This window comes from Rhinoraja longicauda, chromosome 25 (assembly GCF_053455715.1).
Source record: "Rhinoraja longicauda isolate Sanriku21f chromosome 25, sRhiLon1.1, whole genome shotgun sequence".
Classification (NCBI taxonomy): domain Eukaryota; kingdom Metazoa; phylum Chordata; class Chondrichthyes; order Rajiformes; family Arhynchobatidae; genus Rhinoraja; species Rhinoraja longicauda.
The window spans coordinates 16,414,493-16,658,221 of record NC_135977.1 but is presented as its reverse complement, the minus strand read 5'-3'; the positions used below and the strand labels follow the sequence as shown (position 1 = coordinate 16,658,221).

General features: G+C 44.0%; 4 protein-coding genes across 4 annotated transcripts; 1 reads left to right on the top strand and 3 right to left on the bottom strand.

Annotated features, from left to right (window-relative positions):
- Positions 1-8,878: 8,878 nt before the first annotated feature.
- LOC144605865 (uncharacterized) lies at positions 8,879-135,380 on the bottom strand. The gene is made up of 4 exons (XM_078421485.1): positions 135,207-135,380; positions 94,503-94,787; positions 11,988-12,205; positions 8,879-9,265 (listed from the first exon to the last, which is right to left on the bottom strand). The coding sequence occupies exons 1-4, from the start codon at positions 135,228-135,230 to the stop codon at positions 9,157-9,159; spliced, it is 636 nt and encodes a 211-aa protein (XP_078277611.1). The 5' UTR covers positions 135,231-135,380; the 3' UTR covers positions 8,879-9,156.
- A 5,905-nt stretch (positions 135,381-141,285) lies between these two features.
- On the bottom strand, positions 141,286-161,507 carry tfip11 (tuftelin interacting protein 11). Its single transcript, XM_078421472.1, has 13 exons — positions 161,043-161,507; positions 160,665-160,869; positions 158,916-159,075; positions 157,165-157,321; positions 155,901-156,028; positions 154,733-154,891; positions 149,368-149,871; positions 148,759-148,865; positions 147,190-147,358; positions 146,332-146,575; positions 144,610-144,752; positions 144,145-144,310; positions 141,286-143,028 (listed from the first exon to the last, which is right to left on the bottom strand). The coding sequence occupies exons 2-13, from the start codon at positions 160,862-160,864 to the stop codon at positions 142,673-142,675; spliced, it is 2,493 nt and encodes an 830-aa protein (XP_078277598.1). The 5' UTR covers positions 160,865-160,869; positions 161,043-161,507; the 3' UTR covers positions 141,286-142,672.
- srrd (SRR1 domain containing) lies at positions 161,286-167,967 on the top strand. The gene is made up of 7 exons (XM_078421473.1): positions 161,286-161,486; positions 162,666-162,706; positions 162,783-163,009; positions 164,842-164,940; positions 165,108-165,259; positions 165,504-165,549; positions 166,461-167,967. The coding sequence occupies exons 1-7, from the start codon at positions 161,344-161,346 to the stop codon at positions 166,644-166,646; spliced, it is 894 nt and encodes a 297-aa protein (XP_078277599.1). The 5' UTR covers positions 161,286-161,343; the 3' UTR covers positions 166,647-167,967.
- An 857-nt stretch (positions 167,968-168,824) lies between these two features.
- LOC144606078 (clustered mitochondria protein homolog) lies at positions 168,825-231,166 on the bottom strand. The gene is given in 27 exon segments (XM_078421880.1): positions 168,825-171,213; positions 172,985-173,058; positions 173,608-173,742; positions 174,286-174,379; positions 175,800-175,921; positions 178,092-178,217; positions 179,271-179,351; positions 181,614-181,753; positions 182,425-182,578; positions 183,816-183,900; positions 184,491-184,729; positions 186,560-186,622; positions 187,542-187,694; positions 190,339-190,439; positions 192,491-192,595; positions 196,276-196,364; positions 201,540-202,234; positions 202,754-202,846; positions 203,875-204,022; positions 208,585-208,710; positions 209,915-210,069; positions 210,783-210,928; positions 211,778-211,921; positions 215,663-215,834; positions 216,330-216,496; positions 223,907-223,955; positions 231,107-231,166. Coding segments are annotated over 27 exon segments (3,951 nt in total). The 3' UTR covers positions 168,825-170,978.
- Positions 231,167-243,729: the final 12,563 nt, after the last annotated feature.

Genomic DNA, 243,729 nt, shown 5'->3' with positions numbered 1-243,729 from the left:
CATGTGTAGCGAGTGGATGAGAAAGTGGGATAACATAGAACTAGTGATCGATGGGCGGCGTGGACTCGGTGAACCGAGCAGCCTGTTTCCATGCCGTTGTTCTAAAAACGAAGAAAAAACATTTAAAAAACTTTTACTGATTCAATCCTTTCCTCAGTCAGTGTTCGAAAACAACTCGCCGCCTTCTATAATACCCTTGGCAATAAGGCCTGGCACGATAGGCTGCCTGTGCCATTCAAACGGCATGGCCCCAAAACAATAACAACCTAAAAACAAAGTCATTGGGATATTTATTTTGAAAACAACCTTGCATGAGTAATGGTTCTGTGGTTCTGTAGATTGTCGTATTCACCACACTGCTGCAAAACAAAAAACACTCGTTTTCCAGATGTTCATTAATGAAAAATAGTTTTAAAACCTCGACGTTACATTCTCCAAGATTAACATGAACTCTCATTTGGAAATAACAAATTCACAAGTGATAGATTGTAGGTTGCGAAAATACAAAAGAGGATTGTCAAAGGGGATATTTTAAAAAAAATCTGTGCCCACTAATGAAAAGCAACATGAAAAATCAACCATTTTTCTAAGAATAATTGCTGAGATTACATGAAACCCGGGAATAATCGAACCCAGGGAAGCCAGTTTTCCATTATAGTTTATAATTATAATGCTTAACCCACAAACAGACTTGTACAGGCTCTTCCTTGCTCCCATTGGAATGAAGTTTTAGTTTACAGGATTCTGAATCCGTAACCAACCTATACAGTTGCCTCTAGAGAGGCAATAAAAATATCCAGACTAATATCAGAACAACAGAAGCTACAATTTCAACTAATTCAACAGTTGGGCTACAGAAATACTGCTCTGGTTTAGTTACAAATTAATCGGGTGTTGGAAACAGCTTGCCTCGGACACGAGTGTGATGTACCTTTTCCACTAATTGAGTAAAGCATACGCAAAATTGCCACACCATGCGATCACCTTTTCTCATGGAAATCTTTATTATATTTTCCTGCCGACCCTGATTAACCCTTCATGTACACACCGGGAGAGTCTGTTATTTACTGGAATTTTGGAGACAAGATATTAATTGAGTGTTCAAATTATAGATCACTGGTCTGAGAAAGGATTGGAGATGCTACGAGAATATCAGCAGATGGAATCAATCCAACAAAAAAAAATCTATTACACGTGTCCTATTAGAGAACACCCTGGCCAGCTTAGAATAATATTCCTGTATGTTCTTTGTATATCCCTGTGGTATATTTTAACGTTACTGTGTAAATCACTTCCTGTAATTTTGCCCCTCCACTCACTCGCCCATTGTGATGTTCTGTGCCCCTCACCATTTGCCAGTTGCTCTCCCCGGCCTCTGCACCTTTCCCACTGATTATTCATTTCTCACAAGAGGGAGGGGGGGGGAGGAAGAAATTAACAGGCACCCCAGAGGGGGTTTCCTCAGTGTAGGTTACCCCGGCTGAGAGCCCTGCCTCTAACACACAGCGACCGAGGATTCATTTGGAGTGAAGTGTGAGACATCAGGGGGTGCTCGCTTCACCATTCGGCTGTCTCTTGCACATTCAACATTACGCTCAAGTACAGAACATGCTGTCTGCGGCCGAGTGCACACAGCGGCCCGTGAGAGACGAGAATAAATCAGCGTGGCCGCGATGAAAGAGGGTGGTCAATAGTGATTAATTTTTCATCTTTAAACGCGGAGCCACGGCTGAAGACTTTGCAGAGAGCCCAGCGACGGCAGCAGAGGCTGTGCATGACACGGCGGCACACATATGGCGAACAATCCTGCCTCACCCAGCCTCATCACCATCTCCCTCCAACTTGCTGCAAACATATGGTGGAGATGGAGTAAACGGAATATCACCTGCAGCCGAGTGTTTGGGAGCAGCCAAAGCTGTGCTGTGGGAGAGAGAGTCAGGGTGAATTTGTTTAGCATCTTGAATAAGGCATTCGGCGGTCAGGTTAATGGCACGTAAACCTCTCCTGTAATCTTTGCGCAAATTGAATTAGATAGAATCCATAACACAGAACTAGGTCGTGTGGCCCGACATTAAACATCCATCTAACGTGTAAACCAGGCTCCAATGTATGCTTTACTTGCTGCATCGTGCGATCAGTGTGTCCTCGTGAACACGCTCACACACACAGAATCATTTCATACACATTTCAAAATGCTGGAGTAACTCAGCGGGACAGGCAGCATCTCGGGAGAGAAGGAATAGGTGTCGAAAAACTGAAACTAATTTTGAAGTGGGGTGGGGGGTGGGGGGGAGGGATTCATGCAGAGAAAAGCCTCCAGACTGACGCCTACATTTAACGAAGGTATTTATTCACAAAATGCTGGAGTAACTCAGCAGGTCAGGCAGCATCTCAGGAGAGAAGGAATCTACATTTAACGTAGATCAGGATGCAAGGAAAAACTGATCGTGGAAACTCTGGCAGGAAAGGGCTGGGGATTACTTATGCCCTAACACTAATTGGGGAGATGTGCCGCTGTTGGCTTCAAAGGACTGCAGAATGACCCAAATCAGAGATACGGTAAATGCCCAAAAACAGTCACCATTAGGGTTGCCAAGTTCCTCACTCCCAAATACGGGACAAGGTGACATCACCCGTTGTCCCTTATTTGTGAGCGAGAAAGTTGGCAACCCTACTAATACGGGACAAGGGCGGTCCCGTACGGGACAAACTATTTTAGCCCAAAGTATGGGATGTCCCGGCTAATACCGGACAGTTGGCAACCCTAGTCACCATTGACAAAGATTCCCCCATCTGTGTATGTGTGTGTCGGGCAGTCATACCCTGGGGATTAGGGCAGGGCTGCAGGTTCTTAGCGCTAATTACAAAGCCTCTCTTTGTACCACACTTTGATCAAATAGGTTAATCCAGGATTAGAGTTAATCACATTGTGGTACTAAATAACCCTTTCACTCACAACTGTGCTTCACAGTAAATGTGGATTAGAAACTGAACATATATATTCTCACATTCAATTACAGATTTCCAAATTACCATTACATCTATGGAAATGGTTATAGGATTCTTTAACGATCCAGTTGGATTACCAGAGGCAATTGTAAACCTCAAACGGCCAGGCTCAAGTGTCAAGAGTCATGAATGAGGCAAGTGTGTAATTGTCATATGTACCCACAACCGAACAACATTTTCACTTGCAGCAGTATAACAGGTCTGTAAACATAAAACTCATAGATTACATCTTTTTTTTTAAATTCAATAAAGTAAAAAACCCATATTAATGCAGAGCCCGAAGTCCTTTGTGCAACGAGACAGCTCACAGTTCACAGTTTAGTTCGTGTTTGCAGTGTTCAGAGCCTGCTAGTAGCTGGCTGGAGTTGCTGCCCCATTTTGATGTATCTCCGTGGAACAGTCCCGGTCCCTCCCATCACCATCTCCTCCTTTCCGATGCTGACTTCAGCAGACCCATTAAACAAAAGGAGCAAGGCAAATAGAAGAAACATTTTTAAATGATTTTAATTGAGGCAGGAATGCCGCTCGGTGAATTACAGCTCAGTAAATCTAATTGAGGGGTCCAGATGCCAATGTGAATCATGAGGCAAGCTCTTCTTGCAATTGGATTACTTCTGTCCATTCACCAGCAATGTCCTGTTATAAAATGGAGCAATACCACTTTGGACAATTCATTGTCAGGATGAGATTTGATGGCATTCAAGGACATCACCGATGGCAAAATAATAAAGGACGTTAAAGCTGAACCAGAAGGAATATTAAAGTTCTAATCACATGAGACATTTGAACCCGCCAGTGTGCATGACATCTCCTACTTTGTACAGACTGTTACCTGACTAATCAATATGTTTCTTGTGGTCACTGTTCCAGATACCAAGGTTGATACTGTATTGTGCTGTAGGATGTGGAACTGAATACCAATGTACTCATCTGCAAGCTCTTGGTTATTTTAACAGAATTATAAAATTGTAAAAATATCCCTGCATAATTGCATCACAAGCTTTCGATGTGACTCTTTTTTTCTTTCCAGTGGTCATAGTCAGCAACATGTTCTGTGTGTTCCTTATATGACCTTTATCTATCATTGCTCCATAACCATGCCCACACTAGTCGTTCCTGTTGTGTAGGAAGCAACTACACACGCTGGTTTAAACCCAAGATAGACACAAAAAACTGTAACTCAGCGGGTCAGACAGCATCTTTGGAGAAAAGGAAGAGGTGACGTTTCGGGTTGAGACCCCACTTCAGTCACCTATTCCTTTTTCTCCGGAGATGCTGCCTGACCCGTTGATTTTACTCCAGCTTTTTGTGCCTGCGATTGTTCCTATTGCTTCATTCTCACCTCTCTCTGCTCACACAGCACCGTAAGATTGGGAAATGTTGATAATGCTTTGGGATTGGTAGATAGGATGCCACTCTCAGTATCCGCTTTTTAAAACCCGCTTTCCCATTTTTGGAATCTGTTTTAAGAACTGCTAATACACTAGAAATTTCAGAGAAGGAACAAAATTCTTCTTTGTGACGTTTCCCACTCGCACAGACTTCCGTATCAAGCATTTTAATATTCTGAATACAAACAACAAAGCAATTCAATTAATATTTACACCAGGGTGGCAGTTTAATAAATGTTGAGTTATAAATACAGAATGCAGAGAGGCAGGCTCTGGTGGTCAGGGTGTAAGGAAGCATTACAAGATAATGTGTCAAGGATTGTTGAGTGCATTCATAGAAAATATAGAAAATAGGTGCAGGGCAATAGACAATAGACAATAGGTGCAGGAGTAGGCCATTCGGCCCTTCGAGCCAGCACAACCATTCAATGTGATCATGGCTGATCATTCTCAATCAGTACCCCGTTCCTGCCTTCTCCCCATACCCCCGGACTCCACTATCCTTAAGAGCTCTATCTAGCTCTCTCTTGAATGCATTCAGAGAATTGGAGGAGGCCATTTGGCCCTTTGAGCCAGCACCATTCCATTGAATATCATCAGTAAGTTAAGACTTTGCAACGTCAGATCTGTCACTGGCATTACTCAAAACCAGCTTCACTTGGGGAAATGGATAGAGGGCAGGGTACAATTACACAAGAGGGAACTGATAATTGCCCTGCTGGTGAAACATGTGGTGCGGTTCTTTACACCAGTACATCAGCACAAGCAGCATCTAAATTTAACATTTCATTGAAAGGCACAGGTTTTACTCGGACACAGCCCATCTCTGAACGTTTAACAGCCCAGTATTTCCTCATCACTGGACTACAGTGGGGGCCATTGATCTTGTGTTCAACGCTCAGGATTGATCCTTCAGGCCATGGAAATGGATGTTTCTGCACACACGTGCCACCTGGCACGAAGGCTGGGCTTGGGAGGTCGGGTGAGAGAGGAGTGGGGGTCACCTCAGTTTCAGAATGCTTTTCAGGTGAGCGGCTGGGAAGAGGGTACGAGTGGAGGTCTCCAGTGAGGGCCATGCTTGGACTGAGGAGGTGGGAAGAATAAGCAGGTGAGGAAATAGATGAGTGGGCAAAGATTGATAGATAGGGTTTAGGTCCAGGTCCATGGGCTACCAGGACATGCGGTGGATCAAAGATGTGTGTGGGATTATCCAGTGGGCAGTGCTCTGAATGCAGAGTATTCTGCAGAGCACCCAAAGGTGGATGCCCACAGGACATCCCGGACTCATTCATAGGCACTGCAGCAGAAGGGTTGCCTGGGGAAAGCCCCAGGATCACATGGACATTGTTTCACATGCACCTCATGCCAAGAAGTGCCCTGTTCAATTTCTGGAGTGATGCGTAAGCACATTTCAGTTGTGGAGCGCTGTATTAAACACTACGCAACATCCGTTCTGGGCCGCTGCCTATTCATTTGGAACATCTGACTGTTCCACACTTATTCTGTTACCCACACTGAGAACAGGGCGCATTCCGGCTTCGGCAGCAAGTTCCGAATTCACAATGACGTTAGGCAGGCTGCATACTTGAAGCAAATGAATTGAAATACCCTAATGAAAAAAAAATTGCTCAATGATAAAATAAAACAAACCTCATTTGCAACTACTGACAGGATCAGTGTTCTGTAAATTGCAGATAAAAACAAAGCATTCATCTCTTCACATAGAGACTAATAAATTGCACATTCAGCAATTCCATCTTTACAAAATCACCACAATTCTTGGAGATATTTGTTTTATTACATAATAACTATAAAGCTTTGAAAATGTGCTTCATGACATTTGGCAGCAGCTCACTACATTTAATGTGCTCAGCATTAAACTAATTTTGGAGCACATGTTACATTTGCAGCAGGAATGTTATACCGATGCTTTAAGCCCATTGTGCTCACATTCAATGGAAATATCTCGGGTCACTAACATTCAGTATAGTGGAAACTGAAAGAGCCAAAAGCGATCCCTTTCCATTTCTGCCAGCATCCACATTTATGGCTCCAGCTCGGTAAACCTTCCACGTTGCTGGATTGAGGCATGCTCTGAAACCTCAGGGCTTTGTTCTCACCCAAAGATGTCCTTCAGAGTCCGAGCCAGCCATCGCTGGCTACACCCCTCTGCTGTTGGCACACTGCCCACCTCAGCCTCTGGCTCTCCCAGCCTCGTCCGTGAGCTGCTTCCTCATCTCCTCCTCTCAACGTCACACTCTCCACTTACTGCACAGCTCATGATATCACAGTCCCTCACTCTGTATGCCCCTTGCCCTCTGCTTTCCTCATTACACCATATTCCCACTGCACACACATCAAGGTTCAATCTCACACACCATCCCAGCCCACTTGAGTAATGCGTTCTCTTCTTACATAGGTTCTGCTCTTCCAACTTCAACCCAATGCTTGGTGACCATCTTTTGGAAAACAGTCCTCCTCTTTAGAACTCTCCCAAGATGAGTCTTCTTGCCTTGCTATTAGTTGGGACCTCCAGAAACCTCAGTGACAATTGCATGTTACCTGACTGCATAGGAGGAGCCCACTTTGAGCAAAACACAAAGTGCTGGAGGAACTCAGCGAGTTAGGCAGCATCTGTGAACGGAATGGACGGGTGATATTTCCCGTCAGGACTATTCTCGAGATGCTCAAGATTCTGGCATCTGCAGTTTCATGTGTCTCTGCACACTCCCACTGATATTCCGTATAACCTCCATATTTTTCTATTTTTCCATCATCTCTCCACGGTTTACATCATACATCTCCACATGAGGGGCAATTAACATGGCCCATTTACCCACCAGCCCACATGTCTTTGGGATGTGATAGCAAGCTGGAGCACAAGGATACAAGGAGAACATGTAAACTCCACACAACACCAGGGTTCCGGATCAAGCCCGAGGCTGAGCTATGAGGCAGCAGCTCTCCTTGATCCAGCAGGGAGAACGTGCAAACTCCGCACAGGCAGCACCCGAGGTCAGGATCAAACCCGAGTCTCTGGGCTGAGAGAGACAGCTCTACCAGCTCTGCCACAGTGTCAAATTCATGTTTGGCTTTTGCAGAGTGACGTAGATGGTCGAGGACAGATGTGTTGGCGTGGGAGTTGGAAGGAGAGTTAACGTAACATGCAGCCGGAAATGGTCGGCGCTCCACAACAGTCAGTGATCTACACTTCCAACTAGATTTCTTCCCTTTCTGTTCAAGCCTGCCACCCCATTCCCCACCCCCTGAGCCAATCTGCCCATCATCCCCACCCTCCTCCCTGTCTGCCTCCACCTATCACCACCCTGCCTTGGTCCCAAATCCCCCACCATGACCTGCTTCCATTTGCCCATCATACCTTTCCCATCCGGCTCCATCTATTACCTACCACTTGTCCCATCCTCTATCCCTGGCGATCAATCCTGCCCCCTCTCAGTCTGGATGCAGGATCTCAACACGAACGGTCAGATTCTACCTTCAGGGCCGTTTTTACAGCATTATGGGCCCCCGGGCAAAACATTGTACTGGGGCCCCTACCGTTACTCTCCCCCACCCCCCTTTCCCTACCAGCCCCCCCCTGTCGTGCCGACGAAAAGCACTTACCGAAAATCACTTAGCGATGGACTTAGGGTGCTACATTGTTGCGAAAAGCACTTACAGATCGCTGTGAGAAGCACTTAGTGACCGAAAATGTTGCGAAAAAAGCACTTATTGAACCTACATTTTTAAAGTAGTATTTATTTATTGCAAGTCACTTAACATACACAGATCAGCATGGGGCCCCTATGCTCGTGGGCCCCCGGGCAAGTGCCCATCAGGCCCATGCGTTAAGACGGCCCTGTCTACCTTCTGCCTCTATGGATGCTGCCTGACCAGCTGAGTTCTTCCACTGTTCAGTTTATGTTCTCGATTCCGGCACCGGTAGTCAGTCTTGTTGGCATTAACAATGTTTGCTGAAATTTTAGTGGTTGTGAAGGCACAAAGGTCCTTTAATATTTTCCACAATGCCTCACATAGCACTCACTCCTCTCCACAGAAAATTCTCTTTAATCAACAACATGGGTAAAACAAAAATCTCACAGCTTTTATGCACAATATATTATGTTTGAAACCAGTTGCAGATCTTAAAACAACGGGCCCCATAATTCAATAAGAGAGCCAGCATTAGAAATGTAAAAGCCACGTTTCTCTGTGGGGAGGTTCGTGCTGTGAATGGTGGCATTGTTTTAAACAGCAACCTAAGTGCATTTTGGAACAATATTAAAAGCAACTGGAAGGTTGAGTATAAAATTGCAAGACTTAATTAGAAAATTCCCCACTAGCTTCCCTATTTATGTAACAATACTAGGAAATTAAATGATAATGCATTCAAACGAATCTGCAAAATCCATTTACAATTCTGGGAATTACATTTCAACTTGACTCCAAAATAAATCTTTAATTAAGGTAGAGTAGAACTGTACAATTCAAGTCCCAAGAATGGGCTCAATTAATTTACCAGCGAGAGTGTCCAGGCTAGTCGGATCAGTGATAGATGGTTTGTGGTTTTAAGCATCTACCATCATTATCATACCATTTATTTAATTCATTAGAACGAGGAAGAAATGAGCAATCTGCATCGAAAGTGCAAGCCAGCACAGCTCACCGAACTGGATCTTAGTTTCACATCAGAAGGCACAAGTTTCAACCTATTCCACGGTTCAGCGACGCAGTTGTGACAGGGAGCAGTGAGGGATCACTGCATTAATGGAGGCTCAACTCTGGACAAGGTTTTAGCCCATGGGATGATTTTAAAATTCCAGCACAACAATTTCCTGGAGTCCAAAATTGGAGAGTGTATCAATCTGCGTGAAAAAAATAAATGAATTTCACTGGAGTTTCATTGATAACCAAAGGTGACATTACCTAAGATTTACAAATGCTGTAGTGTAAATTAGACTCTGACCCTTCAGTGATCCGCTGAAACATGCAGCAGCAACGAAACAACGATGCTGTGATAAATGTCAGGCGTGAATCATCCTAATCTTCCGCTTGTGATGTTTAATTAGATATTAAGCTCTGAGCTCCTCCTGATGTCTGGCCACCAGGGCTTTTAAGTAAAGATGGATCTACACTGCCACATTCAATGAATTTTTCATGTCAAGAATGAAATATCACTTTTATTCCTTTAAAGGAGTCACAGATAAAATGAATAGCTGGAACTTTACAAGGGATTATCAGATCGGACTGATTGACATATTATAGTCATGCTACAAGTCCAGGCCATAGAGAATGAACAAAATACTTCATTGTTTTTAAGATGGGAAAAAATGCATGTTATCACAGAGGCAGGGCCCTCCATTCACGCCAGGTAATAGAAACTTGGACAGAACCACAAGGCACACAAAGCAGACTGGGACAGATTTTGAGATTCTGCCCCCTTTTGTCTCTTTCCTCGGAGTTCCTGTTCAGCGGAGAGGAAATGGTGTTTGTTGAACACTGTGGTGTTACTCGACGTGTTGTATCTCTGCCCCAGTGAGGGGCAGTCACTTTTCCACGGTCGTTCCCACGTCTATCCACAACACCAATTTTTGTTTATACAGCATCTTTAGCAAACGAAAACATTACAAGAGCATTCTGACATAGAGAAACAAGAGGTATTATGACAGATATCAAAAGCTCTGTCAAAAGGGCACAGTTTAAGGAGGATCTAAATGGAGAAAGGAGTGAACGGGAAGTTATGGAAGACCAGGAGTCTGACAGCTGAATGCCAATAGTGGAACACATCGAACAGGGTGCATGGAGGAGCTTAGAAAGTAGATATGGTGTGATTTTACAGACTGGAGGCATAATGAGCTTACACATATTGGGAAAATTTCCTCACCATACAAGAATGTGAAAAAAAGGATTAAAATGTCAAAATCTGTGGTGTTGATTTACGTAGGTGAACAGACTATTGATGCCACCTCAGGTGGAGATGACTGAAAGATATCTTCAATTTTCAGTCCATCCTCCCTCCGCCCACCTCCAAATTCTGCAATACGAAGATTTAGAGATCAGTAGTCCAGCTCACGCCTCGGGACAGGTCAGCTCCGTGTTTATGGAACCCGTTTATGACTTGCAACCACTGATGATTTGTATCACCCTCTCAAACAAGGGACCTGACCTGAAAAGCCACCTCTCCATGTCCTCCAGAGTTGCTGCCTGACCCACTGAGTTGCTCCAGCACTTTGTGTTCTGCGCATCATCACTTGAAAGAAGCATTAATCAGACAATCATTCCACAAACGTCCCATCTCACAGTAACATCCTAACCCTTGCCTCTTCTCCCTTCCTGAAAGGCTCCTTCCATCACTTGCACTCTGTTGAAGGAGATACCTCCAAAGCAAACAACTCTAGCGAGACTGAATTAGTGTGTATTGCAACCTTCTGGAGAGGCAGCACAGAACAGGCACTCGACTGGGTTCAGAGACTGTGCCAGGGGAACCACACGAAGCCTTTCACTGTACCTCGGTACACGTGACAATAAACTAAACTGAACTGGACTGAGACACCCACCATCAACGCCAGAGGCTCATGCAGAGCAGATATCATCGCATGTCTGGCGCAGAGAGTTTTTCATTGCAGTTTTTACACTCATTGTGCTGAAACCCATTTTTAGTGGGATAGTTTTCAAACCAGAAAGGAACATGAAAAGCAGATTGGATGGCAAACGGCTGATGACAAGATACTCTTCCAGGCTCACTGAGCAACACTAGGTGGGCATTTCAATGACCGAATACCTTTCAGCAAAATGAGTGCAAGAATTTCAATGAGAAACTCAATTTGCCAGCCATGCTGGTGATATATGCAAAGGTAAACCGATGAGTTTAATGGTGCTTATCATGGTAAATGTATCAAACATGTAATGACCTGTGGTGAGGAGGAGATGCCATGTGAATTGTAAAAACCACACAATGCCGGATGATGCATTTCATCCCATTTAAAGCAGCAACTTGCCCTCAACTGGCTTTCAAGAGTTTAACACATTTGCGCGCTATATACCCACTTAAATTGTTGCACAATATTAGGGTTAGTATTTACAATGTGACTATCTATTTAATATTGAGATGTATAATCTATTTGATGCAATCACAGACATTCTTTTAATTTCAATTTCCATTTTTCACTTTTCCTATGTATCTCTGCTCTTTCTCTCTTAATCTTTCTGTTCCATTCTGTTCCTCTCTATGTAACCGGATGATTCCAATTCACCTAAGTTGCTCTTCCCTTCAATTTCTCCTCCCTTCTCTGTCCTTACATGACGGCTAGTGTCAAAGGTTATGGGGGAGAGTCCAGCTAAGATGCTCCAGCAGGATCTCGGTCATTACATCAGTGTGCAACAGTACAAGAGCATTGCAACAAAAAAGCGTAGCTCGCTTCCGAAGTGGACAGATCTCTGTCGTCGAGAGTAAATGGACTTTTGCAACACCACTGACCTAACATCAGCCAACCTCCTCATCACCTCCAGTCCTTGACTTGATTCCAGTCAGCACAGTGGCGCAGAACTACTGCCTCACAGCACCAGAGACCCGAGTTCAAACCTGACCTCGCTTGCTGTCTGTGTGGAGTTTGCACGTTCTCCCTGTGACTGCGTGGGTTTCCTCCAGGTGCTCCGGGTTCCTCCCACATCCAAAGACGTGCGAGTTTGCAGGTTATTTGGCCTTCTGTAAATTGACCGTGTAGAACTAGTGTGAACAGGTGATCGACGGTCAGCATGGACTCAGTGGGCCAAAGGGCCTGTTTCCACGTTGTGGCTCTAAAAAACTAAGTAAAGAACATTTTGAGGCAGTATGGAGAAAGGCTTTTAATTTTAAGCAATTGGTAAAAGGTGAAATGTAAAAACAAAAACAAAGAGTGTTCACATTATGGAAATGAAATCTGGCTTTCAAACATAATACATTGTGAAACACAAAAGTTAAAACCATCAACACTGACAGCTTCCATCGCCTGGTTCTCTAAGCAGCTCACAACGTCGATTCTCAGCTTGGCCTTTCCTCTTTCATGAGATGCATCATTATTTAAACTGTGGAGCATTAGGCTTGCATTGGCACTTTGTAAAGACAATAGTGTTTAATTCCCCTCTGTTACCACCTAATGAAAAGTGACAGGATGTGTTCTGGCCTTTGTCCTTTCTCATTTCAGAATGAGAGTTGAGCAGAGTATAGGGAATGATTAGCACAGATGATGTTCTGTGCCAAACATGATTATATTCCAAAGCTACAAGTGTGTGGGGTGTTTGGAGAATTCTAATGATTTAAGAGGCAGTCGTGGCACGAGGGTGAGTTCTGCTTCAACACTGCTACTGCACAGGGCCCTGGGACATATGTCCTGAGCATCAATAGCTTGTGCAACAGGAGCATGAAGGTTGTCTGCTGGTGTACACGTACAGCATTACTCCCAACGGCACAGGCAGAGATTAGTTTAACGGCATCACGTCAGCACAGACATCATGGGCCGAAGGGACAGTTCCTGTGCAGTACTGTTCTTTGTAAGTTAAGAATGGGCAAGGAGCATCCATAACCAACATGCACAATCCTTCCCTCGGCCTGCTATCCAGAAACAATTGTGCTATTTCCACTTCTGATTCTATTATAGAATATAAAATAATGAACGGCAAATGTTTATTTCCCTTTGTGGAGATTTGGGATTCCGGAAGCACATACGTTGATCAATTGTTCCTTCGCCGCTGGGTGCCTTACCACCATGTTGTGCCATGGGTGCCGTAGCACCATACTGTTCCATGGGTGCCGTACCACCATGCTGTGCCATGGGTGGCGTAGCACCATGCAGTGCCAGGGTGCCGTAGCACCATGCACTACCATACCGGGCCGCTGCTCCTGCTGTCATTATTATGCTCAACTCCAGCTCTCCACTGCTCTCCCCACCCACAGGGTCTCTGTTCATTGGGTCGGGTGAATGGATCTAAATGCATAACTCCTAAGCACACTCATACACAGAAGGGAGGGGAGGGAGTGTGCGGTGGTGGGGAGGGGGGAGGGTCCCTTCCTCTGACCTCAGCTTACTACCTTTTTATCCTTATCTGACACCCTGTTGTCTACTTTTCATCTCCAATCTATTCATGTCCACCCATCTGCTAATCTATCTCCCCCCACCTGTATCCACCTATCACTTGCCAGGGTTTGTCCTGCTCCCACCACTCTTTTCCCATTTTCTCCCCCCTACATCAGTCTGAAGAAGGGTCCCGACTGGAAACGCAGCCTATCCATGTCCTCCAGAAATGCTGCCTGACCCGCTGGGTTACTCCTGCATTTTGTGTCTTTTGCTCTTGACCTGAAACATCGACCACACCTCTGCCTCCACAGATGCTGCCTGACCCACTGACCCCTCCAGCAGTTTGTTTTTTGCTCCGGTTTCCAGCATCTGCGGCCTCTTGTGTCTCTTTGACAATTCTCGTTCCCCTGTCCCTTGAGCCATCCGTTACAGGGAACAACTTCCTCCTCTGCAGTCTGACTAGAGCCTCCGCGTACGCCTCCTTCAAATCTTTCATCCTTCTTTGCTCCAAGGACTACAAACCCGTCTTTTGCAAAATAAACTTATCCCAAGGCCGGAAAGAAATTTATCAGCTCCACACTTCTTTAAGCACAACCCATTCAGAGCAGGTGTGCATCACGTTAGAATGGCTTTATCCCAGCATGTCCAGTTAATGCTTTATTGGACGTCATGTTCCTTCAGACTTCTTTTTAAAGCTTATTTATTTGATGGGTTATCCGAGGGAGAAGGCAATGGCAATGCGGTGATGCTTTCATGTTACACAAATAAGCCGGTGGGGCCAGCTCTGTAGTGCGACACTCAGCCCTCACAACTCCACGCCCAATGGGACAAAGGGACCTCAACTGGGATGACTTTCATGTCGCACAAAGAGAAGAGAAAGGAAAACTCTTCACAGCAGCCAACTTGTACTGAGAGCGGAAAGTGAGTAACCAGCCCTGCTGCAGCTGTACTGAAGTAATCGAAAATGTGAAATGCAAACCATCCATAACCACAAAAATACTTTGGCTTTCCAACTGCAACATTTTTCTGCCTTTTTGCACGAGATGACATCAAGGAACAAACAAGGCTCACAAAATGTTGCAACTGTTTACAACTGTCCAGTGTCGTAAGGAACACAAAATAGTTTAAATTCCATGAAATGAAGGCCATGCAATTTTTGCATTTAACACTTTACTGTTTGGTTGAGATTAGCTTGGAGATACAACTTTGAAACAGGCCCTTTGGCCCACCGAGTCCAGGACGGCCACCGATCACATTACTGTCAGGAGGTAGTTGCTTCAGGTCCCATTATAGGATTTGAAATTATTTAAGCTGAGATCCCGGGATGTAAAGGGAGTTCTGCTCTGACAGTGGAGATACAGATACTGGAACCTGGAGCAAGAAACAAACTACTGGAAAAGGTCGAGCGGCATCTGTGAGGGACGGAACTGTCGACGTTTCGGGTTGAGCTCCTGCATCAAGACTGATCTTGGGGTGGGAAGACAGCCAGTATAAAGATGAGAAGGAACAGGGGTGCAAGGCCGGTAGGTGATAGGTGGAACAAGGTAAAACAAGGAACTCTGAATGAATAAATACACATCGATTGATCTGTTCTCAACCAATGAATCAAAGTGTTTTGTCTCAATGCAGGTATTAAGCATTTTAATGACATTAATGATATATTGGACAGATTTATGAGACCGTGGATTGTGAATGTGATTTTATAATGCAAAAAATATGTAGAAAACTCACTCATTTTACAGCGGAGAATGGAGGTTGTGAGACAGTGTAAAATTAATAAAGCTCATGAAAGCAGACTGCAGCTTTAAGTGCACAACTCATTCTGGCAAGCTGAAAGTTTTTGCTTTATTTCCGATTCATATGAACTCAGTCTGTTTATCAAACATTTTTGATCATGCAACTTGACAGACTAAGCGTGTTTTTTCTATGAAAGCACAACTGGTATTACTTTTTTTTTTCCATGGCTGAACGAGGCAGTGTGACTACTGGAGCTGCGGGTTTTTTTTCAAGCTTCTCCTTTTTTTAAAACGGAACCATTAATCATATTTTTTCTGAAGGTTTATGAAGGGTGAATTTAATAAGATTTCTCGACTTTGCTGCCAATAGCTACATGCAATCTGCAAGGTCAGTGGGAGCTTAAAATTTAAAACCTCATTCTTTTTAATTCTGAGATCAGAAAGCAAGCGCTCCCTGCGTTTGAGTGACTCTCTTTACAGACCTAATGGATAAGCAACGTACATTAATAAATCTCCCACTTACATGAAACAGGTTGATTTCCTTGTAAACCTTTTAACCATATTACCCAGATTTCTTTGGTCGTTTTAAACAATTAGCAGCGACACTGGCATCTGCCAGATAGTAAATCGAAGTGTCCCTTCAATCTATTATTTTTAATAATGCTCGTACAAATATCTCAACTCATTATGCAAATATAGAGGATCAACACACACTTCCGTGTAGAAGATGAAGCAATGTTCTCAACTCTGGAACCCATAATGGAAAGTGCAAACTTCTGTCATACACACATTTTTTTTAAAGTGATTGTGTTGTAAAATATAGAAACATGAGGCTTCGCTGTGAATATAGAAACATATCTTATAGAAACATATAAAATTCTTAAGGGGTTGGAGAGGCTAGATGCGGGAAGATTGTTCCCGATGTTGGGGGAGTCCAGAACCAGGGGTCACAGCTTAAGGATAAGGGGGAAGTCTTTTAGGACCGAGATGAGAAAACATTTCTTCACACAGAGAGTGGTGAGTCTGTGGAATTCTCTGCCACAGAAGGTAGTTGAGGCCAGTTCATTGGCTATATTTAAGAGGGAGTTAGATGTGGCCCTTTTTGCTAAAGGGATCAGGGGGTATGGAGTGAAGGCAGGTACAGGCTACTGAGCTGGATGATCAGCCATGATCATATTGAATGGCGGTGCAGGCTCGAAGGGCCGAATGGCCTACTCCTGCACCTATTTTCTATGTTTCTATGTTTCTATGTTTCTATGAATGTCGTTATAGTACCTGCCTCAACTACCTCCTCTGGCAGCTGTTCCACATATCCACCTCCCTTTGAGTGCATTATAATAATATTCATTTATTGTCATTGCAACGAGTACAACGAAATTATTTTTGTTATTGAATATTTATTATTGAATATTTATTTGTGTAGTATTGCATTAATGGGGCTGTTAAGCCACAGCAAGTAAGAATGTTATTAAACATTCTTGACTCTCCCAGTGTAGACATGAGCAAAGGGAGCAGAGCAAGCTCTTTAGGTTTACAACCTATAATAAGTATCTTTCCGCTTTGTCAGAGACTGCATTAGAACAGACCATGACACTGACCCAAAGACTTAATTATAGCTCCATCATAATCATAATCAAAGCTTTCAAGATGCTCTCTGAAGATGGTGTGAAAGTCACACGTTCTCGGGTTGTTCTTCAGAACTTTCCTAGACCAGAGACTTCATAAGAAGTGGGACGTGGACTGGGCTCTGAAAATGGCGCCAACACATGGCGCCTCTTGCATGCCAGCTCAGTAGACTATTTCTGTATACTTGCGAATCAAGGACATCCTTGGGTATGGCAATACCGGACTGGACTGTGTGTAAGAAAAATAATTTCACTGTGCATTTGCACATGTGACAATAAAAGCACCATTGAACCATTGAACCATCACTATGTCCTGAACAACACCCACTTTTCGCTTTGTTCTTTCCCTGTTTGGAAATCCCTCACCTCCACATGGAACGTTTGACCATCCTGCAAAGCAAGAAAGTCAGGCAACGCAGGGTTGGCCATTCTGTGGCACTAGTTGGGAGATTCCCTCCTGGAATCAGAGTTGGCCTGTCAGCAATGTAGGGGCACTCCAGGCCACAGTAACATGCTGAGGTTGACTTTGCCATCTAACCGGTCATGAAATCTGCAGCAGTCACCTGCCTGGTCATTAAAATGCCGAAATAATCCGATGAAAGTTCCCAACCCAAAATGGCACCTGTTCATTCCCTCCCCGAATGCTGCCCAACACACTGAGTTCCTGCCGTACTTCTGTGTTTTGATCAAAATTGCACAGCCAATCCCAGGATAATCGTGAGGTCTAGGATGGAAAATAAGTGGATTTAGGGATGATCAGTCTTTGGGAAGCGACGGTATGTCCAGGAGAGAGAGGAGAGTTGGAGCTGAGGGAGCTCGCTTCCTCTTCCTTCTAGCTCCTCAAAGAGAGCAGTAATATCTCAGGGAACCCCCACCCCCTACTTCCCCCCTTCCCCCCCTCCCTCCCCTCCTCTCCCCAGTCTGGCTCAGCCAGCTGGCAGTCAATCAGCTTCACATGAGAGCCAACATCACAACGGTAGAAAGGTCTTGGAGACATTGGCACTTGATTTCAGACTTAAATTACGGCACGGAGGAGATTCACCAAAAATAAGGCTTCATTATGATTGATGAACCAGTTGCTTCATCACAGGCAGGCATCCTTGATCGTACTAATTTGAACTCCTGAACTACTACCTCATTGGTGACCCTCGGACTATCTTTAATCAGATCTTACTGTCTTTATCTTGCACTAAACGTTATTCCCTTATCGTGCACTGGTACACTGTGAATGGCTCGATTGTAATCATGTATTATCTTTCCGCTGACTGGCAAGCACGCAACAAAAAGCTTTTCACTCTACCTCAGTACACGTGGACAACAAAGTAAACTGAATTTAATAACAGTAAAGTAGAATTAAAACAGAATGATTACCCTCTGAGTTTTAGGCCAACCGGTTCATCAATCATAATGAAGCCTTAATTTTGGTGAATCTCCTCCATTCACCATTTACCACAGAGCTCTGCTGTACAGATGTGTCTGCACCTGCAAACCAAGGTATCACTATGTAATGAGTCTTATCCAGAAAAGCAAAATAACTGCCACAACAATCTGCCTGGATATCTATCACTCCACCATACCATGCTACCCCATCACAACATCTACACATCGCCAAAGCAGAAACAGCCAAGGACCGTCAGGGGGCCTGTTTACCTCACACTTCCCTTTGTTCGATAAAGCCTTGTTGAGTCTTTCCCACCAGCTCTTATCAGGTTTTTGTTTCACAAATATAAACAGGGACTATAGTTGGTATTGTTCGCAGAATGTTACTTTTCTTCCCGATCTTGTAAAAACACTCTGAACACAATGATTACGAAGTGCTTGTCAGAGAAAAATTACAAGTTTAGTTCATCCAGTGCCAAGTAATCATACTGCCGCACCTGCCTCTTCAGGGAGCTAACAGCAGCAGGGCAGCGAGGCAGCTGATTGCAGACTATCAAATAATATATAGGGAGAATTGTTGGTTGGACAAAATGCATGAGAGGCCTATTATCTCCCTTTTACAGGTGGAAGGAAACAGTACTTGATGACAAGTTCAATCAGTACAGCTTGTTACCAACAAAGCAATTGTATGCATCGTTGTAAGTAGAGTGCACGCACATCTTACACGAAGGATATCCACATGTGTGGAAGAGTGGTGATATTTTTAAAATATAAAAGGAAAACAATTGTCATTCTGATTGCCCATTGCTGACAAATACTGCTTTGTTCAAGAAAATCAATTGCTCAGCGGGAAGGCATGTATTTCACCTCGTCTCCAGAGTAGTGAGAGAGTCGTAGCGCTAAACATACAGGCGAGAAAACTGCATTATTTGGTGCCCTGCACTCTTCAAAAACAAGCTAGTCTGGTGGAAGGAAAACTCTCAAAGGCATTACTTTCTCTGACTTAAACTAGAGAAAGAAATTGTCCATTAAGGCGAATGGGAAAAGATTTAATAGGAATCTGAGGGGTAACCTTTTCACACAAAGGGTGGTGAGTGTATGGAACAATCTGCCAGAGGAGGTAGTTGAGGCTGGGACTATCCCAACATTTAAGAAACATTTTGACAGGTACATGGATAGGACAGGTTTGGAGAGATATGGAGGTAGGTGGGACTAATGAAGCTGGGACATGTTAGCCGGTGTGGGTGAGTTGGGCCAAAGGGTCTGTTTCCACACTGTATCACTCTGTGACCATGATACTAATAAGTTTGCATTGGCAATCCTACAATGCCGAGCACCCAAACATGGCCAGCACACTGTAGTTGTGCTATGAAGATACTTGACCCCGGGTATTGCGTTAGGTGGCACACTGAAGGGTGTCACAAAAAGCTGGGGTAACTCAGCGGATCAGACAGCATCTCTGGAGAAAAGACCCAAAGCGTTACCTATTCCTTTACTCCAAAGATGCTGTCTGACCCGTTGAGTTACTCCAGTACTTTGGGTCTTCTTGTGTCTTGGGTTGTCATTGGGGTATGTCCTTGAGGAAGGCAACAAAAAACATCGAAGGCACCAGCCTGAGGAAGGGTCCTGACCCAAATCGCCACCTCATCCATGTTCTCCAGAGATGCTGGCTGACCTGACCCGCTGTGTTACTCCAGTACTTTATGTCTTCTTTTGTGCACCAGCGTCTATAGTTCCTTTTTGTTTCTACAAATAAATGGAAGAATACTTTAGGTTTGTAAATCCCATGAGAGGTTTCTGGGATCGCTCCTGGGTGTTGCCAATCTCACCTCTGGCTACACGAGGTGGGAAGGAGAGAGACTGATCAGTCAATACAATAAAGAAGCAAAATCCAGCATTGCTGAAAGTGAATGCCATAACTGCTGAATTGAATAATGATGTGTATGATTTACAATGGACAGTGACTGTTTCAGCTGTGAGCTTTACATCTCGGATGGTGGCACCAAGGGTAATGACTGTGATGGCTGTAATGATGGCATGGTGCACTAAAGATCATGTTACAACTAGGAGCCTCATGCAAAAAACAATACTTGTACTGTGGTTATAAAGCAATAACATGCCCCAAGGTCAGGAAAACAACCCAAAGGCAGAGAAAATCCAGACCCACAAAACAGGAGCAAAAGTCAGAAGAGATGGTAACATAGTAAAGGGAGTGAACATGAGGGTGAATGTATTGAAGTTAAAGTGTTTGGACCATAGGAAGCACATGGTTACAAGTGACGAGTATTGAGTGGGAAGGGAAATAATCAGTGAGGTCCTGGATGAGTGTCTGCAGTGAATGACGTGGGATGCTGCCAAGCACCGCACTGGAAGATTCAGATGTCATGATGAAGAAGCTGTGAATAAAGATCTCAGCATTTGCGGAAAGAGGGTAGGGTGTGACCACGTAATGTTTTGGGGGCTGAGGTATGCAGTGATAAATTGGCTATGGAATTATAGATTCAAATTTTATCTTGTGCGATGAAATTCCTTGTTCTTATGATGCTCACAGAGTTGAAAGTACACATGGTAATGATAAATAAAGTAGTATTTCTCATCACCTTGTATATTGGCACCTGGTTTATTAATGGCACGTGTACCAATAAGTTTAAAGCTCTGTTTGTGTGCTATCCAGTCAGACCATAGGCAGGAAATGGTTTTGGGTAGACTGATGGGACTGAAGGCTGATAAATCCCCAGGGCCTGATGGTCTGCATCCCAGGGTACTTAAGGAGGTGGCTCTAGAAATAGTGGAAGCATTGGAGATCATTTTTCAATGTTCTATAGATTCAGGATCAGTTCCTGTGGATTGGAGGATAGCAAATGTTATCCCACTTTTTAAGAAAGGAGGGAGAGAGAAAACAGGTAATTATAGACCAGTTAGTCTGACATCAGTGGTGGGGAAGATGCTGGAGTCAATTATAAAAGACGAAATTGCTGAGCATTTGGATAGCAGTAACGGGATCATTCCGAGTCAGCATGGATTTACGAAGGGGAAATCATGCTTGACAAATCTACTGGAATTTTTTGAGGATGTAACTAGGAAAATTGACAGGGGAGAGTCAGTGGATGTGGTGTACCTCGACTTTCAGAAAGCCTTCGACAAGGTCCCACATAGGAGATTAGTGGGCAAAATTAGGGCACATGGTATTGGGGGTAGGGTACTGACATGGATAGAAAATTGGTTGACAGACAGAAAGCAAAGAGTGGGGATAAATGGGGCCCTTTCGGAATGGCAGGCAGTGACCAGTGGGGTACCGCAAGGTTCGGTGCTGGGACCCCAGCTATTTACAATATACATTAATGACTTAGACGAAGGGATTAAAAGTACCATTAGCAAATTTGCAGATGATACTAAGCTGGGGGGTAGTGTGAATTGTGAGGAAGATGCAATAAGGCTGCAGGGTGACTTGGACAGGTTGTGTGAGTGGGCGGATACATGGCAGATGCAGTTTAATGTAGATAAGTGTGAGCTTATTCACTTTGGAAGTAAGAATAGAAAGGCAGATTATTATCTGAATGGTGTCAAGTTAGGAGGAGGGGGAGTTCAACGAGATCTGGGTGTCCTAGTGCATCAGTCAATGAAAGGAAGCATGCAGGTACAGCAGGCAGTGAAGAAAGCCAATGGAATGTTGGCCTTCGTAACAAGAGGAGTTGAGTATAGGAGCAAAGAGGTCCTTCTACAGTTGTACCGGGCCCTGGTGAGACCGCACCTGGAGTACTGTGTGCAGTTTTGGTCTCCAAATTTGAGGAAGGATATTCTTGCTATGGAGGGCGTGCAGCGTAGGTTCACTAGGTTAATTCCCGGAATGGCGGGACTGTCGTATGTTGAAAGGCTGGAACGATTGGGCTTGTATACACTGGAATTTAGAAGGATGAGGGGGGATCTTATTGAAACATATAAGATAATTAGGGGATTGGACACATTAGAGGCAGGAAACATGTTCCCAATGTTGGGGGAGTCCAGAACAAGGGGCCACAGTTTAAGAATAAGGGGTAGGCCATTTAGAACGGAGATGAGGAAGAACTTTTTCAGTCAGAGAGTGGTGAAGGTGTGGAATTCTCTGCCTCAGAAGGCAGTGGAGGCCAGTTCGTTGGATGCTTTCAAGAGAGAGCTGGATAGAGCTCTTAAGGATAGCGGAGTGAGGGGGTATGGGGAGAAGGCAGGAACGGGGTACTGATTGAGAGTGATCAGCCATGATCGCATTGAATGGCGGTGCTGGCTCGAAGGGCTGAATGGCCTACTCCTGCACCTATTGTCTATTGTCTATTGTCTATTGAATACAACCAAGCCATACATAAGTACAAAAGATAATGAAAAATAGCAGAGTGCAGAATATAGTGTTACAGTGTTACACCAACAGAGAAAAAGTCTAGTACTCGCATTGAGGTAGGATGGAAGATCGGGCTATATAATCAGTAGGGATACAACTCATCACAATAGGCAGAAACATTGCAATGAAGTACCACGTCATTTTACAATTTTACAACAGGAAATGAAAACCCCCAAAACTACAGATTTTGGACATTTGAAATTAAAATAGGAAACACGGGTATAATGCTGCAAGGTGTAGCACGGAGGCCCAGCACGGAGGCCCAGCACGGAGGCCCAGCACGGAGGCCCGCCGCACGGTGGGCCAGCACGGAGGCCCAGCACGGAGGCCCAGCACGGAGGCCCAGCACGGAGGCCCAGCACTGAGGCCCAGCACGGAGGCCCAGCACGGTGGCCCAGCACGGAGGCCCAGCACGGAGGCCCAGCACGGTGGCCCAGCGATAGAGTTGCTGCCTTACAGCGCCAGAGACGTGGGTTTGATCCTGACTATGGGTGCTGTTTGTGCGGAGTTTGTACGTTCTCCCCATGATTGCGTAGGTTTCCCCCGGGTGCTCCGGTTTCCCCCCACATTCCAAAGACATGCAAGTTTGTAGGTTAATTAGATTTGGTTAAAATTGTAAATTGTTCCTAGTGTGTAGTGTACTGGGATTGCTGGTCGGCACAAATTTGGTGGGCCAAAGGGCCTGTTTTTGCGCTGTATCTCTAAACTAAAAATAAATTCAGCAGGTCAGTCAACCTACGAGGAAAAGAAACAGTTCACATCTCAGGTCCAGGACGTTAGTGAGGAGCACTATGCTTCTTATATTTTCCTTACCAATTCCCTTACTTCTCCTTAATGTGATGCCTACAAATACAATGCAATCTAAAGGGCACTTTGCCCCCTCCAATACTTTGCCCAGTAAAGCAGGTCAGGCAACATCTCTCAGGTCACGGATAGGTGACGGTTTGGGTCAGGACCCTTATTCAGACATTGTCCAGGATGGTTTACAGTCACCACGATGCATGCACCTTCGCCAGCAGTCATTGCTGGACAGCTGACAAGATCAAGACTTCTGCTGACCCTAAATACAGTCTGCTACCTGCCAGAGCTGACTGCTGTTAGTTCATTCAGTGGAGACTCTGGCTACTGATCCAAGCTGCACATGCAATACAATTGCTGAACCAGCAAGGAAATTGAAATAGTTTCTTATCAAAGCCAATTTGCCACCTTCCCCCTGGGAGGACAGTGTCAGCAACCTGAAAATATATTGTGAGGGTGTTTACGATGTTGGACAACACTGAACTCCACATTGTTCCACTCTGAGGATATCTGAAGCCACTGTGACCTTCTCTCAGAGGCACTAACACCTGTAGTGCCGACAAAAGCGGGTGAATGGCAAGCCTCACTTTACCCCAAAGAATTACCCTCAAACTTCCCCTTGCAATATTCGGCCTCTGTCCCTTTAGATCCAATTTTCTTTTAACGGAAAACTTCTCTCTTATTTCCATTAGAGATACAACAATTGAATTCACAAATTTAGAGATTTACAGATTTGTGACAGAACCAGCAAGCCAGTATCACTGCGCAAGCTGCTATCAGTTCCCCTGTGGCTGCACATTAATCAAAAGGCAGTGAAAAAGGCAGCAAAGTAAAAACTGTGGCTGCGCGATTAATCCCCATGGGCTAAGGTGACTGCATTAAAAGCTGTTTAAAGTTTGTTAACAATAACAACCTGAGAACCCCTGAGGAACACGGCTTGAAAATTGCATCTCGGTTTCAAATGCAAGTTATTTCACTCGGATTCAGGCGTTAATTATTCATTCATTCCACCTTTAGTTTTCACCCCAGCAGTAAGGTCTGTAACCTTGTAAACACAACGCTCGACCTTAACCTTCACGATAGTGCAATAGAACCGCCGTTATTATGTTCTCTAAACAGGACACATTCCAGTTCAAAGAAGTACTATACCATATGAATTGATAGAACTGAAGCTGGCCATTTGGCCCATTCGGTTCATATTGGATGTATGACAGTTTAGCGGATCGTACCATCCAGATCATGGTCTGTGGGCTCTCGTTTCCTCTTCCAAGTTGTTTTAAATGCAACAAAGGCATCCTTCACCTCCAGCATTGTAGGTAATGGGTTCCAGACTCTCTCTTCCATCTGACTGAAACGTTTCCCTTCAATCCCCAGTTAATCTTTCTCACAATAACCAAGGGATATTGATTTTCAAGATTTTAACACCTCTGCTGAGGCACATAGATCCTTCTCATATCCACTCTGTCTCAGTTTCTCATGACCTTGTGCAGTCTCAGAGCGAGGACTCTTGCTCACCTTGTGAATCAAAAGCTGTGAGTTCAAGTCCAGCGACTTAGGTGCAAGATTTTGGATTCACTTGCAAAAATTGAATTGATACTTGAGTAAATTAGGCCTCTTCATGTGAATTCAAAATCTTTCAACGGATTCCATGTCAGCATTGTCAGAGAAAACAAACCAGAGTCCAGATATGTATCAACAAATACAGATGAGGTGAAGATTGGAGGTGTTGCGAATAACCAGGATGGTTGTCATCTACAGCAGATGATAGATCAGATGGGTTGATCATCAGAAGGATGGCTGAATAAAATAAAGACTATTCCAATACTCTCCAGGCAGCACATCTTGCCCAACATTATCAATAAGGTTTTATGCCATATCTTCGCTGTAGGTTTAAGATGAGAGGGATAAGATTTTATAGGAACCTAAGGGGCAATATTTTTCACACAGCTATATGGAACGAGCTGCCAAAGGAGGTAGTTGAGGCAGGTACTAAAACAACATTAAAGAGACATTTGGACAGGTGCATTGATAGAAAAGGTTTGGAGGGATATGGACCAAACGCAGGCAGGTGGGACTAATGTGGATGGGGCATGTTGGTCGGCGTGGGAAAGTTGGGCCGAAGGACCTGTTTCCACACTGTATGGCTCTGGTTATGTTTGTTATATCTAATGTAAATTTATCCACATATTCTCCATTCTCTCATACATTTATCCCTCTAAACATCTCCGTCTCTCCGACCTTACAGATATTTTACTCTGCCTTTGCATGCGTTCATCCATCCTCTCCCCCAACACCGATTATCTGCTTCGAGCCAGGTAGGGATTACATTCTGGAATCAACAGGCTAAGTAAGCCAACCCGCCTCCACTGGTCTCCCATCTCTCTCCCCGTTTAACACTTCCCTTAAAATTTTCCCCCAACATTTTAATAATATCTTCTGTTTCATTTTTATTTACAGTGATTCACAACAAATGGGGGCATTCCCCTGCATAAAAGGCACTGTGTGAATCCAAATTGTGGTTGGAATGGTAGGGTATTAAGGAGGTCACGGTGTCATGGTAGCAGCTCTACCAGGGAACGCAGTGAGATGATGTATTGTACAGGAGATGTGCTGGAAACTTCACCATGAAGATAATTGAGAGGTACAGTCACACAGATTGATTCTGCACCTTCCTGCAAGGATTATCGTGTGCCTTACAACGGAACTGCATCTGGGGATTTATTGTGTGTTAAAGTGTGGGAGTGGAAAGGCCACTACTCGTTTAGCAAGGTGGGGTGGGGGGGGGGGGGGGGGGGGGTGAAATCGAGTGAAATGAAATAAGTTACTCATAAAAAGTAGAGTTCCTAATGTTATTGTTAATTTTATATTCTTCTCCACTCTCAAGGGCCATTTCCCAGCTGCCAATGTGGGTTAAATCAGAACAATGCTCCACGCATCTGTTCATCTTTGTGTTAAATTTTGTATGACTTTAAGATAAACATTGATTCCTGCCAGTTGAATTGCTGGACGAAGTCCATTGTTTCTATAGCAATGCTGACCAGCAGCCCAATCAGTCCCTGCCTGGACTGGATAGATTTTATTTGTTTGTGTCAACACCTCTGCTGAGAAATTAATTCAGTTAAAACTTACTTGATGGCTTGGACTGTGCACTTGAAAGGTTAACCCAAGGAGGTTAATTGACCGTGGAACAGACAAATTCAATTACTCTGATTGGGAAACCATTAAAACAAGCTGCTCTCGGTCCCAGCACAACATTAATAGGGCACGGGAGCCATCTGCAAATACATGACAGTCAGTTAAAAGATTCCTATTGATAAATAATAACACTGATGGCTTACATTTATAGTTTTGTCTGAAGATCTGCTTTCTTTGGGATTGAAAATTGACATCATCCAGATAAGAGACTGCACTAGGAAATTCTGCTCGGGATTGTTCCATCCCTAACACCTGCCTAAAGTGCAAGCTCTACATAGAATCCACTCAAGGATAACATTTTGGGTTAATTCTATCTTGTGGTGGTCTTTACCCTACAATTTTTTTTCTTCTGCTTATTGCTCTCATAGTAGTTTTTGCTTGAATGCTTTACTTTGACAGAGTACAGAGAGGGTGCTGAGTGCATCTTCCAGTACACTCTCTGCAGGTGACCCGACAGTTATTTAAGAACTTTAAGCTTTTCAAGCTGGAAAGGATACAGAGAAGATTTACGAGGATGCTGCCAGGACTAGAGGATTTGAGCTACCGACAGAGATTGAGTAGGCTGGGACTCTATTCCTTGGAGAGCAGGAGGATGAGGGGTGGTCTGAAAGAGGTGTATAAGATCGTGAGAGGAATAGAACGGGTAGATGTACAGAGTCTCTTGCCCAGAGTCGGTGAATCGAGGACCAGAGGACATAGGTTTAAGGTGAAGGAGAAAAGATTTAATAGGAATCTGAGAGATAACTTTTTCATACAAAGGGTGGTGGATGAATGGAACAAGCTGCCAGAGGAGGTAGTTGAGGCAGGGACTATCCCAGCATTTAAGAAACATTTAGACAGGTACATGGATAGGACAGGTTTGGAGGGATATAGACCAAATGTGGCACGTGGGACGAAGTGTAGCTGGACATGTTGGTCGGTGTGGGTAAGTTGGGCCTAAGGGCCTGTTTCCACAGTGTTTCACTCTGTGACCTAGAACAAGGGGCCACAGTTTAAGAATAAGGGGTAGGCCATTTAGAACGGAGATGAGGAACAACTTTTTCAGTCAGAGAGTGGTGAAGGTGTGGAATTCTCTGCCTCAGAAGGCAGTGGAAGCCAGTTCGTTGGATGCTTTCAAGAGAGAGCTGGATAGAGCTCTTAAGGATAGCGGAGTGAGGGGGTATGGGGAGAAGGCAGGAACGGGGTACTGATTGAGAGTGATCAGCCATGATCGCATTGAATGGCGGTGCTGGCTCGAAGGGCTGAATGGCCTACTCCTGCACCTATTGTCTATTGTCTATTGTCTATTGTCTATTGACTAACTGCCAAGGCAGCAGCAAGCCCAGTGTTACACATCACTCACTAAGTTTCCATGTGAAATATGAAAGAGTCTTTGGACAGAGTGCAGAAGAGGTTTACCAGAATGCTGCCTGGAATAGTGGGTATTAGCTATAAGGAGAGGTTGGACAAATTGGAGTTTAGGAGGCTGAGGGGTGACTTGATAGAAATACATACAAAATATGGGAGGCGCAGATAGGGTAGATGGTCAGAATCTTTCTTCCCAGTCTTGAAATGTCAAAAGACCAGAGGGCATAGCTTTAAAATGAGCGGCACAAAGTTTAAAGGAGAATCATGGGGCAAGTTCTTGACACAGAGTGTGGTGGGTGCCTGGAACGCGCTGCCAGAGGTGATGGTGGAGGAAGATACAATAATGGCATTTAAAAGGGTTTTTAATAGCACTTGGATATGGAGGGATATGGATCGCATGCGGGCAGAGCTGATGAATTTAATCTGGCATCATGTTCGGCATGGATGTTGCGGGCCAAAGGGCCTGTTCCAATGCTGTACTGTTCTATGTTCTAAGGATCGGAAAGGAAGAACAGGGACTTAGTGGCGCCTAGGGCAAGTCCACAATTTCCCCTCCACCTCCACCCCACCCTGTCCATCAGCTCGTGTGCCAGTGTTATAGACACTGTTGGATCAACTCTTCATAAATGGCACAAACACAGTGCAGCTTCATATCCTCCATTGCCCATATCGCACACTGCTTTCATAAAACCATCTCATCAGCTGCAAGAGCTATTTTGCCGATGAATGGAGTGGTTGCTGGGGAACACCACCTTCATCCAATGCTTTATTAAAGGTCACCCTGTTCACTTCGTTCTCCATGGTCATTACTGATGGAATCGGGTCCACCGAAGTCAATGAGAATTGAAGTTGTACAACTGGGGTCTGATCCAGCCAGAAACCCACTGAACAGATCACACATGTTAATCCCACATCTGGTTATTTTACATGCACATGCACGTACGCAATATGAGATAAAATATTGAATGTTACAGAGCAGAACCAGGTTGATTCATCAAACCTACTTTGGCACTTTCCTCCATGACTTTCCTGGTCTAATCACACTCTCTCGCTCACTATTTGAGATTCCTTGTGTTCAAGCAACCATCTAATGTCCTTTGCAAAGAATTTATGGAATATATTTCAACGTGGTCTGCTGTAAAGTCCCACAGTCTGAGCACCCTCCAGGGTAATGAATTCTTTGCTAAAATTTATGACCCCCTCATTACTGCATTGCTGACCAATGAAAACTATTTATCACTACTTGCCTCATCAAAATACCTATCAAATCTTACACCAGTCTGTGCTTCTGGTGAGGGAGGGGGGGGGGGGAAAGAGGAGTGAACGTGGGGGAAGAGGACTCCAAGATGACGCACTCAATCACAACGCACTGTACTAGTACACACGTTGAACGCAGCACAACGGGCCAGTGTTCATCTACGTCCCACGGCTCTGCTCTCAACCTCTGTCCTACCCACCAGAGAAAGCCTAGTGTTCCACTTCCACCCCACCAGCCTCTCACTCAACAGATCCACAGAGGTGACGAATGGTTGATCAGAGAGACACGTTTTGCTGTGCCATAAATGAGGAAAGAGTGATGGAGAAGCAAAGGTTAATGGAATGAATTATTGGCAGCTGAAGGCAAAAGCACCAATCCAGACACAATTACATTCAGCAATAATCCAAAGGCCAGAGACCCTGGTGCGTTATAGGGTGGGAGGAGGTGCCAGTGATAGGGGTGAACCATCCCCATCATCAATCCGATTTCAGATTCAAGGCACTGCTCAATAGGAAGCCAATCAATACCAGCAAGTGGAGGGTCGATAGACAAACTGGTTGTCATGGAGTCATACAGATTTGAAACAGGCCCATTTGGCCCAACGTGTCCATGCCGACTATGATGCAACATTCAAGCTAGTTCCATTTGCCTGCTCCCAGCTCATGTCCCTCTAAACCTTTCTTATCCATGTACCTATTCAAATGCCTTTTAAATGTTGTTATTGTACATGCCTCATTACTTCCTCTGGCAGCTCGTTCCATATACCCACAACTCTGTGAAAATGGTGCCCCTCAGGTCCCTCTCACCTTAAGCCTATGCCCTTGAGTCCTTGATTCCCCTACCTGGGCAAAAAACTCTGAGCATTCACCCTATCAAATGCCCTTGTAGTGGCCTGGACGTGGCCAGAAATAGGCTGGACGCCAGGCAGGTTTGAAAGTTCTTTAATGCAGGTTGTGAGCATCCACTCACAACGAGTTCCACCGAAGGGATGAACACTCCCCAAAAAGCCCTGGGTAGAAACCCCGTTGCCTGTGGGCAGTCCGTCAAGTGCCGAGGGGACTGACCCTAGAAGTGGCCTAATATCCAGGGACCGCCACCCCCTCATGATGTTATACATGCATGAGCATTTGGACCCTATTTGGATAACCTTGTACAGGGAGAGAAGGACAAGGAAAGCCAGCCATATTGCTGTGATCAAGTTTTGAGGTAAGTTTCAAGGGCTTTGAGCTAAGCCAAATGCTGAATTGGTCAATGTTTTGAAGTGAAAAGAGACGTTCTTAATGATGGTGCGGATTCACAATCTGAGCCTAATTTCTGGAACAAATATAACAAGGTTTAACAATGCAGATCCAGAGAAGAAGTGCCAGGTGCAGTATGGGATGGAATCACAATCGAAAGAACCTTCCGGTCTGGATGGCTCAGAGGCGACTGTACCTTGAAGACAGTCAGTATAATAATGAGTAACAGCTTTAGTGGGAAATAGGCGATCGTAGATATACAAAAACATGATTTAACAAATCGGTAATTAGATATGTCTGTACAAATGGAGGGCCACAGGTCAGGGAACTGCCAATCTAAACAAATTATGAGAGAGTTTTAATAAGGGGCAGAGACCGAACAAAGATGGGGATGTGTAGGGGAAGGGAATGGATGGTAATTCAAGGAAGTGTGATAGATACAAGGAAGTATAGCGATGGTGCTGTGATTGAGCAAATTTGAATAGTGAGATAGCAAGCCCAAGGAACCAATTGTGAATACAGGATGGAGAGTTCATGTGTAGGAAAAACATAGGTAGGAGGGAGGTGGACAATAAAATCAGTGGGCATGGCAGGGCAGAGAGCAGAATGATTGAGCCTGCAGTTCTGATCACAATAATCCAACATTTCCTTCACATCTACCTGATTATACTCTCCATACCTATGAACTTTAAGGCTTGCGTTTTAGCTGATTTTCTCCTTACATCTAAGTTCCTAATTCTACATTAGAATTCTACATTAGTCATCTACAATGACTTTTCTTTTCAATTATTATCCTTATTGTACGAATATTTACATATAGCTTCAAATGATATTTTACTACCCTTTAAATCCAGGGCACTCCAGTCTGAAATTCATACCGTATTTGCCCTCCCCTACAATACACTTGACCTCTGTATTTTTACCTCCTATTAAACGTTTAATCTGAGTTTTCCTTCCTCTTGCCTGCAGAGTGTAATGACTGAATACCATTACAGATCATTGCATTAAATTACTTTTCTCTGCAAAGTTTTAACTCTTTGTTAGGCTGTGGTTCCAAAAGCATCAAATGAACTTCCATTCCTTAGTTACGTTTACTAAGATCACAAGATTTACTTGGATATTTTGCCTCCATATAGGGTGCCCATAGACCAGGGATTCTCAGGAGGCAGTGGGGAAGATGCATTTCTTCCAGGGGGCTTTGAGTATATTATTGAATCTGTTTCTCCTGTAGCCCTGGTAATGTCTTTCTATGACAGGGCTTGCAATCGGGTGTCTGCTTCAGGAGTCAAAGTGTCATACAGCATGGAAACAGGCCCTTCTGCCCAACATGCCCATGCCGACCAGGATGTCCCATCTACGCCAGTCCCACCTGCCCATGTTTGGCCCACATCCCACTTTCAAAATGGAAGGAGTCTGGTGTCAGACATTCGAATGGCATCATATGCCTAACAAAGCTGATAGGGTGCAACTATTAAACCAGACTGGAAGTAAGTCATCCTCGATCCTGAGCGGTTGCCTGAGGAGAAGGTTGCAGCAGTCTGTCCATTACAGAGACCCTTGTAGTCAATCTGATGCTGTCAACTGACAATAGACAATAGACGATAGACAATAGACAATAGGTGCAGGAGTAGGCCATTCAGCCCTTCGAGCCAGCACCGCCATTCAATGCGATCATGGCTGATCACTCTCAATCAGTACCCCGTTCCTGCCTTCTCCCCATACCCCCTCACTCCGCTATCCTTAAGAGCTCTATCCAGCTCTGACTGGAGTTAACCTACTGAGCACTGCTTGTAGACTGAAACTCAAAACCTCCTGGTTTGTGTGATTCAGGCACTCGTTGATTAAACCTACAGAATTGCCAATGGAATATTAGAACCAAATCATAACAACAGTCTAGAAGAGACATCTCACAATGTGACCTTGTGGAAACATAAAGGACTCGTCAGGAATGATGTTGCCTCATGCAGCATTGGAGTCAGACATGTTCTACCCCATTCTCTAAAGGGTTAATTCTAAATCCCTTGCGTTTACATTACTGCTGAGGTTTGCTATTAAAATGTGAACTGTTCATTCATTTATTCTGCAATGCTGTCTAATGAGAGCTAATTAACTTATACAAACATATGAATATTACTCACACGTACACCAACACTCTCAAAGGACACTTGAATTCCATCATATTTATAGCAAGCCTTTTTTTGTAATTATTTATGTGAAATTCCTTATTAATATGCAGAGGCATTGTAAAGAAGCTGACTTGGAGAGTACTCTGAAGTAACAATCTGGTAGCAAGTACAAATTCCTTCTTTATTTGATGAACGCACCAATTAAGAACATCTTCAGACTAACGGCAGTGAAGAGCAGGTCTGCAGAGCACAAGCTGTGACTGTTTGTATTACGACTGGGAGCAATGAAGCCAACGACCCCATGAGACTACCTGCCAGCAAAGTCTCTTCCTTCCAGCTCAGTGCCACCCTGATCGATCTGCTGCCTGCCTACTCCCCTCCCAGAGAGGGCAGGAGCCGAGCCCAAGACCAACACCATTTATCATCAATCAGACACGGTGCAGTTACAGGGGTGGCCTCTCCCTTCCTGGGTGGATGCAACAAGGGGCATCACTTGGTGACTTGTTAGCTCGGGAAATATAAATCTTTTTGGGCAGTTCGACAGCACGGTGATGGATCAAACCAATTAGCACCATTTTCATCACGGGCCTCTCATGGAGTGCAGAGAGACTTTGATTCGGCCACCAGTTGAAAGTTAGTTTGCTTGGTTGTGTAGAGCGGGTGTTTACAAAGGAGCACAGCTGGAGATTTGCACTGCCTCCAGTTCCTGGCCTCAGGGGCTCAATGTGGTAGTTTAATGCAACAAAATGCGAGAGCTGCCGTCAATGCAGATGACAGAGTTTATAATTCATGGGGATTTATAGGCCGCATGCCTGCCAATCTAGGGACACTTTTAGTGACAATTGATTGCAGTATGATTAGCTCCAGGGAACCGATTCAATGCCAAGATTATTTTTGCAACAGCCTGGAAGAAATCAATAGCTTTATATTAATTGACAGCTAGGCAAACTCCTCACATGTGAAATATTGCCAGATTTGAAAAACCCCAATAATATTTAGGTTTACTCTATCCTTTAACTATCTTCCCCAGCAGGAGATGAAAACAAGTTGCCCGGCTGGGCTGTTAATCATTCAATCTGCTGTGGGTTGGTGGCTCGGCGATATGAAGCCTTCCTATCTTGGGGTTATAGCCCTGAAAGAGCACAGCGCTAAGTTTTGTTCCAATTAAGTGTATTCCAGCGAGTGGCTCTGCATTTGTATCTCTAACCTTTGCGATGCTCCAGCATCCAGGCCCCAGTAGGGTTTCAGACATCACAGATCATTACTCTGTGCAGCAGCTTCTGATATGATTTAAATTGCCCAAGCAGCTCTAATGGTAGCATGTCTTGCTGGCAGAGCTCTGCTGCAGGGAGCTCACCACTGCTAGGATAGGTGTAGGAAGGAACTGCAGATGCTGGTTTAAACCGAAGATAGACACAAACAGCTGGAAGAACTCAGCGGGGCAGGCGGCATGTCTGGAGAGCAGGAATGGGTGACGTTTCGGGCCGAGACCAAGGATCACACATTCCTTCTCTCCAGAGATGCCGACTGGCCCGTTGAGTTACTCCAGCTTTTTGTGTCTATCATTGCTAGGATAGGCTCTGAGGCAGAGTATGGACCTGGCGGACGGAGCTGAGAGCACTACCACCACAACTGGGACAACACCTTTGTCATAAGGTCATAAGTGATAGGAGCAGATTTATGCCATTCGGCCCATCAAGTCTATTCCGCCATTCAATCGTGGCTGATCTCCCTCACTTCTTAGCTCCATTCTCCTGCCTTCTCCCCGTAACCCCTGACACCCGTACTAATCAAGAATCTATCTATCTCTGCCTTAAAAATATCCATTGACAGCCTCCACACCCTATTCCACAGATACACCACCCTCTGACTAAAGAAATCCCTCCTCATCTCCTTCCAAAAGGAACGTCTTTTAATTCTGAGGCTATGACCTCTAGTCCTAGACCCTCTCGACTTGTCGTGGAAGATATTTACCTATCGCAGTCAGACTCTGCTCCCACAGTGATGCTGCCTCTGGGCCTACAACACAGAGTCGCAGACTATTAACTGAGAAATACACATTAAACCATTCCGTGCCAGGTGGGAAATTTAAAATTAGTTAATCAAATAATCCAGATTATCAGTAACAGTGCCCATGAAACCACTGGATTGTCATAACAATTCACCTGCTTCTCCAATGGCCCACCCTGCCATTCTTGTCTACATATCACTGTTTATGTGTGGCTCTGCACTAACCTGAGACCCAGTTATCCTCTGGAGTGGCCATTGGGGTTAAGCGGAACTGTGACGAGCAATAACTGCTGACTTTGACAATGACATTCACATGAAAGGCGATGAAGAGAGAACAAGTGCACAGGTCAGCCTTTGTGTAGTCATATTTTTCCCTGCGCCATTCTGTCTCGAGTTTAAAGTGTGACCTTCATTCCCATGTGCGAGCCCCTCTCTACTTTTGCAAGTTGAGGTCTCCCAGAGACGGCGAGCTCCACAGCATTGAGGCAGTTCAGTGAGGAACAGCGATGTACTTGCAACTAGTGCATCAGGGTGAACAACAGCAAGATGCCAGCATTTCCACGACACAAATGCTCTTATCCTGCTCAATAATATTACTTATTTTTAAGTTTTTCATGATGGGGATTTAGTTGGCAATGACAGCATTTGATGCACCTCACCATCTAGAACTGCTCGTCTGTGAGGTAAATGTACACCCACTGTGCAGTTACAGATTTTGCGTCTAAAGGTGCACCGCAGAAAGTATTTTATCGGGATGCATCACAACATGGTTTGGGAATAGCTCCATCCAAGACCACAAGAAACTGTAGTTGTGGACGTAGCCCAGAACATTATGCAAACCAACCTCCCTTCCATTGACACCATCCACACTTCACGCTGCCTAGACAAGACTGCCAGCATAACAAGGACCAGTGTCACCCCGGTGACACTCCCCTTCTCCCCTCTCCTATCAGGCAAGAGATACAGAAGTTTGCAAATGCAAACCTTCAGATTCAGGGACAGTTTCTTCCCAGCTGTTAACTGGCCACTAAACTGTCCTCTCATCAGCTAGAGTGCAGTCCTGACCTCCCGTCTACTTCATTGGAGAGCTTTGAACTCTTTAATCATGCTTCATCGGACGTCATTGTTATATTTTGCACTAAATGTTGTGCCCATTATCTGTGCACTCTGGGCAGCTTGATTGTATTCATGTTTAGTCTTTTTTTTGACTGGATAGCACTTAAACACAAATCTGTTCACTGTACCGCGATACATGTGACAATAATAATAAACTAAACCGTAAGCAGTTCCAGGATGAAACCTTTGTCAATGAAGGTTCAGTGGGAGAGTTCCTAATCAGGATGGGAAGAGGAACCCAAGGTGGAGGTGTTCGTTCGCACAGCTGAGAAAGTTGTTGGCTGCAACCTTCCCTCCATTGACGAACTGTACACTGCAAGGGCCAGGAAGCGAGCGGGCAAGATCATCTCTGACCCCTCTCACCCTGGCCAAACTCTTCGAAGCACTTCCCTCTGGAAGGCGACTCCGGACTGTCAAAGCAGCCACAGCCAGACATCAAAATAGCTTTTTTCCCACGAGTGATAGTTCTACTCAATAACCAAAGTCTGTAGTCTCTTTTTTGCTCTGGTTTATTTTCACCCACATGTTTAGACCGTAATGTTGTATCCTTATTATCATATCATATCATATATATACAGCCGGAAACAGGCCTTTTCGGCCCTCCAAGTCCGTGCCGCCCAGTGATCCCCGCACATTAACACCATCCTACACCCACTAGGGACAATTTTTACATTTTACCCAGCCAATTAACCTACATACCTGTATGTCTTTGGAGTGTTTTTATTGTTTGATGTGGTTATGCTTTATTCTTAATTGTTAACTGTATGTTTGTGTTGTCATTTGAGAGCGGAGCACCAAGGCACATTCCTTGTATATGCATACTTGGCCAATAAACTCATTCATTCATTCATTCATTTCTATTGATCAGCAGTCCACATCGTTTTGGAGGTAAACGTCATAGATTTGCAAACAAAAAGCTGTCAGAGTGTATGATGAGTTTGTACAGATGGTGCCCACACTGTGTCCATGCTGTATTGATGGTGGTGGAAGTCACGTTCAAACAGGTGGATGGGGTGGAAATACCCTGCTATCACCTGGACGCTGTGGGGCTTTTGGAACTATACTCATCACAATTGGTTGTAAGTATTCCATCAGATTCCAGAATTGTGCTTTAACAGAAGTTGCAGTAATTACGGAGTAACTCAGCGGGACAGGCAGCATCAGATTGAAAAAGGGTCTCGACCCAAAACGTCACCCATTAGATAGACACAAAATGCTGGAGTAACTCAGCGGGACAGGCAGCATCTCTGGATAGAAGGAATGGGTGACGTTTCGAGTCTGAAGAAGGGTCGAGACCCGAAACGTCACCCATTCCCTCTCTCCTGAGATGTTGCCTGTCCCGCTGAGTTACTCCAGATTTTTGTGCCTATCTTCAGTGTATAACCAGTATCTGCAGTTCCTTCTTGCACGTTGCAATAATTATGTTGCTCTCAGATGAAAAAACGAGTGGTTTGATAAGTGTCGGACAAAGTACAAACTACAGCCGTGATGCACACAGGGTTGTGGGGGAAAACACTGCATCCATCAAGCTCATCACTCTCTCCTTGGTGGTGCTGAGGCTCATGGGGAAAGAACATGAAAGCAGAACAAAATGCTGGAAATATTCAGATTAAGTGGCCTCAGTGAATGTTTCATGAGGATGCAGCCTGACCCCTTGTGTACATCCAAATACATGTTTTTATTTCCAATTCCCAGAATTAGCAATATATTTGTCTGCTTAACAAGGAGTAATTCAAGATTACTGGAAGTGATTATCTGGTCAGTATTGCATTGTTAAATATGGGTCCTTGATGTGTTCAAATTGGTGGTTTTGTATCCATTAGTGAGTACACTGTTTAAAGTATTTCGTTGGCTTTAACTCACCCTGAGCCTTATAAAGGCATTACAAGCAGGCGTCTTTCTTTTAGGTGCATTGTTCCCATCATAATCATCACTGCCAAGCTGGAATCGATAGCTGATTAATTTGTGGAGTTGCACATACACATGCCTATTGGGACTCTGCCCAGGCAAACCACATACAGATCCAGTGATGGGGAATGCAAGTGCATGATGAAGCCACGTGTAGCAGGCTGGACTGCGTCGGAGTGGATATCCAGAACAAAAGAAATCGCGTGTGAGATCACTGATTCATTCACAAAGCTCCGAATCCAGTTAAGGCAGTGACAAAATAAAGTAGATCTCCTCATTTAGGTGGTGATTACAAAAGGACACTAAATGAAGGGCGGCACAGTGGTGCAGTGATAGATCTGCTGCCTCACAGCGCCAGAGAAGACCTTCGAGCCAGACCTTGGTGCTGTCTGTGTGGAGTTTGCACATTCTCCTTGTGACTGTATAGGGTTTTCTCCCACATCCCAAAGACATGTAGGTTTGTAGGTTAACTGATGTCTGTAAATTGCCCCTAGTATGTTGGATATAGAACTGGTGTATTGGTGATTGGCCGGTCCGCGTGGACTCGCTGGGGCCGAACGGCCTGTTTCCACACTGTACCTTTACAAGTTCGAAAGGGATCAGGGAAAGAGAGAATGGAACTTTACTCTGGTACACAATGACAGACTCTGAGCACTAATTGTGGGATGAGAGATGGGCATAGGGGGGGTGATGGGAGTGAGTGTGAGATGGAAACAGGGGGGGGTGATGGTAGTGGGTGAGAGATGGGTACAGAGCGTGTGATGGGAGTGGGTGAGAGACGGGTGCAGGGCATGTGATGGTAGTGGGTGAGAGACGGGTACAAGGCTTGTGATGGAAGTGGGTGAGACGGGTACAGGGCATGTGATGGGAGTGGGTGAGAGATGGGTACAGGAGGAATTATGGCATGGGGTGATGATGGGGACAGGGTGTGCAATAGGAGTGGGGTGAGCTTTTGTAAGCAATGCGATTTATTTTATTGGCAAGTCATTTATAGCTAAAAGAAAACTATTTTAGAATGTAATTACCTGGAGAAAAAAAACACACTAATTTCTGATCATTTAAAATTCAGCACATGCAGACCTCCATAAATAGAATAATATTTCCTAAAGACAGGGTTGAATGAGAAATGGTGCAGACGGGATTAATGAACTACACAGCATTTTGGTACCACTCCCCTGACAGATGTATTGCTTTTAAAATGTCACACCAACGGGGAGAGGGAAACAAATTCTTTTAAAATCTTTATACAATACTCCCTCACGTCGAGCTTGCCCCACTGAGACAGGAATAGATTTCACAGTAATCTATACTTTGCATTTCTGTGCAGCAGATTACCCGATGAAAATCAATGTTGTTGCAAAGATGTACACGGCCCAGTGTACAGACCACATATACAGCTCCGATACACACCGTACAATACACAGCCCACATGCAAGTCTCCACAAGTGACGTGCTGCCAGGAACCCAGCTAGTAAAGGTGGTAAACAAAGCCTGCAGGTTTACTGCTCGCTGGCAAAGAGCAGAGTTCATGGAGCTTCCAATTCCGCCTTCTGTTCGTCTTTGCGAGACCCAGCAGGCCTTGACTGACTTAGTGCAGCCCGCCCTCCCCGCTATTTTGCAAGTAACACTCCGAGGAGAATAACCACAACTGAACAAAAATCTATCTAACTCCATCTGGAGTAGGACGTAACGAGGCAGCAGTTGGACTTTAACTTAAAGCAGCCATCCCACCACACGGAGAGGACTTCTGGACCACAGACTCCAAGTGGAGGAATAATCACAGCCGCAAGACTGACAGCCCTGAAGATCAACGCTCTGCAACAAGACTGGCAAGCTGGAAACAGTTTTGTTTAGTTTAGTTTAGTTTAGAGATACAGCGCAGAAACAGGCCCTTCGGCCCACCGGGTCCACGCCAACCAGCGATCCCCGCACATTAACACCATCCTACACCCATGAGGGACAATTTTTACATTTACCAAGCGAATTAACCTACAAACCTGTACGTTTTTGGAGTGTGGGAGGAAACCGAAGATCTCGGAGAAAACCCACGGGGGGAAATGTACAAACTCCGTACACACAACACCCGTAGTCGGGATCGAACCGGGGTCTCCGGCGCTGCATTCGCTGTAAGGCAGCAACTCTATCGCTGCGCCACCATGACCGCCTGGTTGAGGCATTGACAATTCAGGATGTGAAGATGCACACCTCTCTAACTGACAGAACCAGCTTCAACTATGGAGATTTCAGGCTGACCACATCCCAAGAATAAGGTAGTTCATGTGTTATAGACCAGAATGTCGCTTGCTGAATCAGAAAGCAGAATCTAAAAATTGCTGCTGGTGACTACAGCCAAAAGTGTTGAAACAAGGAACTGCAGATACTAGTTTATACCACAGTGCTGGCATAACTCAGCGGGTCAAACAGCATCTCCAGAGAAAATCGATTTATTCACAAAATGCTGGAGTAACTCAGCAGGTCGGGCAGCATCTCGGGAGAGAAGGAATGGGTGACGTTTCCAGAGAAAATGGTTGGGTGATGTTTTGAAGAAGTGGTCCTAACCCAAAATGTCAGCCATCCTTTTTCTCCAAAGATGGGTTCGATCCCGACTAAGGGTGCTGTCTGTACAGAGTTTGTACATTCTCCCCATGACCGCTTGGGTTTTCTCCAAGATCTTTGGTTTCCTCCCACACTCCAAAGACGTACAGGCATGTATGTAAATTGGCTCAGTAAATGTTTAAAAAAATGTCCCTAGTGTGTGTCAGATAGTGTTAATGTGCGGGGATCGCTGGTCGGCGCGGATCCAGTGGGCCGAAGGGCCTGTATCCTCGCTATATCTCTAAAACTAAAAACTAAAACTACAATGCTGTCTGTCCTGCTGAGTTACTCCAACATTTTGTGGTCTCTCTTCTCTTGTGCTTGGATGCTTTGTTAAGAAAGCCAATTAGCAAGATAAAAATTAAAACCTGTCATTTAGCCTCTGGTGCCTTCGGACAGTTTAGCAAGCTCTTTGCTCAGCTACTTTCTTCTTGTGGTCAGTAAAACACAATGAAAGAAAACTCTAGTTGAGAAACCACAGCTCGATGATGACGAAAATAAATAAAATTGCCAGACTTACACTGCAGTACACACTGGGGGTGGTTCTGCATTGTTGGAGTTGTCACCTTTGCAGCGAGAGCTCAGCCAGGGGCCTGTGAATATTTGAATGTTTCAGAGTGTGTGTGAACTGTGAGCAGGATTGCGAGTAACGCTGGGAATGCAGGAACAATACTGACACGGTAGATTATGGACATGGAGGGGCAGTTTAGCAAGAGAATTCCAGAACTGCCAACCAGAACGCCAAAGGTCAGGGTTCAAACAATTCATCAGCTACGACACAGAATAAGCTGGAACTATCAAGGTCTACTTTATCGAAACACCGAAGTCACTTTGTATTTTGAGTTAATTCACAACTTCCTCATGAATCTGGTTTCAACTTGGTATCAGTAGTGGCATTTTAATGAAGGTACACTTTATATTTTACCTTTTAAGATCCATTGTTCTCAGCCATCGTACACAAGCAGCCCCCTTTAACTGATACCACAACCACCCTGAATGTTCATTCCTTCCTTCCATCACCAACACAGGATAGGTACAGTACACACCTTCCATTAAATATCCTGCGTTTCCTCACTGCAGCTATTCTGAAAGCACTGCCCAAATTACAGGCATCGTAACAGGTTCAGTCACACGGGACCCTGCCTCTTCATGTTCTCCTGAAACCACACAGACCACGCCGACATGAAGACATGTTGCCCTTCTTTGGTTGTACCTGGATCTGAGTCCTGGAGCTCCCTACCACCGTCACTACAGATGGGCAAGCGGAGGCGGGCAATGAAAACCGGTGGTGGCATGATTGCAAGAAATGAATAAATAAGGAAAGCCAATGTCCACTTTCTCAGATGGGAAAAGTTTCGAGGGATATGGGCTAAACGTGGGCAGGTGGGACTAGTGTAGATGGTCGGCATAGCCAAGTCGGGCTGAAGGGTCTGTTTCCATGCTGTGTAATTCCATGACTCAAGGACGTATTTGCAAAGCCAGTATTCAGTTCTCTAGACCTTCTGTGACAGCATGCATTCATGGGAATGTTTTGTGGCTCATCTCCATCTATGTATGGACAATGATCCATGTATGGACAACGCATGCATCAAGTCTCCTGGAATCAACCGGGCAGCCTTTGCATTTCACTCCTGCCAATCAAGCAGCAAAGCAGCCAATTCTTTGCATTTTCCTTCCACCACATGCCAGAGCAAAGAGTCCCAGAGTGGAAAATAATCTTGCGGACATGGAGAACCATGACCATTTTTAGACCACCTTATCCTCCTGATGGGTTAAGTGGCCACTGTAACGGTCTGCTAGTTTACATGTCAGTGGTAGAAACTGGGGGGGTTGATGAGAATGTGGGAAGAATAATAAAAAGGAACTAATGTTGGACTGGTGTAAATGGGTCAGCGCAGACTTGATGGGCTGAAGGGCCTGTGTTTCTGCTGTGTTTCTCTATGGCACAATAACGAGATTTCTTGAAGCCAAACACCGATCATAACTCCATGTTCTGCCCTCACCACCAATGTGGAAATGACATTAAATAGTTTGAGAATGACTGCACGTAACCTTGCTGGATGTTATAAGTCTGTTTCTATAATTAATAGATGTAGAAAAAATGAAAATGATGTTTAAATGATCGTTGCGATTATTTATTTATTGACTACAAAAAAAAACTGGAAACTGGAGAGCAGCCAAGAACTGTACCTGTGAACTGACTTTCAGAAACACAAGGAGCTAAGAATGTCACCTCTCTCCATTCAATTACGTTTGCCTCTGTTAATGGATGGGGCATTCCACAGAAGGCTCACGCCAAGAAGCTGTGACGGCTCGACAATAAGTGCACACTGCAAGCGCTTTGATAAGGTGATCTCATGCTGTGATTTAAGATTCATGTATGCTATATACATACTGTACTCAATGGAGTACGAGTAATCTACCAATATATTTATTAACAAAAGTAGCTTTTACAAAGAAAATCTATTGTAATTCGAAATAATTCATCTGGACATGCTCTTCATTCAAAGCAAATGTGTCAGCCTACGATAAAGGGAGGTATATACCAAGTATTTTTTATAGTAAGACACAAGAAGCTGGAGTAATTCAGCAGGTCAGACAGCATCTTCTGAAGAAGGGTCTTGGCCCGAAATGTCTCACCTATTCCTTTTCCCCAGAGAAGCTGTCAGAACCACTGAATTACTCTAGCTTTTTGTATCTATCTTCGGTTTAAACCAGCATCTGCAGTTCCTTCCTATATATTTTTTATAGTAACTTATTTATCAAATTTCACTGTAACTTAACTGGTACATGTGACAATAAACTGACCTTGAAGCCTTGACCTTGAAACCTTAATCATATATTTATAACAATTGTTTCAACGCAGAAGATAACAAACCAAATCACACTGTCCCTATTAAATTCAACTGCTGTCCTCACCAAACCGAGTCAATCTGTACTTGCAGACTGACCTCAGTGTGGTCAGGCCTGGCTGCCTCACACTATCTTTGATATTTATATCGGCTGGCAGAAAGCCAACTTAACCCTTAACCCATTCTATTTTCCACATCCAACAATTATTCAGTTCCTCAGCCAACCAAACTGGAAGATCTTTTCCAGGTAATGGTTCACGCAGAAACAAATAGAGCCATCGTGGAATAATGTATGAATGTTTACTGTAACACATCTCTATTGCCTGAGGTTGAATGAATAAGCACTGCTCCAACCATCAGTGCTTCTGGATCAAACATTCATTCTTGAAATGTCACCCCTGTGTCGATCTAATCCATGGTGATTTAAACATGGCTTAATAGGCACATGTTAGAGTCAATTACATTGAAATTCTTTTGTGGTGAAGTAGTCAAAACCCTGAAGCACGTTGACATCTGGACATGTGGCGTAGCCTGGTACCTCAGCCACCCCTACAGGGCAGTTGGGAAGGGTGCAGGGGAGATTCACCAGCTGGTCACCAGGCCTTGCAGGCCTGAGTTACGGGGAGAGGTTGGGTAGGCTGGGACTTTTATCTTTGGAATCTACTGTAAAAGGCTGAGGGGTACAAGATCATGAGTGGCATGGATAAAGTGAATGCTCACAGTCTTTTTCCCAGGGGAAAAGGATTCTGAAACAAGCTTAAGGTAAGAGATATAAGAGTCACCTCACGGGCAACTTTTTCCGCTCAGAGCCCTATCTGGAATGAGCTGCCAGAGGCAACTATGGAAGCGGATATAATCATGACTTTAAAAGACATTTGGTAAATCGAATTTCACTGTACCTTAATTGGTACACGTGACAATAAAAATACCTTTGAACCTTTGACAGATATCTGGATCGGAAAGGTTTAGAGGGATATGGGTCATATGCAGGCAAATGGGACTAGCCGAGTATACTAACTTGGTTGGCATGGACAAGGTGGGTCAAAGGGCCTGTTTCCGTGCTGTACAGCTCTGTGACAGTGCAAGTATGTGAAAGTATGTGTGCGGTTGCTCAGAGTCCTAACTCATGGTCAGGCTTTTGCAGAATATTCATGTGGAAGTTTTAAACAGATTGTGTTGTCATGTCAATATTTTGACAGAGCAAGGCATGTAAACAAATACTGTCACCACAATGCGATGTGTACAGTTAGAGACTGCCTCGTGATCACTCCAGCTGCAGTAACCCTGGAGAAACACCACTCTACACATCATGGTGCAAGCTATTGAATCAGCTGTGGATAATTGAGAATGGAAAGAAATGACTGGGATAGGTGGTGACATCCCCTCTGAGCAGACTGAACTTCACAGAGCGATCTCCTGTGTGTGTCAACAAAGTTTCTAATATCCTGAGTCCAATAAGGTAAGCCAAGTATCATACAGGGAACCATGAACTACAAAGTTCAGCGGGTATGCCAGCTCACTGCTCACCATGGCTTGGATGGAATGGACGTGCAGAGGATGTTTCCACTAGGGAGAGAGTCCAGGACCAAAGGACATAGCCTCAGAATGTAAAGGAGATGAGGAGGAATTTCTTACATGAATCTGTGGAATTCATTGCCACAGAAGGCTGTGGAGGCCAAATCAATGGATATGTTTACAGCAGAGATAGATAGATTCTTGATTAATCTGGATGGCAGGGGTTATGGGGAGAAGGCAGGAGAATGGGGTTGAGGGGGAGAGTTCGATCACCCACGATTGAATGGTGTTGTAGATTTGATGGGCCAAATGTCCTAATTCTGCTCCTATCACTTATGAACTTATGAACTGTCATGTAGGACCCAGAGAAGCAGGAGAAGCAGAGGAGTTTGGAGTCAAAAGCTGTGGAATGTAGCTAACAAGCGGGACACTGAGTCTTTAACTCAGCCACATTGTCCATTCTCTCAATCCTTCACGTTCCAAAGGCTAAGTTCGCACTGCTGTCCTGAAATGATTGTAAAATAGAGGACTGTAACATAGGAGATGCGAATGTAGGAGATGCCGTGTTAAAATGGAAGAGACATTATGAATTGGTTTGGTCCGGATACAGCAGGATATAATTGCCGCAGAGTTGATGCCAAGTGATTTACACTCCAGGGACCATGTGGTGGCCATCCTTTGTGAGATAATAGTTCCATGGCTGGATCTTTTCAAAGTGCATTCAGGCAAGAGAAATTATGGAATTCCTTCCTGAAACCTCTCCTCTGACCCAGCTCCAGTAAGGCCATCTTTGAAGTGTCTTTCAACAACAAATAACTTTGCAAACAAACTCAAGACCATATCATTCCCCCTCCTTCCTTCAAACCCACCAGGGCCACCCTTCAAAATGTTTCGTGCAACTGTGCGCAAACTGAATACCATGAGTTGATAATTGTAGAACTGTCCAATTAATCAATTAACTGTTGGTCAGTAGGTAATTACACTTTGTTCAGCAGGCTGGGCTGATGTTGAGCCTCAAAACAATATTTTTACATCTTTGAACTGTACTGAATGGAAGAAACAAATTGATAGATGAAGCTTAAGTGAAGGCATATGTTTGTTGCACACATGGTGGGCTGTGAAACATTATTTCACCATCAGGGCAATACCAACATTTACTGCAGCATTTCGTTTTGGAGAGCAGTCTCTGGGCTGGGAACGGCAACAGGTAGTGAACTTGATCCCACGCTGAGCAGCTGTCTGGCTTTCAAACTGGCTCGGAAAATCCTCGCCTCACGATGGGCGTGACGATGCCGGCTATCCCATTGAGAGATGGTTCTTGGATTGCATTCTCCCGCACGTGATGACTTGCTGTCATTTAGGTCAGCAAGTGATGTTTGTGGAAATACGGTATGGGTATAAACGCCGAGCGTACGGCAGCAATGCTGATGGGCCCCAGCCCCGTGCTTGAGCAGGCAGCCTCAACAAGTTGCACGAATGTCAATATTAGCACTCCAGTGCCCCCAATCTGAGCCCTCTGCCTCTCCTTGCCTGGGGTCGTCTCATTGCCAGAACATACCAGCGGCAGCTGCTTGCTCTGCAGCTGGTTCAATGAGAAACGCAAGTTTCCCACCATATGCAGAGAGGTGGACACCCCAGGAGGATCGCTGCCGCCTGGGCCAGCTAATCAACCCTCAACTCCCTGCAAAAGCAGAGCCCCCCCAAACAAACAACTGTTTTGTTCCTTGAGCGAGCATTAAAATACCTCACTTTACTTGCTCCTTTCATAAAAACATTATTCCATTTTCTGCAGCTTCTCCCCACTGTTCCTGCAACAAGTCTGGCAAGGATCCTACCTTAAACAAAGCCAAGGAAATCATAAGGTTGGAAGAGAAACCAAAAGAGTAGGAAATAACTTTTTTTTAAAAGAGAAATTGAATGCACATTGTGCTTTCTAAGTCATCACATTTTCTCCTTGCTGGGAAAATATAAGACTTGCCACGATCAGTAAGTCCTTTACCATTAAAGGGACTTCTTGCCAAAGTGTGCTGACCATGTGAAATGTCCAAACAGCTTGCAATTAAACCATTTGCAGCCAGGGTTGATTCCAGAGTGCGTACAGTCCACATGCAGTCATTCCTTATCGATCAATTGCAAAACACACCCGGATAAAGCTCCATGCACAAGGTTCTGGCTTGCCTATTTAGATAACCAAAGGCGATGTTCCTTCATGTTGAACACAAAAAGCTGGAGTAACTCAGTGGGTCAGACAGCATCTCTGGAGAAAAGGAATAGGCGATGTTTCGGGTCGAGACCCTTCTTCAGACTGGGAATCGGGGGAAAGGGAAATGAGTGATGTTTCCTTTGGTGAGACCTCGTGATGTGTCAGTAGTAGGATTGGGCAGGGATTGGAGCCAGGCCAACTCAAAAGGTACATTTCCACAATTTAGAAATAATAGACCTGATGGGGATATCTGATTACATAATGAGAAAAAATTTAAATCATTTGGCATCAACGAGATCTAAAACAGAAACATGTTATTCTTCAATGGAAGCACTACTGACATGGGAAACAAGAAAATTGTTCCCTTTCAGACTGAGACAAGTATACTGGAGATAAAAGCACAGAAGTTAAATACACTTCTGGATGAACAGATAAAAAGAAAGACAGCATCTACCTGACCCGCTGATAAAATAGAGAAATGGGTGAAATTAAAAAGAGATGAAAAGTAGAAGTGCAGGAAAATGTCAAACTTTTGTTATAAAATCTTTTCAAAACTGCCCAAAGCTCTAGAGATACAGGAAATTGTAGATGCTAAAATGTGGAGCAAAATACGAACAGCTGGAAAAACTCAACGGGTCAGGCAGCATTAGTGGAGGCAGAGGGATGGTCAACATTTTAGATCAAGACCCTGCTTCAGGATAAGTTCTAGACTTTGCCATTGTCCATCACAACAGCCTGTCAACTGTGACTGTTACCGAAACTTCTACATAGAAAGCATACTGTCGGGTTGCATCACAGCTTAGTTTGGGTACAGCTCTGCCCAAGACTGCAAGAAGTAATAGGGAGTTGTAGATGTAGCCCAGTCCATCACATAGTGCAGACTTCCCACCATTGTCTCCATCTACAATTCACACTGCATTGAAAAAGCAACCAACATAATCAAAGAAGTCTATTCTTGGTCATTCCTTCTTCTCCCTTTTTCCATCTGGCAGAAAGTACAGGAGCTTGAAAGCACACACCACCAGACTCAAGAACAACTTCTTCCCCTCTGTGATCAGATTTCTGAATGGTTCCTCCATAAGTTAGGGTATTGTCCGATTCAGTTGTAGCCCATTAAGGACATTATGGAATATTACTTCGAGCCCCTTAAGGACATTATAGTTCTCACATTGCAGCACACCAGTTCCATGGACAAAGTTCTAGAGATACAAGAAATTGTAGGTGCTAAAATGTGGAGCAAAGTACAAACAGCTAGAAGGTCACAACAGGTCAGGAAATGGTGTGCTGCAATGAGAGAACTATATTCTGCACTCTGTATCTTCCCCTTTGTTCTACCTCTTGTACTTGAATTTGATTTGATTGTAACCATGTATATGGTATATCTAATCTGTTTGGATAGCATGCAAAACAAAGCTTTTCACTGTACTTCAGTACGTGTGACACTAATAGTAAACCTAAACCTAAACCTACCACTACTAAGAGCTACTTCTCTATTACACAACATCTACTTTCAAAGTTGTGTTCTGCTCAATACAAACACAAAATCTTCAGAGTAGTAGACATTGGGCAGATATCACGGTTGCTGATCTCCCGACCATCAGAAGCAGCTACAGGAGGCGCCGACTCAAAAAGGCAGCCAATGACTCGCTTCCACTTGGGTTATGTAAGCTGGTTAATGATGCCAATGTAGGGTCACAGACTCCTCCATAGATGGGCTAGAATGTGACTGAGTGGGTGACCAGGAAGACTACTTGTGAGGTAGTTCACTCCATGCACTGCTCACATGGGGCTGCCGTATGGTCTTGATGTAAGGCCACAAGCTTTTCAATGCCATTCGAAATATAAAGCCCATTTTTTCCCAATTTACCCGCTTCAACCCTTTCCCTAACACCAGTCTGAAGCTGAAGTAATCTTGGTGCCATATCCAACGCTGACATGAGCTTTGCACCACGTCCATGTTCCATCACTGAAACCACCTATTTCTCCCTATTATGGCACCCAACACTGGTCTGCCTCAGTTGACCTGAACCTTCATTCTTTGGTTGTTAACTCTAGATTTGACCGTTCCAATCTACTAGTCACTTCTATTCTATTCTCCTGAAGCCCAGGTCTTAAAAAACTTGGCATCCATATCCAAACTCCAACCAGATCCCATTCATCCTTTACCCACTGCTTGATGAACAATACAAGACTCTACACATCAAGTTTGTCCTTGTGTTTGAATTCCCCAATGCCCTAACTATGCTCCATCTCCATCTTCTCCTCCACAACCCTCCAGCTCACTCACACTCCCTTTGCCTCCAGCCTCGTCCACATGCCCAACTTTGCCCCAACGATGCAGTTGTGCCTGGGCATCCAAGTTCTGCAATTTCCTCTGCAAACCTTTCCCCCACTTTATTTCTGGAAGCTTTTTTAAAAACTTCTTTGATCCAATGTCCTGGTGTTTAGAATTTTAGATTTAGAGATACAGCGCGGAAACAGGCACTTCGGCCCAGCGGGTCCGCGCCGCCCAGCGATCCCCGCACATTAACACCATCCTACACACACTAGGGACAAAAATTTTTTTTGTTACATTTGCCCAGCCAATTAACCTACATACCTGTATGTCTTTGGAGTGTGGGAGGAAACCGAAGGTCTCGGTGAAAACCCACGCAGGTCACGGGGAGAACGTACAAACTCAGTACATACGGCGCCCGTAGTCAGGATCGAACCTGAGTCTCCGGCGCTGCATTCGCTGTAAGGCAGCAACTCTACCGCTGGCCCTTTTCATTTAGCCACTTGGTGTCAAATTATGTAATGTAAGAAAATAACTGCAGATGCTGGTACAAATCGAAGGCATTTATTCACAAAATGTTGGAGTAACTCAGCAGGTCAGGCAGCATCTCAGGAGAGAAGGAATGATCACACTCTATGGGACACCTTTGTTAGATGAAAGGCATTATCATACACAGAAGCACGTGCTACTACCATTGAAAGAGATTGATAAATGCAGTGACAATCTTAACACCAAGGATGTAAGGGCAATGGTTTCAGGATGGAGTGAGGGTAACAGTTCGATATCCCCAATATCTGTACAAGATATCTCTACCAACTATGTACCAGGACCAACTGAAATAAGGGACTCACTGACAGGCGCAGGCTGAATATCATGTTGGCACAACAAACTGAATCAATGAAACCAATGCTTGCATCAGATTTCCTCACATGCTAGTACATTGTAAACAGGAGACCAATAAAAAATATCCCTACTTCCTTCACATTGTAACACTGCTAGTGTTAGTGTACAGTTTATTGACGTGGCTGTGAGGCTCATCATAGACCTGATGGACCAGGGCTCTGGGCTCCAGTCATAGTCATAGAGTTGTACAGTATGGAAACAGGCCCTTCGACCCAACTCATCCATGCTGACCAAGATGTCCCATCTTTTACACAGAGTGCTCGGTACCTGGAACAGCTTGATGGGGGTGGTGGAGGCAGACATGATAGTGGCATTTCAGAGACTTTTGGATAAGCACATGGATATGCAAGGAATGGAGGGATATGGATCATGTGCAGGCTGAGCGGATTATGACAACATTTAAAAGATAATTAATTAGGTACATGGATAGGAAGACTTTAGAGGGATATATAGGACAAACATGGGCAGGTTAGATTAGCATAGTTCAGTCTGAAGAAGTGTCTCGATCTGATACGTCACCCATTCCTTCTCTCCAGAGATGCTCCCTGTCCCGTTGAGTTACTTCAGCATTTAGTGTCTATCTTCGATTTAAACCAGCATCTGCAGTTCCTTCCTGCACATAGTTGAGGCATCTAGGTCGGTATGGGCAAGTTTGGCTGAAGGGCCCATATGGCTCTATGACTCCATTAGTTTAACTTGACATCATGTTCGGCACAGATATTGTGGGCCGAAGAGCCTGTTTCTGTGTTGTTCTGTTCCATGTTCTGTGTTAACTTCAAAAAATCCTACAACAATTCATTCTTTAATCCTAAAATGTCCATGTCAATTCATTCTGATGATTCCAAAATGCCAGAAGCATTTACAAGAACGTTGAAGAATGACCACTTGATGAAAAAAATAGACAAAAATAAATGCAGTCATTGAGTCAAAGGTTCTGGTTCGAAGCTAATCTCTGCTGCGCAATATTGGCAGTGATCAATACTCGTTAATATTGCAGCTTCCAGGTTCCTGACACTGCCCCAACACCTGCCACAGCGAGACCGCTAGAGTCCCTCACATCCAGCTGCCCCCTGCAACCTTCATTATTTCAGCCCGCTAATTTAATTTCCCATCAGAACTGTGATTTAAAGGCTGATCATTCGTCCGTGAATCGTCTTATTAAATCATTTTTCCCTTTTTTTAAAAGAGTATAATTAACTGTTCAAAATGCCACCTTGATCGACCTGTTCTGTGAGACCTTTTGAACCCCTTGGTTGCTCTCGCAACTGAGGTTTTCCGTTCCTGACCGTGATAATTAGAGCCTCTTAAACCAGGAGGGTTTAATAATGGGTAGCAACATTGAGCAAGTTATCTGATTGCTGCTCTGCTGTTGTTGTGCTCTAGATTCTGCTAGCTGTATTAGAAAGTACATCCCTGACCCAAAGTTAAACACTGTGACCTCCCACCCTTTAACCTACAAAAAACCTCATCTCAACATCCTGCGGTCAATACTTATCAAGTCAAAATTTCTTCATTGTAGATATCTAATGCAAATCACATTACATTGCGCATTACAGACAAAGAAAGAGAGCAATGGTTACATTGAAAAATCAACATCAATTGTTTCAAATCAAATTGGCTTTGATTGCATACCCCTACAGTATCAATAGATTTCCATTCTGGCCTATTTTGTTTGGATTCAACTCAATTAAATGGGATTTTACTCACAAAACACACACGGAAATTTCAGAAAGCAATGACAAAACCCCACATTCATTGTTGTAAAATAGTAAGCAGTCCAGATCTTAGAGCAGCCGAGCAGAGCAAAGAAACACAAAATCGCAGGCCTCTTCACGTTGGAAGATCAACTGTGGTTCAATCTACAGACTCCTCTTCGTTAGGTCACCGATTAAAGTGCGAGGTACTCCATGGAAATTAAAATGAAGTTGAAGATAGACACAAAATGCTGGAGTAACTCAGTGGGTCAGGCAGCCTCTCTAGAGAAAACGAATAGGTGCCGTTTCGGGTCGAGACCCTTCATCAGACCACATGAAAGCGACGAAAGGCGTGTGACGTGTCTTGGACATAGGTCGGGAGGGATTTGACCAGCGAGGATAGGATGGAGTTATGATACGTGGAAAATATTTCAGTGGGGCAGGAGCAGGAGAAACAATGGGTCTGCCGGGGCAGTTCTGTTTATGGAGATTAATTTGTTTGGTAATGTTTAACCCCTTGCCAACACCAAGAAGTAAGCTGAAACACTATGCCACCGATACATGGGTGACTGGGAAAAAAAAGATTTTTTTTCATCTTTCTTAAACTACGTCCACTCTATATTTTAGGTTTAAAACCGATCTCATATGAAGCTTTAACACGACTGAAGACTGGTGACATCTAATGGAGGCATAGGATAGATTCAGTGGCCACAGTTGCTTAACTGTACTATATGCGGTTATTCTGCTTCACTGAACACTTTCCCCGGCAGTGGCACACACAGTACGAGATTTTGAAGCAAATGAATATGGGCAAATGGCAACTGAAGGGGAGACGATGAGGAGGTTGTGCCCTGGCTCGGTTCTTGCCAACGTCCCTCATTTGTTAAACTAGCAAAATCTTTGCAGCACAACTCACTAGTGGGCCATTCTTAGTCACGTGTGTGACCAAAAATGTGAAAAATTGTGAAATACATCTCTTCTAATTCTGAAAGCATTACAAGTATATTGTTTTGTACTGTATATATGACTTATGTATGTTGAAGTTTATCAAGTGAAATTTTTATGTGTTACGGTTTTATATGTTTTCATATGTTATGGTCAGAGGTCAAATATGACTGCTCACGTGTGTGATCTCGTGAGGTCACACACATGACCAGTCAGATTTGATCACTGACTCTAAACAAACATTGTCAGCGTAACATATAAAAATTTCACTTGATAAACTTCGACATATATATGTCATATCTACAGTACAAAACAATATACCTGTAATGCTTTCAGAATTAGAAGAGATGTATTCCACAATTTTTCACATTTTTTGGTCACACACGTGACTAAGAATGGGCCTATTGTGCTTTCCAAGAAACATGAAACATCAACAACAAAGGCGTAATTTACTGCAAAAATGTGGAAAATCTGTGGAATGGGGGTCTATGCAGCGAGGCACATGAGAGAGAGAGAGCAGGGAGGGGAAAATACCGGATGCTGGAAAGATCAGTAAAATAGTATATAAAAACTGCATTGTTGTAAACCTTGGAAACAGAGTTAGCATGGTTTAATTATACCACATGGTCTCAGATTATGAGCATGGAAAGATACAAAGGAAACCACTTTAACAACAGATTTTCATGGGTTAATGTCAGCGTTGAAAAAAATCTGGGAAAGGAATTTTGGACGATGGCATTCAGTGTTCACGTGCTTCTTGTCTGACATGTTATTTCATCCCATTAGAAGTAAGGGATTGCAGGCATACTTAATCACCAAAGCAGAGCTGTCAATACCAGCCAACTGGTGGAAACGTGCTCTATATGATCAAAGGAGATGACTCCAATCACAGATCATTCAAGTATCAGAGACGAGCGATTACTGATTATGGTATTAGATCTCAAATGATTAACATCACTTGTTATTTTAGTAAAGAATTTAACTTATTTTTGGGGGATAATTAGGTTAGTCAAAGAAACATCATTGAGTAAAGATGCCTCCTGTAGTCAGTATTCAGCAGCAACTATTGCCAAGCTTTGCAGTTGGGTTTATTTTTATGAATGAATTGTGTTAAACAAGTAACACCTTTTAACCAAAATGATTAAATTCGACTGATTCATTATGTGCAACATTCTTTCAGAGAATCTTTTAAGGTTGTGGAATCAGCAAGCAGAGGGTAGGCTTGGAAATATTAGCATGATGTGTTTCTCTCTGTACATCCAGGACTTCAGGGTTAAAATTCATTTCTTCCGTGTTTCCCCGTTAATTACAGGAAGACCTACAAGGTGCGATGGCAGAACTCCATCAGTCAACGGGAAACAGCTGTTCTACACCATCAATGAAATTATGCAGATCACACCTCCCAATCTGCTATTGGAATCAAATGGTTTGCAGATTGAATTGGAATGGTACAGTTAAATCAAATGGAGAAAGTTTATTCGGGCCAGATTTACTGCTCAGAGTTGTGTGAACTGGTTGCCTTCTCCAAAGCTCGGTTACTTCGGGAGTGAATGTCTGCGAGCTCAGCGGTCCAGCGTTGTCAAAGACTGAGGTTACTGCCTGTGCCTGATCCCCAGCACAAGACAGACTGCCGCCGTACCACAAGGAGGACCCACAATGACTGCTCGGTGCTTTCACGAGTGATGTTGTTTCTGCTCTGAGTTCACGCCCTCCTACCATTGTCAGTTCCTGCTTCCGAAGTCGAGGGCCGGTAACTGAACACTTCTCAAGCCAATGTTTAGCCAGCTGCCGTAATAATGGTTCATGATGTCCCCGGTGTCAAAGTTCCCTTCCTCCAGGAAAAACAACACAACATTTTTAAGACCAGGAGTTTGGAATGTGTGAGAGGTCACAGACACAAGCTGACATCCGAGCTCTCGGTAACACATGCCACAACATGGAGCCGGCCAGCTCTCCGTGGGAACTTGCTATCCCAGCAATTTGCTGCTCTGGACATCACTTTGCGTTTTTAACTAAAATCAAGTTGTTAATTCCTATTTAACGGAGAATCAGTATCATGCTGGTCCGGAGCATTGAAAGAAATTTAAATATAACAACATCAGTGAAGCAGTTTTAAAATACAACGTAAACATTAAACCATGTCAATATGCATACACACAGAAAATGCCTTGTAACAAAAAAGAGATCACGCCCGTTCAATGAAATGCACTGCGTTGTGGGTTAAATCAGTTTCTGTGCCAATAATCAACAGATATTGGAAGCCAGCATCCACTTGGGCTGCTGCAGCTGACAATGCGTTTTATGGCATAAAACATCCTCCTGTGTTTACAAACGGAAAAAGTTGCACTGCCAAAAACAGCAAAAGGTCAAATACATCAGATACAAGGGTTCCAGGGTATGTATGATCTTTCCAGAAGTTCATGGGGTTTGAGGATGCATTGCCTTGCCTGACCAGTGAGTGCTTAAAATAGCGCAATGTGTAGGAATAAATCACCGCCACACTTCAGCAGCCCTGCACTGACTTCCAATTGTTCAAAATGATGGGCTTCGATAGTAGAAAACGGAATGGTTTGTAGAAAATTGATGGTGATGGATGCAGCAAAAACAAAGAAAAACAATGGAAAATCAGAGCAGGACGTTAGGATTCTCCCTGGGTCCACCACTCAATCTGACCAAAGCTGCTCTCCTCTCTTAATAACATGTTCTAACTCATCCCGCAACTCTTGATACCAACCTATCTCCTTCTTAAATACATTGAACAACCTGGCCTTCAACAGCCCTCTGTGCTGGAGGGTTTGAGAGATTCCACACTTTAGAGTAAAGAAATCACTCCTCATGTCAACGTTAAAAAATTTGGCCCATATACTAAGATTATGTCATAGCACATAGATAGATAGAATACATAGAGTACATAGATAGATAGAAAATAGGTGCAGGAGGCCATTTGGCCCTTCGAGTCAGCACCACCAATCATTGTGATCATGGCTGATCATCCACAATCTGTAACTCATGCCTGCCTTCTCCCATTATCCCTTGATTCCTCTAGCTCCTAAGAGCTCTATCTAACTGCCTTTTAAATTCATCCAGTGAATTGGCCTCTACTGCCTTCTGTGGCAGAGAATACCACAAATTCACAACACTCTGGGTGAAAAGGTTTTTTCTCATCTCAGTTTTAAATGGCCTCCCCCTTATTCTTAGACTGTGAGAGTCTCCCATATGCTCCTCACACCCCACCTCAAGCCAAGGTAAGCTAAGGTCTGAAGAAGGATCTCAAACTGAAACCGCCTATCCATGTTCTCCAGAGATGCTGCCTGACCCGCTGAATTTTGTGTCCTTCTGTGTATTAACCAGCTTCTGCGGTTCTTTGTTCCTACTATGGCAGCGCCCGTCCCTTGGATGCCACTGGGATCCCTACCACTGGCTGACAGGGCAGGAGAGGCCTATACCCACCATCACTGGTACAGTTGGGTCCAATTAACTGATATCAGATTGGCCCACCTAAGTCTCGTCAGCTTTCTCCATTTAAAACCCTCTCGACCCGAAATGTCACCCATTCCTTCTCTCCAGAGATGCTGCCTGTCCTGCTGAGTTACTCCAGCATTTTGTGTCCATCTTCGATTAAAACCCAGGGATTCCAGCCAGAGGGAAGAATATGAGAGAAGCAGGAGAAAGCGAGGAAGAAGAAAGTGAGGAAGAAGAAAGTGAGGAAGAGGGAAAGGAGGAAGAGGGAAAGGAGGAAGAGAGGAAGAAGAGAAGGGAGAGAAAGTGGGGCACATCCCTGCTAGCTGTGTTCTGTCGCAGGTTCAGGGAAAACTGAGCCACTGGAACAAACTCAAGATCACCAGTCACGACTGGGCTCCCAGGAAGAATTTTTATGCAGCCAGCAGCGCCTCTACTGAGGCTAAGACTGACTGGTTGGGGCAAGTCTGACACGCCAGTGCCTCTTCCTGCCCATGGATAACAAGGGACTGCACGCACATACACAGGCAACAACTGAGACGCCAGGATAATCACAAGACTATCAGCACCGCCTCTTCAAGTCCCAGAGCTGAGCTGCAAGGAAAAGCCAGGACCGCCAGTGTCTCCTCTCGAGGCAAGTGTGAACGGCAGGGAAAAGCCTTGAGATCACCACACCTCCTCCTTCGAGAACAGGACTGAGCTGCCAGGACAAGCCTGTGATTGCCAGCGCCACCGTACATGCACCCTGATGACGAGGGACAGGGGCCCCATATGGTCCTGGTCTTTCTTGCCTCAGTAAATAAGACATATCATGTGAGTTCACCCTACTGTGAGTGTCAGTGCGGTCACTGCCGAACCCAGCGTCATCCCTGACGCCAAACTACTTTTAAACATTCTCCATCTAACTTGTCGAACTGTGGCAGAATCTTGTAATTCCAATGCGATCCCCTCTCATACTTCTGAAGTCAAGTGAATGTGATGCAATCTCTCCTCAGCCGAGAATCCTGCCATCCCAGAATCATTTTGGTCAACCTCCATCGCATTCCCCGTGAGGCAAGAAGATTCTTTCTCAGATAAGGTTGTCAAAACTGCACGTGATACCCCAGGTTTGGCCTCACCATGGTCCTGAATAATTCCGGCAAGGCTTCCTTGCTCCTGTACTTAAAACCATTTACAACAAAATCCAACAAAGGATCCCAATGCAAAACATCACCTATCCATTTTCTTCCAGAGATGCTGCCCGACCCGCTGAATTACTCCAGCATTTTGTGTCATTCTTTGGTATAAACCAACATCTACGGTTCATTTTTATTATATTATGCCATTTACCTTATTAACTGCTTTCTGTAGCTTCACATCTGCTTTCAGCGACTGTTGTATAATGACACCCAGATTTCTTTTTACATCAACATTTCGCAATCTATAAATAATTAAATATTACCCTCTCTTTCTGTTTTTTTCCCACCAACATTGATAACCACATTTACCTTGTTAAACTGTAGCAGCCATATTTTTGCCCATCTTCTCAACATGTCCATGTCATCTTGAAGTTTCTCTACATCCTCCTCACAATGCACCTCACCATCCAGTTTTATGTTGGCAGCAAACTAACAAATGTTATATTCGGTCCCCATCTCCAATCATTGTATATATTGTGAACTGGCACGGGCCCAGCATGGATCTCTGAAGCCCCTACTAGTCACTGACAGCCACGTTGAAAAGACCCACTCATTCCTACCTTTTGTTTTCCATCAATACAACCAAATTTGAATCCAATGACAAAACTCCAATGCCAGATTTTGAATTCACTGTCTCCTTGTTTCTTTACAAAAGTACAGGAAAATACTCTAATTTTTCTTATGTTGGGAGCAGCAAATGAAATATTTGGTAACCATAAAGCTCCAGCGAACATTTTCTGTTTAATTCTCTCCAAAATGTTGATCTTTGACCCTTACTGGCATGTGATTCCACAAACAATACTTCACTGGTTTTTCACACAACGGATTACAAAGCAGATGTGAACTTGATGTAGTAACATCTGGCTGTTCAGTCATAGGAAGAAGCGCACAGCCTGGTCCTTAAACCCATTAAATATTCACATATACCTGCCAACAGGGATCACACAGAGGCCATTAGGAAGGGGAACATTGGCAGATGTGTTAAGCATCTCCTGGCTCAGTTCTAGTAATCTTCTTCAGACTAGTATTGTGGTCTGAAAGGTCCCGACCCAAAAAGTCATCTGCCCATTCCCTCCAGAGCTGCTGCCTGACTGTTCCTCCATCACCTTGTGTTTTGCTCAAGTTTCCAGCATCTACAGTCTCTTGGGTCTCCATTTTGCCACTCCGCCTCAAAATCTCCTCAAAGTATGTGTACTTTGAAGATGTTCCCCTACTCTCTCCGACATGAATTCTGCGAGACCCTCTCCCACTGTGATTGTTGTTGCTCTCCTACTGTTAGACTATGTTCTGGGTCTGAAGGAGGGTCCCGACCCGAAACCTTCCCTCCACAGATGCTGCCTGACTCGCCGAGTTCCCCCGGCTCTTTGTGTTTTGCTGTAGAATTCCTTCCATTGAGATTAGCAAAGTAGGACAAATTGGGACTCTTAGGTTATTAACAATACACTTGAAGTTTCAAAGTTTCGGTTTCTGCTCCTTACATCTCACTGTGATCTATCAGAGGAACACATTCTGTTTACAAAAAACATCACCCATTCCTTCTCTCCAGAGATGCTGTCCGTCCCGCTGAGTTACACCAGCATTTTGCGTTTATCTTCGATTTAAACCAGCACTTGCAGTTCTTTCCTACACATTCTGTTTCCTTCCTATGGTTCTTAAGTTGAGACAATTCTCTTTAGCAATGTTTGTATAACATTTGCACTGGTTTCAGCAACTCTGGACCCTGCTCATTTACTTTGCCAGCAGTTGCGATTGCCCGGCTCAGTTGTTTCCCCACACTTCAGTACCTATAGGCAATGAGTCCCATCACTCTCACTTAGCAAAGCTGAGGATGAGCTCGAAGATCGCACTACACAAAGAACCACTGGGGACTAATGTGTGGCTAAAGCTGACACTTCACTTCATGCCAAGTAGAACACCAGCTACCGACTGAGAAGTCATTAACCTTTCACGTCAAAGAGAAAACCGGTTATTTGTAACATGTAGGTGTACTTTTATCCGGAGAACTTTGTTTGCACCTCCCAACAAATCAGCTACAGTTAAACAGCCAAAATTCCACTGATGCTGTACAAACGGCAACAAAAACAGAAAACATTGGCAGGCGGAATCCATGGGGAGAAACAGAGATGTTGCCTGGATGCTGAGTATTTCGGGGGGTTTCTGTTTTTATTTCAGATTATCTTCTGATTTTTGACTGGTGTACAGTGGCACCTGAACTTACATTTGAGGTCTTCAGGAGACACTGTGGAAGAGACCTTTTATTCAGATTTGGTCTTGTATGGTAAGGTTGCAGCCCATTCAAAAGCAAAATACTGCCAATTCTGGAAACACAAACTAAAACAGGAAGTGGTGGAAAGGTTCAGTAGGTGAGGAGCAGCATTGTTCCTGCATTGTCACCTTTTGAACAACTGGCAAAACTATCATGATGTCATTGGTGAGGGTGAGAGACAGATGATAAAATTAATAGAAAAACTCCACAAACATTTGTCATGAGGTTCTGGTTTGGAAGTTTCCATTTGGAAAGAGAAAAAGACATCTAAAGATAGCATCAAGTGGAGGAGTGACAAAAGACCACGAATAATAAGCAACAGCCTTGCTTGTCTCTGCACATCTGCTCCATTCACTGCTTCTTGACAGTGTAGATTGATGAATAAAGCACAGCACAGCAAACTGAAAAGATTGCTTATTGCAGACAAGCACATGGAACTATGCAAGTATTGATGAGGCATCCAATTTAATTAAAGTTAACCATGTTTCATTACCAAACAAGTTTATAGTTTTAGATGAGCAGTAATATAAACCAACAATCATCAGACCAATGAAGCAAAAGATAAACAAAGTTGTAGATATGCAACATAATGGAGAAATTAAACCCCATCTCTGTTGTTACTAACTCCTCTCGCTCCTGGTTAGCTGATTTCAGTGTGGGAGTTAACCACTCGAGTATGTGAGATACAAATAGCAGATCAAGACCAAATGCAGAGAGCGTGAGAGAGAGAGAGAACAAGTGAGCACATTACAATGAAAAAATGCATGAGCGTGCATGTGAGAGTGAGAGTACGAGTGATGACAGTGTGTACGAGACATGCATGAGTGAGAGAGCATGCGACAATTAACGGTGCATGTAAGCTGAGGCACGTGGAAGAGGAAGACTGTGTGAGAGTGAGAAAGTATGTTGATTAACAGTGTGAGAGAGTGCAAGTGAATGTTAATTCAAGAAAATGAAAGAGATGTTGGTGTTTGCTGAAGTGTGACAGTGAGTGAATGTGCCTGCTATGTGCCTCGCACAAGAGGGGATTCAGACACTTGGAAAAAGGGAAAAAATGAGCAGCCCTGTGCACGGCCATGACATGTTCAAAAACAGCCGCTTAAAAGATGAAGTTTTAAGACAGGTGCAAAGCAGTCCATTATTCTTAAAATAAATAGGTTTGCAATGCCGGCTGTTTGATTTACTTACAGATAAGAGCTGTGGATTCCTGTAACACAGCAGAAATCCATAGAGCACTTGGTGGGTAGCAGCAGACTATACGGTTCAGTAATTTGCTGTGACCAGTGAAACATGTAAGAGATGGTCAAGGGGAGGAGAAGGTGGGGGTGTTGGGGCTCTCGTGGCAATTATATTATTGCAGTCCTCCTGTAAACAACAACAGCCTCACATTGAGAATAGATAGCAATTATGTTCCAGCTGCATTGGATGTTTTGGGAAATGAAAAGGTTGAATTCTGTCACCTTTGAAAATATTGAAGGAATAAAAGCATGTAAAAATCTTCGAGGAACTGGAGACTGACTGATGAAGACTCAAAAGGAGCAGCAGGAAAGACAAACATTCACTTTGAACAAATCAATCCACTTGTCATTGTGTCGGGATGTTACTGGGTCTTGTTGAAAATGAACATGCATTCACTATTTACTTTGGTTTAATAATAATTCTCTCACTACAAGTTCTGCAATCCAAACGTAGCATCCTTCTGCTGAGCCCCAGCATCGTCTCAGCATTTTACACTTAGGCCACGGAAAGTTCTTCAAAATCATTGCTCATAACGTGGCACAGCCTGATTTATCGATCCTTCCAATTGCTCTGAGAAGGTACTGGATTTGTTTTGATCCGCTGCAGCTCTTTCAGTGAACTAACAGTGAACCAACAATGGGATAAAGAGCAAGAGGCAATTTCATTCGAGCAGAGTTTATTTAAACAGTGGTGGAAACGTTATAATGACCCTTCCCAATAAAACCCAGGGCTCCAAAATAAAAGATAATGTGTGGAGGGTAATTACATGCAAATCATATCTAATACATCACGGTCACCAGGTACGACTGGCAGTAGAATTACAGCATTACCTCCTCCCCAAATAAAAAATGCTGGAATGGTCAACAGGCCAATCATATGGACAGCCACAATGCTCACATACAGGTGGTGACTTCAGAGGCATGTTTCTCTCCATGAATGTACCGGGCCTTTTCAGTGTTTGGATTTCCAGCATCTGTAGCAGTTTATTTCTGTGGTGACATGATGTAGCTTTGTTTTACTGGGGCTTTTCTGGTTATTTTCAGATTTCCAGCATCTGCAGTTTTATTATTTTCATTTACTGCCAAAACTTTGTTATTACTTGGATTAGATTTTCGCTTTTGGAACATATTGAGATTAGAGTCTTCTTGGAGTTTGTACACACTGTACATTGGATGGTACGGTCTGGCTATGTATTGGGCCATCCACTCTATCAAGTGATGAATTGTAACTGGTTCCTTACAATCCTGAACTCAGCGATGCACCCCTTCCTATAACGCCAAGAAATGCATCACCATAATGTGCCCTTCAGCTTTGTTGCTTTGGAAACTTGTTGCAGATGGTTTTGCTCCTCATCTTCCACTGAATGAACAATAACTTAAATAAGTTCTGAATTGATTGACTCTATTTTAAGTCATGTTATTTGCACAACTTCCTGAATTCAGTTTCAATTAAATCAGCAAAGAAGTGTTTGTAAATGTCATGTTATCAGAAAGAATACTCTGCCTCACTGACAAACACCCCCCAAACACAGAAAGCTGCTCCTGTTCCCTGGTCGGCTCCATTCATCACTCCACTTCCACAACATTGCAGAGATGAACATAATATAACCGAGACAACATAATGGTGTTCTGAAGTAGTCTAAGAATTTGTTCTGTTCCTTAAATTAGTGCACAGCAGACTTCACACGTCAGACAGTGCTTGTGGAAAGAGACTGGGAAAGAGCCAGGTTCCTCAGCATTGTGTTTTGTTTAAAAACGAGTGGGTGTAAGTTGGCAGAGAATGTTCTCCAACCTGAAACATTCATTCTGTTTCTCTTTACACAAATGCTGCCCGACCTGTAGAGTGTTTCCAACGTTTTTTGTTTTTATTTCAGATTTACTGCAACGGCTGCTTTTAAATTTTTCACAAAACAGACTTCAGTGGTTCACGGAGAAATTCTCACCAGAAATAAAACCAGAAAATGCTGGAAAAGCTCAGCAGGTCTGGCGGCATCTATACAAAGTTAATGCTTCAAACCAAAGACTCTTCATCAGAACGGAATGAGAGAGCTGGTGAAGATGGGAGAGGGCAGCACCCTGTGATAGGGTGAAACGATGTGACTATTGAATGGACAGTTGAACCTCTATCTAGAGAAAACAGAGTTGAAGGAAAAGTTGTTTAATATAAGGACAAGTTCAGCAAGGTTTGTGGGTTTGTTGGTAGCATTAACAAGAAATGATCAATAAATAGTGGCTTCTTCAACAATGCTCTAATCTCAGGAAACAATGAAAAAAGATCTGGAAATTTATAGAAATTAATGAGTGGCTACCCCTGTCAAAATACTCTGTTCTTTCTCAAAGGTTCTCTCTTTCTCGAACATGTCATTGCCATTAGTCACAAAAAATAATCACCTTTCTTTCTCTGTCTGGAGGAACAGAAACATTGTCCTAATTTTACAATATATTAATTCCAGCACCATTTTTGGTACCTGATGAAAACTCTCACTTGCATCACGTTGAAACTATTCATCAGGCAGGACCCGACAAACGTTCACAGTTTACATCTGAACCTGTTACAATTTCAGAATACCAGATCCCAATGCCTAACACCACCGGATACCACCACTGTGTGTGCAGAGCCTAAAATGTACGTCCATTTCACCGAGTGCAGGAAAGATCAGGCTGTCGAGGGCTTGCCATTGCACATAAATACATGAGCATTTCTCAAACTTGACTTTGAAGGATGAGTGTGACCTACAATGGCCTTTGTTAAAATCAAGGTGTTGCAGTTCATGTTAAAACCATCCATCACCCAAGAACTGCATTGGTTGTACAGCATTATATTCTATGCACCGACACTTGGCTGTCCTAATAATTCTCACAGTCATCATAATCTTAGCACATCTCAGCTGGCCAGGCACAACTTGTGAGAAACTCCAGAGAGCGTACACATTAAATCCTCAGAGAAATAAAACACTGTCAGTAAATGATCATCATTGTCCCATTGTGTGAAATCCTGGAGGGGCAACAACACATTAACCTAAAATCTCCCCAAGATAGCTCGGCCAAGAGAACAATTCACCTTGACATTGATGCCTCAGCAACGATTGTGAATGTGCTCTTGGCAAATAAGAAATGTTCAATACACCAGCAACGATGTGAAAGTAAGCACTGTAGAAAATCATTCCTTCTGCTGGGACTGCTGTCTGAAGAGCATGTGAATAAGTTGGTCCCACAACAAGAGAAACAAAAGCTTAAACGCACGTACCACCAGATTCAGGGACAGCTTCTTCCCAACGATTATCAGAGGACTGTGTGGTCCTCCCTCGTGTAGCCCCGATCTCCCAACCTACCTCATTGCAGACGTAATGGAACTGTAACACTACAATGCTGTAACACTATATTCTACACTCTGGTATTTTTCTCTTTGCGCTACTTGTTCTACTTCTGTATGGCTTGATTGTACCGATGTACAGTGTGATTCGATTTGAATGGATAGCATGCAGAAAGCTTTTCACTGGATCTCAATACACATGACAATAATAAACTAATACCACCCTACTCACTAAAATAACAAAATATCATGCTCCTAAGTAAGATCGCCAGGGGACCATTACATATAGGTTGTATGTTCAAAAAGTGGACATTTGAACATATTCGATTTGCTATTCAGTTAAATATAATTCAGGCTCCTTGTCCAAACGCCCAAACACTTTGGCAATGTGTTGCCAAAGGAACCAGCTCCCAGTGTTGCTCGGGACTGCTTACTGACTGCGCTGTTGTATTTACAGTCACTCACCACACTGATTTCCATGCTCCACGTCGACCCAGATGATGCTCAGCACCAACTGCCCAAACTCTGAGACGTCCTCGGTTATATGTCATCACATACAATTCTTGATTAGTATGGGTGTCAAAGGTTATGGGGAGAAGGCAGGAGAATGGGGTTAGGAGGGAGAGATAGATCAGCGGAGAATGGCAGAGTAGACTTAATGGGTCAAATGGCTGAATTCTATTCATATCACTTCTGATCTTATGATTACCATTTTGTCAAAGTGGCCCACATACACTCTCAGGGCAGAATCTAGTGCCGGTATCGAAAAATGCTGAGGCATTATAAGGCACTGGTTAGACCGCATTTGGAGTATTGTGAGCGGTTTTGGGCCCCATATCTGAGGAGGGATGTGCTGGCATTGGAAAGGGTCCAAAGGAAGATTACGAGAATGATGATACCTGGATGGTGTGCATGTGGAGAGGATTTTCCATTAGAGAGTCTAGGACCAGAGGACAGCCTCAAAATAAAAGAATGTACCTTTAAAAAGGAGACAAGGAGGAATTTTAGTCAAAGGGTGGTGAATCGGTGAAATCCATTGCCACAGACCATCAGTGGGTATTTTTAAAGAGGAGATTGACAAATTCTTGATTAGTAAGGGTGTCAAGGGTTATGGGGAGAAGGAAGGAGAATGGGGTTGAAAGGAAATAATTGAATGGCGGGCTAGACTCGATGGGCTGAATGGCTAAATTCTGCTCCTATGCCTTATGAACATAAACATGCAGACATATCTGGATAATCAGTGCAAACCCCTGCGGTAAATTGCACAATAAGATAAGGCACAGCCCTCGATGCTGTCCCTGGTCAACGAAACATGACCGTCTCTATGCCTCAAATCCACTTTCACACCAGACTCCCATATCTTTTAATTCCCAAATTGTTTAAAAATCCATTGATCTTTGCCATAAATATTCTCACCGGCTGAGCACTTGCAGCTTGCGAGGCACAGGATGCCAATGATTCACAACCCTCGGTGCAAAGACATCTCCCCTTGTCTCAGTCCTAAATGGCTATCCTTTTATCCTGAGACAATACCCCACAGTTGTCACACTCCTGCCCCGGCATTACCACAGCCTGTCAGGAGGAGGACCAGAGGACATATCAGGTTCCATTGTACAATAGGATGATGTGGCAGAGGTCTGCCTGACATCAGTAATCACCCTCTCCAGAGAGAACCTTTCAATGCTGCTACATTCCTTCAAACCATGAGGGAATATGCCAGGCGATCTGTGTGGAAAGAACACTCAATGATGTAATGACTGGTTAACCAATTAATGCCTCGGGTTTTTCACGAACATTTTCAGACAACCAGCTCCAGGGATATTCCGGATCACATTGAACGGTATAAAAGCAGATGGCCGTGTTTCGGTGTCTGTGAGGATGGAAGTTCAAACCTGTTACAACATGGGCTTCCTCGAGTGTAACCTGGTAGCTCACACATCAGCGATGTAGGTTCCAAAGAAATACATTGATTAAATTAAATACACCCATAAAGGTCAGCAGTGTTTGGAGACAATTACTGCACAGAGCTGAGCTAAATGTTACTCAGTACTTATGAACTACAAAAAATCTACATTCGACACCAGAATATTGCCTTTGCAATTGGCATCTGTTCTCATTTCTATACAATTATTCCTATGGTTTTGCAACTATTTTTTACGTTATTTTTTCATAATTTCCCCCCTCCCCCAATACAAAAGTCAATGAACGGTGTTGAAGGCTTGGGCACTCAACACAAAGAACAATGTTTTATGAACAGTCCAGTCGGAGATCTGCTCATCGCTTGGATGGAACGGCTCCTGGGCTCAAGGACTGAACAAGTTATTCCTGATGTGCTGTGGGTGGACTTCAGTGCACCCCATCCTCTGCACTGATCCCACGGTTTTACCCGTCCACGGCCTTCCCACGTCACCTCCCGCTAGTTCATGTCACTGCAAAGGAAAGCTGGCATCTTCAGAGAAACTGTGCACATCCTGTGCAGGGTCCATGTGCATTCCATTAAATAAGAGTGCATGCTGATTAAGTTACTGGACTTGCAATGAGAAGCTTGCACCACTGACCCAGACATAAGTGTTCACTTATTTCAGCACCGAGGGAATTCAAATGCAAGCTATTAAATAAATCTGATTTTGATTCAATATTAACATGATTGTTGTGAAAATCCATTTCTTAAGGAAAACTAAACTCTCAACTACATAGACTTGGGGGCATTGGTTATGTCTCGTTGCACTATCATTTGTTTGTTTGTTTCATGTGTATGTTTCTACACTGATGGGCCGAATCATTATGACCACCTGCCTAATATGGTTTTGGTCCTCCATATGCCGCCAAAACAGCGCCGACCTGCCGAGGCGTGGACACTACAAGACCCCTGAAGGTGTCCTGTGGTATCTGGCACCAAAATATTAGCACGGATCCTTCAAGTCCTGTAGGTTGCGAGGTGGAGCCGCCGTGGGTCGGACTTGTCGATCCAGCACATCCCACAGATGCTCAATCGGATTGAGATCGGGAGAATTTGGAGGCCAGGGCAACACCGTGAACACTTCATCACGTTCCTCAAACCATTCCCGAACAATGTGTGCAGTGTGGCAGGGCGCATGATCCTGCTGAAAGAGGCCACTGCGAGGTGTGGCCTCAGGGAATACCATTGCCATGTATCTGGTCTGCAACGATGTTTAGGTAGGTGACACGTGCCAAATTGACGTCCACGTGAATGGCCGGACCCAGGGTTTCCCAGCAGAACATTGCCCAGAGCATCACACTCCCTCCACCAGCTTGTCGTCTTCCCACAGTCCATCCTGGTGTCATCACTTCCCCAGGTAAACGGCGCACATGTGCATGGCCATCCACGTGATCTAAAAGAAAACGGGACTCATCGGACCAGGCAACCTTCTTCCACTGCTCCAAGGTCCAGTTCCGATGCTCGCTTGCCCAATGTAGGTGCTTTCAATGGTGGACAGGGGTCATCATGGGCCCTCTGACCAGTCTGCGGCTACGCAGCCCCATAAGCAGCAGAGTGTGAAAAGAAGGTTTGATACAGCGACTGCTGAGGAAGACAGACTTTTGTGGCAGGGTTAATTAGCTGCAGTAATTCAAGGAAAAATAATTGATTACTTGTGCAGCTTAATATTGACTGCTGAAATCACAGCGCTACAGGAGCAGAGGTTAAATGATTAGTTAATTAATCAATCACAAGTGAACTAGAGCTGTGATATCTTCAGTTTTTATGATCATTCAATCATACAGATAATTGGTGTAATTTCCCTTGTGAACTTCCTCCCTTTCAATTGGTAGAAAATGACTGCGCACCCCTTGATTATAGATGCCAGTCAGCCAGTCAATTCTGGCACCACACTACTATCCAACCTCCAACCCTGACCCACATAGCCACTCATCCCACTTCACCCACAGACAACTCTCCTGCTCCCCAATGTACCTGCATCATGCACTGCCCAGATCCTTCAACATGGTGCATCCATACGCACGCAGGCCTTTGCTTTAACCATCGACCCAAGGAAGCAACAAGCACAACAGTTGGTGAAGGGGAAAAGATTTCATAGGAATCTGAGGGGAAACCTTTTCACATAAAGAGTGGTGGATGTATGGAACAAGCTGCCAGAGGAGGTAGTTGAGGTGGGACGATCTCAACGTTGAAGAAACTGTTAGACAGATACATGAATAGGATAGGTTTGGAAGGATATGGACCAAATGCAGACAGGTGGGACTAGTGTAGCTGGGACATGTTGACCTGTTTGCACACTATTTCTCTAGGACTCTATGTTCCCAATGTTGGGGGAGTCCAGAACAAGGGGCCACAGTTTAAGAATAAGGGGTAGGCCATTTAGAATGGAGATGAGGAAAAACTTTTTCAGTCAGAGAGTTGTGAATCTGTGGAATTCTCTGCCTCAGAAGGCAGTGGAGCCCAATTCTCTGAATGTGTTCAAGAGAGAGCTAGATAGAGCTCTTAAGGATAGCGGAGTCAGGGGCTATGGGGAGAAGGCAGGAACGGGGTACTGATTGAGAATGATCAGCCATGATCACATTGAATGGCGCTGCTGGCTCGAAGGGCCGAATGGCCTACTCCTGCACCTATTGTCTATTGTCTATTGACTCTCTATGACTCTCGATGACTCTATGAGTTGCTTGCCTCGGTATTGGTTCTTGTTCACAGGAAAACAATGGTAAAGCACCCTTGGAGAGTCCTCAAGGCAGAGCAGTCCTCAAAGTCAACCAAAAACATGGACTGACTTCAATTGTCTTCAATTTGCTGTTGTGGGACTTTGCTAATTGGATGTCAATTAAACTTTCAAATTATATGAACAAACCACATTTCAAAAACTCTTATGGATTGGGACCAGAGAAAAATAAGCCTACAAAGACAACTAAAATCTTGTTAGGTTTTTGTGGGGCAAGTGATAAGGATCCGTTATAAGCGGTAGATTAAAAGGTGCTGGTGTGCACCATTAATAACCATACATGTCACGGGACCAAAAATCCAGAATAATAATGGTTAACTTTTTGGAAGCACTGGTACACTGTACTGGCGTGCACAGTCACCAGAAAAAGCACTGGTTATATGTGAATTTAACAACCAAATACTTGAGATAGGGACAGCATTTCACCTCCACACAATGTTGGTCCAGGATTGTTGTTCAAGGCCCTCTGTCACAATGCTCCACCTGGGTCCATGGAAACTGCTTCTCTTTGGTGGCCCACCTGTTCTGAAGTAAGGGAGTAGTAAACTCTGACGTGCCAGTCGGAGGGAACCTGGTTCACTGGTGGTTTGTGTGAGAAACCACTGCTAGATATTGAAAGAAAGTTCCAAGACTTCTATCGACGCAAAGTACGTTCTGGCAGTCAAAAAGGGAACACTCCAAAGTTTGTTGCTGAAAGAGGAAGAGTTTGGGTCTGAGTGCTGAAGTTTGACTTCAATACATTGAACGATATTGTGGGCAACTCGGACTCCGAATCAGCACAGAACAGAAAGTGACCTCTGGTCCCAGGGCGTCTCACAGTGACCAATTCTCAGATCGCACTGGCAGATTACAGTTTCTTTGAGCATCCTCTCTTCTGATCGTAGATAAGGTGCAGTGGAGAAAACAGACAACACAACAAATAAAATTCTGGTTCACAACCAAAAGCTCAACTCATTAACATGAAGTGGTTCCTACTCACTTCAAGTAAAGAAGTACTTGTACATGTTGGAGAAAACATGTGAAATCAGGCATTATGTCCAAGAACGTTGATTTAATTATCTCTCTCCACTGTGTGGAGGGATTGAACAGGGACGAGGATGCTTTAATGGGAAGAGGGGGTTGAATGAACAAAGGTCAAGGAGTGGGAATGAATGGGACCTGGCTTTGAATCCCAGGAAAAGAGGAAGAGAAGAATCTTTCATTGTCTCTCAAAAGCTTCCACTTGAAATGGCTGTAGAAACATGCTGGCGTTTTGCTGTGAAGTGACTCACTCTCTTTATCCTTTGCTTTAATTCTTCCCAGAGGTAGTTTGGCTCCATCTATCAGCCCACACACACCGCTCTTATTTCCATTGGCTCGCTGTTTGGCAAGGTAGCTGACCACAACACAGCACCTCGTTGCCACTGAGGCAAGGTGGGGAGTTTGGAGCAGGGCAGTGATCAGGATGACGGCCTGTGTGCAGTGGGGGTGGGTGCAGTTGCCGCTGGATCTTCTGATCCATTCTGGTGGGCTCGTCATTCTCCCTTTCCCCAGCACTGATGAACTCCATCTGACTCATGTGTTTCTCATTGATTCAGGGCCACATTAAGGAGGACAGAATGCAGCACAGAGACCTATTTATAGATACATTGCTTCTTCATGCATGTTTGCAGCCTTCACGCTACTGAAGAACTAAACCATTTCTGTGTGTTTTAGAATATAGTTTATTTTAAATTTATTACAGGTATCCACAGTGCCAACAGAGGACGGACAACGCTGGATTTTTTAATTTAAAAAGATTGCTATCCTGTCAATTTAAACATACCCCGTTTATTGAGGAGGGAAATGTCCATCAGTCAGAGTGTCCACTATCAAGTCCTGACTTGGGACAAAGAAAGATCGGTCTCAAAACAACTGCAGATGATAAGAATCTGAAATAAAAACAGAAAACACTGGAAACACTGAGCAGATGAGGATGAGACAAAGGGAATTTCCATGATTAAGTGAGGCCAGATTCAATGCATTAATCGTGTAGTCAGAGGGTGAAGACGGCTCGTTGTCAGTGTTGCATGTTCTGGAGATCCATGATTTGAATGATCAGCGAGTTGTTACTTGATACTCAGAAAGCCATTCTTGCTTCTCATGATGTGGAACTATGGATGCCTTTGATATGCAGGGAATGAAGGGACACAAACCATGTACAGGCAGAGGAGATTAGTTTAACTTGGCATCATGTTCAGGTTGAAGGGCCTGTTCCTCAGCTGCACTGCTCTATTTTTAATGTTCTTCATCTCAAGGTTTGGATAAGCGGAATCCAAATCCTAATCGATATCTGAAGAAGGGTCTCGACCCGAAACGTCACCCATTCCTCCTCTCCTGAGATGCTGCCTGACCTGCTGAGTTACTCCAGCATTTTGTGAATAAATCTCCTCCCTGATTGCAATTTTACTTGTAAGGAACACAAAGACACACAGGAGCTGAAAAGGGCACTGCATCCCTGGGAGAAATGTAAACCGTGGTGTTCGTGCAAAGTAACATTCACTGCCAGGTAGACACAAAATGCTGGAGTAACTCAGCGGGTCAGGCAGCACCTCAGGAGAGAAGGAATGGGTGACGTTTCGGGTCGAGACCCTTCTTCAGACTGCCCACAACATTCCTACCCAACATTCACTGCCATTTGATAAAGGCACAGGCAGGCGCTCCTTCACATGAAAACCTTCCACGAGGCATTTACTATAAAACACTCTTTTTAAGAGTTAAAATTGTTTAACTGTCAAATGTACCAGCAATGGGAACAATTAAATTCTTACCTGCTGCAGCTTTACAGGCCCATTGACCCAATAACACAAATAAATATATAATAATCAATCATTAAGAAATTAATCATCAGTCTCCAAAGACATACAGGTATGTAGGTTAATTGACTGGGTAAATGTAAAAATTGTCCCTAGTGTGTGTAGGATAGTGTTAATGTGCGGGGATCGCTGGGCGGCGCGGACTCGGTGAGCCCGAAGGGCCTGTTTCCGCGCTGTATCTCTAAATAAATTAAAATAAAATAAATACAAGGAACCATGGCAGAGGTAATGGGACAGGGTCCTTGAATAAGGGAAAGGCAACACCACGCATCACGGTGCTCAGCATAGCTTCTCTGCTGAAGTCTGCTGGGATCTGTGAGCGACTGGAGCCACCATAATCGTTGCAGGGTAATGCCTGCCAGGAAGAATAAAACACCATCTATGCTGCTGGTGAAAGCCAACATCGTGGGTTGTGTGAATTCTAAAACCACAGATGAACTACAGCTAGCAAGCTTCAGAACTCTAAAGCTGGCGTTGGATTTGAGAGGCGGTGATTTCATTCAGAAAGAACAGCAGAGTGCCAGCTGACTGGGACAAGACTCATGGTGCTCCACTTTGTAAACTATGCACAGCAAGCTGAGACAGCCACACACACTCCAGTCCTCCTCTACCGCCACGAAGATGGCAGCGTATAAACTCACTATGAAGTACTCCGACCTGTCATTATAACTACAATGTATCTACACTTTTTTCTGCAATATTCTCCAATAAAATCCCAAAATCTCTATGATACCCTCATAAAAACACATCTCACAACAATCAGTCCATAGTAAAATGTTGTAAGTGACCAAATTAGAACACAATCTATACAAGCAGATCTACCACCACTCACACTTAAACCTTCCTTGTATTATTAGCCTAATCATCTGTTTTACACATCCCATCCCAGGAGTCCATAGTTCCCCAAGAACAATCAAGAGCAACGAGGGAGGGGGAATAATGTGAACCCAACAATGCATTGCAAAACACAAAATGCTGGAGGAACTCAACATCAGGCAACATCAAACTGCAGATGCTGGCTTACACCGAAGATAAACACAAAATGCTGGAGTAACTCAGCGGAACAGGCAGCAACTCTGGAGAGGAGGAATGGTTGATGTTTCGGGTCGAGATCCTTCTTCAGTGTAGGGATGGGACGGATGACGTTTTGGGTCAGGACCCTTCTTTCAGTCTTCTCCAGTCAGAGTTCCAACCCAAAATATTGTCTGTCCAATCCCCCCACAGATGCTGTCAGACCCGCTGAGTTCCTCCAGCACTTTGTGCTTTGCTCAAGATACCAGCAGCTGCAGTTCCTTGCGTCTGCTGTGGTCCTCAGGTTTCCCTACAGCACACTACCAAAGGACAGAGATCGTGGCTGTGAACTAAACTCAAGGAGCTCATTAATGAAACAGGCAAACAGGAGGTGAGATATTGGAGAACAAGGTCAGAACTGAGGCCCAATTAGTTTAAGTTGATGATTCTGACTGGAACTTATAACAGTCATTCAAATAAAGGTAAATTCAAGAAATATTTGTTTGCATTTCACAGTGACTCTTGGGGTATTTAGTTTAGTTTAGAGATAAAGCACATAAACAGGACCTTCGGCCCACCTAGTCTGCGCCGACCAGTGATCTCCATACACAAGCACTATCCTACACACTAGGGATAAATTACAATTTACAGAAGACAATTAACCTACAAACTTGTAAGTCTTTGGAATGTGGAAAGAAACCGGAGCAAACAAACCGGGGAAAACCCACGCAGTCACGTGGAGAATGTACAAACTCAGTAGAGACAGCACCAGTACTCAGGATTGAACACGGGTCCATGGCACTGTGAGGCAGCAACTCTACCGCTGTGCCACCCCCGAGTGTTGTTCACAAGGACCAGAAGACATGCGTCCAATGAGGACACATCCTTGTTCTCTCTTTCACTTCCAACAGATCCACAACTGTCTTACCTGCCTCCATCTGCTTCACAACAGTGTCCCAACATTTCAAACGCTCTCCTACACCTGCTCATAAAGCACAGACTTGCAATGTTGGGCACCAACAGTAAAGTCAAGGCTTTGCTGTCTTTTTCAAACACAACAATATTTCCATCAGTCTCCATGTCACTGCCACCATGACCCACGGGTTGCTCAGACACACGCAGTGTCCCCGCATGTATGTATGGGTTGATTCTGTACAAGACAAGTGCATGTGTCAGTCTTTTCCCACACGTGTTGGTGCAAGAGGTATTTCACCAGACGCTGCCTTGCTCACCTCCAGCTGCTGGCTGATGCGGGAACACACCGATGCTCACCAACACTCCCTGAATTTGAAGCCGCTCTATGGAGTGTCGGCAGTTCACCCCCACCCCCACGGCTCAGATGGCACAGTTACAACCCAATGTGTGACGGACTGACCCTGGGGACCAAACATTCCAATTACAGAACACTTTGCTCCCCTCCGTTCAATACATACTCATTACAGCAGCCCCACTCCTTCAGAGGAGTATTCTTTCCCCATTATTTTTATTAAATGACCCGTACTTGCACACTGTGTGGCTTTTAATTTAATCAGAGGTTGCCCCCGGTACAAGCAATCACACAACTACACGGACAAGTCAGTTAGTGTGTAAAGTCACACCACTGGAAGCGAATAAAAAACATCCTCATGCCTGGTCTGTTAGCAATCATAAATCACTCTGAGGTGCTTCAGTCTACGTACCGCTAGCCCCCCCGGACACCCCCTGAACGTCTTTCACACTCACACACTTCCGCACACCCACACGGCTCTCCCACAACTCTTGCACACCCACACAACCTCTGCACAACTCCTGCACGACTACTGCATGCGCCCCACACAACTCACACAAACACACGACTCTCGCAAACCTCTCACAACACTCGCATGGAGCATCAAACCGAGCAGCTCGGGAACAGGCCCTTCGGTCCACAATGCCTGTGCCAAACATGAAGCCAAGACCATCTGTAATCTGCCTGCCCATAAAGCACACCTTCCATTCCTGACATATCCATGTGCCTATCCCAAAGATCCAAACACCAGTTTGTATCTGCCTCCACCACCATCACCAGCAGTGTGTGTCCCAGGCACTCACTGTGTAAAAAAACTTGCCCTGTATTTTTCCTTTGCACTTAGTCCCTCTCAACTTCAAGCTCTCCCCTCTAGTATTTGACTCTTCCATCCTGGGGAAAAGGTTCTGACTCCATCTATGCCTCTCATAATTTTATACATTTCAATCAGGTCTCCCCACAACTTCCACCGTTCCAGATAAAACAGTCCACGTCTATCCAATCTCTCCTTGTAGCTAATACCGCCTAATCCAGGCATCCTTCTGGTAAACCGCCTCAGCACCCTCTCCAAAGCCTCTACTTCCTTCCTGTAATGGGGTGACCAGAAACACACACAATACTCCAAAGTTAACCTAACCAAAGTCCTATTAAGTAGTATAAGAAAATAACTGCAGATGCTGGTACAAATCGATTTATTCACAAAATGCTGGAGCAACTCAGCAGGTCAGGCAGCATCTCGGGAGAGAAGGAATGGGTGACGTTTCGGGTCGAGACCCTTCTTCAGACTGATGTCGGGGGTGGGACAAAGGAAGGACATAGGCGGAGACAGGAAGATAGAGGGAGATCTGGGAAGGAGGAGGGGAAGGGAGGGACAGAGGAGCTATCTGAAGTTGGAGAAGTCGACGTTCATACCACCGGGCTGCAAACTGCCCACCCCCGACATCAGTCTGAAGAAGGGTCTCGACCCAAAACGTCACCCATTCCTTCTCTCCCGAGATGCTGCCTGACCTGCTGAGTTGCTCCAGCATTTTGTGAATAAATCAAAGTCCTATTAAGCTGCATCATGACCTCCTGACTCTTATATTCAATGCTCCACGACCTATGCCTCCAGTAACACTCCACCGACTTGTGTTGCCACTTTCTGGGAATGATGGCCTTAGTCTTCAAGATCCCTCTGTACATACTCGGTTTAAGGGGTAGGATGGTTTGCTTCCAGTTGCAAACGCCAGCCTCTGGAGGTTCTGCAGAGATTTCAGAAAGTTGCCCGCTTTGTTGTTGAGTGAAGTGAGAAGTGTCAGTGGATTGACTTGTGCCGGCGATGTGGGAACCTCGATGTTTATAGGTGCTGGTCGCACCACAACAAGAAGTGAGCTGTTATCTGTCAGGACGTCCGCTGCTGGATGTGGTGGAGGCTGGGGGTGAGTGGGAGGCTGGAGCTGGGCTCCTGTGAAACCTTCGCCTTTCACTCACTATTCCGTCAGGAAGTCTCCAGTCTGATCTTTACTGGCAGAGGAAGTTTGGGAATTTCAGAACTTGGCCGGGGCCCCAGCAGAGACACACTCTGCTTCCTGAGATGGAAATTGAGCTAAATTATTCAGGGGAAGGGAAGAAAAACACGGGTGCCAATGGCAGCCGTCCCTCTTGGCTTGTTTTTCTTTACTGTACAAACAGGAACACTGAGATTGTTCTGAGAGTGTTTTTCCAGCTGGTTTAAAGGATTTTTTGGGGGATAGAGAGATCACACGGTGATAACACAGCCGCAGAAAGCAGACAAGCGGCCTGAGTAACGTTGCCTGATCATTGCGAACCTGAGCCTGCGCTCATCTCCTCAAACCAACGGAAGAGAAGGTAGACACAAAATGCTGGAGTAACTCAGCATCTCTGGAGAGAAGGGATGGGTGACGTTTCGGGTCGAGACCCTTCTTCAGACTGATGTCAGGGGAGTGGGCGGGACAGAGATACAATGTAGTCGGAAACACTAAGACTGGTGGGAGAACTGGGGATGGGGAGTGGATGGAGAGAGGGAAATCAAGGGCTATTAGAAGTTAGAGAAGACAATGTTCATACCACTGGGGTGTAAGCTACCCAAGCGAAATATGAGATGCTGTTCCTCCAATTTGAGCTGGGCCTCACTCTGTTAATGGAGGAGGCCCAGGACAGAAAGGTCAGATTGGGAATGGGAGGGGGAGTTAAAGTGCTGTTGGCGGAGGTGGCCGCGGGAGGCCCTGCAGCAGCCCGGGCGAGCAAGCGGATTGAGCACAGCGTGCGGCAGCTGTACGGGGCGGCGGTGGAAGGAGCCGACGGCATCGCGCTGGGCCAGGCCGACCCCTACTTCATCCATCCAGTGCCGCCACCACACCGGCCCTTAAGATGAGGAAATAAGAGACTGCAGATCTCCTTGGGCCAAGATCGGATTTTTCAGAGACTTGGAAGTTGCGAGATGGCTCCGGAACGTGGCGACTCTCTGCGTGCTGCTCCACAAGAGGATCTATTGTACACGGAATCACAGTGTAATTTGGCTGGATGGCACGCAGAGCAAACTTTTCACTGTACGTCTGTGCACGTAATAATAAATAAACTAAATTAAACCATCCACCATCCTCAGCTCCTTTTCACATTGCACCTCCATTTTAAACTTCACATTTTCTTCAAATTTCTCCGTCGCCTCTTCCCTCCCAGTTTTCATAACCTCTTCTTAACCGTCCGGCTTTGAATTTGCTGTGCTCCTCTGATTCTCACTGTTCATACATCTCCGAGACAGAGACGACATTTCAGACTGATGACAACTTCAAGGTCCACAGCTCTGTAATGCCCTCCCTAAATCACTGCACTCCCCCACCTCTCCTTTCTCCTCTCAGACCTTCATTCAAATCACTTCAACTAAACTTTTTATCGGCTGCCCTTATACCTGCTCAAGTGGTTTGCGCCCAACCTTGTACCTGTGAAGCCGTTCAGGACATCTTACTATGTCTCAGGCACCAGGTAATTAAAAATTGTTACTGAATCCCCTCTTTTCAGTTCTATCAGTAAACCTTCAACAGCTTTGAGAGGCAGTTCTTGGCAGGCTTCCTGCGGAAGTGTCTCAGACACACAGAGCTGCAACTAGGCTCGTGCCCCCACCATCACAGTTTCCCAGGGGAAGGCTGTGAGCCCCCAGCGTGAGCGGTGGGCCGGCTCAGCAGCTGAACCACACTGGGCAACGAGGGAAACATTTCCAGGGCTGATCCAAATGTAAAGTGGAAAGCAAGCAGCCCGACACACGACAGGAATATTTCTGGACTGAAGCAACTTCAGCAAGCCAACAATACAGCTGTCCTCTCCCACGGCAGAGACTACCAGAGTGTCACATCTTGTCCAAACACTGTACTCCGTCCCTCAGTCCCGACAGGATTGTACAGCACTACACCACAGTTCCATCAGTATACCTGGGGTAGTATTTACAGGACAGTACAGAGCTACATCGCAGTCCCATCACTTTACCTGGTACGAGAACAGTATAGGGCTGCACACAGTCCCATTGTACCTGTTCCCTCAGTACTGAAGGGACTGGACAGAGCTATCTATACCTCAGTCCCACTGTACCTGTTCCCTCAGTACTGACAGGACTGTCCAGCGCTACACCACAGTCCCGTCGCTGTACCCTGTGCAGTATCTACAGGACTGCACAGAGCCACACGACAGTTCCATCACTGTATCTGGAGCAGTATCTACGGGACTGTACAGGGCTACAAAACAGTCCCGTCATTACTTGTACCTGTTCCCTCAATACTGACGGGACTGTCCAGCGCTACACCACAGTCCCGTCGCTGTACCCTGTGCAGTATCTACAGGACTGCACAGAGCCACACGACAGTTCCATCACTGTATCTGGAGCAGTATCTATGGGACTGTACAGGGCTACAAAACAGTCCCGTCATTACTTGTACCTGTTCCCTCAATACTGACGGGACTGCACAGCGCCACACCACAGTCCCGCAGTATCTGTTCCCCCAAATATCTACAGGTAACAGTCAGCAGGTGCGAGGGGTGAACCCCAGATCACCCAGTGGGAGGGGTGAACCCCACATCACCCAATGGAGGGGTGTGTATACCCACACGTCCGTCATTACTTCTGTTACTGGGGATAAAATGCCGGGAGGGTCTCTGACATGATGACAAGGAAGCAAGCCCTGGATATACAGAGGTTTGGCAACTGAAAGACTCAGAGCAACGTCAAGCATGAAAGTTGTCCAGACAAGCACATTCTCCCTCTTTACAGACCCCACACAATCCTTCCAATGTTAAAACCTCCTCCACAAGAAAAAACAAAATCAACAGACCCTCCCAGGGGCAGCCGAGGAAAATTGGACAACTTTCATTGATTCCCACATCAACGCGATTAAACATCTGCTGTCTTCCAAACAACTCCCCTGCTCAGCCTGCGGCGTTTCACTCTCCCCGCTGGAGTACTTGATGGCATGGGTCTCCACCCAACCACGGAGCTGCCCATCCAGGTGCTTCCCCAGTTACTGGCTTTGAATGAATGCAAGGACTCAGCAATGAGAGTGGAAGATGGGACTTGCACAGTTCCCTGCCCTGGGAGGCTCTGCCCCCACACACACTCTCACCTCCCTCAAACCCCCCCCCTCTGGTTCCACAAGCCAACGCCAGCAGATAGCAACAACGCTGGAATCACCTCCACCTCTACAGGCTGATCTTGAACCTTGATCCTTCTCTCGCACATGTTTAGTGTGCTTGCTCTTGGGCAGATTTCAGCTGTATGTGCGGAGACCCGCGTGTGGAACTGTAAGCGTCACGGAGCCAGCTCCAAAAACAGAGCAGTCCGTCCTGTCACCTGTTGCTAAACCTGCCCCAAGCAACAAGATATGGTGCCCATCATCTAAAGCTGAATTTTCTCCCAGACCGTGGTGAATCTCTAGAACTCTGCCCCAGCAAGTGGTGGAGCCTGGATCATCAGGTAGAATAAAGGTTGCGATAGATAAATATTTGAAAGGTCAAGGAATTGAGGATGACAGGGTCAGAAGAGGAGTTGAGAACAGCTTAGATCAGATCTGATGGCATTGAATGGCAGGCTCATGGGTCCTGGTGGTCTAGTCATGCTCCTGTCATCTGGTGTGCTGAGGTCAGAGTCAATCCTCCCAAGGGAACAGCTGCCCATGGGATACTGGCCCTGGAATCTGCTTCCAAACCTGTGGTATTGGCAACTCTACCTTGGGATGTGTCTTCGTCAATCCAAAACCCAGCGCCTGTCAACAACTGTACCATGATGTGAGCAGCCATATTTTGCAAGGCTAAGACGTCAACGTATGATGTACACCGCACTTCACAAATTTAGAGCATTCAAAAAGTTCCAAAGCTACTGAACTAGCACCGATGTGCAGCCATGGCGACGTACATAGAGAGGGCAAGTTTGTTTAGTTTTTTTGTTTCATTTAGTTTAGTTTAGAGATACAGCGCGGAAACAGCCTCTCCGGCCCACCAAGTCCACGTCAACCAGCGATCCCCGCACACTAACATTATCCTACACGCACTAGGGACAATTTACAATTTTACCAAAGCCAATTAACCTACAAACCTGTACGTCTTTGGAGTGTGGGAGGAAACCGGTGATCCCAGAGAAAAACCCACGCAGGGCTTCGGGAGAACGTACAAATTCCGTACAGACAGCACCCGTGGTCAGGATCGAACCCGGGTCTCTGGCACTGTAAGGCAGCAACTCTACCACTGGGCCACCGTGCCGCCCTGGTGTTGATGTTGGTGTTGGTGCAGTGAGTGCTCCAAACTCAAGTTCCCTAAATGATCAACTCAGTCCAGACACTGAGGGTCAGGAGATATTGCACTTGTTCAGAGACTCCCGTTACAGTGGATCAACACCTGGGACGTCTTCCCCTTCCCTTCCCTCCTCCCGACAGGGTCCTCCTTGATTGAATCCCCACCCAACAGCAAAACCATGAGCGTTAAATTTTGCACTTTCACATTCAATTCCACAGCCTGGGAGCTGCTGCCTGATTCCCAATGGCCGTAAATGCTTCTTGCTGTCTTGATGGGTGGCAAGGTGCCTCTTCTGCCTTGAAGCCCAAAGGGCAAGAACGTGCTCTTGCTGCCTGCCGTTACATTTCCAGTTGGAGTCCGTGGGCTGCAGAGGCTGGAATCAGAGGTGACTGAGCAGGGCAAGGTCAAAGTGAACGATGGAGTGATAACAAAAGCAAATAACAAGAACCTGGCACGAATTACTCTTCAATCTGCTGAAAGGGACACGATCAGGAATTCCTGATTTAACAGATAACGGGGATAGAAAGAACAGTAAATGCATTTGGAAAATTATTATTGACTGGGGTTGAGTCAGCGCACAATAATTGCTGTACTCAAACTATAAACAAAAGCATCTGGAAATCTGGACATGGAATTAATGGTCAGAACCACAAATATTCAGCACTTCCTTTTAATGTTTCTCTCTCCTTCCCTGTCGGCTCCTCTCCACCCAGCTCACTCCTCACATCCTAATTCCCTTACCTCAGCTCCTCCTCATCTCTCTTCATTCGCACTCCTCTCCCTTCCCATTCTGCTTCTATCTGCCCCTTTAAAATTTCTTACAGAAAAAGTCTCACTGTATCCACCACCCACTGGTTTCTTTATTCCTTTTTCAGTCGATTCAAATGTCCTCGGTTTCGCGATTTCTTGCACTGCGTTAATTGCTACTCTCCTGTGATGAAAGTGTTTGGATTGAACACCCACGTTCTGTTTGATTGACCAACTTAAAGTCAGCAGTGACTTTAACAATGATGTTTTGAGGAGGGTTCAGACTAGCATTGCGGTGATTAGTTTATTGATTTTTTGTTTATTATACATTATCGATGAATATTGTGAGTATCGTGTTGGGCTGCTGCAAGTAAGAACTTCATTGTTCCGTTGTCGGTACATAGGATAATTAAACACTCGTTGACTCTTGAATAATACCAGAGAACTGCAGTCAGGATTTTCAGATGGAGAATCGGTGGACTCTGGCCCCCTCTGCTGTTGCACGTGGATTAAACATAATGCCATCTGCGATTAAATTCAACTCCCAAACTCAGCTGTAGTTTAGAGGTGAAAATAGGCAACACTTTTTTCATTAAGATACTCTGTGATTGTTTGCCAGATCATGCAGCTGGACTATCTGGTGATTTAATAATAAAGTTTAAACAAAAGCATTTGCCTACATTTTATGAAATGAAAGAAATATCCCCCCAGGTGCTCATCAGAAACAATCGCTTCTGATCAACAGGCACTGTCTACGACAGCATCAATTCTGGGCACTGCTTTCCACTAGCAGGTCCTTCTAGCACTGAATCAAGAGCCAGTCTGACTCAGCATCAGAATCCCACCGAGCCTCTCCGCAAGGACTTAAACAGGTAAATATAACAGAGCGTGTGTAGGAAGGAACTGCAGATGCTTGTTTGCACTGAAGATAGACACAAAATGCTGGAGTAATTCAGTGGGGCAGGCAGCGTCTCTGGAGAGAAGGAATGGGTGATGTTTCAGGTCAAGACCCTTCTTCTGACTGAAGGGTCTGAAGTCTAAAGAAGGGTCTTGACCCGAAACATCACCCATTTCTTCTCTCCAGAGATGCTGCCTGTCCCGCTGAGTCATTCCCCATTTTGTGTCTATCTTGAATATAACAGAGCATTGGGTGAAAAGCAATTGGTGAAATTGTTGTTGTGGCTTTGTGGCAGCACCCTGCATCAGAGTATTCCTGACCCTAGTATATCGATGGCATCACAGAGAAGGCTCGATTGCCTCTACTTTCTTTAAAGATTAAAGAGAATCACTGTCTCCGAATACTCTAACAAAATCTCTGCAGTTGAACAACAGACTTGCATCATGGCCTGGTACGGCAATTCCAACGCCTGCCATGCTAAACATCCCTGGTCAGTCCTTGCTGTTCCATTTCATTAGCGCAGATACTTTTAGTAATTCTCTTGTAAATCTCATCAATTTCTTATATGTCTGCAACACACCTTGTGTTCAACTTAACATGATGGGAAATTAAGATCAGTGCTTAAGATTTCTTTTGGACGTTTTTGCAGGAAGACTAGGTCCCCAGTGGAAGAACTTAGAAAGAAATCATTAAGGTTCCTACCCACAGAGGATGAAGCATGAGATTATAATACATTCATGGAAAATAAATGAGTGTTTCCTTTCCTGCTGTAGCAATTACCACCACACCTGCCTCCGACTGAGGTTAAATATTTAACCACTTGTCCGACTCAATATGTCTTTTCATTAATGGCAATTTTCACATTCTCATTTGTAAAGCAAAGATTATCTCCCACATCCTTTATCCCGGGGTGGAAAAATCCAGGGCGTAGCGTTCAGATGAGAGGGGCAAAGTTGAAAGGATGCGTACAGGACATTTAAGAGGCTTTTAAATAGGCACATAGATATGAAGGGAATGGAAAGATATGTATCACATGCAGGCAGAGGTGATTAGTTTAACTTGACATCATGTTTGGCACAGACATTGTGGGCTGAAGGGCCTGTTCGTGTGCTGCACTGTTCTATGCAGGTACAAGGAGAGGCCAAATTTGCTTAGTTTTTTTGCTGAGGTTCATCATGTCTATGAGAATTGTTTTTGGAGGGTTGTTGGGGTCAAGCAGAGAAGTGGAGCCGAGGCCAGCAGAGAGATCAGCCATGGTCTTGGTGAGCAATGGAGCAGGTTCAAGGAGCTGATCGCCCGACTCCTTGTTCCACCTTAAATAGTTCCTGACCTTATTTGCTGCACTAAAACTGTTCATGAGTATACTTCAATGGACTGTTAATATTTAGAGAAGGTCATAATGGGGCATGAATGTAATTTAGACATGGTCATCATCCAGAGATACTCAGACTGTTGTGTGTTCTGTAACCTGCCACTGCTCTTCAGAAAGCCAGTGGCTGGAATCTTACAATTGACTGCCTCTGACCCACTCATGCCCATGATGATGTAGGTTTTGGACAGGGTCCCTCCTGCCCTGTGTTATTATAGCCCTGTATTCACGTTCTAGTCAGTTACATATTACTCTAAAAAAGCTGGGCTGCACGGTGGCGTAGCGGTAGAGCTGCTGCCTTACAGCACCAGAGACCAGGGTTCGATCTTGACTACGGCTGCTGTCTGTACAGAGTTCTCCCCGTGACCATGTGGGTTTTCCCCAGGTGCTCCAGTTTCTTCCCACACTCCAAAGACGCACAGTTTTGTAGGTTAATTTGGCTTCTGTAAATTGTAAATTGTCCCTCGTGTGCAGGATAGTGTTAGTGTACGGGGATCGCTGGTTGGCGCGGACTCGGTGGGCCAAAGGGCCCGATTCCGTGCTGCATCTCTGAACTAAACAGTCTTCAGACGGACAATCACAGATGTGGCTTTCCATCCTCAGCAGCTGATAATGCAGCCACAGAGTGGAGTCCTGGCCTGCAGGCAGGGAGCTCACGTTGACAAATGTTCCCGCTGGATTATCTCAGTGTAAAGCCAGGTCATCTTCCCATGTTGTGATCACAGGCCTAATTCCAAATTCAAACACATCTTTTCACGTTATACAATTGCTGACCTCTTGTGGCTTCCCAGATTTTATCAAAATCCAATCCATCTACCTCCACTTCTGGGTTACATTTTCCCATCTGCACAGTCACTGGGTTTGGCGCCTGAGAAAACCAGGCAGCTTTCCACACTGGCTTCCTCGGCCCAGTTACCTTGGGTTCCTGATCGGAACTTAGACAGCACAAGAGTGAGGTCTGGAATGCCACAGCAGTGTATGACAGGAGAATGCAGAAGAACTTAAGCCTGAGAGAGCACCAGCAGAGTGCATGGGCGTGCTGTTGAAGTGACAGCCGGCAGCCAGGCCTTGTTCCCCTCCGCACGGTACGACCATCTGGGTAACGGAAATTCATCCTTCCACAATTCACCGATCGCTCCCTGGAAATTTACAGAATTTATGTGGAAAAGAAATAAATTAATATATTTTCTCGATATGGCACACACCATCTCTGGCCAACAATCAGCCTATCAGGGAACCTCCTTTCCCGAGTTTATCCGTTGCTGACCCCCATCTGTCCTGTTTTTCCCTCTCGCTTCCAGTCCCCCTCACCCACTATGATCAGTCTGAAGAAGGGTTCCGACCTGAAATGCCACCGATGCATTTTCTCCAGAGATGTTGCCTGACCCGCTGAGTTACTCCAGCATTTTGTGTCTATCTTTGATGTTTTCTTGCGTTTGTTGGCAGGTGATGCGGCTTCATGTTATGCAAAATGGCGACCACAGAGCTGTAACTATGAATGCAGCTTATCCGGAGGATATAAGTAAGCGATGTTTTGGTCAGGACCGCTCTTCAGACCAGCTGATCCTTCACCATGTCGGTTGTGGCTGTTAGGACTTACTGAGAGAGGAGACCAACGCTTCTAAAACATCTGGAGATAAGGACTTGGTTTTCTGTAATCTGGAGGGCCATGAAGTGAGCTTTGTCTGGGTTTTCCTGCCCAGCCTGGACAAGGGGAGCATGAGCCCCTTCTGTGGGACTTGAACTCACAACTGTCCAACTGAGAGCAATGGTTTTACCAAGCGAGTCACCGCTGACAGAGAGTCAAACATTGCCACAGAGCTCATACATCCAAGTTCTTTCAACTTCTGCATCGGAGATTGGTGACTGGTATCCTGATCCCACTTTATTAGGCCAGGTGAAACCAATTTGCAGTTTCCTGCATTTCTTCGTCAGAGATGACCGCGAGTATAAAATGCCTTATAAATTGCAAGCTGTTAAAAGTTGTTGCTGGCCTCGGATTCTCTCCCTTTCCTGCAGTTTATTTAGGCCAGTTTATAGGTTTTTTGTAATGAAAAACATAAATGTCCTCGTTGTGGATTCTTCAGAGTAAGAGAACAATAATGAGTACCGGCAGCCTCGCACGCACAAACTCCCCACAGATACACACAGCAAACCGACTCCCAGCAAAGCTGCAACCAGCAAGCCCTCACAAAGAGAACCAAGGATGATTACATTCCCCACAAGATTTAATTCTGGTGGGTGGCTTGGAATGGGTGGGTTCTCTCTTAGACACGCAAGGCTGGATGATCCGAGCATTTTTGTGGAGAACATGCCCTGCCTCTAGAAATAAAGCAGAAAATGCAGGGAATACTCAGCAGGTCTGGCAATCTCAATCCTGGTCTGTCACCTCAGTGGTGTGGTAGTTACCTGCCCCAGATGATGGGATGAAAATAACTCCCTACTCCACGAATTATCAAAGACACAGATGAGACCTGTGGCTTTAAATGGGTGCAGCCGGGTGGTGGGTGTATGGAACAAGTTGCCAGAGGAGAGAGTTGAGGCTGGGACTATCTCATTGTTTAAGAGACAGTTAGACAGGTACATGGATAGGACAGGTTTGGAGGAATATGGACTAAGCGCAGACAAGTGGGACTAGTATCGCTGGAACATTGATGGCCGGTGTGGGCAAGTTGGGCCGAAGGGCCTGTTTCCACACTATATCACTCGATTACTCTATGTTATGGCATTGGAAGCGCCCATTTGAAGTCACTAATATCCAGGATGTAATTTGCTAAGATTCAAATTCTCCGGCAGAGTTCATGGTGGGATGGAGAGTGGACGGGTTCCTGCACCGTACCTGTGGAAGCTAATCTCATTCCCGGAGATTGTGGTTGCCAGGGTTTGCATGAACATAAGGTGGTTGCCATGGATGGATTGCCGAGGAGATAGTGTGAGAGTGGGAAGAAAACTGTTGCTAACAATGATTTGCTGACAATCGATGTGGTAAGAGTGCAAGCGTGATGCGCAGCGTCCCACAGGCCCGGCATTAGGAATATCGTGTGGGTCAGCACATGGATCCTCAGGGAACTCACCGAGAAAAAGGAGCAGGAAATGTGAGGGGCAGGAGTGCACAGGCCAGGAACGAGGGGGGAAGGGCGAGGGGAAAAGAGCGAGGGGGGAAAGGAGCGAGAGGGGATAGGAGCAAGGGGGAAAGGAAAGGAGCGAGGGGGGAAAGGAGCGAGGGGGGAAAGGAGCGAGGGGGGAAAGGAAAGGAGCGAGGGGGGAAAGGAAAGGAGCGAGGGGGAAAGGAAAGGAGCGAGGGGGGAAAGGAAAGGAGTGAGGGGGAAAGGAAAGGAGCGAGGGGGGAAAGGAAAGGAGCGAGGGGGAAAGGAAAGGAGTGAGGGGGAAGATTGAGGGGGGAGGATTGATGGGGAAGGAATGAGGACGAGCAGGGAGTGCAAAAGGGAGTGCAAGGAATGAGGGCGAGGAGGGTGGGGGAGGATTGAGGGGGCAAGGAGCAAGGAAGGAGTGGGGGCGAGAGGAGTGGGGGCGAGAGGAGGGGGGGCGAGAGGAGGGGGGCGAGAGGAGGGGGGGCGAGAGGAGTGGGGGCGAGAGGAGGGAGGACGAGGAGATATGAACAGGGAGCACCCAAGATGTGCAGTCAGAGTGCGGATGATGTAAGTTTACTGTGAAATAGATGGAAGTTATTAGTGGTAAAGTAAATATCCACAGTTGAGTTGATCCAGCTGCACAGCTATAAACCAGCACTGAGAACACAGCTCTACACAAACTACTGTCCTATTAGGAGAGGACATGATTTTAATTCCAATTATTTGCCGGTGAAGAATATTCAAGTTTGCACACTGAACAAGGGTTGCAGGGAGTGACGATGCGGGGCTTTCAGTGCTCTCGTGTTAGTTACTGGCCCGTCTTCCACTCCACAGTGAGGGTTCATATTACTGCAGGCCGACTGGATCTCAGCCTCTCCTGGCTGTGAGTTTGGGTTAGACGGAGTCAGTCACCTACAAGGCAGCAAGACTGCAGCCAGCAGGGATGCATCTGCTTCCAGTTTTGTTCAAATCCAGCTGTACAACATCTGCATTCTGCAGAGTTGCCTCAAACAGCACAGGGCTGTGTCAAGGTGCAGAAACAACGCTGGAGCCACAGGAATAAGGAGGAAAATGGAGGCGCTCTGGGACTGTGCTGCTGAGGTACGTGTGTTACTGGTGGGGTAGCACTCTCATTCCCCAGGAAGCAATTCCATCCCCTCTGGATTCCTGGCCAGCCGGTAGCAGGGTGTGACCCATCCTGGCTGCCTGGCACACAGGATGCTACAGCAGAGCACATGCAAGCAGTGGTAGGATCGGGCAAGTCTGCCTGGACTTACAAAAGGAAACCATGCCGAAAGATCCACTGGACTTTCCTTTGAGGATGTGGCTGACACCATGGATTCATTGGCTCGGATGGGGAAGAACTGGAACACTGCATTATTGTTAATCAGATTCATTCATGAATCTGGTGTTTATTTTCATTCTGCACTAGGCTTCGTCAGAAGTACTAAAACCCACTCACGCTCTGGCCAGCACAGGCTGGAAATAATCTACTTTCAGTGGTCTGACCTCCTACAGTGCACAGGTTGGGAGTAAAAAGATCAATCTGCTAACACTTTTAAAAATTCTCACATGTTGGAGATGCTAAACCTCATTTCGGTGACCCTGCCCAGTGTGAACACTGGTGCAACAGTCGACTGGGAATGCTCCGATCAAAGCAAATTTAAAATAAGTGGCAAATGCTTTGGCATTATACAAGACTGTATCACCGTTTCAATTCCAATGCTTGGTGAAAGCTCCTCTTCCAACGCAGTAGTGTCACTTCTCATCACGAGCTGTCACAAGTTGCCACCCTGGGGCCAACACCTTCCCCACTGCACAACCTGCCCTCCCTCAGGCTGGATGGCTCCCCATAGCTATCATTTCAAACCCTCCCGCGTCTGGCCACGGCTGAGTGTTTAACCTGTTCTTGGTCCTAGGTTGGTGTTGAATCAGCATCTGTAGCTTTTCCACCCAATTGCCGTCTCATGCCAAAAGTCTATATTAATGTTGAATTTAGTTTTTTAGCTGAGAGAACAACATGCTGCTTATCGACATTTAATTTTGGCCTTAATCACTTCCATGTGTTTTTATGCAAGAGACAGACACGGCAAGAAAATGTGTGTGGGAGGAATCAATGGTTCCACTGAGACAGAAGTGGAGACGTCATGAAATGCATTATTTTTCTTTCGCATGCAATGTAAAGTTAGAATAAAATTTAAAAATCTTCTCTTCCAATTTTTAACTCCAGTTTCAAGGAGGTTCTTCTGCCTAACAATTTCTCAGGTGAAGGTACATGTGAATGGGAAAAGTGTCCTGTAAATACGAGGGTTTGTGAAGAGTCAGAGTGAGTAAACACATTGGAACCTCTACAACCCAGCACCGTACAGCTGACGTTCATCTGAGCTGGAGGGCAGTGGAGGAAGATTGTTGAAAGCTTTGGAACGTTTGAATTTGATGCAAAAGGGCATGAGAACGGGACATAAAAAGGCCCTAAAGATTGCCCACTTTTTCCTTCAGACGTTGTAATGGGCTCTAACAATGCAGCTCTCTGTGCTGTCCGACAATGCTTAGTTCAAGTTTCAATTGTAAATAAACCATTATAATATCAGTCCATGCAGTCTGGCCTGGCTAACAACATTCATCATTCAGATAGCCAGACACAATGGGAAGTTGATGTCGATGACAGTGTGCAGATACACCAGGGCCATCCACAAATCTCCATTTATAGTCTAAGTTTTATATTTTCAAGCCAAAGCACATCACGATCAGGAGAAAATCAGACGAAAAATAAAGAAGACCTGGCCACCAAACTTTGCATCTGGTACCTCCAAACCAGAATGTACATTGCAGCGTTGCAGAGGCCTTAAAGTGAAAAAATATAAGAAATTGCATACCCCTTGGTACAAGATCAGACCTTGCAGAGATTTGGAAGTTGCAAGATGGCGCCAGAATGTGGCATCTCTCTGCTTGCTGCTCCACAAGAGAATCGACTGTATGATTTCACCGGAGAGTGCAGAACAAGCTTTTCACTGTAGGCACCCGGCTGTGAAGGAACAGTGATGTATTTCCAGGTCAGGGGAAGTGCCGGTAGCCAATGGAGTACATTATTTTTCTTTTCAAGGCAATGGCAAGCAGAATAAAATTCCCAGTTCCCTACTCCAGTGGCAGTTGACGAGGTTCAGATGACTTGGACCTCCTTGGATGAAGATACCAATGTATCCCACGATTCTCCCTCTGTCAGATACTGCTTGTTGCAGGCATCGTCAATTGATGTAAAGTTTAGCAGAATGAAGAGTGAATGGAAGCAAAAAATATACCTGCTCCACAAACTGACAGCTCAAGGGAAAGGCATGAAAGGAAGTTCTGATAAAAGACCATTGTCCTGCACAACTTATCCTCTTTCTCCCTTCATTGACATTCAACGTTATTTGTCTCCACTTCAAATTCCAGCTGCTACAGGTTCCTGCTCCTCAATGAAAGATATTTCATTCCTCACAATTGCGTGTTTTTATCTGTGAGCTAAAGTACAGTTAATTAGGTAGCGTGTCTGAAAGCAGAATTGTGCACCTCAAATACAAAGCTGTTTCAGGTAGACCCTGTGTGCTCCTAATAAGGCCCCTCCCGATCCTGGTGAGCCCGGTTGCCTGCAGAGTGGTCTGCCTCTTCTCACTCTAATTGCTTTGGAAGTTTTAAAAACTACACATGCACTATTAGCAAAGAGGTTGATTTACGGTGCCAATGCATGCCCCAGCTCCAAAGGTCAATTTGTACTGTCATTCAGTTCACGAGTGAGGAGAAAAGATGCTCAGAAGGACTTAATGACCACAAAATGTAGGTGCAAAGGTAGAGTTGGCCAGCAGAGGGAATCAGCAGCCTCAGAAACACAGCGTTGCAGGGAGTTATAGTGTAGGCTGCAGATATTTAAAGATGTGTGTAGGAAGGAACTGCAGATGCTCGTTTAAACCGAAGATAGACGCACAATGCTCGAGCAACTCAGCAGGACAGGCAGCAAATTTCATGAGAAGGATTGGGTGACGTTTTGAGTCGAGACCTTCTTCAGAAGAAGAAGGGTCTCAACCCGAAACGTTACCTATTCCTTCTCTCCAGAGATGCTGCCTGTCCCCTGAGTTACTCCAGCATTTTGTGTCTATCTTCCGATATTTAAGGATGAACAATTTTCTAAAGTCCTTGTGTTCAACTGTTACAAACCTCTGGAGGAATGAAAAGGGAGAAAATTATTTATAAAGCATCCTGGTTGGAAACTTCAATCCACTCTGAGGACGTGATGAATCCCAGCACTGGTGCAAGCAGGAAATGAAACCTGACACAGGCTTGGAGGTGAGGGACAGCACCATGTCTCAAATGTACAGAACAATCGCTGCACCCCTAAAGTAATCTCCTCCAGGCAGTGCTTCTCAGACGCTTTACAATCTAAGATGGTATCAGACAAATGCAAGTAATTTCTTGTTTAAGACACCGAAAGGATTTGAATCTGTATCTCCATGTCAAATGGCAGCATCGATGAGCAGTCCAGCACAACTCTGCCTCCAAGGTTAGACCTGTCAACTTCCAAACGGCCTTGCAGTGAGTGATAAATATCTCCTGTCAAGGTCAGTGCCATTCAATCATCTCTGCTCTCCCAGTCAGATGGCAGATTAGTGACCATCAAAGAGGACAGCCTTCTCCCCCTCTGCACAATATTCATGCCTTCATACTCAGCTGCCAATGAACTGCAAATTAACTGAGCAATTTTTAAAGTAGTGTGGGATGCTGTAGACAAGCAACTGCATCGATATTTTATTCAGTTCATCCACGATCAACGCTGCCACATTCACATCAGTCAGTGAGGTTTTCCCATGTAGTAATTTCTTCGCACTGGACACCGAGATGGCATCTGCCAGTGTCGCTTCTCCTAGTTCAAGCACGCGTCAGCAAGTCTGGAAATTTCACTTTCATCGTGTAAGCATGGAATGAAATGCTGCAGAAAATTACCCGGATAAATCATCCCATCGAGGAGATGCTGCTCCTCTCAGAAAATGGCTCTGAATTGGTGCTGGACGCATACTGGTAGAAACCTGACAAGTGGTAGACTGTCATGGCAAAAACTCGTACAGTATTTAGGATCATGACAGATTTCAATTGATGCATTACAATGGAGTATAGACCTGTGGAGTCATACAGTCATACAGCAGGGAAACAAGCCCTTTGGCCCAACACGCCCACGGCGACTAATATGTCCCATCTACAATAGTCCCACCTGCCTGTGTTTAGCCCATATCCCTCTAAACCTATTCTATCCATATACCTGTCTAAATGTTTCTTAAACATTGCAATAGTACCTGCCTCTAACCTACCTGGCTGTACGGGTCTGAAATAATGATCAAAGGTGAAAAGCGGTTAGATGTCATAAGGTCATAAGGAATAGGGAGTAGAATTAGGCCACTCGGCCCATCAAGTCTACACCATTCAATCATGGCTGATCTATCACCCCCTCCTAACCCCATTCTCCTGCCTTCTCCCCATAACCTTTGACACCTGGACTAATCAAGAATCTATCACTGCCTTAAAAATATCCACTGACTTGGCCTCCATAGCCTTCGGTGGCAAAGAATTCCACAGTTTCACCACCCTCTCTCTGACTAAATAAATTTCTCCTCATCTCCTTCCTATTGGAACATCCTTTATTTCTGAGTCGAGAACCTCTAGTTCTAGACTTTCCCACTAATGGAAACATCTTCCCCACTGTTCAGAAGATTGGTGGCAGTAAGGGCACATGAAACGTAACACTGAGCAGCGAGCTGGGGACGCTGTTGAGACCGACCTTCACCCGTGCACTCAGCGTCCAACGTCCGAGACTGATGACAAGGACAACGTGACCCAAGGGCATCAGGCACAAAAGGCAAATACAAGCACATAGCACACCCAGGGGCAGGACAAAAAGGTTGATCAGATATTGAAGATCAAAAAGGGACATGGTAGTAATGACTGCGACAGAATTTGCCCAGGTTGATACGTTAATCAGAGTGAACCCCGACACGACAGACTTTGAGATTCTCAAATATACTGGAATGGAGTAACATCTGAAAATACAACAGCACAGGGGAAGGACGCAGATGAAACAGTCCACAAAAGGGCCAAGACTGTAACTTTAAACACATGGCTGGAGATTTAGCCTGGCTAAACGATCACAGAAAAAGTAATTGGCTCGTGAAGCAATGTGTTGTTCTGAGCACTTGACAGCACTGTTCTCAGCTTAAACACATTCTTGCAAGGAAATCTGGAAATGAGGACATAAATAAAAGGGTAAATGTGTTGATTTCAGGTTGATGGCAGAGTGCCCAGGAATTGGCAATCAGTATGGTAACTACAATGGGTACTAATAGGTTGCATATGACAACTTACTGTAATCCTAGGACAGTCTGAACAGTCATAGCTGTACTGTTAATGATCAGAAAAGTGAAATATTCCATACTTGGAACATGAAAGCTCGAAAGACAATTAACTGGTTGCCACCCTTACCTATCATAGCCTTCCACAGAAACCTAGATATCCACCCTCTCAGCTCGCAGCTTTGCGGTTATCCCCAACTATCTGCCATTACTCCCAGTGCTGGTGATGTTTCAGAATAGTAAGTGTTTCCTGATACTTGCCCTTCGTTTGCTTGTGCCCTGAGAGCAGCATGTTAATTAGAACCAATTTTGAGACTTAACCACAGCTTTCAAAGTTAAAATCCCTTTCAAGCCATTACCTTTGAACAATGCAGAGTCCACGCTTTTCTCCGCCTCCCTCCGAAGTCAAGTCCTTTGACACAAGTTTCTGAATGTCGGCTCCCCCACACCGTGTTTTACTCTTTCCTGGTGCCTTGTGAACATCCCAGCTTCCCAACATCATCTGTCCAAAGTATCATCACCCTCAGCTTTGTGATTTGCTATGGAATTATACTTGCCTGAATTTTCGAGACAGGAGGAGGATGATACACGCGAGTGTGAGCAGCAACAACTCAACATGTGTCCTTGTGACATCCTGTATCTTGTTCTGAAGCTGAGGCCCACGCCGGCATGAGACACTAGGGGTAACTAGACACGAGCATGGGCTCCGGTGTATGGGTGGAACAACAAGGAGATGCCTCACGTCTCCAGCATCCTGGGTTCAATTCCGATCTGCACGGAACTTGCACTTTCTCCCTCTCATCAGGTGGGCTTCCACCAAAGACATGCTGGTTGGCACATAAATTGGCCAGTGTAAATCACCCCAAGTGTGTCGGTGTGTGGTAAAATCTGCAGCAAGTTGGTGGAAATGTGATGAGAATTGAGATGTTGTAGGCGTCTGATGGGCAGCGCATACGTAGATGTGTGAAGGGCCTATTTCTGCACAGTGTGAACATGACTCATTGACCCAGCACTCATTTTGTATATGTGAATAACCAGAGCTTCCCCTGACTGAACTGTCTGCTGTCCTCTGCTGTTCCACACACCGACCCGTCAGACCACTTCACAGCCAAATCTTGGTGTGCACGCAAACAATACAACACTTAAAACTGTGGACATGCATAAATATCACACATTAACTGTGCTGGGACGGAATATGCAGGTGAACATTTTATATTTGTATACCCAGAAACTGTCAGAGATGATAAATAAATATTGTTGAAAGATAAAGAAAGGACACTGAATGAACAGATGTGAGACTGTTTGCATTTGGCAGTAAATATGTCATTAACATCCAATTCTTATCCAGTGTGAGAGTCAGTACTGTTGGGCAGCGGTCAGGAACCCACGTGCACTCTCCATCCCCATTGTTATCTTGTTCTAGCTCCCCACAGCCGTGAGAGATATCTGAGAGGCTGCAGTCTTACAGGAACCGTGCCCAGGCACACGTCCCAATGATAAGCACCAGCCTTTCATTATCACGGAACTCTTCAACCAACTGGGAAAATTCACCCCATGGACGCTTAACTCGTGGATGTTCCCAATACGTTTTCCTCATGAAAGATCACAGTGACTGTCAGGTGAGGGCTTCACCATGTTGGTCATGAGCAGCTCAAGCACAGCTGCAGTTCACTGTTCTCCTGACCCGACACCTGTGCCGTCCAGTCGTGTACAGGCCACGTTTCCTGACTGCATTCAGCGCTAACAATATCCCAAGCACACCATGCACTGTGGTGCTCCTGGTCTCTGCCGCTGCAGAACTGGAGATTTGTGTCATGCCACAAACTCCAGCAACCATGTTCAGTCATTCGTCAGAGTCTTGACTGAATGTGGTTACTGGAGTGAAATTCAGATCGCAGGTTTGGTGTCAGAGAGCCAGCAGAAACTGTAGAGCTGGAGGAGACAGTCCTACCTTTGACCATTTGGGGTTCAGGAGTCGTGCTTTGACAGCATCATCCAGTGCTCTCTCGTACTCGTTCACTTTCACCAGTACGGCCGACCGGTTGCTGTACAGAATGCAGTTCTGGGGGTCGGCGGCTATGGCCTCAGTGTAGAGCTGCAGGCCAGTGGCGAAGTCTCCGCTCTGACACGCCGCATTGCTCTCCCGCACCTTCTCGATGAAGACAGCCTTGCTAAGAGTGTGCACACTGCTGCTGCCAGAGATCCTCCGCATTAAGCTCTCTTCAAACACCGAGCTCTGTAACAGAACAAAAATCGTCAATGCTTTCCTTCAAAATCAATAATGTTTCTATTCCCATGGGTCAGTTCTTACTGGGTTTGGTCCCATGGACATCCCCAGGTCTATTCATCGTGACATCACAAGAAGGCTCTGTGGTCTATGAGTGGACCTTCTGACAGAGGACAGGACAAGTACGCACCTACGGTCATCTTTGCTGCATTAAAATGTCCCATATTAATGCAAGTTGATGTTGTCAGAGATGATAAATAAATATTATGAACTCAGCCTAGTCCCAATTAAGTGCAGACAAGATCCACCAGTCAGCGTAGACCAGGGAGTGAAATTGTAACTTGCCCTGGATGGATTGCTGGGCACGGCAGCTGCCCATGGCTTCTCCAACAGTGGAGCACCAGCAGAATATCCAGGCTTCTTTCACTCAGTATCATCAATGAGAGTGGGCACACAAATCACAAAGGCCCTCTCTGCCTGCTCAAAAGGACATGCCTAATGCTGGAAAACAATGTTCAGTAAAATTAGTGCCCATATTTTAAATAATAATCCATGGTTCAACGAAGCAGTATCCTGAAAATGAGAACAGGTGAAGGGTGCACAGATCTGTGACATCGACTGTGCACTTCCCTCCACAGACGCTGCCTGACACGCTGAGTTGCTTCAGCAGCTCTCCTTCCTTAATTCCTAAAAATTAAATTCTTTCATCTATGACGTGTTCACTTCCAAATGCAATAACATCAAACAAAGTGGCTCTGATCCTTCATTCCTCTATACTGTAGACAATGAACAGGGTGGGTTTTGATTGGAACAAATTACAGAACTAAACGTCTGACTTTTACTGCATTGGGTCGGATCAAGAATCCACAAGGTAACTAATTCGACAATAATCGTCAATGCTTTCCTTCAAAACAACAATGTTTCTTTTCCCATGGGTTAGTGCTTACTGGGTTTGGTCCCATGGACATCCCCAGTTCTACTCATTTTTACAGCACACGGAAGCTCTATGGTCCATGAGTGATGGGTAGATGCAGAGTCTCTTGTAGGTGAATCGAGGACCAGAAGGCATAGGTTTAAGGTGAAGGGGAGAAGATATAATGGAAATCTGAGGGTTAACTTGTTCACACAAAGGGTGATGGGTATATAGAACAATATGCCAGAGGAGGTGGTTGAGGCTGGAAGTATCCCAACGTTGAAGAAACGGTACTTGGATAGGACAGGTTTGAAGGGATATGAACCAAACGCGAGCAGGTGGAACTAGTGTAGCTGGGACATGTTGGCAAGTTAGGCCGAAGGACCTGTTTCCATGCTGATGACTCCATGGCCTGAGGCTGTAGTTGATGCAGGGAAGTTCCACTGAATCCATTTCTTATTTAAATACTCTCAGTGATTCCCCAGATAATGTTCTTTCTGCTAATAGGTGAAACTACAATAGAATTTAAAGCTCTGGACTAAACAAAAAATGTAAACATCAAAAATCAAAGATTTTCCACAGACTTGAGACAATGACAAATTATGAGCTTCAAGCGTGATTCTCTCCTTTCACAACTCTTCCTTCAGTGGTAGACGTGTGAAGGTGGTGGCATGCACAAGAATGCAGCATTTAATCTCTGCACACTCAGGCAGTACTCTCACTCCCTTGTGTTCTTGACCGAAATAAATAGACAATAGACAATACACAATAGGTGCAGGAGTAGGCCATTCGGCCCTTTGAGCCAGCACCACCATTCAATATGATCATGGCTGATCATTCTCAATCAGTACCCTGTTCCTGCCCTCTCCCCATACCCCCTGACTCCGCTATCCTTCAGAGCTCTATCTAGCTCTCTCTTGAATGCATTCAGAGAATTGGCCTCCACTGCCTTCTGAGACAGTGAATTCCATAGATTTACAACTCTCTGACTGAAAAAGTTTTTCCACATCTCCGTTCTAAATGGCCTACCCCTTATTCTTAAACTGTGGCCCCTGGTTCTGGACTCCCCCAACATTGGGAACATATTTCCTGCCTCTAACGTGTCCAACCCCTTAATAATCTTATATGTTTCGATAAGATCCCCTCTCATCCTTCTAAATTCCAGTGTATACAAGCCTAACCACTCCAGTCTTTCAACTGGAAGTCTTCCAGCCTCAGGGCTGTGGAGTAACCAGGTTCTGAAGTGCTCCAGCAGGTCTAGGTTGGGTTTTCAAGGTTGACTTGTGCGGCTAATCCTCCCCCTTTACCTAAAATTGACAAAGCATTCCTTCCTTGGTGACTCCTGATCTATTTCACGTTTTTGGAGAAGTTGAGAACTTGCCTTAATGACGAGGCATGGTGAGATGTGTAAACACGAGCTGAGTGTGCAGGAAGGAACTGGTTTCTTCAGATCACCAGATGCTGGTTTACACCGAAGCTAGGCACTAAATGCTGGAGTAACTCAGCGGGACAAGCAGCATCTCTGGAGAGAAGGAATGGGTGATGTTTCTGGCCGCGGTTCTCGACCCAAAATGTCACCCATTCCTTCTCTCCAGAGATGCTGCTTGTCCCGCTGAGTTACTCCAGCATTTTGTGTCAAAACACGAGCTGACTCCTCCTCTCGCCAATTCCTACCCCTTCTGATCTCCCTGCTCCCTGCTACCCACTGGTTCTGCTCATCACCTCCCAACAAGTGAAGACAACACCAGGTCTGGAAATAAACTGAAACTTGAACCAATATCCTGAAAAAACAGTGTTGGCCCAAAAGCTGTTGATTTGAAACTGGTCAATCAAGGTAAGATCTTTCTGGCAATTCCATTTCGCACAGCCCACTATAAACAGACAACATGTTGATTTAATTCACACACTGCTGCACAGATCTTCAGAAGAAAGAACTGGCACTGGATCGCAATCCTCAGGCTATGTTTGGAGATCCAATCTGATTTTTTGGTTTTACAACTTTCAATTACCACAAAATCAGACATCATTAAAACAGTCAGTGACAGCCTATCAAGGATACACCGCACTTTAGGGTTCAGACACAGATAAATTATTCTCCGCATTAACTTATAACGATGTACAGCATTACCAATTACATTGTCAAAATGCCATGGCAACCAATAGCTACACCATAGCAACTAAACTACGCCTCCAACACCACCAGCTGGCCCCACTTGGAACAACTAGAGACTGCATGTCGAGGTGCGGAGAATCAATGACCTTTCAGCCTTTCAAATGAGGCGGATTCATCTGTTTTGATGTGCACGGTTCTCACCCTCCCGCGTGAGAAGATCAAGAGGAGGATTTACAGCAATTACACAAATTACATTTTTAACACTGAGTTCATCCAGTCAGGGGTTGAACTAGAGATGCACGGAACTGTAACACAACAAGCTTTGAAAGCATGTTTCTTTTTAAAGTGCACTTAAATAACACATTGTGTTGGAACACTTCAAAGCACTTCATCCAATTACTGTTCTTTTGAAACACAACCATTGCTATGCAAAGAAAACCCACCACCATTTAATGCCAGAAACAACGGAAGCACATGTTCTACAAATGACCTATTTAACAGCAGGTAATACTGCTTTTGTTTGTGCAAAATTGATGTTGTTGCATTTGGAAATGTATTACACATCCGGCAATGGTTTTAAACTTTTGTCACACAGCTTTGTTTTGCAACTCACTTACCCAAATACATTGTAACAATTTAAAATTAACTTTTTAAAATAAAATTAATTTTTAATTTTTCTCCCTAGCAGCTCTTTGCCCTCACCTGTTATCTTGTCAGTTAACACAGTGGGAATGCCACTCATTCCCAAACCTGTCAACCACCCAAGGAGGCGGGTACATTACCACAAGACGGAATGACAGGGTGACCAAAGCCAGCGTTTCACGGATGATGAAAGAGATCAGAAGCACGATGAAGTGGAAAGAAAGCGCATGAGAAATATGTCAGGTTGAAAATACTGTGAAAGCCTGATTGAGTGTGCAGGTAGTTCGCTATAAGTTACCTCACGGTGTAGAAAATCAGGTTGTAGAGACAATGCTGTCAATGGGGGAAAGAGGGTTAGGAGGTTAGAGAGTTTCAGACACAATAACAAAGCTATTTTCCCCGCAGGATTTTCAGAAATAAAACTTTTTTTAACTGCAATAGGTTTATTTTTGTTACTGCAAACTAAAAATACTAAAGTCTGCATGTTATATTATTTAATACAGTATCATTCCACAAGTGTCAATTATTTGTTAATTTCAATGGCTAAAAAGTAGCAAATGTGTTGTTAAGAAACAATGTGGACTATGGAAATGACAGAGACCCTGCATTTGGAAAAAATAAGGTTTGCCTTAATCGACAAACCTGAGTTATTTTTAAAAATATGGTCTCCATTTATTGAATTTTTAGAAAAGTAAATGGGCTTGGCACAGGACTAAAATAAAAAAAATAAAAATTTAAATAAAAAGTTGAAACTTGAGTTGGGGGTTGGATGTACAGCTGTGGTTTTTGTCTCCCGGATCTACTCCCGTTAATTTTTATTGTTAGATCTTTTTTTCTTTTTTTTTAACCCTCTTACTCTCTCTCTCCCCAAGTTTATAGTTTTATATTTTTATTTTTACTTTCTCTCTTCAAAAATTTAAAAATTGAAGCTATGTAAGAACTTTGTAACAAATGTGTTTTTTCTTATTTCGATTTGTACATATGCTTTTCAAAAATAAATAAAAAATAAAAAAAAGAAACAATGATGTCTGAGTACTGTAGGAAGGTTACATGGATGCAGTGTTTTCTTCCCCCATTACTGTTCGAATCCAAGACAGTTTATTTTCCCTGCTTGTCAATTCTCAAAGTCAGTTTCACTGCCGGAGGTCTTTGAAATCCTTGCATGTAATCCTCGCTACTCTTCATGTACTCTGCACTCCTGACAGAGGTCCAATTGAAAAACTCAACAATTATGTTCAAGAACATGGGAATTACTTTCTTTCTAAATATCGTGGGAATAACAGCAGAATATGTTTAAAGACTCAGCAAAGAATATATTCCTTTATTCATCCCACACCAGGGAAATCTACAAAGAAGACAGGATTTGTGGAGAGGGTCATAAATAACATTCTAGGCAAGTACCAGCCAGGAATCTTCAGCAGCTTTTTTCTTTTCCAGAAACTCATCAGGACAAGTTCAACACATAAACCTCATATCCAACACTGAACATTCTTATACTGGAAATCCACTTCACACAATCAATTACTTTCCAAATTTATACATGCACTTTACATGCTTAATGATCATAACAGATGCAATACATAACATCACGGATAAAAATGTTTTTTTTTAATTTAAAAAACCTTCAACGCTTCGCTCCCCAGTGTTCATCACACTCCCTGCCTGACATTCAGTGGCACTAGTTCAGAGTGATGGCTCCTGAACTGAAACTTCACCTATCCTCTTTCTCCAGAGATGCTGCCTTACCTGCTGAGTTGCTCCAGCACTTTGTGCCTAACTTTCTATCTATTTGCAGACATCTTCCTTGCAGTCACTTCAATATATAGCAAGGATGTGTGCTGATATTGACACACCCTCATAACACCAGGAGCACACAGCATCTCAAACAAACATTTTACTCAGTATCCCCTCTGACATTGGCAATCATCATCAGAACTTGTTCAGGGCAAACTATAAACAGACAACCCATCCCCACCGTAAACAGAAAAGGTTTGTGCTGAGATTGTGAAACTGTACTGACTGTTATGAGGCTGGTTTACAACAGTCTAATCTCATTAATTAAACACTGTCAAATATTTATATAAAATATCAGGCATAGCATATACGCTGGCATACACATGCTGGATCAAAGAGTCTGGTTTTGGCCTGTAAACTATATGTAATATATAAAACTGCTGCAATTCCCAGGAAATTGCTGTTGAAATCCGCTGTGATTCCAATATAAGTTTGCAGTTAAAGTAAATTTACTGAGATATGCTGGAGATAGAGAGTGGATGTGAGCCCAATCCCAGAGCATCCTCAGACACTGAACGTGACATCAAAAACGTCTGATCGATCGAATATAAAGTATCTCCAGATCCAGAAGCTAGAATTTTAAGTAAATTATATCAACAGTCACATTATTTCAGCTATCTGCTAACATTTGAATTACTTTCCTTTCACTCCAGTTGTTTGGCAGAAGGCCAGAGTCTGTTCACTATCTCCGGGGGAGCAAGGGGGGAATCTGCATCTGACGGGGCAGGAGAGAGGAGGAGGAAGGGCAGGTGAGCAGAGGGCGAGACACAAGCAGACAGACGGGGGAGTGGTGCAGACAGGCAAAAGCTGAGAGAGGACCAGACAGACAGGTAGAGACACAGGCAGGTAGGGAAAGAGAGATACAGGGTCCTCTCTGACCAATGCCACCTATATTATCTGGAGCTTTAAAGGCACCAGAGGTGATTACATCAAGACATGGAAGATTCTGAATGAGACAGGCCGAGTACATGCCACTTCCAGCAGTGAGAGAGTCTGGAACAGGTGCACAGTTTAAGAAAAGGAGGGTCAACTATTTATCACGGACACAAGCGGGGAAATCTTTACTTAGTTATTGGCCTTTGTACATTTCTCCAGCAGAAACCTGCATAAGCCTGGACCTTGCGTACATTCAAAACAGATCCAATTGCTTGTGGACTGGGAGAGAATTAACAGAGATGGGGATGGAGCGGGAGAGCAGACTCGAGTTACAGGATCAGCGGATATGAAGATCCTTGGGGCCACCTCATGTCTCTCTCGCCTGTGGGGAGATCAGGCTCTGCCCCAGAGAGCTGCGCAGGCTGTCTTTCAGAGCTTTTAAGGCTGGGAACATTCAGACTGGGGAGGGGGAGGAGGGAGAATAGAGGGTTACGGGGAGCAGGCAGTGACATAGAGCCGAAGCCAGGACGAGGTTGGCCGAAGTGGAGGAGGCTGGCTCTGTCTGGCTCCGTCCTTCTGTTCTTGTGCTAGTGCAGGAGCAGCGGTGACATATTTATCACAAAGTAAATGATCCATTAAATTCCTGTCATACACTGACTCAACTAAAATGTCTAGTAAGCAACTGCTCTTCCAAACTAAGTGGAGTAGGCTGTGTTTGTTCAGCAGGGGTTTTGAGAAAGAGCAGTGCCTGCTCTCCAACGCCAGCACTGACACACACAGCCACCAGCGCTGGATTCTAGGAATTCCATTTGCTCTAATGACTTCCAGCTGCACACAACGCTGCACTTACTCTGTGCATTCAGCCCCAGGACCAGCGAACGCCAAGGCTCAGCACAGCCCTGCTTCTTTCTAAGGGTCTCTCCTCCTCGTCTGAACCAGCAGTAATGACTCTCACTGGGATCCAACTCCACAAGCACTGCGTCCTGTCTGTTTTCCTCCGCCAAGTGATCAATCTGCGGGCCAAGCCTTGCAGGAAGGCAACTGAGGACACCTGAACGAAGCCCATTGAATCTTCACCCGACATCCGTACATGCACAGGATCAATACAGCATCTGACAGGGCAAAGATTGACAGTGAGAACTCTTTGAGAACAGCAAAAGGAGGAAAGGGCAGTCGTTCTTGAAGCTGCTGGACATGACCATTAAGGCATCCCACCAACTAGTCATCACTAAACTCCAGTGATTTAAGCCAGGGTAGGATTCTGCCCACTGTACACTCGATGTTGACAGAAAGAGTTGCAGATGCTGGAATTGTGCATGGAACTCACGGTAATGGAGTAACTCAGCGGGCCAGGCAACATTTCTGGAGGACATGAATAGGTGACGTTTCTGGTCGGGGCCCTTCTTCAGACTGAGCCGCTGAGTTACTCCAACACTTTGTGTTCTAAGTACATTCGATGGATATCTCGACCTGTCAAAGCATGGCGATAGAATTATGAAAAGAACTGCACGCAGAAAGCGTGGGTTGAATTTCCACTTTATCGGCAAGTGAGAAAAGTAGTAGTCAGAGAAACATAAATCAGACAGGTGCATAATAGAAGCTACTGGCTACACACAGTTGTAAGATTCACCCCTATCTGCCCCGTCTAAGTACGAGAAGACTGTTGCAATGGTTCCACACATTGCACATTGTGCATTTATATTCAATGCTAGGCCATGATGTGAAATAACACTTTTGTCACTTGATTAGAGGCCTGGTTTGAGGATTACATTCTCTCTGTGTATAAGAAAATAACTGCAGATGCTGGTACAAATCGAAGGTTTTATTCACAAAGTGCTGGAGTAACTCAGCAGGTCGGGCAGCATCTCGGGAGAGAAGGAATGGGTGACGTTTCGGGTCGAGACCCTTCTTCAGACTGATGTCAGGGGGGCGGGATAAAGGAAGGATATAGGTGGAGACAGGAAGATAGAGGGAGATCTGGGAAGGAGGAGGGGAAGAGAGGGACAGAGGAACTATCTAAAGTTGGAGAAGTCGATGTTCATACCAAGGGGCTGCAAACTGCCCTGGCGAAATATGAGAAATTGTTACTCCAATTTCCGGTGGACCTCACTATGGCACTGGAGGAGGCCCATGACAGAAAGGTCAGACTGGGAATGGGAGGGGGAGTTGAAGTGCTCGGCCACCGGGAGATCAATTTGGTTCTCTCTGTGTACATGTTCACCAAAAATATTAGTTAGCTTATGCTACCAGGAGTAATGGGATAAATGTGATTACATGATTCGTAATTAATGGGCAGAAACATTGAAGTCTAAAATAACGGAGTTTTTAAGTAGAGTTGTTGGGTATAAAGTCAACAAGCTAACATCACCCGTTCCTTCTCTCCAGATGTGCCACTGAGTTACTCCACCATTTTGTGTCAGCATGGATTTACGAAGGGGAAATCATGCTTGACAAATCTACTGGAATTTTTTGAGGATGTAACTAGGAAAAGTGACAGGGGAGAGTCAGTGGATGTGGTGTACCTCGACTTTCAGAAAGCCTTCGACAAGGTCCCACATAGGAGATTAGTGGGCAAAATTAGAGCACATGGTATTGGGGGTAGGGTACTGACATGGATAGAAAATTGGTTGACAGACAGAAAGCAAAGAGTGGGGATAAATGGGTCCCTTTCGGAATGGCAGGCAGTGACCAGTGGGGTACCGCAAGGTTCGGTGCTGGGACCCCAGCTATTTACGATATACATTAATGACTTAGATGAAGGGATTAAAAGTACCATTAGCAAATTTGCAGATGATACTAAGCTGAGGGGTAGTGTGAATTGTGAGGAAGATGCAATAAGGCTGCAGGGTGACTTGGACAGGTTGTGTGAGTGGGCGGATACATGGCAGATGCAGTTTAATGTAGATAAGTGTGAGGTTATTCACTTTGGAAGTAAGAATAGAAAGGCAGATTATTATCTGAATGGTGTCAAGTTAGGAAGAGGGGATGTTCAATGAGATCTGGGTGTCCTAGTGCATCAGTCACTGAAAGGAAGCATGCAGGTACAGCAGGCAGTGAAGAAAGCCAATGGAATGTTGGCCTTCGTAACAAGAGGAGTTGAGTATAGGAGCAAAGAGGTCCTTCTACAGTTGTACCGGGCCCTGGTGAGACCGCACCTGTAGTACTGTGTGCAGTTTTGGTCTCCAAATTTGAGGAAGGATATTCTTGCTATTGAGGGCGTGCAGCGTAGGTTCAATAGGTTGATTCCCGGAATGGCGGGACTGTCGTATGTTGAAAGGCTGGAGCAATTAGGCTTGTATACACTGGAATTTAGAAGGATGAGGGGGGATCTTATTGAAACATATAAGATAATTAGGGGATTGGACACATTAGAGGCAGGAAACATGTTCCCAATGTTGGGGGAGTCCAGAACAAGGGGCCACAGTTTAAGAACAAGGGGTAGGCCATTTAGAACGGAGATGAGGAAGAACTTTTTCAGTCAGAGAGTGGTGAAGGTGTGGAATTCTCTGCCTCAGAAGGCAGTGGAGGCCAGTTCGTTGGATGCTTTCAAGAGAGAGCTGGATAGAGCTCTTAAGGATAGCGGAGTGAGGGCGTATGGGGAGAAGGCAGGAACGGGGGAGAGTGATCAGCCATGATCGCATTGAATGGCGATGCTGGCTTGAAGGGCTGAATGGCCTACTCCTGCACCTATTGTCTATTGTCTATTGTGCCTATCTTAACATCCAAACATCCAAACCTGCGGTTGGCACATCCCGATTTAGGTGATAGCATACAAACGCTAAAGCAAATTGTATTTAAAACAAAATATGCATGAAGTACTCAGCAGGTTTGGTAGCATCTGCGCAGAAGAGTTAATATTTTTGGTCAGTGACATTGGAATCCAATTACAAGTCACCCACCTCAAACATTCACTAGGTTTCTCCCCTGTGCCTGACCTGATAAGTATGCTCAGTACTTTATTCTGATTTCAGGTTTCCAGTATCTGCAGTATTTCGCATCTGAGAGAAATGTGGCAGGTTTGACGTGCCACGGGTTTTTCAGGCATAAGGGGTTAATTATGAAGAAGAGCTCAAACAGTTACAGCTTTTGTCCTTTGAGTGGATCAAGGTGTGCCAAATTGAGAGCTTCAAGATGAAGGTTATAAAAGGCTTAAAATAAATTATTTCCATCTGTTACTTTGACAAAGGAGTCCAAATGTAAGATGAGTGTACAAAGAATTGAACATTATTTTTGTCAATAAAATCCTTAAGCAGAGGGTGGCTAGAATGATGGATTCTCTGCCATAAACCATTAATAAAGTGGAACCTAGAAATAGCTTTAAAAGGCAGTGAGAGAGCGATGAGAAGGAACAGATTTTTTAATAGGCACGATGTGTGAACAGGCAGACCTGAACTCGGGTCTCAGTGGCCATGCTATCTGGTTCAACACAACTTCAAAAAAATTTACACAAAGTGGAAGGTATTTATTCATAAAATCCTGGAGTAACTCAGCAGGTCAGGCAGCATCTCAGGAGAGAAGGAATGGGTGACGTTTCGGGTCAAGAACCTAAAGTGGAGTAACTCAGCGGGTCAGGCAGCATCTCTGGAGAACATGGATAGGTGACGTTTTGGGACGGGACTCTTCTTCAGAATTTCTTCAAAACATTCTGATGGGGACTGACGAGGAAGATGAGAGTGAGACTACTTCTAGTTTAGTTTACCGAGGGTCCAATGAAAAGCTTTTGTGTGCATGCTATCCAGTCAAAGAAAAGATTATACATGAATATAATCAAGCCCCTCGACCGTGCACAGATAAAGGATAAAGTGTACAGCACAGTGCAAGATCAAGTATGATCAAAGAAAGTTCAAAGATCTCCAATGGCGTTGATGGGAGGTCAGGACCATACTCCAGCTGATGAGGGGACCATTCAGTTATTTGGTCTAAAAACCTAAGAACTTTTATCTGGGAAGAAAAGGTGTGGGACATCAGACGATGGAGAGGAGAAATTTATTTTTGCAGAGGATTGTGGATTTTTGGAGTTTGCCTCCAGGGAGGGGCTGTGAAGCTTCATTACCACGTTCATTAAAGGTTACGCTAAGCTGGCTCTTGTCATCAGGGAACTGAGGGATAATGTGGTCTGGTGAGAGAGAGGACTAGCAATAATCACAGTGATTGGCAGAACAGGCCCAAGAGGACTTTTCGCGTACTCCTCCTTGAATGTCTTGTGTTCTTGGGGACCCACAACATAAACAGATGTGAGCTTCCAGTAATTAGACAGCATCTGAGAACAAAGAACATCAGAGTCATGGCAATAGAAACTAACCCGCTATTCTTCCCTACCAGCAGAGAAGACCAAGGAGTGACGATCAGGGATCGAGCAACTCCAGGCTTCGGCAATTACTGGCCAGACAACAGATTCCAAAAAGCTCTATAAATGGGACGATAAACCACAATAAACACCTCCACATCCCCCTTCACCCCCCCCACCCCCCCCCCCCCCCCCCCCCACCCCAAGGGGGAAGCATACACAGGTACAGGAGATAGTGCAAAGAAAAAAATACTAGTGCACAGAATATAGTTACAATATTATAGCATTGCAGTTACAGAGAAAATGCAGATTAAAAAAGTGCAAGGGCTGCAATGTGATTGGGAGGTTGGGAGATCAGGACTACAATCTTAGCTTATGATAGGATCATTCAATAGTCTGATAACAACAGGGAAGATGAACCGTTCTTGGAGGCGCTAATGTTATCACACCACACTGGCCACGCTCTCATCTCACTGCTATCATCAGGAGGAAGGTTCGGTGAGGAAGGTGACCTGCAGGTTGAGGAGCAGCCCCTTCCCAACAACCAACAGGCTCTTGAACCACCCTGAATAACAACCCTAACTCAGCATCCGACTTTGCCCTGAGGCTACACTGCGTACTTTGGCTTGCACCATATGGTCTGGTTTAACTAGTAAAACTGATGATGGATTGTATATTTATTAGTTGCATTGAACGTGCCTGGAAAGCTGCAGCAAGTAAGAATTTCACTGAGCCAATCCCAGTGCATATGACAATTAAACACTTTTAACATATTTGACTCTTGACGACCCACTCTTTTCATCTGCTTCGAAATGAAACACCAAATATTGTTCACGATAGAGCACAGGAGGCGGCCTTAAGAAAATCAGCCTGCCCTGGCAAAGTGCTGAGCTGAGAAAGCCTGCATGGGCCAACCTGACCTGATCATGGTAATTTCTCCAGCTCAGAGACCCAACCTAACATAAACACACATGGTCTGCTCCCACTGGATTCAGGTAAAGCAGTGGAGCATTAGGTTCCTTAGCCGCTCAAACCAGTTCTGCCTTTCACTGTTAGACTTCATCCTCGCTTAAAGTGAGAGGGGAGACATTGAAAAGGGACATCAGGGGCAACTTTTTCACTCAGAGTTGTCCGTATCTGGAATGAACTGCCAAAGGAAGCTACGGAAGTGGATACAATTACGATTTTTAAAAGATATTTGGACAGATATATGGATAGGATAAATCCCATTAGTGTCTAAACTGCCATCATTCTCAGTGCATAGTCTAAGGGTCTGTGACTGTATATCTGAAGCCTATTGATCCAATCCCTTGACTTAATTTGTAATACCCTACACATAAAAACGACTTGCTCTCCTTCCAGCAAGTAAATGGGAAATACCACCAGGCACAGCCACTGATTCTGCAGACCCTACAAACTCAAGGCTGTCTGCCGCTCCATATAATGCTGAATGTTTTGTTTCTGCTTTAAGACCATATCATTGGAACAATTAATTCTTTGATGTGCACAGTAACTGCTGTGGTCTGTCAGAGCACCCAAGATTCATTTCCAAGCATTTTTGTTAGTTATGGACAGATGCCAACAATCCAACTGGGACGAATTTTACCCACAGCACTGACTGTAATTAAGAGATGCATTTTTCAAAAGAAAAACGCTGTTAACTAACATTTGCAGCAAGGTTCATTTTAAAAACACTAATCTAGGCTGCTTGATTACAAATTTTCGCTTTCATATTAAGTTAACTTTTCTGTCAAATACGGAGTGTGGCCATCCCCAAACAGTAGCACTTTGGATGTATTTATTTCATGTAATCTCACTGGAGCAAAATATCGCTGAAATAAAATGAACTTTGGTGACATGCATTCTGAGAACAACTCCACTGTGCTTGTGTGGGCTGCAAGTTCCAGGGAGACCAAGCTGAGCTGGCTTCCGAGAGAGATGACATTGCATGCATTCTCAGGTACTTTTTTCACGGTTTCAAACAATTTCTTGAACCAGCCTGGATGCTCCAGAATAAATACATTTTAAACAAATAGACTAAAATTTCACACTAAAATTGATGCAATCTGCAGAATTTGGGTTGATGATTGACACTAAAATCAATGCAATCTGTGGAAAACAGTGATGTAGCTTTGCTTGATGGTATTGATGGAAACGTTCACATGTTTGACAATGGGTGTGCAATAGAGTCATGTTTCAGTAGGCGTGTTAGAGGCTGCATCAATAAAGGAGGTGGGGGGGGGGGGGGGGGGGAATGCTGCCTGTGCAATGGACTGGGCCACATCCACAACCCTGTAATTTCTTAGTCTTGCTGTCAAATGTCCCTCAACTTCTGAGGAAATAGAGAAGTTGGTGTGCTTTCTTAGCCGCATAATCAATGTGCTTACACCAGGACAAATTGGTGTCTTCTTAACCAGAAGCATTTTAATTCACTGCTTTTCACTTCTTCCTAAATTAACCTATTCAGTGGCACCCCTTTCCACTTGAGACATGTGCAAAGTTCCAGCAGCATCAAGAATGATATCGTCACCTGGACAAAATATATAAACGTTGTGATCCTGAACAAATGTGCAATTGTGTAGTGCGCAAGTCATTTTCCTTCATTTAATTCTATTCTTTGCGTGTGATTTCAAGTTACCTGAAGTCTGAGTACTGCGATCTGTTACCTTTCAGAGTAAACGTGAACAAGATAATCTGCCGGCCACCCAACAGGAAGTTATGAACTACATGGCACGGGAGACATTAGAAACTGCAGATGCTGCAATCTTGAGCAAAACACAAAGCGCTGAAGGAACTCTGCAGGTCAAGCAGCATCTGTGGAGGGAAATGCTCAGGTAACGATTTGGGTTGGGACCCTTCATCACACGGATCAGTCTGAAAAAGGGATCCGACCCAAAACGTCTTCTGTCCATTCCCTCCACAGATGCTGCCTGAGCCGCTGAGTTTCTCCAGCACTTTGTGCTTTGAATGGTAAGGGAAATATTTTTAATTCTGCATCTCATGATCTCCTTCATGATATTCTGATGCTGAAAGTTGATCGTGGGAGATAGAGGCCAATTAAAACAGTTTTTTTGCTATTTTATCAGAATGAAGTTTGTTTGATGATCGTCTGAAGTATAACAATAGAATATGCCAGAGGTAAATAACCTGAAATCTTCATTTCTATTACCCAGGCTAAATGATTATTCCAAGGAATTCCTAGAACTCTCTGCCCTGCGAATGATGGAGGCCAGATCAGGAGATATGTACACAAGGTGGAGGTGGATGAATATTTGAATCATTGAGGAATTAGAGATTCTGGAGAACAGACATAGAGAGGTTGACACCAGCATCAATTATCGATGATCACATCCAACGGCAGGCTTGAGGAGCCAAATTGAGGGCCTGGTGAAATACCCCTGCTTCTGTATTCTTTAAATTATTCTAATTGTCCCACGATCCCAGCTGGAGCAGCCATACACGTGTCAGCTGTGGCTCCTTCTCCCTCCTGTATCAGGATTCCCAGGTTCAAATCCCATTTCAGTTATTAGTCAATAGACAATAGGTGCAGGAGGAGGCCATTCGGCCCTTCGAGCCAGCACCGCCATTCAATGTGATCATGGCTGATCATTCTCAATCAGTACCCCGTTCCTGCCTTCTCCCCATACCCCCTCACTCCGCTATCCTTAAGAGCTCTATCTAGCTCTCTCTTGAATGCATTCAGAGAATTGGCCTCCACTGCCTTCTGAGGCAGAGAATTCCACAGATTCACAACTCTCTGACTGAAAAGTTTTTCCTCATCTCAGTTCTAAATGACCTACCCCTTATTCTTAAACTGTGGCCCCTTGTTCTGGACTCCCCCAACATTGGGAACATGTTTCCTGCCTCTAACGTGTCCAACCCCTTAATAATCTTATACGTTTCGATAAGATCTCCTCTATTGAAGCACCAAATGTCGACAATACTGAGAGAACATTGTTAGGTTGGAAGTAACGTCTCTCGTAATAAGACATTAAACCCAGGTCTCCGGCTCCTTCCCAGGTGAATGTGGAAAGGCCACTGCCACTGTTTCAAAGAGCAGTGGAGGTATCTCGTGGCTGGCCCGACAGGCATTCCCCAATCGGCAGTGATAGTGACGAAGAATCTGTGAGAGTTTGTGTGTGGTGAAAATGAACTGCTACCGATTAAACATGGTTTGGGCAGAACCGTGAAAGCTAGTTCAGTTCAGTTTTGATTATTGTTGGTAGATAGTAGTTCACATTCTCTACCAGTGTGCCATTGAGAAAACCTTTAACTCATGATTTGTAAACAGATGTAGGGATTTTATAGGAGTTTTATTTCTTCAGAGCCTTTCTGCCCAATTTCTTCGGCAATAAGATCTCACAATTGCACCTTCCCTTTACAGTCTTCTCAAGTTAGGCTTCTCTAATCTCTCCACATACTACATGCAAGCACTTAACCTGGCCAGCAGAACTTCCATTTACATTGAGTTTTCAGGACTCAAGGTGACTTGAGATAGAAAATACATTCATTACATTTGCAGTTGCTTTGCCACCCCAGTATATATACAATATATCGGAAGCAACAAAGGTTCACTGATTCCTGATCGAGTCTTCAGTGCTCTGGTTTATTTTCACCCACACGTTTAGACCGTAATGTTGTATTCTTATTGTTTGGATGCGGTTATGCTTTATTCTTAATTGTTAACTGTGTGTTTATGTTGTCATTTGTGAGTGGAGCACCAAGGCATATTCTTTGTATATGCACATACTTGGCCAATAAACTTATTCATTCATTCATTCAGTGGCTCCCACATGTATCCCTGTATCCTTTGTTCAAAAACTAATTTCTTGCTCAATGTTTCATGCTTACTTTTGGTTTGATTAGAATTGTTATAGCTTCCATAATGTTACTTTTATCAAAGTCTAAACAAACTATATCTTAGCAAGTTTCATAGGTATTTAAAGTGCATTTGTTTCAAAATAAACCATTTAGAACTTGTTAGATAAGATCTGCTTCCATCTAAACCAACACTGGCCGATTCATATTAAACAGCTATTCATATGGTGCCTGAAACAGCCCTGTGCTTTCATTACTTCCCCTTTACAGTTGTTAGGTCAATGGGTCTTTTAATGTCAGAGTCACACTTTCACCCTTTGTAAACGAGAATGCCACATCAGTACGGCACAGCTTTACCAGTGGTTAATTGTTCACCCGTGATGATAACCTATGCTCCACATATGTCCCCTCTGGGTGTGGGGAATATACACTTCAAATACCCACACGTCTGGGCCACACGGACTTCAAAGTCTTTCAGCGCGTGATATACAACAGAGATTTAACAAAGAGAGAAAAAAAAAAAAAAAACGTTTTCAACCATAATTTTCAATATTATTTTGTGCAGTTGTTGATGAAATAGAGAGATTCTGCAGTGATAATCAGGCTCAAGTACATTAGGGGCATCTTTTATTCCTGCAACCAATATTTACAGTGATCGAAGACTCCGAGAAACAATGCAGATGTCAGCTTTAAGTGCAGGAAGATGAATCAATTATATTCGTGCAAAAATGTCGGAAAAGCTTAGTTACAATGATGTGTAGAGAGGCCAGACAGAGGGTTGGAATGAAAATCAGGAGGTAAGAGTGAGACAAGCAACAAAGAGAGAGGACAAATCGAGGATGAGAGAGAGAGGGAAGAATAATGAGAAATTATTAAAGGTAAGAGATGAGGTGGAAGATAAAGATAAAGAGAAATAAAAGGTTGGTGAAAAAAGGGGGTCCAGGTTGCGTAACCTGTAAGAACACTGAATCTGGGAGGTGAGGTGTAAATGCTAACACATCAATGTCTTGCAAGTAAACTAGTGGGATATATTTACAGAAATGTGACTGATAAATCTCCTGCGTTCTTTCAATGCTGGTATCTGCATTATTTCTGGGAGAATTAGTTATCTGTGGCTGGAAATAATGGATGCAGAAATAAAATGGATCCCTCAAGCATCCAAGGCTGAGAATCACAGCAGAACCTCTCGAATTCATCAAGGGCTGCAGAAAACAACATTGGACGTCATTATTTGTCATCTATCTGAATACTACATATAAACTGACCATTATCAACTCTCTTGTTCTCAATTTCTTTGTTTAGATTTTATGAACCTTAGAATTAAGCGTTTAAGTTTAATATTAGACATCCAGACTATGAATGGGTAGTCTCTGCAGGTCAGTATTTTTAATTGCCTGGAACGTCTTCTGATTTAGGCAATATTACCAAATGCAACATCGGCTTCCAATGGATCTCCCCGTTTTCTGCATACATATTACATGCATCAGGACTGGCTCAACCAATACCTTAGAGCAAAAACTAGAGGACCAAGTGGCAGCAGGAGGAACCGTAGCTATAATAAGGGAGCAAACCAGCTGAATACTTTATATTTGAGCATTTCTCCATTTTCCTCTTACGAAATTTCAATAATTCTGAATAGAGTATAAGTTACTTGTACTTTGCTCAATCATCTATATATCAGCCCAAATGCCTTTTAAAGTTGTAACAGCAATTGTATCCACTTCCATAGCTTCCCCTGTCTGCTCATTCCAAATACAGTCTCCCCACTGAGTGTAAAAGCAGACCCAGAGGTCCATCTTAAATCTCTCCCCTCTCAGGTTAAGCCTATGCCCTCTTGGGTTAGAATCTTCTGACCCTGAGAAAAAGACTGGGCATTCACTTTATCCATGTGTCATCTGTGGCTAATATTTCTGGTAAGATGACATGGAATAAGAGAATTCAGCTCCTCCACAGTGTGCCTTGTTATATAGTACAGGACATATGATGCTCCACATAATCCATTTGAGAGACAGTCAGTGCACACTAATTGATCACCACACTTCTCAGTATGCAACATGTATTCACTGGCATTTCCCTGGCTGCCCGCTCCCACATGCAGGCTGACAGATGAACTGTAGATTCAGTGGAAGGGAGGAGAATCAAGTGGGGTGTCGGTGAGGGGGGAGGGTGGGCATGGTATGAAAGAGGGGAAAGTGGGATTAGCACAGAAAGATGAAAGGATAATGCTCGATTGTCCAGATGGACATGGTGGACCGAATGGCCCGTTTCTGCTGTTTACCTCTATGCCCCTGGCACTAATAAGTCCACAAATCAAGTACTGCATCTGCTTCTGAAATGCAATGGAATACTCAGAGGAAGGGAATACCACTTCTAAGGGTCTCGACCCGAAACGACAACCATCCCTTCTCTCCAGAGATGCTGCCTGCCCCGCTGAGTTACTCCAGCATTTTGTGCCTGCCACTTCTATATTACCGGTTCCAAGTTCTGACTTTTGAGGAAAAAGGAAATCCTGGAATGAGCAGATTGAATGAAACTGGGGAATATTTTTTGGCAGCAGAGAAGAGATGTCCAGGAATGGAGTTGTTCCATGGAAGTCCGACAGGCGAGGTATACACACAGTGGATCAAAGTCTGCAGCAGCAGGCCCACAGGCAGCTTCCAAGTGCGTTGGTAGGTAAACAAATGTGAAGTGCTGCAAGCCTGTCCTGTTTGGGCCTCATTACCAGAATAGCTGCTGAACTGATTGCCCCTTCTCCCAGGTTTAGTGATCTTGCACTTGCCCGGGTTAGAACATGTAAAATTATGTGGGACTCGGCAATAAAGAGGCATCTATTCTGAAAATAAGCACAACGCTACACCCGTCTGCTCGTATTTGAAGCCACATCAGTAAAAGAGAGTGGTACTGAGACCAGCAGTAATAATCTCTCCTCTTTCCCAGGTATAATTTAACAAGAGTTGGCTCTGGAAAGTGTGACTGATGCTGGGGAGGAAGTGTTTGGCAGAACTTAACTATCTGCCACTCTTGGCTTTTCTCAGACACATTTGCACACTTTCATCCCCTTTCTGTTGGCCCACACAAAGTCTCTACTATTGTATTCAGCCCGCCTAGAATAAAGGAGAAGCCAAGCATTGCGCATTGAATGAAAGCGCTGAATCAATGTTTAATTAATGAGGCAGTGCCTTGCAGGCAGCAAAACCGATATGAAAGGTCTCTTCTGTCTGACTTCTGCAATGCAACAAGTGCACTTTGGAGAGCATTGTCCTTGCTGCTCAGAACTCAAAACCAGTTTAGTTCATGTTTGGTCAGGAGAAAAACCACCAGCAAAAGGAAATAATTCTCATGCCTCACTCAGCAACATCTGGTCTGATTTAACCAGAGACGGCTGCACATTCAGAGATATCTTGAAAGGCACTTGAACTACATTCTCTTCATTACTGCCATTAATGGAAGTCAGCAGAGCAACGATCATCATGCCAGCATTAGTACTCATTGAGAAACAGTGACCGCTCTCTCAGAGCAAGTTGCTGCTCTCGCTGCCAACAGCGACCGCGCTGAGTAACAGAGACCGTTGTCTCTGAGCAACAGCGACCGCTCTCTCTGCCAACAGCGACCGCGCTGAGTAACAGAGACCGTTGTCTCTGAACAACAGCGGCCGCTCTCTGAGCTACAGCGCCTGCTCCCTCTGCCAACAGCGACCGCTCTCTCTGAGCAACACTGACCGTTCTCTCTGAGCAACAGTGGCCTCTCTAAGCAACAGTGGCCTATCTGAGCAACAGTGGCCTCTCTGAGCAACAGCGACCGCTCTCTCTGCCAACAGCGACCGCGCTCTCTGAGTAACAGCGACCGCGCTGAGTAACAGAGACCGTTGTCTCTGAGCAACAGCGCCTGCTCTCTCAGAGCAACAGTGACCACTCTCTGGGCAACACTGATAACTGTCTGGCAACAGAGACTGAGGTGTTGCATTTTGGAAGGTCTAACATGAGCAGGGCCTCCGCAGTGAATAGTAGACCTCTGGGGAGTGTTGTCGAGCAGCGGGAACTGGGAGTTCAGGTACATAGTTCCTTGAAAGTGGCATCACAGGTAGATAGGGTGATTAAAAAGGCTTTCGGCACATTGCCCCTCATCAGTCAGATTACTGAGTACTGAAGTTGGGAGGTCATGTTGCAGTTATACAAGACGTTAGTTAGGCCACCTTTAGAGAGAACAGTTTTGTTCAGCATGTTATAGGAAAGATGTTGTCAAGCTGGAAAGGGTGCAGGAAAGATTTACAAGGATGTTGCCAGGCCTCAAAGATCGGAACTATAGGGAGGTTGAGCAGGCTAGTACTTTATTCCTTAGATTGCAGGAGAATAAAGAATGATCTTATGGAAGTGTACAAAATTATGAGAAGAATAGATTGAATAAACGCACAGTCTTTTGTCCAGTTATGGAGTCGAGAACCAGAGGTCACAGATTGAAGCTAAGGAGAGAGAGATTTAATAGGAACTGAGGGGGTAACTTTTTTCTACAGCAAAGGTGCACATAACGAGCTGCCAGAGGAGGTAGTTGAGGCAGGTATCGCAGTTTTAAGAATCCTTTAGATAGGTACATGGATAGGATAGGTTTAGCGGGATATGGGCCAAATGCAAGCAGGTGAGACTAGTGTAGATGGGACATGTTGGTCAGTGTGGGCAAGTTGGGCTGAAGGGCCTGTTTCCATAGTGTATGACTCTATAGCAATGACCACTCTCTGAGCATCCCGCTCCCTGCCATGGTGGGCAGTAATCACCAGGTTTGCCGGCGCCTGGTCCTTGGCAAGCATGCTCTGGTGCGTAGACATTGGGCTCAGTCCCAAACCGCCCCACTAATGAATAGCTGAACAGCACTCGAATGTTTCAGATGACACATGAAGAATGGTGCCAGTGTGAGGTGCGGGCGGTTTGTGGACGCCCATGGGATTGTTTCCAACTGATGGAAGAGTCGAGAAAACAGAGCAGAAGAATTTAAACATATTTCTCTAAATCTTTATCTTTAAAAAATAGATATGGATATACTCTTATGAATAACTAATACATGTCTGTCCGCCAATGACGGGGCAATAGCTTGATGGGGCAATAGCTTGGCGGGGCAATAGCTTGGCGGGGCAATAGCTTGACGGGGCAATAGCTTGACGGGGCAATAGCTTGACGGGGCAATAGCTTGGCGGGGCAATAGCTTGACGGGACAATAGCTTGATGGGGCAATAGCTTGACAGGGCAATAGCTTGCGCTATTGGATGTGACCAAACACTTCCTGGTGACACAGAGACATAAGAAACTGCAGATGCTGGAATCTGGAGCAAAACACAAAGCGGTGGAGGAACTCAGCGAGTCAGGCAGCACCAGTGGAGGGAATTGACGTTTCAGGTCAAGAGCCTCTTCAGACAGGTGTGGTGTCTAAAGTGTTAACCCGAGTGGAAAAAGCTGCATTATAAAGAGAAGATATTGATTTGATGGCACAATGAGGGCAAAGAGAAACATGGACTAACTGTGTTGTATTTCCCGTATCTTTTTAACAAGAGTATATACAAGAGCTTAGAGGCTAGAGGCAAGTATAATTACAATTTAAGAAATATATTTGTATGATTTGTGGAGAGGAAAGGTTTAGAGGAATACGGGCCAAATGCAGGCAAATGGGACAAACTCAGGAAAGCTACTTGATTGGCATGGTCAAGTTGGGCCGAACGGCCTGCTCTGTGCTTTATGACTCCCTGTTTGTGAAATTTACAAACATTCTGCAAGTCTGATCCTGCAGAAAAGCCGAGGCTAACAGTCACATTATTTGGTTCATGTCATTCATACCATAGGACATTTAAATGTTGATTATAAACATCAGTCAGACAGGTGCACCATTTGTACCAGATGTATGAAATGATTCCATTCCAGGTCTGGCCCAGGACAGCACTCACTTCCCTAACGCACACACCTCAAAACAATGGGCGAAAGAAAAAAATGTTCAACTCGTATCTTACACTTTCTCTCTCAGAAAAACAAATACAATCAATTAGCCTGAAGTGCAGCAATTAATGTCAGTAAATATAGCTTGCCATTGGCAGAACAAGATCACACTAGCCTCTGAAGATTATAGCAAGTAGACAATGTTTCCAGAGATGAGTTGAGAGGGGAAACATTGACCCTTTGCCCTTAACCTTAGTATCAACCGATATGGAGGAGCCTCAAATGAACATCTCAGTTAAACTGCAGTGGTGTTGAATAAACCAAGAAAGCAGGATGTACTGACAGGGGCAGGTTACGATTGCGTTTTGTCCCAGTAGGGGCTGCTCGGAGTGAAGTGGTGTCACTGGACCAGCAGGTTGCTGCACGGGTGTGATGTTGCATGTGTCTACGTGTTGCACAGGTGGGAGGTCACGCATGTCCAGGTGCTGCATGAGTGGAAGATGTGGTGCGTCCAGACGCTGGACAGGTGGGAGGTTGCGTGTGTCCAGGTGCTGCACCGGTGGGAGATCACGCACGTCTGGGTGCTGCATGGGTGGGAGGTTGCGTGTGTCCGGGAGCTGCAGGGGTGGGAGGCTGCGCATGTCCGGGTGCTGCATGGGTGGGAGGTTGCGTGTGCCCGGGTGCTGCAGGGGTGGGAGGTTGCGCATGTCCGAGTGCTGCATGGGTGGGAGGTTGCGCGTGCCCGGGTGCTGCAGGGGTGGGAGGTTGCGCATGTCCGAGTGCTGCATGGGTGAGAGGTTGCGCGTTTCCAGGTGTTGCACGGGTGGGAGGTTGCGTATGTCCAGGTGCTGCACGGCGCCTTCCATACTCCACCACCACCGCTGGCTGATCAACAGCTGCAGCCAAAAGGAAATCTTAACTAATATCACTCATGTAAATAAATGTATAAAACATTCTGAAACCACCCCCATGCTTTGCCTGCCAAGCTTTAGCGCAATCATACAGCAGCTGTTCAACCAGCCGCCCAGACAGAACCTAACAACTGGACACACACAGTGGGTTGTGACCTCCTGGTCTGCAAGTGGGATTTCATAATTAGACCCGTGCTTCACCAACTTTCTTACCTGAAATTTGTGGCCCAGTGGTTTTGGAAAGAGACCAAAGACTGAGCCACAAAGCTCACACGGGAGAATACCGTGGAATAAGGAAGCAGCACTTGGGCAGCATGCCCAACCAACCACGACGGTGGAACCAGCTTCATCTGAGAGTTTTAAGGTGAAATTATGTTTTTGCAAAAAATGATTCAGGGCTGATGATTCAGAATGTTACAATGCATGATTGAGATTTTATTTGTCTTGCACCTTAGTAATAAAAATCTGTTGAACACAAAATGCTGGAGGAAGTCAGCGGGTCAGGCAGCATCTCTGGAGAACATGTTTTGGACTGGTCTCTTCTTCAGTCTGAGTCTGGAAAAGGGTTCTGAATCAATACGTTGCCTATCTCTGCCTTCCAGAGAGGCTGCCTGACCCGTTGAGTTACTCCAGCACTTTGTGACCAACACAAGATTCCAGCATCTGCAAAACCTTGTGTTTACAATTTAAAAATTGGTTCTCTCCAAGTGTACAAAATCTAAAATCAAAAAACTCCAGATGCTATATATCTGAAAATATGAACATGTTAGAAATACACAGCAGGTCAGGCAGTATTTCATAGTCAGAGTGACATACAGCGAGAAAATAGTCCCTTCAGCCCAAAGAGCCCATGCTGCCCATCGACCACCCATTTACACTAGTTTTACATTAATCATCAGTCCCATTTCTTATTCTCCCATATTCTCATTAACTCTCCCAGCCAGCAACACTCTCACCACCCACCAGGGACAATTTACAATGACAATTTACGTAAGCCTTTGCTATGTGCGGGAAAAAAAGAGGAAGCTCCCATATTTAATGGAAAAAAGTACAAACTCCACACTGACATATTCTGTTGTGCTGCAGCAAGTAATAATTTCATTGTTCTATCTGACATGACAGTAAAACACTCGTGACTCTCGACAGTCCCCAAGTTCACGGTTGATCCCGGTTCTGTAGCACCGAGACAGCAGCCCCACTAGCTGCAACACTGTGCCACTCTTATCTGCGGAGTGAAAAACAGAGTAACATTTCAGACCGGTGAGGGTGGGATATGGTTGGAAGTGAGCAGATGTGACGGGATGAGAGGAGTGCAGAAGATGGAGAAGGGTGCGATAGGACGTGTGCAATCAATGGGGTGGGGTGCGACAGGACGTGCGCAGGAGGTGGGGTGGAGACAGAGAGGGGTGGGGAATGCGCTGGAGATGGGCTGGTGTGTGGAGTGAGCAGATGGGATGGGGCGGGGAATGCACAGGAGGTGGGGAGTAAGATAGAGATGGAGTGGTGTGGAGAGTGAGCAGGAGATGAGGCAGGGTGGGGAATGAGATGGGGCAGGGAATGAGATGGAGAGGGGTGGGGAGTGAGATGGAGATAGGACAGGGTGGGGTGGGAAGTGAGATGGGGCAGGGTGGGGAGTGAGATGGAGATGGGGAGTGAGATGGAGATGGGGCGGGATGAGTATCTGACACACGCTGGGACACTGGCGCATGCCTCTCGGATTCATCAGTGGGAGACTTTTGAACAGGCAAGACACAGAGGGATAGGGTCTTTATGTAGGCAAATGGGATTAGTTTTGGAGTGCAAAAAGGCCGGCATGGCCACAGTGGGCCAAAGGGCCTGTTTCTGTGCTGAAGGACTCTAAGCAGAGCAGAGTTGTCAGAACAACGCCCCCACGGATCAATGCATAGCACTGGCTCATTTCCAGAGTGGGTGTTTCTTCAGTGTGTCCCTCTCACCCACTACAGAAGCTTTCTGCTGAGAACACCACGGTCATTACCTTTTGATTGCTGGTGCCCGCTCGACGGTGATGCAGTCACTGGCCCTGGCACAGGGACCATGGCGACTTACTCAATGAACTTGTGAGCATCCAGCTGGAGAGAGCCCAAGGCAGAGATTGAGGACAAAGGTGACCGACTGTGGTGATAAAACACAGCCATGACATCAGCGGTAACTGGCCCGATGGTAGGATGCTGAGGAAGCCGAGTCTGCACCGGCAATGGCACCGCACACTGATCCTGGAAACACACCGCAGACTCCGAGCAGTGTCCTCTCAGAGCTCCACTGGTGGGGACCTATTATCAGCTGTTTGACATTTGAGACCAGTGAAGTCCCACAGAGCAGTAAGTGCACACTCCCTGGAGACAGGGCAGTCATCAGCAACAAGGAGCAGGGACTGCTCCAGGAAGATCAGTCGCAGGCTCGGGTAACTAACTACAACAGAACTTCCAAAGTTACACTACATCAACCTCCAGTATGATGCTCAGCACCAATATAATTATATCGTTTGCCCTCTGAGCACTCAGATTCCCACTTTAAATCCAACTTTAGATAGTTCCTCTGTCCCTCTCTTCCCCTCCCCTTCCCAGTTCTCCCTCTATCTTCCTGTCTCCACCTATAATCCAACTTTAGATAGTTCCTGTCCCTCTCTTCCCCTCCCCCCTCCCAGTTCTCCCTCTATCTTCCTGTCTCCACCTATATCCTTCCTTTGTCTCGCCCCCCTGACATCAGTCTGAAGGGTCTCGACCCGAAAAGTCACCCATTCCTTCTCTCCTGAGATGCTGCCTGACCTGCTGAGTTACTCCAGCATTTTGTGAAATAAATACCTTTGATATGTACCAGCATAGAAACATATAAAATAGGTGCAGGAGGAGGCCATTCGGCCCTTTGAGCCTGCACCGCCATTCATTGTGATCATGGCTGATCGTCCGCAATCAATACCCCGTGCCTGCCTTCTCCCCATATCCCTTGATTCCACTAATAGAAACATAGAATCTGCAGTTATTTTCATACACTCAGATTCCCACGAGATCTTTCAAACGCCTCAAGCAAATCTAAACCACTTAATGGTCATCTGTAAAACTGAGTTTATTCTCAGCTCAGAAAAACTCACAACTGTAATAGAATGTAATTACAGTACACATGTGCAATTTAAAATTTATTTAATTAATTACATTTTAAGACATGTTATTCTGAGACAATAAATCCAAGATATTGGTCACCTGGCCCGTGTGAAATAATGTGTAGATAGAAGCTGCAAATGCTGGTTTACACTGAAAATGGACTAAATGCTGGAGTAACTCAGCGGGACAGGCAGCATCATTGGAGAGAAGGAATGGGTGACATTTCAGGTCGAGACCTTTCTTCAGACTGTCGGAAGAATGACCTCGACCCAAAACATCACCCATTCCTCTCCAAAGATGCTACCTGTCCCGCTGAGTTACTCCAGCATTTTGTCTATCCTTGTGAAATAATGTTCTGTTGATCTTATTCCTGATTCCAGTGTCTCACTTCCCTGACATTCTTGATTTCACACTGGCATTCAAATCCACACGTCCCATCTGCTCGGCTACTCTTACATTCCAAATGTTGTATTTTTCCTCGACTTTCCATAAAGTGCATCCTTCCAAACTCTGACTGCTGATAGTTTGCGGGATTGACAGGTGGTGGTCAGACATTGGGATTAACATGGGTGCGTAGACTGGTCACAACTGCATTGAGCAACAGCCTGGTGCTGACCCGTACTCTGCAAATACAGCTCTGCTTCCCGTGTCGTTCACCAGCATTCTCCAACACCTTGTCCCCATTCCCCAGCAACCAGCTTCCAGGCGTAAGAGCAGCAAAACTGACAGGATAGATGACCCGAGGTGTGGATTTATGGTCACTGTGCTGGCAAGAGGAAGCTCCTGTCTGACCTCAGCTGTTCGTTCTATGTAGCAGTGTGTCCGTACGGACTCACTGGCATCCTCTGCTTCCTGTATCCATGGCTGGCCACACTTGGCATTCCTGCAAGGATGTACAAGATTGCAATGTTTGGTTTGATGTTTTGCAGCTACTATTCTCCACTGGTGCCCTATACCAAGGTCACATTGTATTGTGGGTTGGGGGGGGTTGCCACATTTTGAGCTTTGTAGTTTCCAGATGTTGTTTAGGACACAGACCTGACTTCTCATCTTCTCAGTGTAGCTCTGTTATGAATGTGTGTGGTCCTGAGTTACAAGGAAGCAAATCATGTTTGTGCTGTGAATTGGACACTACCTTTTTATTCACATTACAATTGCACACTTGAACGAAACTAGCTAGTGTATTGTTTGGGTTTGGTCTGTCAATTAGCAGCACAATGCAGCTCAGTGGTTCAATGGCACTTTATTTGTCACATGTACCGAGGTAGTGAAATCCATTTTTGTATACAGTTCAGTACATGTATCACCATACATAAGCACATACACATCTTAGATAAGCATCTCAGAGACAATACAAGTGTACAGAAGTAGTGCACCGAGATGGTATACAGAGTTGTCAGATGGGCACCATTTTCAAGCCCGTTGTTCTCAGTGCAGGGAAGTGGAGTGCAGCTATTGTGTCATCAGCTTCAATAAAGATATGCAAGTTTGGTTGAACACTTAAGTATGAAAGAACAGGTATACACCAGCTTCGCACGGCCATTGCCTTGCAAGTGGAGGGGCCACGTTTCCTCGTGTTTAAAATTAGTGGCAGCTTAATACAAGTATTTGGAATGTACAGACCAGTTTATTGTCTCTTATCTCATCTCAAACCTGCCAAGAAGGTCCTTTGTCTAAGCCACAGAAGGCAGTGCTCAGAGAATTCCAATATTGCTAACCTCTGTATTAATACAAGCATCCAAATAAGAACAAGGAAACATGACGATCTCAAACTCAGAGTCAGTAAATGATAAAGGAGTGCACTCATCAGTATTAAGTTTAATTTTCCAGCTTTATTTTTTTCTGTACCATTTCACATTCTAGAAGGCCACATGATAATTTGCGTGTAACATTTCAGGTCTCTTCTAAATTTCTAACTCAAAGCTCCAAATTCTAGGGCATTGGTGTCAGTGAAACTCCTTTCTCCTGCCTTGGTGGCCAGAGCTGAATAGAAAACAAGCCTCTGAGATTCTATTCTGTGATTTCATGGTTCAGTATGCTTATATTTTAGCATGGGGTTTACAACTTATCAGACGTCTTTGAATTCCAGGTTGTACTAATAACATTCCTTACGGTTATCCACAAGGCTCTCTCTCTCAGTACTGTTTCTGAACCATGTTTTTGGTTCTACCTCAAATCCTCTCTGCAAAGGGACTGAATAATCTGACAAGATCAAGCAACACAAGCCAAATGCTTCCATGCAGAGCGCTGGAGCATCAGAGAGAAAGGAAGCTAGAAATAAAGGAAGCTTTGATTCAGCAAGTCTTCGTTTTAACAAGTTAACATGTGCTATCAATCTAACCAGCATGCTTGCACACCACAGACAGGCAAGCCTTTTACTTGAATATTATACCAAATGTTCAAAGCTACTGCCTAAAGCAGGGCGGCACAGTGGCACAGCTGGTCGAACTGCTGCCGCACAGCGTCAGAGACCCCAGGTCGTCCTCGGGTGCAGTCTGTGTGGAGCTTGTACATTGACCGTGCAGATTTCCTCCAGGTGCTCCGGCTTCTTCCCACGTCCAAAGAACATGCGGGTTTGTAGGTTAATTGCCCTCTGTAAATTGCCGCCAGTGTGTTGGGAGTGAATGCGAAAGTGGGATAACATAGAACTAGTGTGAATGGGTGATCAGTGGTCGATATGGACTCGGTAGGCCAAAGGTGCAGGAAAGAATTGCAGATACTGGTTTAAATCGAAGATAGACACAAAATGCTGGAGTAACTCGGCAGGACAGGCAGCATCCCTGGAGAGAAGGAATGGGTGACGTTTCGGGTCAAGACCCTTCTTCAGGCTGAAGGGTCTCAACCAGAAACGTCACTCATTCCTTCTCCCCAGAGATGCTGCCTGTCCCACTGAGTTACCCCTGCATTTTGTGTCTATCTTCAGTGGGCCAGAGTGCCTGTTTCCATGCTGTAACTTTCAATCAAACCAACCAATATTGGGTTAAAGAAAGTAACAGTATTTTAACTATTTGATTTTAACTGATGGTAGTGCCAATAGCAAATCTCACCATCACCTGAGACAGAACTTTCTTTTAAACACTCCCTCCTGCAAGTTTGATTTGTATTGAATATAGACAAAAAGCTGGAGTAACTCAGCGGGTCTGGCAACATCTCTGGAGAAAAGGAATAGGTGACGTCAACTATTCCTTTTCTCCAGGGATGCTGCCTGACCCGTCAAGTTACTCCAGCTTTTTGTGTCCATGTTTGATTTAAACCAGAATCTGCAGTTCCTTCCTAGACATTGATTTGTATTGTTTCAACTGGCTTAACTTCATAACTTCTAAGGTATTTTGGAAGAGCAGGAATAATGTGGGGAAGGAAATAAGCAAAGAACAATATGGCAAAACAGACAACACAGAGAACCAAAGTAAAGTAATGCTGAAACTGCAAGGTACATGATTCTTTATATATCTAGCAAACCAACAATGAAAATGTGAAAGCTGACCACAGATCAGATGCCTGGGGAATACCAGTATCCTCTGGGTCTGGGGGAACCCAAGTTCAATGTTTACGTTCATCTTTCTCCAAGGCAATACAAAAATCAAAAAGACTTTTGTTTCCATAAATGGGCAGGAGCAATTCATTGCTGCCTTCAAGTGCCTCAGAGTCTGTCTGGGGAGTTGCGCAGTTCATATGATCATGTTCTTTTTACTGCAAATTTCATCTGAAGATATTTAAACATTTGCATTGTTGAAAAGACCATTCATTTTCAGAGACCCTTTATAGCGGGCTCTTTTCTCAGTTTTAACCTGGTCACATCCGTAGTGATTTCTTGCTGCTATTTTCACACACACACACACACACACGCAATGTTCTGGTGCTACTTTGAGGAGTGTCCAAGGGCCAGTCATATTGCCCCAATCGTGCATCAGTGATGTCCGCACTACACGGTGAACCTCCACCCAAGCATCCCTCAAACGTTGGGCATGGACAGCAAGGGGCAAAAGGATTAGTCTGTCCATCTACAAGGTTTCTGGTCAACCTGTCCAACAGAGTCAGGGCGGAGATAGATGTGTTGACTTTAGAGAAATCAAAAGCAAATGGGAGCAGTCAGGAAAATAAAGTTGAGGCTAAGATCAGCCAGCCATGATCTGACCGAGAGAGAGCAGGCACAAGGTTAATGGCCAAATGCTACGACAATATTTGCCAAATTACCACAAAACCAGTTTAGCTCGTCGTGACATCGGTGTTTATGTGACCCTGCTGTCTGCAAACTAGCTGTCAAGAATTGTACCTTTTACCAGTGACTGAGCGGTATTAACTTCAATGACTGTTAAATGCGCTGGGATGTCATGTGCTTGTGAAACATACATTTAACACATTTTCCTTCCTTCATTGTAGACTGAACAATGCCAAACTTTCCAAGTGTAGAAGCTTGTAAAATCTCTTACTGTTGATAAACAAACCTTAGTTTGCAGGCTTGAGTTATAGACGGAGGTTGGATAGGCTGGGACTTTTTTTTCTTTGGAGCGCAGGAGGCTGAGGGGTTGGCCTTAGAGGTGTACAAGATCATAAGGGGCATGGATAAAATGAAGATTCAGTCATTTCCCCAGGTTAATCGATTCCTAAACTAAGGGCATAGGCTTAAAGTGAGAGGGAACAGATTTAAGAGGGACCTCAAGGGCAACTTTTTCCAATCAAAGGGTAGTCCGTATCTGGAATGAGCTGTCAGAGGAAGTTATATAATCAGATACAGTTAAGACCTTTAAAAGATATTTGGAGAGATATATAGGCAGGGAGGACTTGGAGGGCTATGGGTAAATGCAGTTAAATGGGACTAGCCCCCTATGCCAACTTGGTTAACATGGACAAAGTGGGCTGAAGGGCCTTCCATGCTGTACATCTGTGATTCTGATGATTTCAATAACGTTATCTCTGCTGTGACCCACTCACCACCACCCACCATCCCCATTCTCACCCTGCACAACTCCCTACACCCAGATCCAACACTTCCAGTTTTGATCTAACCATGGAGTTATAAAGTTTGCCACACTTAAGACTGATGCCAGTTTTTTTTTGTGGAGCAGAATTATTTCAATTTTTTTTTAATAGAGTCATAGAGTGATATAGTGTGGAAACAGGCCCTTCGGCCCAACTTGCCCACACGGGCCAACAATGTCTCAGCTACACTAGTCCCACTTGCCTGCACTTGGTCCATATCTCTCCAAACCTGTCCTATCCATGTACCTGTCTAACTGTCTCTTATGCGATGAGAGAGTCCCAGCCTCAACTACCTCCTCTGGCAGCTTGTTCCATGCACCCACCACCCTTTGTGTGAAAAAGTTACCCCTCGGATTTCTATTAAATCTTTTCCCCTTCACCTTGAACCTATGTCCTCAGGTCCTCGATTCCCCTACTCTGGGCAAGTGGCACTGTGCATCTACCTGATCTATTCCTCTCATGATTTTGTGTACCTCTGTAAGATCCCCCCTCATCCTCCTGCGCACCATGGAATAGAGACCCAGCCTACTCAACCTCTCACTGCAGTTCACATCCTCTAATCCTGGTAACATCCTCACAAATCTTTTCTGAACCCTTTCAAGCTCGACAATATCTTTCCTATAACGTGGTGCCCAGAACTGAACACAATATTCTAAATGTGGTCTCACTGACGACTTCTACAACTGCAACATGACCTCCCAACTTCTGTACTCAATACTGACTAATGAAGCCCAAAGTTCCAAAAGCGTTTTTGACCACCTTATCTACCTGTGACTTGACCTTCAAGGAACCATGCACCTGTACTCCTAGGTCCCTCTGCCCTACAACACTACCCAGAAGCCCACCATTTACTGTGTAGGTCCTGCCCTTGTTTGACGTCCCAAAATGCAACACCTCGCAATTCTCTGTATTAAATTCCGTCAACCATTCCTCCGCCCACCTGGCCAATCGATCCAGATCCAACTGCAGTCGCTCACAACCATCTTCACTATCTGCAAAACCACTCACTTTTGGATCATCAGCAAACTTGCTAATCCTGCCCTGTATGTTCTCATCCAAATCATTGAAGTGGATGACAAAGAGTAACAGGCCCAGCACCGAACGCTGAGGCGCACCACTAGTCACAGGCTTCCAGTCCGAGAAGCAACCTTCCACCATTGCACTCTGCTTCCATCCAAGAAGCCAATTTGTTATCCATTCAGCTATTTCTCCTTGGATCCCATGCGATCTAACCTTCCAGAGCAGCCTACCATGCGGAACCTTGTCGAATGCCTCACTGAAATCCATGTACACAACATCCACAGCTCTGCCCTCGTCGACCTTTTTGGTCATGTCTTCAAAAAAATCAATCAGATTTGTGAGACACGAGCTCCCACGTACAAAACCATGCTGACTGTCCCTAATCAGCCCTTGCCCATCCAAATGCCTGTATATCCTATCCCTCAGAATATTCTCCAGTAACTTTCCAACTACAGATGTTAAGCTCACTGGCCTATAGTTTCCAGCATTTTCCCTGCAGCCCTTCTTGAAAAGAGGCACAATTGCCTCCCTCCAGTTTTCTGACACCTGTATTTAAAGACGACTCGTAAATTTCAACCTGGGCTCCCGCAATTTCTTCTCTCGTTTCCTGCAATGTCCTCGGATATATCTGATCAGGCCCTAGAGATTTGTCTACCTTCACACAAGACAGTTGGCTCATTGTGTGATAATGTATCTGTGTTAATGAGCAATCCTTCCATTTGTGAAAACTCTTCTGCGCTTAATCCAGTCCGTTACAAAATATTAGTTCTAGTCACCTCCCCTGCACCTTAGTTTGGAGATGATGTAAGAAGAAATGTGTGATATTAAACATAGAAACATAGAAAATAGGTGCAGGAGTAGGCCATTCGGCCCTTCGAGCCTGCACCGCCATTCAATATGATCATGGCTGATCATCTAGCTCAGTAACCTGTACCTGGCTTCTCTCCATACCCCCGGATCCCTTTAGCCACAAGGGCCACATCTAACTCCCTCTTAAATATAGCCAATGAACTGCCCTCAACTACCTTCTGTGGCAGATAATTCCACAGACTCACCACTCTCTGTGTGAAGAAATGTTTTCTCATCTCGGTCCTAAAAGACTTCCCCCTTATCCTTAAGCTGTGACCCCTGGTTCTGGACTTCCCCAACATCGGGAACAATCTTCCCGCATCTAGCCTCTCCAACCCCTTAAGAATTTTATGTTTCTATAAGAATCCCCCTCAGTCTTCTAAATTCCAGCGAGTATAAGCCTAGTCTATCCAGTCTTTCTTCATATGAAAGTCCTGCCATCCCAGGGATCAATCTGGTGAACCTTCTCTGAACTCCCTCTAAGGCTAGAATGTCTTTCATCAGATTAGGAGACCAAAACTGTACACAATACTCCAGGTGCGGTCTCACCAAGGCCCTGTACAACTGCAGCAGAACCTCCCTGCTCCTATACTCAAATCTTCTTGTTATGAATGCTATGAACCCTTAATCTTTAATATTTATTGCATCTTGGAGGCACTTGAAAAAACTATTTACCCAAAGTATGCACAGAAATACGTACGTGTAGACACAGGTCCGTGCATACAGTGAGAGAGGGAAAAAAAGTCCTACTGGAAGCCGAGAGAGAGAAACCAAACCAGGTACCGACAATGATGCTCCTCGAATACTGTAACAACTTTCCACGGAGAAAGGGTATTATCAAATTAAGTGTGGATTAAATATATTACTGACAAACTACGTAGAATTATTTTGATAGAAGCCGAACACTAAGTCTTTGCAAAGGCAACTCAGTGTTCACGTCCTCCACAGGTTTGAAAATATATCCTCTTCCATAAACTGAATGCAGGGCCAGTGTTGCAGGACCTCCTGCCACTTAATTGCCATGGCAACGCAGGAGCTTTCAAGGTTCCACGATTCATTTACTGTTGTTTCCCGATAAAAATCAGAATTTCAAACTCTCAGAGTGCCAGCCTCCCCCGCTGTCGTCTCTGCTCTCTCCTACCGTCTCGCCCCCTGCCCCATCCCCCCACTCCTCTCCAGCTTCCCCTGGCTTCTCTCCATCAACTTTTCCTCCAACTTTCTCGGTAATGAACCTGTCAGAAAGCATCACATCACACTTCTTTTCACTCAAATCAAGATTATTTCAATACTTTCTAACTCACTGGGATTTTCAGATCATCTGAAAAGTCCTGCTGTTTTAATTGCTTGCCATTTAAGATTCAGTTTGAAAGAACATAGCATTACTTCGTGTTGCGTTAGTCATTTGCTTATTTTCCTCCTCAGTGCACACGCTCACCCAGCTTTAGCATCATGCAACGCTCAAAGACACTGCGCAATCAGACCCCACTCTGCACACCACTGCATCCAGTCACTTAAAACCAAACCCTAATGCAAATGCAAATTCCGGAAGCCACATAGGTCAGGATGGGAGGAAGAAAGATGTTTAGGAATGTGCGTTACTAAGTTATCAGCAGGTTAACCAACACTAGCTTCAATATAACTTTTATATTTGACTTTGTGTTTTTATGACACCTACGAACGTAGAAGTCACACCTTTGGAAGAATTTGTTCATTTCATCATCTCTACACATTTTAATGAAAAAAGGGTAAAAATGGTGACATGGTGAACGGAGTGAGACAAAACAATTGGTCTCAAGGAGGTGTCGTGTACAGTACATTACAGAGCCTGTACCACTAGTTACCAGGTGTCATGTTTCGGACATTATGGAGCCTGTACCACACTGGGTGCAAGGCAATGTGCCCAACTTTGGCAGTGTCTGATCTTCGCAGTCCTGATGTACAAAACATGGAACTGTGTTTTATAAAAGTAATGGGAGAGCTTCTACATTTTCTGGCAGCTCAGTTTTGCAGTTCCCATTGTTTTCCAAATCCCTCTTCGATCGATGACGTCACCAGTGCTCCTGGATGCGTGCACCCTCCCAGACTGTCCCATTGCTCCACAACCTGGAGCAATGTTCCTCTTCAGCTCCTATGATCCAGAATCTTTCCCAACTCTATACCACTCTCCGCTGACCATTCTGACCGACCTGTTGGTCACCCCTCTGACACGCTGCCAGATTTGCTTCTTCTGTTTGATGCTTGCTGCAGTGTGTTAACGGCGCTAAATAAATGCATGTGGTGACACTAGAAATGTGCTGCAGATGCTGGCTTATACTGAAGATAGACACAAACTGCTGGACTCAGCGGGACAGGCAGCATTACTTCCATTCAGAGATGCTGCCTGTCCCGCCGAGTAACTCCAGCATTTTGTGTCTATCTAGAAATGTACTGCTGCTCAATCTCCAGTAGTACAGTGCCGACAGACAAATTACCAAAAACAATTGCACTTTGCTCTCAGGGTAAGCGTTCCACATAGATACGATAGGGGGGAAAAAATAAAATACATTCACATACCCTTATCGTTTATAGAATCTGGTGAGAGATAATGGTAAAGGAATAAGATCAAAGAAACTAAAATCAGGAATGATGAGGAAACAGACAGGTGGTACACATAGCACTGAAGAATCTGCAGTGGTGAAAGTAAGACAACTGGATAGAATGCAACTGAGAAAGCAATGGAGAGCTTGTCACAATTTAAAGCTGCTACGGAGCAGAAGATGACAGCCTTGGGTGGAGAAGAGGAGAGACAGCAATAAGAGAAAACCAGTGTAGAGTTTGCAGTCTCATTTGCCCTCTTTCTAGCCCATTTGCTCCCTCTCCACCCTCTTCTGACAATCCTCCCTCATTCTCTGCACTTTGCCCAGATGGTCATCATCCTATGCAGATTGAGACAATATTGAATAAAATGTCACACTATGGAAAGTACTTTGCCACACCCCCAACATTCAGACTGTGAAGTCAACTGTGCATTATTCTCCATCCAACCACATTATTCAAGAGACATCCACCATCTTCCTGTGAAAGTGCCTATGCAGGTGTAGAACCCATCAGTTCTTTCACATTACCGAATCTTTGGTGAGCAAGACGACCTCCTCGTTGGGTAGCTGTGGGGTGCAGACCAGTCCCACCTGCGCCGAGTTATCTTCTATCCATGGGGGGCTTGTCATACTGGGACGACTTGCCATCGGTTGGGTTAACAGCTGGTGAAGCGTCCTGGAGTTTCTTATCATAACTCCCTCCTGGAAATGCACCTGTATGATCAGAGATTGGACTCGTTTGCAGACTTTCCCATCATCTGTGATCAAGTCGTCCGTCAATCTCTGAAGTAACAAATGCACACTACAATATCATTTAACCAGTTGTCCAACTGGGTTGATGAAGGGAAACGTCAGCCAAGCCTTAGTATAACACCCCAGTTGATATGAACTAATTCGGTACAGGTGACAATGCTCAACAAGCAGACAAACTTAGCCACTACGGTTCAAATATCTTAAAGAAGTTTGGCTGCAGACTTTCACACACATATAGGTCGGGAGATAGATGTTTCTCAAGTTCAAAACGCAAGCAAGTCCAGAATTTGTTGTCTATCTTCAGAATTGATTGGATTGGGAATGCCACAGTTAAATCTCTAGCATACACAGGGGTTGAGAACAGTGTTCCTGGGGTTTGACGACTAAGTCAGCTCAAGCTGAATTTCACTTCTTCTGCCTTACAGATCTTGCAGCCTCATGATAAACAATAGCAGCGCAGAAAGAACCAACCCAATAATGCAAGGTTACAAAAGAGGCAATCATCAAAGATCAGTAAAGAGCTGCCCAAAGAGCAGGAATGCGCAACAGATGCAGCTTTTATGTCTAGTAAAAATAAAAATGAATGCATGTGAAAATCATTTAGTAGTAAAAACAGTGCCTCCAGTTCTTGGAGTGGGGTGCACCAGCTTTTCAATTGATACTCCCACCAGCGACGCAGCAAAACAACGAAGCAGTTGACATTTTAATTCTGCATCTCGTAGCCTCCCAATAACCCACAAGCAAAGAGCAATAATTGATAAACTGCGTACCAAGACAGAAAAAAAAGTGGTGCAAAAGAAAGCATACAATTAAGTAAATTCCACCGCACCCGTGATTTCTGCTCCTCTCCCCTCAAATGCTTCAAATGAAAACCCGAGGAACTGAATTGAATGAGAAAACTTCAGAGACCACCCAGAACTGCCACAACAGAGGGCAGCTTCGCCCATTTAACCATGAGATTAACTCTAAACACATGGAATAGATTGAATACTGGAATGTGCAGACAATCAGAAAGATTCCAGTGGTGAAGTCCGATTGCCCGAGTTCCACAGACAGTTGCTGAGTCTTATAACAGCACGGCTGCATACTTTGCCTCCATCGGCAAGAACTCAGACAGAAAACTGGATCACTCAACTACAAAAGGGTGTTTGCCATTTATCAAATATTCCCTCCGATGTACACAGAAACAAACCAATCACCGTGCAATTTACTGAAAATAATCTGATATGTAAGCGGTAATAATATCACAATTGAATTTTACATCCTTCAGGAAACATCACAATACCACTGACCACAAAGAGCTGACAAACCTGGAAACGGGACACAAAAGCAACCTAAATTAGACACAAAAAGATGCAGTTGTTTTTTAAAAAAAATAAATGGAAACTGACCAGTAGATCGCCAGATAACTCCTGCAGGACTGGAATATTCATCTAAATAAAATTCCTCCCGATGCACTTACAAAGCGCCAAGTTTTTAAACACTCAAGTCTTTTGGCAGCTTTAGGATGCACACCACTCTTACAATACATTGTGTACAACCTGAATAACATCACGTGCTTTACTTGGCACGTTCCTGATCTTCAAACCCCTGCTTTTGCAGATCAGCAAACAGGTCCCATGCCCTACAACGAGTCGGTTGAGTTATTGTGCTACAAGAAGGGAGGGACCCAGCAAGCAGCTGGAATCCAAGTGGATGACATTTTTCCATTGTGTTCACTCGAACTAATAAAAAACACCGCATTTCAAGCTGAGACTGCATTTACAAACTTGGGCTGTACCTGGAGCAAGTGAGTGGTGTAAGACAGTAACATAAAATGTTGATGGATACAGTTCTGTCACTGGTGGAATAATTTGCAAAATGTTATTTTGGGCATTACATGTTGTATTGATTTAAAACATTTTCACACGGCATTTTAGTGCCAATATGCCAAATAAATCCCTTAAAAAGCCTATTCCAATATAGGAACACATATAGAGGAAATTATGTGTGCAAAGAAACAATGCCCAGTGTAAACGAAGGATTTGACCAACATGCATAAGGTCATAAACCGAGCTTCCAAAACACAACCAATCCAAACGGCAAGGGTCCTGACCAGGACGTGCACACATCAAAGCGAGTTCATGACAAGGGCGAGGAGTAGGTTCTGAAATCAAGTTGTGGAATTTTATTTCTTAAAAAAGCAATGAATCCAACTGTTAAACAAATTACATGACCCATCTGCTGAGGCAATAGCTCCAAAATGAAGCAACAATTTATTTTTCCAAGATACTCGACATCAGCAGAAGAGACTTTATGTACAATATGATAGCCAAGTTATTTCCTGTAATCTTGAATTAATTGCATCTTATTTGTTGGCAATTCTCCCTCTTAAAGCTAAACTGCTCTTTTTTTTAAAAATCTGCCCAACCTCAAAAGTTTCATACCGCACAGAACCAGCAGCTTACTCCGAGAGTATAACTAACATTGTATCTCACGACATACAGTGTGGCCTGAGTATTACTGATGCCTCCTGTTCAATGGACTGCATTAAATGCCTCCCTGCTCGGTGCAACTCAGATCATGAACTGAACACAGCAAGCAGGTGAACCTGCAACCTTTCACTCCACAGTCAACGTCAACTCAATCCTCAAATTAGGACATCAATCTTGTCAGCGACAAAAAAAACCCTCGTCCCCAAACTGAGCAGCAGAGAGAGGCGGACAAACTAAAACATTCACAGTTGGAGGAGAATCATCTGTTGATCCTCAGTTGATGGTTATAAACTTTAGTGCACAAGTTCTATACAGTAACCCAGCACTGATGGCCATGGACTTGTCTGCAGGGAGACTGATTCAGCCCCGGGCGGCGACGGCCAGGCCGGGCCCTGCGTCCCCACTGCTCCTCACCGCTGGAGACCCTCACTCACGTCGGCCTCAGGCAGCGGCCGGTGTGGGGTGCGGTGTGCTTGAGGCCCAGGCGGGGGCCGTACACCCGGCCTCTCTCCCCCGATCACCCCCGGGGCCTGAGAGACCCCCGACCCCGGCCTCTCTCCCCTCACCCCCCCCCCGCCTCTCTCCCCTCACCCCCCCCCCGGCCTCTCTCCCCTCACCCCCCCCCCCCCGGCCTCTCTCCCCTCACCCCCCCCCCGGCCTCTCTCCCCTCACCCCCCCCCCCCCCCAGGGCCTGAGAGACCCCCGACCCCGGCCTCTCTCCCCTCACACTCCCGGCCTCTCTCCCCTCACCCCCCCCCCCGGCCTCTCTCCCCTCACCCCCCCCCCCCCCGGCCTCTCTCCCCTCACCCCCCCCCCGGCCTCTCTCCCCTCACCCCCCCCCCCGGCCTCTCTCCCCTCACCCCCCCCCCCCCAGGGCCTGAGAGACCCCCGACCCCGGCCTCTCTCCCCTCACCCCCCCCCCCAGGGCCTGAGAGACCCCCGACCCCGGCCTCTCTCCCCTCACCCCCCCCCCCCAGGGCCTGAGAGACCCCCGACCCCGGCCTCTCTCCCCTCACCCCCCCGGCCTCTTTCCCCTCACCCCTCACCCTCCCTCCTCACTCCCCGGCCTCTCTCCCCTCACACTCCCGGCCTCTTTCCCCTCACCCCCCCCCCCGGCCTCTCTCCCCTCACACTCCCGGCCTCTCTCCCCTCACCCCCCCCGCGGGGGAGGAGGTTTGAGCGGGCTGCCGCTTCTTGCTCGGAGAGGTACACGACGGGCCGCCGGCCCTCACTCGGCCTCACTGCGACCAGGGGGAGGAGGTGCGGACATCGTTCGCGGGAAGTTGGAGCGGGACCAAAGTTGTGACCAAAGTGCGCCCAGAGGGCCCGGAGCCCCTCACTCACTCCCCCCCCGCCCCCGGCCGGCCGGCCGCCCACCCTCCCCTCACCTTCTCCCGGCTGCCCGGCTCCATGGTCCCTCTCCGGGCACCGGCTGCTCGCCCTCCTCCCCCGGACCGGTCAGCAGTTCGCCATGTTGCTCCACATCCTCTCTCTCTCTCTCCCACCCTCGCTCCGTCCCGCCGTCTGCGCGCCGCCCGGCAGCGGATGTGGCTGCGAGTGCCGTCGCCGCCGAGCCAGAGCCAAAGCCAAAGCCGACCCCCAGCCCAGCCCAGCCCCGCAGAGACCGGCCGGCCGCCCGCCCGGCTACCTCCCCTCACCCGGCCCACCCCTCCGCTGCCAACAAACGTCCCAGAGCGCAGCAAAACATACACATCTCCCCCCCAGATGTGGCTCCAATCCCCACGGCACCATCCCCGTCCACTCTCCCGGACACCCACTCAGCAACATCATACCTCCTCGGGACACAGCCTCAAACTACAATCTCATTCCCCGAATACAGCCTCAATCTTAAATCCACCTTGCTTCTGGTGGGAAGAAATTCACAATTAAATACCCCATCCTCCTCAAATCCTACATCGGTTTCCCATTCCCTCTGCCCAAGTACCAGATATCCCACATTAATCCCCACACAACAATATATACACACGCCCATTCTCATCAGGTCCCCTTCATTAACTTCCATTCCCCTGTTCACCCACCTTGCCTTCAGACACAGTTCCAACTCCTCCAGAACCTCGCTGCGAGGACCTGGACTCACAACATTCCAGACTCATCCAATGAGCAACATGATCACCAGATTGGACAAAGGTTGAAATCGACCTCCTCAGGTCCCTATCATCAATAGGTCTTCGGTTGTCACTTTTAGAGCCCTGCTAAATCGATTTGGATGTGACCCCCATCATATCCTGACGTTGATTTCACGGTAAATTCACACCACAGCAACACCGCAGGAAGGTTCCTCTCAACAGGGTGGTTCAAATATGATTACAGAGTCAGGTGCAATGAGGAATGCTGAACTGTTTGTGTCGAGCAAAACATTATTGTGCTGTAAAAACTTTTTAAATCACTTACTTTCAAACGGGCAACTTTACACTACGCAAGATCTCCAACACACTCCCCAAGACTTCCATGCTTGGAAGCATCAGTTGCACAAATAAACACATTATTTTGGACAATGTTGTCTATTAGTGGAGGAAAGTAATTAATTTCCAGTGATTTGCCATGGAACATCACAGGCCAAAACCTATTACGTTTATTCACACCTTTCTCTAATTTCCTGTCAGTTTATTAATCCGATGCCTCAGTCGTCAATTAGACCCCAGCTCCATGTGAAAACCCAACATTGTTTATTTTACACGAATTTCACCGTGTGGTGCCAATACGATTTTTATTTACAGTAATTAACTATTACCAATCACCCTGGTTTAAAAATCTATACTGAAATGTTATTTAAACACGAGTTAAACCATGTTTAATGTTGTAAAATTATGTGGTTAGTTACATAATCCACGTGATCGTTACTTCGGACACTTGGTATTGGCTGTATTTCCATACAATAGTCTAGCTTGAAAAGCAGAGCACAAAGTGGAAGAAAATCTTTTAAATATTAATAGAGTTGAACACATTTGTGGTTCACTTGAATTTGATGCCCACTTCACAGCGCTGCATCATATATGATCTTTAATTGGCATTACAGGGCACAATTTTTATAACATAATTCAGAGAATGCCATGGGATAAATTTCAGAGTTAGTGATCAGCGACAGCTGACATGTTCAGGACCTGCCAGAGATAGAAAAAAGTAACAGGGGCTTTACCAATCCTGCAAAACTTCTCAATATGTGAGAAAACGTCTCAATGTGTTTCCAGCAACCATACAGAGAACACCATAGACACAATGAGAATATTAATGCAATAGTTCAGATTAAAAAAAGCACACTAATTGAAGATGGAGGAAATGGTTCAAAATCTCAAATAGATAGAATATTTTAAGAAAATCAAGTTTTTCTTGAATTTATCAAAAGTGACAGTTGAAAGGAAGACATGTCTTAAAGAAGAGCAAAGTTATTAGTGATCCTTGTGGCATTGTGATCCTTGCGGTATTTTTAACATGAAATAATGGTATGTTTTTAATAAGCTCCCAGAACAAAAATTCCAGATGAGGAACAGAAAGAATGGAGGGAAGCAATGGAATGCTTAACAATGGGATTCCTGCATTTTGTCACGGAAGGAAAACAGATGCCAAGGAAAACCAAAGAATTCTGAGGGTTTAAAAATGTTTGACACATAAAAGTGCCCATTAACCCACTGCAGAGACAAAAAAGTTTGGTTATAAAAATAAGTCAGATTATGGCAAGAAAAAAGTCTTCATGCACTCATTGGATGGCTTTGATTGTAAAATAATTTAGTTGAAACAAATAGATTTCTCAAGTGCTGATTGCCACCGCGTCTTACTTAAAGTTCAGAATCTCAGAATTTAATTCATGCAGCAAATACCACTTCAAAAGGTCAAGACACAAGGAACTGCAGATGCCGGAATCACAAAAAAAACTCAGCAGGCCAGGCAACATCTGTGGAAGGGACGAATAGGCCACATTTCGGGCCTGAAGACGCTTCTGACCGAAATGACACCTATCTAATTCCTCCACAGATGCTGCCAGACTTGCTGAGTTACTCCAGCACTTTGTATTTTACTTCAAACGGTCGAACCGGATGTGTAATTGAGTCTTTCCAAGCAGTTTTTGGTTCACCCAATGATTCACAATTGTGTCAAAGTTAAACAGTCTTTAATGAAATTAACTGTATTGAGAACCATCTGGTCAAATCAAATGCTTCAGTTGAATCAAATTCCCAGTTAATATTCAAAATTATATTACTTCAAAATAACTAATGGTAATCATGAGCTGTGGAAACTAGGAAATGAAGCTGTCAGAATATTTCCATAAACCACTCTTTCAACAGTTTTATATGCAGATCTTGATTCTGATGATTGAAAAATTGATCTTTACAATAACCATTGAATAAATTCACAGTCAATGTCAGAGAAGACAGCTTATTAAAGAATGGAAACTGATCATCAATTGAACTGGTAACTTTCCTGTACGGGCTTTGGTTCTGGAAAACTATCAATTGTTACGGCGCCCTCAGTTCAATGCACAAGCAAAATATTGCCAGCCACGATGAACATTTTATTTGAAAACTCTCTTGGCAATTAATAATTTAGTTCCCAGGGATCAGTGTTAATAGGAATGGATGTTTCTGGATCATAATTCATCCTCAACTGGGCAAACTGAGCCATCAAAGTAAAAACAGGGGAGTGTTTGGAAGATAGAGACCTAGGTTAGAAATATATATTTCCTTGAAAGAGGCAACACAGGTGGGGTCAGGGTACTGAGTACAGGAGTTGGGATGTCATGGTTTGAGTTATATAGAAAGGCTGGATAACCTAGCACTTTTTTTCCCTGGAGTGTAGGAAACTGAGGGGAGACCAAACAGAGGTTTATAAAATCATGAGCATTGATAAGATGAACCGCCAGTCTTGCCTCCAGAGTAGGGGAGTCTAAAACTCGAGTGCATGGATTTAAGAGAGGAAAAATTAAAAAGGGACATTTAACATTTTCAAATTGTGGTAGGAATATGGAACCAGCTGCCAGAAGACGTAGCTCCATGACTATATAACTGAGATACAGAGCAACAAAAGTAAGACATCGGTTCACAGATCAGCTGTTAGCCGTGGTATCCAAAGATTTATCCCCCATTCACAATCAGAAAAGCAGATCACCCAATTAAGCCATGTTCAGATGTGCTCCTCTTGTGGCTCTGTGGGTTCAATCGACCTCGAGACCTGGCTGTCACAGCAAGACAGGCCAAGGTAGAAGCACCCGCTCTAGTAAAGGATGGGGGGAACTGCTTGGGAAATTGTCACCTCGGATGAAGTATTTGCTTGTGAAATGGCCAGGGAATAAATATTCAGATCCACCTCATTCAGGGGAAAAAATAACTAACAAAGACCCAAGTTTGTTCCAATTTTTGCAAACCATCAGGTTGCAGCCTGATTAGCAGCCATCAAATATTTGCTTTCACCTAGTAATTTTTTAGAAACACCACTGCTGGCCAACAAAATTCTGGAGCGACAGTAGATATTCTGTGAATTGGATCATCACGGCAGGTTAACACATCCAGCAGAGCAACCATTATTCACTGTTGTATAAGACAATAGCTGTACTAAAATCCAGTACCAATTTACACCTACCTTTGTTCAATAAACATCAAGCCACAAGTCAAGGATGATCAGGAAAGAAGAAAGTCATTGTAAGGCTTCTGTGTTCAACTCCTTGTTTCATGTACCTGGATACCGAGCACAAAAGCTCGTGGCTGTAGCTAGTGAGGAGAGAAGGATTTATGGAAATGCATCCCCCAAAATCCTGCATTCAGTGAACCGCAGAGCAGTGCCTGTGCTCATTCAGAGGGGTATTCTGCAGCAAGATCACACAAATGCAAGCGAGGATACACATTCCCTGAGAAATCTGTCCTATGACATCATCGTTGTTTAAGCAGCACAGCTGTCATAGCAGGAGTCCGTCATTACATCACCGATAGAATGCTTAACACAGGGAACATGCTGTGCGGGAGGAATTAAGTATAGAAATAATATTCAACCTAAGAAAAAGGCTCACTTTCCATAACAGATCTGACAACTAACCTCTTTTCTCACCCCTGGCCTTCACACTTTCAACCTCAGTCTGAATTTTCTTATCTCTATTTCAATTTATACTGTAAAACTCTTGATTTCTTATAGCTCTACACATCTTTCTCATCTCATTTTTAGACCAGCTTATTTTGCAGAACCCCACAGTTACGAGAAGCATATTGTGGCAGTATCCTAATACAAGACTTGGAATAGTTTGTCCCCAGTTCTCTCATCACACAGCTTTAGAAATATGGTGAAAACAAACTCTGTAAAAACTTAGTCATCTTGGTTGCATCCTCTCCTGAAATCTACTCAGAAAGTAACGGAAGAAACAGGTGAGTCACATCTGTAAAAGTAAAATAATGTTAATCTTTCATTCCTAAACGATCATCAAAACCAAAAATATTTAAAAGGTGAGCAAACATTTCAGTAAGGTTAAAAATCTGAGGAGGAAGGGAAAACCAGACAGACCAATCACACTGACTTAGATTAAAATTTGAATAATCTAGAGACTGCTTAGTAGAAACAGAGTAAGATAAATTAATGAGGAAATGGAAAGATTTAAAAAAATATTTTAAATCATATTTGATTTAATTGGAAATTAAATATATTAATTGGAAATATGTTTTAATTAATTCGTGGTCACTCAGTTCCAATCCTGGAATTCTCACTGCAGGATTGTAGAGATTCAAGAAGCCAACTCATTTCCTCAAGTGCCACCAGGGATGTTTAGATAATAAATATCAGCTTTGCCGATAAGATCTCATAAGTAAATAAACAAAAATGGTTACGGGTGGAAAAGTGATATTGGAAGCAAAAAAATCTACTGAAATTGACACTATAGTTGAGAATGTTTCATGCACATCACACCCGAGGACATCATCTCCTACTCACTCTGACCCAGAGCCCCTGAACCTTTACAGCGTAATGTGCCTAAAATGCAGCCTTGGAGTTATTTGGGTGCAGCAGTTTTTCTGGAGGGTTTCAACAGACAATTGTAAAAATAATTAAAACCCGTGACCTGTAACAAACCGTGGCAGAATATGGACAGGGCACATCTCATTTTCAAGGTGTTGCAAAATATTTGTGAACAATATGGATGTACCAGGGTAAATTTTATTTAAGTCAGTGATTCTGCACTGCTTGCTAAATGCAGAAGCTTAATTTTGCAGCTGGTTCCAAAAAGCTGGATTGATTTTTAAAAAATCTTTGAACAAGCTTAAATTAAAACCCATTCTATACACTATTTTTTAAAAATACATCAACGGACAGCTTGCATCATTAATAGATGAAGAAAATGCTCAGCTCCTTTGAACTCAAGAATATTTTACCAAAATGATACTTGAACTCCAAAGAAGAATTATTTCAACCTTGGTTGCATTTCCTGTCATTTATACGGTTGAAGGCTAATTTGATTGAAATTTACAATGATGTTAGAAGGGACTGAGAGGAAAGTCCTGAGGATGCAAAACCAGGGAACAGAGACTAAAATATAAAGGCAGGCCTTTCAGGTGTAAATGTGGAAAATGCCTTAACACAGAAAACCTGATACAAGTTCAGAATACTCTTTTGAACAGGATAAATGATGCCATGTCAAATATTAATTAAAGAGATGGACTAATTTTGTTTTAACCAAAGATATTAAGGGGTACCGAGTGAGGTGATGGATTACCCAGGATATCAGTGAATGAACAGGTTGAAGTGAATCAATGACCCACTCTGGCTCCAAAAGATGTGTTTAATCAAGTCTTTCACAAGTCAGAAAGCTGCAAATAGTCTAGAGGTTCACTGCAAGCTCATCGTAAATGCCGATTAAACTTTTTAGGTTGAAAATTCCTGTACCCTTGTAATCAGTAGATGCCATCATATCAAGGGTAAAATTTGAGGGCAGTGACAACTTTCGTCTCTTGCCCTCAAATTAGTGCTTGTGTGATGCACGATGTTTATCTGCTGAGATCTGTTCCCAGCGCACTAATGAGAAAAATGTGACACTCTTTACATATCAATGGCACACAAGGTTTACATTATTTCTTATGCAGATCATGTATTTAATAAAAAACTGTACAATGATAAATTACTCTGTGATCCTATCTGAATTCAGGCATGGTTCATATATCGATCCCACCCTAGAGAAGGGCAGGGTCACACTGTAAGGTTCTAACCACAGACTGCAACTATCATCCCGTTTATCAATGATCCATTTCGTCAACAACTGGTGTCTCTGGGAATAAGATTGGTTTACCTGCCTGTGAGACCGAGAGAAACAGACAAGATCAACAGGTGAATGGTTGGATGAAACTGGCCCAAAGCACGATCTATCCACCTCATTTATATTTCACTTCAGTGCGTACCCTCGGGAGAACAAATGTCAAAAACAATGCAAACTAATTGCCAAAGACAAGAGTGTTGCATCAGCATGGTTTCTGATGCGCAGAGATGGACTGTATCGTGTAACATAGTCAATGGACTCTGGTTTATTGATATTTGTCAGTTCAGCATCGGACTGCGGAACTGAGACCAAAACATCAAAATCAATACCATTCTGACTTTGGAAACCTGGGCAAATTGTTCATAGAAAACAGGTTATTAAAATTAACATAGCATTTCTTGTTTAACAAAATACTACAACATAGGGGGACTGAATAAGAACCAAATGCTGGAATCAGTATTGATTTCACTTGGGGACCTAGAGCCAAAGGAAAGAGTACAGTGAAGATCTGTCTGCACTGTGAGAGTCTCCTGTCACATCACAGCCCATAAACGGGTGAAATTCTTACACAGCTGCAGTCACTGCAACAAGAGAACAGAACGTCTCCTCTTCATATTACTTAGCCATATCAATGAGGCTCTGAAGTGACGTTGGCACCCAAGTCTTCTCTCCCTGTACAAACACAACCCCTCTGTCAATGTAGATGATGATCCGCCCAAAGGTGTAGAGCTGTTTCCCCTCATGACGTTTGCCCATCAAAGGCATGAAGACAATGTTGTGCTCTTCAGCCTTGGCCTGGATCAGGTCCTTGAAGTTTATGGGGATGGAGGTTGACGTGACTCCGATGCCGCGGTGAGCCATGTTCTCAGCCTCACGCCGCTCCTGCATGGCCTCGTACTGGAAGTCCCTCCGGCGTTCTGTGTGGGTCAGGTAGGCAATGTTTTCTCGAGCTCCTGGCTGCATGTAGCCACCTGTTTGGAGGCAAAACAGTGAAGGAAAGTCTGCATTCTGCAGGCAATAAATGGCATTTGGATTAAGTGCATTTTACGGGCAAACGCCGACTTATGAGGTGATAGCTGAAAAACACTGTACAGTTGACACCCTACAACTTGAGCCACCAAGTCAACGGGGAATAGGGAGAATAACTGGTATCCAAGATTTGATCATCTTATTTCATAATAATATATTTGAATATATAATAATTCATTGGTAACCTTATTAAACTGTTATTCACAGCTGCGGTCCTTGGCCATTGAGCTGTCATCATGATTTCTGGGCAGGGAGGACCGCACACCCAAACAAAGGTGGGGACAGCTGTCCCCATCACATCTGGTAGGTTATCAGAGAGACCATGAGATCGGGTGCTCAGGGGATGAGTGCATGTTGCCAATTTCCAGCGATGCCTGTGCTTGGAGCTGGCCGGTTCTCAGGGAGCAGCTGCAACAGTTGGAGGGGCAAGGCAGGGGCTTGTGGCAGGTGTCCAGTACAGCAGCAGGAGAGCAGGGTTTTGCACAGGATTAACGTAAAGTGGTGTTGAAAGGGTAATGGGGTTGGGAGCACTCAATCTGTGGCGACAGGATATGGTTGGACCATTTTTGTAAGAAGCTTCCAATTAAAATGAAACATTCCCTCAGCAAACCTCCCCTCTGCATAAACAGTCCAAGCCCGGCAAGTGTGAACCAATTTTCAATTGCTCAATGCCCTTTGAAGCCTGCACTAATGCTGTTCAAAGGAAATAAAGGACCTATTTTCCCATGGAAAGGCTTTACTGATTCAATACTGCTGTCTTTAGAGCTTTGTGCGAGCTTTGGCAAGTGTTTCCTGCATTAACCACACTTTTTAATTACTTCATTAACTCAGAAACATATTGGGAGGTCCCGAGGTTCAGACTTTAAATATTTTGCATTCAAATGATTCCAAAACATTCACAATTTCTGTTTAAAAACTTATTTTTCCTTTCAACTGTTTGCTGCACTTGCCTTTCAGTTTCCACTCTGAATTTCATTCTTTTTCCTTCCCTTTCCATCCATTTACATCTCCCACCTTTTGGAAGAGTCCCAGATAAGATAAAATGAAGAATCTCTTACCAACTGTGGAGGTGACAGCGCGGTTCATGATGTCCAGGGCTTCATTAAACTTCTCTTTGATGGTCGGGTGGGCCAGGACCTGGTCCGAGAACATGGACTTCCAGCCCAGGTACCATTTTGTGATCTCTTCATAATTTGGGCTGTTACTGAGCCACGAGCACAGCACCTGTAAATCGAGGAAATTCACCACAGAATAAGGATGGCATATTACAAGTTGCAAAAAAAGGTAACATTTTCAGTTACAACTTATTTATTGTAAAATACATTTGTTGCTTCACCTAATTGCAAAGGATCAAACTCTACCTATTCCCAACATTCGACAACAAAGTACAATAATGTTGCCAACAGTAGTAATCATAAAGATAAAATATAAGCAAGAATATAACAGATATTAATTTGATCATTACGAGTCTTCAAGAGTCAAGAATGTTTAATTGTCAGCTAAATCCCTTCGTTCGACAGTACCTGCAACCACTTTCCAAAGAAATTTTTCTCAAGCAATCCGATGAGGCCCGATGGTGAGATCATGTCCTCCCAGTCCATCACCCAGTGGAAGGCGTCCATGTGCTGCTGGTGGGGATTGATTACAAACTCAGACACACACATTCCTGTCAGGGGTCAGAAACAGACATTCATGAGGCATTCTCTCTTCACGATCGAGCAGTAATCAAAGTCTCACTCTTTTCAAAACCACATTAATTGTGTTTTCTTTTAATTCAATAATTTCTTTGGAGATTATTTGTTTAATTTAGTTTTGAGATACAGTATGGAAACAAGCCCTTTGGCCCACCGCCGACTAACGATTAACTGTACACTAGTTCCATGTCGTCCCAGTCTTGTACCCTGCACCATATGTCTTTAGGATGTGGGAGGAAACCGGAGCACCCAGAAAAATCTCACGTGATCACAGGGAGAACAACCGTATAGATATGAGTTTGTTGCTTCTTAAATGTTTAACAACACCCCCATGAAAATGTCAAAGACTAGAGGGCATAGCTTTTGGTAAGAGGGGCAAGGTTTAAAGGAGATGTACGGGGAAAGTTTTTTGTTTACACAAGTGGATGCCCAGAACATGGTGCCAGGAGTAGCAATGAAGGCAGATACAGTAATGATGTCCAAGAGGCTTTTAGATAGACACATGGATATGTAGGGAATGGGGGAGATATAGATCATGTTCAGGCAGAGGAGATTAGTTTATCTTGGCATCATGTTCGGCACATTGTAGGCCGGTTCCTGTGCTGTATTTTTCTACATTCTATGAAACAAACCAAGCATCAGTAACCAGAGAATGATGATAGAGAAATTAATGAGAACAGCAGGGAGAGGAGGATAATTTTTCTTCATGCAGCAGTTTGTTATATTCTGCACTGCTCGATCAAGCAGCACATTAAAAGAGAAATAGATATAGATAAGAAAACAGTAACAATAAAATGACCAAAGAATTTTGTGGGAGTGACTATCAGATAAAATCAGACTCTGAGCCACGTAAACGAACAAAAGAATAGGTGGCCAAAAGGTGGATTATAAAGGTAGATTTTAAAGACCATTTTAAAGGAAAGTGCATGAGAGTGGTAGAAAGTCAGAGGGTGGAATTGTGGAGTTTAGCTCTGGGCAGCCAAAGACATAAATAATCATGAAAGGCAGAACAATAGCAGCGATAAACAAGAAGCTAAAATGTGAGGAGAGTACAATTTAAGAGATGTCGGGCTGATGGAGATTGCATGGATGGGTACGGTCATGAAGGGATATGAAGGCACGAAGATCTTAAGTTCAAGGTAGAGCTGGCCCCAGAAGGCAAGGAGATTGCTAAATGCTGGGATCATGTGTAGACAGGTCTTCCTGAGAACAAGAATCATGTTTTAGTTGATTACATCATCAAACACGAGGAGGGATCGACATTTCCTCCTGTAAAAGCAGGCTTAAAAGTTCAAAAAATAGTCAAAAAAGAAAAGGAATGCTGCATTTCTAACGAGGGGTCAGAACAAAAAATATCTTAATTGTGATATCAAATGAGCTGCTAAAACCTCACTTGTGGCTCTCAAATGAATGTCAATAAATCTGACTGAAGTACTGAAAGGTAACTAGGATTGGTACAGCACCTTGAACTAACTCCTTTAGAAAAGGGACGAAAACAAAACAGATTTTTTTTTCCTGCTCCAATATAAATTATATTCAGCTATTTCTCACCTAATTTTGGAACAATATTTTTAACCATGAAGGCTTCCCAGGATCCTGGTGTAAACACATCTTTCCAGGGCAACAGGATCAGTTTTGCGGACGAGTCGCTGGGATGCCACTTCTGCAATGCATTGGAAAGCTTATTGCGGATGGGGGAATATAGTGGCTCAAGGCGCATCTGCATTAGAGGCAGCCAGGGGTGGATCCAGGCATGGATCGGGACTGTGTCCGTCAAGGGATTCCAGTTTTCAACCTAAAAAGAATGCCAAAGATTGTGTAGATAAGCACATTAGGCTGTGGTTAATGATGTTCTTGTGTTTCTTCTTTCTCAACTGCTGTTTATCAAATAGCGTGCAGCACAACTGATTTCATAAACCTCTGTCCCTCCTCTGCCCATACTGGTTCCATCTCATACCTTGGTGCTGATCAGTCCCTGTAAACAATGCTGCATCCTCAGATCTGTGAATCAGGACCCCCATTTTTGAACGTTTCCCCTTTTGCGGAACTGTTTTGGTTTGAATCTTCCAATCCCATGACTCTTTTATTCCCTCCTGCACAAACCCTTCCTATTATTCCCATTTAATTTCCATTCCCTCAGTTTTGATGTATCAGTATTTTCTTTGCCTGCTCGTTTACTTTACATTCACCTGATTAGCGACATGGTCGTCGTTACACCCAATGGTCTACGTCTTTGTATCTCATTTTTCAGTTTCTATCTCTTCACGTAGCTATTAATCTAGATGTTGATAAACTCAATGAAAAAGTTCTAAATTATACAAGAGTGTTTTCTAATAATTAAACATCAATGAAACAGAATTTAGCAGATTGAAAACTACCAGACCTATAATAACAAGAAAAGGCTCTCACCTCACGCTGTAGTTTCGGAAAAACCAATTGTTCAAGAATATTGTCCAATATCCAAAGAGGGATCACAGGCATCCAGTTCTCCAAGAAATCAACCATGGGAGCACAATTCCTGGGCAGCCACTGGGCCACAATGTTACGTGTGGACGGCATCCACACCTCCCACATTAACCTGAACATTTGAGGAGGCAGAAAGGCGAGTAAGACGTAAGAAAAGTTCATTTAGTGCCTCATTTTCCAACAAACTGAAATTATTCATTGTCAGGTTCCCAATATTAACATATTTTCAGCTCTTTCCTTCCCTGCTCATTCTTTCGTTCACTCATACATATACTACACTCTGTGTCAAATATGGGAAAAAGGATAACAATTTTAAAACAAGTCAGAGTAAGGTGGAAGCAAAGCTCACTTGACAATGTTTTAAAACAAAGATTGAAGCACAGGTGTCCGATACAATGAGAGTTGCGCTTTGATCAACTCCAGAGATTTGGTTCCAGAGCCAAATGGTATGACAATCAAAGCACCAGTTATCAGTGGAATGTGCACTTAAAATTGCTGGCCTGCCCATGAACTTACAGACTAACTCATTACATTTTAAACAGTTCAAGCATCAAGGAAGTTTTGCTCCATGAGGATCTGGGCTACATATTGTAAAAAAATAATTGACAGGCAATGAGGAACAGAATAAGATGTGACTGTATAAGCAGGGGTTCACTCTGTATTTGATTTCCTAGTCACCAACTCGAAATGCTGATCTTCTGGTAGCTTTTAACTTTCTCCTTTGCACTGTCAATGCCACAAGCAGTAAAAGGAGTTTCACGGTGTTATGTTTCATTAATCAGGAATGCAGCCAATGAGATCTACAAGAATTTCAGGTTGTCTCATTTATAAGCATAACATATGTAAGTCATTGTAAGTTAAACTATGAGCATCTTGATCTGCCCCTCTCATTTTAAAGTATCTCGCCAATCAATCAATTGGATTTAAACTTTATTTTCAAGTCAGACGCAGGCTATTCACAACCTCTCCGAGATGGGAATATGGTAATTCTGTAACTCTACTCCACAGCAAATGGCACGGATTCTGTTTATAAGACTGGGCCTGCTGATGGAAGCTCCACTTTGATGTGAACATATGTTAAAAGTGTTGAGAGAAATGTCCGTTGCTCCGCTTTTGCAATGTCCTAGGAAGAAAAACACCAATTTTTCTTCGGCCCAGCTGTATTCAGCACAGAGTAGTGAACCAAACAAAGGATGCTCTGATCTACATACATTTGAGGAACAGTGCTCCCTGGAACTCTTGACCTCAATGAATTAAAGCCTGAAAAAAGTTGAAACGAGGAGATACGAGCGACTGCTGATGTGGGAATCTTGAGAAAAACACAAAGTGCTGGGGGAACTCAGCGGGTGAGGCAGCATCTGTGGAGGACATGGACAGGTGATGTTTCAAGTCGGGACATCTCTTCACACTGATGAAACAAGCTGAAATGAGGTATGCACGATGTCTGCTTGAGACTCGGGATGCAAATTTGTTCCAAAATATAGGTTTCTTTTCCAATTCTTTTATTTTTACCTGTGGAAGGGATCCATAGATAACATGTCACAACCTCCATGTTGCAGTTGATCTCGTTCCAGAAGATTCCGCCACTTAGACATGACCTCCAAACCATACAGGTTATCCTAAATGAAGGGAAAAAACTGTTAACTCATTTTTTATACCCATTTTATGCCCAGTTGGTTAGGGATGAACTGACCCTCCCATCCTTAGTCAATAGACAATAGGTGCAGGAGGAGGCCATTCGGCCCTTCGAGCCAGCACCGCCATTCAATGTGATCATGGCTGATCCACAGTGACTGTGTACAGAAATGGACATGCAAAGTCTGGGCTCAGTGACAAACAGTTTGGGACTGTGTTTGCCCGGTATACTACATAACCCAACACTTCTCTGCTGGAACCACACCTGACCCCAGTTATTGTCATTAACTTTTAATGCATTTACATTAGCACGTCTTCAAGGAAATCAGAGTTAATGGAATTTGCCAACAGGAGTCAGGAGACAGCTATCAGAATTGAGAAGCCTAGAGGCACAGAGGACACCAAACCTGCATTCTGTCCCAGTTTGCATGACCCATCTCCATTAAATGCATCAAGGTCATTCAATTCTATGCTGTTAGTCTGTACCTGCAAAGGATTCCAGGCCTTAAAGTATTCTCTCAGCAGTGGAAATACAACGGCAATGGAGAGTTCCGCCAGGTCAAACATCTTATACTCTTCAAAATATTTCTCCTGCAACATTTCAAAAATGTTTGCACATTCGTCCAATGTCAATGGGTTTTCGCAGTTGGGCTGCAGTCTCTCCTCGCAATCCTCCACGATCTGCAGGATGTGGCTGAGCTTGTCAATGATCTTCCCCTCGTGCTCTAGGATCTCAGAGAGCTTCTCGTTCTCGTGGGAGATGTTGACTACCATGTCCTTCTCATACTGCAGCTGCCGATCATTCTGGATGATTTCCTGCTCCGTCATCTCGATCAGCAGCTCCAGGTTGTGCTCCAGCTCTGGGAGGGAGAACCCCTCTGACTTGGCATCTTTGCCCAGTGACTGCACATCGTCAGGAATGTCGTGCTTCTGAGTTAACTGGCTGTAACTGTAATAAACTTTCTGTTCCTTTCCCGTCATGTCTATAACCTGCACGGTGAATGAAACATGTCACAGTGTTACAGTACTCAATTTCAATGGAACATTACCCAACTAATAATAGTTTGACCGGCCAAGTTTAGTTATTCGCTGGTGTACTCCCGCAGATAACGAGTTCTAGTTGTTAGAAGATGCCCACCATGTTTAAATCGTTCCAATCTGCAAATTGTAGTTTTAGAACAGATCAGTTGATAAGTCTCAGTAGTTAACAACACTAACAGCAGATTTGTTCAAATTTTGGTTTAGCTCCAGCCAACTCCAAGTTTTGGGCACATTTGAGTAATTATGGCCACCTTGGAAACAGTCAACATTTCTCATAGTAGTTAAATGCTGCACGTATGAGCACAGCACAACTTCAACTTTTTGTTCAGTTCAGTAACCATATAACTATATAACAACTACAGCACGGAAACAGGCCCGTTCGGCCCTTCCAGTCCACGCCGACCACTCTCCCTGACCTAGTCTCATCTACCTGCACTCAGACCATAACCCTCCAATCCCCTCCTATCCATATACCTATCCAATTTACTCTTAAATAATAAAATCGAGCCAGCCTCCACCACTTCCACCGGAAGCCCATCCCATACAGCCACCACCCTCTGAGTAAAGAAGTTACCCCTCATGTTACCCCTAAACTTTTGTCCCTCAATTCTGAAGCTATGTCCCCTTGTTGGAATCTTCCCCACTCTCAAAGGGAAAAGCCTACCCACGTCAACTCTGTCCGTCCCTCTCAAAATTTTTAAAACCTCTATCAAGTCCCCCTTCAACCTTCTACGCTCCAAAGAATAAAGACCCAACCTGTTCAACCTCTCTCTGTAGCTTAAGTGCTGAAACCCAGGCAACATTCTAGTAAATCTCCTCTGTACCCTCTCCATTTTGTCGACATCTTTCCTATAATTTGGCGACCAGAACTGCACACCATACTCCAGATTCGGCCTCACCAATGCCCTGTACAATTTCAACATCACATCCCAACTTCTATACTCGATACTCTGATTTATAAAGGCAAGCATACCAAATGCCTTCTTCACCACCCTATCCACATGAGATTCCACCTTCAGGGAACAATGCACAGTTATTCCCAGATCCCTCTGTTCCACTGCATTCCTCAATTCCCTACCATTTACCCTGTACGTCCTATTTTGATTTGTCCTACCAAAATGCAGCACCTCACACTTATCAGCATTAAACTCCATCTGCCATCTTTCAGCCCACCCTTCCAAAAGGCCCAAGTCTCTCTGTAGACTTTGAAACTCTACTTCATTACTAACTACACCACCTATCTTAGTATCATCTGCATATTTACTAATCCAATTTGCCACACCATCATCCAGATCATTAATGTAAATGACAAACAACAGTGGACCCAACACAGATCCCTGGGGCACTCCACTAGACACTGGCCTCCAACCTGACATACAATTGTCAACCATTACCCTCTGGTATCTCCCATTCAGCCATTGTTGAATCCATCTTGCAACCTCACTATTAATACCCAACGATTTAACCTCCTTAATCAACCTTCCATGTGGAACCTTGTCAAATGCCTTACTGAAGTCCATATAGACAACATCCACAGCCTTGCCCTTATCAATTTCCCTGGTAACCTCTTCAAAAAATTCAAGAAGATTAGTCAAACATGACCTTCCAGGCATAAATCCATGTTGACTGTTTCTAATCAGGCCTTGTTTGTCCAAATAATTATATATATTGTCCCTAAGTATCTTTTCCATTAATTTTCCCACCACAGACGTCAAACTAATAGGTCTATAATTGCTAGGTTTATTTTTAGAACCTTTTTTAAACAAAGGCACAACATGCGCAATGCGCCAATCTTCCGGCACCATCCCCGTTTCTAATGACGTTTGAAATATTTCCGTCATAGCCCCTGCTATTTCTGCACTAACTTCCCTCAATGTCCTAGGGAATATCCTATCAGGACCTGGAGACTTATCCACTTTTATATTTTTCAAAAGTGTCCGTACCTCCTCTTCTTTAATCCTCATAATTTCCATCACTACTCTACTTGTTTCGCTTACCTCACATAATTCAATATCCTTCTCCTCGGTGAATACCGAAGAAAATAAATTGTTTAATATCTCCCCCATTTCTTCCGGCTCAGCACATAGCTGTCCACTCTGACTCTCTAATGGACCAATTTTATCCCTCACTATCCTTTTGCTATTGACATATCTGTAGAACCCCTTGGGGTTTACTTTTACATTACTTGCCAAAGCAGCCTCATATCTTTTTTTCGCTTTTCTAATTTCCTTCTTAAGATTCCTTTTACATTCTTTATATTCCTCAAGAACCTTATTTACTCCCTGCCGCTTATATTTATTGTATATCTCCCTCTTTTTCCGAACCAAGTGTCCAATTTCCCTGGAAAACCACGGCTCTTTCAAATTATTATTCTTTCCTTTCCACCGAACAGGGACATAAAGACTCTGTACTCTCAAAATTTCACCTTTAAATATCCTCCATTTCTCTATTATAAACCCTTTCTCATCTCCTCAAAATTAGCCTTTCTCCAATCCAAAATCTCAACCCTTGGTCCAGATTTGACCTTCTCCATAATGATATTGAAACTAATGGCATTGTGATCACTAGACCCAAAGTGCTCCTCAACACATACCTCCGTCACCTGACCCGTCTCATTTCCTAACAGGAGGTCCAACACTGCCCCTTCTCTGGTAGGCACCTCTACGTATTGCTGCAAAAAACTATCCTGCACACATGTGATTCCCAGTCTATATACGGAAACTTGAAATCACCCACAATCACTACTCTGTGCTTACTACTAATATCTGCTATCTCCTTACATATTTGCTCTTCCAATTCTCGTTACCTATTTGGCGGTCTATAATACACCCCTATAAGTGTTGCTAAACCTTTCTAATTTCTGAGTTCCACCCAAACAGCCTCCCTAATCGAGCCTTCTAGTCTGTCCTGCCAAAGCACTGCTGTGATATCCTCCCTGACAAGCAATGCCACACCCCCACCTCTTGCCCCTCCGATTCTATCACATCTGAAACAATGAAATCCTGGAATATTTAATTGCCAATCGCAACCCTCCTGCAACCATGTTTCACTGATCGCCACAACATCATACTTCCAGATGTCAATCCAGGCTCTAAGCTCATCCACCTTTCTTACAATGCTCCTAGCATTAAAATATACACATTTAAGGGACCCATCATTTCTTATTCTCAGTTTATTTCTTTTCACTTCTTTCTCTCCTACATATTGGGTCTGAGTGTTTCCCTTTTCTGCCTCCTGCCTCACACACTGCCTATTAGCTATCTGTGTTTGAGTCCCTCCCCCCAACCGTACTAGTTTAAAGTCTCCGCAATTACCTTAGCAAATCTCCCCGCCAGGAAGAACTGGAAGAATAGAATTCTGAAAGCATTTATATCCCGGGCACATGGAAAGCATTCGAAAGAATCATTAAAGCAAGTTGATTTATGAGCTTTGACATATCCTATAGGTAGTCTAGACCTTGGAGCACAATTTGTGATTTCGCATATGAGAGTAGATTCCCCTGCTGTTAACCCCCACCTCCCAGCCCAGCCCTGCCCTTGTGCACTAGCACACTAGTATAGGAAATTGGAAATACCACCACCTTTCTGCATCGCATTATTTTAAGCTGACAAATGGAAAAATTCAGGGAACACTTTTTGCAACAGGTGCTGTGCCATCTGCTGTCAACATATCACAGCACTGCAGCACGAGTCAGCTGCGACTTCACTCTGCAAACATCTCCTCTCTGGCATGTGGTTATACTATCAGGGTTGTGTCACTAATAAGAAAGCCGAACTATAGACTGTCTATCATCAGTCATTCACACTTCTAGAAGAAACACAAGACAAAGAACAAATGGCAGAGTCAGTTTTTAAAACTAACTGATCTCATTGCAAATGTAAGTTGGGATCTGAAGAACAATTATGGTGTTTGTTTCTTGAGCTGGTCTGGCTCTTAAAAGTTCCACTCGGACATGGGGGAAAAACATTTTTAAAAAGGTCCCCATGGCAAATAAGGTTTGATGAAGTTTGCTGATTTACATAACAATCCTTCTTAATAAAAATGTTTGAAGTTTTGTGTAATAATGTATGGCAAGTAATGTGTAGGGTCGTTATTTTGAGAGTGGGAATTTCAGATTTCCTCTGATATTGTTCTCATTGACCCAGGGCGGAAAGATGCTGGATGGTACAAGTGGGGAAGGAGGTCACATCTGCATTTAAAGAGTTTAAAAATTATTTCATGGAACGTCTAGGTTCTTACATGCACATTTAAAATCCCAGAAAATAAATACAGGGTATATCCTCTCCCTACTGTAGCAGGATGAATACAGACTACAAGTTTAGTAGGTTCACAAAATTCGTTACTCTTTTTCTCATCAAAACTCAGTTTCCAAGGTTTGGCCCGTGCATTCTACTTGACTATGCACGCAGAGTATCCTGGAGAGAAACGTGAAAATTAAGCAGGGAATTCTTACTGAGCATGATGCACAAAATGTCGGACACGGTACGAGTTGTAATACAGAAACAACCAGAAAATAAAAATGAATTTCTACTTACTACACTTGAAGTTGACAATCACTCATGGTAAAGCTCGATGGATTCTATTGATTATTCAGCCGACGTCAGCATTTTGCAGACCAACACTTTTTATGTAACTCTATCAATAGTTTCATAAATTCTATTTATGATATGGCTTTACTCTGCCTGTCAATTATCGACCTACCTGGATGAATGCCTGAGAGCTGCTTTAAAGGGCAGGTATGAAATAATTCATAATTGCCTGCTAAAAGTTATAACTTATTACGTTTGAAGGGAAGGCTTTCCCAACACACCTTGACTTGTGACAGTTCAGTCTGCGGTGCAGCCATTTTCCTGCCCAGACTTGTTGTTCCCTTTGCCTTCAGCTCCTCCACCGTTTTGTAGTTGTACTTCGGTTTCTTCTTTCCACCTGTGGAATCCTTTCGCCACTGGCTCATTTCCTTCAGGAACTCCTTCACACAAACAGTTAGTTAGTCCAGCAGCTGTCATTACACACTAACAGACTCTCATTTTTCAGACCCTAAAACAGCTACAAGTTCAGAGCATCAGTTCAATGAAGTTAACATTGATCCGGGGAGAAGTCACAAAGCAATATCCCTGTGTTCCCTGTGACAGAGACCCAAACTAGGAATTGTTACTGATCCATCCTCACCAAGAACCTTCAGATTGGGAAGGGGTGGAAAAGAGCTGGAGATACAAGAAACTGCAGATGCTGGTTTACGAAGAAAGACACAAAGTGCTGGAGTAACTCAGCAGGTCAGGCAGCATCTCTGGAAAACATAGATAGATGATGTTTCGGGTTAGGACTCTTCTTATTCTGTGGGGCAGGAGCAGGCAGTAACAATGGCTTTGCCAGGGCAGTCCAGTTTGTGGATTTTGAGGAGATAGAAACAGCAGTACAGGGCTGGGGAACCATACGGTTGAAGGCTGTGGAGGGGAGATAGCCAGAGGTGATGAGATCAGTAACAGTCTGCGAATGAAGGCCTGGTGTTCGTCTGTGGGGTCATGGTGAAGGGGTAGATATGAAGGTTAGATATGAGCTGGTACCTTCCCTCTGCACGGTAGAAGTCAGCCTGCCAGACTACTACAACACCGCCCCTGTTGGCAGGTTTGTTAACGATATCGGTATTGTTGCTGTGTGAGTGAAGGCCTGTGCGTTTAGTGGAGGTGAGATTGTAGTGGGTAAGGGAAGTGGAGAAGGTTGATGACACACCAACAGATGGAAATAAAAAGTTCCGGAGAGGGCAGAAGGCTGGCAGGGGAGTTAACGAAGATGAGGGACATTGGAAAAGGCTGGGGAACTACAAGGGTGGAGGTTGTGGAGAGAAGATTGCCAGAGGTGATAAGATCAATAATGCTCTGGAAGACGACAGCCTGGTGTTCTTCTGTGGGGTCTGTAGATACAGCTGGGATATTTAAAATACATGCAAATAAAAGGGCAAGAACTTTATCATTCCAAACCTCATCAGCATCCTCATCCGAGTCGACGACGGGAAAGTCTTTCAGCGACTGCTCTGTTCGTTCAGACCCATAAGCACCGATTGCTCCTTTCCCTTTCCTCATCTTTGCCTCAATTGGTGCCACGATACCTGCGCAATAATACAATGTTAACACTGATCTCCTAAACAGAGGCAGAAGATGGAACAGGGTCATTCAGAGCTTCTTTTTATCCCGGTGCTTAGTCAAGTCAAGTCAAGTCAATTTTATTTGTATAGCACATTTAAAAACAACCCACGTTGACCAAAGTGCTGTACATCTGATTAGGTTCCAATGGGAAAAAAAATGAAACGTACAGTAGCACGCAAACAGTTCACAGCGCCTCCTCAATGAGCCTCAAACGCTAGGGAGTAGAAATAGGTTTTGAGCCTGGACTTAAAGGAGTCGATGGAGGGGGCAGTTCTGATGGGGAGAGGGATGCTGTTCCACAGTCTAGGAGCTGCAACCGCAAAAGCGCGGTCACCCGAGCTTAAGCCTAGACCGCGGGATAGTCAGTAGCCCCAAGTCGGCCGACCTGAGGGACCTGGAGTTAGAGAGGGGGGGTTAGAAGATTTTTGATGTGGGGGGGGGGGAGTGTCCATTTAGGGCTTTATACGTGAATAGGAGGAGCTTGAAGTTGATTCTGTACCGTACAGGGAGCCAGTGGAGAGAGGCCAGAATCGGGGTGATGTGGTCCCTTTTACGGGTACCCGTCAGCAGTCTCGCTGCGGCGTTTTGGACCAGTTGCAGGCGGGACAGGGAAGATTGGCTGATCCCAGTGTATAGGGAGTTGCAGTAGTCTAGGCGGGAGGAAATGAAAGCGTGAATGATTTTTTCTGTGTCGTCGAATTGGAGGAAAGGTTTGATTTTAAGTTGTATTCAGTTGTATTAAGTTGTATTCAGTTCCAAAATCTATCCCATCTTGGCATCAAGCCCCAAGGTAGAGTTGCATTAACCAAAATTCCTAGAGAGCAATCTATGCACAAATTTATTATCATTACTGGCCTTACACATGGGTGACAAGTTGAAAACCGTATTGCCTGGAAATTTAAATGTCAGTCCTGTTGCCAGTATCTTATCTGGAGTACTAAATAATGAGTCATGTCTGAATAGGTTTTCAGCTGATGCTAAAACGTTCCACTCTAAAATTGTTCACTGTAATACCAGCTTCATGGGAAGACCAGCACTTCAGCACAAAGCGAGGCAAGGCGAATCTCACTGACAAAGTTAATGCTTTAAACGACATTACCTTGGGCATTCTTTCCAAGTCCTCTCCCATGCACGTAACCCATCTTCTGTAACAGCTTCTGTCCAATCCCTTTTGTGTGTTTTTCCCAGGTGCCGATTTCCTGGTTTGTCCGATATCCTCCTGTGAATCCTTTCGAATGAGATTTGAAAAAGCCACCCTGTGGATACAAAATAATTACTAGGTGGACGGAGTAACGAAGATTGTGCAGATGACAAACCTAGTACCAAGACTGGCTTAGAATTCTAAAATCCTTTTGGTAAAATATAACACAAAGACACCTTTACAAACTAAATCCTTCAGTAATAAAGATAACATCATGTTGGATTAAGAACTGGCTGGAAGGAAGTAAACAATCCTTGAGGGACCAACGTCATTCAGTATCTTTAAGTGTTATCCAGAGTTTGAAATTGTTAGCTTATACTATTAATTTGTTAATGATTGTCAATTACGAGGGATAGTCCTCCACCAATCCCGAGGAAATGTTTATATTCGCCCTCAGCTTGGTGACGTGTTCACCACTATTCTGGTGCTGATTTCTCATCCAGTTCCATGTCCATGCCTCCTTTAACCTCAAAACAAAGCCTCAAACAGAGCATTTTGTCATTCAACTAACAGTTTATCCCTCTGCAACTCCCTGGTCAACTCGTCCCTTCCCACTGAAACCACCCCCTCCCCTGGTACTTTCCCCTGCAACCGCAGGAGATGCAACACCTGTCCCTTTACCTCCCCCCTTGACTCCATCGAAGGACCCCAACAGACTTTTCAGGTGAGGCAGAGGTTCACCTGCACCTCCTCCAACCTCATCTACTGTATCCGCTGCTTCAGGTGTCAACTTCTGTACATCGGCGAGACCAGGCACAGGCTCAGCGATCGTTTCACTGAACATATCTGCTCAGTCCGCCTTAACCTACCTGATCTCCCGGTTGCTCAGCACTTTAACTCCCCCTCCCGTTCCCAATCTGACCTTTCTGTCCTGGGCCTCCTCCATTGTCAGAGTGAGGCCCAGCGCAAATTGGAAGAACAGCACCTCATATTTCGCTTGGGTTGCTTACACCACAGCGGTATGAACATTGACCTCTCTAACTTCAAATAGCCCTTGCTTTCCCTCTTTCTCCATCACCTCCCCCTTCCCAGTTCTCCCACCAGTCGTACTGTCTCCGACTACATTCTCTCTCTGTCCCGCCCACTCCCCTGTCATCAGTCTGAAGAAGGGTCTCGACCCGAAACATCACCCATTCTTTCCCTCCATAGATGCTGCCTGTTCCGCTGAGTTACTCCAGCATTTTGTGTCTACCTTCGATTTAAACCAGCATCTGCAGTTCTTTCCTACAGTTTATCCAGCTTTCTGCATGAAGCTTTACTGCCACTTTATAAAGGTGTGACTGTAAATTCTTCAAAGACTCTTCAAAATTTACTTCACTGGTCTGGTTAAAACCAAACATAGTCACTAAGTGCTGGAGTAACTCAGTGGGTCAGCAGCATCCCTGGAGAAAAAGGATGGGTAACGTTTCAGTTTGGGAACATCTGAAGTGTCTCGACCCAAAACTTTACCCATCCTTTCTCCCCAGAGATGCTGCCTGATCTGCTGAGTTACTCCAGCACTTTGTGTCTATCTTTGATATAAACCAGCATCTTCAGTTCCTTGTTTCTACAATGCTCTGGTTTCTCCTGAAGCTCCTTGGTATGGACCATATGCTTCAACATGGACCAGAGCCCATCCAGTCAATACCCCCGCACTGGCAAACACTTACAGTTTTTAATTTCTTTGGCGCAAACTCTTTTTGAAATTCTTCTCTTTTAACCTTCTCTTCATCAGATTCATCGGAATCGTTCTCTTCTTTATTTTCCTCATCTGTTGTTCGACGAAGTCCAGCGCTGATGAAGTTCACCGGAGCTGAGTAATCTTTGGAGCTATGACGAGCACAAATTTCAAATCAGAGCCATTACAAGCTAACCACAATTGTTAACGTCAACGTACTGTTGGGTGACTGCTGGAGGTGGGGACAGAGGGGAACATCAAATACACACAAACCTGAAGGTTCCACACAAGTTCTGCCTTTCTCCCAATGATTAAATCTACTGTATTTTTGACTAATGAGCAGAGGTGTAATTGCAGGTTTTGTAGGATTATTGACCAGCGAAATTATTAGTTTCCTCTCTTGACTCTTTATTGAGCTAGATACAGTAAACTCTTGTTTTAACAAATCACTTTTTTAATGAATTTTGGTTATAGTGGACTGACCTATAGATGGCTGCCCACGCCATCCCCGGCTTGCGCCGGCAGCCCACAGCTTCCTTGGACACTTCTGCCATCGCCACCCATTACCTATACTCCGGCCGCCCGTGGGCTGCCACCATTGACTCTGCCGATCCCGGCCGCCAGCAGGTCTGGGCCGTCAATTCACCTGCATTCCAGGCCCAGTCCAAACTGTCAGTCTGAAGAAGGGTCTTGAACTGAAATGTCAGCTATCCATGTTCTCTAGAGATGCTGCCTGACCAGCTGAGTTATTCCAGCACTTTGTGTCCTTTTGTATATTAACCAGCATTTGCAGTTGTGTTTCCACTACCTATACAAATACCCTCAGTTACAGTTACAGGCTATTAGTTACAGGGAAAGGTTGGACAGACTTGGCTTGTTTTCTCTGAACACTGGACGTTGTAGAAGTATATAAAATTATGATAAGGCATGTATAAGTTAAATAGTCAGAACCTTTTTCCCAGGTTTGAAAAATCAAATACTAGAGGGCATAGCTTAAAGGTGAGAGAGGTAAAGTTTAAAGAAAATGTGTGAGGCGTTATTTTTTACATATAAGGTGGCGAGTGCCTGGAACACGTTGTGGTGGGTAGTGGTTGAATCAGATATGATATTAGTGGCACTTAAGAGATTTTTGGATAAGCATATGGGTATGCAGAAAATGGAGGGATAAGGGCTATGAGCAGATAGATAAGCGATGGTCGTGGTACTGCAGATGCTGGTACAAATCGAAGGTATTTATTCACAAACTGCTGGAGTAACTCAGCAGGTCAGGCAGCATCTCGGGAGAGAAGGAATGGGTGACGTTTCTGGTCGAGACGGGTCTGAAGATGGGTCTCGACCCGAAACGTCACCCATTCCTTCTCTCCCGAGATGCTGCCTGACCTGCTGAGTTACTCCAGCATTTTGTGAATAAATACCTTCGATGGTTGTGGTACCATGTTCGGCACAGGTATTGTGGGCCAAAGGGCCTGTTTTTTTGCTCTACTGTTCTAAATGTTGACCAGTGGTCGTCGAGTAGGATGCCAAGCTGCCAGCAGGGATGTATCCATACAACAAAATAAAGAAATGGTGGGTCCCCCGGCCCTGAAACATCGCCTGTCCATCCTCTCCACAGATGCGAGTTCCTCCAGCACTGTCTGTGTGTTTTGCTCAACATCCAGATTCAGCTTCGAGAGGAGCGAAAGGTCATCGAGGAAAAGCAAGTCAGATGCTGAGAAGACAACGTCACGAATCACAAAATTACCGTTTCCCCCCAAAACTGGGTCTCTCGTCGTCAGAGTCGTTCTCGGCCCACATGCCGTAGATCGCATCTTCCTTTGTCTGCCTGTAGCGGACACGGTCCGGATTGAACTCATTTTCCAGGTCCCAGTCCGAGATCTCAAATCGTTCCATCTCCACCTCATCGTCGGTGCCGTCCTTCCCGTACAGATGTGCCATCGACATCGGGCCTGTGGGTAAGTCTCGGTGAACAGAGCGGAGAGGCAGGGGAACGGGGCGGCGAGAGGAGGGGGCGGCGAGGGGACGGCTCGGCGTGGGGACGGCTCGGCGTGGGGACGGGGAACGGCACGGTTCGGCGAGGGGACGGGGATCGCGGGGCCCGGCCGGGAACAGCCACACTCACCGGCGTTGGTGCGGGTTCTAAGCCCGATAGATGATCAACGGAGTCGGTGTGTGAACAACGCCTGAGGCAAGGCGGGAGCAGAGGGTGAGGGGCGTAATGATGGGCCGGGGCTCGCTGTCTCCCTCTCTGACCGGGTCTCGCTGTCTCCCCGCCGCCCGCTCCCTACACCCCGCCCGCCATCTTGTCAGTGCCCGGCGCGCCGCTGCCACCGGCGGAAACAAGGGGCGCGGACGAAGGTTCCGCCCGCAAGGCGGGGGTGCGAGGGGAGCGTTACCCGGGGACACTCGGCCACTGCGAGCCCATGATGGCGGCCGGCCCGGCCCACGGAGGCTGGGAAACGGTCGGCAGGCGGAGGGCGAAGCGGAGAGAGGCCGGTGGGCGAAAGGCCGAACGGCCAACCGTGTGTGAGGGGGACAAGGTCCGGCGCAGGGTGCGGGAGACGGTGTAAGTCAGTCAGGCCAAGGAGAGGGGAAGGACCGGGGCGTGTCCCGGGAGGAAGCACCTGTCCAGTGAGTGCCGACAAGAGGGGGGCCCGAGGGAGGGCCAGAGACAGAGTGCAGACACATCACAGTGCGGGGCATCCAGAACCCCACACAGCAGCAAAGGGCAACCTGCAGTGAGTCTCTGTAAAGCCCATCGTGCTTCAACATCCTCCTCCACATGGCACCGGCAGCAAAGCAAGTCTTGGCATTTCAAAACAAAACGCAAAAGTTATGGAGGAAATGCCATGTGTTGGTGAAATGGCCTTGGCAATGTCAGATGGGTGTGAGGTGATTCATTTTAGAACTATCTGTGGAGCCAGGACATACACCACAAGTGGTAGGATGCTAGGGGTGGGAACAGAGGTACCTTAGTTACAAGTACCTTAGCACTAGGCAACACCGTTAAAAAATCTTGTACTTAATATAATTGTATTTAATTGTATTTATGTATTTATTTGTTTTTGCATTTATTGCATATATGTTTGTACGCACCGTCAGGATTGGCTATTTTTTAATTTCGTTGTACTCGTTGCAATGACAATAAATGAATATTATTATTATTATTATTATTATTATCCTTGAAAGGTGCGGGTGGAGGTGGATAAAGTGGTTATGAAGGCTGTAGGATTCTGCCATTCATTAGCCAGGGCAATAAATACAGTAGCAGGGAGGGGAGGTGAGCTGAACTTTGGGCAGCATAGTCGAGTAGCTGGCAGAACCACAGCGCCAGACACACAGGTTCAATCCTGACCTCGAGTGCTGTGTAGGTGGAGTTTGCATGTTCTCACTGTGAGCATGTGGGTTTCCTCCTACGTTCCACAGATATGTGAGTTTGTAGGTTAATTGGCCATTGTAAATTGCCTCTAGTGAATAGGAGTGGACCTGAAAGTAGGAAAATGTAGAACTAGTGTAAACGGGTGATCGATAGTGGGTGTGAGGTTGGTGGGCCAAACGGCCTGTCTCCATGCTGTATCAATCAATCAATAATTACCCAATCTTTTACAAACGTTTATATTTAACACTCATGGTGATCAGAGATACAGAGAGTGGAACTTCTCATCATTGGCCTTGCCTTTGAAGATGCCAATCACTAAAATAATCAAAGCGTCCAATGCATTCAAACTATTGAACTTTGTTTCAGAGAGGAGTTGCGGAGTTCAGAATTCTGGGCCATTTGCTGTGGTGAGTTGTAAGACTATCGATGTTTTTGATCATTTAACCATGCTTCCATCATGGTGACTGTCGCACTTGGTTTCAGAAACAGTCCAGAGGGCGATAAACAAATATCACACCACTCCAAAGGCACCAGCGTCAACTCGCTCACCAGATGTTGGAGCTGCCAAAGTCCTGGAGGATCAGAAGGATGATATAGATCTTTGTCAAACCACACTCGACTTAGTATGTTACGGGATTGGAAACTTTTCCGATTCGGTTACATCTCGCTATCAGTTGGCCCTACTCTTTCTGCTGCTCGAGACTCTGCAGGTAAGGATAGCAAGATGCCAAAGGTGGAGTAAATAAGAGAAGTAAATCTGTTGCCCAGTATTGTGTGAAAACAAGTCACTGTGCAAGTCATTGGGGTGATGTACATGATAACTTGTGCCCAAATCAGAGCTACATTTCAAGATGCAGGGGAAAGACATCAAAGCAAGAACTTCAGGAGAGTTCAGTGGTAGTTTTGTTTGGAACCCAGCTTCTGATCCTGAAAAACGTGATGGGAATATCAGCTCGTCTTTTGTTTTACACGTGGGTTTATGATGAAAGCATTTACAGTTGGCAGCAGTTATGTAGGTGTGTGCCTCTCCCTCCGATCTCCTCCTCCGTTGCACAGAACGCAGAGGGCTTGAGCTGGAGATTCTCTGAGAACTGGTGGAACAGAATGCATACCCCTGTAATTATCACTGTGCAAAAGCCCATTTATGAAAGGCAAATCATGCCTGACGAATCTTATAGAATTTTTCGAGGATGTAACTAGTAGAGTGGATAAGGGAGAACCAGTCGATGTGTTATATCTGGACTTTCAGAAGGCCTTCGACAAGGTCCCACATAGGAGATTGGGGTACAAACTTAAAGCACACGGTATTGGGGGTTCAGTGTTGAGGTGGATAGAGAATTGGTTGGCGGACAGGAAGCAAAGAGTAGGAATAAACGGGTCCTTTTCGGAATGGCAGGCAGTTACTAGTGGGGTACCGCAAGGCTCAGTGCTGGGACCCCCAGTTATTTACAATATATATTAATGATTTGGACGAGGGAATTGAATGCAACATCTCTAAGTTTGCGGATGACACGAAGCTGGGTGGCAGTGTTAGCTGCGAGGAGGATGCTAGGAGGCTGCAGAGTGACTTGGATAGATTAGGAGAGTGGGCAAATGCATGGCAGATGCAATATAATGTGGATAAATGTGAGGTTATCCACTTTGGCGGCAAGAACAGGAAAGCAGAGTATTTATTACCTGAATGGTGGCCAATTAGGAAAAGGGGAGATGCAACGTGACCTGGGTGTCATGGTGCACCAGTCATTGAAAGCAAGCGTGCAGGTGCAGCAGGCAGTGAAGAAAGCGAATGGTATGTTAGCATTCATAGCAAGAGGATTTGAGTATAGGAGCAGGGAGGTTCTGCTGCAGTTGTACAGGGCCTTGGTGAGACCGCACCTGGAGTATTGTGTACAGTTTTGGTCTTCTAATCTGAGGAAATACATTCTAGCCTTAGAGGGAGTACAGAGAAGGTTCACCAGATTGATCCCTGGGATGGCAGGACTTTCATATGAAGAAAGACTGGATAGACTGGGCTTATACTCGCTGGAATTTAGAAGACTGAGGGGGGATCTTATTGAAACATATAAAATTCTTAAGGGGTTGAAGAGGCTAGATGCGGGAAAATTGTTCCCGATGTTGGGGAAGTCTAGAACCAGGGGTCACAGCTTAAGGATAAGGGGGAAGTCTTTTAGGACCGAGATGAGAAAACATTTCTTCACACAAAGAGTGGTGAGTCTGTGGAATTCTCTGCCGCAGAAGGTAGTTGAGGCCAGTTCATTGGCTATATTTAAGAGGGAGTTAGTTGTGGCCCTTATGGCTAAAGGGATCAGGGGGTATGGAGAGAAGCCAGGTACAGGTTACTGAGCTGGATGATCAGCCATGATCATATTGAATGGCGGTGCAGGCTCGAATGGCCTACTCCTGCACCTATTTTCTATGTTTCTATCATCACTGTGCAGACAATGAATATCACCAAGAACAGTGTGCTGCACTAAACTTGCCGCGGTACATCGTTGTGAATCTTTCTATAACGTTCTCAACATTTCCTCCGTGTGTCCACCAGATCCCTCGAGTGAGCTGCCTTCTCTTTGATCCATTGTTTACAGAATGGGAGAAGAGTTTCCTGAAGGACTCTGGGATGGTGGTGATCACAGAAAATGAGGCGAGAGACACTCAGATTTCAATTTCGCTCAAGCCAGACAAAAATTAAAATTTTGCTTTTTAACTAGCATTTGAATGCATGTAATAATAGCACAATAATTTAAATAGCAAATTAATATATTCTTGATCCTGTAACATTAATGGATTTTTCCTTTGTAAATGTATTAGGAAGGAAAGCGACCCATCAACCGACCGACCCTCTTCTATATGGTTCATTGTGGAAAGGCTCTCTATAACAACCTTCTGTGGAGAAACTGGTCACCACATCAACTTGCCCAAACCATTCTCATTGGAAACAGTTTTAAAGGGATAGAGGAGAGGTAGGGGAACACTGTTCATCCTTCAGAAGGTGGGATTTGAAAAGTGGGGATCGATTGAAACTCATAGATCCACTTGAAACACAAGTGAAGAATTTGGATTAAGAAGAGAAATGACTGAAAAATCTAGCCACAGTGGGTTAAGTGACCCCTGGCAACCATTACGGGCTACATTTATTTCTGGAGCAAAAGGTAATGAAGATTATTAAAATAATGCTGGGACTAATCTTTGTTCAATGGATTCCAGGTTGCCAGCCAGGGTACTACAGAGAGACTACATGTACATCAGTTACGTATCCTTCACTGATTTCATAGTGAGTACAGAAGATTGAAGCAGAAATTTATTAGCATTGATCTTATTTCACAATAACTGATGACAAATGTAAAGTTGTATTTTGGTGAAGAAAGAATGGTCTGTACCGTCATAGATGGCCAGGAGGTGGACATGTAGATCCAGCTTGAAGTAAATAATTTAGTATCTACCATTCTATAACACACTGGTATTAAGTAACTTCAACACAAGAATAATCCTCCCACAGAATTATTCACATCCAGTTAGGACGAATGGTGTGGGAAATATTTCAGAAAGTACAGCTGGAATATTATCCAGATACAAAGCAATTGTTAGAGGCACAAGAGACTGCAGATACTGGAATCTTCAATCTTTTGTCTGAAGATCCCAACTCGAAATGTCATCCATCCATTTCCTTACACTGATGCTGCCTGACCCACTGAGTACCTCCAGCAGTTTGGATTATTCATTTAAACAATGATGAGAAACACTTACCATTGGAGGAGAAATAGCAAATTTCATTTTCTCCTATTTACTTCCATCTTTATTTTAAATTGCACAGGTAGATCAAAAATTCTTTTGTTTTTAATTTTGTAGAAGGATCATGAAGATAATATTGTCACTCAGCCAAAGAGGAGTTAAGAGAGGATCATGGTGTCCGATTCAGTACCGAGTCTGTTTGTGGTGTAATTAGATAAATATTTGAAGCACCTGGTTACAGAGCGTTTGGATTAGACAAGGCAGAATTCTGGGCCAATGGCCTTCTTCATTGTGGGTAGTCTCCACAGCTCTGGGTTTGCAGTGAAACATCTTGCACGTGGTTTGTATTTTCTATTAAGAATGCATCATTATTGTCAAAGCATAACCAAGAAACTTGCCCTGGATGTTTTAAACCTTAACTATATAGCACAGATATTGGCATTGACCGAAGAGGCAGCATTCCCTGACAGCATTAGATATCTGGATGTATTTAATGATACCTCCATTCATCAGTTTCCCAGAGCAAAACTGGATGCAAAACCCAGGGAGTTCTGGGAGGGTGCAGCCGAACCAATGTACCAGCAGTGTGAAGACTTGGAAATAGTCCAGAACGGCTGAGAAAGTTTTTCATCGTCAGAGTTGGGATAAAAATCCAGGTGAAATGGACTGCATTGTCCAAAGAAATGGATTTAAAAAGGCTATCAAGTGCAACATTAAGAATTTCCAAATGTAAACATTGCACAACCTGGCCTCTGATCAGCAAGTGAGAATGGATGCCCTCTGTGGGAAGGAGGGTTTAAAAAAAAAAACTAGACCAAACTTCTCCCGCATTGGTGCAGCACCCTCTCCACTCTCCCTCCCCCATCCAAACCCCTCAACCCCCCCTTATCCTCCCCCTCTCCAACCCCCCCTTATTCTCCCTCCACCCCCCCTCCATAGGAGATAGATTTAAACTTAAAAATGTGAATAACTAAAAATATAACACCGATTTAACTGAAACTTCTTCCATTAGCACCAAAAGGACAACGGTGAGTAAGGTGGGCCTAACTGTCGCGCTATCGTGTACTGTTTTGGCTGTAGTTCAGAAACAAACAAACATGAGAGTTTTAGTATATAGACTAGAAAAGAGGGCCCGTTGGGCCCGTCCCCACACCCTCCATTCTCTCCTCCCCCAGCCCCACTCTTACTCTCCAAGTGTGCCCGTTGGGCCCGTCCTCCTGATCTGTGTATGTCAAGTGACCACTATAGTCTTCATTTTTTTTTTTTTTTCCTAATCAGATGTCTTTTTTTTTTTTCCTAATCAGATGTGCAGTACTTTGGTGAACGTGGGTTGTTTTTAAATGTGCTATACAAATAAAACTGACTTGACTTGACTTGACTTGACTTGCAATAACAAAAAAGACTTCTTGGAAGCTTTTCGAAACAATGTAGCCGTCACAAGCTGAAAACTAAATCCTTGCTGAAAACTAAATCCTTTTCTGGAAACTTTTGGAAACAAATGTAGCCCCTTGAAGAAAAGGGTTAGAAATGAAAATTTAAACTTTAATATCTCTCTAGCTTTAAAAAGGTAGCTTCAATTTGAACGAAAGTACTTACAATAGTTGCCCAGGTTAATGGTGAATACGGCGGTACAAAAATCGTAGCGCTTTGGTGTACCGTCTTGGAGGAGTAGGGTTTGTAAGTTAAACTTCGTAATCTTCCGTACATACACACATACACACATACATACGAACGCAGAGTTTTAGTATTATACTAGAAAAGAGGGCCCGTTGGGCCCGTCCCCACACCCCCCATTCTCTCCTCCCCCAGCCCCACCCTTACTCTCCAAGTGTGCCCGTTGGGGAGGGCCCGTTGGGCCCGTCCCCACACCCCCCATTCTCTCCTCCCCCAGCCCCACTCTTACTCTCCAAGATGTTTTTTTTTTTTTTCCTAATCAGATGTGCAGTACTTTGGTCAACGTGGGTTGTTTTTAAATGTGCTATACAAATAAAAGTGACTTGACTTGACTTGACTTGACTTGCAATAACAAAAAAGACTTCTTGGAAGCTTTTCGAAACAATGTAGCCGCCGTCACAAGCTGAAAACTAAATCCTTGCTGAAAACTAAATCCTTTTCTGTAAACTTTTGGAAACAAATGTAGCCCCTTGAAGAAAAGGGTTAGAAATGAAAATTTAAACTTTAATATCTCTCTAGCTTTAAAAAGGTAGCTTCAATTTGAACGAAAGTACTTACAATAGTTGCCCAGGTTAATGGTGAATACGGCGGTACAAAAATCGTAGCGCTTTGGTGTACCGTCTAGGAGGAGTAGGGTTTGTAAGTAATCTTCCGTACATACACATATACATACATACATACGGAATGTTGGACCGCAGAGTTTTAGTATTATATAGATAATAATAAGATAAGATAAGATAGATAGATAGATAGATAATGACTGGCAAAATTTGCTGCTCTAAATTTGCAATTGGTAAACCTCTGCTGTTGTTGCCTGCAGCTGAGACCTTGCTTGATACAACCAAGTCAGGGACCAAATAGTTTGCAACAGTTGCACATTGCCTGGAATGCAAGTGCCTGTGTGGTGAGAAACCCTCTCGGATGCCATCAACCAAAGTCACTCTCCTGCCCAATCTTTTCCCTTTTCATTCAACTGACTTGACTGAATAATCCCCCAACAATGTTTTTACCCAATTGCCAGTGGCTGGTGTGTCTTTTGACGCTTCTTGTCTGTTGATAGTGAGTGGAAAGACGATGTTAATGTCTATATTTTATTACTGAAATAACAGATCACAGTATTACAACATTTGTAAAAACTAAATTATTCCATAACAAAAAGATATTTCTCACAATTTAACAATGCTTACAGATGATTCATGAATAAAAGCAAGAATAAAACTGCAAAAGGCAATGATTTGATGCACAAATCTGGATACTAGAATAAAGCAGTGCAAAAGGTGAATTAAAAATGTTTAAATTCTGCCTTGGACCTGGTGTATTTTCCCCAGACCCCAGGAGTCTATGTTAATTCTGAACATATGGACGCATGAAAGCAAATGGCTAAACTTGAATAGACAAAAGATTTGGACAGTTGGATGTATGTATCGGCAACAGGTGCTTGTGATAATGCTGCGGAGCCCGTCAACTAACAAGCATGTTTGGGCTATCAGGTCTCCCACTGGAAGTTACAAAGACTATCAGCAATAATGTGAAAATTGAAAACTTTCAGAATTGCAGTTCAAAATATTTGCTTAAAAACTGGGGAAATTCCGTGTTTAGCCTCACGAGGAGAATGTAACCCTTCTCCACATCTGTTAGCTGCTTGATGACTATGTTTTATCAATCTCCAATTCTTACATCGTATCTCTGGTTTAACACGCTGTCTTAACATGATGTGAATCAATAAATATACCACACACTGTTTATGAAAGACTTGGTTGTATTGATATCAAAGTGAAGGTTGACAGCACAGAAAGGCACTTCAAACCAACTCATCTATGCCGATCAAGATGCCAAACTATGCTGATTCCATTTGCCAGTGTTTGGCTCGTATCCCTCTAAACTTCTCCTCTCCATGTACCTGTCCCAATATAATTTAAATGTTGTTGTACCTGCCTCAACTACTTCCTCTGGTAGCTCATTCCACATAGCCACCAACTTCTGTGTGGACAAATTATCTTTTAAATCTCTCTCCTCCAACCTTAATCCCATGTCCTATGGATTTAAGACGCCCCAACCAATGGAAAAACACTGAACATCCCATCTTATACAGGTCCCTGATTTTATAAACCCCTCGGGTCACTTCTCAGCCTTTTTTCTGTTCCAGGGGAAATAATGCCAGCATCCAATCTCCCCTAAAACTCAAACCCTCCAGTCCAGCAACATTCCTGTCAATGCTTTCTGCACCCTCTCTAATCACATCCTTCCTGTAATGTGGCCACCAGAACAGCACACGATAGACGTACAAGCATGTTTGGGCTATCAGGTCTCCCACTGGAAGTTACAAAAACTATCAGCAATAATGTGAAAATTGAAAACTTTCATAATTGCAGTTCAAAATATTTGCTTAAAAACTGGGGAAATTCCGTGTTTAGTCTCACGAGGAGAATGTGACCCTTCTCCATCCTGCAACACAACATTCAATTCCTATACCCAATGCCTCAGCCGATGAGTGCAAGCATGACATATGCCTTCTTCACTGTCTACCTGTGTGACTGCTGGAACTAGTATCCCAAGATCTCACTGTTCAGTGATACTACCCAGGATCTTGCCATTCACTGGGTGTAGAAACAAAAAACCACAGATGCTGGTTAATACACAAAAGGACATTTTGGGCTTTTCGGGTCGAGACCCTGGTTTAGCATCCCAAATTTCATCACGTCACACACGTCCACATTAAATTCCCTTTGCCCACTTTCAAAGTTGATCTACATTCCCTATCTAGTATACAATCAAATTTGTGTGTCATCTGCAAACTTATGAAACACGCTAACTTCCCTCTCTTACATATCATTTGTATAATATGATGAAGAATATAAAAGTGTGGATATTCTGCACTGCTGTTTTCCCAATGTCCTGATGTTTCAATGTCCTGATTGGGCAAAACAGCCCAATTTTATACTTTTACCAATTATTTGGCAAAGTCCTGCCCAACTGCAAGGTTAGGTCCAAAGTCTGGAATTTGTAACTACATTGTGTTTAGAAATAGTAAACCCACGATCTGATTATTAAAACAATTATTAAAAATCTAATCATTTAAAGAGAAAAAGTTTTCCAATTGTAACAGTCACAAGATCCAATTTCCAGTCTGTGATTAGCCTTCAAACCCCAGCTGCCAGTATTTACAGGGACCCAGTTATGTGATCACTCCCTCTAGCTGTGATACAAAAGAGTATTTGCATTTGTGGCAATAACTGGAGAGTTCAATCGCTCTTTTTGTTGACAACTGAGAAACAGTTACGCAGAAACCTCTGATGTCACACAGCCGGTCTCTGCCTTGTCTTTGATCAGGGTTTTCCCAAGCGTTTGCTCTGCATCATTTACAATTTCTCCAGCGGCTTCACTTCCATTGACCAGTATCTGGTCATCCACACCAATGCCAGCAAGGGTCTTGGTCACCCTCTGTGATGCTTGGATTTCTTCCAGAATTAGGTTCCGCATTTTCTCAGTTGCTTTTTCCAAAGCAGATTTTCTAAAATAAACATTAAAATTGATCAGCTGAAGAAAGCAGGGGAAACATTTTTTTAAATCCCCCAAAAAATCACTTCATCATTGCAGTTGAAGAGAGTGGGGAATGGTAGGAGGAGGAAAAAGTGGTGTTTGTGGCTTAGTTACCTAACATTGGAGATTTCAATATTCATACCATCAGATTGTAAAGTAATCATTTGTCTTTGACGTAAGAATAATGCAGCTAATTGCAATATCCGTCCTACCCTGTAGTGTGACAAATTATTTCCTTTCAGAATCTTATCCAACCCTCTTCCAACACCAGTTTAATTTGCCTCCTGGACCAGCAACGTTAACACAATGTCCAAAACATCTTCACTTTAAATTCCTCCCATTTTTTAAATTTCCAATTTACCTGGGCCTTCTCCAATTGATTACTCTTGCCTTAGTATGGGCCTTACCCTTTTTCTATTTTACACCCTATGAAATGATCACTGTTTGCTAGACATTCCTTCCCCCACCATCAAGAACCATTTCCTGAGCACACTTAAATCTGCTTGCCCTCTTCGCCCCCTTTGTCATTGCTTTCCCAGTCTATATTTTACTCATCAATGGCTATTTTTCAACTCAACTTGAGTTGACTCACTGAAAGACAAAACATTATTCAAGCACGTTGGCAGGATATCCTATAATGAAAGAACTGAAGACAAGATCACTCACAATGTCATAAATCCAGACATCCAAAGGATTCACAGAACTGTGACTGTGAGCAAGGCATGGTGACACCCCCCTCCCACCCCTTTGCTTAGAAATGAAAGACCAATCAGTAGTATCTTCATTGCTGCACAGCAGAGACATAAATGCAGCACACTGACTTTTCTGACCATCCGCTGTTCCAGGTGTGGACTCCTGTATATCGGCGAGATCAAGCGCAGGCTCAGCGATCATTTCGGTGAACACCTCCACTCAGTTTGCCTAAACCTACCTGATCTTCCGGTTGCTCAACACTAACCCCCCCCTCCCATTCCCACACTGACCTTTCTGTCCTGGACCTCCATTGTCAGAGTGAGGTCCAGCGCAAAGTGGAGGAATAACACCTCATCTTTCGCTTGGGCAGCTTACACCCCAGGGGTATGAATATTAACTTATCTAACTTCAAGTAACCCTTGCTTTCCCTCTCTCTCCATCCCTCCCCTTCCCAGTTCTCCGACCAGTCAGACTGTCCCCTTGATTACATTTTATCTCTGCTTTGTTGTCATCTTCTAGCTAACAATGATCTAAACTGCATCTCATTTGATCTCTTACACTTCCTTATCTCTGTGACGCCCTCTCCCCTGACTCTCAGTCTGAAGGGCCTCGACCCTAACATCACCCATTCCTTCTGTCGAGAGATGCTGCCTGTCCTGCATTTTGTGCCTATCTCCAGCATTTTGTGCCTATCTTCGGTGTAAATCAGCATCTGCAGTTCCTTCCTACGCACTATAACCTGTCCTTACTGCGATTGACTTTTTAAAGTCCACGAGGGATCCAGTTTGACAGCATTCTTGACAGATGGGATTATCAGGGAGTCGAGTGCTTTCACATCATAATACCACTCACAATTTAGACATAAATTACACATTTCTTAGAAAAGTCAAGTATTTCCATTCCTTGATATAATTATTCATTGCTCTGGCAGTGTTGTTGATTGATGATGTTTGAATACTCCGCTGATATTAGTTCTCAACCCTAAACGATATTAATTTAGATTGCACCATAGTCTCAAGGGGAAGATGGGAAATGAAGGACAGGCTTACCTCGTTTCCATGAGAACAATCCCATTGATTATATTAAGCTGTTCCAGCATCATTTTTTTACTCGGGGATGCGGTCTGGAAAAAATTCAATATCAAACATATCCTATCAGATTCTTCATCTATATGAAACATGGAACAGTACAGCAAAGGACTGGCCCTTCGGCCCACAATGTTTGTGCTGAACATGATGCCTAGCTAAACTCATCTCTTCTGCCTGCATGTGATTCATATCCTTCTGTTCCTGCACTTCCATGTGCTTATCCAAAAGCCTCTTAAAAGCAGCTATCATATCTGTCGCCACCACCATCTCTGGCAAGGTGTTCCAGACCCCACCGCCATCTGCGTAAAATAACTTGCACCGCACAGCTCCATTAAACCTTCCCCCTCCCACCTTACAGCTATGCCATCTAGTGCTGAAAGTTTCCACCCTGGGAAAAAAAGGTTCCGACTGTCGATCCTATCTATGCTTTTCATAATTTGATATACTTCTGTCAAGTCTCCTCTCAACCTCTGATGTTCCAGAGAAAACAATCCAAGTCTATCCAACCTCCCTGTAGTTGAAACCCTCTAATCCAGGCAAGGACATTTTGCACTGGAACAATAGGCAACAAAAGGGGCACCAACCTGTACTGGAGAAAGATTAGCATTTGATCCGTTCTTGTAAATTTCATTGATGGTTCTCTGGAGGTTAACGGCCTGCTGAGTAAAATGCTTCAGGAACTCAGAACTTCCTTTTGTTTTAAGGTGCGTCTCCCCAAGCTGCTTTTGAAAATAAAAATCCAAATGAATTAATCCTGCCATATTTCTAAATATTCAGTATTTTGGGGTTTTCCAAGATAGTCAATGGGCAGTACAGAATGCTTGTGATATGTAAAGAAGAGGACTTATTTTGGACCAAATGTCTATTTCTATTAGATGCAGTATACGACAAAATGTGTGTTCCTGTCTGCATCACAAACTGTCCCTCTGTGAAAGGGTGGGTTAAGGTAGTGTGGACACAAAAAAACTATTGAGTCATATCCTGCAGTATATACAAGTAATAAGAATAGATGATGGCACCTATTTAACATCTTATTTGACAACATAAGTTGCTGTAACTTGGGAAATCTTCACTCATTGCAGAATGCGTTACTTGCTGTTATGACAGAAAATTGGAGTTGATTCAGCTACAAGTAGAGTTGGGTTGACCCTCGCCTTATATTCAACTGAGTGTAATCTGCCAAGGTAACTTTTGGAACATTCAACGGTTGACTTAAATGCCATCGGACTACAACACAAAGAAAATACTTTGGAATAACTAACCCGATCACTGTAGATGATGTAGGCCTGCTTCTCGTGCTGCATAGCTGCTCGGAAGTCAGCCTTGCTGGCGTTGACTTGGGCCAGGAGATGATAACTACGTGGTTTTCAAACAGAAAGTAATTAGACACAAGCACACTCAAATCATAGCTTCTATTTGTAGGCGCAAAGGTTTAGATCCAAATTCCCACAAGTAATCAATACATCTGCACCACACGATCAGCCCTCCAACTAGAGGTTATTGTGGTCATTTAATGACTAGGCAGTTTCAAAATAGGTACAGTACTTAGTTATTTTATATGTGGCTGAACGTTAAGAAGCACTGCTAAAGTTGGGAAGCTGGCTTCTGTTTTGTATTAAAAAAATGCTTTAAATTAGTTTTCATGCAAAAGAGATGGGAGGGAAGCAACCAAATTCATCACTATGAGACCGTAGAAATCGAGCCACCGTCTTCAGCAAGAGACAGGACAAAGCTGCGTAAAATCACTTTCCCAGTCTGGCCCACACAAGCAGGCAATTACCTACAACTTTAAACATGGCCTGTAGTTTGTGGTTTTCAAACAAAATTATGTTAATGGGATAGAGTTATTTAGGGCGATTGTGATAAACCACAAGCTCAAATTGCCACTTTTTGTTCTGGTTTTCCTGAATTTTTTGGGCTGACAATATACAAAAGGATTGTTCTTGGCCATAATTCCCAAAGATGAATCCTTCCACTAAGATCTGCTGGGGCATTGTCTCAGGGCATTTACAAATGTGTGTCAATTCTGACTTCAAAGTACAAGCCAACAAGTCCTTACACATATATTAACGTGGCCCACACCAGTAAAATATACGGATAATTTAGGGCAAAAGTGTCCAGTATTCACCAAACAAACTAATGGAGGAACTCAGTGGGTCAAGGAAAGGAATTGATGATATCTTGGGTCGAAACCCTGCATTACCCAGAATATTGACAACCCCCCCCCCCCCACAAAAGATACTGATTGACCTACTGAGTTCCTACAGTAGATTGGTCATTGTTCCACAACCCAACATCTGCGGTCTGTGTCCACCCACTTCCACTTTAAATACCTCTGATATCTGGCCCCCATCATTGGAGAATTTCACAGGTTCGCCACCTTCCACCAGAAGAAAATTCCGCTTTGGTTTTTAATGACTGTTCCCCTATTTTGCAACAATGTTCCCACTTTCGAGATTCTCTCACATAGAAATATCTCAGTGTCTACCTATCTTGCCCTCGAAGGATCTTCCCTGTTTCACAAAGATTACCCCTCGTTATTCCAAGCTCCAAATAAAACTGTTTCAAATTCTTGAGCCTCTCATAAGTAAGCTTCCTCATCCCTGAGATTCGCCTGGGGAATCTCTTCTGGACGGCCTCCAATGCTGCTATATCCTTTCTTAAAAAAGACCACCAAAACTGTGCACGGTACCCCAGAAAGTTGATAAGGAAATGCAAGTTTACAGGTAAATTAATCCCATAGAAATGTTTGTGCTAAATTTATCTTTAACCCTACCTAAGGGCAGTCTGTAGCGCCTGGGGTCCAGAATATTTTAAGTTTAATTCCAGACCTTTCTGCAAAAATCGAATTGCAAGGTCATAATCCAGTGCAGCTTGAAGCACAAGACCGATGTTAATCTGTAGGAACACAGAAACAAAGTGAATTTTACAATGATCAGATTAAGTCCAGCCTGCTAGACACGCCACTTTACAATAATTGGGCTTCTGTGTTGACACACTCTCCTTTAGCACCATTAATAGTGATGTTGTGCAGGATTGTGTGTTGTGCGGAGGATGCAGGGAAGCTCCAGTGTGATCTGCAGGTCGAATAAGTGGAAACGTGCATGGTAGAAGCAGCGTAACACATAACTTCCACTCTCATCCCAGGTTTCCCAAGTGGTGAATGCAGGGTCATCTTCCACGCTTGGATGGGAAAGGGAAGGGGTGTTCCATTTGAATTATTGGAGCTTTATGTGTCCCTGCTTGCAAAACAATGTGCAATGGTTGTTGATGAAAGTCAGTGGAAAAACTTACGTTGTTCAGGAGATTATTAAATTGAGCACTAATACCACAAGCAGAATATCCCCTCGGTAAACATCTGTAACATCAGCATCAGGTTAGAAAAGTAGTTACAGCATTCAACTTAAATATATCAGGAAATTTGAGGGAGCCACAATTCTCTCCAGTTACACCTTAGACAATCTTGGCCAAGTGATGTGCCTGCGCTGCCCTAGCAGCTGCGGCTCGCCTGCAGTCCATTTGTCTTTTGTGTTTTTTGTTGTTTTTTGTCTTAATTGTAGTGTTTAGATGTGATGCAGTGTTTTTGTGGTTGTGTGTTGGGTGGGGGGGGAACTGTAAAACTGTAAAATTGTCTCTTCCGAACGGAGACCTGACCTTTGTTTTCTGGGTGGTGTCTCCGTTCCCGCTGCGGCCTACCATCGGCCAAACACCTGGAGCTGGCGGCCTCCACCTGGGACCATCTGGGACTCTGGTTCGCAGAGCCCGCGGACCAGACTCACCATCTGCGGAGCTGGCTGCCTTCGGAGGCTGTGGTGGCGCCGCGGGAGCGGCTGCGACTAGCCTTCGGAGGCTTCTTCAGCCGCGGGCCGCGGGGACGTTGGAAGCTCGCAGGCCCCTGGGTGGGGGCCGACATCGGGAGCTCCGGCAGCGGCAGCATCTTCGCCCGCGCCGAATCGCGGGGCTTGGGTCAGCCCGCCGCGGACCTTTCACCGTCCGGCACAGCCTGAAATAGGCCGAGGGATTTTCTCTGCCCGGCGGGGGCTTCAATGTCGGGAGCCACGACCGCCCCGACGTGGCAAGTTTAACAGCCTGACCGCGGGAGAAGACAGCAGGGGAGGAGAAAATACATTCTGGCCTTTCATCACAGTGAGGTGACTGGAGGAGACTCACTGTGATGGATGTTTCTTTTTGTTTGGTGTTGGTTTATGATTGTGTGTGTTATTGCTTATTTTTATTGGTCTTATTGTTGGACTGTGGGTAATTTTTCATTTCACTGCCCATTAATGTGTAAGTGACAAATAAATTGACTATTGATCACATATTGCAATTTATATTTCCAGCTCTAATCAGTCCTTGGCCACTTTCTGGGTTGAAATTTGGTATCCTGTCTGATTCCAGACTGAATCTCAAAGTCATTGCCTCTCCATTATAAACAGCATTTGCCTTGACATTTGCAACAATGGCTATTTGTGCCACTGTCTCAGAACGCATTCTGGCAAAACTCTTATTCATCCCTTCTCGAGCTTCCAACTCTATTTCCCTCCACCACCGCAGATAATCCCAGTTTAATAACTTGGAACGCTCTCTCACGACCCCACTTTTGCCGACCTTGGTGAATTCCACTTGCACATCCCCTTGCTCTGGACTTCAATGCACTGCACCTTTCAACAACCATCTAGTCGTCATTAGTGTGTGGGCTATCAATTCTGTCATTCTTTCTTGAATCTTTCTGCCTCATTCTCCTCTTTTAAGATGGCCCCTAAAAGTAACTCTTTAGATTATGCTAGTTTCACCGTCCCAATTAGCTCTAATTTAACATTAACAACTCCTCCCATCACCGTGGAGCACCACAGAACTGTTTTTCTGCAGTAAAGGTACTAATTAAATGTAATTTACAGTACCTTCCAATCATGAAGTTCATAAGGTGAGCGACTCTTATCCAACCCCAGATGAATACCACCTGGAAAGAGTTCTTAACTCAGATCCCCCTACTTCCTTCCATCCACAAAGTTAATGATGGCATTAAACCCCGTTTTGCCCAAAAGAGATTCTGCCATTCGACACTTACATCAAGAACAGCTACTTCAGGGTGGTCCTCTCCACAGACAGTCAGCATCAGGTGCCGGGCGTGGTACAGCAACCTCAGTGCTGCCACATTCTGATTGTTGGCAAAGCAGTAGAGACCCAGCCTGACCTGTGGAGGTAGAACAGGGTAATGCAGTGCTCAGAACAGTCGCGTCCCAGGGCGTCGCTACCTGGGTGCTGGGTATCGGTAACCCAGGCATTGCCACCACACAGGTGGGTGGTGAGAGAATCAGGAGAAAGCTGATGGACTCAAGAGCGAGGATACAGGGATGTAACTGGGAGAATAGGATTGACAGGATAGGTCTGAGAGCCAACAAACTCAAAGGGCCAAATGGTCTCCTTCTTTATCTGAAGGAGAAATGAAATAATTCCATTCAGCAGGGAACCAGCTTCCTTTTTTTTTTCAAATCCTCAGCAACAAACTGCTCTGCAAAGCTACACCAAAGACAAAGTGATGCACTGGTCAAAGGAAGGATACTGGACAAGTGTTTAATTACAGAGCAAGTGATGACAAGGCTCAGCAGCAGCATGGGTAATAATGGAGCAGTGTGTAATAATTAAATGTTTCTTCCCAGTTATTTACATTATCAAACATGATCAACCACAGGAGCTGCTTGCCTCTATGTCAGAGTTACTACCGAGGCTGGCAGGTAACAGTAACAGCCACCGACAGTGATACCAGCTGCATATCTGATTGGCTCTTTAGTGTGCATTCCTAAAGGGATTTATGGACAAAAGTGAAATGCATCGAGAAACACAATCGACATGTCCACATTTCCAGCAATTTCACCAGAGGCAATAATCTTAGATAATCACACACCCAACCCCATTATATGACAAGGCTCTCACATTCCATTCCTGTTCTTTTCAACACGGGAGCTTTGTTGCGTAGTGTTAACCAGCTTCAGCAATGTTTGCAAGCAAGACGTTACAATGGGCGTCAGCTTCCCGAGTTTTCAGGCAAAGAAGAGCCCACGGTTATTGTTCATTTTCTATTGCATGCAGGTGTGCATGTTTACTATACTGCAGTTCCACAGTGACAATATCAGGGTGAACTTGTCTGGGTTTGTGTAAATAATGACAGTTGAGTAAGAACAGTCTGCATGTGTAAACATATAATCCAACATGTTTCAAATGAAGAGCGAATGAAATGATAACTCACATATTCACGAATTGTATTGGGATGATCAAAGCCAAGGATTCGCTCGCTGATTATGACAGCTCTTTGCTGGTTCGTTATCGCCTGTGTGAAAGAGGAAAGGCACCAGTGTTCAGAAGGAGAGAGAGAGAAATGCAATAGCATTTGGGAGAAATCGCTCTGATCTATCAGGATTCTTCACAATGCAACAGTGACAAACGTAAACTATCCTTCCTCATCATTCTCAACCTGTCTGCCATCTTTGCCAAAGCCAACCACACCATCCTGCCCTGACAACTCTCTTCCATCATTCATCTGGGTGAATTGCATTCATTCAGTCATTGCCAAATACTCTACAGGAATGGGTTTTTCTTCCTGCGCCTGTTCCTTTATGTCACTCCAAGGTTTCGCTCCATCTCATCCATCTGCATCAGTATATACATGTACACTGTGAGCATAACAGCTTGATCTCACCAGAACCCTTCCATCTTGTCAGATTACTTGATGACATTGTGGACAGGACAGAAATACACAAAAACGTCCTCCAACTAAACATTGGAAAGACTGACGTCATTGTCTTCAGTGCCCATTACATATTCTGTCCTCTAACCAATAATATTTTCGCTCTGTGTAAGTGGGAACTGCAGATGCTGGTTTAAACCAAATATAGCCACAAAAATGTGGAGTAACAGCGGGACAGGCAGCATCTCTGGAGAGAAGGAATGGGTGACGTTTTGGGTTGAGACCCTTATTTCTGCTCTTCTTGGTATCTATGCAAAACTGAACCAGACTGCAAGCGTTGGTATCTCTTTTGATTTTGCATCATTTTAACCCTCTTATCCTTCACACAGTAAGGCCACAACTTCAACATCACTCAACTCCAGCCTCACCACAGGCTCTGCGGGTGGTGGAACCTTCACCCATGCCTATTACCTCATCCAGATCTGACTATTCCAATGTGTCTTCACTCTGTGCTGTCCATGTCCCATTCATTCCCCATGCTCATTGATCTGTACTGGCCCTTGGTTAAGCAGTGCCTTGATTGTAAAAGCTTCCTTATTTCAAATTCACCACAACCTCAACTTCTATCTCCGCAATCTCCATGGGCCTTTAAACTCTCAGATATCTACGTTCTAATTCTGGACCACTCTACATCTCTGACTTCAATTGCTCCATCATTGGTGATTAGCACGAGCTCTGCAATTTCATCCCAAAAGTTCTCCACTACTTTCCTAGTTCTAAAATCCACCACTTTTTGCCATACCTTATGTCCTATGTTCTGATATCTCCTTCTGGAGTTTGACATCAGTTTTTTCGATTACCCATGTACTGCACCTTGGCTATTTTGCCACATGAAAAGACATTAAACATGTTGAAAGTTGTTGATGCCCACAATGTACTGTCCACACAATGCATACACTAACATCACCGTGACCAAACAGTGCAGAGGTAGACAGCTCTACAAATCAAGGAAAAAAGATGTGTCTTGTATAATCACGAGTCACAGCATCTTATTTGTATTAAACGCAATGAATCCTGCAAGAAGCCGTCCTATTTAGTTTAGTTTAGAGATACAACGCAGAAACAGGCCCTTCGGCCCATCGCGTCCGCACCAACCTGCGACCCCCGCATATTAACACTATTCTACACATACTCGGGACAATGTACACTAATACCAAGCCAATTTACCAACATACCTGTACATTTTTGGAGTGCGGGAGGAAACGGAAGATCTTGGAGATAACCCACGTGATCACAGGGAGAATGTACAAACTCTGTACTGACAGCACCCGTAGTCGGGATCAAACCCGGGTCTCGGGCGCTGTAAGGCAGCAACTCTACCACTGCGCCACCGTGACGCCCTAAAAGATGGTGATGCCCCTATTCTAGAGTAGATGTTATTCTTTGGTATTTCCCTAATATTAAAATCCCACTGGATAAATGCTCCTGTGAATACCAGCAAAGAGTGGCTAGAAAATATAAAAATGAGAAAACAGATCAAAGCTGCAGGTACTTCAACTGCCAGCCTGTTGATTTATTCAATCGAACAGTTGTGTTGGTCACAGATACGTCTATAATATACATGCGTAGAATTGCAAGCTGCATATTTACAGATTAGGGAGTAGGTAAAGATCAATTTCATTGTCTATCTCACAGATATAAAGTGAAGGATAAGTTTACAGTCAAACTCTCCTGTTAAAGTCCACCTGTACACGGTACAATCACAGTCTGACAGCGTAGGTAAAAGTGCAATAATTATTTCATATCACATTCATTATTCTGTGAACTATCTTCTCCTTTTAATATTTTCTAGCCACTCTTCGCTGGAGTAAAAACCTCCAACACAAAATTAAAAGCATCGCTCACCTCAGGGATGTCATCAATGATGTAGTTTAACTGTGCAAGCACGTGCAAACAAGCACAGACATCCAAGTGCAAAGGGCCAAACACATTTTTGAAAAGGTTTAAAGATTCTTTCATTAACTCAAAACCTTCTTTAATGTTTCCTGGAAACAAAAACAATGAGAGTTACAAATGAGAAAGGAGAATTATTTTCATGCTCGCTCTCAATATTGGACATTGAAAGGATTGTAATTGTGAGCAAGTTACACAGAGATACAAATTTCACCAAAAGTTGATATTTTTAAGGCAACAGCAATCAGAAAATTCTAAAAGTGCACAGCAAGTTGAGACAGTGATGACAAAGTTTCAGGTTAGTAACCTTTCTTTGGATTGGTATTCAACGACTTGAAAAGTTAACTCCATTTATTCTCCACAGATGCTGCCTGACCTGCTGACTATAATTTAGCATTTTTGTTTTAATGTTCATTTTCCGGCATCTGCACTTTTTTACTTTTTGGTGTTAATGTGGATGGGCAACTCAACTTTTGATGCACACCCCCACCATCAGTACTTCCACACTTAACGCAATATTGTAATGTTTAGTGTCACACAGTTATCAGAGCTTGGTTTCCGAGAGAGTCTTTTACATAATGTCGAGCAGTTTCAGATGTGAACTCCTTGCTCAGTATATCTTCTCATTCAGATCAAACTTCACCCTCAATCCTGAATAATATCGACAATGAATATCATACTCTATTTGAATCCTGTGGTGAAAGGACATTGTTTCCTCTGTTCCACCCATTATGTCAGCATTGTCCCATCAACATGACTGTACCTTTCTGAATATATATTTGTGCTTTTTGATAAACTCTCTCCGCGTCCGTCGATTTCACAATGATGTGCTTGAACACAGGGAATGTATTGAGGATATCATCTTCTGTGAAAATGGGTTTGTGGCGATTGTCAAAGTTATAATCTCGCAGCAGAATCTGAGAGAAAATATCCAAGAATATCATGAACAACCAATAAATCAAAAAACATTACAGCAGATTCTTGAAATAGCTCAGCAAGAGTACCACCCAAATTAATCACATACACCAGTAAAATCCACACAATCCTTTGTACGGTGTTCAGTGGGGCAGCACAACTACTGCAATGACGTAAATGCTCATGCTCGTAAACAGTAGATGGTCTCCTTATGTTATGTTATCTAATATTAAAGGGTTCATTTCTGAACAAGGGTCTTTACCCGAAACATCACTTTCCACGTTCTCCAAAGATACTGCTTGAGCAGCTGAGTTACTCCAGTGTTTTGTGTCCTTTTGGTTCATTTCAGTGACTGGCTCCTAATTACTCCCAAACAAATTCTTAGTACCGTCTCATAGGGATGAAAACAAACCTTAATTACTGACTGAATCAGTGTTGGCTATTAAAACACAAATGTGTTAAGCAAAATATTGTTTGATAGTGCTCCTGTTCACTAAACTACATTGGAAGTTCTAGTTACATGTAAATAAATCAAGAATACCCCTGTTGACTTCTAAATCAGATCCGATTGCTGAAACAAATTGAGATTCTTAAATTATTCATTGCAGCTGCAAAGTAATTTTAGATTGTGGAAACAATTTGTGCTTTACTATCAATAAACTGGCATTTGCCCAACCATAACTTTTACAATAAAAGTTATTTAATTTTTTCCTCCCATTGTTCTCTTATTTCTTAGAGAGTAACTCATTCACTAAGGAAGTTTTCGCTCTGAGCAATCTACAATGGGGAAAACCATTTGCAATATTTAAGGGACAAAATCTTCTGACACAAGCAGCAGTAATCTCCCACACTGTCCAAAAAAAGTCACGCAGACACAGCACTTTTTTTTTTAATGATGAAACATTATTGTCCCGAAGCACGAGCCTTGTTGGTCCTCTCAACAGATGCTGCCTGACCTGTTTAGTATTTCTACCATGTTGTTAATATTTCATTTCATTTTTCTGGTTAATTTTCTCGCTAAACAGTATACTAAATTCAATCTATTCTCCATTAATTGTTACATTTCAATCAGTATGCAAAATCATTTAGGTTAGCCTCAGAGCAATGTACTGGAATGCTAATTTGATGAACCAAGCAAAACAAGGCACAGTTGGTGTGGAAACATGGTGGGGAAGGTTTAATACAGCAACGGCACATCATTTGCATGCGACATAATGACTGTGAAAGAATCAGCAGTACCTGAATTCCAGCCTTTAAGCAGAACTCACGCAGCAGGGAGACCTTCTGCAGGTTAAACTTGTCCACCGCCTGATCAACCCCGTCACTGGAATGCATCAATCATAAACATCAGTTCATGGCAGAGAGAAAAGATAAACTAAGTGAAGGGTAAAGTCATCTTCCTATTCCCAAAGCCCTTTAGAGTTTCATCATCATTCTGGCTAAAAGCATTGTCAGCTCGGCTGTGCCAAGCTTTCACCCATCAGCACTCCCACTCTGTAATTTTCACTCCCACTCCGTACTGCAGTATTTGGACGTGTCTCTCAGAATGAAATTAATTGGCTGACTATTAGATTGGAAAGATCAAATATGGAAAGATTTTATTTGTATTAATGAACCTTCTCAAGCCACTGCAACGCTTGTCGACCCTAAATAGGAATCGACATCTGTCGAAAACCAGGGGTTAGGAAGATGTTGAGGATCATAAAGACTGCTTCTATTTCCTCCTTTGGCAACCAATCAGGGCTTGTGCTAGCCTGTGTGTCAAGGGAGCTGTACTGGAATTTTAATGTTCAGCAAGAACTATCCCACTCCTGCATCAACAAGATTAAGATTATGCCATGATATAAATTCCTTCAGCGACAGCAATGGTTGATGCAGAAAGTAAACTGTACACCCGCCCGTGCAAGAACGTACCAAGCCAAATCGTAGTCAAAGCTTTCAATGGCTTCACTGTTGATCTGTTTCCACAGCTCCGTACAGGTCAGGCTAGCCCAGACCAAGTCATTCTCAGGAATCCGCATCTTGCGTTTGTTTCTCTTCTTGCGTGATGCCAGTTCGCCCGGAAGCAGATGTGCAGCACCATTGTTGTGGGAGCTCAGGAAGCAATTCAGAAAGTGACTAATGGCAGGTGAAAGAGCTGATATCTCCACATTCTGAGAGAGAAATAAAAATTAAGAGAATTAGAACTATTGTGAGCTGCAAACAACTTAATCAGAATGTGTACAACAAAGGGGCAGATTTTTGCTCTTCCAAGATCAACCCAGACGACCCGTTCCCTTGGCCTTACCAAGGACCTCTGCAGATATGCTACTTTTAAATATCAATTCCTTTTTGAAAGCCCCAACTGAATCAGCTTCCATTTAATTCCAGTTAAAATGATTTGCAAAACTTACATTCAACCTCATGTCACCTCGGGATGATTCTTCATACCTTACACTTATTCTGTAACCTATTCGAATTCTGAACCCTTCTCTTAATTTTCCCATCTCAAAGAACAATCATCCCAGCTTTTCCAGCATATCCTTGTCACTGAACATTCTCAATCTTGGACAGACAATAAAAGCTGGAGTAACTCAGCGGGACAGGTAGCATCTCTGGAGAGAAGGAATGGGTGACGTATCGGGTCAAGACCCTTCTTTAGACCCGAAATGTCACCCGTTCCTTCTCTCCAGAGATGTTGCCTGTCCCGCTGAGTTACTCCAGCTTTTTGTGCCTAACTGCAGTTCCTATCTACACACTCTCAATCTTGGACTCGGCATATTAAAGAGTATTTGTGAACTATGTACGCATGGATTTATGCAACCCGAATGGCCCGAACATAGGAGTCGCCTGCACTGGACTGTAGTAAAAACCCATGTGGTCCATAAACCTTCAATGCTTTTCAAGTCTGCAGTACTCTCTTAGCATGGCCCAAATGCAATTCTCTAACTCAATTATGTTTGATTCTTAACAGGAGCAATAAATTAAAAGGTTGTGGCTTAACTGATATTTTAGAGAGTTTTAACATTACTCATCGAAGGTATCACAAAATGCTGGAGTAACTCAGCAGGTCAGGCAGCATCTAGGAGAGAAGGAATGGGTGATGTTTTTTTAACATTACTCATGCTTTCTTATCTACTTCCCACTGGTCTGGCCACAATCACATGCAGGAGTGTCTTTATGAACCTCCTCTGAAATTGTAAAATTTTGTCCATATTCCAGATTATTGTTAAGTTTTCATAAACATTAACTTTAATTGTATTACACAGTCATAAAGTTTATCCAACAAGTTGCAGGATTGGGGTGAGGTGGATGACAATGGGTGTGAATTTCATGAAAACAGACAAAAAGAAGATAATTTACTTTGGTTGCCTTGGATTTCATTGCCCCCCTTCCAAAGTACGCTTCAATCTTGCAAAGGGCAGCTACTTGTGGTAGATCCCAATTCCCAAACAAACCTTCTAACACAAGCACTCAAGGATTAGAGAGAGACCAAGTTGAAAGAGACATGGCTCCATTTCACTGCCACTCAGGGCCATTTTTACAGCATTATGGGCCCCCGGGCAAAGCAGTGTACTGGGGCCCCTACCGTTACTCTCCCCCACCCCCCTTTCCCTACCAGCCCTCCCCTGTCGTGCCGGCGAAAAGCACTTACCGAAAAGCACTTAGCGATGGACTTAGGGTGCTACATTGTTGCGAAAAGCACTTACAGATCGCTGTGAGAAGCACTTAGTGACCGAAAATGTTGCGAAAAAAGCACTTATTGAACCTACATTTTTAAAGTAGTATTTATTTATTGCAAGTCACTTAACATACACAGATCAGCATGGGGCCCCTATGCTCGTGGGCCCCCAGGCAAGTGCCCATCAGGCCCATGCGTTAAGACGACCCTGCTGCCACTGAACTGTGAGGGTCACGAATACAGCGCAAACTCTGAAATATAACATGTATGAGTTACGCTTACTGGAAGAAAGTGCTGTTTATTCTATGAGTAGAACCGTTACCTGTTGGTAGAGGACTACGACATGCTTTGCAACTCGAGTGATGATTTCACCAATTAGTAGTCTCTGTGGAAATGCAAAACATAATCTTAAACAGTGACTACCTGCTCAAAGGTCAGGCGCAGAATACTGATGCCCAGGTTCTATTATATTTGTTGGGTAATAATCCCAGTTACCACTTTCAGAGGTATACTTAAATCTCACTTTAACAGTGTGCAAGATTGCTACTTTAAAAAGCCATAAATCACCACATCAGACATAAGAAATTAAGGCCATAGAATTACACAGCAGGTCCACCCCAGTTTACAGACACCTGACTTTTGCACAACCCATACATATAATCGAGGGTGTGGGAGACAGGCGGGATGGATTTGATGGCTGCTGCAGGCACCTTCACGCGGGCGGGGAGTTAGTTCATGACCGCATTTCAAACCAGCAGACTGGGTTATGAATAGTTTTCAGGAATGGAATCCTGTCCTCACCAGGGGCCAGATCTGTGCTGCATTCTGAATATGAAGACCAATTATTTGTCTCAGGTAAGGTCAATTCCTCCCAACACAGAGATATAACTGGATAGTCACGATGCCTCCGCCACACCATGTCATCTGCTTGTTGAGTAGAGATGAAATATTTTCTCCTTACCACCTCTACTTTGTTGCCTTCCATTCATGAACATAACGACCATAAATGCCTTTGGACGTTACCCACATGCCTTCAATGCACGTGTAAATATAGCACAGCCAAATCCAACAAGGTCCATGCGTGCACATGCCCAGGGATACCATGGCTAACTCCAGGTCCTCAGTAATACTCTTACTGAGATCAGCAAATTGAGCATGGACAACCTGGTTTACCCTGCACTGAATGGCTAGACTTCAACCATGCAGTGCAATAATGAACCAAATCTTAATGTTTAATGATTTTTCATTGGTTTAGCAATCTGTCCTCTCCCTTAAAGCAATGTCTCACTTGATGGAATACCTACCGAGATATGCTCCAGGTACTGCTTGTTTTCTGCTTGGCTTATCAGCCGTGTTATTTTGCCGATGTAACGGATGTTAATTCCATATTTGTGCAGAGCGTCCGTCACTGTGGCACCATCTGTGGGCATCAGGACATGGTCCTCGCAGTCTTTGATCTGGACATCAAACGGAAGGAGAGGAGGTCAGTCTGTGTAGCAGGGATATCCCAACACCCACAACCCTGTGATACCTGCCCCACAGCCAGGGCATGACAAACTGCAGCTGTGATAACATTCCACCCAAAAATGCTCCCTTTTCCCAGCCAAAGCCTCCAGTTTTTGATAGGCATGAGACTTATTGGCAGAATAATCTATTCTAATCATATTCCCTGTTCCCTCTTCAATATGGTCTTTCAAGCATTTGCCGATACCTCCCTTGATATATAATTTCTACTCAATTCATGAGAGACGTGAATCCAAGCAATTATTTGTGTTAAAAACAGTTTACTTTAGAGATACAGCGCGGAAACAGCACCTTTGGCCCATTGAGTCCACGCTGACCAGCGATCCCCGCTCTCTAATGCTATCCTACATACACCAGGGACAATTTACAATTTTACCAATCCAATTAACCCTCAAACCTGTGGTTCTTTGGAGTGTGGGAGGAAACCCGAGCTCACGGAGAAAACGCACGTAGGTCAAGGTGAGAAGTTACAAACACCATAAGGACCCGTAGTCAGGATCAAACCTGGGTCTTTGGCACTGTAAGGCAGCAACTCTACCACTGCGCCCCCGTGCTTCTGCTTAATATTTCACCAACCAATTATATAAAGTCTATAAGAAAATAACTGCAGATGCTGGTACAAATCGAAGATATTTATTCACAAAATGCTGGAGTAACTCAGCAGGTCAGGCAGCATCTCAGGAGAGAAGGTATGGGCGACGTTTCGGTTCGAAACCCTTCTTCAGACTGATGTCAGGGGGGCGGGACAAAGGAAGGATTTAGGTGGAGACAGGAAGATAGAGGGAGATCTGGGAAGGGGGAGGGAAAGAGAATACTAAACTCTCGTCGAAGCGAGGAGGAGAACTTCTTCAAAGTGGACATACCTTGAGGTGAAATTACTAAACTCTCGTTGAAGAGAGGGGGAGAACTTCTTCAAAGTGGACATACCTTGAGGAGAAATTACTATATGAAATTACTATACGAGGAGAAATTATATAAAGTCTAATGCTTTCTTTGAATTTCCATTCAATTCATTTGCTCTGATAAAGAATCTCCATTATTAAAATACTTGATCGGATTATGGAATAAGGTAAATTTTGAGGATGAAACAAAAAAATCTTTATTAGGAAAGACAACTTTGATTCAGAATAGATTGATACCTTTTACAATGGATAACCAGCTTCTACATAGGTGGCATCAAAAAGGGATTAGATATATAGGTGATTGCTTTGAAAAAGGTATATTGATGTCATTTGAACAATTGAAAAATAAATATCATATAGCAAATAATTCTCTTTTCTGTTACTTTCAATTAAGAGCTTATTTAAAAGATAAATTGGGTCAAACAATGTTATTGCCGAAATCTAAGGAAATTGAAAACCTAATTCAAAAAGGACAAATAAATTTTTTTACTTCTATTATATATAATCTAATTCAAAAAAAGGCTCCTAAACAAGGAATTCATATATCAAGGCAAAAATGGGAAACGGATTTGAATATTAATATTGATGGAACAAATTGGTCAAAACTATGCCTTGACAGTATGAAAAATACAATAAATATTCGGTTTAGATTAGTACAATATAACTTTCTGCATCAATTATATATCACACCACAAAAATTAAAGAGAATAAATTCAAGTTTATCTGACCAATGTTTTCGGTGCAATCAAGAAATTGGTACTTTTTTTCATTCTACTTGGTCCTGTTCAAAAATACAACCTTTTTGGACAAATTTAAGAAGTTTTTTAGAACAGATTATCGGAATACAACTTCCATACAACCCAAGATTTTTGTTATTGGATGATGTTGAAGGAATAAGACCACAACTTAAAATGAATAAATATCAGAAAGAATTTATAAAAATTGCATTAGCAGTAGCCAAAAAAACTATCGCAGTTACTTGGAAATCTGATTCCTATTTAAGTATGGACCTTTGGAATAATGAAATTTCTAACTGTATCCCACTTGAAAAAATTACTTATAATTTAAGGAACGAATATGATACTTTTTTAAATATCTGGCGTCCTTATCTACAAAAGAGGGGCCTATATATATAGAAGAATTGTTCATATTCACAATGGTTCTTTTGGGAGAGATGTATATACATATACAGTTTATTCTGTTTGGAATTCCATGGGGCGTGTGCAGGACCCCCAACAACCAGGCAGTTTTTAATCTTTTTTTCTTTTCTTCCTTTTTCTTATTTGGGGTTAGTATAAGGGGGGTGGGGGGAAGGGGGGAGGGTTTGTTTTCTAAAAAGTTCGGTAAAAAATAAAAATAAAATTTAAAAAAATTAAAAATTTAAAAAAAATTAAAAAGTGGACATACCTTGAGGTGAAATTACTAAACTCTCGTCGAAGAGAGGGGGAGAACTTCTTCAAAGTGGACATACCTTGAGGAGAAATTACTATATGAAATTACTATACGAGGAGAAATTATATAAAGTCTAATGCTTTCTTTGAATTTCCATTCAATTCATTTGCTCTGATAATATAGCTTAAAATGTGTTTAAGTGTGGCACAAATACTGATGTTTTCTCTTATCAGATCTCACTCGTGTCAACATAATGAGAGTTTTTCCCCGTGCAGTCACTTACAAAGCTGGGAATCTGAACAGACACAATAAAGGCTGCAATGTCCTTCATCAGTCGCTTCTGGACTTTTAGAGCCTCCAGTTCACACTCGTGAAATCTTACATCTGCAACAAAAATTCATTTTCAATTCAATTCCTTCAAAACATCTCACCCAAGAAACATGTCAGCTATTACATGATGCACAAGTGATTAAAAACACTTCCAACAACAATGTTTATCATGCTCAGAACCAATTATTCACATTGTAGGCAAAGGTCAATGTCCACTTGGCATGCCTGATTGTTTTCATGATTATCAATAAGCAGGCTGGTTTCATGCAAATCTCCAAGCGAATGGCAAGTTGTGGTATCAGTTTCAGTCCCAGGCAGTGCTGCAGTACTATTTTTTTAGGTGTCGGAGCTGTCACTTGTGCCGGAGCGGCCACTGTTAAATTCCCCGTAGTTAATATTCTCTGCCGTTTGTTTTGGCTTTTTTTTTTTACAGAGGTGCCGGGACGGTGCCCCAGTGAGCTCCGGCAACAATGTACCCCCTGGTCCCAGGTACACATGAACTCCCCCACTCCCCCACCTACCCATGTGATGGTTGATCAGGTAATAGAAAATCACTAATCACTCCCAAAATTGTGAGATATGGATTAAATTTCACTCTCATGGAATTTATGCGGAAAGAAAATAAACAAAGATTTTATGTCCATCGCTTCAAATTGGAGAAAAAACACGATGCTGGCCTTTATCTTGGAACACAAACCCATCCCACCCAGGGGGCGCCTGTATGGTGCTCACTTTCACATTAGTCTAGAGGCACCAAATATCATCAACATTCTGTCGTGGTACCTACTTATTCAAAATTGGATTTCTTTCCAACATTCAACAGTGGTGTTGCTGCCTTACAGCACTGGAGACCTGGGTTCGATCCTGACTAAGGGTGTTGTCTGCATGGGGTTCGCCCGTTCTTCCTGTGACTGTGTGGGTTTTCTCCGGGTGTACCTGTTTCCTCCCACATCCCAAAGATATGCAGGTCAGTACGTTAATTGACTTTTGTAAATTGTCCCTAGTGTGTAGGATAGTGCTAGTGTACGTGGTGATCACTGGTTGGCACGGACACAGCGTGCCGAAGGGGCCCGTTTCCATGCTGTATCTCTAAAGTCTAAATTTTGACCCAACTCTCACCCGCTTTCTAAAAAGTGTCTGGGTTTTGTGGTCAACAGTGTCACAGTGTGAATCCTGCCTGTAGCAATTTCTCAGCCTGGATCTCTCTTCTCCAATGATAACTGGTGGCAGCCACCATCCCTGATATCCTGCAACATCAATGGAACCAAGGTAGAAACAAGGATCTGCAGATGTTGGTTACACCTGCACTTTGTGTCTATTAATGTAACCAAGATGGCTTGACATCCAACTGTAACGAAGTTCTTCCATTGCTTTTTAATGATTTTTTAAAACTTTTTGTTTTCAAAATAAAAGCTTGATGGGAACATACATAGGATTAAAAGGTAGAAAGTGAAATATTAGCTCAAAAATCTGAAGCATTACAATGAACATCCTTAAATTGAACTTTTTTGAAGAGGCAGAGAATGTGCCAAATACATTATATTGACACAGTGGATCATGAAAGAAGCTCACAACATGGTCTAACATTTTCACAATGTTTTATGGAGAAAATAGGAGCACAGTTGAAATTAGTAAAAATTGTGTTTTTTTTAAACCGTCATTACAACGGAAAACTTTCCCTGGTGAACCTAGCACCCACTTCGTTTGTGGCAAATGTGGTAATATTTTTCGTAACTAGATGTACGAATAAGCACAAATACGTTGTGGAATATTGTGTTAGATGGCCCAAACTATCACCAAGTCGTGTAGCCAACTGAATAAAGGAAAAATTTGGTTGTAAACGTGGAGATCCAGTGATAATTCTACACCAAATACCAGTGAGTTAATTCAAGTTTAGAATATGATCCACCAAAAAAAAGGCAATACCCCCGCAATAAGGTTTGTTTGGAATATAAAGATTTATTGAAGAATGGAAATTAACAGCAAAAACTGCAATTTCATAAACTCTTCAATACTCCTTTCAGCCACTGAAAATCCAAAGGTTTATCCCAATATTTTGTCATGTTTTAGTATTAAATATCTGTGGCTCAAATGCTGGACATTACCTGGGGCATACACGTTTAGATTGAAGCGAATGTCAAAGATGCTCTCATTGATGGAGCCCACCTCCTGACATGTAGCCCTCAACACGTCAGCATCTCTTATATAATCTGTGGAGGAAGAAGAGGAAAAAAGGTTAAAGACTGCTGTACAAGTTAGAAGAGAGTTTTCAGACAGCACAAGCCTCAATGCACCCCCAACACAATTTAAGAAAGTTTAAAAGACAATTAAATATAGGTTAGAAAAGGCAACAAAAAAAAAATTTGCATTCTCCACTTTGGTGTGGAGTTTCCGTTAAAAGATTGCAGGGGAAAAAAAGACACTCATGCAGTCTGGGAAAGGGAAGTGCTTTGTGGTAGACAGAAAATGCTGGAGTAACTCAGCGGAACAGGCAGCATCTCTGGAGAGAAGGAATGGGTGGCGTTTCGGGTCAAAGTGCCTTGTGGTGTGTGTTTCATGACGGGCTCAGTTGTAAAGTGGCAGATTATTCTGATTAGTCAGTAGACAGTCCAATGCTGATGGTAGCAAGCATGGTGAATAAATAACTGCCCACTGAGCCGTGTGTACAGAGGGCTGCCAATTCTGTTGGAGTGCATCCCTGATGGGTTTACCATACCACTTCCCTTCTCCAACCATTCCGTTTCATTAAACAAAACATTTTCGCTAAATGGAATTTAGTAACAAATATTAGAGGAAAACCTCCAACAAAAATCAGACTTTTAAAAAACCTCCAAAAGGATTTTCTCTTGGATTTTTTTATTGCTCTTTTGAGAATTTGTTTCTTGAATTATCAAAACTTCAAGGGAAGTTTGGAAACCGGGTGGTCATTTTTGCTACACCCATAGTTATTGAGTCAGTGTCTTTCAGCACCTCGTGATGACTCATAACTCTCAGCCAGGGCAATTTTCTCTCCAGCTTCTAAGTGTCCTTGGATATATCTGGTAGGATATACAGCAGGAGTGTGGCTATTTAAGAAGGTGGCAGGGACACCAATGACTGATCTTTGCATATCTGAATTAGTAAAACGGCTGCAAGTTAAACGGAATAAACCCACGCAAGGCTTCACCCTGAATACCAGCCTTGTTATTCGGACTGCTTCACTCCATTCCTGGGATACACGTGCTCTAGGAAGTTTCATAAATTGCAATGGCAGTATTTATTTTGCGCAAGTTGCATTTTGCTGCGAATTAGTCCTTACATTTTATTGTATTTTTCTCCCATCTCTGGACTTCTTGTTCCTGACCTGTTCACGCTTTTACATCTCTACAGAACCAGGGATGCCCATCCATCTGTGGCTTCTAAATGCACTGCTTAAATGTCAGGATTAGTTAGGTAAGCTTCTATCTTTGTTGTAATGACTATCGTAACATAGAGAGCCAAGTCGCTGGTTGTGGATTCCTGTCAGTAATATCATCTGTGTAGGAAGCAACTGCAGATGCTGGTTTAAACTGAAGATCGACACAAAATGCTGGAGTAACTCAGTGGGACAGGCAGCATCTCTGGAGATAAGGAATGGGTGAGGTTTCAGTTGAGATTAGTCTGAAGAAGAGTCTTCATTTTTTTAAATGTTTTAATAGTTTTTACACATTCTAAAATTCACTCTTTAAACATTAAAAAGTCTATTTGAAAAGCATTTTTTTAACCAGCATTTGACAATTGGAGCGGAGCCTCTTGACAAGTTGCCCCAAGACGGAAGGGACTTTGCCAAATCCAAGATGATGCCGAGGATTAGCTTGCCCAGGGCTCTGCACCTGGAACAGCAAATGCCGGCAGGCAGAGGCTACAGACAATGAGCCAAGACCAGCATAAACTAGTCCAATGTTTTCTTGCCTGACCTGCCAAGTCAGTGTTCACTTTCCAAGTGCAATGTTTGTCGAGAGACATTGACTGAATGAAACACAATGACCAAGCGCCATTATCCCTGTAGGAAACAGTGCCCTTTGTCATCTGAACCCCATCTCATTCAACACATGAAAGGAGTGCTGTTCAATTAGTGCTCATTTACAATGTGTTCACGGATAATATTGTGGCCATTATCTGACAAGAATAGTGCATTTCATCAAGACTATCCTTAGCATCCCCAGCTATGGGCTTCACTGAGAACAGCTAATGCAGAGAAATGCCACAGTGGGTGGTCACTAGACTGGTAACCCAGAGGCCTGCAGTAATAACGCAGAGATTAGTGTTCAAATCCCACCATGGCATATCATTAGTAATGGTGACCTCATAATAACCTCAAACCCACAAGGTTCACAAATATTCTTCGGAGGAGGAAGCCCACCAACCCTATCGTGGTGGAATGGAAAGCCATTTGGTTGCAAAGAATGAGGGATGAGCAGTGAAGACTGGGCTTTTTTGGTGACCCTCAGACAATCAAAAATTAAGGTATTAAAAATAAACCTCAGCTCGTTCAGCATCTGTTTGCTATTTTTACAACTTCGAAACTTCACCTAAAACCAAAATGTGGACGAAGGCTTGGGTCACAATGAAACAGTAACTGCACAGCAGTACGCTGATGTTCACTGCTTGAGCAAATTGTTCCACAGAATGCAGTCGCTTTCACCTTACACGTTCGTACCACTTGTGGGTGGCTGCAGAAAATATATACATTCAGACTAATGATCAATCCATTTAATCCATTATCAGTGCATTGTTCCCTTTTATGCCTTGCAGCAACCTTTTTAAGACTGAGTGCTCCCGAACCAAGCGTGCCTACCAGGCAGGTTTCCCAATGTTTGTCATCTGCAATTTATGCATGTGTAGTGGCCTGGCGGAGGCCAGAGAAAAACAATTACAAAACTGTCACAACATTACGCCACAATGCAACACATATACAAAATTATCTTTTCATCTTAATGATAAAGAGCTTGCTTTCCTTGCAGTGCATTCGCGCATTTTATGGGCAAGATTTACTGTTGATTTGCGCAAGGTAAACTCTAAACAGCAATCAAGATAAATGACGTTAATTAGCCAGCTCTGGACATTTTTGTTCTTTTCTGGATGGTGGCAAGCATCCAGTGAACAGACTGTCAAAGCTTCTAGAATGGAAAAATTATAACACCGTCTCAACACTTTTTGTTGCATGAATAGGTCAGCTGTGATTATATCTGCAAGTGCTGGAGCGGGATTTGAAATCAGGACCTTCTGAATAAAAGGATGTATCTTTAGAAAGGAGTAGAGGAGGAATTTCTTTAACCAGAGGGTGGAATTCATTGCAACAGACCAAGTCATTAGGTATTTCTAAAACGGAGATTGACAGGTTTTTGAATAGTACGGTGTCAAAGATTATGGGGAGAAGGCAGGAGAATGGGGTTGAAGGGGAAAGATGGATCAGCCATGATTCAATGGCGGAGTGGACTCGATGGGTTAAAAGGCCTAATTCTGCTCCTGTGATTTATGAAATCTTATGAAAGGGAAATGTGCTGTCACAGTGCCACGCTACAGTCATTAAATCTGGTAAATTATTTGTTTGCTTAGTCATATCTCAATGAATAGCAGAAGTGCTTTAAGTGCAGCTTGTAAAGAAAGGTATTTTTCTCCAATATCCTTTCTCATTAACTCAATTTTGAATAACAAAACCTACCTTATCCAGATGTCCGTTGCTATGCGAAACTGAATTCAATGCAGTTCCAGAATTGTGACCTAGGACTCTGACACTTCCCCAAAATTCAATTTCACTCCCAATTCCTCCCTACCAGTCTATGTATAGTCTCGATATCACTTCAAGTTTCCGCAGCTATCATTGAAACCATGAAATTAACTAACTTTTGCAAGCACTGAACTCCCTTACCATAGGTTTCTGTTGTGCTCTCTCCATCCTCCATTAAACTCTTTCTTCTGCGCATTTTCTCCTTCAAGAGCTCTGAAAACTGTATGTTCCTAAAGTACAAAAAACAATCCAACAAGACACGAGCAACAAGTTGTTAGCAGCAACACTATTACAGCCTTCCAAGTGTACAAAACTCTGCAGAGTTCAATGGCAGAGAATATTGAACTCTGCAAATTTAATATTTCAATAGATTTGGCGCCCAGGCATTGCAAACGATGAACAGCGCAATAATATGTTGCGCAATACTTGTCCGGAACTGTATGCAAAGATGAATTTCACTGTACCTCGGTACATGTGACGAATAAAGTACCATTTAACCAAAAGTACTTGTGCACGTGTCACATCCACACGTGTTCTGCACCAGTGGAGAATGCGTCGTGGAGGACCAGTGGTCTGTGATGGAGGTGGATGATGGCAAAGGCTGGGCTCAGTGGCCAGGTCTGCTAGTCCACCCACAGCAGCTCATGAATGCATGCGACCTGACTGCTTAGAACAGCTGACAGAGGGACATGGGGCTATCAAATGTTCCTCATATGGGATGTGGGAGCAAATCATACACTAAATCTATCTCTCTCAATTTTAAACACGCTAGGAAGTTAAATACAGCAAAAAAGGAAAATAGCTTAAAATTAATGTACCTCTTTGAAAACGATGTTCATGATCACAGTGTGATCCCAGTCAGACTGAAATAGTTTGGCTACATTTAACTAATTCTGGCACAGGTGGCGGGAATAGTAGGCTCCCTTTATATTCAGCCAGGATCTGCTCCAAAGTTTTGTATGTAGACAATACGCCCCAACAATACAGAATTTCTGTTCTTGCAGCCAGAATTGTTCATATGCCATACTTGTACCTTTAAATAAACCGAGGTCTCCATGCTTAAATTATGGTGTACCACCACTGGAACAAAAGCTCAAAGCCTTATGTGGAAAGGAAAGAGGGCAAAAATCAAGCCATGGAGGACCCTCCAGGACAGACTGTCCTCACACACCTCCCAGCGGATGGTTATTCAGCAGTACGTGTAATGAGGAGAAAATTCCTCAAGTTACGTGCACTACCAGTCTGACGGCGGTGAAACATTTTAATGTGGCTTTGCAAACAATGGTGGGATGGATGCTACAAATAAACTGATTGTTTTGTCTTTCCTTGTGACAATGTGTCTGCTCTTTGGCCAGTGAGTCAATGCTGGTTCTCAGAAACACCCATCAACCCCATTGCCCACTCATTTCTTCACAACACATCCTCTATCACCTGACCCTGGCTGTCCTACCACTCCTCAACTCTGGGTAATTCATAGAACCCAATTAACCCAACAACCAGCACACCTTTAGGACGCAATCAAACAATGGGGCACCCAGAGGAAATTCTTGCAGTGTCACACACATGGCATTGAGGTTCGGGGTCGATCACATGCAAAGTTAAAATGGAGACAAGGAGGAATTTTGTTAACTAGAGGGTGGCAAATCTGTGGAATTAATTGCCACAGGTGCCTGTGGAGACCAAGTCATTTGGTATTGCAGAGATTTAGGTTCTTGATTATTAAAGGTGTCAAAGGTTATAGGGAGAAGGCAGGAGAATGGAGTTGAAGGGGAATAATAGATCAGCTAATGATCAAATGGCAGAGCAGACTCGATGGGCTGAATGGCCTAATTCTGCTTCTATGTCTTATGGTGCTCTTGGAGGTGAGTCAGAAGTGAATATTTTTCAATTTGGCCAATATTCATTGTCATTATAGAAAATGTAGATTTCATATGTCCAGACCAAATAATATAGAACAGGAACAGGCCCTTCAGCCCACATTGTCTGTGCCAAACATGCCAGGTTAAACTAATCTCTGCCTGCATGTGATCCATATCCCCCCATTCCCTGCATATCCATAAGCCTGTTAAATGCCATGATCGTATTTGCCTCAACCACCACCACCCCCTGGCAGTACGTTCCAGGCACCCACCATTCTCTGTGTAAAACACTTGCCCCACACACTTCCTTTAAACTTTGCTCCTCTCACCTTAAAGCTATGACCCAATGATAAGGATACACCATTCGCTTGCCCACAGTTGTTGGGTGCATTCACACAGGTCGAGAGCTACATGGGGTATGTGCCAACGGTCAGCTTGTGACAGATGGAGCCGACCCAGAAGTGGCAAGAAACAAAATATTTGGAGAATCAATCGAGGATTTAAAAAATTGAGCTGATGTGGTTTACGTGGATTTTTTTTTAATACCGAAAAAAGGGTCAAGAAATTCTCCCCCAAGCCGATGCCAAGTTTTACCGAAATTTTAAAATTGAGATGGATTGTTTTTTGACAGACAGGGGTATTAAAGCAGGTAGGTAGAGATAAGATAGATGACCAGTGATCAGCCTGAATGGATTGACAGGCTAAAGGTTCAGTTCCAAAGTTTATATTCACGTCAAAGATAAGGTATCAGGAAATGAAGAGGAAATTACGGCAGGAATACAAAATCAGTGTTTAGAAGAGAAAAAGCAAAAGGATTGATAGAGATTTTGCTGCTTTTCCAAATTACTTGTGTATAATTCCAGAGCTGGCTGCAGACCCTTAAAACACCCTACATCCGAGAGCTATTGATGTTTGTGTGACATTCACATCTGTAACCTGGGGTTTTTGGACACACATAACTGTGACGGGCTGCAGTCTGCGGGTTTGAATGGATGTGCTGGCTTTGAGCCATTTAAAATGAGGTCTGTCCTCTGATCAAATACACCTCACACCTGGCAATGGATCCAAAACCCGAGAGATCGAATTAGGGATTCCAGGACTGCTCTTTAAAAGACAAAAGGGAAGTCACGTCTTCCTATTGTTTGCTGTACCTTAACATGTTAATTATTTCTGATTATTTAATACAATTGAAGTGAAAAAGTTATAGAACAGTACAGCACAGGAACAGGCCCTATGGCCCACAATGTCTATGCCAACCATGATGCCAATTTAGAATGCACATCTGCCTGCACATGGTCCATATACCTCCATTCTCTGCCTGTTCATGTTTTTGTCAAAACCCCTCTTAAAAATTACTGTCCTATCTGCTTCCTCCACTTCCCTTGGCAGCACACTTGGCATCCTTAATTCCCTGTGCAATACATTTGCCTCAAAGTTATTTTAAACTTTCCCCCTCAGACGTTGATACTATGCCCTATAATATTTGTAATATTCTCCTTGGAGAAAAGACTATCTACCTGTCTATGCTGCTCATAATTTTATATACCTAAAAGGTCTAACCTCAGACACTCTTGCTCCAGGGAGAACAATTCAATTCTGTCCAACCTCTCTCTATAGCAAATACTCTCTAATCCAGGCAACATCCTGGTAAATTCATCTGTACCATCTCCAAAGTCTCCACCTCCTTCCTGTCAAGGGGAGCCTGGAACTACAAATACTCGAAAGGCAGCATTCTGGAGAAAAGGAATAGGTGACGTTTCAGGTTGAGAACCTTCTTCAGACTTCGACCCGAAACGTCACATATTACTTTTCTCCAGAGATGCTGCCTGACCCGCTGAATTATTCCAGCGTTTTGCATCCAGCGATCCCTCTGTACATCAATGCTGTTCACGATCCTCCTGTTTTTTGGGAGTAATTTCCATGTGACATCTCTCAACCCTTACTTCCAATTGATCTACATCCTGCTGTTTCCTTTGACAAACTTTCTACAACAGTGACAATGTTTGCGACATTTGCAAACTCATCAATCCAATTGTCCACTGATAATTTTGTCCAAATATATATATATCATGGACCAGAGAGGTCCAAGCAGTGATTGTTGTGGAACACCATTGGTCAAAGACCTCATGTTGGAATAACACCCTTCACCATTATCCTCTATCTTCCATGGCCAAGCCAATTTCAAATCCAATCTACCAAATCTCCACGGATCCCATGTACCTCATCGTCTGGATCGACCTACCATGGTGGACCTGGTCAAAGCTTTACTAAAGTCTACGTATACAATGTCCATTGCCCTACCCTCCTCAATCATCTTTGTTGCCTCCTCAATATATCTCAATCAAGTTTCTAAGACATGACCTCCCAACACAAAGCCCTGCTGATGAACCCCAATAGGTCTAGGCCTTTCCAGAGTAGAACCTATCCCCAAGAATCTTCTCCAAGGCTGTCCTTAGCACTGATGCAAGATTCACTGGCTGATAATTTTCAGGTTTGTCTCTACTCCCCTTCTTAAACGGAGGAACAACATTGGTTATCTTTTTAAGTGTCCTTGAATGGTCAGAATGTCAGAGACTTTTAAAAATGGATACATTCAACAATGGTTTTGGCAAAAGGCAAAACTCTGCGAGGCCTCTGTACTCAGCTGCCTGCAACTGAGTCACCGTTCAGTCATTGCCACATCTCTGCCACGTGCACATAGCCAGCGCAGCCGACCCTTCACCTCCAGGGCAGGGGAGCGCGGGAGCAACCACAGGCTGCAATCCCAGTCCAATATATTCCTGCCTATAATGCAGGCCCCTATTTATACATTTCAGTCTGGTGGCACAGCGGTAGAGTTGCTGCCTTACAGCACCAGAGAACCGGGTTCAATCCCGACTATGGGTGTTGTCTGTACGGAGTTTGTACATTCTCCCCGTGGATTTTCTCCGAGATCTTCGGTTTCCTCCCACACTCCAGACATACAGGTTTGTAGGTTAATTGGCTGTGTATAAATGTAAATTGTCCCTCGTGTGTTAGGGTAGTGTTAATGTGCGGGGATCGCTGGTCGGTGCGGACCCGGTGGGCCGAAGGGCCTGTTTCCGTGCGTATCCCCAAACTAGACTAAACTAAGTCTCGCTGACTACAAGAAATTGGGATGTGTGTCGTGAACACTGCAAGACATCAAAGGCTACTATGTAGTTCATCAGAGAATATCTTTTTAAACATAAAAAAGGAAAACTTGAATGAAAAATAATTAAATTATCAAACTTGGTGTACAACCTGGTGCGCAACCTCAAAGTGGTTGTTAAATGACAGTGCAACTGGTAGATGAGGATAGTAGATGGAAACAAAATACAGGATGTAACATCAAGAGAGCAAAATCGTTGTTTTATAAATAAACTTTAAAGGGCGTTAAAAGATAAGCAGTGGAACAGGAGTGGGGGAGACTTGTTGGTCCACGAACAACGTAAAGAGTGACCAAAGATTTCATTCTGTGCTGTGATATATTGCGATCCTCTACACATTTCTTTTACTTATATTGTATAATTATATATGAAACATTACTTGTATTGGATGAAATTCTCCACCAATTCTGGCCGTACGCTGCAAAGTTTATGGCGATATTCTTTAGGGAATCCCAATCTTTGACATTCTTCGTGCAACTCTACACCGGCTATTGGCAGGTAGTTCAGGTCTGGGGGGAATGTCCGGAATAAGTCGAGAAAATAGCGTCGCCCATCGTTGCCCACGATCCCTTTGCAATCCACAGACGAGCACAACATGATGGGTTCATCCATTTTGTTCAGAATCATGTGCTTCTGAATCCGAAGGGCTTTGGAGGTTTTTAGCAACAGGCCAACATACTCATGATGAGAAGTTACAGCCTTCCCAAAATCAATCGATCCATAAACCACATTCTGCTCCTGCTCCTGCTCCAGAATTCCAGGTATAATGGACTGCGCGACGACTCTGTAACCCCGGTAGTCCACTATAACAGTGCCCAGTAGGTGCAGACCTTCCACATTCACATCAGTGTACGCCTGTATCCCCTTCAAGTCATTGCTCGACGCAGCATAGGCTGCATGGTCCCCACCAGATTCTTTAAAGTTGTCCCGGATGTCAAAGCCAAAGCTGAAGAAAATGTTGTTCCAGACAAACATCTGCATCTTGATGTATTCTCCTGGATTGATGGCCATGATGCTCCCATCAACCACAGCCATCGCCCCAGAGATAGCAGCTGCCACAAAATCACTGTTCACCTGGTCGGAAACATAAAGAGCATCTCAATCGGCTACAGTTCGGCCGAGACCTGACCGAGGCACATTGTGTAATGCAACGGAGGGCACTTGCTCAGCTCAACTATTTCCTATCCAAATGTACTAGTCCATGTGTCATTTTAAATTCTGTTGTAGTACCTGCCTCAATTACTTTCTCTGGTAGCATGTTTCATATACCCACAACCCTGAGAGTGAAAGAGTTGACCCCAGGTTCCTTTTACATCTTTCCCCTCTCACCTTAAACCTATGTCCTCGGTTTTGTTTATTCCCCTATCCTGTGCATTGACCCTATCTATTCCCCTCATGATTTTATGCACCTCTGTTACCCCTCACCCTCCTGCATTCCAAGGAATAGAGTCCTAGCCTGCCCAACCTCTCCCCATAGTTCAGCTCCTCGGGTCCTGGTAACATCTCTGCAAATCTTCTCAGCAGGCACTTGCAGTGAAATCCAGGAGAGATTTAATGGGAATTATTATGTGACCACCTATTTCTATTCCTCACCTTGAAGATTGTTTGTTCCTTCATCAGTTGCTGCATTGGGTTCTGACTTGGCATTTCCCGTGTTATCTGCAGCTCCTCGTTCCAGTCTCGAATCTTTACAAAAACAAAGAATGTCATCAATCAATAAACTAAATGGAGACAAACGACAAATTACTCACCACTGTTCAACGTTTAGAGTTCCAGAATATAAAAATATTTTTATTGCTATTATTTGACAATGCCCAATCTTGCCAGTCCAAGAACTGTCAAGTTCTAATAGCTTGAAGGTAATGCCAAACTGAAGAAACATTACAATTGAGCAGCACAAAACCTTGCTTTATCTGAATTTCTGATTATCTGAAGTAATTTTGATCACTTGATGGAGTGAAAGGCATTAGTGCTTGGGAAAAGTCAAGAGAAATCTGAACAAATTTGATATAAGTTTATAATACTGATCATGAAAGTAAATTTAAAGAATTAAAGCTATAAATTGCAGAAACAGTAGGTCATTTAATAAGATTATATCTGAACAATGATATCAATCAAATTCCATGCCCAATCCTTCCAATCGATGTCTTTCCAAGTAAAGGTCTGTTCAGTTCAATACTGAATATGCTCAATGACAAAGCAACATCGTGAAGTGAAGAATTCCTAAGATCCACAGTCCTCCACATCAAGAAAGTTCATATCACCTTATCCTGAATGGCTGATCCCTTGAACTCTGCCCTTCAATACCAGATTCTTCAGCCAAAGGAAACAGTCACTTTACTCTGTCCATCCCAAGGAAGTGTTTATGTTAGGATTACTCAGGAACTCATTGCTGAAGAGGGCAAGTCAGGCTGAGGAGGGCAAGTCAGGCTGAGGAGGGCAAGTCAGGCTGAGGAGGGCAAGTCAATGGATATTTTTGGTTGATAGATTGACAGATTCTTGATTAGTAACAGTGTCAGGGGTTACGGGAAGAAACCAGGAGAATGGGGTTGAGAGAGAAAGATAGATCAGCCATGGTTGAATGGTGGTGTAGACGATAGGCTGAATGGCCTAATTCCTATAACTTATGAACTTAAATGGACTGTGTGACATCCCCCCCTTGCCTCCAAAGCTCAAGATCCCCACAATTTGTGATGCAGTACCCGTTCTCTCACCTGCCCAGAGATATGTTCTTCATGACAAATTGGAGAGGTGTACGCGTTCTCTGCCCTCACAAAGTCGATGGTGTGTGGCTTGTGTGGGATGATCCAGCTGTAGGTCTGCAGTGGAGTGGCAAGCCTTGTAAATGGGTGACTGTTTGTCCTGAAATTGAAGCGACAAACAAAAATCGTACCTGTCACTTTATCACTTTTTTTAGACAGACCAATGCCGTCCAATTTCATGAATGACTCCCTCAGCACCACATCCCCCGGCAACTGTTCCAAAATAAAGCCGGCAAAGTACTCAAGAAGCACTTCTTATATAATTATTGTGACATCTCCATAACCTCCAAAAACTGTACAACTCTGCCCCTACTTCAAGCTGACCTGGTCGAGTAACTCATTATTTATTGACACGACCTCTGGTCAGACTTCCTCAGTCTTTCTTTTCCAGACTCATTCATTCTGATGTCAATTGCCCATCTCTTCGACCATATGGGGGAAAAATGGAAGGCTATGGAGAATGTGTGGGAAGGAAGTGCAGATGCTGGTTTAAACCGAAGATAGACATCAAGAGCTGGAGTAATTCAGCGGGTCAGACAGCATCTCTGGAAAAATGGAATAGGTGACATTTTGGGTGGAGACCCTTCTTCAGACCAAAGGGTCTTGACCCAAAACGTCACCTATTCCTTTTCTCCAGAGATGCTGTCTGTCTGGCCCACTGAGTTACTCCAGCTTTACATATCCATCTAGCGTTATGAAGGAACTCAGCAGGTCAGGCAGCACCTGTGGAGGAAAATGGACAATCGACATTTCAGTTTGAGACCCTGTACCTGGGCTAAAAGAGTAGAGAAATAAACCTAGTATAAAGTGGTGGGCGAGAGGGGTGAGCCAGGAGATAGCAAGCAATAGGTGGAAACAGGCGAGGAGGAAACAGGTGGCAGATACAATTCAGCGGAGAATGAAGGGTGGAGTTTACAACAGGGACTGGGAAGTGATAAATAGTGAACAAAATGAGGGGGGTGGGAGGGGGAGAGAAGTAAAGATTTTCATTTTGGAAAGATTGCAAACATCTCTGTAGTGCAAGGTTAACACACTCAGTAACTTTTTCATTTTCTCTGAGATTTGGACACAGCCAATAAAATAAATTAATGTCATTCTCTCATAAGAGAATTATCCAGAGATGGAGGGCAGCATTGTTAGTGTGTGCCAACATTACACTGCCAGGCAGGACAGCTGGCAGGAACACAAGATGGAGGACAGCATTGACAGCATTGGAGGACAGCAGGAACACAAGATGGCGGACAGCATTGACAGCATTGGAGGACAGCAGGAACACAAGATGGAGGACAGCATTGATAGCATTGGAGGACAGCAGGAACACAAGATGGCGGACAGCATTGACAGCATTGGAGGACAGCAGGAACACAAGATGGCGGACAGCATTGACAGCATTGGAGGACAGCAGGAACACAAGATGGCGGACAGCATTGACAGCATTGGAGGACAGCAGGAACACAAGATGGCGGACAGCATTGACAGCATTGGAGGACAGCAGGAACACAAGATGGCGGACAGCTTTGGAGGACAGCAGGAACACAAGATGGCGGACAGCATTGTTAGTGTGTGCCAACATTACACTGCCAGGCAGGACAGCTGGCAGGAACACAAGAAGTAGAAGGCAAAGGAGGTCACCACTCTCCCATTCCTCTGCCTTTCAGGAAGATCAAGCCTGCTCATGTAATTCTGTCAATTCCAGCCAATCCCCATCGACCAACACTCTCCTCCGCCTAGCAGAGCTGGTTCTTACCCTCAACAACTTCTCCTTTGACTCCTCCCACTTCCTCCAAACCAGAGGCGTAGCTATGGGCACTCGCATGGGCCCTAGCTACGCCTGCCTCTTTGTCGGGTACGTCGAACAATCCCTGTTCCAGACGTACACTGGCCCCATCCCCGAACTCTACCTCCGCTACATCGACGACTGCATTGGTGCTACCTCTTGCACCCATGCAGAACTCACTGACTTTATACACTTCACCTCCAATTTCCATCCTGCCCTTAAATATACCTGGACTATCTCTGACATCTCCCTCCCGTTTCTGGACCTCACCATCTCCATCACAGGAGAAAAACTAGTGACAGACATTTATTACAAGCCCACCGACTCGCACAGCTATCTGGACTACACTTCTTCCCACCCGGTCCCCTGCAAAAAGTCTATCCCCTACTCCCAATTCCTCCGTCTACGCCGCATCTGCGCCCGGGATGAGGTGTTTCAGACTAGGGCTTCCGAGATGTCCTCGTTTTTCAGAAAACGGGGCTTCCCCTCCTCCATTATAGATGAGGCTCTCACTAGGGTCTCTTCTACATCCCGCAGCTCCGCTCTTGCTCCCCATCCCCCCACTCGCAACAAGGACAGGATCCCCCTCGTTCTCACCTTCCACCCCACCAGCCAGCGGATCCAACATATCATCCACCAACATTTCCGTCACCTACAACAGGACCCCACCACTGGCCATATCTTCCCATCCCCTCCCCTCTCTGCGTTCCGCAGAGACTGTTCCCTCCGCAACTCCCTGGTCCACTCGTCCCTTCCTACCCAAACCACCCTAACCCCGGGCACTTTCCCTTGCAACCGCACGAGATGCAACACCTGTCCCTTTACCTCCCCCCTCAACTCCATCAAAGGACCCAAACATTCTTTCCAGGTGAGACAGAGGTTCACCTGCACCTCCTCCAACCTCATCTATTGCATCCGCTGCTCTAGATGTCAACTTATCTATATCGGCGAAACCAAGCGCAGGCTCGGCGATCGCTTCGCTGAACACCTGCGCTCGGTCCGCATTAACGCAACTGATCTCCCGGTGGCCCAGCACTTTAACTCCCCCTCCCATTCCCAGTCTGACCTCTCTGTCATGGGCCTCCTCCAGTGCCATAGTGAGGCCCGCCGGAAATTGGAGGAGCAGCACCTCATATTTCGCCTGGGCAGTTTGCAGCCCGGTGGTATGAACGTCGACTTCTCCAACTTCAGATAGCTCCTCTGTCCCTCCCTTCCCCTCCTCCTTCCCAGAGCTCCCTCTATCTTCCTGTCTCCACCTATATCCTTCCTTTGTCCCACCCCCGACATCAGTCTGAGGAAGGGTCTCGACCCGAAACGTCACCCATTCCTTCTCTCCCGAGATGCTGCCTGACCTGCTGAGTTACTCCAGCATTTTGTGAATAAATCATGTAATTCTGTGTCATTTACCTGCCAATAACACTATATCTTTGTTCACCCCTGGACAATGGGCATCTTCTCGGCGAAGGAAACCACTTACATGAGGGGCAAACACACTTGATCATGCAATGCCTTTAAAGGCATCCCAACCTCTTGTCTTGTCTCGTGCTGTCCCGTCCAAGATATTTACTCCTGGCATCACCTTGTGGAAACCAGGAACTGCAGATGCTGGTTTCCAAAACAAAGACACAAAGTGCTGGGGTAACTTAGCTGGTCAGACAGCATCTCTGGAGAACATGGATGGGTGATGTTTCTAGGCAGGACCCTTCTTCAGAATCAGTCCAGAGATGCTGCCTGACCCGCTGAATTACTCCAGCACTCAATGTCTTTGTTACACTGTCTCACCTTGTATAGTGGTCTCCTTAATAATCTACATAATGGCTGGAAAGTTGGAATACATCTCACCTTACTGATCGTCTTAAACTCAGTTTCTTTGACATCTCACCTGCTCAACAGAGCACATTAGCTGCAGGCCTAATACCTTTGCCTGGACAGGACCAAATCTTTACAATGTATACCTGCATCTTCAAGCAATTTCTGCACCTTTTCAGTGTTCTATGGAGAGGTTTAACCATAATGATTGAGGTTCTTGGGATCGCTGGGCACGTATAATTATAATTTTCCTATGTGTATGCTGATTAAACCTCTCCAGTTTACAGATCATAACGTGCATCTCTACAGATATCTGTCAAATCTCTGCTCATTCTCGCCAACATCCAACACTCCCATGGGAACGTTACGCCAAGGTTTTTTCCTCAGGCATCTATCTGTAGTGTCAATAGCTTGTCAAAAATTCTCACACAACAACCGGTTTAAAACCACGTACCAATTCCTAGTCAGGTTGCAGCATGCCATTTGCACATCTAATTATTTATCCAAACTTTCATTTGGTGTCTGAGATCTGGTACAATTCTCACATCTTGTGCCCAGTGAGATACATCAACATTTTTACTTTAAACTTGCTGTGGTTTATCTGCCTTGGCCAGCTCAAACACAGTGTGAACTCTTTGTTGCAGGGGTTCCATTCAGTGGACAGATTAGTTGCCTGGAAATCCTGTGGCTTAGTGTCTATTTCCCTCATGCGACCACTACCAGCGATATACATTCACACGTCATCTCATCCTGGGAGACTCTGTCAAACGATCGATGTTCCAATTCCCGAACAGTCTAAATGTCTTATTTTCATTAACCACCTCATTACCTCCAAGATACTGGAGCTAATCTTGTAAAGTAACCCAATTAATACTTTACCAATAAAGCAATTGAGAGAATCGGGGCAACATTTCTTCCGTGGTTACTCCAGTACCAGACAGATTTTCGGTAAATTCTACATTATTTAATGATGTGTCATCAGAGAGGTGATCACATGGTACAAATCTTAAAGAAAGAGGCACCAACCAATATTCTGCCCTCCTTAACAAGGTATTATCGATTAGCTCCACACATACCTCTTCTTCTGCAAGGCTGCAAAGTTCTTCTTGAATATTGGACTAATTTGATTGAGGAGATCCACCAGTGAGTGGCACAGCAGGTTGGGGTTGTCGGGTTTGGGATTAAACTCAACCACCGTTGATCTAATTAACAACAGAGCAACCATGTTAAACAACCATTATTTCAAGGCTCAGGAAAAGGAAACAGGAATAGGACATTGAACACAGACAATGATATCACAGGAACACGCCCTTCAACCCACCCATCTAATCTAATACCATCTGCCTGCCCATGGCCCTTATCCCTCAATTCCCTGCTTGTTCACATATCTGCCAAAAAGAATCTTACACTTTATTGTCATATATCTGCTTCCACGACCACCCCTGGCAGCGTGTTCTAGGCACCTACCACTCTGTGTGTAATACCTTGTCTTGCAAATCTCCTTTAAATGTTTTCCCCTCTCACCTTAAAGTTATGCCTCTCGAATCTGACATTTCCATTCTGGGAAAAGAAAACTACATACCCTATCTCTACCTCTCATAATTTTATATACTTCCATCAGGTCACCGCTGAGCATCTGGAGCTCCAGAAAAACAATCTACGGTTTGTCCAACATCTCCTTATAGTTTCCACACTCCAATCCAGGCATCATATGCCTCTGTGGCAGCCGCCTTCCGGAGGTGCCGCTGAGAAGCTGAGGTGGGAGCCTTGAGGCCTGGGCCAGCGGTGGAGCCCAGCAGGCCGGTGGTGGAACCTCGCGTGTCGACTAAGCCCACGGTCATCAGTGCCTGGGTCGACCGAGCTCGCGGCTGGGGCCCGGTTTGGCGCCACGGAGGTGTCCGTAGAGCAACCAGCAGCGATAGTGGAGAGGTCGGTGTGGCGGTCGATGATGGTGTCGACCGACGGACAAGGACGGACACGTGGAAATGAGTACATCGCTGCCGAGGGCAGGAACAAAGGAGGACCTGGCGCGGAGGACCGCCATGAGGGAGGGGGAAGAGCAACAGGTCGCGGTGAGGGCAGGGCTGCCGTGATGGAGGAGGGGGAAGAACAAAGGGGGAACCGGCACGGGGCGCTGGAGAAGTTTTAACTTTGTAAGCACCCTTTATGGGCGACTATGTGCAAACCTTGGGTATGCATGCAAGAAATGTCACTGTGACTTGTCAAAGTATTCAATTCAATTGATGCACAAGAAATTGCACATGTAGGAATCCTGAGCAAAACACAAAGTACTGGAGGAACTCAGCGGGTTAGGCAGCATCTGGGGAGGGGATGGACACACGGCGTTTTGAGTCGGGGCCGTTCTTAAGAAGAATTGTGAACACATGCAAGGAGGTTCAGACTCACTGGTTGATAAAGAATCCTCTTGTGGATGCAGTGATGCTGATGTGACGGTCCTCCATAGTAATGACGTCAAGGTACATTAGATCTCCACGCATTTTACGGTTGCCAGGCGGAGGGTTCCATCCATTCATCAGCAGAGACTTCAGGCACTGCAGATGCTAGAGTGAAGATTTCCATTAGCAGTTTCCCTCTCCTCACTTAACCCAGAGAGAGAAATAACCAGCAAAAACAGGCAAATAAATGGAATTAATGAGAAAATGCTGGTCAAGTCAAGTTAGGCAGCATTCGTGCAAAGTGAAACAAAAGCTCTTCACTGTAGATAGACACAATACTGGAGTGCTGGAGAAACTCAATGGGTCAGGCAGTATCTCTGGAGGAAAAGGATGGGTGACTTTTTGGGTCAGGAGCCTTCTTCAGACTCTTCACTGTTTCTTGGTACAAACTACAAGTAGTATCTAAGATCCATGACCTATTTTCAGAGCCTGAAATATTAATTAAATTTCTGTCTCCACAGATGCTTTCTGACATACTGAGTATTTTCTGTTTTTTACTTCAACTTTTCAGCCTTTGTTCCATTTTGATTTTGCAAACAAAATTGAAATTTCTATTAACTAGAGGACTAGTTTCGCAATCAAGAAAGTTATCTCCACAAAATGAAGCAAGAACAAGAGGAGCAAGTGTGCCATGTTAAGAAGCTTTCAGAGGGAAGTTGTTGTGCAAATGCTTATTTACGACAACTCAGTTTCCAATACATCACATCCTCCAAACCACCAACTTCGCCAGAAATGTCACAACACTGCTTCTTCAAAGATAAAGGGGGTGAACGTGAGCACAGTCGTTCCGTCAGTGGTTTTGTTATAAACTAACACACCTTGTTATCCATGATCATCGGTTGTAGAAGTGACAGGGGCCGATCTTTGGCACCTGGCAATATGCATTCTGGTGGGGAACATTCAACAGTGTCGAGTGGCTGATCAGAAACAGAACGCCTCTTCCTCTTTCCAGACGTAGATGTTTCTAGCGAGAGAAAATAAAATCATTTTGTTCCCACCTCGGTACACGTGACAATAAGCTAAACTTGTACCTTCTCCCCGGGAACCAGGACATCACCCAGTTTCCTTGAAAGAATGCAACCCTGAAACTGGACCTCGGGATGCAAATGAAATTAAACTTGTTGAACTATTATTGAGTCGAAGAACTGACACAGCAGAACATCAGAGGAAGACATTACCGCTCTCACCAGGAACATAGCTTTCAACTTAATCACAATTTACTGATAACTTTTATATGTTAGTCAACTCCTTTAAATTTGACTTTCAGAATAAAAAATATTGTAACGCACATAAATCATAATTTAGCAGTTCAAGCAAGAATGTAAATTGGTTGCCAAATTTGTCCTGAGATCTGATGTGTTGACTATAAAAAGGGCTAAGCCAGCACAACGCCTAAAGACGGTACGCCTTATGCCTCAGGGGTGGCACAGCAGTAGAGCTGCTGCCTTGCAGCGCTTTCAGTGTCAGAGACCCGGATTCAATCCCAACGACGGGTGCTGTCTGTATGGAGTTTGTACCTTCCCACCGTGACTGCATGGGTTTTCTCCGAGATCTTCGATTTCCTCCCACAATCCACACTACTCGGTTTGTAGGTTAATTGGCTTGGTATAGATGTAAATTGTCCCTAGTGTGTGTAGGGTAGTGTTAATATGCATGGATCGCTGGTCAGTGCGGACACGGTGGGCCGAAGGGCCTGTTTCTGTGCTGTATCTCTAAACTAAACTAAATCAGCATCATGGAGCCCTCTATCTCAGTGAAGAATAGAAGCTTTTCTTCTCTCTTATTAATCAAATATTGACACAAATATTTATACCTCCAATATCCCCTTCGGTGAAACTACTCAAGAAAGAAAGCGAGTTACACTCAATGCCATTATAGGCATTTCCCAAGTCCAGACTCTTCAACAGATCCTGGATGTGGTGGATGTGAAGTCGAGCTTCGCGGATGGTGTATGGTTCTGAAAAAGTGAAGAAGAGTCATTCTCTTTCCCCTGCCCCCTTCCACCCATTACCTCCCCCTCACTTTATATTTCACTTCTCTTCTTTCCTTATCAGACGCCCTTTTGGCTTCTTTTGACCTCGAGCTTTTGTCACTTATTCAACCCCCCCACCTCCCCCCCATCTCCTGTATCTACCCATCACTTCCCAAGCTTTGTCCCATCCCAGCTTTCTCCCCCCCCCCCATCCCAGCTTTCTCCCCCCCCCATCCCAGCTTTCTCCTCCCCCATCCCAGCTTTCTCCTCCCCCCATCCCAGCTTTCTCCTCCCCCCATCCCAGCTTTCTCCTCCCCCCCCCCACTTCATCAGCTTGAATAAGGGTCCAGATCCAACACAATCCTGTCCAGTCCCTCTACAGATGCTGCCTGACCAACTGAGTTCCTCCAGCATTTTGTGTTTTACCCAAAGAACTAATGGTTTTACCTGCAAGTGTAAAACTCCAAAAGCAATATTAGTAATTCTGCTCACATACAGAGTACTGACAATCCAGTGTGCTCCCTTACCAAGACTATCGCAGTTCAATTGTGCAAGAGGGCACCTGGGAAAAGTAGACTGGGAGCAGATGCTGGTGGGGGCAATGACAGCAGACTAGTGGGAGTATTTTAAGAGTTCAGAAGCGTTCATGGACAACATATTCAAGTAAGGGTGGAAGGCAAAGATGGCAAGTTGGGATTTTGAAGGTTTATCCAAGAAAAAAAAGTAATTATATGGCAGGCTGGGATCAAGAGTTAAGAAATATTAGGTGTAGAAGAAATTAACCTCAGGTTTGAGCAAACCTTGCCCAGTGGATTATCACTGGCCAAAACACAGTGAAAACATTCCAATTTCAACCAAGGATTTGCTAAACTGCTGGTACCATAAACACCCTCAAAATCGCCAAAACAAACTGCAAAAGTGAGGTGAAATGTGAGATACTATGACGTTTTATCGCATGAAAAACCATTCACATTTGTACACCCGATCAAGTATGTTTCTGTTATTACATTAGCATCGTTCACGTTTACTTTGCACCAACATCCAGATTGATCAAAGTTCTTCCTTCAGCAACTAAAACAAACCCCACCCCACTTTCCTGCAGATATTTATAAAATGTCTATTTAACTTGTCTCAACTCTGACAATAATCAACCTCAACTGTGCCAAGTTACTCCAGCACAGTGTTTTACTCAGGATTCCGGTAACTACAGTTCCATGTCTCTCTCTCTCTCTCTCTCTCTCTCTACAGATGTTGCCTGATACGTGTATGTTTCTATCAGTTTCTGTATTTACTTTAAATTAGTAATGTGCTGTTTTACATGCAATTTCAGAGATTTGCAGAGTCTCATTACCGATTGGGATAGATAGAAAACAAACTGGAAATCAAAGGTAGACACAAAATGCTGGAGTAACAGGGCGGGACAGGCAGTATTTCTGGAGAGAAAGAATGGGTGACGTTTTGGGTGAGGGCCCTAATGAGATTTAAGGGAGATGATCATGAGGGAAAATGCATAAATATAAAAGCCTTAAATTAGGTGCATCAGCACATTATGATTCTCCAAAACAGAGGTGACATAAAACAAAGGAAAACAAAATCCAATAACTTGCAGAAAGCCTCAGGGTGTGGGGGGAGGTGCAGAGCTAAGGGAGCTGGTGTGGGAAGGAACAACTCTGCACACAATGCACAGAACTAGCCTCTCATGCCACAGGGAGTGAACAATCACTTGCAAGTATTGGCATGAACACGGGAAAATTAAAGTGTCTGCAAAAAAAACCTCTTCCCACACTTGGACTTGCCTCCAGCATTACTTACTCCCAGCTTCTGTTCAGCAACATCAGTCAAAGGCAGCACAATTTCCACATGTGCAATAATGACATGAGGACATTAGAATTAGAATTGGGAAAATCTGACTCATGCCTCATCCACCATTCAAGAAAATCACAGCAAATCATCTACCTCACCCTCCACCCCACCCACCAATAAAATTGTAATTCTCTCCATACTCAAACTTTTTATGTATCTGTCTTGAATGTACTCAGCACCTGAACCTCACATCTCTCCTGGGTCGAGAACTTTAAATATTCACCAACCCCTGACTGAAGATATCTATCGCCATCTGTAATGGCCAACTTCTAACTGTAAGATTGTGACCTCTGAGTCTGGGCACCACAGCTGAAGAAAACAACATTCCTTCATCCACCCTGTCCAGTCCTGGTAGGATTTAGCACATCTCAGATAAGAGTAGGATCACCTCGTACTCTTTTAAACTTGAGCGGACAGGCCTGATCTGCTTAATCTCCATGTGTCAAACCTACAAAATACTCTACTCTGTACATTAAGCAAAGAGTTCTCCCAACAGGGGGTGCCACACGATGTCATAATCTTCCCATCTTTTAGTTCAACATTCCCCAATGTGGTTTGAAGTCAGCTTTTTTAAAATATCATAAACTTAACCCACAAATTTGTATCTTATCCTTTTCGAACTCTTCGTTGTTTTTGGTAAGTTTTAAAAGTTTGTGTAAATGTTCTCTGGTTTGTTTTATGTGGGGGGTGGGGTTGGGGGAAACTTTTTTTCAATCTCTTACCTTGCCGGAGATGTGATTGTTTTCCGGATCGTATCACCGGCTGCTCTGCGGCCTAACACCGTGGAGCTGGAGGCCTTGCCTGGGACTGACTTTGAGCCCCCGCGGGGCCACAGACTTAACATCTGAGCGTGCGATTCCGTGCCTGGGATCAACGCTCCAACGTGGCCTGCGGATTTAACATCAAGGAGCTCGCAGTCTCGGGTTGAGACCGGTCGGGAGCTCCAAAGCTGCAGGAGGTTTGACAAGCCCTGACTCGGGGTAGATCGCCGGCGCGGGGGGGGCTGATTCCCCCCCCCCCCCGATGCAGGAGCTTGATCGCCCCGACGAGGGAGGCTCGCCGCCAGCTATGGGAGTCAAGATCGTTCTGTCAACGGAAGGCTAAAGGCCCCGACCGCTGGAGGATAAAGAAGGGAGTGATTGAACTTATTTTTCGCCTTCCATCACAGTGAGGAATGCGGAGGAGTCACTGTGGTGGATGTTCGTTATAATGTATTTTGTATGTCCTGTTGCTTTGTATTGATATGACTGTATGGCAAATGAAGTTCCTCGTATGTTGCAAAACATACTTGGTTAATAAAGTATTATTGTGATTGTGATTATGGTTGGTGTAATCAGATATGCTTATCCTTGCAGCACATGTATTGGCGCATTTCCTTTAGGCATCCCGAAACCACTTACTAGTTAAATATTTAACATGGATACAGTCGTGATATTAAATCCAAATTTATTCTTATTCACACCCTCCAACTTCCCTATATCTTGGTCCTTTACCCACTGATCAGCTCTCCACTTCACAAACCTCTTACAATGTACCAACTCCCATTAAAAATACTGGGCAGCAAATGTTTATCCAGTCTTTCTGATACTTTCCAATAAAAATTTCATGTAGGTAACCAAAATGATTCTCATTCCCTGACAAGCAAGATTCCATCCCTTATTTCTAATGAAGGCGCAGCCAGGATATGCATTCAATGAGTGGTGACTCAGAGGTTCCCACAAATCCCCAACATGTGGGAACTCTACTTTGATCTTTATTGAGTCACCACCAATCGTTCGTGTATCAACCAAATATCAGATAAATAAAGCTTATTGAAAATCTGAAGAGAGAACCAAGACCTTTCAACATCGCGGCATTCCTTACCTTCAACCACTCGAAAAACAGATCCATCTTTCAGTCCTTCTATACTTGCCAACTCCGCGAAGTTATCCAGAATATTACCATCCTGCTGAATTGAGAAGCAGGTTCGATGGCATGTGTCCTCACGTTCCATCAGAACACGGGCAATCTCTTGGACCATCTCCTGAGGAGGTAACTGCACAAAGGACAAGAACATTCATTACACTAAGTCATAATAACTATTGCTTTCAACTATCAACAAGCAAACCACTTAAAATAATTGGGTGTTCATGACATTGAAAATCAAAGTTCAAAAAATAAATAAACCCAGACAATTTATTGATTACTCTTTGGTGGGATAGAGATTTGCAAAACAAAATCCCCAACTATTGTTGAAACTTTTATTCACCACCAAACCACATTTTCTCAGCCAGTCTCCTACTATCCCTTCATACAAAACCTTGTTGCCCAAACCCAACTGTGCACACATCCAACACTGATATTCACCAATCTACACTGATTGTTGGTATTGCAATGCTCGAAGGATAAAATTTAACAATTAATATTTTATTTAGTCCTCTTATCTTCATTTCCTTTTGTTTTACCCCCGTGAAGCACGTTGGGACATTTTCCAGTTATGGGTCTGCCTTTACAGAAAATTCCTGTTAAATGAGAGGAGAAATTAACCTACTTGGAGATCGATGATGTCACTTCCTGGAAGTTGGACCTTAATATTAAGTGTGTCCTGAGAAGCATCAATGTTTGTTTCGATGCCATTGGCAGCTGTGCCTGCACTCCCTGTTGGTGGTGTCATTTTAGAGCTTGTACCATCAGGCAGAGCAACACTTCATTCAGAATCTATAGCAAAAGAAAAATAGATACCATGAGTATTAAACTGTAAAGTAATTAGAACAGGAAACAAAGCGTGAATACATAAAGTATTTCTGCTATTTGGATTCAATAGATCTAATTTGGATCAAAGCCAGGTGTACCGCAGTCAAATATTTTAAGGTTTTCAATGTTGATGCTTGCCTGACAGGGATATAATTATTACATTTTAGTTTAGTTTAGTTTAGAGATACAGTGCAGATATAACCTTTCGGTCCACATTGACCAGCAATTGTGTGTTTTTGGGGTTGTGTAATTTTAATGGCTATTTAATGCTTTTATTGTTGGACTGTGGGTGACTGAATTTCGTCCAATATTGGATGACAAATAAAGCTATCTTGAATCTTGAATCCCCGTACACTAGCACTATCGTACACACTGGGGACAATTTATAACCTTTTACCAAAGCCAATTAACTACAAACCTGTATGTCTTTGGAGTGTGGGAGGAAACAGGTGCTCCCGGAGAAAACCCACAGTCACGAGGAGAACGAGCAAACAGCATCCGTAGTCAGGATCGAACCCGGGACTCTGGCTCTGTAAGGCAGCAGCTCTACTGCTGCACCACAAAAAATAGCTCTGAAAATAAACTTAAAATATATCGAGCTCCTGACTATATCATGTCCCTATGGATTGCACTCCACATTTATCCCGAGGTCTCCCATTGATTCAGATCAATGTCTGTCCAATTCAGCCCAGCCTTAGCATTGGAATAAGGCAAGTTAAAATGCTTTAATATTCTCCTCTTAGAACAGCTCATTGGACACAGCAGTTCAGAGAAGATGGAAACTGTATCATAAATTTCCGTTGGCTTCACGTCAGCAGCAAGGTCTGGGTTCTGGCTGAAATCTCAAAGTAATATTTGTCTTTGAGAACCTCTCCCCTTGTAAAGTCACAGGAAGTTAATTTCTGGCACCTGGACTTTCTCCAAAAATAATTAAAGGAATCTGGTTGTGAAAACAAGGATGAGTTGAGGTTGCAAGCTCTTCTGCAGATTAACAAGGGCTGATGTTTATTTTTAAATAATTTCAGCACATACAAAGGATTCTATGCAATGTGCCACAGACAAATTGTGAAATAAAACAGTAATAGATCAGACAGTGTCTCATTTTGGAGATTGCACACAGTTCACATCAGCACTGTTTCTCAGTTGCAGAGCAGTCTTCCCTTTCAGGTGTTTTACAGGAGTTAATGCACGGTTTCCTATTTCAGAGCAGCTCCTGATTAAACCTGTCTGAGTAGGAGTGTGCTGGGTGGAGCAGCCACACCCATACTGCAGCTACCTCTAACAAGGCTTTACAATTCAGATTCCAACCCATTTTCACTTATCTAAAGTCTTCCAAAACCACAAAATGGTGTTGATTTTAACAACAATACAAAATTAGAACTCAATATTCCTTCCTCCCCATCTCTGCACCCTCAATACCAAATGCTGCTGAGGTCAGCTGAGAAAGCAGAGTGTATGCATTACCCAGCCTCTTTTAACTTTATTTATGAACCTGTGAAAAAGATTTTATAACTAGCTTTATCTTTGCCAGTCCTAAAGCGTCCTTAACCTGAAATGTTAACTCTGTTCCTCTTTCCACAGATGCTGCTTGACTTGCTTAACAAGCATTTATTGTTCTTGTTTAATGTTTGCAGCATCAGCAATTCAAAAAAAAAATTTGATTTTCAACACATTCATAGCTGAATTCCTCTTCTGTGCCAGTTTCTCCATTGTCCTTAATCTTTCAAATATTTACCTAACTCCATATGTCTAATAATGTGGCTTCCACTACTCCCTGTGGGAGAGAATTTCAGTGATTCATTACCCTCCATGAGAAGAACTTATACACACCTGTTTTAAATGAAACTCCTTATCTTGTAATATGTCACCTTAAACTTTCTCCCGCTTGATCTTGATGTTAGCTAAAGGAACTCCCCACAGAGGATTTAAAGTAATAAAATGTTGTTGGGAATAACAGGAATCTTCTAACCAAAATTTTGTTTTATTAAGACATACACGCAAAAACCAACAACCATGAAACTATAGTTGGAATGTATGGTATTGGTATATATCCAGGAACAAACATGATTGAAGATAAAGTTCTGACCAGTTTAGTTTATTATTGTTGTGCATACCGAAAATCAGCAGAGAAATTTAGTTTGCGTGCTATCTAGTCAAAGACTAGATTCTGGAGCTCAACTGTCTGATGCAATTCCTGACTCAACAGCACAGAAAGCCTTGGGAAGGTTGGAAAGCACAGGTATGAGAGTAACAAAGAAATTAGAAAACCAAGATGATGCATGAATTAAAATGGACGTAACATGAAGGAGCAGCAAAATGTTTTGTAAATATGTGAAAGGACAATGGATAAAAGGAAAACGTTCTATTGAGTAGGGAGAAGGCATGTTAAATTCCAAATTAATACTTTGCAGCTACAGTAACTGGATACAGAAATAGCTTAATAGTAGGAAACAGGATGTTGTTTTTCAGACTGGAAGTGTGTAACTAGTGGTGTACCTCAGGGATCAATGATGGACCCATTGCTGTTTGTCATCTTTATGAACGATTTGGATGAGAATGTACAAGACATGATTAGTAAATTTGCAGATGACACAAAAATGGGTGGTATCATAAACAATGAAGATGGTTAGCAAGAATTACAACAGCTGGGCAAAGAGGGTTATGGAATGGCTAATGGAGTTTAATTCAGATAAATGTGAGATGTTGCATTTTGAGAAGTTAATCCAGGGCAGGACCTCACACTGAATGATAGGGCCCTCGGGAGTGTTGTTGAGCAGAGGGATCGATGAGCACAGGTACATAGTTCCCTGAAAGTGGTGTCACAGGTAGATAGAGTAGAAACAAAGGAATTTTGACCAGCTGGCCTTAGATGTTGGTACATTATGTTATTGGTGTACAAGACGTTGGTGAGGCTGCATTTGAAGTTTGTTTTCAGTTTTGGTCACACAGCCTAAGGAAAGATGCTATTAAGCTGGAAAGTGTGTTGAGAGGATTTACAAGAATGTTACTAGGATTTGAAGACCTGAGATATAGGGAGAGATTGGGCAGGCTAGGGGGCTGAGGGGTGAAGTTATAGAGGTGTATCAAATCATGTGGGGAATAGATGGGTTGAATGCACCGAGTCTTTTTCAATAACTAAGGGGCACAGGTTTAAGGCAAGAGGTGGAAGATTTGATAGGAACCCGACGGGCAACTTTTTTGCAGAGATGGTACTGGGTATCTGGAATGAGCTGCTAGAAGTAGTTGAAGTAGGTACAAGATATCTGGAATGGTACATGGATAGGAAATGTTTACAGCGATATGAGCTACACGTTGTCACCTGGGACTACCTTAGATGGGGCACCTTGGATGAGTTGGAGATGACTAACATTCCTACCAATGAAGTAAGCCTGGTGTTTACAGGCTTATCTCCACTGCCCTCTTTGAATAAGGGGACAGCATTAGCTCTGCTTCCGACCTCTGGTATCTTACCCATGGTTAATAATTCTCTATCAGAGCCCCAGCAATCTCCTGCTTTGTTTCCATTTGTACCTTTAGATAAATCCTGTCAAGCCTGGGGATTTATCCACCCCAATATTTATCCACATCCTCTATCCTGATATCTACCTTCTCCAGAATATGAGCCTACCCCTCCTTTATTTCCACTGCCTGCACATCCTTCTCCCGAGTTAATACCAAAGAGAATTATCCAGTTAGCACCATGCTCATTTTACTTGGCTCCATACATAGATTTCCCTGTTGGTCCCTGCGGGGACCTCTTTTTAACTATTGCTTCGAATATACATAAAAGGTTTTATGATTCTCCTTAAACCTACTTGCAAATGCCATTTCTTGGTCCTCTTTTGCCCTCCTAATATCTTTCTTGAGTTCTCTCCTATATCCTCTGTACCAGTGAATCTTCGACATCTTCATTTTCAGCACAGCACATGGCACAGATGTTTCAATGTTAACACAATGTTTAAATCCTGTTCCAGAGACCTGAGCACATGTTTTAGGATTTCATTTCAGCACTAACATATAACATCAGAAATCTTTTGCCTGTTCAGTCAAAACAAAATATTCCTTTGCACAGTTTGAAAAAGACCCCTACACTTTCCCCTTGTTCCAGCCTACATTTACTTTACAATTTAAACTTCTGAATTTGATTGACGTCAACAATCTTTTTGATATTTACAGGAGTGTGGATGAATTGGTTAATCTGTTTATCTACATATAGTTACACTTTAAAAAGCACATTAGTTGGGAAGTGCTTTGGCATTTTCTTAGGATGTAAAAAGTGTTCCATAAATACAGGTTTTCATATAGTAAATTTCCCACATTTCCTTATCATACAGATTTACTTTTGACATTAAGGCTCTGAGAACATGTCCACCAGTCCTATTTCACTGTGTATCTCTCTGTAACATATTTTTTCCTATATGTCCATCAATTCCATCCCGAGTCTCCTGTCGTTCTCCTACGTTATGGACAATTTACAGTAGCTGATTAATCTAACCAATGCCTCTGACATGTGGTCACAGCGAACACTTGCAAACTCTACGCAGACAACTCGCAAAGTGCGTATGGATCCCATGAGCTGTGCAACAACTGGACTACCTGGTGTGTCACTGTGTTCTCCTTTAACTGTACAATACATATAATTGTCTAATAATTAAATATAACAATTTTTAACACCTGCTGTAATTGCTGAATACGCATTCACTGAATTAGGACAATTCTCCTAAATCAATTACTTTTATCTGCAGTAAAGACACAAGTTATTTTTATTGTTGCTACATCAGGGTTTATTGAAGCTACTTTGCCTATCCCCTGTGATACCTCTTCTGAAATGCAAAGAAATTAATTGTTATTGAAGGTATCTCAAGAAAATTCAGTGCCGAAAAACAGCCGAGAAAAAGAACATTTCATGAAAAGAGCCTCCTGTGCTGATGTCATGCAGCCTACCATCTCAATTTAAATTCCAAGAGATCCCCCACATTCTATGAAGAGCACGGAATAAATTTTGATGTGTAGGAAGGAACTGGAGATGCTGGATTACTCCGAAGACAGAAACTAAACGCTGGAGTAACTCAGCGGATCAGGCAGCATCTCTGGAAAGAAGGAATGGGTGACGTTTCGGGTCAAGACCCTTCTTCAGATACCTGACATCATAGTTCGAATGGCTAGCTCATTTCGCAGGTAAAACTCATCCTCTCACAGCAGAGGAGGCTGTCAGAGAGTTCCCTTCCTTCTCCCTGCTCTGGTCTGCAAGTAATGGATGGCAGGAGAGCAATGGAGATGCACAGATGGAAGAAATTAGAAGACTGCACGTTTTATAGGATTTTTCTGGCTAATATTGTTAAATTGTCTCAACATTTTCTACAGTCATAGAGCAAGGAAACAGGTTGTAGTCTTAGAAAACAGTTTAAATTGAGACTTCATATAACAATTTTAGCGAGACAAATTTTTTAAAACATTGCCATCTTTTCTGATTTCTTCCATCTGGGCCACAATGCCACCCCCCTCCTGCATCTATTACTTGCAACCATAGCAGGGTGAAGGGAAGGAATCCCTCTGACAATCTCTTCTTTGTGAAAGCCAGTCAAGTCTGAACAATCCAACTCATCCATGCCGACTAAGATGCTCCATCTACGCTGGTCCCACCTACCCACGTTTGGCCAATATCCCTCTAAACCTTTCCTATCCATGTACCTCTCCAAATGTCTTTAAAATGTTGGTATTGTACCTGCCTGAATTCCTTCCTCTGGCAGGTCATTTCATGCGTCCACCAGCCTCTAAATGATTGCATTGATTATAATTTACTTCTGGAATGTGATCTGATAGGTTCCTAACCACAAATGTAAGAATCTTTCAAAATTGAAACACATATCAAACACAATATAATTAACCGAATACCAACACAATTTTCCGTGATTTATTTGAATCAGTTTCCAGCATCAAAAATGTTGTTCCCTTTTAATCACTTTAGCTTTGCAAATCTTAATGACAACTTTGTTTCCATTAGGATTTCATTCCTGCAAACTATGATACCAAGCAATATTTTGAGTATGCAAATCACATCAGCAAATTCCACTACAAAATAAACTGACAATCAGGGAAAGATTTATGGTGACAAGAGGTATTTTACTACAGCAGTTTGTAAAACTCAGTCAATACAACCACTGATCATCCCGTAGTTGTGTGACTTTGGTTGTGCCAGACTTTCCAGATCGTTAAATGTTAATCCCCCAATATTTGCTTGCACAGGAGTATTGTAGTTACTTATGCAGTGAACCAGTCCAGTTTCAAGGGAGTGTTGGGAGGAACTGCAGATGCTTCTTTAAACCAAAGATAGACTCAAAATGATGGAGTAACTCAGCAGAACAGGTAGCATCTCTGGAGAGAAGGGATGATGTTTCGGGTCGAGATCCTTCTTCAAACTCAGAAGGGTCTCGACCCAAAACGTCACCCATTCCTTCTCTCCAGAGATGCTACCTGTCCTGCTGAATTACTCCAGCTTTTTGAGTCTATCTTCAGTTTAAAGGGAGGGCAGGAACCAGGGCCCAGGTAAGTGGGGGAAAAAAGTGTACACACATCACCTGATGAGCCAGATATCAAAACATTAGGATTTCCAAATAGCTGGATGCTAATTTATAGGTGTTTTACTGCAAATTGCCACTCCAAGGAGCAGATTGCTATTTTATGCAAGTGAATCATGTCAAGTAGATAATCCAAAATCATGGGGAGCAAAACTGCTCCGGTTCGTGTGAATAAAAGCATGGTGTAGCCAGTATTGTTTCTGTTGCTTAAACACAATTCCACTCAGCCTGAACGATGCACAACCAACCCAAAACCTGATCTCTGGTATACACCCATTCTTCGGTATGAGTCACTTTGATCAGTTGGCGCAAATATGGAAATCTGCCCCTCCCTTAGCATGCGAGACATGCTGTGGAACGTGCTGCACAAATGCTGTTTCAGGTAAAAGCTCATCGTTAATAATGCTCATTAAACTCCAATCCCTCTGGTTTACATTCGTTTCTACCCATATCAAAAAAATCCCCAAGATCTGTATCCACTGAGTTTTTCTAAAAAAAAAACTGGTGTACTATTCGTTGTTTTAACTCTGTCATAGCTTCAAGGTTTTTTTTTTCTCCAGAGAGTTGCATTAGTAAAGTTCCCAACTCGGCTGCTCCATTGAATCTTCAATTAATCCCTTTTGTTTATCTCTGTCTCTGTCCCAGTCCCTCCCTCCCTCCCTCCCTCCCTCCCCAGAATCGTTACCACAGTACTCCGCCCTGTTGATAATTAATTTCTTGCATGAGATTTGTTTTCCAAAACTTTCATTCACACTGGGTGTTTTCGGCCCTCGTATCCATATAACTGAGTCCTCACCTGCCCAGTTGTCTGCAGTCTCCTTCCTGGGGTGGCTGCTGGCTGCTAGCTGTTAGCTGCTGGCTGCTCTCCCAAATCCAGTCCCCGCACCTATACTCACCATCCTTTATTTAAAACAAAACTGCCCCCGCCGCGTACAGGTAACTTACGTCGCCTTTCCGCTCAGCTGCTGCGTCAGGCAGGAGACCAACGCCCAGTTCCTAAATATGGCCATTTCCCTACAAAAGTAGGTGTACCGGTCGGGGCACCTACCAGAGCCAGTGATCTGTTTAAGAAGATAACTGCAGACGCTGCTACAAATCGAAGGTATTTATTCACAAAATGCTGGAGTGACTCAGCAGGTCAGGCAGCATCTCAGGAGAGAAGGAATGGGTGACATTTCTGACAACTTCATCAGACTGACAGAAGAGGACACTCACTTCTTCAGAACGGACATAGAAAATAGGTGCAGGAGTAGGCCATTCGGCCCTTCGAGCCTGCACCGCCATTCAATATGATCATGTCTGATCATCCAACTCAGTATCCCAGTACCTGCCTTCTCTCCATACCCCCTGATCCCTTTAGCCACAAGGGCCACATCTAACTCCCTCTTAAATATAGCCAATGAACTGGCCTCAACTACCTTCTGTGGCAGAGAATTCCACAGATTCACCACTCTCTGTGTGAAAAAAAACAACTTTCTCATCTCGGTCCTAAAAGACTTCCCCCTTATCCTTAAACTGTGATCCCTTGTTCTGGACTTCCCCAACATCGGGAACAATCTTCCTGCATCTAGCCTGTCCAACCCCTTAAGAATTTTGTAAGTTTCTATAAGATTTCTATAAGACCAATTCTCTGTATGTCCATTTCCCTTCACAGATGCTGCCTGACCCACTGAGTTCCACCAGCACTTTGTTCTCTACATCTAAAGCGATCCCTTGTCCAACATCAGTCTGAAGAAGGGTCTCGACCCGAAACGTCACCCATTCCTTCTCTCCCGAGATGCTGCCTGACCTGCTGAGTTACTCCAGCATTTTGTGAATAAATACCAGTGATCTGTTTTAACTGCTGAAGCGCCAATAGAGTTGAAGGATAAATCTTAGGGCAGAGTACCATTGGGTTGATTCTAGAGGAAACAACATCATATTGTAAAACGTTTAAACAAATTAAATAGGGAGAAGTTTAACAAATAAAAAGATCCAGAAAATGACATTACCAAATCTAGACTTTGATTTGGACTTTTGCCTCGTGCCTAAAACTACTCAGATATGTCCATTTCCCTCTATAGATGCTGCCTAACCCACTAAGTTCCTCCAGCACTTTGTGTTTTGCTCAAGATTCTGGCATCTGCAGTTTCTTGTGTTTTGCTGATAATGCATTTACTTGTCACTTGTTATGCAAGACCTGCCCCAGTTTAAAAAAAAAAAAATGCAGCATATCGTACTTGTCTGAGTTAGATTCTATCTGCCATTCCTTGGCCCACTTCTATAATTCATCTAAGTCCTGTTATAATCTCAGATACCCTTCTTCACTTTCCACTACACCACTAATTTAGACGTCATTCACAAACTTACCAAGGGTCTCGCCCCGAAACGTCACCCATTCCTTCTCTCCAGAGATGCTGCCTGTCCCGCTGAGTTACTCCAGCATTTTGTGTCTATCTTTCTAACCAAAAACATTGTTATCCAAATCAATCATAGAGATGACAAACAAGTTGTCTTTAAATACAGGAGAGGTGCCGGAAGACTGGAGGGTGGCAAATGTGTGCCTTTATTCTAGAAGGGAAAACACTGCGAACTATAAGCCAGTGAGCTTAACATCTGTAGTTGGAAAGTTACTTGAGAGTATTCTGAGAGATTGGATATATAGGCATTTAGACGGACAAGGGCTGATTAGGGACAGTCAGCATGGTTTTGTACATGGGAGGTCATGTCTCACAAATCTGATTGAGTTTTTTGAAGACATGACCAAAAAGGTTGTTGAGGGCAGAGCTGCAGATGTTGTATACATGGACTTCAGTAAAGCATTCGATGGTTCCTCATGGTAGGCTGCTCTGGAAGGTTAGATCGCATGGGATCCAAGGAGAGATAGCTGAATGGATAGAAAATTGGTTTCATGGAAGGAAGCAGATGGTGATGGTGGAAGGTTGCTTCTCGGACTGGAGAACTGTGACTAGTGGTATACCTCAGGGATTGGTGCTGGGCCTGCTATTGTTTGTCGTCTACATCAATGATTTGGATGAGAACAAACACGCGTTCACAAGTTTGCAGATGATACAATAGTGGGTGGTTTTGCAGATAGTGAAGATGGTTGTGAAAAATTGCAGCAGGATTTTGATCAATTGGCCAAGTGGGCTGAGGAATGATTGATGGAATTTAATGTAGAAAAATGTGAGGTGTTGCATTTTGGGAAGTCGAACATGGGCAGGTTCCACATAGTGAATGGTAGGGTTATGGGCAGTGATGTAGAGCAGAGGGATCTAGGAATGTGGGTGTATGTTTCCTTAAAGGTGAGGTATTGAAGGTGCATTGTTCCCTGAAGGTGGAGTCACAGGTAGATTGAGTGGTCAAAAAGGCTTTTGACACATTGGCCTTCATCAGCCAGAGTATTGAGTTTAGAAGTTGGGAGGTGATGTTGCAGTTGTATGAGATGTTGGTGAGGCCACATTTAGATTATTGTGTTCAGTTCTGGGCACGGTGTTATAGGAAAGATGTTGTCAAGCTGGAAAGGGTACAGAGATGATTTACGAGGATGGTGCCAGGGCTAGAGGGTCTGAGCTATAGGCAGTGGTCATAAGAAATAGGAGTAGAATTAGGCCATTCAGCCCATCAAGTCTACTCCGCCATTCAATCATGGCTGATCTATCTCTCCCTCCTAACCCCATTCTCCTGCCTTCTCCCCATAACCTCTGACACCTGTACAAATCAAGAATCGATCTATCTCTGCCGTAAACATATCCACTGACTTGGCCTCTACAGCCTTCTCTGGCATAGAATTCCAAAGATTCGCCACCCTCTGACTAAAAAAAATTATCCTCATCTCCTTCCTAAAAGAATGTCCTTTAACTCTGAGGCTATGACCTCTAGTTCTAGACTCCTCCACTAGTGGAAACATCCTCTCCACATCCACTCTCTCTCTCTATATATATATATATATATATATATATATATATATATATATATTCCTTTATTCGTTCCACACCGGGGAAATTTACAGTGTTACAGTAGCAAAGTGGATAGCAAGAGAGCAAGAGATCATTCATTATAAATAAAAGGTACATAAATTGTCATCAGGTTTCTGTGTGTTCTTAGCTGTTATTGTTGACTCGTCTGCTGGGAGCAGTGCTGGTTGTGCAGTCTCACAGCAGCGGGAAGGCAAGACCTCCTATATCTCTCCTTCACGCACTTGGGGTGAAGGAGACTGTCACTGAAGGAGCTACTCAGTGCAGTGACAGTGTCCTGCATGGGGTGGGAGTCGTTGTCCAGCAGCGATGTTAACTTTGCCATCATCCTCCTCTCTCCCACCACCTGCAGAGTCGAGGGGGCAACCCAGGACAGAGCTGGCCTTCCTGACCAGCTTGTCGAGTCCCTTCCCTTCCGCCGCTGAGATGCTACTGCTCCAGCAGACCACTCCATAGAAGATGGCTGATGCAACCACCATGTTGGAGAAGGTCCTTAGGAGTGCCCCCTGCACTCCAAAGAACCCGAGTCTCCTTAGCAGACAAAGTCTGCTCTGGCCCTTTCTGTATAGCGCATCAGTGTTTTCGGTCCAGTCCAATTTATTATTGAGGTAGACACCCAGGTACTTATAAGAATCCACCCTATATTCCTGGATGTTCACCGGTGTCGGGGGGACCTGGCAGCACCTGCAGAGATCTACCACCATCTCCCTGGTTTTCCCCGCGTTGATCCAGAGGCAGTTCCGCTGGCATCAGTCCACAAACTCCTTGATCAGTTCTCTGTACGCCCTGTCCTCGTCGCCCGTGATGAGGCCGACGATGGCAGGGTCGTCAGAGAACTTCTGTAGATAGGAGTCTGCAGAGCTGTGCCTGAAGTCCGCAGTGTACAGGGTGAACAAGAATGGAGCTAGCACTGTTCCCTGCGGAACCCCAGTGCTGCAGACCACCCTGTCTGAGACCAGGTCCTTTGTCCTCACATACTGTGGTCGGTTGGTGAGGTAGTCCAGAATCCAGGATGTGAGGTGATGATCCACTCCTGTGCGCTCCAGCTTGCCCCCCAGAAGCCCCGGCTGGATGATGTTGAATGCACTGGAGAAATCAAAAAACATGATTCTCACAGTGCTATCCGGCTTCTCCAGATGCGAAAGAGCTCTGTGTGGAAGGTAGATGATGGCGTCTTCCACCCCGATGCAAGTCTGGTAGGCGAACTGCAGCGGACCCATTGATGGTCTCACAAGGAGGCGGAGATGCGCGAGGACCAGACGCTCCAGTGTCTTCATCAGGTGTGATGTCAGTGCCACTGGCCTGTAGCTGTTGAGTTCCTTCGGGTGCGGCGTCTTTGGTACCGGTACCACGCAGGATGTTTTCCACAGCTGTGGAACTCTCCCAAGTTTCAGGCTCAGATTGAAGACATGCTCCACTATTCCACACAGCTGGTCTGCACAGGACTTGAGGAGCCTCAAGCTGATGCCGTCCAGACCAACTGCCTTCCTCGCATTGATCTTCCTGAGCTAATTTCTCACCTGGTCTGTGGAGAAAGGCAGATTGGAGCACAGGGGCTGGGTGCTCAAGGGTGTGAGAGGAGGAGGGGGTGTGGGGGGGATGGTGTGGGGGGAGGAGGTGGGGTTGGGGCAGGAGAAGCAGAAGCAGTGGCTGGTGACTGTGACCCAACTGCTGTGGGAGGGGAGGTGAGGCAGTGTACTGGACGTGCAGACAAGGGGGGCTGCAGCAGTGGTGACTGGACCGGGGGAGGGGTAAGTCTATCCAAGCCTTTCACTATTTTGTATGTTTCAATATGTCCCCCCTCATTCTTCTAAACTCCAGCGAGTACAGGCCCAGTGCCGACAAACACTCATCATAGGTTAACCTACTCATTCCTGGGATCATTCTTGTAAAACTCCCCTGGACCCTCTCCAGAACCAGCACATCCTTCCTCAGATATGGTGTTCAGAATTGCTCACAATATTCCCAATGCGGCCTTACCAGAGCCTTATAGGGCCTCAACATTACATCCTTATAGAGGTTGAGTAGGCTGGGACTCTATTCCTTGGAGTGCAGGAGGATGAGGGGTGATCTTATAGAGTTGTATAAGATCATGAGAGGAAATGATCAGGTAGATGCAGAGTCTCTTGCCCAGAGGAGGTGAATTGAGGACCAGAGGACATAGGTTTAAGGTGAAGGGGAAAAGATTTAATAGGAATCTGAGGGGTAAAGGGTGGTGGATGTCTAGCACAAGCTAGACAAAGGGTGGTGGATGTCTAGCACAAGCTGCCAGAGTAGGTGGTTGGGGCGGGGGCCATCACAATGTTTAAGAAACAGTTAGACAGGTACATGGATGGAACAGGTTTGGAGGGATATGGACCAAATACTACCATGTGGGACTAGTGTAGCTGGGACATGTTGGCTGGTGTGGGCAGGTTGGGACAAAGGGTCTGCTTCCACAATGTATGGCTCTATGACTCTCTAAGCAGCAGTTGATCTAGTACCGTCCCCTGCAGCATACCACAGGTATGCATCATTACGAGTGACCTATATCATCCAATTCTAAGATTACACACCTTTCTTAGGGTTAGGCCCCCCTCTGTCATGGCTGACCATGGGTGATGCATCCTAGTTGTTGGCTGCTTGCTCCAAACCTCGGCTAGAGCAGCGTCGCTTGTGGCTGAAAAGACCAATGCGGGAGTGACAGTCTCTGTCGCAAAGGTCACATTTGTGTGTGGTCTCTGGTTTGTTGAAGTTGCTGCGCTCCTTTCTGCGTGCCCGCTTGTCTGCCGCTGCGTTCATCAGTTTCTCTTCCCGTTTTGAGATGTTGGTTCAGGGTACCTCTCTACCTCGTACGGTCAGCTGCAAGGCTCTCCCAGGGCTCCACATCGATGTTGAGCGCCTTCATATCTCTCTTGCAGACTCCTTGTAACATAGCTGGGGGCGGCCGATGGTTCTCCTCCCAGATGTCAGCTCTCCATAGAGGATGTATTTTGGAATACGGCCATCCTCCATGCGGTGGACGTGGCCCAGCCACTGCAGTCTGCATTGCCTGAGTATAGTGTACATACTGGGAAGGCCAGCGCAGGACAGAATCTCGGCGTTGGACACTGTCTTGCCAGGATATACCCAGGATACAGTGGATGCTTCTAAGGTGGAAGGTGTTGAGTCTTCTCTCCAGTCTGGCATATGTAGTCCATGCCTCACTGCCGTACAGCAGCGTGCTGTTGACACAGGCGTTGTAGACTGCTATCTTTATCTTCACTGTCAGCTTTGGGTTGGTCCACACTCGAGTTGTGAGGCGAGATGACCAATCTACAATGATATAACTGTTACTTCTTAACCAAGCTGAGATGACCTCCATGGCCCTGGTCAGTATCTGATCATAGCAAAACATCCTTTTGATTCAAGCAGTCAACCTTGAAACTTGCATTCCTTCAAAGATCATTTGTAATGAACAGGCTTGTTATTGTGAGTGGCTATATTTCCTCCAGTGAACATATTAGTTCCCAAAGCAGTAATTTCTACTTCCATTCCTGTAGAGGCTAATTGCTTCAGGGACAAACCTGTGGCCTCTTTATGTCTTTATATCCCTGTGGCTATTGTATTGCCTGCTTATTTGTAGTCAACTTAAGTATTTTATACATATTTCCATCTGTTTGTTCTTATTTGAACAGCCAAGCCTTCTGGCTCATTTACAGAAACCAGATCTGACTTGTTTAATAGGACAAAGACACTTGTTCTTTTATAACATATTTACCAGCTGCATCAATGTCCCAAGTGCTATAGAAAGATAACCTTACAGCTGGAAGGACTAAATACTGCTATGCTGGAGGTGGCTAGGACAGTTTGTGTCATATCCGTAATTAGCCAGAGAATTACGGAGCATGATCTTCCAAACTCAGCAAAGATAAATGAGTAGCTGGTACATAAAATATAATTTGGCAAATTTAACACCCGAAACCAGGTGGGAAAGCAACTTAAATTTCTTACCAGTAGGGTCATATCGTTAAGACTGGTAAATTAACACACTCTTTCTGCTTGTCCTGCCATTTTCTTACTTGTACATTGTTCTGGTCCAGGTCACCTTTGCTTGATATGGTGTTCGAACACTGGTCCATAGTGATTGGTTGTTGCATGTTGCAGATATTCAGCAAAAAAATACAGTTATAAATCTTAAGTTTTTATCTAATATTTAATAGGACATAATCAGAATCACTGACATTTTCCCCAGAATTTTGTTTTAATCAGGAATGAATGGCATATCAGAAAATAGAAGATACAGAACTGAAATTAAAAATGAAAATGTTGGAAACACTCAGCAGAGTTATACAGTGCAGAAGCAGGCACTTCGGCCCACATCAATCCTAATCCCCGCACTTGGTCTTTATCTTTCTATGCCTCAGCAATTCAAGTGCTTGTCCACGTATCTTTTGAAAGGTTGTGGGTGTACCTACCTCTACCACCTTCTGAAGCGGTGCATTCCAGATTGCAACCGCCCTCAGGAAAAAAAAAACTGAGATCCTTCTTACACCTTATCTTAAATGTATGCCCTCTGGTTTGTGATATCTCCATTGAGATAACTAGAGTATCATGTTAGCGGTGAGTGACAAATAGATCCAAAAATGTTGAGAGGCCAAAAAGAGGTCCAAATGAATCAGGAATTCTAGAGGCCCTTAAATACTCTGAATTTGTGTGCTTTTCCAAATCTGACTTGCGCATTCCCAGTTTAAATGTTCGCAGCTGCTTTAAATTGTCTTGTCCCCAAGATTTGGAATTTCCTCCTTACCAACTCCCTACTTATCAACCTTCCCAAAGAAACACCTTTAAATCCAACTCTTTAATAGTTTTTGATCATCTGTCTTCATATATCCTTAAGTGCATCAGTGTCAATCTATGTCTAATGAGCAGAGCACTGGCAAATTTACAAGCTCCTTATTGTTGCGAGTTGTCCTTCCAGACTTTATTGTCAAGAAAACCATTGCAGTTGTTTACTGGTGAAATGGGAAGCACTGGGTCTTCAACCCAGAATGCAGCGTCCTTGGGCCAACAGATGTATCAACATAAAACATGGGATTAACATGCTGAATGCTGGCGGTTGGAAACATCACTTACTGTTGCTCTCCGAGTCACACCTGCCACACCTGCTTCAATAATAAAGGAGATCCAAGGAACATTATAAACTAAGCAGTAGAGATCAATTCACATGTGGTACTGCAAAATTAATGTCTTAGATTATCTAATCAGATACACAATGCCTGATAATCTTATTGGCAGCAATTGTAACTAAAGGTCAGGCATTGCATATAATGGGCATGTGATCCAATACAGCCAAGTGAGTGCCTAAGGCTATGTTTTAGAGAACTCTCACTCCCAGTTGATTCTCACAAACAAAATGTGTTCTTTCTGTGCAGAATTCAAACATAGAATTAAGCAGCACAGGGAAACAAATATAATTAGAGAGGATCAGAAAAATAATATTGACACAAGCAGGGACTATACACGTCATTAATGTGGATTTTGGCAGGTGCTTGAAAAGGAAAGTTGAAGAAACATTATGTGATTAGCTAGCTCATAAATAACATCCAAAAGGCATTTAGCTTGTTTAAATGTTATCTTTAGCAAGCAAAGAATGGGAATAAATGGGTCCCTTTCACAAGTAGGTCAGGTCAGAGTCTGTCGTCAATGCATCCTTTCCACCACTGAAATGTTATACAATGAACCACCTTTAGTGACAATGGTTGAAATGCTCAAAATATTTCTGATCTCAACAAGTCATCAAAAAATCCATGTTGACTCCACGTTCCTCTAAACAATAGGATAAATGGCCAGTTGTAGTACAGTATCACTGAAGTTCAAACATGTTTACCTCTTAGTTGGGTCCTATCAGTTTGATGCAATTCTCCAGTTGGGGTCCCAAGAAACCCTTGTAGCAATTCTTCCTTCTACATGAGTTATCATATTACTTTCTTTATTATCATTATGAATAGGAATTACTTCCCAAATGCAAGAAATAAAGTTTATTTAAAATGGAAGGGCACCAAAATCACCATCTTCCAACAAAACGTCTCCTTGAAAAAGCCATATCAAGAATATGCGGGCATGATTGTTGGATAGTCAAGAAACTTAGAACTAAATGAGAGAAGGGTATTTTTTTAATGCTATGCTGATGAGGCTCATCTCTATCATACAACTGCATCTTTAGCTTATAATCAGTATTTTCAGCTTGTGATCCTGATAAATAAATAAATGTTCCATTGTAATGCCACAGCTTTAATGAATGTTTAAAACTCAGTTTGTAAAATGACAACATCGATTGGAAGGTCAGCATATATTGACCATCCAAACGTCTCCTCATGAAGGAACCATCATGTGTACAGTGAAAAGCATTTGAAGGGTGAAAGTCAGGGTGGTGTGTGACTAGAAGAATTTGCAAGTGATGAAGTTTCTCCAGCTTCTAGAAAATTCTCATCTGTCTTTGAATCACCTATTGGCAGAGATTCCATACAATTTTCATTCTCACTCTTTCCATGCATTTTTCTAGCATATACTGCAAGAGAATCATACAGCACAAAAACAAGCACTTCAGCCCACCCTATCCAAGTCAGCCATCAAGTGCCCATCTATATTGTAGGAAGGTACTGCAGATGCTGGTTTACACTGTGGACACAAAATGCTGGAGTAACTCAGCAGGACAGGCAGCATCCCTGGATAGAAGGAATGGATCCATTCCTTCTACTCAGAGATGCTGCCTGTCCCGCTGAGATACTCCAGCATTTTGTGTTTATCTACCCATCTATAGTAATCTAATTTGCCAGCATTTGATACATAGTCTTTTATACCTTGGCAATAATAATAATAATAATCATCTTTTATTCATCCAACAACCGGGAAATTTGCAGGGTTACAGCAGCAAAGTGGATAGCAAAATAGGTAAGCATTCTTTATTTTTAAAATAACGGTAATTATATTTATTATAATGGTCTACTGGGAGCAGTGCTGATTGTGTAGTCTGACGGCAGCAGGAAGGAAGAACCTTCGATATCTCTCCTTCACACACTTGGGGTGAAGTCGTCTGCAATTGAAGGAGCTGCTCAATGCAGTGACAGTGTCCTGCATGGGGTGGGAGTCGTTATCCAGCAGTGATGATAGTTTTGCCATCATCCTCCTCTCTCCCACCTCCTGCACTGAGTCGAGGGGGCAACCCAGGGCAGAGCTGGCCTTCTTGATCAGTTTATCAAGTCTCTTCCTGTCAACAGTTGAAATGCCGCTGCTCCAGCAGACCACTCCATAGAAAATCGCTGCCACCACCACCACAGCGTCGAAGGTCCTCAGGAGTGCCCCCTGCACTCCAAAGAACCCGAGTCTCCTCAGCAGGTACAGTCTGCTCTGGCCTTTCTTATAAAGTGCATTAACATTATCAGTCCAGTCTATTGTTCAGGTAAACACCCAGGTACTTATAAGAGACCACTCTCTCAATGTCCATTCCCTGGATGTTCACCGGTGTCGAGGGGGCGTGGCTGCGCCTGCGGAAGTCCACCACCATCTTCCTGGTTTTCCCCGCATTGATCTGGAGGCGGTTCCGCTGGCACCAGTCCACAAAGTCCTGGATCAGTTCTCTGTACTCCCTGTCATCGTCATCTGTGATGAGGCCAACGATTGCAGAGTCGTCAAAGAACTTTTGCGGATAGCAGTTGGCTGAGCTGTGCATGAAGTCCACAGTGTACAGGGTGAACAGGAAAGGAGCCAAAACTGTTCCCTGCGGAGCACCTGTGATGCAGACTACCATGTCAGAAACACAATTCCTTGTCCTCACATACTGTGGGCGGTTGGTCCAGAATCCAGGATGTGAGGTGGTGATCCACTCCTGTGTGCTCCAGCTTGTCCCTCAGAAGCACAGGCTGGATGGTGTTGAACACACTAGAGAAATCAAAGAACATGATTCTCACAGTGCTACCAGGCTTCTCCAAGTGTGAGAGAGCTCTGTGTAGGAGGTAGATGACGGCGTAATCCACCCCGATGCCAGGCTGATAGGCGAACTGCAGCGGGTCCATCGATGGACTCACCAGGAGGCGGAGATGGACAAGGACCAGCCGCTCCAGTGTCTTCATCAAGTGCGATGTCAGTGCCACCGGCCTGTAGCTGTTGGGGTCCTTCGGGTGCGGCGTCTTTGGCAACAGTGCCACGCAGGATGTTTTCCACAGCTGTGGAACTCTCCCCAGTTTCAGGCTCAGGTTGAAGACGTGCTTCACTATCCCGCACAGCTGGTCTGCACAGGCCTTAAGGAGCCTGGAGCTGATGCTGTCCAGACCCGCTGCCATTCTCGCCTCAATCAATATGGGAATCGAAATTAATTAATTGCTGTTATAGCTCAAAAGGTTTGTCAGTGACAATTTTCTGATGAAACTCTGTCATTATATAGTCTCTTGCCTGGCCTTCAAAGTTTTCAAAGGTCTTTTATTGTCACATGTACCAATTAAGGTACAATGATATGCGAATTACCATATGAGGTATCTTATGAGGGGAATGCAATAATTCTCTACAGGAGTACGAGTTCACAAATGACTTTTCCTTCATAAATACACGTGCAATAATATGACATCATTTCAGCATCGTAGATTCAAAAATTTATTGGCATAGAAGGAAATGATTTGGCTCGTGTTTGATAGAATATTTGAGTTTAGATTTAGATAAAACCCTTAAAGCAGAGAACACAGATGCATTTGGGAGGAGCTTTTATGAAGGAAGGAGGAAACAGAGGAATCTAGAGTAGCTGATTCAACTGGCAGTAGGGTTGTATGGCCATAAACTATGGCACAGACCAGAAATAAAGAACACTGGAAGCACTCAGAGGAATAACCAGCATCAGTGGGCAGTGAAACTGAGCAGACATTTCTCCAGCTTCTAGAAACACTTTATCAGAATGGAACAATGAGAAAAACAATGTTAATTCACATTTCTAGTTCCAATAATGGTTTTAGACCCAAAATATCAATGCTGGGTGTCCCTTCCCTGTGATAGTCCTTGACCTTCCGAGTACTTCCAGCACCCATTGCTTTGGATTTCCCAACATCTGCGGCTTTCTACATAAATGGGCACAGACCAGTTGGGCCAAATAGCCTCACCTGGGCAAGTAGTGTTTGTATATCAACAATAGTGTGATCCATTTTAACTTTCTCATTGCTGAGTAAGGATTCAATTTTGCAGTATAACCTTTACAAACAGACAATGTGTGAAGGATAGCAAATATTCAGTTTGGCATATCTTAGAAGAGAAAGTAACTGGCTAAGGAACGTCTGGACGAAATATGACTACGTTAAACAGAATCATCAAACTTAATAACAAACTGACTGAAAATGTATTGAAACAACCTCCGGCAAAATAAATTACAACCAATATTCTATTTTAATGGCTTGCACGGACCCATGTTGTAAATTACAGCACTACAAGGTTCTGTGCCTATATTTCTTGAAAAGTTTGTCAAGTAGGCAATTATCTTGGGGATCTGTGTGACTTAACAGATTTTTGATTTCCTTGGCCGAGTTACACATTTTGCAGTCACACATTCCAAAAACTTTCTCAGTGCTTTTTGCTCATTTGGATCTGAATTCTGCAGTTCCCTCTGGAGTGTTTCAATGTCCACAGATTTCAGGAATGAAGCAAAGCCATCAGAGCCATTGCCATAATACTCCTGGTAAGTGGTTAGATTCTTCCTGTTCTCCTGATTTTTAATGTGAGCGTACGTCACAACTGGAACTATGCCTTTTGGTGGAATATCTCTTACGGCATTGCTACCATGACGGGAAGTGTCAACCATGAAGTCCTTGTTTAACTGAGGCAAACGATATTGATCTCGGAATTCTGTGATGAGTGGATGAGGTATTTTTTTTCCCGGCTCAACTGATCTGGGAAAAATAGTCCTCTGTATTTGCCGTTTACTCCCTGATGAAAATTTCTCCTGATATTCAGTGGAATAATCCCCACCAAGTATTTCATTTATCTCTTTTTCAGTTGGATGTCTGTCCCAGAACATGGCAGGAGTAGGCACTCTTTTGATCTCTTTTCGTGTTACATGATGCACCATAAATATTTCATCAGGGTGGGGTACATTCCTATTCTGTTCATACCAAGCTCCCCTGCGGAAAGATTCCAATTTCGAATGGGTTGGAGAATCATAGTCCAGCGCGTAGATTGACTTGAATGGATTAAACGTTGGTGTGACCAGTGGACAATCCTTCAGCCCAATCCTTCCTCCATTAGTTTTCTTGATGTATTGCATTGTCTTTATCAAAATGGTATGGAGATTCCCTTTTTAACTTTCTGCATCACTACCAGATGGCTTCTTATCGTTCATTGTTAACTTTATCTCCCGATCACTTGCTCTGGATCTGGAGAGGCTTCAGTAATGATTGTTGCTTTTTCAGGCAGCATTTTAAATATCGGGGTGGTGCAATGAACTAAATAATTGTGACATCACAACAATGGAGTTATGTCATGACAACACCAGAGGCTGGCAGGTACCTACCAATTTATTGAAAACAATAGGTGATTATGTTCTGAAAAACATTTAAGAGGCTCAAAATGGCTTTCTTTGATTAGTAAAACAATTGAATTGTATCCCTCTGAGAGACTACTGATCTGAAAATATCATAATTGGTAAGGTGAAAGAATCCAGGTTATAAATTACCCATCAATGTGAAAGATATATTTTACTCGCATCCATATTTCAAATAAAATCAGCATATTGTGATTCCTGGCATAGATTTTTTTAAATCAGACTAAAAATTAGACTTCAATTATTTTAATACTTTCTTGATAACAAAATGTGACAAAATCAAAGAGTAAACACACAAATGTCCATACATGTCTAGAAAATGGACCGATTTGCCCCCATTTCTGCACATATTAGAGAGCCAGCAACCATTTGCATGCCAATTAGCAACCAATTGGAAATTAGTCCTTGAACTATTTCCTTGAGATGCTTTGCTGATGTCAGGTGTGCATCTGCTGTCATCAATGTACATGATCTTCATTTCCAACTTTAGCAGCATGAATTGAAGTTTCTGCGTGAAAACAATGAACTGTCCTATTCTATCACAGAAGACAAGGAATATACTGAACTGTTCCGTGGCATAGGTGTCAGTTTAAAGGGACACCGCCACACCGACTCCATCTTCATTGTAATGGGATCTTTAAGCAGATGATCTTTCCAATGTCTCACACTTTGCTTCTCCCTGCTGCATCAGGGTAGAAAAGCATTCTACTTGCAGAAGTTTGATTTCATCTGCCTTATTTTAATGAAGAGCATCTCTCAGTGGGATTGCCAATAATACTAGCTTCCCACGAGAGCAGAGAGCAACTGACTGTATGTGGTCTTTTGTCATCAAGAAGTTCCCTGAATAAGCTGGATTTTACATTAAGTGATAATATTCCTGTTAATGTTTGAATCATCAAACAATATTTCTGATGCCATATATCATGTTTCCAGGAACCACCAGTAATGCTTTCATCGTTTGAACTACCTCTTCTTTTCAATGACCAGCACAGTTCAAGGTAATAGATCTTGAGGGAGAAAGAGTACCATCTACATCCTGGCTTTTCACTCCACTGTGCTTTCGTAACCGCAGAGCCTTGCTACAATTCAAGCCACCAAAGCACTCAAATGAGTTGTAGAAAATACAATTTGGATTCTTGATAATGAGATGCTGGTGCCTGCTGCACTGTGCAGTATTCACCAATCTGGTGAATTTACTGGGCTTATATTCACTGGAATTTAGAAGGATGAGAGGGGATCTTATAGAAACATATACAATTATTATGTGATTGGACAGGCTAGATGCAGGAAAAATGTTCCCCACGTTGGGGGGAGTCTAGAACCAGGGGTCACAGTTTAAGAATATTTAGGACTGAGATGAGGAAAAACATTTTCACCCAGAGAGTTGTGAATCTGTGGAATTCTCTGCCACAGAAGACAGTGGAGGCCAATTCATTGGATGTATTCAAGAAAGTTTGATATAGCTCTTAGGGCTAAGGGATATGGGGAAAAAGCAGGAACGGAGTACTGATTCTGAATGATCAACCATGATCATATTAAATGGCGGTGCTGGCTCGAAGGGCCAAATGGCCTACTCCTGCACCTATTTTGTAAGTTTCTACATATTTAATTTCATTGCTGTGCACTGCACATTCTAGCCATCCAGAAATAGCATCAGGTTCCAGAAGAGTAAAGTCAGGGACACCTGAAGCCTGAGGGAGCTGAAGCACAGCCTGAGCAGCCATGGGAAGAAGCGCAGGACTAAGTTCCACACTCACAGCAGTGTAGATGAACATTAATTGCAATGGCATAAGAGAATCCCTACAGGTAGGCAAATCTTATCAGGCGCCTGCAAAATCATAGACATCTATCCATACAGTACCAGCATCTGCAGTTATTTTCCTACACTTCTATCCATACAATGTGACCCATAACATAATACAATATTTAACAACCTTTTAATCTATCCACGATTGATTAATTGCATCAGCATAGAAGAGCCAGCCTGACCATTTTCACCTCCTTTACTTTGATGTAAACATACGAACAAAAACTAGGAGCAGGAATAAGCTACATGTGAGATCTGTGCAAGCTCATTAAACAAACATTAACACCATTTTGCTCTCCACAGGTGCTGCCCAACCTGGGTTTTTCCACCATTTTTTGTTTTTACATTTGAATCCCTCATTTTCTCAACAGATTCATCTGCACTGATCATTACACAATAATGAAAGAACCCGATTCAAACATTGAAATGGTTGTTTTCAAATCTGCCTTTCCTAATGAGTATCTAGCTAAAAGATCATTGACCGATGCACAAAATGCATTTCTCTTGGATACTCTCTGAAGATCTAGCTTGTTTGAAGGTTGGGTTGTCGACCTTGCCTAAAATAATGCAAATGAGTAAATGCTAAATGTCTAAAATACTAAAAGTACCTTTGAAGTGGATGAAAAGTGAGAACGACTACTTCATAATGATTTCAGAAGCCACAATGGCACAATTAGCATCATGATGGTTTCACAATCAGAGTTCCCCAAATGTTTGCAATTAAAATAATGATACACCCTCACAGTGCGGGTTCTTTTTCATTTTCAAGTGCCTTCTGCTGAAAGTATGCCATCCGACCTGTGTGGAAAAATTCTGATTTTCCGTGGTGTCTCCGATCAAACACCAACATTAAACCGAAGGCAGCTGGAAACCAGCTTGGAATGAAATGCATCCATTAGTACGTACCTACAAAGGAGATATTTGGCACCCTATTTCTGGAAATTTATCGAGTTGAAGCAATTCTTGAACCACCATATTTAATCTGCTAATCATTTATAGTTATCCCAAATCTATATTAACAATTTATTGTAATGTTTCTGTGATCTCATGGCACTGCTGTACAGCTAGTGGCGCTGCTGTCTCACAACACCAGAGACTCGGGTTCTAACCTGATCTTGAGTACTACCTGTGCATGCAGTTTGCACATCCTCCCTGTGAGTATGTGGGTTCCTTCCATATTCCAAATGAAAGAGGGTGGCAAGTTAATTGTTCAGTGTAAATGGGTGCTCGTGTGTAGGTGAGTAGAATCTGGTGGGAATTAATTAGAATATTTTAAAAATGCAATTAATATAGGATTAGTATAAACAGCGGTTGGTTTTGGCACCAATTTAGTGGGGTGATGTCTCTCTCCATGACTATATTTAGTAGTGCAGGAGTGTTATTCAAAATGTCCTGAGCAATAATTATCCATCAATCAACATCACATAAACTCCATTCTCTTTCTCCAATTATGGACCAATTCTTCTAATCGGCACGGTGGCACAGCGGTAGAGTTGCTGCCTTACAGCGCCAGAGACCCGGGTTCAATCCCGACTATGGGTGGTGTCTGTATGGAATTTGTGCGTTCTCCCCATGGTTTTCTCCGAGATCTTTGGTTTCTTCCCACACTCCAAAGACGTACAGGTTAATTGGCTTGGTATAAGTGTAAACTGATCAGAGTGTGTATATGTGTGTAGGATAATGTGAGTGTGTGGAAATCGTTGGTCGGTGTGGACACTGGGGGTCGAAGGGCCTGTTTCCACGTTTCTGTACTAAATCTTCCAGTACATCAGTAATTTCATTGGTGTACCTGCACTCACACTGAACTCAATGGTTTTTACCATTTTTGCTGCCAATTTCCTCCCTAGTTTCACCACCAAAATGGTCGTCTATCAATCTCTTCCCTTTCTGGATGTTTCCATCTCAGGGGACAGGAGAGCCACACACATTAATTACAAACCCACATTTATCCTGACTATACCTCCTCCCACCCTATATCCTGTATTTCTCTCAGTTGCACTGTCACATTTGCTACAATGATTTGACTCTCCACAGATGCATCTGAAATGTCATCTGTCTTCCTGAGCTATGGCTTCCCCTCTCCATTGTAGTCAGAACACTCGGCTGCATCACATATCTTATCCTCATTGCTCCTCTCAGCCCCTCTCATCCCAGTCACAAGAACAGAGATCTCCAGCTCCTTATCCCCAATAATATTTATATTATTGCGCCTTTGACCCAACAATCAACAGATCATCCTTTACAATTTCCTCCAGCTCCAACAAGATTCCATCATAGGAAGCATATTTCCCTCCCCTTTCAACATTGAGGGGATCGCTCCATTTGTGACTCCTAATCTACCCATGCAACCGTATGTGGGATGTCATGTTTCATGGATTTGATTGAGTATTTTGAAGTAACCAAGCAGGTTGACAAAAGCATGGCCATCTGTATGGACTTCAGCAAGGTCTTTGATAAGTTTTCGCATTGTAGGCTGCTCTAGAAGGATAGATTGCATGGCATCCAGGGATATAGAAATGGCTTCATGGAAGGAAGCAGAGGGTGGCAGTGGAAAGTTGTTTTTCAGAATGGAGGCCTGTGACAAATACGTATCTCAGGGATTGGTGCTGGTCCCATTGTGGTTTATGTCAATGTGTTGATAATATAAAAGGCATTATTAATAACACTACAGAAGGTGGTATCATAGAAACTGAAGATGGATTTCAAAAAACACAGCAGAATCTTGATCAGGTGAGCTAGTGGGCTGAGGAATAGCTAATGAGGAAGCTTAATGCGGGTAAGTGTGAGATGTGTTTTGGGAAGTCCAAGCACGGCAGGACCTTCACAGCAAATGGTAGGGTCCTGGAGAGTGTTGTAGAACAGAGGCATTTAGGAGTACAGGTACATAGTTTCCTGAAGTAGGGTCACAGGTAGATGGGGTGGTCAAAAAGGCTTTTGGTACATTGGCTTTCAGTTATGAGTATACAAGTTGCAATATTGTATTACAGTTGTACAAAATATTGGTGCAGCTGCATTTGGAGCACTGTGTTCAGGTTTGCTCACCCTATTATACAGGAAGGATGGCCAAGGGCACTTGTTTAAAAGAGGCATCTTAATCGGCATGTAGGATTTGGGCCAAAGGGCATGTTTCCTTGCTGTCTGACTATGACTGCATTATGGCTCTTTCCCATACAACAACAGGAGATGCAAGACCTACCCATTCACCTCTTCCCTTCTCACTTTCCATGAACCCAAAGGTTCTTCCAGGTGAAGCAATTTCTCACATGCATTACTTCCAATCTTGTGCTCTGCATTTTGTGGTCACAGTGTGGTCTTTGTTAACCGAGAGAAACCAGTTAATTTGGGTAATCACTTTGAGGAATAGCATCCTATCTTCTAGCTGATCAATTATGAACAGAACTTAATTCTCTAAGTTTAGGTAACTTGCTCTTTCTTTGTCAGTATCAGAACTGGCCAATTCTGACAGACATCCATCCATTTGTGATTTATTTTTGTCTCACATTTTTTTCTTTCACTCCCTCTATTAGCAACACAACTCAGACAAAGCAGCATAATGTATTTCTAACTGCTACATAACTGGTCAAACCCAACCAATGGTATTTCCCTAGTTCTATCTATTCTTCCTCACCCTCTCTGCTACTGAAAACTACATTTTTTCCCCCTCTTTTACTTTTGACCAAGGGTATCAGATTTGAAACACTAATTTGTTTCTCACTTCACAGATGTTGCTAGCATTTTCTGTTTTTTAAAATCACAAAAACATTTGTTTTTGATTCCCATTGCTGTCCATGGAAGTTTCTGCCCAAATGTACTGTTATACTATGTCACAATAAAAAAAAGTCCTTCATGTTTATAACTTATTTTCTGTGACCAGATACCATGAAAATGCAAATCTTTCTTCCAATTAATCTGTGTGCACTGCAGTAAAATACCAAATTGCTCATCTTTGTGACAAAGTGATTCTCGTGTAGGATTTAGAACTTCTCCCTTAATCTGACATTGTTATTCCATTTCAATTCTTATTCGGAGGGTTTAAACATTTGATTATTCAGTTGCATTGTCATCATGGCGAAACTTTATTGTGTCTTTAACCAAAGCCACAGTTTTGTCTACAATACTCTCTTGTGGGATTACATTTATTAGAATTTCCAGTTCTGTTCCGTTCCATGCGGTTTAAACACTTCCAGTTCTCCTCTGAGATCTGCAATCTTAACAAAGACTGCAAGATGTGTACTCAAATGCGATGTGAATCCTAATTCCATGACAAATTAAACAATACTAATATTTTAACTGTTAACTTCTCATCTTTACTGCACTGCACC

What these genes read in the sequence shown, in the direction of transcription:
- srrd (XM_078421473.1), top strand. Translation starts at nt 161,344, where the DNA reads ATGATGGCGGCCGGCCCGGCCCACGGAGGCTGGGAAACGGTCGGCAGG. An exon ending in CGCAGGGTGCGGGAGACGGT is followed by an intron (nt 161,487 to 162,665) that starts GTAAGTCAGTCA and finishes ACTTTGTTTCAG; the next exon opens with AGAGGAGTTGCGGAGTTCAG. An exon ending in TGGTGATCACAGAAAATGAG is followed by an intron (nt 164,941 to 165,107) that starts GCGAGAGACACT and finishes TAAATGTATTAG; the next exon opens with GAAGGAAAGCGACCCATCAA.
- tfip11 (XM_078421472.1), bottom strand. Translation starts at nt 160,864, where the DNA reads ATGTCGATGGCACATCTGTACGGGAAGGACGGCACCGACGATGAGGTG. An exon ending in CGGATGAGGATGCTGATGAG is followed by an intron (nt 154,892 to 155,900) that starts GTTTGGAATGAT and finishes GTTTGTGTGAAG; the next exon opens with GAGTTCCTGAAGGAAATGAG. An exon ending in AGGCCTGGAATCCTTTGCAG is followed by an intron (nt 148,866 to 149,367) that starts GTACAGACTAAC and finishes CCCTTCATTTAG; the next exon opens with GATAACCTGTATGGTTTGGA.
- LOC144605865 (XM_078421485.1), bottom strand. Translation starts at nt 135,230, where the DNA reads ATGGAGCCGGGCAGCCGGGAGAAG. An exon ending in AGCCGGGCAGCCGGGAGAAG is followed by an intron (nt 94,788 to 135,206) that starts GTGAGGGGAGGG and finishes GTTCTGTTACAG; the next exon opens with AGCTCGGTGTTTGAAGAGAG. An exon ending in TGAACCCCAAATGGTCAAAG is followed by an intron (nt 12,206 to 94,502) that starts GTAGGACTGTCT and finishes TTCTTTACTTAG; the next exon opens with TTTTTTAGAGCCACAACGTG.